The 258,728-nt window shown below is 44.6% G+C and overlaps 2 protein-coding genes across 14 annotated transcripts in view; both read left to right on the top strand.

Moving 5' to 3' along the window:
- The first annotated feature begins 21,483 nt into the window (after positions 1 to 21,483).
- Positions 21,484 to 137,518, top strand: DAPK2 (death associated protein kinase 2). Of its 5 annotated transcripts, XM_046654518.1 has the most exons (13): positions 21,484 to 21,614; positions 27,380 to 27,477; positions 83,694 to 83,915; positions 92,498 to 92,636; positions 110,283 to 110,412; positions 114,488 to 114,536; positions 115,344 to 115,370; positions 120,095 to 120,247; positions 121,290 to 121,335; positions 122,702 to 123,009; positions 134,136 to 134,225; positions 134,334 to 134,417; positions 137,381 to 137,518. In XM_046654518.1, the coding sequence occupies exons 2-12, from the start codon at positions 27,401 to 27,403 to the stop codon at positions 134,383 to 134,385; spliced, it is 1,293 nt and encodes a 430-aa protein (XP_046510474.1). In that variant the 5' UTR covers positions 21,484 to 21,614; positions 27,380 to 27,400; the 3' UTR covers positions 134,386 to 134,417; positions 137,381 to 137,518. The 5 variants fall into 5 exon arrangements, with proteins under 5 accessions (XP_046510474.1, XP_046510470.1, XP_046510471.1 ...); XM_046654514.1 differs by lacking the exon at positions 137,381 to 137,518 and having other exon boundaries at positions 122,702 to 123,405; positions 134,334 to 134,377; XM_046654515.1 differs by lacking the exons at positions 134,136 to 134,225; positions 134,334 to 134,417; positions 137,381 to 137,518 and adding an exon at positions 133,586 to 134,127 and having other exon boundaries at positions 122,702 to 123,405.
- Positions 137,519 to 201,059: 63,541 nt separating this feature from the next.
- The window catches only part of HERC1 (HECT and RLD domain containing E3 ubiquitin protein ligase family member 1), a 203,187-nt gene continuing 145,518 nt past the window's right edge, over positions 201,060 to 258,728 (top strand). For 8 of the 9 annotated variants that reach the window (XM_046651305.1, XM_046651293.1, XM_046651268.1 and 5 more), the window contains exons 1-3: positions 201,060 to 201,193; positions 250,754 to 251,709; positions 258,185 to 258,280. In XM_046651305.1, coding sequence (XP_046507261.1) covers positions 250,780 to 251,709; positions 258,185 to 258,280 — 1,026 coding nt within the window. In that variant the 5' untranslated portion in view covers positions 201,060 to 201,193; positions 250,754 to 250,779. Of the gene's footprint in view, positions 201,199 to 250,753; positions 251,710 to 258,184; positions 258,281 to 258,728 lie in introns of all 9 variants that reach the window. The other variant, XM_046651262.1, reaches the window with a different exon arrangement.

Here is a 258,728-nt window from a genome sequence, read left to right as displayed (position 1 = left end):
TCACAAGCCACTTATCCGACAAAGGGTTAATCTCCATAATATACAAAGAACTCACACTGCTTAACAACAAAAAAACAAACAACCCGATCAAAAAATGGGCAGAGGACATGAACAGACATTTCTCAAAAGAAGATATGAATATGGCCAATAGACACATGAAAAGATGTTCATCATCGCTAATCATCAGGGAAATGCAAATCAAAACTACACTAAGATATCACCTTACCCCCGTTAGATTGGCAAAAACATCCAAAACCAAGAACGACAAATGTTGGAGAGGTTGTGGAGAAAGAGGAACCCTCATACGCTGTTGGTGGGAATGCAAACTGGTACAGCCACTATGGAAAACAGTATGGAGATTTCTCAAAAAGTTAAAAATAGAAATACCCTATGACCCAGCCATCCCATTACTGGGTATCTATCCTAAGAACCTGATATCATAAATCTCAAGAGTCCGTTGCACCCCTATGTTCATCGCAGCATTATTTACAATAGCCAAGACGAGGAACCAGCCTACATACCCAGAAACTGATGATTGGATAAAGAAGATGTGGTATATATACACAATAGAATACTACTCAGCCATAAAAAAAGACGAAATTGGCCCATTCACAACAACGTGGATGGACCTCGAGGGCATTATGTTAAGCGAAATAAGTCAGTCAGAGAAAGACGAACTCTATATGACTCCACTCATAGGTGGAAATTAGTATATTGAGAAGGAGATCTGATCAGTGGTTACCAGGGAAGGGGGGGGGGGGGGGGGGGGGAACGGAGGGGGAAGTGGTGTACCCACAACATGACTAACAAAAATGTACAACTGAAATCTCACAAGGTTGTAATCTATCATAACATTAATAAAAAAAAATAAAAAATAAAAAATAAAATAAAATAAAATAAAATAAAATAAAACAAAATTAAAAAAAAAAAAAGAATAAATGCATTTGTACTTAGATAGATACCCACCAATTGCCCTCCATAGAGATTTACATTCCTACCATCCACGTGTAAAAGTGCCCATTGCACCATAGCCAAGTAGGGCATTACCAAACTTAGATTTTTGTCAATCCAGTGGGTGAAAAATTATACCTCAGCGAAGTTTTAGTTAGTATTTCTCTCATCATGAATGAAGTTGAGCATCTTTTTTGAGTTAGAAACACTTGTATTTCCCTTTCTGTGAACTATCTGATCACACTATTTGTCCATTTCTCTTGTTAGTTTTTTCTTAATGATTTGTAGGAGGTCTTTACATATTAGAGGGAGAATAGCCTTTTGTGATGTGTGTTACAAGTTTTTTTTTCAGTTTGTCACTTGTTTTTGATTTTTCTTTCTCTCTTTTTTTTTTGTGAGGAAGATTGGCCTTGAGCTAACATCTATTGCGAATCTTTCTCTTTCTGCTTGAGGAAGACTGGCCCTGAGCTAACATCTGTGCCAATCTTCCTGTTTTATTTGGGATGCTGCCACAGCATGGTTTGATGAGCAGCACTAGGTCCACGCCTGGGATCCAAACCTGCAAACCCCAGGCCACCGAAGCAGAGCATGAGAACTTAACCACTACACCACTTGGCCGGCCTCTTTTCTCTCTTTCTTATTCAAGATTTTCTTTATTTTATGTGATTTTATGTGATTGAATTTATCAATCCTTAGTTTTATGTATCCTGGATGTTCTTTTGTTTGGTGGTTTTTTTTTAATTGAGGTGATAATAGTTTATAACATTGTGGAATTTCAGTTGTACATTATTGTTTGTCAGTCTCCATATAAATGTGCCCCTTCGCCCTTTGTGCCCATTCCCCAACTCCCTTCCCCTCTGGTAACCATTAAACTGTTCTCTTTGTCCGTGTGTTTGTTTATCTTCCACATATGAGTGAAATCATATGGTGTTTGTCTTTCTCTGTCTGGCTTATTTCACTTAACATAATGCCCTCAAGGTCCATCCATTTTGTTGTGAATGGGATAATTTTGTCTTTTTTTATGGCTGAGTAGTACATATACCACATCTTCTTTATCCAATCATCAGTCTTTGGGTACTTGGGTTGCTTCCACTTCTTGGCTGTTGTGAATAATGCTGCAATGAACAAAGGGGTGCATAAGTCTCTTTGAATTGTTGATTTCAAGCTCTTTGGATAAATCCCCAGCAGTGGGATAGCTGAGTCATATGGTAGTTCTATTTTTAATTTTTTTTTTTTAAGATTTTATTTTTTTCCTTTTTCTCCCCAAAGCCCCCTGGTACATAGTTGTATATTCTTTGTTGTGGGTCCCCCTAGTTGTGGCATGTGGGACGCCACCCCAGCGTGGCTCGATGAGCAGTGCCATGTCTACACGCAGGACTTGAACCAATGAAACACTGGGCCACCTGCAGCAGAGCGAGCGAACCTAACTGCTCGGCCACGGGGCCAGCCCCTCTATTTTTAATTTTTTGAGAAATCTCCGTACTGTTTTCCATAGTGGCTGCACCAGTTTGCATTCCCCCAGCAGTGTATAAGGGTTCCCTTTTCTGTACCTCCTCTCCAATATTTGTTATTGTTTATCTTGGTGATTATGGCCGTTCTAATGGATATAAGGTGATATCTTAGTGTAGTTTTGATTTACATTTCCCTGATGATTAGTGATGTTGAATATCTTTTCATGTGCCTATTGGCCATCTGTATATCTTCTTTGGAAAAATGTCTGTTCATATCCTCTGCCCATTTTTTAATCTGGTTGTTTGGTTTTTTGTTGTTGAGTTGTGTGAGTTCTTTATGTATTTTGGAGATTAACCCTTTGTTGGATATATGATTTGTAAATATTGTCTCTCAGTTGATGGGTTGTCTTTTCATTTTGTTCTTGGTTTATTTTGTCTTGTGGAAGCTATTTAGTCTAATGAAGTCCCACTTGTTTAGTTTTTCTTTTGTTTCCCTTGTCCAAGTAGACATGGGATTCAAAAAGATCCTTCTAAGAATGATGTCAAAGAGTGTGTTGCCTATATTTTCTTCTAGGAGATTTATGGTTTCAGGTCTTACCTTCAAGTCTTTGATCCATTTTGAGTTAATTTTTGTGTATGGTGCAAGATAATGGTCTACTTTCATTCTTTTGCATGTGGCTGTCCAGTTTTCCCAACACTATTTATTGAAGAGACTTTCCTTTCTCCATTGTATGTTCTTAGCTCCTTTGTCGAAGACTAACTGTCCATAAATGTGTGGTTTTATTTCTGGGCTTTCAGTTCTGTTCCATTGATCTGTGTGTCTGTTTTTGTACCCGTACCAGTGCTACTTTGATTACTATAGCTTTGTAGTATATTTTGAAGTCAGAGATTGTGATGCTTCCAGCTTTGTTCTTTTTTCTCAGGATTGCCTTAGCTATTCGGGGTCTCTCATTGCCCCATATGAATTTTAGGGTTCTTTGTTCTATTTCTGTGAAGAATGTTATTGGGATTCTGATTGGGATTGCATTGAATCTATAGATTGCTTTAGGCAGTATGGACAGTTTAACTATATTTCTTCTTCCAATCCATGTGCATGGAATATCTTTCCATTTATTTATGTCATAATCGATTTCTTTCTATAGTGTCTTATAGTTTTCATTGTATAGGTCTTATACACCCTCGGTGAAATTTACTCCTAGGTATTTTATTGTTTTTGATGCACTTGTAAATGGGATTGTATTCTTGACTTTTCTTTCTGTTAGTTCATTATTAGAGTATAGAAATGCAACTGATTTTTGTAAGTTGAGTTTGTACCCTGAAACTTTGCTGTAGTTGTTGTTTCTAATAGTTTTCTGATGGATTCTTCAGGGTTTTCTCTATATAAAATCACGTCATCTGCAAACAGTGAGAATTTCACTTTTTCCTTGCCAATTTGGATACCTTTTACTTTTTTTCTTGCCTAATTGCTCTGGCCAAAACCTCCAGTACTATGTTGAGTAAGAGTGGTAAGAGTGGGCACACTTGTCTTGTTCCTGTTCTCTGAGGAATGGCTTTCAGTTTTTCACTGTTGAGTATGATGTTGGCTGTGGGTTTGTCATATATGGCCTTTATTATGTTGAAGTATTTTCTTTCTATACCCATCTTATTGAGAATTTTAATCATAAATGGATGTTGGATCCTGTCAAATGCTTTCTCTGCATCTACTGAGATGATCGTGTGGTTTTTATTCCTCATTTTGTTAATGTGGTGTATCACATTGATTGATTTTTGGATGTTGAACCATCTCTGTGTTCCTGGTATAAATCCCACTTGATCATGGTGCATGATCATTTTAACGTATTGTTGTATTCAGGTTGCCAATATTTTGTTGAGGATTGTTGCATCCATGTTCATCAGCAATATTGGCCTGTAATTTTCCTCTTTGTGTTGTCTTTGTTTGGCTTTGGGATCAGGGTAATGTTGGCCTTGTAGAATGTGTTAGGAAGGTTCTGCCTTCCTCAATTTTGTGAAATAGTTTGAGAAGGATGGGTATTAAATCTTCTTTGAATGTTTGGTAGAATTCCCCTGAGAAGTCATCTGGTCCTGGACCTTTATTTTTTGGGAGGTTTTGGATTACTGTTTCAATCTCTTTACTTGTGATTGGTCTATTCAGATTCTCTATTTTCTTCTTGGTTCAGTTTTGGGAGGTTGTAGGAGTCTAAAAAGAAATTTATCCATTTCTTCTAGATTGTCCAATTTGTTGGCATACAGTTTTTCATATTTTTCTCTTAAAATCCTTTGTATCTCTGTGGTATCCATTGTTATTTCTCCTGTTTCAGTTCTAATTTTATTTATTCGAGACTTCTGTTTTTTTTTCTTAGTGAGCCTGACCGAGGGTTTGTCAATTTTGTTTATCTTCTCAAAGAACCAGCTGTTTGTTTCATTGATCCTTTCTACTATTTTCTCTCTCTCTCTTTTTTATTTTTGTTTCAATTTCATTTATTTCTGCTCTAATTTTTATTATTTCCTTCCTTCTGCTGACTTTGGGCTTTGTTTGTTCTTCTTTTTCGAATTCTGTTAGATGTAGTTTAAGATTGCTTATTTGAGATTTTTCTTGTTTGTTAAGGTGGGCCTGTAGGGCTATGAATTTCCCTCTTATAACCACTTTTGCTGCATCCCATATAAGCTGGTATAGTGTATTTTCAGTCTCATTTGTCTCCAGATATTTTTTGATTTCTCCTTTAATCTCTTCAATGATCCATTAGTTGTTCAGTAGCATGTTGTTTAGTCTCCACATGTTTGTCACTTTCCCAGCTTTTTTCTTGTAGTTGATTTCTAGTTTCATATCATTATGGCCAGAAAAGATACTTGACATGATTTCAGTCTTCTTAAATTTATTGAGGTGTGCCTTGTTTCCCAACATATGGTCTATCTTTGAGAATGTTCGTTGTGCACTTGAGAAGAATATGTGTCTGTGCATTTTGGACGGAGCATTCTCTATATATCTATTTAGTGCATTTGGTCTAGCTTTTCATTTAAATCCACTATTTCCTTGTTGATTCTCTGTCTGGATGATCTATCCATTGATGTAAGTGGGATAAGTTCCCCTACTATTATTGTGTTGTTGTTAATATCTCCTTTTAGGTTTGTTAGTAGTTGCTGTATGTACTTTGGTGCTCCTGTGTTAGGTACATATATATTCACAAGTGTTATGTCTTCTTAGTAGAGTGTCCCTTTTATTGTTATACTGCCCCTTTTTGTCTCTCATTACCTGTTTTGTCTTGAAGCCTACTTTTTCTGATATAAGTATGGCAACATCTGCTTTCTTTTGTTTGTCATTACCTTGGAGTATCACCTTCCATCCCTTCACTGTGGGCCTGTGTTTGTCTTTAGAACTGAGATGTGTTTCCTGGAGGTAACACATTGTTAGGTCTTGTTTTTTAATCCATCCTGCCACTCTGTGTCTTTTGATTGGAGAATTCAATCCATTTACATTTAGAATAATTATTGATACATGAGGGATTAATGCTGCCTTTTTATCACTCACTTTCCACTTCTGCATTTCCCTTGTTTCTCACCCCATGTATTTCAGACTACTAATTCAGTTTGGTAGTTCTCTGTGATAGTTTTCTTAGTTTTCTCTGTGTTTATCGTTTTTCTGTTCTGATATCTTTTTTAGTGGTTACCATGAGGTTTGTATTAAAAAAACTCATGGATGAGATAGTCTATTTTATGATAGCTTCTTATTTCCTTAGCCTAAGCCAATTCCATCCCTTCCCTCTTCCCATTCTAAGTTATTATTGTTACAGCTTTTTCCATCTTGTATCATGGGTTTGTGATTAAAATGTTGAGATAGTATTTATTTTTGATGCTTTCCTTCCCCTTATCTTTATTTTTTAATCTTTTTTGGTGAGGAAGATTGGCCCTGAGCTAACATCTGTGCCAATAGTCCTCTATTTTGTATGTGGGACGCTACCACAGCATGGCTTGGTGAGCAGTATGTAGGTCCACACCCAGGATCTGAACCTGTGAACCTTGGGCTGCTGAAGTGGAGCACACAAACTTAAACACTTTGCCACTGGGCTGGCCCCTCCCTTTATCTTTAATGTTATTATTAAGTGTTTGCTAACCAGTTCTTACAGAGAGCTGTAATTTTCTGATTTTATCTAGCTGTTTATCTCCTTGCTCAAGGCTTCATAAACTCTTCCTCTTTCTTTTTCAGGTATGAGGCCTTCTTAAGCATTTCTTGTAGGGTGGTCTGATGGCAATGAACTCCCTTAGCTTTTGTTTATCTGGGAAAGTTTTTATTTCTCCATCATATCTGAAGAATATTTTCACTGGATAGAGTATTCTTGGCTGAAAGTTCTTGTTTCTCAGAATTTTGAATATATCATTCCACTCTTTCCTATCCTGTGAGGTTTCTGCTGAGAAATTCACTGAAAGCCTGATGAGGGTTCCTTTGTAAGTTATTTCCTTCTGCCTTGCTGCCCTTAATATTTTTCCTTTGTCATTCACTTTTGCCAGCTTTACAGTAGTATACATATAGTATATGCCTTGGAGAAGGTCTTTTTACATTGATGTAAGTAGGAGATCTACTAGCTTATTTTACTTGCATTTCCAGCTCCTTCCCCAGTTTTTGGAAGTTCTCAGCTATTTCTTTGAACAAGCTTTCTGCTCCATTCTCCTTCTCTTTTCCCTCTGGAATACTTATAATCCTTATGTTGCATTTCCTAGTTGAGTCAGATATTTCTTGGAGAATTTCTTCATTTCTTTTTAGTCTTAGTTCTCTCTCCTCTTCCATCTGAAGCATTTCCATATGTCTGTCCTCTAGACTGCTGATTCTCTCCTTCATAATATGCTCTGTTGTTCAGGGAGTCCAGATTTTTCTTTATCTCACAGATTGTGTTTTTCACCTCCAACTTTTCTGATTGGTTTTTCTTTACAGTTTCAATCTCTTTTGCAAAGAAGTTCCTGATTTCATGGAACTCTGTATCTGTATTTTCTTGTAGCTTGTTGAGGTTTTCCATGATAGTTACTTTGAATTCTCTGTCATTTAGATTATAAGTTTCTGTGCCTTCAGGATTGATTTCTGGGTGCTTGTCATTTTCCTTCTTGTCTGGAGTATTAAAATATTTTTTCATATTGTTTGATGGCATGGATTTGTATCTCCACAGTGATAGAATTTGGTCACAGATAGAATTTGGTCACAACTTCCACCTGCTGCCACTAGGTGAAGGTCAAGAGCTGTGTATTCTGAGCCCACCATGATCTGTGGCTCGCTTGCTCACAGCTGCTGCTTTTCTATCATATGTGTGGGAGCTCTGGCCTACCACTGAGCTGGAGCACCAGGTAGGAGGAACAGCACTTTCTTTTGCCTGTGCAATCTTGGGGGCATTCTCACTCTGTCCTCACTATCTGCTCTCCTGGGGTGCTTGTTTGATGAAGACACCCCAGCAATAGCTTAGCCACCTCTGTACGGGGCTTTCCCATGGGATGTGAGGAAACTTGGAGAACAAAGGTCTTCCTGCAGAGGGCCACCCCTCTCCCTTCTCAGAGCCACACATCATCCCATGCCCTGGGTCACTGCCATTAGGGGAGGAAGAGGATATCCCTTACCCCCTTCCACTACCTCCAGGGTGTCTGGCACCTCCACCTTCAGACATATGGGTGCATGGATCTCTCAGAAGTCTTTTGTGTCATGTGAATGTCCTTTCTTGGTATATGAATGTCCTTTTCATTGCATCTTGGAGGGGAGAGTCTGAGGGAAGAGCTCACTCTACCATGATGCTGATGTCACTCCACCAGGTTTGGTGTTTTTTAAATTATTGGCCTCCCCAGTAAATTGTAAGTTCCATAAGGGCTCAGATATTTTTCTATTTTGTTCAATGCTGTATCTGTGAAGTTGGTCAAAGGAAAATTTCACTTTCAAGTCAACAAAGTTCAACCCTGGATTTGATTGCTTGCAATAAGTCCTGCTCAGCAACAATTAAACACCTTGCAAGCCAAACACATACACTATCTGGATCTTGTATCCTGGATTTTTCATCATCATTAGAAAGTTCTTTTCTCCAAGGTTATAAAACATTTTTCCCATGTTTCCCTTTAATATCTTTTTTTTAAAAAAAAGATTTTACTTTTCATTTTTCTCCTCAAAGCCCCTGGTACATAGTTGTATATTTTTAGTTGTGGGTCCTTCTAGTTGTGGCATGTGGGACGCCACCTCAGCATGGCTTGACGAGTGGAGCCATGTCCACACCCAAGATTCGAACCAGCAAAACCCTGGGCCACCTGCAGCAGAGCACACGAACTTAAGCACTCAGCCACAGGGCTGGCCCCCCTTTAATATATTATAATTTAATTTTTTAACACTCAATCTTTGTCACTTGGAGTTTATACTGGCATTCAATAAGGAATGGAGCCAACTCAGTTGTGGGGTTTTTTGGTTTGGGTTTTTTTTTTGCTGAGTAAGATTCATCCTGAGCTGACAGCTATTGCCAATCTTCCTCTTTTTTTTTTTTTTTTTAATGTGAACCACCACCACAGTATGGCCACTAACAGACGAGTGGTGGGGTGTGCACCCAGGAACCAAACCCAGGCTGCTGAAGCAGAGTTTGCCAAACTTTAACCACTAGGCCATTGGGGCTGGCCCCATTCAGTTTTTATCTAGATGGCTAATTATTGTCTTGACACTACTTGTTGAATAGTCTATCTTATCCATGACCATTATTTTCAAATCCTACTTTGTGAACCATATGATCACAGCATTATCTTTCATAACGAAAAATGTACAACTTAATGTCTAACAATTGGTAAAGTGTTAAAAAAAATTATACTACATTCATTTAATGGAATCTTTTTTTTTTAAAGATTTTATTTTTCCTTTTTCTCCCCAAAGCTTCCCAGTACATAGTTGTGTATTTTCAGTTGTGGGTCCTTCTAATTGTGGCATATGGGACGCCGTCTCAGTATGGCTCAATGAGCGGTGCCATGTCTGCACCCAGGATCTGAACCGGCGAAACCCTGGGCTGCTGAAGTGGAGCAAGGGAACGTAACCATTCAGCCACAGGGCTGGCCCCATTTAATGGAATCTCAATGTTTACAAAGACTCTAATTACATGGGAGAATTCTCAAGATAAAATTAATAGAGAAAAGCAAAATACAAAACAACATATGCCCAGTGATCCCAATTAAAAATAAAAGTGCAGGGGCTGGCCCTATGGTGTAGTGCTTAATTTGGAGTGTTCTGCTTTGGGAGCCCAGGTTCATGGGCTCAGATCCTGGGACCTACACCATTTGTCAGCCATGCAGCGGTGACCACCCACATACAAAACAGAGGAAGATAGGCACAGAGGTTAGCTCAGAGCTAATCTTCCTCAAGCAAAAAAAGAGGAAGATTGGTAAAAGATGTTAGCTCAGAGCAAATCGTCCTTAGCAAAAAAAAAAAATAATAAAAAATAAAAGTGCATTTATGTATAAAATGAATAGAAGAAAATGTATAAAAATTTAAGAACAGTTGTCTCTGCCTTTAAAAAGAGTTTATTTGCAACAAACATGTTTCCTTTTAATAACTTGATAACCCCTATTAAGTGTTATGTAAAACACCAAAAAGAATCTTATGGTACATATATCCTTTGTAAAACCATTTTTTAAAATATATTTTTAAGATGAGAGATAAAATAAAATGTCTTTTCCTCCTTGGGGAAGTTTCCTTTGATTTTACTGAAACTCCTGTGGCCTAGTACTTTAGCACACTATACATATTCTTACTTATCTTGGATGTATTTTCTATCTGCTGTCTTCTTAGATGCCTCCTATGTCTTCCATGGCTGATGGTACAGTGTTTTCTTGTTGAATCATTTCAGGTTCACCTTGGTCATAATGAAGAGTTTGGCTTTACCCAGGGCTTCAGCCTTTGGCATTTCACCTGAGACATGTCCACTGGGGTCAGAAGGCCTGAACTTTAACCCTGGCTCTGCCCCAGACAACTGTGAACTTGGATAAGTCACTTCCTTTCTTTGGACCTCCTTCCTTCTATAAAACGAAGATGTTAGATAATCTCTAAAGTTCCTCCCAGTTTTAAATTTCTTCCTACTAGAAAGCACAGTAGATTCTGGCTTTCTGGGGCTTCCAAGGATTTATTAGCATCATTAATAACCACAGGAGTGATTAATATTGAACTTGGTCCACAGTTGCCAATCTGTTGATTTACACAAAATTAAAAATGATTATGATCCTTTAGCAAAGCTTATTAGTTATTTTTTTTTTAAGGAATGTTATGGGTCTTAGGTTTCTGTTGTTGTTGTTCTGATTAAGCTAATTAAGCTAAACTGGGTCACATCAGCTGAGTTTCCTTGTTGCTGGATTCCTGAGGCTGCCATATCAGTACAGTAAGGTGAGGTCTATTCAGATGAGTCAGAATATAAAAGGAATATGTGTGCAAAGTTCAAGGTTGCCTTCCAGGGTGAATCTTACCAAGTTGCAGAGCCTTGCTGGACCTTCATTTCTCCAAGTGAAACACATGACTACCATAGGGACTATGAGAGCTGATTTTGTGTTAACCTAATCCCACTACCTCATTTATAGGTAAGAAAACAGAGGCCAGGAGATGTTGAGTGACCCGTCCACACTCACACAGCATGGAAGAATCAGGACCAAGACTACAGGGTTAGATATATGGAAAGAGGCCTGGTTTCCAACTGACCATTTGCCAATAATAAGTAGCACTATTTGGGCAAGGCATTTTTCCCCACTGATCAAAGTGAATTAAAAGAGAATAAAATGTGAAACTTTCTAGGTTCCTTAATTATTTTGTAGACTAAAATAGGGGCTAGCTAGATTGACAGAGATCTTCCAGGTGAAAAAAATAGGACACAATAGAACATAAAACTCAAGATATGATTCTGCTCATTTTGTCATTTTCGTCAATTTCTGAAGGATGTTTACATCTTCGTATGTCTTCACAATAGTGATGTTTAGTGTTCTTAGCAATGTTTTATTTTAGCAAGATATAGCAAAAGAGTGCAATGCCCTTTAGTAAGTGCTGTTATTGAAAAGAAACAAGGCTGAGGAAGCCAGACTGAGCTCTAGGAACCTCAGCGCTCATGAATAGGTCTAAATGCTTAATGAGCATTAATGGGCACTACACATGACATTTATTAATTCTTTTCTGGAATGAAGAGGCCTCCATGGATACAAGCTTACTATCTTCAGAGCAACCTCTGTTGTACATCTTTTTTATTAATTAACCTAGCTTTCTTTAATCATAGAAGTAATATAGAAACACAGCAAAACCAGAAAAAGTTAAAAAAAATATAAAATAAAAACTAGAAGTCTCCCTTTCTGTCCACTCCAGTGTTACTCCCCAAAGACGACCACTTTCAACAATTTTTATTTTTAGTTTTTCTGTGCAGTACCATAATAAATATTATGTTTTACTTTTCCCAACTTTTGATTTAGAAAAATTTCAAACTTGCAGAGAAGTAGCAAGAGGAATTCATCTAGATTTATCAACTGTTAACAGCTTGCTATATTTAGCTTTCTCTCACCCTACATATATACATATTCTCCTTTTTGATGAACTATTTGAGGAACAGTTGTAGACATAATGCCATTTCTCCCAAATACACCTCAACATGCATGCCTCAAGAATAAGGACATTCAGGGCCTGGCCCCGTGGCCGAGTGGTTAAGTTCGCACGCTCTGCTGCAGGTGGCCCAGTATTTCATTGGTTTGAATCCTGGGCATGGACATGGCACTGCTCATCAAGCCATGATGAGGCAGCGTCCCACATGCCACAACTAGAAGGACCCACAACGAAGAATATACAACTATGTACTGGGGGGCTTTGGGGAGAAAAAGGAAAAAAATAAAATCTTTAAAAAAAAAAAGAATAAGGACATTCTCCTCCATAACCACAATATAATTCTCCCACTGAGAAAATGTAGCATTGATATGATTATGTAATAAAACATTCATATTCAAATTTCTGCAATTGTCCAACAATGTCCCTTTTAACTTGTTTTTCATTCCAGGATCTCATCACTCATCACACATGGCACCGAGTTGTTTTATCTCTTCAGTCTCCCTTAATTTAAAACAGTCATGTTTTTCTTTCAAGACATTGACATTTTTAAAGAGTACAGGTCAGTTGTATTGCAGAATATCTCTCAATCTGGATTTGTCTGGTTGTTTTCTCATGGTTAAAGGGTGTTTCCTCATGATTCGGCCTCTACATTTTGGGCAGGAATCCTGTATAGTTAATGTTATGTCTCAGTGCAACATATCAGCAGGCACATGACATCAGTTTGTCCCATTTATTATTGATGCTAAATTTGGACAATTTATTAAGGTGGTATCTGCCAGATTCCTCCATTGTAAAAGTACCCTTTTCTCTTTGTCATTAATGAGCAGTCTGTGGAGTGATACTTAGAGACCACGTGAGTATCCTGTTCTCCAACAATCTTTCACTCAATGGTTTTAATATTCAATGACGAGTCTTGCCTGGATCACTCATTACTATGTGGTGGCAAAGTGGTGATTTTTCTAATTCCGTCATTTCCTCTATACTTATGAGTTGGCATTTTTCATTTAAAAATTGCTATCCTTTCTTTTCCTCTCCTTGTTTTAATGTTTATTTTTAAATATCAGATTAGAATGCATGGATTTTTAAAAAATTATTCAATATGTTATAATCTATTCCTGTCATTATTTATTTCAGTACTCAAATTTTTCCAAATCCAGCTAGTGGGAGCTCCTTCAGCCCGGCTCCCTGTCCTCAACACGTTAGTTGCTGTCACTTTTGAGCACTTCCATACCTTCTGGAACAAAATCTTCTAGGTTCACCTTGTGCTCTCCCTGCTCCCATCCTGGTATCAGCCATTTTCCTTAGGAGCCTTCCATTATAATTTAAAATCATATAAACTAGGACAAATTCCCTTCTTTCCACCTCCTCTCCCCTTTCCACTTCCCGAATTCAAGAGCTATGTATTTTTTGTGTTCTCAAGATTTATAACATTACATTTTGATCTGTACTTACAGTTAAACTAGTTCATTCTTTGCTTATAGGTTGTTTCTAAAAATTAGAAACCAATAAATGAGATATATTTTATGATTATATATAATTCCCTTTGGAAACAAATATGCATCAGGTCTCACATTTTAGTGTAGATATGAATCTCCTAAGGGGCTTGTTAAAGATGCACATTCCTTAGCCCCACCCCTAGAAGTTCTGAATCAATAAATTTAAGGGATCTGGTGATTCTAAGACATTCTGAAGTAGTGTCAGATGCATAAAGAAGGAAATAAAATCCCATGCCATTAAAATATGGCAGCTTGACTGAGAATCCTTCAAGTGTCAGTCCCTTAAAAATTCTTTTATTTTCTTTCCAGCTGTATTCCATTTTTCTGTGCCATATCAGCCCAAGCTATTTCTTACATCCCATATTGTCCTCTTTCCTGGATTCTTTAAACATTTTTATACCGTCTAGAGTAATTTTTTTTCATATCAGATGTGTGTGGTAAAATTTCTAAGCCATTTTGCAAAAATGGCCTCATTCTGCTCTCATACTTGGTGTACGGTTTGGTCTGATAAGTGAGAAGTCTGTTGTTGGTCTGATTTGTATTCTTCTTGAGGCAAGATGCTTTTCCCCTCTCTGAATTCTTTTAGGATTTTTTCTTTATCGTTAGGTTCTGAAATTGCACTATGATGTGCCTTGGTACATCATAACCCTGCTTGGCACTTGGTGGGTTCCTTTAATCTGAAGATTTTTGTCTTTTTTTTTAGACAAAGATAATTTTCTTTTAGTATATCTTTTACTATTTGTTCCTTTTAATTTGCTCTCTTCTCTCCCAATACTCATGTTAGACAAATATTAGACTTCCTAGATCTCTTCTCCATGCCTCTGAACATTTCTCCATATTTCCCATCTTTTTGTTTTTTTGTTCTGTTTTGAGAGACATCTTTATTTTCTAGTTACAAACTGTCTAAGTGGGTTGGGTGTGGTGTTAGTCTAGCTTTCCTATTGGGGACTGGATGGGAACAAACTGTCAGAAAATAGTTTCACTCCCAGCATGGCGCACCACGATGTATTTCACTTCTAGTTGGAGCTGTCTTTCCTCTTCTGCCCACTGTCCCTCATGGAGGGCCAGAGTTACTTCTGCTCTGCTTCTTGGGAAGGCCCCCACCGTCCTCACTAGGAGACTTCCCTAAGCAGATTGTTCTCTTCTTCACAGAGGTATTCTCACTTGGGCTTTATCCCAAATCCAAAGCTGTATCCTCTGGCAAGTGTTTGGTGAAGAGAAAGGGGAGGAGCCTACAGGCCCTGCTGTGCCTGATGCAGCTCTTGTTGAATTAGTATCCTAGTCACACCGCACTCCCCACCTCTCCCACTTCTGCTCTTCCTAACAGTCAATGCAGACCTTGGAGCTTTAGGGGCTGGCATAATTGGGGCTCTGGAGTCAGACTGCCTGGGTTTAAATCTTGCCTCTGCCGCTTGTTAATTATGTGAGTCTCACTAAGTCTCATCTGAAAAATGAGGATTATAGTAATAGTGTACAGTAAGTACTCAGTTATCCTTAGAGACTATGGAGATTATGAATTCTGATATGTTGAGCTGTGATTTTGTTTGCCTTTTTTCTATCAATCTGATCCAACTTATTGTCTTTTATTTTAATTTTTATCAAAATAACATATGTATATTATTTTAAAGAGCAAATATTTTATAAGTCTTATAACTAGAAATCATCATCCCCTGCCCAATCCTGCCCCATGCTTGAGCTCCACTCCTTAGAAACCGCCACTTGCAATCCTTGAATTTCTCTCTTCAGCTTTCCTGGTGGGAGATGGTGCATCACTTTCACTTATACCCTAATACTGCTACCACAGTTGTTTCTTCTCAAATGGGAAGGAGGCAGTGGAAATTGGATAGTCAAAACAAATGTAAATGTTCACTACACTTTTTGAGTCTCAGTTTCCCCATCTATATAAGAAAAAATAATACTGGTCTATAAAAGATATTCCACTTGGGGATTAAATGAGGTAGTAGGAAAACACTTAGTACAGTACCTGGCTCATGATAAATTCTCTATAAATGTTGATCTGGTTAGAAGGATGGAAATATTCTATGTGGATAGAGTGATGGAAGCCAAAACTGAGAAGCCAGAAAATCTCCTGAGAGGAAAGAACAGAGGGAGCCTGAGGCCCCTTAGCCTGGAGAGCAGGTCTGGAGAGGAACAGGGCCTAGTCCTGTTTGGGGCAGAGGCTGTTGTAGATGGCTGGAGTTGGCCTCCTGTGCCTTTGTTTTCCTGAATGCGGTTGCTCAGAACTGGGTCAGGACCTGCACTTAGCTGAGAAGGAGTCAGCATGCAGACCAGGGAGGGTAGAGCAGGGCCCTTAGTGGGAAGGCCAGCTACACAGAGGTCAGCATCAGCCAGGGTCTGGAAGGAGCCTCCTACAGAGTAACCAGATCCAGCCCTGAAGTTTCTCTTCAGAGGAAGATGGGGAGGAAATGCTGTACTACCCATCTTTCCCCCATGAAGCCACCAAAGGCCTCTCAGGGGTCCAACCACATTACCAGCGAAGTGTGGAGAAGGAAGACGGGAGTCACTCAAAGGGCCCATTAACAAACATGGGAAAGTGAAATCATAGCTTCAGCTCAGCAGGTGTGATTGTGACATCTAAGAAGAGTTCTCTCCTCAGAGGGGCCTCCCTGCCCTGCCCCCAGGCACTCAGGGACTGTCCTTCTCACCTCTGGGCTCCCTTGGGGGCTCTGCCCAGCCTCTGGCCTGGCCCCAGAACATGGGATTCTGGGCAATTGTTACCAGGATATCACTTCTGCTTGGCTTTGGGCTCCTGACGGGCAGGAGCCTCATTTCGCTCAGGGCCTGGCCCAGGATGAACATCAGGAAATGTTTGAAGAATGAGTGAGGCTGGAATTGAGCCGAGACTGGGATAAATGAAGGGGAAGGGACGAAAGTATTTCAGAGACAGTGGCAGGAACAACTTGGCTGGAGAGATACGACACAAGTAACAAGACTGTCTTGAGAGACGGAAACATCTGTTTTGTGAAGAAAGCTGATTTTTGTGTCGATGCCTTCTCACATATTTTGTCTGGTCCTCACGTCAGCCCTGAGAGAAAGGTGTAATTATTCCCATTTTACAGATGAAGCAACTGAGGCTCAGAGAGGGGAAGCCACTTGCCCAGAAAGTAGCTTAACAGGAATATAAATAGGCCTGTCTGATTCCTGAGCCTAGAGAAGTAGGTGGGTGGAATTTGTAGCCCTAAAGGTAGGGACAGCTGGGGGCTCTGGCCAAGCACCCAGTGCCTGTGTCACCAACCTCTGCCCCAAACAGGAGGTGAAGGCATATGCCTGGGTCATGATCCCAGTGTGACCCCTGTGCTGGCTCAGGAGGGAGTCGAGGCAGCAAATGACAGGTAGTTTCATACCCCTAGCCCTTTGTACACACAGCTACTCCCACCTTATGAGCCCTGCCTCCCTCACCCACCTCCTGCTCTCCTGGTCCTCTACTTTGAAGTTTGAACCTTCTCCTCAAGCCCCTCATGATGCCTGCTGGAGTAGACCTGACACTTCTGGGTGTTGAGCCTGTACTTCCCACTACCAGCACTCAGCCCCAGGAGGTGTCCTGGAATGTTTGCAGAGTGAATGAGTGTGCACATGTGCCCAGGAAATCCCCATCCTTCAGGGCTTCCAGGGAAAGGCAAGGCCTCCTATGTCCCAGCCCTTTTCCGTCTTCTCTACTGCCCTTCCCCGCCCCATCCCTGTCGGGGGGTCAAGGCCTTGCTGAGTTCAGCAAGACTAGAGGTTGAAGCAGCCACCTCTGGCTGCAGGAGCCAGGTGGCCTTCTGAGGGAGGAAGCAGGAAGGGCTGCCAGGCATGCCCCACACCCCTGACCCTGCCTGGCTGGGCGTGGGAGAGCAGAGGGCACAGGGCAGGGTGGGCAGGGCTGGGAATGGCTGAGAAGCCAGGCCACCAGGCCACCTTTGGGAGGAGGAGGCTTCCTGCCTGCCTTCCACCCAGGGGGCGAGCCCACTAGGCAGGAACCACCTGCACTCTCCCCTGGCCTGCCCTGATAGCCTAAGAAAGGATTCCGCACTGGACCCATGGTCAAGAAGCCTGCCTTCTAGACTTCATTTGACACTTCGGAGGAATCTGCTCTGGGCCAGACTAGGGGTGGTGGGGTGCAAAGATGAGCAAGATCCATTTCCTCCTCTAGGGGAGATCACACCAGACATTTAAGGAACAATAAACATGGCTAATATTCACTGAGCACTTTGTCATGTGCCAGACACTGATCTAAGTCCTTCACACATATCGGTAAGTAATTGAATGTTCACAACAACCCACGAGATAAATGTTATTCTTAGCTCCATTTGACTGACGGGGATAATGAGGCACAGAGAGATCAAAAGCTTGCCCTAGATCACACAGTAAGTTGTGTGCTGGGATCCACACTCAGGCATCTGGCTTCAGAGTCCCTGCATTTAGCCCTGACACTATGCATCGTGTATGCCAACTGCAGTGCCAGCTGCCCCGGCCGTCACATGCAACGTCTTAGTCCCTGCCCTGCCTCCTTGTCAGCAGGTTGTTAGGCTCTGTAAGCTTGCCAGTCACCAAAATGTGCTTTAGGATAGCATCACTTTCATTGCCCTCTGCCTCCAGCCAGTAATGTCTTTCCCCATGGGCTTGTCTTCTCATCCTGTGGAAGCTTCAAGCTCCTGTAACTCACCCATCTCACAGTCCCTTGGAGCATCTTGCACAAAGCAAGTGCTCAGTGTTTGCAGTTTGGTGGGTTGGTGAAGGATGCTTTTATTGCCCCAGATCTCGGCGACATGAACAAGGTGGTTCTCAACCTGTACACCTGGGGAGTTTTAACCACTACTGATGCCCAGACCCCACTCCCGGGGGTTTGGATGTAAGTGGTGAGGGTGCAGTCTGAGAATGGCAATTCTCAGGGCGATTCTGATGTGCACTCTGTGTTAACACCATTTTAGAATCCTTGGAAGTTTTTCAATTGAGGCCAGGCAGTGGGAGGGGGAAGTAAGAGTGTGGGCTTTGGAGATGGGTAGGCAAGATTCACGTCACAGCTTACCCACTTACAGGTTGAGTGAGCCTGCGCAAGCCAAATTCCCCAAGCCTCAGTTACCTCATCTGTAAAAGGCGATGATAACATCCACAGTGAGGTAAAGCCTCTGGCCCTGGGATGGCATATGCTGGAAGAAATGTAATACATGGCAGCTATTAAAATTAATTATACATGTCTCCATCCAACAAGTGATTACTAAGTGCCAGGCACTTGGGCACCCTTGGGGGACAATAGAAAACAAGACAGTTAGGGCTCCTTATCTTGTGGCGTTTATATTCTAGTAATTCAATTTACCCGGCTTTATTTGGTTTGGGCTATCAGGCACTGTATGGGTACAAAGATGGACAAGACATTGTCCTTGTCCTTGAGGAACACAGAAGTGGACACTAGTCATAACTAAAATAGAGGAAGAGGAATGTCAGTTAGGTACAAACCAAGAGTGGTAGGGTTCAGGGGAGAAAGCCATCTACAGGGCAGATCAGGGAAATTGCCATGGAAGATAAGATAGCTCAGAAGGACCTTGAAGGATAGATAGGATTTTGAAGGATGATGCGGGGGCTGGTGGTGGAATAGCTTAAACAAAAGCGTGGAGGCAGGAACAGCCAACAATCCAGTCTGGCGAAAGAGCGGGACGTGTGTGCACAAGAGGGAAGAGGATGTGCGTGCATAGCCGGGAGATGCAGATTGGAGCCTTAACTGCCAGGGTGAGACATTTGGACTCTATTTTGTCAGGCGTGGGAACCACGCAGGAACTGGAGCTGAGCTGCATAATTCTTAGCTCTTAATACCTGGACCTCCTCCTGGCTTCATTCTGGAGGAGGCGTCCTTGTTGCCACCAGCCTCAGGGTCTCCCCTTCTGTGCCCACTGCCACCTTGGTCTCGTTCAGTGCTCAGAATCCTGTCGCTGCTCTCAGGTGAGGGTCTGATGAACTCACTCTACCTCAAGCATAAAATGCGTTTCCAGATGGTACCTCCCTAGGCAATTGCATTTGGCATGTACAGTGGAAAGAGCACCAAACTGAACATCCGGAAGAGGCCTGGTACTAATCCTAGATCTGCCTCTCACCAGCTGTGTGACCTTGGGTAAGTCACTTCTCTTCTCTGAGCCTCAGTTTCCTCATCTGAAAAATGACCAGCCTGGATGGGATGATTGACACAGACTCTTCCAGCTGCAATGTTGTCTGACTAATGTGCCATGTGTCAAATCCAAGAATGTCTGTTTTGCCTTGTGCAAGGGGACGCTGCTGCTGTAAATTAAGTATTAAGCAGGAGGCTCAGGGGCGAAGGGATGGAAAGGTTACATGTAGGTGCTCTGGCGGTCTTGGCTGAGCCCAGTCTTGGATTCATCATAGCTCAGGCACGAGCCATGTGAACGAAGAAGCTTCTAGATGATTCCAGCCCCCAGCTCTTCGGATCACTCCCAATCACTCAAGTCTTCCCAGTTGAAGCCCCAGACATTGTGGAGCAGAGATAAGCCATACATGCTGTGCACTGTCTGAATTCGACACTCAGAATGTGTGGGCCTAACAAAGTGGTTGTTTCATGCCACCAACGCTGGGCTGGTTTGTTACACAGCAATAAATAACTGGAAATGGGGGAGGAGGTGTTCTGAGGGTGGTCTGAGGATGAGGGGCCTTCCTATGCTGGTGAAACCTCACTAGTGGGTTTCCTTCTCTGCCTGCTGACTTGGAAAGCCACCTCTGGTCTTGGATATTATTCTCGGTAGCGTGGCGCTCTTGGGAGACGCGGCTGAGAGCCTGCCCTGTCCTGGGATGTTGTAAAGTTTATAAACAAGGAAGCTCTGGGATCTTTGTGGAGGCTGTCACAGACCCTGAGGTACCGGTGGCAGAGAGGAAGTGGAGAGGGTAGTGAGGTGAGGTGGCGGTGGCATTCATCTTACCTGTCAGAACCTCAGTGTCCAAAAAGGCTAAAGGCAGGAGGAGGGGTTGCTTACACTGGTAGAGGTCGTCTGGGTGCATCTTACACACTCTAGCTCATTTCAGCCCCACAATAGCTCCATTAGACGCTACAGGGGGGAGTGTTTGCTTCGCTTTCCCGACGGAGAACAAGCCGGGGTGCCACGCCCCAGACCCCACACCGGGAATACAGAGCAGAGCTGTGAACCAAACGCAGAACTCCGAATCTGACGCTCTTTCCCAGGAGCCCCGTGGGTGACTTTCAGATGGAAGCTCTGCAAAGAGGCTTTCATTTCCTTTCTCTAAACAGCCCCTTGTCTTGAAATAAGACCATTGCGCTTGGCTTAAATTCTGTTTCCACTTTCTTCCTCCCATCAACCCCTCCATTTTTGTTCCTTTTTTCCTCCCGGGGTTTTTGGCAGAAGGAAGAGAGGAATCCACTCCCAAGGGATTGGATGGTGATGTGAGGCTTGATGGTGATGTGAGGCTTCACTCGCCAACCGTGCCACAGGGCTGGGGGCACAGAGGGCAAACGAGGCCAGGCGGCTCCCAGGCCGGGGTGGGAATCACAGCCCCTACCCCGCTGTGAAAACTGTGTGGTGAGGCTCCCAGAAGTATCTGTGCCTTGTCAGGGAGCATGCTGGCTGGGAGGGAGGAAGCGGTCTATTCCCTAGTGGGACTTCCTCTCTCACGGTGTGTGTGTGTGTGTTGGGGGGGACGACACACGAGGAAATACCATTTTCTAAGCGATTGTGCCAGGCGCTATCACACGTATCAGCTCATTTAAATCAATTTCCACTTAAGGCTTGGAGAGGTTAGCTGACTAAGGCCATACAGCAAGTGAGCAGCAGAGCCAGGAAGGACGCCCGAAGCGTCTTGCCCTTGGCGCTCGCCCCCTGTCCCGGAACCTCGGAGCCCTGGAGGTGCCTGTCCCCACCTGGCGGGGAGACTCCCGGCCCTCGCCCGGGGGCTCTCCAGAGGGGGGTCCCAGCAGGGGGCGCCCCGACTCCTGACCCAAGCGGCCGGGAGCGCCTCCAGCCGGCGCCTGGGACGGGCCTGGCCGCTCCGCCCCTCGGCTCCTCCGCGGCCTCGCGGGCGGACGGGCGCCAGGGCGCCGGGAGGAGAGCGGAACCGAGCGCCGCGCAGTCCGCCGTGCCCGCCGTGCCCATAGCGCCCGCCGCGCCCGCCGCGCCCGCCGCAGCGCAGCCTCCCGCCGTGAGTAGCGCCCGGGTGCGGGCTCGACGGGCGGGACGGGGCGTGCTGCCGGAGTGTAGCGGCGCCCCGGGGTCGGGGCTGGCGGCGGCACACTGCTCCCAGGGGCTCCCTCGTGTTACCCGAGACCACCGCCCTGGTCCCTAACGCCGCCCCCGGGTGTGGCCGGCCAAGGCCTTGGGCGAAGTGGCCGGCCCTGGCACGCGGAGACCTGCCCGCTGTGCCCGCAGGGCGCGCTCCGAAGCCTGGCTCTTTTGACCGAGGGACGGGGTGGGGGGCGTCAGGCAGAGGGCTGGCACCCAGGGAGGAGATGGGAGACAGACTTCCAACAAGTTAGGGCCGCTTGACGGGGGAGAGCACCCCAGATTTCCAGGAGGAGGGGGGCCAGGTCTTATCAGCATCGGGCGCATCTCACACCTCCTGCCGATACCTCCTCTTCGCCTCCCCGCCACGTGGTCGTGGGAGCGGCCAGTAGGTCTGCTGCAGGCTGGAGTAGAGGGGCATAGAAGGGTGTTGTCGACAGTTGACTGACTCTGGGCCAGGCGTTGTGGATGTCTCGTGGCATGTGTGGGTCTAGCTCGTCCTCACCGGTGCAACTCTGCAAGGGAAATTAGTATTCTCACTTTACAAAGGAGAAAATGGGGCCCAGAGAGGTGAGCTTTGAGGCCAGGCAGGTAGTGGTAGGTTAGGAGGGCACACTGGAGGAGAGGATGCCGCAACTGGTTGCCTCAGAGGCAGGTGGGAAGGTCCCTGGCAACAAGTGGAGGGAGCACAGTCCTTGATTCCTCAGTACTTGTAGAATCCAGTGGAGAGCAGCTAGGGGGCTGCTGCTGTGGTTTCTGATGCTGCTTCTCAACCGTCCTGTGTAATGTCTTCCTAGGAGAGTCCTCGTGACTGAGGGCTGCAGGCACTTGGGCGTCTTCACAGATTCCTTCAGAGTCTTGTTCTTCCCCAAACCACCCATCTCTCAAGATGTGTTTTTTAGCACCTAGAGTGGCCCTACTGATAATTCAGCAGCTGCAGGAGAGGCTTGGGCAGGGGAACATGGGTGTGTGTGGAGGTGGGTGCGTGTGTGCTGGTCTGGGGTGAGTTTCTGGCTGGCAGGAAGGAGACCTGAACTGTCCCTGACCACCTCCCTACGGCTCCCCTTGTTGTTAGATGTGGGAGTGAACAAGCAGGCTGCCCAGCGGAACTGGACCTTCACCACAAAGATGGAGTTTTCTCCTGTCAACTCAGGCAGGTGGCTGATCTCGGAGCCCCAGCTTCCCCAGCAGAGATTGGGGTGGGTCAGAGCCCCCAGTGTGTGGAGGGGCTCTGTAATGTTGGAGCTCCTCCCTTCTGTTGGCAGCCTCCTCAGAGCCTGAGTGTGACAATCCCTACTGTGGGGGGAGGTGTAAGGGGACTATCGTGCCTGCCCCCTTGCACCGTCCCGTTTCGCTGACTTACACTGGGTGAGGTGGGGTGAGGGTCTCTGAGAGTTCAGCAGAGGGAGCTGGGGCCAGTGGGGGAGAGGGCTTAGGAGGGTTGAGAGTTCCCTGTGGGGGCTTCCTCTAGCCCTAGAGGCCTCCTCCTGGGTTGTCCTTCAGGAGTCCACTGACTTCTCCCACTCTTGTGCCACCATTGGAGGCTTGAAGATGCTGTCAACAGAAGCCCTGGGAAGAGCAGCTGGAGTGGGCTAGCTGGGTGACTTTCAGCAAGTCCCTTCCCCTGTCTGGACCTCAATTTCCTCCTTTTGTAAAACAAGTGGGTTAGAGCAGACAACAGTGGTTTTCGACACCCTTCCACACACCCCGCCCGTGAATTTTTACACAGAACCCCAAAATATAGTATGGGTAAAGAAGAGGTGCTCTGACTCGCCTTCCTCATGCTTCTAAAGCAGAGTTTAAAAATCCCCTAGATGATCCTAGAGGTCTCTTTCTGTGAGATTCTGGGAAATCTGTGTTAACCCCGGAAGTATTGCTTAGTATTAGGGTTGGGGGCAGGAATGTGAATTCCAGAGATTCCGTTAGAGAAATGTTGGCGTTAAGATGGGTTTCATCCTTGGAATGTCTGGAGCTTATGGCCTGTGGAGTTGTAGCTGTATCCCTCCCCTCCGCCATGTGCTTTCATCTTTTCGGGGCTAGAAAGGTGCCTGTGCCTTTGGGTCCTTGTCTGGGTCCTAACTGATGACTATAATTCCACCCAGAGTTTCTTCCCTTTAGTTTCATGTTTTTAAACTGGTAAAATGCAAATTCATCTTGGGGACAGATTAAGAAAGGGCTTTAAGTTGTTATCGGTTGTTTTTATCCAATGAGATATCTGAGCAGCAGCTTTGAGAAGGGAGGCTGGGGCCCTAAATTTAAATCAACCAACATTTATGGAGCGTTTGCTATTTCTAGGTGAGAATGTCATAACTCCTGCCCTCATGGGCCTCCAAGACAATAGGCAGGAGGGAAGGGACTCACATTTGTTGGGACCAGCCAAGGACTATTTCAAACATTTTACATCTGTTACCTCTTTTGTCCCTTTGCTATGACTCATTTTTTTATTATGTAAAATTTTGATTGCATACAAAGTAAGTGTACATACCATGTATCCATGTAACCACCACCCAGATTAAGAAACAGCATTGCCAGCACCCAGAAACCCCCTTGTATCTCCTTCCAGGCACAATTCCCACCCAGGGGTAACTACTATCTGACTTCTAGAACCACAGATTAATTTTTCTTAAGTGGAATCACATGCTATGTCATCACAAAAGTGTCTGGCTTCTTTTATTCAACATTATGCTTGTGAGTTTCATCCACGTTGTTGCAGGTAGTAGTAGCTTATTTATTCTCATTGTTGTATAATCATTTCATTGTATGAGTAGACCTCAATTTATTTATCCATTCTGTTGATGGCCATTTGGATGTTTCCCAATTTTTAGTTCTTACTAGTGGTGCTGCTGTGAGCCCTCTAACATGGAGCATTCTGGAAAACACCTGCATGCATTTCTCTTAGGTATGTCCATGGAAACTGGCCAACAGTTTTCCAAAGTGGTTGTCCCAGTGTATACTCCCCCTGGCAGTGTTTGAGAGTTTCTGGTTGCTCCACGTGCTCACCAACACTAGGCATCGTCTAGACTCATTTTCCATGTAAGTAATTTGAAGCTCAAAAACGTTGTCCTGTGCTCAGCGTGTGCTAGTAAGTGGCAGAGCTGGGATTTGAACCCAGGCCTGTGTGACTGTGGAATCTGTGCTCTCTCCCTCTGGGTTAGACGTAGACATAGATTATGACGAGCCAGAAAGTGATAAGCTCTAATCCTAAAAATGTAGGAAGAACCTTCTCTGGGAGTTTAATGAGGGAGAGAATTTTGATCTGTTTTGGCAAGAAAAAGGGTCATGGAGCCTCACGGAGATAAGCTGGGCCTTGCAGGAAGGGAGTAGTTTTGCTAGGAGGGCTCTCCAGGTGGGCCTCCCATTGAAAGGGCCCAGCTGGAGCTGAGCATGGCCGGGGTGAAAGTTCTGGGCAAGTGGAAAATGTCTGCTTTGGCTGTCATATAGGATATGTGAGGGGAGGGGGCTAAGGCCAGAAAGGTGAGTTGGGGCCAAACTAGTGGGTCTAGTTTTTCCTTAGGGGGCTCCCCTGCTCCCACCCCAGCCACTCAAGATGTGGAACCCAAGGATGGGGCTCATCATTTTGCCGGGGAGCTGGGGCTGCTTCGAATCTGGCGCAGCTCCTGATGGCGAGTGGGGCTGGCCTCTTGCCTCTGGAGGATCTTAGCTGTTCCTGGGACCGCTCCCAGGGTATCTGTCAACAAAATATTTTGGAGTTTTCTGCTTCCATCTAGCTGTGTGAAATTAATAACCCCACCCCCCAGGATCTGACCCAAATGGTTTATTTGGAAGAATTGTTTTCAGCAAAACGAAGATGGTGGTTAGCAGTCCTGCCACCCTCTGGGGTAGTCTCAGGAGATTTGCTAGGATGGGGCTGGGGGTGAGGGTGGGTTGTGCTTCTGATTCTTGTCAAGCCAGACTTGTCAGGAGGATCCCACAACCTTTTCCTCAGAAAGGAACTGAATTGGTTGTCTCAATGGCTGTAGGAAGCAGAAACACAAACAATGGCCTAGGATGAGTCAGGTAATAATAATAATGATCATCCTTCTTATTTGCTCAGAGGTTTATGCCTTTATCACAATGGACCCTCACACGGATATGTGAAGTTGGTGCTATAGATGTTATCACCCCTGTTTACAGGTGAGGGGACTGAGGCCCAGAGAGGGTGCCAACCTGTTATGGGTCACACAGCTAATATACACCCAGACTAGCCTGGAACGGGGGCTCCTGGAGCCTGCTCTTTTCAGTATTCCGTGCTTGCCAGGCCCTGGCTGAGCACAGAGTGAAGACCTAGCAGGGAGGAGGATGTGTGATGGACCATGAGAGCCAAGAGGCAGGAGGTTGGCAGGCGACCCTGAGAGTAAGGCCTGGGAGCCAGGCCGGGTCTGCCTGGGGGGCTTCAGATATGGGTGTACCTTGGGGGAAGGGAGGGAGGCAGGTGGCATCTTGGCAATAGGGCTTTGGTTTGCAGGGGGTGAAAGGGGAGGAAAAACATATATGTCACCTGAGAGTTGGATCATTTTGTACCACTTGGCATTGATGAGATGTGCCCTTATTGTAATGGTGCCTCCACCCAGCCTGGTGAAAACAGTCTTTTGGGGTTCATGGGGCCTGGGTATGGTTGGTGTCTGATTGGCAGGCAGAGGAAAAGCTGCCAACACTAGCCGAAATGAACTCTGAGAGGGCTTTGCTAATGACTCTTGAAAGATACATCCACAGGCAGCTGGGTTTATCTTTGTGATTTGCAGACTGTGTCCTGAGCCCTGGCCTCAGGGTGCTGTCCAGGGTGACATATGGCTGTCCCAGGAGTGAGTGAGCTCCTTGGGGCAGGGGGATCCGGGGGAAGGATGCAAACAGTCTCTTCTGGCAGAGTAGTGAGTGCTCCCCATGGCTCAGAGCTGTCATCTGGCTCTCACTGAGGTGCCCCGGGCAGGCAGAGTTAGCTTCATTTTACAGATGAGGAAACTGGGTCTCCTCCGACGAGAGATGAGGTCACAGAGCTAGCTGTGGGCAAAACTGGGACTAGAACCTCAGGCTCCTGACTCCTGGTGTGTGTTGTACTTTGTCCCACCACTCCCGCCTGTCTTTCCTTTGGGGTGAGGAGTGAGAAGTTTTCAAATCAGTTCAGACTCGTGGTTGGGTGGCACAGCCCCTGGGGGAGCTGAGGTCATGATAATCCCTTACCTTTCTACAACATTTTGTGGTTTATAGGATAATTTCATGATTTGCAGTTGGTTTTTACAGCATTAACCCCTTTTACGGATGGGGAAGCTAAGTCTTTGGCAGTTTAAATGAGACTTGAACCTAGGACTTCTAACTCAAAAATGAGTGCTCTTTTTCCTGCCTCACAGCTGCCTCTTTTCTCAGTAGACCTGAATTTCATGAGCACAAATTGCCAAAGTTGGCCGTTTCTCTATTCCTCTGAGCTTGTTCAGAGCAGATTTGAAGAAGTGAGGAGGGCTCTTTTTTTCTGTCTCCTGAACAAATTTGAATGAATATAAATCGAATAAGAGCCATACATTGTTGGTCACAGGTGAGGACAGGCTTGAGCAGGGCGGATCTTGAGGAACCAGGGCTGTGGATTATCCTTGAATTATTAGGTCCCTTGCAGCCAATTGCTTTTGGGCCCAGACTCTTAGGCTTGTGCCCATTTGCACGTCTGTCCCAACCTCAGGTTTCTTCCCGTTTCAGGGCTGTACGTTCCAGGCCTCAATGAGGAGCCCAAACATGGAGACATTCAAGCAGCAGAAGGTGGAGGACTTCTACGACATCGGAGAGGAGCTGGGGAGGTAAGCGGCTGTGAGCGGTGGAGGGGCTGCGATATGGCGTCCAGGTCAGGCTTCTGTTGGTGCGCTTGTCAGTCACTTGATCTTGTAGGGCGCGGGCTTGTCCCAGGACTAGGGAGATGCTTTAAAAACAATCCTGCGGTTTATTCACCTTCGTGGGCGGCTCTGCAAATAGTTGTCTCTCTGGAAATAAAGGCTTGCCAGCAGAAGGGACTAGAATGGTTGAGTTCTATGTTTTCAGTATAACTTGCCTGACAGTTCTGGTGAATCTCAGTGAGTCTTTGTATTATCTGTTTCTTTTCTCACCAAGTCCTCCCCAGGCTCTGGAGTGAGACCTGACCTGTTGCTTTTCTCCTGGGTCCTGCTTGGGATCCTCCATGGCTCCTAGGATTTTGTTTCAGAAGCTCAGAGCCTGAATGGGAGGTGAAGTAATCCTTCTGAAAATGGATTTGCATTGAGTAACAAGCCACATGAGCCTGGTCATGAGGGTTTCCAGGATCTGAGTTATCGGGTGCATTTTCAGGTTTGCTAAAACCCAGAACACAGCCAGGGCTAAGCTCTGAGATCTGAAGTAGTTACTATTTGGAGGGAAATGAAGATTTTCTGAAGCTCTCTTCTTGCCTTCCATTTCTAACAACTGCTAGTATTTAGATGGTGTTTTAGTGATCACAGAATGCCGGTCCTGACGTTTGATTCTCACAACAATGCGGGAAATGGGAATCATTTTTACTCCCATTTTTTAGATGAGGAGACTGTGGTCCAAAGACTTTAAACAAGTTGCCCAAAGTTGCTCAGCCAACAAGTGATGTAGCCAAGGTCTGGCCAGTCCAGTTTAGAACCGCACACCTGTTGTGCTCCCTCCATGAGCACGGCGCTTGCACCCTTGCACCCTCACATGTGCTCACCAGTATACCCAGCCTCACCCCTTCACACACCCAGCAGAGGAAAAACCTGCGAGTTTAGGGCCTCCACTCTATCCAAGGGGCAAATCAGGAGGCCTTTCTCCTTTATAGAGGTCTTGGCTCAGGATGAATTCTCTTGCTTTCTTTTACTTTTAAGGACAAAACAGAAAGAACTTCAAAGCTAAGCCTTACTCTGCGGAGAATGGGAGCGAAGTTGCCTCAGGTTCAGGGAGTGCATGTCCTGGGTGACTGGCTGGCTGGCTGAGTGGGAGAGCAATGACTGCAGAGACCCCAGAGGGGGATGACTCCTCGGCCTTCTGCCGGAGCCCACTGCCCCTGGCAATCCGGGGCCTGGTGAAGGGAGGAGGCCAGAGGGCCAGAGGCTGGGGGTGGTCAGGTGGAGTCTGCCTCTGAATGGGAAGCCAGGCCTTTGGTGCTTCTCCTGACCTTGGTGACACCAGGGGGAAAGTGACATCCTCAGCAGCAGATGCTAACAATGGCATTTGATTCGGTGGCCTCACCTCGGCCATGTTTTCTGTGTAGGGGTCTGTGCTAAGTGCTGTGGGTACAAAGATGAGGAGGACATGGACAGTCTCTGCCTTTCTGGAGCTCCAGCTGGCAGTGGGGGCAGCCACGCACGTAACAAGGGCAGAGTTGGAAGGGACTAGTGTCAGGGTGGGCTGAGAACTGAGGAGTTGGGGTGGGGGACTCTGAAGAAGGATGTAAAAGCAGTTTCCTGGGGGATTCATCTGTTATTCCTTCTTAGTCCTGTCTCTCCCCACTCTGTACATCAGAGCTGTCAGAACTGGAAGATACCATGTTTTCTGGTTCTCCACCTGCTACCAGGTGTGAAGACCCCATGTGCCTCACAGCCTGGGGAGCCTTGGAGGACTCTGCCTACTTTTCTGAAGTGCTAACTGGACATGGGGTGGGTAAGAGGCAGCAGCGGGCTGAGGCCTTTGGAATGGCTTGACATCCTAGGATTTTTGGTCTAAGGATCAGATGAACTGGGAGGCCATTAGAAGTCCTTCCTTCTAGGCCTCTCATCTAACAGTTGAGGACAGTGAGGCTCAGAGAGGGGAAGGTCTTGCCTGTGGCCATAAACAGGCTAGAACTAGAGCTGCCTCCAGATGACTGCTCAGCTTCTGAAGAGATGGTCCTGTCTTTTCTCCTCCCCTCCTTTCCTTCACCTAACATATTCTTGAGGACCTAGTGTGTGCCAGGCACTGTCCAGGCAGTGGTAAACAAGCAGACACATTCCTGTCCTCTTGCAGCCCGTGATCCATTGGTGGAAAAAGGCACTGAACAAGGGAACACAGAAGGAGAAGTCGTTTTAACATGTGTCAAGGGCTGTGAAAGGAGAGAGCAGGATGCTCTGAGAGAGACTAGGGGACGTGGTTTGGACTGGGTGGTCAGAGAAGGCTGCTCTGAGGCAGTGACTGATAATTTGAGAGCTGAGGGTACATGTTCAGGCAAAGACAACAGCAGGGACACAGACCCTGAGGTGGGGAAGAGCCTAGGGCCTGAGCTGCTAGCAGGAGGCCAGTGTGACCTCGGAAAGTGAGCTGGGGACATGCCATGCTAGATGAGGTTGGAGACAGAGATAGGGACCAGATCCAGATGGCAAGCTCCCTGCCAACACAGAGTGGTGGAGATGTTTGGCCTTAGGGGTCATGCAGATTGGGGTTTGGGTCCCCTTCTTAGATGTGCAACCTTAGGACAACTTACTCAACCTCTCTGGGCCTGAGTTTTCTTACCTGTAAGATAGGAATAGTAACAGTACCTACTTCATGGTTGTGGGGAGTAAATGAGATGCTGATTCTATAGTGTCTCTCACAGAGCTGGGCAGAGGGTAGTATTCCATGAATGAGAGCTTCTGGCCTTTGAAGTAAGTTTGGGGCCTCAAGGCCTCCCTCCCACCTCTGGTGTGTTATACTTTAGCTAAAACTGTGTATTAACAAGCAAGGAACCTTTAGCTCCACTCCCTGCCCTGGTCTGGTCCCTGAAGCACATGGTTCAGATCCCTTTGGAGGTCTTATCTGTTCTTATCCTACCAGTAAGAGACCATCTGTGAGGAAAGCTGCAGGATCCAGCTTTGGCTCGGGAGGGCATGCCCTGGCTGGGGAGTCCTGCGCTTGGCTGGGGCCCCGCCTGGCCCTGCTCATCTCGCTTGATTTCTGGCTCCCAGCACTGAGTGCAGACACTTGTCTGTGTTCACATTTTGGCGCCAGCCTGCTGGAGAGGCTGGAGGTTGTCTGCTGGTTTCCTGGAGCATTTGGAGAAATGCTGGCTTGCAGATTTGTGCTTTTCCCAACCTTGGTAGCCACAGTAGGACAGAGAAGGGGAATATTAGAGCAGGGCTCATAAGGAGAAACCCATCCAACTCCTCATTTTGTAGACGAGGCTGAGACCAGAGAGAGGAAGTAACTTGTCCAAGGTCACACAGTGAAGCAGTGCTAGACCAGGGTGGGGACTTGTGGTCTGACTCCTAGTATAGGGCTCTGGCCACCATACCTTAGGCACCCACAAAACACAAAGTCATTTCTTCCTTTACTTTGAATGCTTCTGGGGAGTGGGAAGAATATATAGTAGGATAGTCTCTTCTGTTTTGACCTTGAGGGTAGGGTAGCCGGGTCAGAGTCAGGGAGTGAGCATTTGGGACAGAGTGACGTTGCCCAAGGGAGGGCCCTGGTAGGTAGGCCCAGTGATGAATATGGTATGTCCAAGGAGACAAGGTATTAATGTAAGCAACATGTAATGATCGGTGGTTTCTTCTCTCCTGTATTTACATTCCTTTCCTTTATTTGTTAGATTATTATATTAACATAACATTGTAAAATGTTACTGTTGAACTGGATCTCGATAAGAATTTAGCCCAAATCTCCATTTTATAGACAAGGAAAGTGAGGCCCAGAGAGGGGAGGTGATTTGTCCAAGGTCACAGAGCAAGTAATGTAGGAGGTGGGACTTAAAGAATCTTTTCAATTACACTGTGCTGGTTTAAACACACAAACAAAAACTTATCTATATCTACGCTCAACTTTTATCCACAGCCCCCTCCTCTCTCAAGGAGCCTACCTTACCATGACCCCTTACACGTCCCATCATCGCCTTCCCCTCTCCCCTGGTGAACACAGCGGCCTTAAGCCCTGCTACTTACAGGAGGCTCCTGTGTCCAGGGCCCCCTCCTAGGGCGGTCTCCTAACCTGCAGAGAATCTTTCTATGGGGACAGAAGCCTCGGGCCAGGGAAGGAGCCACTGCTCTCAAGGCTCACCCTTCCTAAACAGAGCTGAGGAATTCCCTGGGACAACCATACTGATAGGGTCACCTGCCACACGTCACTACCACACAGGCTCCTCTGTGGTTAAGATGGCCCACCACACTCAGCTTAGCCAGGGCAACCTCTTTCTGGAGAGAAACAAAAACCTACAGGAAATGTGTGGCCACACAGCCCTACGGAAAACAACAATAATAGACATTGGGATTTACCTGTCTCAGTCCTTGGGAAAGGGGTTTCCAAGATGAGCTCTGCAGCAAAGGGGCTTTTATGATTTCTTTATAAATTAAAAAAAATTTATTATGGAAGTAATGCATGGTAAATGTCATAAAGTTATGAAGAGTTAAAATAAAAAGTAGGACTCCCTCTGCCCTCCCTCTAAGTCTCACACCCACAGGGAGACTCTGAGGAACCTTTTCTTCTGGTGCCTCTGAGAACTTTTCTAAGAAAAGCCGGTGTGTGTGGACCCAGATGGGATCACACGGCCGTAACAGTCTACAACTTGCTTTTTCCACTGAATGAAATACGTTGAATATCTTTCTACAGCAGTGTACATAGATCTGTGAGTCATATTGGATGAAAGCTTTTTTTAATAAAATATTTAAGAAGACAATCTAAGCCAATAAAAGACTAGCAGGCTTAACCCAGCCACTATTTTTATTTCTGAGTCTTATCTTCTAATCTTTGCACAGCTATTTCTCACACCCACACGTCCCCTCCTCTTTTGTGTCTGCTTGAGGCCACATGTGCTCGGGGTTAGCATTGCCCCAAGTGCTAAGCTCCTGGGGCAGGTTGGGGAGGCCCAGGGGAGCAGGCAGCGCTCACAGCCCCGGGGGAGCCCGGTGATGAGATGAGGCCTATCTCACACTTGTTTGTCCTGGGCTGTCGACTCTTTGAAGGCACGTCCATATCTGTTCTCCTATTTTGAGCATCACGACAGTACTGGGACAGAGGCCAGAGGTCTCCAAACTTCTGTGACTTCTCTTTGCTTTTGCTCTTCCCTCACTCTCAGAAAAATTACACTTTTCCTCAAGGTCCGGGTCAGATGCTGTCTCCATGACAAAGCCTGTCATGACCCACCCTGTCCTACCCCACCCCCTTCTGTGGGATTTACTTACCTCTTATTCTGGGCCCCCATCTCTATTAAGTTCTAATGTCATCATACCTCATGAGACACAAAAGGATTGACCTGGTCATCTTCCCCGCTGGACTGAAGTTTCCTCCAGGCCTGGCTTCTGTGGATTTGTCTTTTATCGGCCCACCCCCTGGCCCCCACCGTGGCGTCTGGTCCACGCCTTCTACACCTGATAAGTGTTCCACCCATCAGTTAACAGCAGAGCTGTCTGGAACCTGCCTTGAGTTAAATCTGAGGCAGAAAACCTCAGCCAAGCCCCCAGCTCCCACAGGCCTTGGAATCTACAAACGTCCAGGATTCCCCAAACACAAAATGGGAAACAAAACACAAAAATGACCTCCATTTACTGGACACACGTTGTATTTAATCCTTATAACGTCCTGTGAAGTAGTTATTATTCCCATTTTGTGGATGAAGAAACTCAGTCTCCAAAATGTGAGGGACCTGGCTCAACAAATACAGACCTACCTTATCAAGGAGAAGCCAACTGGGAAATTCCACTCCGTGCGACACAGCACATCTCAGAGAAAGTCAGAAGTAAAAGTCAGAAACTTCTCTGGGCAGAGCCCTGTCTGCCGCCCTGGCCTGGGATTTTTGTGCTTCACTGATCATGCACATGCTTACATTTTCTGCTGCTGGGAAAGTGAAAGTGACTGACAGATGTTAAGAATCTTCTGCTGTCATGTCAGTCTGTGCCGAGTGCTCCCCGTCCTTCCAGAACAAGACGAACTAGATCACATCCCCACTTCACAGATGAGGAAACCGAGGCTCAGAGAAGTTTAATAACATATTCGCAGTCACACGGTCTGAGAGGGGCGGTCAGGATTCCATCCTAGGTCTGTCAGACTGTGTAGCTCATGCTCTGTCTACCATACTATGCTAATTCCATAATTTAATCAAAGTTGATCTGGGAGATTCTAATAGAAGTGCAGGGCCCAGGGTGAGTGAGGGTGGTGATGGGTAAGAAACTTGCTGTGGGTCAAAAGATTTTGAGTTAAGGGGCCAGGCAAGGGAGGAAAGGGGACAGGGTGGATCTATCCATCCTCTGCAGAGGGCAGCAGTGAGGACCACACAGGCTACCAAATTCCTTTGGTGAGATTCCATCCTGCAGCTTTGATGGGCTTCTACCTGTGAGCCTTACAGCCACAGGACTATGGCCCTACTCAGGGCAGGAGAGTGGCCAGAAACAGATGAGGTGGTGAGGGGAGCCACTGGCAGCCCCCTCAACAGCAAAGTGCAAGGATATGGCATTTTCATCAACAGCCGCCCCATCAACAGCACAGCAGGCTACAGAGTGGGGCCATCGGCTGGCCCCAGAACCCTTCTGAGCCTCTGACCTGTGGAACAAATCAAAGAGGGGGCCTCCTAAAGGGTCTAAGGAACTGTGATCCAGCTGCAAAAAAAAAAGATGCGGTTTTGTACTGCAAAACTGCAGTACAGTGTGGAGGCCTCTTGCCACCCAGCCATAGGCTTAAGAGCTTCTGGGGCTGGACACAGACAAGCTTGGTCTCAGTGTCAAGAAGCCTTCTGGGCCGCAGCTGTGGCCTAGACAAGCCAGTGGTTTCCAAAAGGTGAGTGAGTGTATGTGAATGTGTGAGTACGTGCATGTCAGTACTCTAGGTCATGTCACAGTCCAGTGACTCTTCCCGGGCACCTGCTGTATGACGGATATGGATATAGGAGGCTTAGGGCTCAGGCTTTGCCCCAAAAGAGCCTCAGGCTCAGCTGGGGCACAGGGGTACTCTCCTCGAAAGCTAATGAAATGAGAAGATGGAACAGACCACAAGCTAAAGGAGGGACCCCCCAAAACATGTGCCAGTTGTTCAGAGGAGGAAGCCTCACAGTCTAATCTGGGAGATGGCGGGTAACCAGCTCAACAAAGGGCTCTGCCAAGAACTGAGGAGCAGCAGGCCTGGGCTTGGGCAAGAGGACGCGTGGAGAGGGTCGAAGGGCTGGGGCTGCAGGAGGGCAGGCAACTGCAGAGGGCCCCTGATGACAGAAGCCATGGATGAGAGGGGGAGGCGCTTTATCACCCATTGTTAGGAAAACAAAGCACAAAGCCACTCAGACAAAGTGGCTGCATTGCACACGCTTCAGTCAGAAGCTGGCATACAGAGCGGGTCGCTCGCTCTGAGGGGCAGGTCTCCTTGAGCTCCGTTTGCATAAGGAAAACCGTGAGAGCTGGAGGGAGACACTTATGTGGGGTAACTGAAAGCATTATATACCTCTGTCTGTGGTGTACACTTTCTTTTCTATTGATTTATCCCCAGGATGTACATTTTTGTTGTTTTTTGACTCAACATTGTTTTATTTCTACCTCTCCATGTATCCAGAGTCCATATAACTTAAAAATTTTTTTGTTTCAAAATAATTTCCAATTTAATAGAAAAGGTTTCAAAATAACAGAACTCCCATATACCCTTTATTCAGATACACCAATTTTTAATATTTTGTCACCTCTTCCCTCTCTCTTTCTCCCTCCCACCCATCTCATCTCCTCCCCCTTCTCTCCCCTCTTTCTTCTTCCCTCCCTGCCTCCTTTCCTTCTTTCTTTCTGTCCGTCTCTCTGACTACCTATCTCTCTATTATTGTTTCTGAGCCATTTGAGAGTGGGTTGCAGACATTACGCCTCTTTATCCCTTCATACTGCATCATGCGTCTCCTAAGGACATGAACATTCTCTTTCATAACCACACTACAGTTTTCAAATTCAGGACATTTAACTCTGATACAGTATTTTTATCTAAGCGGTCATCCTTGTTACAGTTTTGTCAGTTTTCCCATTGGTGTTCTTGGGTGGTTTACTGGTTCTCCCTGTGGAAGAAGATCCAGTGCAGATCATATATTGCATTTCATTGGCATATCTTTTTATTCTCCTTTAATCTGAAACAGCTCCTCAGCCTTTCTTTGACGTTCATGACACTGATGTTTTTGAAGAATACGAGCCTTCTTTTTTTTAATTAATGTTATGATAGATTACAACCTTGTGAGATTTCAGTTGTACATTTTTGTTAGTCATGTTGGTGGGTGCACCACTTCCCCCTCTGTGCCCTCCCCCCACCCCCCCTTTTCCCTGGTAACCACTGATCAGATCTCCTTGTCAATATACTAACTTCCACCTATGAGTGGAGTCATATAGAGTTCGTCTTTCTCTGACTGACTTATTTCGCTTAACATAATACCCTCGAGGTCCATCCACGTTGTTGTGAATGGGCCAATTTTGTCTTTTTTTATGGCTGAGTAGTATTCCATTGTGTATATATACCACATCTTCTTTATCCAATCATCAGTTTCTGGGCATGTAGGCTGGTTCAACGTCTTGGCTATTGTAAATAATGCTGCGATGAACATAGGGGTGCAACGGACTCTTGAGATTTATGATATCAGGTTCTTAGGATAGATACCCAGTAATGGGATGGCTGGGTCATAGGGTATTTCTATTTTTAACTTTTTGAGAAATCTCCATACTGTTTTCCATAGTGGCTGTACCAGTTTGCATTCCCACCAACAGTGTATGAGGGTTCCTCTTTCTCCACAACCTCTCCAACATTTGTCGTTCTTGGTTTTGGATGTTTTTGCCAATCTAACGGGGGTAAGGTGATATCTTAGTGTAGTTTTGATTTGCATTTCCCTGATGATTAGCGATGATGAACATCTTTTCATGTGTCTATTGGCCATATTCATATCTTCTTTTGAGAAATGTCTGTTCATGTCCTCTGCCCATTTTTTGATCGGGTTGTTGTTTTTTTGTTGTTAAGCAGTGTGAGTTCTTTGTATATTATGGAGATTAACCCTTTGTCGGATAAGTGGCTTGTGAATATTTTTTCCCAATTAGTGAGCTGTTTTTTTGTTTCAATCCTGTTTTCCCTTGCCTTGAAGAAGCTCTTTAGTCTGATGAAGTCCCATTTGTTTATTCTTTCTATTGTTTCCCTCAACTGAGGAGTTACAGTGTCCGGAAAGATTCTTTTGAAACTGATGTCAAAGAGTGTACTGCCTATATTCTCTTCCAAAAGACTTATTGTCTCAGGCCTAATCTTTAGGTCTTTGATCCATTTTGAGTTTATTTTGGTGTGTGGTGAAAAAGACTGGTCAATTTTCAATCTTTTGCATGTGGCTGTCCAGTTTTCCCAGCACCATTTGTTGAAGAGACTTTCTTTTCTCCATTGTAGGCCCTCTGCTCCTTTGTCGAAGATTAGCTGTCCATAGATGTGTGGTTTTATCTCTGGGCTTTCAATTCTGTTCCATTGATCTGTGGACCTGTTTTTGTACCAGTACCATGCTGTTTTGATCACTGTAGCTTTGTAGTATGTTTTGAAATTGGGGATTGTGATTCCGCCGGCTTTGTTTTTCTTGCTCAGGATTGCTTTAGCAATTCGCGGTCTTTTGTTGCCCCATATGAATTTTAGGATTGTTTGTTCAATATCTGTGAAGAATGTTCTTGGGATTCTGATTGGGATAGCATTGAATCTGTAGATTGCTTTAGGTAGTATGGACATTTTAACTATGTTTATTCTTCCAATCCATGTGCAAGGAATGTCTTTCCATCTCTTTATGTCATCGTCAATTTCTTTCAAGAAAGTCTTGTAGTTTTCATTGTATAGATCCTTCACTTCCTTGGTTAAGTTTATCCCAAGGTATTTTATTCTTTTCGTTGTGATTGTGAATGGGATTGAGTTCTTGAGTTCTTTTTCTGTTAGTTCATTGTTAGTGTATAGAAATGCTACTGATTTATGCACGTTAATTTTATACCCTGCTACTTTGCTGTAGTTGTTGATTATTTCTAATAGTTTTTCTGTGGATTCTTTGGGGTTTTCTATATATAAGATCATGTCGTCTGCAAACAACGAGAGTTTTACTTCTTCGTTACCTATTTGGATTCCTTTTATGTCGACGAGCCTTCTTTTTTTAATAGATACAGTCCATATACTTCAGTTAACTTCATAATACTCTGCTATATAGACATTCCCAATTTACTTAACTTCCCCCTGTTGTTTCTCACTACTAAAAATGAGTGTTTCTGTGAACATATTTGATTTCCTCTCTGCGTGATTTGTGCTGAGTGTATTCCCAGAGGAATGCCAGGTCAGAGGTTATGACTGATTTATGTAGTGGTTCAAACTAGAAATAGTGAACTGGTTTACCGGGTCACCAGCAAGTGCTTATTTCCTTATGACTTTGCCAATACGCTTTCATTGTTTATGTGTATTTTTGGTAGTTAAAGAGTTTTGTAAAGATGCATTCATGTTTCACTGTGGGGAAATTTAAAGTGGTTGAAGAATTCTGTGCTTTTCTCTTAATTCCAAACCTTATTCTCTCTGCTACTTTACCTTTTCTCATGATGTTTACATTTCATTTAATTACATTTTCGGGGATAATTTGAAGTTCTGATAGCAACACAAGGCAGGTAAAGCTAATATAATAATTCCTATTTTATAAGCGATGCAAATGAGGCCCAGAGAGTTTACCTGACCCAGGCCCATCAGGACCAGAGGCAGAGCTCTGCCCTATAGGCTGATGGTGTTGCCTCCTTCCCACCAGAGGGGGTTCAAGGTCTTCGGGGGACCCCAGAACTCCAGCAAGAGAGTCCAGTTCTTTGTCTCTACTTTTAGAAGCTGGCTGGAAGGGTTCTGTAAGAAAACTTTCTGAGAGAGTGCTACTGGGAGAGGGGCTCCTTGAGGACGGGTCATGCTTTTGAGGGCAAAGGAGAGTGCTGTTGCCGTATTCTCCTGCTTGCTGGGGAAACCAAAGTGAAGGGTAAGAGCTGAGGCCAGTGGTAGGAGTTAGGGCCTGGGAACCCGTCACCTCAGCTGTAGTAAAGCACCCCAGGGCTCTAGCAGTGCAGATGGGAGGTCATGTGAGACCCTGCAGCTTCCAGGGCCTCCCAAGGGGCGATGGCTGCAGCCTTCAGAGTCTCTCTTCTGGAGATTGCCCCAGACCCCAGAGCAGCCTTCAACAGGCTTTAGAGCCTGAGAACCTTAACCTGCAAGGGCTCCTACATTGTCTAGTCCAGGGAATGGAAAACTGTAGCCCTATGGCCGAATCTGGTCTGCCACCTGTTTGTGAATGGCCCTGGAACTAAGAATGGGTTTTACAGATGAATAGTTCCAATAGGTTTGATGATGAGGAACACTAGCTTTGGACTCCAATTAAGCAAATGTTATCCCCCCCCTACAAAAAAATTCCATTTTTCTCATTGGAAGACCTGTGATACGAAAAACAAACAAAACAAAACAAAATTCAATTCTTATTATATTTTAAATTTCATCAGTTAAAAATTTGTTTTTCTCCTTTTTTATGTAAGTACCTATGTAATATGTATCCTTGATTTTATTTCTTGGCCTGCGGTGCCTAAAATATTTACCATCTGGGCCTTTGTGGAAAAAGGGTGCGTGCTCCTGATCTACTTCAGTGGAGTTTACTATTTAAGCAAAGCTTTAAAAAAGTGGATTATGATGGGGTGAAGGACAGGGTAGAAACAGATCAAAGTGAAGGTGCAATTGTGGAAAAAGAGGAGGAAGGCGTGAGCAGAGGTCCACCTGGCCCCCTTTCCTGCCTGCCTCTCACAGCCCGTGAGGAACCTCCGAGAAGCCCCATTTCAGAACCGCTGTCCACCTAGGTCAATCCTGTCCTTTTCGGGAGTGCTGGGGTGGGAAGAAGGGATGGGAGTTCTGGGTCTTAGGGATTGAGTATCTTCTCTAACCCTGCTCCTACTAGGCACGGAGGACATTACCTGGTTTTATCCTCTTACAGCCCTATGGGGTGGTAGGTATTTCTCCCATTTGCAGATGAGGAAGCTGAAGCTTAGAGAACGTACCTAACTCGCCCAGGGAAGTGTCAGAGGTGGGATTTAAACCCGTGACTTCTGCCTCCTTGTCCAGTGCTCTCTTTGAGGTACCAAGATGCCTAGGATTTTCTTTCTGCCTGTGACCCTCGGGTCCCCTCCAGAGAATGGGGAACGAGGTTTATACTATTGTTTAGTGCTTTTGGTGGTTTACTGGACCATCTGCTGAGAGCCCAGTTGTCCTGTGTCTGATCGACTTCCAGGCTGGCACTGCCTCCCTGCCCACCCCACCCCCTTGCTGCCAGCATCTAACCCTGAGGCCCCCCTCAGGACCCTAACCTTGAATCCTGAGCTGCTGGCCTCTGATAGCTTGGCCATAGGCCTAAAGGGTAGATGGAATGTCCTTGCCTCCTTGGGTGAGGTTTATTTGGCAACCCCAGGGCAGGGCCCACCACCTAGAGAATTAGAGGACCCCCCGCTGGCTGAGAGAGGAGATAAAGCAGAGGGGAGAAGGGCATCTGGGGGACCCTGACAGGAGGAGGGACACAGGGCAGAAGGCTGACAAGCCCTAGCCTGGCGGTGACTACTTGGGGCCCTGGAGCCACCAGGCCCAGGTTTATTTGTGGGTTTTTTTGAGGAAGATTAGCCCTGAGCTAACATCTGCTGCCAATCCTCTTTTTGCTGAGGAAGACCGCCCCTGAGCTAACATCCATGCCCATCTTCCTCTATTTTATATGTGGGACGCCTACCACAGCATGGCTTGCCAAGTGGTGCCATGTCCACACCCGGGATCCAAACCGGTGAACTGCTGGCCACCGAAGCAGAAGGTGCACACTTAACTGCTGCGCCACTAGGCTGGCTCCCAGGCCCGGGTTTGATCCTGGCCCCGTAACTGGGAGCTGTTGGACTGTAGGCAGCTTCGCTCTTGTCAGCTCCATTTCTTTGTCGTAAGATGGTCCCTGTCTCGCAGGGATGTTGAAATACCATTTGTGGAATCTGAATCTCTTCGTGTTTTCCAGCCTTCTGGGGTCCCATCCTTTAATGTCCAAATAAGAATGATGAGCATTCCATTCCAGGGCAACAGGAAGTCCTTTTCCCAACCCAGCCTTTCTGAATAATCTCCCCAGGGAGTGCTCACATCCTCTTCAACGCCTCAGGTCCTTGGACTCGAGGACCCCTTCCTCCTTCAACACAAGGCTGCACTTCGCCTGTGACCTGTCTCAGGCATGGACTCAGGCCTATTTCCAAGTGCCTTCCTCGCCACTGAGACTGGTTGCAGGGTAAACTGAGTTTCGTCTAAGGCATGAGGGCAATGAGAGGAATTTCTGCACAGAGAAGGCTTAAAGGGGAGTAACGGATACCTCTGCTCCTCTGACTCCTGACCTCTGCCGTGATGCTGGGGCCTTCCAAGACCCGCACCAGGACCCAAATCTGCTACCATCCTTTATACTTACCGGCCAAGGGAGACCCCCTTTTCTTCACAGATAGGCAGTTTAGCTTCTTGTTATTACAACCTCCCCCTGAGTGGACCCTGGGCCTCTTTTTCCAGAACCAAAGGCCCTTTAAAGTGTTTTCCGAACAAAAAGCCATCTCTGGGGCCAGCGCTGTGGCTGAATGGTTAAGTTCGTGCTCTCTGCTTCGGTGGCCCAGGGTTTCACTGGTTCGAATCCTGGGCGCGGACATGGCACCGCTCATCAGGCCACACTGAGGTGGCATCCCACATGCCACAACTAGAAGGACCCACAACTAAGAATATACAACTATGTACAGGGGGGCTTTGGGGAGAAAAAGGAAATAAATAAAATCTTAAAAAAGAAAAGAAGCCATCTCTGACAGCGTCCCTCCCCGCCCGCACGATGGAGTCTTCTGCCTCCCTTATTAAGTGGTAATAGCTCTAAGCAGCTTTCAAAGTAACACTTCTCCTGTTCCCGCTGTAGATGGAAGGGGCGTAGCCTGGCGTGCAGGAAATGCCCAGGGTATGGTCACAGGCAGGGCCATCACTATGCTAAAAGCCCAGCGGGCAGTGGTTTGGAAGAGCTCCTAGGGAGAAGCTGGGCTGGGCAGCTTCTCCTCTGTTACCTCATTTGACTGTGAGACTCCCCACCGGGGTAGGCAGGTGGGAGGCCACTGTCCCCATTTGACAGGTAAGAAAACAGAGGCACAAAGATCCAGTCCCTACCAGGGAGAGCAGGGAGGCCAGATGGAGTGGAGATAAGGCCATGAGTCCACAGGGGTTTGTAAACACAGGTCCAAGTGGCAATCTTGAAAAGATTTCTCAGAGAAAGAGATTTTATAAAGTGCCTTCAGAACCAGCTAAATCTGCCATGTTTCCAGAGTTTGAGGTCATGAAATTCTTTCTGCTGGCTCATCTGAATCCTGATATAGGATCCTTCCTGGGGTCCACACATATGTCTGAGAAGACATCAGCTCCCTCCTCGTCAGGAAGCACTGCCAAGTCACGGCTGAGCCAACCTGGTTCTCCCCACCCCAGCCAAGCCCCCATTTCCCAGTGCTCCTACCCTCCAGGAAGGTCTGCGGCTGGGCCATCTCTAATGGGGCAGCTGAACCACCCTTCCCCATACACAGCCAAGAATTTGTCCCTCAGACTTGGGGGTCAAACCTGTAACAATCCCAACTCTACTTCTGACTGCCTGTGTGACCTTGGGCAAATTCCTTCACCTCTCTGAGTCTTGGTTTTCTCATCTGTGAAATGGGGGACATACCACCTACCTTATCAGATTAGAATTTGAACGTAGGTCTCTCCTGACTCTGGAGGACTGAATGAGATTATGACTGAAACATGCAGCACAGTGGTTGTCATCCCAGGCAGTACTTCTGAATCACAGAGGAGGTTTAAAACATACAAACAAACATGCATGCATTCATGCCAGGGCATTCAGATTTAGAAGGTCTGGGGTGGGGCTCTGGCATCTGTGTTTTTTAAAGTGCCCCAGTTTGTGTGGAATGTACAACTGGATCCAAGATCACTTCTTTAAGATGGGACTTGAGACACAGAGGAGGCTCTCAGAGATGTTGGTTTATTCCTTCCTTCCCTTGATTGAGCAAGTCTCTTTATTATCCTCTGTCCCAGCAATGTTAATTTTACCTCTTTGCCTTTGCCCACACTAGACCCCTGCTGGGATGCCACCCCGCCCCCCTCCCTACTTGTGCATTGTGTCTGCCACACTCAACATTCCTTTCTTGATAAATTCACCCTCTCGCCCCACGCCCCCTGGGCCTCTCACAGCCCTCTGCCCCATAGAGTGGAGCTGGGCTGTCCTTGTGCGGTGTGGCCCCTGATTGAAGCAGGATGGCCACTTGACCGAAGCGTGACCGATTCATTGGCTATTTGGTATGAGATGGTCAGGCTGAAAAAGCTCTGTCCCTAGGAGCAGTGATAATTAGCTAAAAGCCAATTACATGCCCTCTCTCTGAGACTTGCTGCCGAGTGTGAGGAGGGAATGGAGTAGCCATTGAAGATGCAGTAATTCCACAAACTAATTCCTTTATGGCCTCTAGGTTCACTTCCCATCCCCGTGTATCCTTCCAATGACCAGCTTTCCCTCGAAGAGCTGGGGCAGCACACTTTCCCTGTGTTATCTAGTCTCACCCAAGCATGGAGCCCTGCTCAAGGACACCCGTGCTCAAGTTCTGCTTCCTCCCGGAAGCCTGCCCTAACTACCGCAGGCATCTTCACTGCAGGCGCGGTTGGGGATATCTGTTCTATGTTCCCATAGCACCTGTGGATACCCTTGTCATTATTTGCCTGCAACTCTGCTCCCACCATCTTTGGCACCGCCCCTTGAAAAAAAGCCGCCCTAGAGCAGCCTGCAGTCCCGTGAGTTTTCTGATCACGGAATCTGGAGATCATCCCGTTTTATCTCCCAGTGCCAGGCACATAGTAGGTGCTCAATAGATGTTCGAATGAGTTCTGGTTTCACTTGGCCCCCAGGGTCCCTATTCTGGCTTTGCACTGTGACCGTAGTCAAATTTCTCCTCCTCTCTGGTCCTCATCCCTTTTTCCCCCTCAGCTCTAAAATGTCATGATTCTATGAAATATCCACCAAATACATATTGGGTAGGAGATGCTTTAATGGGTGCTAGGGAGGGGTGGGCAGGGAAGTGAATGAAAAGATATAGTTTGTACCTTCTAGGAGCTCACCGAGAGGTTGCACAGGCAACCAACCAAACAAAACAACTCATAAGAGTATCAGGCTCAGCAGCAAATCAAGAGCTGTCAGACCATCGTGCGACCAAAAGCACATCTAGACGGTATGTGTGATAGCGGTTCAGAACATGGCTACCTCCACAGCCTGGCACAGCCACAGAAGGTTTTGGGAGGTAGGAGTAAGTGGGACACTGAAGGATGGGTGGGATTTGGATGGACTGAGCAGGGAAGGTGGGCATCCAGGTAGAGATGGACTTGAGCCTCCCAAACGGACAGGAAAATGCAAGGCCTGTTTGGTGAGGGGGTGGCCCCCTGGAAACCGGATGAGAGGTTCTGGCAGGGAAGCAGTGGGCAAGCCCAGTGCAGCAAGCAGAGGAGTGACAAGAGTCTAAGCTAGTCATTAGAGTTTTAATAGTGTTGGTCACTGGGGTCGGGGGGAGTGCAAGGAGTAGGACAATGGATGATTTGTTTTTTACTTGTACTTTTCCATATCTTCTAAATTTAAAACGCTTAACATGTATTTCTGACGTCATACAGAACAAATTGCTTTTTAAATATTTCATGCTCAGGAGTTTGGACTTCATACTGGTTTTGAGTGGGAGTGTCAGGAAGAAAGGTTAATGAAGCTGGGTGGAGAAACGGCCACGGGAGGCGGGCCCAGGAGGAGTGGCTCGTAGAGAATGTGAGGTGATGAGGACCTGGAAGCTCCTCGGGAGAGATGGAGGCTTCCTTGTCTTGTATGCTTCACACGTAAGGACAAGACTCAGGAACCCCTTGATGGAGGATTCGTAAGTTAGAATGGCAGCAGCTAGAAGGGAAGGTGGAGAGATGGTGAGGATGCCACACTGGTACCTACAGTGAGTCTCCCAACTCTTTTGCCAGAAAAATTCTGGCCGAAATCCCTCAAGGGGTTTGGAAAGACATTGTTGTCACAACATCTTAGCATTTAGACTGGAAGGCTCCATGATACTGTCTGTCTAGCCCCTTCAATGCACTGTGAGCTCTTTAGAATAACTTTTAAATTTTAAGTAGTCTACTCTTCACAAAAGTATTCACCATGCACAAAGACCTTCTTTCTTGGGCATTAAAAAAAGTGACTTGATTTTGATAGGGGACTGTTGGGTGAAGTGAAGTATACTGTATATATTATGGCTCAAGCCCTAATTCCAGCTAATGCTGGCTTTAGGAAGCTCTTTCTAAATAAGAACTTCCAAAAGTTCGTCTGGAGAAACTTTGCCTAATGCTTTGAAGAAAATGACCATTATCTGAGAACAGAGCTTAAACTATTTAAATGTTAATAATTGCAGGTGCTCATTTAGTAATACCAGGGTTGTACGTTTTCTTTTCTCTGTGTGAGAGTGCCCAGTGGCCAGGAGCTGTAGCATTGGCGAGATTAGCTGACGCTTCCTGATATTAACCGGCGTGTGCGTGGTTACTCTTGTAAAAGTGTACTCTTGTACAGGTATATGTCGCTAATGTGTTTATCTTCCCTTTTTGTTGCCAGGTTAGTTTTCTCTTTTCAGGTAAGTGCTTCTAGGCCAACGTCTAAGCCATGTCTTCCCTATATTCTGTCTGATACAGAGTCAGGGATAAGTGGCTGGCAGATTAAACTACTGAAGGATGGGGCTAACTTAGTTCCATTTTGCCCACTCTATCTGTCCAAACTTACCTCTCAATACTTCCTAACCTCTCTCCACTCTAGCTGCTCTGCCAAGCCTTTTACTGAGATGCTCTTTTCCTCCTTCTAAGCACCTTCTGTCATCTCCCTTCCTCTCTTCCACTAGTTCTACTCAGCCCTCACGTCCAGTGAAAATGCCTCCTATCCCTCTGAAGCCTTCCCATGGGTACTTCCCCCAATCTCATCCATTTCTCCAGCTTCAAGCATCCAGAACTCTTAGAGTTTGTGCCTCATACATAATTGTTCTGAAGTAGAAGGTTTTCTAGAGGTTCCTTCTGTATTCCAAGCCAGATGGTGAGCACTCTTGAGGACAGGGGCCAAGGTTTATCTTTCTTAGTGTTCCCACCACCTCTAGCATAGGGCAGGATCCATAGTAGGCACTCAACAAACACAGGGGCCGGTGCAGCCATAGATTGTGCTCAGCCAGCGCTGAGCCCCCAAGGACGTGAATTTGTGTCAAAACCCAGGAGAAGGTAGAAACGCAGCAGCATCGTTTTCATCCCAGCCCTGCTCACATGACCTTCTTTGTTTTCTTGCCTAGAGAGGGCGGAGCAGGGGGACAGGCCACGTGTGCAGAGCTGTTTGACGTCCCAGCAGCTGTACAGAAGGGTCACTTGTTCTCCATCTCATGTGCCAGAAGTTGCCCCACATCACAGCTTCTGCCTACCCTGAGGTAGCCTAGTGGGCTCTGCCTTGTTCCTGCTTCTCCAGGGAGTGACTGAGCCTGGTTCTCTGAACCCTAGAAGAATATCTAATACCAGGGAGAGAAGGTGCCAGGCTTTCCCTTGTGGGCAGGGCCTGATCTCAATAGGCCAGAGAATTCCTGTTGCCATGGAGGTTCCATATCAGGGTCGTGGCTTTCTTGGCATTCTCTGAGGATAAGAGGAGTAGAAAGGCTCATCTGTGACATCTGAACCATCGGCCAGGGACTCGGAGTGAAGAACTTGAGTCAAGTCCTAGTCTGGCCACCAATATGTTGTCTGGCCTTGGGCACAGCACTTCCCCTCTCTGGGCCATGCGGCATTTTGGTGGTGGAAGTGGGGCCTGAATGCGGGTCTCCTCACTGCAGGCCCTTTGTACTTTCTATTGCTCCACAGAAACACTGTGGCATTTGGTATCACACCAGGTCACCATCCTTTCCCTTTGACTTGTCCCGTTTTAGTACTGAAGTGCTCTTAGGAATAGGAACTTTCTTCCAGAGGCCTGCTGTCAGAGATCTACCCTTAAACCATAATTATCCTACATTTCTTTCCTATAGATATTTTCCTTTAAGCCTATCCGTCGTAGGCTACCCATCAGATCTGAGTCTTTTGACAGCTGCGAAGAGATCCTAGAAGAGCTGGGCAAAGTGGCACTGCTTTGGTGAAGCACGTAATGCCTTCCCATAGCTGGGCTCAATAAAAAGTCATCATATGAATAGATGAATGAATGAATGAATGAATTCCAGCAAGAGGCAAGAGAATCGATGATGCCATGGTATCCTCTTAATCATTACTGTAAGAGACCAGGCTACTCTTAGGAATAAGTCTCCATGAAACTGACCATCTCAGGGCAGCACTTGCCCAATTTCCAGGCCTGATGAAATGGGTTCTGTCCCCAGCTGCTGTCTTAGCTGTTTCTCCACGGTGATGCATTCAGCAAGACAATGCAATGAGAGAGCGCTGGTGCGGGAGCGAAGGGGTCCAGGCTTTGGTTCTGGAGCTGCACATGCTTAGGAAAGCCCTTCCCCACACAGGACCTCAGTTTCTCCATCTCTAACATTAAGTGCCTTCCAGCACCAGCCTCCAGGACTTTATGATTACTTGAAACACCCTTGCTGGGTCAGAGGCCACCTGTTCTGTTAGGGCAGGAGTCACTCACCTGGTGCTGTGGCCTGTGGCACAGTAAAACGTCTGGTGCCACTGAGACTGCTGCTGTTGAGATTTGACAGGGATGCTTGGCACCGAGTCTGTGCCCAGTGCCTGTTTTAGCAACACGGCTAGTAAATATTGACACTGGCACGAAAATGGAAAGCAGAGATGACTACGTTAACTCCCTCAAAGGGTAGAAGTTCATCAAGCCCTGATAAGACAGGATGTCATTATATAATGTGTAGATGTGTCACTGACACATAAGTTGTTTAGGGGTAGGGAGAATGGAAAACAGGACAAGGGTGATCCATGGCTGCTCTCCTGTCAGCACTGGCTGGCCTGTTTATTCTTCTGTTTTAAATGAGTGGATACTTGCATCCTTGAGGCGTAAAGAAAAAAGACTGCAAGAAATTTCAGCAAAACATTTACTTTGACATTCTCTAGAGATGGTGAAATTGCCACTGATTTGGTTTTTTCATATACTTTTTTGATTTTCTGCACTGTCTACCATGATCACGTGTTACTTTTATAATCAGAAAAAGACAATGTATTAGGAATAAAATATTTTTCTTTGACGAGACTGCAGCAACTTTCCAAATCTTCCACATGCCTCAGACCTTTGTGTTTTGCCTACTGGATGTTGTGTAGTAACATAGCTATCAAAAGAGGAGAAAAGTCCACATGAGAGAAGTTACTCTTCTGAGTAAACCCTGATCTAAGCCTGTTTACTTATTGATTTGTACCCATGAAAGTAGAGTGTGGTGGGAGAAAATTCCAATCACTTAAGAGTCTAGGATTTTTTTCTAAGTAAACAAACACTTACTGCTTTGAGTGCTCTCTGTTGCCCAGCCCTGGGCCCCACAGTGGCCAGGCCCCTTTGGCCTAGAACTGGGCAGGTCTGAGGACAGGGCACTCTGAGAAGTGGTTACATGTGAGCAGAAGGTAGGAAGAACCAGGTATGCAAGAGGGACTAGGTCTTAGAATTTGGAGCGTGGGGGTGAGAGTGCCATTATAATAATTACCACTGATTAAGCACCAACCGTATGCCAGGAGCCTTCCCTATCTTATTACTAATCCTTAAAAAACTTTGTGTGGTGGGCATTAGCTGTTTTTCAGGGATGAGGAAACCAGGACCAGGACAGTCACCTCTCCAAAGCTCCAGAGCCAGTCAGCAGCAGGCCCTGGATTCAAACCCACATCTGCCTGACTGCAAAGCATTCGCTCTTCCTACCATGCCAGGCTGCCTCTCAAGTGGTTTAGGGTTTTGCACTATAGAAAAGCCCTCCAAAGGGAGCCTGTGCTAACAAAAAGGTGCACGTAGCCTCCACCCAGGACTGAGGGTCTTTGGAGGAAGAGGCAGCACCAAGTGTGAAACATGGGTGAGTAGCTGCAGGCAGGATCTTGGTGTGTCAGCCCTGAACCCAAGACTGGGTGTGTCTGCTCTCCTCAGCCCTGGGGCTTCCAGCGAGGCCAGTGGGACCATAAGAACCATAGGACAGATGGGCCTCTTTTGAGGTTCCTCTGATCAGTCTGGAAGGCCCTTTGTCTTTGGACTGCTTGTGCGAGGGGGGAGGCCATTTGTCAGGGATGAGGGAGTTAGAGCCCAGAGTTGCAGCATCAAGGCCTGTGGGTGAGGAGGAATTGGTCTATGGGTCTTCTTTCTACCTGGTTAATTAAAACAACCAGTAGTCGTAAAGATTTTTAGCTGGATTATAGAGCTAATTTCTGAGTGGAAGGCAGCTGTTTCCTCTTTGGGTTCACAGGTCCAGTCCTCAGTCCCTTGGAATTGACCGGGAGCCTCACTTCCTCGCTCACCTCCATTGGCAATCTCTCTCCCAGCAAACTGTAACTGGAGGACGCTTTGTCTCCCATTGCTGGGGAAGGCCTGCCTTGCGAGAATGATTGCCTCAGCATTGGATTTCATCACTTAAAGTTGGGTTCCACTTATTCTATTTTCTTAGGAGAAAGGATGTGTGTTTTAAGGGAGGGACTGAATTGTGGTGTGTGGTGTTTTTAAAAAACTATATTTTTGGCCCAAGCCGCTGAGTTGATTGAAGCCCAGCAGCACCCATTATGGAAATGGCTTATTTTGTGGTTCTCGAGAGTTGTGGCTAGAATATTTTTGGTTTCCTGGCAAAGCCATATAGGATTTTGAGATCTGATGGAGAAGCTTTCCAAGTTACCAAAATTGAAAGGAGCAGTGGCGTTCGTACTCTCCTCCTTCTGGTCCAGGAGTCTGTGTTCCTCTGAGGCTCACACCAATGTGTCTGTTTTTAATGGTAATAATCACTTATGTTTGTGTAGAACTTTACAGTTTACAAGCACATTCACATACGTCATCTCATTCTCTTCTCATGGCTGCATTATTAGATAGGCAGGGGCTATTAACCCTCTTTTACAGAAGAGAAAAATGAGGCTCAGAGAGGTTAAGTGACCTGGTCACACAGCTAGGAAGAGGCAGTGTCAGAAGATGAGCCAAGGTTTTCTGACTCCAGACCAGGAAAGGCAAGGAGGTTTGCACCCAGTTTAAGATGTGGACTTGCCCGTGTCCTGGAATGCAGGCTCCCTCGGCCGGTGGAGATATGAATCGCGAGACCTCACTGTGACTGTCCTGGGCTTAGCAGAGCCAACCTCTGTGAGGGACAGGACACCTTCGAGATGCAGTTTAGGGCTCTATGTGGGGCTTTGCCTCATGGCCTTCTGTGGCTGCTGTTTCTCTTGGTCTTTACAATTGCCCCGTGAGGCAGCAGGATAGGTAGATGCTATTAGCCCCATTTTACAGATGAGAGATCTGACGTTTCAAGTGGTTGGGTGATTCACTCAACATCATTTGTTCCTTATTCACAAAACAAATATGTATTGGGTGCCTCTTGGAGGTACGTAGGGGACTGAGGTCACAGCTAGTGACTGGGAAGGAGAGACTGGAAGGTGAGTAAGAAGAGGGAAGACAGTAGGTGCTCAACAACTCTGCTGAGTGAGAGCCCCTGAGGGCAACCCCCGGACTGTGGATGTTTGTAGCCACCACAGTAACCGAACGGGGTCGGCTCAGGCCAATGTTCTGGAAAGACTTTGTTACTCATGTAAATACTGGTGATGGTAATTGCTATCATTTACTGTGCTCCGGTTGTATACAGACCGTAGGCTGGGCATTGTACATGTGCTGTTTCTAATTGTCATAGTAACCCTATGAAGCAGCAATTATTTACCCCACTTTACAGATGAGAAAACTGAGGTTCAAAGAGGTCAAATCACTCATATCCCAAGTCACCCTGGGATTAAAATCCAGGTCTGTTTCACTCCAAAGCCAGAACACTCTTCACTGAACTACACTGCCCTCTATGATAAGGGGCTCTGAGCAACTTGCTGGAGAAGGATCGTCCAGTCAGTTTTGGGAGAGCTCATGGATAAAGAGGGTCAGGTGTGGAGGGGCCTGAGGTGGGTGGACAGGACTGCAGCTCTGGACAGAGAATCTTTGAGGCCGTGAGCCCTGCTTGTGGCAGCCATGCCTGACAAGAGAGCAGGGCAGGGCAGGGTGGGGTGGGATGGGGCGGGATGGGGCCAGGAGGGCTCCCATTCATGGCCCCTGCATCCAGCTGGCCTGAAGTCCTCTGGAGCCAGAGGCTGCTTTGTCCTCGTGGACTCCCTTCTTGGAGTGTCCCCCTACCACAGGCCTCATGACCTCTGTTACAGAAAGATGAGTGACATCTTCTCCCAGAACTCCGGAAACCCCAATCCTGCTTCCCCATCCCCCTTCCCTGCTGTGTTAGTTTCCTGGGGCTGCCATAACAAATTACCACAAACTAGGTGGTTTGAAACAGCAGACATTTATTCTCTCACATTTTGGAGACCAGAAGTCTGAAATCAAGGGGTTGGGAGGGTTGGGTCCTTCTGGAGGCTCTGGGGGAGCTTCTTTCCTAGCTTCTAGTGGCTGCCGGTAATCCGTGGCATCCTTGGCTTGTAGAAGCATCACTCCAATCTCTGCTGTTGTCTTCACATCACCTTCTCCCCTGTGTGCCCTCCTCTCTGTCTGATCTCCCTCTGCCTCACTCTTATGACACCTGTTGTTGGATTTAGGGCCCACCCAGGTAATCCAGGATGAGCTCATCTCAAGATCCTTAAATTAGTTACATCCCCCAAAACCCCTTTTCCAAATGAGGTCACATTCACGCATTCTAGGGGTTAGGACATGGGCATATCTCTTTGGGCACCACTATTCAATCCACTGTATCTGCCACCGCTTTTTCCTCCTGGAGTTGCCTGAGACCTTTGGGGTCAGTGCCCTCACTGCAGCCTGGGCCCTGTGTGGACGCAGCTGCCTCTCCTCCCCAAGCAGCCCCCTGAGCCTTACGATAAAGTGGGTCTTGGCCCCCTGTAGACTGGCAATGGGAGGACCTTGTATAAAGAGCTCATAGAGCCCTGGGGTTAGCTGCTTTTGAACTTCAGAGTGGTATTTCCTGCCTGGAACATGCTGTCCTTATCGTGCATGGCATAGGCAGGAGAGAGGGTGCCCTTGGTGTGGCAGGGCCTTGTGGGTCAGCCAGGCTGTTTGTCTCCTGCCAGACTGCAGCTGGCACAGGTCCCTGACCACGCAGTACCCTCTCCTGCCGCCTTCCCCTGACGTACACCCTGCAAAGATCTGCTCTCCTCCTCTGGCCAGATCTCCTCGTCCTTCCCTGAAAGGATGACCCAGGAAGTGGGTGACTTGTTCCTAAATTATCAGGTGGCTTTGAACAAGCTACCCACTTCCTGGGTTCTCATTTCTTCCTCTGGAAAACCAGTGTTGGACATTAGATACCCTCAGAGCTCGCTGTCAGGTTGAACATGGTGAGACTGTCCCAACAGCCCTTGGGTCTCTGAAGGATCATGTCTGATAACGGCAGGGCCTGGACCGACATGCAGGTTTTCCCTATGCCTGAGGTGGGTCAGAGAGACCCACTCCTCCACTCTGCCTCAGCACGGCTGCCTCCTCTGCCTTTAGGAAGTTTTCCTGAAAAATCAAACTGCAGGATGCATCACACTTTTCTCTGTAAGCAGTCTTCGAGATAACCCCACCTCCCAGGGGTCAGGTCCCCCTAATTGATGGGGGAGGCCATCTTGGAGCCTGGTTAGAGGAAAAGGAAGTAAATAAACACTTGACCTGTGTCTCTACAACCTCAGCCAGGACTCAGGCAGACCCTACCTGGAAGATGTTTCTTTCTGGCGAAGCTGCCATCCATACCCAAATAAGGTCGGGATTTCCTAAGTGAAATGACTAGTCCTGAAGTGGGAGATTTCTGTCTCCTCACCGTGGCATCAGGATTTATTCACATAAGGCTGGAACACTTACAGGGACTGGGCCCTTGTTTCCTGTGGCGTCCGTGTGATGTGCCGCCAACCGTATTTTTCCAGAACGGATAGTTTCTCAAATCTAGCTTGCTTTCCCAGTCACCCCAGGAAAACTGTAACTCTGGTCAATTAATAGCACTGCCTTCCCGGGTCTGCAGCCATTTCAGAAGGAATGCATTCTTGTCTGGGCCTCAGTTCCTTCTCTGGCAGTGTGGGGTTGGGCTAGACGGTATCTCAGGGCCTTCCAGCCCTTATGTTCTTTACTTTAAATTCTTGCTCCTTCCCCCAGCGAATCCTTCTGTTTTCTTAGGGTATTTGCTTCTGTAGGGCTGCTGCAGGGTAATCAGAGACATCTCAGCTGCTTGCAAGCCTTGCGCCTGGTTTCACTTTTCTGCCCTATTGCTAAGTCTTAAAGGCACCCAGTGTAGTTTAGCTACTAGTTTCTGGCCTTTTAAGATCATACAGATTCACTTAACGTCTTCCAACTTGCGGCTCCTTGCCTAAAATCTCAATAAGGAAGAACAAGGTCTCAGCTGTTAGGTAGAGTTAAGGCAGGCCTTCTCCGACTCCGTCCTCCCCCAGAATGAGGGAGCTGGACCCGTCTCACTTTACAGGACATCTGCAGCCTTCCTCTGACTGCTTCCTGCACTCTGGCTGTGGAAGAAGTCAGCTCCTTAATCATTTGGTTGCCACCTTGTGGCTCACCTCAGGGCTGGGGGGTTGCAGGGGCCTCAGGCCTCACAGGGACTAGACTGCTAAGAGTTGTGTCATTGTTTGCTTCTGTGTGTTCTTTTTGATCTCTTTGACATCATGATAACACTGAAGGTACAATTTGTATCCCGTTTTCCCCAATTACATTACACTGTAAACATTTATCTCTGTCATTCCTTCGGTAAATATATTTATTGGCCATGTGACATTCTAGATAGAATCTCTAACATGATTGTGTTTAACTTTTATAGATGAAAAAGAAAACTAGTTAATAAAAAAAATCAAGTAGTAAATTGAAAAGTTCCCTTCCCCATCCTCCTGAACTTCTCCAGCCCCAATCCTGAGAAGCAACCGTTGTTAAGTTTCTGTGTATCCTTCCAGAAATTGTCTGTGCATCTACAATCATACATATGCATATTCTGTTTTTTTAAAAATGTAGATGGGATCAGAATGCTGTTCTGCAATTTGATTTTTTGATCTTGTGTATTTTCCCAGATCAGTGTGTGTGTGTGTGTGTGTGTGTGTGTGTGTGTGATGTTCTTTTTAACAGCTGCATAGACCACCTATTATGGATGGACCATAAGGAATTTAACCAGTGCCCTTGTTGATAGACATTTAGGTTCTTACCACAATGAGCAACCTTGTACATGCATCTGCATACCTCATTTACTCACCTTCTATCTGCCAAATATGATTGTAGGTAGTGAGGATTCTGCAGTAAACAAGACAAACTCTTATGCCACACTTGTACCAGTATAATTGTTAAGTAAATTCTGGAAAGTGGAATTGTCGGCAGATTGATTGATCACATTTATTGAATGAATGTAAGCCACGTAGACTATTTTGTTGAATTTTGATAAATCAGTGGCTGCCTGAAGCTTTCTCCTCTCCTCTTGCTCCTGACTACTCTATCGTCATCCTCTCCCCAGCCTCCCAGTGGTTAAAGGGCCATTTACTGAGGCTTCAGGAAGGTCACAACAGCAGAATTGGGTGGTGACTGGTGATGGTAATATGTGTTTGCTCGCACTGTTAAGGTTCCTTAGGGTGCAGCTTTGCCGTGTGTCCTCACAACTGTGTGGAAGTCAGAGTGGCTGGTTGCACTTTGTAGAGGAGCTGGGGCACAGAGAGGTAAGACTGAGTGATGGTTGGTGAAGGACTCCTACCTCCCCATGAAGCTGCATGTGGCAGGGTTGGGATGAGGACCCAGGAAGAGGGGTTCTGCTTCCTGGGACTTCTTCGAGGGATGCTCAGAGTTTCTGCCATTTAAATTAAAGTATTTTAAAACCAGAGGATTAAGTTAATTTTTTTCTTTTTGGTTGTTATATAGAGACAAGGTTCTAAAGGACTTGCATTTCATGAATTCACTTAGAGGTATGTTGTGCAGTGCAGTAGCCATCAGCCGTGAGTGGCGATTTAAATTTAAATGTAAAGTAATTAAAATTAAGTAAAATTACAAATGAGTTCCTCAGTCATAGTAGCCACATTTCAAGTGCTCAGGAGCCACATGTGGCTAGCGGCTGCTGTATTGGAAAGCACACTTATAGAACATTTCCATCATCCCCAGTGCTGGCTTGGAGTGTCCGAAGGCTGTAGCATTATTTTTCTCCTAAATACTTGAATGTTTGTGGGAGGAATTTTTGAGACCATCTTTATTTTCTAACTTTACAAGTAGGGAAAAGAAGGCTCACAGGTGGGAGGTGACTAGCTGCCCACAGTCACACAGCTGGGGGTACAAAGTTACAGTTAGAGCCAGCCCTCCTCCTGTTTCTCCTCTACTCCAACAGGCCTCATATGCCCTGAGGACCCCTTTGCATATGGCTTTGTCTGTTCCCTTGTCCTGACCACTTGCTGATCCGAAGGGCCCAGATCAGGTGCCCTCTGCCAAGTAGCCATGGGTCTGAGTTCTTACTGTGTCCCCCAGCCTGAGAGACCACAGAGTGGGTCAGCCACTTCTGCATGGTAATGCTGTGCTCTGCAGAGTCTCCCCCAGGACTGCAGGGCTCTCCTGAATTCTCTTCTGATGGGATCAGGACATGTATCCACAGTTTATAAACAAGGTTATAGGAATCTAGCCTGATGCTCTGCATGCAAACCTACCCCACCCAGTGATCTGCAGACTGGGACAGATGCTGAAGAATGAGGGGATGTGAACCTTGTCCTCATGGATGGGATAAAACTGGAGATGCCAGCAGACTGACCCAGTGTTTTCAGAGGTGGGGGCAGGTACTCAAATTAGAGACCAAACCTCCTGTAGGAGCTCAGAACTATTAAAGTACGAACTGAAGATCAAGAGGATTGAGAAGGCAGGTCTAGAGCCTTTGGCTGAAGTTGTCCTCTGGGCTTAGGGAGTGATGAGAAATCACTGGTTTAAGACAGAGACAAATGGGGAACATCATCATATTGAAAGGGTCTAGGATGCCCATACCCATGCCTCATAGATTTATCCTCCACTCAACCTCTTGCTCCTGAAAACTGTGGTTAGGGAAATTGGCAGACAGTACTAAGCAACTGATAACTACTTAGTTATCAACTAAGTAGTAGTAGGTAACTACTGCTACTACTACTTCTAATACCCATAGTAACAGCACTACTATTACTACTACGACTACTTACTACTAGTACTAACAACAGTAATCATCTGCTTGTACTGTCTGCCAGTTTTCCTAACTACAATTTCAATTTTACTAGTAGTAGTAATGGTAAACAAGAAGGCATGAGTTAAAAATTATATCCTAGGCAATCTTTAGAGGTGGAAGGAACTGCTCTTTCTGATATACCAGGATATTCCTCTTGTGTGTTTGTGCCAGTGCTTCTCAAATGTTAGCGGATGTTGGAATCACCTGGAGGGCTTGTTAAACCACAGATGCTGGGCCCACCCTGGAGTTTCTGATTCAGGAGGTCTGGGATGGAGCCTGAGAATCTTCATTTCTAGCAAGTTCCTGGGTGATGCTGATGCTGCTGGTCTGGGGGGCACACTTTGAGAAGCACTGGTTTTTACCATCAGGCACTAAAGAGAACTCAGCTTACGTTTCAATGGCATAGATTTGAATTTTTAAGCCCCTGTTACAAACCTTCTTGCGCATGCCCCAACTGTGTTGGCTGCCTAGAACACGCCTCTGTACCACCTGGAAAATGCTTTGTTATTTCTAACCATGGTCGTGTTTCAGATTTTCAGAGCTAACCACCAGTAAGTCTTGAGCTTCTACAACGTGTCTTTCTTACAGTGGGCGCGGTGGGTCACAGTGATGAAGTGTGAGACATTGCCCTGCCCTTAAGAAGATTAATCTAGTTTATGGGTGGGAGAAAGACAAATGCAGGGAAGAAAAGGGCACAGAAAGATAATTCAGTGGACTCAACATTGGAAGCTGACACATTCAGAGGCGAGGATCCCTGGAGGTTGACATGGTCAGGGAAGACTTCTGGGAGGAGGTGGAACTTGGACTGCAGCAGAGGTAGCATGCAAGTAGGCAGAAGGTATCTCAGGATAGGCAAACAGGGCTCACAGGAGCCCGGAGGTGGGAATGAGTGTGTTGGGCTGTGCCTGCTTAGAAGCCAGAAGTAGAAGAGGGCCAGGTGATGAAAGGACCCTAGGGCCTGGCCAAGGTACTCAGGCTTGATGGGAAGGGGAAAACAGGTCTTGAGAGAGGAGAATGTGATGACATCAGTGTTTCAGGAAGATGGACTTGGGGATGTGAGGCGAGGAACGGGAGTGTGGGTGGAGGCCCGTGGGCAGGAATGCCGATCAGGAGGTCGTGCTAAGTGTATTTGTCTGTAAAAGTCTAGCTCAAGAGGGTGGCAGGTATGAAGAGGGTCTAGCCAATTCCATTCAGAAAACATGTACTGGGGATACAAGGATGGGTGATTACGGACCCTGCCCAAGGACTCCCAATCTAGTGAGGAAGAGGAATACATAAAGAGAGAATTTCAGTAAAATGTGCTGAGTGTCATGATGGAAGTGTGCAGCCGAGGTGAAAACAGAGGAGGGCCTCATGTGCAGGACACAAAGAACATTTTGAAGGAAAGATCGGTAGCGACTGAATAATTCTGGCCAACTTTCCTGTGCCCCTTTTGACAAAGAGGAGGTCTTATGTTGGCAGACTGAAAAAGGGGCCCTGCCCTTTCATCTCTGTTGACTGTAAGGCCCTTGGTGACCCTGCAGCCCAGTGGTCTGTGTTGCAGAGACTGCCGACCCCCCTGAGTTCACCCCTGATTGGATAATTACAGTGCTCTGCTGTGCTGTCTGGGGTGTCCAGTCAAGTGTTTATTTTTTCTCTCTCTCTCTCTCTTTTTTTACTGTAAAAACAACACACGAAATTTTAACAGGAATGGTTTCACTCAACTATTCATCATCGCAGCACGTTTTTGCATCTGTGTTCTCTACTATATTTTGGTCACACGAATGTATTTAAAACAAAACCAAACAGAACATACCATGTGTGTATGTTCACTTAACATTATTTTATAACACATGATACTCCTATTTATCATTTTAATGTTTGTTCAATCTTCCATTGCATCCAGAACAGCTCATTGCCACTGCAGTTCCTTAATGGAGGGTGTTTAGCGTGGTTCCAGCTTTTCGTTGTCTATGGAGCTGTGCTCTTTCTTTGGAAGTCTCTCCATGGGCTACTTTCCCAAAGAACACCACAATCAGACTCAGATCATCTGATTTCAAGTTCCAGATCAGTGGCTAGTTAGCTATGTGACCTTAACTCTCTGAGCCTCAACTTCCTGGTCTGTAAAATGGTGATAATATTGACTGTGCAGGGTGCTGAGGTAAGACTCAGGGCAAATATAGGTAGAAGTGTTTCATGAAGGACCTGCTCATGTAGGCAGTTGACATCACCAAGTAAAATCATACGAGTGAGTATTTTTATGGTTCTTCTTGTTTTATTTCTTTAAGTGGAGATATAATTCACATACCGTACAATTCACCCATTTACTGTGTATAATTCGATGGCTTTTAGTATATTTACAGAGTTGTGCATCATCACCACAATCAATTTTAGAACATTTTAACGCCCCCTAAAAAAAGCTCCATACCCGTTAAGGGTCACTTCTCATTTCCCCAAATCCCTCGAGCACTAGGCAGCCACTAACCTACATTTGTCTCTCTGGATTTGCTTATTTTGGTCATTTTGTATAAATGGAATTGTACAATACGTGGTGTTTTATGACTGGCTTCTTTCACTTAGTGTGGTGTTTTTGAAGCTCATCCACATTGTAGTAGTATCAGCACTTCATTCGCTTCAATTGCCTAATAATCTGTTGAATGGTTGTAGCACATTTTATTTGTGCGTGCACGAGCTGATGGGCATTTGGGTTGTATGGTTCTTGATATGTAGCACTAAATGGCATCTGTCAAACACTGTGGCATGCTCCAAGCTGTTTGATGTGCCAAAAGGTAGGACTCTTGGTCCCTTTTTCGGTGTAACAGTCAAACTGCAGAAGTTAGGTAACCATTAGGAGACCCATCAGAGAGCCGTCCCAGTGAGTTAGGAGGAATCCCCGTGTTGAGTAAGTCTGCTCCAGGAGGGGACCTCTGCCTTCCTTCCCGGCACTGACTTTCTCTGAGGCTGGGAGGTGAGGAGGCAGGGAAGGCTTCCTAGAGGAGGAGGACTTCCAACTGGCCCTACGAGGATGGAGAGCTCTGGCTGGTGCTAGGAGGAGGTGGATATCTTGGGCAGTGTGAGCTGGGGACAGTTTGCCATGATAGGAGAATGGAGGGAAGATTTGGGAGCACTGAAACTGAGGGGGCCAGATTACAGGCTGAGGGGATCTTATACCTTGCCATTATTTTGGGGGTACTTAAGAAAGGATTGTGTGGTGATGAAGTAAGGATGAGCCCACTGCTGTCTTTAGCTTTCCCCCTTCCCTGTAGCTAACAGGTTTTTCTGGGTGAGGTGTGAGCCTCCTGCATTTTCAGTGGCTTCCTGGAGCTGGGCTACCTGTGGGTGGGAGAGAATAGTCTCCACTTCCTTCTTGGCTACCTGCGAGATTGATATAATCTGCGCTTGGCTTTCTCCTCTCCCAGCTGCCAGGCCTTGCCCATGTAGGCGCCACGTCTGAGCTGTCTGAAATATGAGGCGGGTGGAGAGGAGAGAAGACTGGGCTGCCTGTCAGGAGACCTCTCTGCTCCTGGATCTGCCACTGCCTGGGAGAGGAGGGGACTTGGGCAAGTCCATTCCCTTTGCTGGGCCTCAGTTTCCCTATCTGTAAAGTGAGGGTGTTGGTGAGAAGTTCCCTTTATTTCTAGGTTCCATGAGGTTTGCCAAGGTGTTTTGTGCACTGGGGGATCTCGGACAACTTGCCTTTGTTGGTTCTGCCCTGCTTGGGGGACTTTGTGGCTTCTCCTGAGGGTCCTGATATAGGTGCTGGGACTGTACATCCTTAGCTGGGGCGGCAGGGGCTAAAATATATTGTATAGACCAGGATGTAATGTGAGGAGAGAAGTTGTTTTGGTGTCCTCTGCTCCCTGACCAGTCAGCCTGGAGGCCTGTGGCCTCTAATGGCAAGGGCTAATATCTGACTCTGGCCTGTTTTTGATAAACTGGCCAGAATCAGGTGGGTACAGACCTCAGTGGCAGGTGCTGCTGTGGTAGCAGAGGGGTCAGGGCTGGCCTAGAAAAACTAGGTGGAGCAGTGTGTTGGGCTAGGACCACTCAGTGTGGGTTGGTCCTGAAGCCTTTTTGGGAGTAATGGGGGGCCAGGAGATGTCAGGGACAGAGTGATGCTGGGCGGGCTGCTTTGCCCATGTTGCAGAGATTTATGTGGGTTGGTCTGGTTCTACTCCTGGATCCAGTCCTTGTGTTCACTTCCCCTCCTTTGTGGGCAGAATTGTTTTTCTTCCCCTCCCGCCCCCACTTTGGCCATCTGTCTCCCAGTGTTTGCTGTTGGCCTCAAGCATGAGGAACTCTGGGCAGATTGGTTCAAGCCCATTTCCGTCTTGGCAGGGCTCATGACTGTTGTCCCACCTTCTGGATTGTTTCAAGCATCCCTTTCTACATCTTCTCCAGCACTTGGACATCTTTCCTGAACTGCATGTGGTATTCCTGGACCAGCAACTGGGATTTAGGTCAAGGGAGGATGTTTCTGCTCTTGTTTCCAATACCTGTGGTGACTGTATTTACTAAACCCCTGATCAAAACACATGGCCTCACACACAGAGCCTGAGAGTGGAACAAAGTGTTTGAAACTGCTGCTATTTGGGAAAATCTAGGCAGGATGATTTGCTGTGAGCTGACAGGCCACCCCTCCTGCTGAGAGCCTGGGCTTCCCCAACACCACAAGTAGGAAGATCCCCCAGGGGTGGATATTGGACTTACTCAGAAGACATGTCTTTGTCTGTTAAAGGCAAAATCTTGCAAACATAATGCAGACCTCAGGCTAGAGCAGAAGAGCAGGCAGTCCAGTCATGCTCTTTGGGCTCATTTTCTCTGCCTGAGGAGTGGGATCTCTGCTAGTCAGTCACCTTCCTTACTCACTTAAGTGCCGGAGGATTAGGTAAGAGAGTGTTTTGAAAGCTCATGAAAACTCTCATCTAAAAGAAGCTATGGGAGTAGGAGGAATTACTGTTTCAAAGGAAAGAAAGAGAAGTCACTGATTTTGGCCCTGAAGCCAAGAATGTGAGGTCAAAGAACAACCTGTGGCTGCTGAAAGGGAGGGTGTGGCTCTCCGAGGATCCTGGGCTGTGTCCGTGGCTGACTCAGGAGGCAGTTCTGCACATGCTCCGTGCACTTGTGTGTGTGACCTGGAGCCTGTGAGAAAGCCCACTGCAAACCTTCCGGCCCACCACGTGATCGTTGTGATGAAAGCTGACGGGGAGATCCCACCAAACCAGCCAGCAGATTCTATTAAGGCCTAGCAGAGACCCCCACTCCACCCCATACAAGTGGGATAGTGACAGCTTTGAAAGTCTGTATTGCACTAAGCAGTTCAAAATCCTCAACACGCTGCTGGTCTAAACAAAGCTGTCCCATCCAGGCAGAGGTATCAGCATGAGGCAAGTAATGGATGATGATGATGATGATTTTTTAAAAAAATGAACCCCCCTATTGAATTAGTGGATCTAGGCATTGATCATCAATACCTGCTAATATCACGAGAGAGACAGCCAGACTGTGTGTACCTCCTCATGGAAGCACACCACCACACTTATGGAGTTTTGCCAGAAACTCAAACCTGAATCTGATCAAACCTCTACATGCAACTACCCATCTACAGGAAATACAGGGGACAAACAAACATGTCAAATGACACTATAGGGGCTCAATCAGCAAAATCCAGACTGTGGGAAACTACAGATGAAAAGATCTAGTGTTTTCAGCACATGAACTGTAAGAAAAAGAGAGAAAGGGAAAGGGTGTGTTAGGGGGGCAGGTAGGGAGAACAGATAGAGATAGAGATAGAGGTAGAGATAGAGAGGGAGGTAGAGAGAGAGGCCTATAGATTAGAGGAGACTTGAGAGATGTTATAAATCCATTGCAGTGTATGGACCTTATTTGGATTTTGATTTGGTTAAACAAACTGTAAAAACCCTTTCTGATGCAATAGGGGAAATATTAGTACCAACTGAATACTGATAATATTAAAGAATTATTGTTATTTTTCAAAGCATGATAGGTACAGTATCTACAGTTTTTTAAAAAGAGTCCTTATCTTTTACACATACACACTGAAATATTTACAGATGGAATACTATGATATCTGGGATTTTCTTCAAAATAAGCCAGTGGAGGGGTGAGTAGTTAGGAGTATAGATGAAATAAGACAGCTATGAATTGATAATTGTTGAATGAAGTTAAAAAAAATTGTTTTTAATGAGATTTGACAGGAATTTTTATGGGACTGCTTGATACCAAGTTCATTCAGAAACTTTATTGTGTGGAGATAGTTTCAGGGTCACAGACATTACTGAAATATTTGTAAACCAAATGAAGTCCAATACAATAAAACATAGAGTAGAACTCTTTTCTGGGTGGGCACAAAGTAGGAGTAATAATGATAGTGATTAATATCTATAGAGAATATTTGTGCATTGGATGCTTTTCTAAGTTCATTTAATCCTCACAACAACTCTGTAGATACTATTATCAACCTCAGTTTCATAATGCACTCTTATTTTGGAATAATTTTAGATTTACAGAAAAGCCACAAAGATGGTACAGAGAGTTCCTACATACTGCTCCCTCAGTTTTCCCAAATGTTAATAAGAGCTTACATACTGATGGTACATTTTTCAAAACTAAGAAACCAAGATTAGTACGTTACTATTAACTAAACTCTGGACTCTATGTGGATTTCACCAGTTTTCCATTAACGTCCTTTTTTCCATTCCAGGATCCCATCTAGGATACCACACTGCATTTAGTTGTCCCGTCTCCTTAGTCTCCTCTGGTCTGTGACTGTTTCCCAGTCTTTGTTGTTCATGATCTTGAGGAGTACTGGTTGAATATTTTATAGACTGTCCCTTAATTTGGGTTTGTCCAATGTTTTTCTCATGACATTATGGATTTAGGGGAAGAATACCACAGAGGTGAAGTGCCCTTCTCATCCCCTCATGATAAGGGGTGGCTGATAACAATGTGACTTATCCTTAGTGATGTTAACCTTGATCACTTGGTTAGGTGGTGCCAGCTAGGTTTCTCTACCTGAAAGTCACTGTTTTTCTCTTTCCATACTCCATTTGTTAGAAGTAGGTCACTAAGTCTAGCCCATACTCAGTGGGAGGGGAATTAAGCTCTACCTCTTGGATGGGTTAGTATCTGCATACGTTATTTCGGGTTCTTCTGTAAGGAAGATTTCATAACCTCATTTAATTAATTAATTAATTAATTTTTAAGATTTTTTCCTTGCTTTAATTTTTTTTATTGAGGTAGCATTGGTTTATAACATTATATAAATTTCAGATTTACATCATTATGGTTCAATTTCTGTATAGACTACATCATATTCACCACCCAAAGACTACCATCCATCACCATACACGTGTGCTTAGTCATCCCTTTCACTCTCCTTCCTCCCTCCTTCCCCTCTGGTAACCACCAATCTAATCTGTGTATGTTTGTTGTTGTTGTTTTTATCTTCTTTTTTTTTAAGATTGGCACCTGAACTAACAACTGTTGCCAATCTTTTTTTTTTTTTTTGGTTTTTCTCCCCAAATCCCCTCAGTACGTAGCTGTATATTCTAGTTGTGGGTCCTTCTAGTTGTGGTATGTGGGACGCCGCCTCAGTGTGGCCTGATGAGCGGTGCCATGTCCGTGCCTAGGACCCGAACCAGCGAAACCCTAAAAAGGCCACCGAAGCAGAGCATGCGAACCCAACCACTTGGCCACGGGACCAGCCCCGTTGTTTTTATCTTCTATTTATGAATGAGATCGTACGGTATTTGAGTTTCTCCGACTAACTTATTTTATTTACAATAATACCCTCAAGGTCCATCCATGTTATCATAAATGGCAAGATTTCATCTTTTTTTATAGCTGAGTAGTATTCCATTTTGTATGTATACCACATCTTCTTTATCCTTGATGGGCACTTAGGTAGTTTCCAAGTCTTGGCTGCTGTGAATAATGCCACAGTGAGCATGGGGGTACATATATTTTCACACATTCGTGTTTTCATGTTCTTTGGATAAATACTCAGCAGTGGAATAGCTGGATCACATGGTAGCATAACTTCATTTTAAAGATGAAGAAACTGAGGCATAATAGCCAACTAACTTACCCAAGGGATGAATTCTCCGTGGGCAACTACAAGCTGTGTCTGCTTTACTTTGTGAATATCCCACTCTAAACTCAGCCCGTTTCCTGTGTAGTCTGGTCCCCTGACTTGGCTGTAAGAATCTCTTTGGTCCCCATTCACCCTGACATTCTTCACCAGCTCCCAGCATGAATCATAGAATCCCACAGGCTAGAGACAGGAGGGAACATGGAATGTGCCTGGCCCAGTGATTTATGAGCTGTGTTCCTTAGAACCCAGGGTCCCCAGGGCCACCACAAGGGGAAAGGGGAGGGGGAAAGGGGAATTGAGCATGTAGCTCCCCTAGCCCTAGCATTTCTGTTTCCATCTGTTTTACATGTTGAGCTTTCCTAGTTAAGAAGTTTGAAGACTATGGATCCACTCCAGTCATCTCATTTAAAATGAAGAAACTAAGGCCTGGAGGGAATGACTGATTTGCTGATGATCATTCTTCATTAACTAGACGATTCTCTGTTAAAAGGCCCCAGAACTCTAAGAAATGATGCTTTAGAGATAAGATGATAGGCAGTAGCTGTATTGTGGGGCAAAGGCCCTCTGAACTCTTGCCAAATAGCTGCCTCCTGTGTCTATGTGTGAGAGTGGTGCAGCTCATATGTATCATTCCAAGCGTTTGTGTGGCCTTTTGCTATTTACAAAGTATGTTCATTTCCCTTGTCCCGTTTGGGCCTCACAGCAGCCTCACTTAGGCAGGGATTACCCTCATTTTGCAGAAGAGGAAATGGAGGCTGAGGGAGTTTATGACTTATCCTAGGCATGACAGCTGTTTCGAGGGAGGTGATACCAGATCCCCAGGTCATCTGACTCCTGGGATCACACATCCTAGGGGTAGATGAGTGACTCTGGGGCCCAGGATGGGGGCTCTGCCTGTGCAGGTCTAACCTAAAAGTCTATAATCACCTGTGACTGAGGTAGAAAGGAGCCTCAGGGATCAGCTGGTGACCTTCCTTTGGATGGAACAAATAATAAGTAGACACTCAGGTTGATTTCTTTCTCATGGCCAGGTTCCCAACAAACTCTAGTGATGTTCAGGACGGGGCAGACTTGACCTTGCTTGGCTTTCAAGGTGAATAAGATCCAGACCTCCTATCTCAGCATCTCTCCATACTGCCGACTGTTTCCCACCACTCTTGATGAGGCAGTTGAGGTGAAGAGTACAGGCTTGGGCTAGTCCTGTGTGTTCTAAATCCAGCCTTGCCCCTTCCTAAGTGTGAGACTGGAAAATTACTTCCCCTCTCTGTGCTCTAGTAGCCTCATCTATAAACAGGGGACAATAATGATACTTCCCTTATAGGGTTGTTAAGAGGACTGAGTGAGTTAATACATTTAGAATGGTGCCTAGACTATAGAAAAAAAGAAGTATTAGCTGTTTTGTTGGGTTTTTTTGGTGAGAAAGATTGGCCCTGAACTAACATCTGTTGCCAATATTCCTCTTTTTGCTTCAGGAAGATTGTTGCTGAGCTAACATCTATGCCAGTCTTCCTCTATTTTGTATGTGGGATGCCACCACAGCATGGCTTGATGAGCAATGTGTAGGTCCACACCCAGGATCCGAACCTGTGAACCCCAGGCCACCAAAGCAGAGTACGCAAACTTAACCACTACCCGAATGGGCCAGCCCTAGCTGTTATTTTTAAAAATAGTAAAAAAGTGTTTGTAAATAGAGAAGATATGGCTGCAAAATAATAAAAGTAATTGGTGGTTGTTGTTTTTAAGTAAACTGGGGAATCTTCCAAGGATGCTGTCAAAGCTGAAAATAGTTCTGAAAACTCCTTCCTGAGAATTGCCTTCTGTGCCAGATTGAAAACATATGAGACAATCAGATACATTGTGGCCTCACTCTGTGAAACGTCAGTTAACTATAATCCTCTGTTAAATGGAATTGTGTGTGTGTATGCATGGCCTTTTAAATTGAGGAAAAATAGGCAGATTAAAAGAAAACAAGATGATATCAGGAATCTAGTTTATATTTTAGGGGTAAGACCCCATTTTTCATACCTATAGCTTAGTTTACAGGCCTCTCCAATGAGAGATGAAAAGACATATTCCAGTAAATTTGCCAGTTGGTCATCTGTCTGTCAATTAATTAATTCACAAATATTTATTAACAATTATATGCAAATTACTGTGATAGTTGCTGTGGAAGACACAGCGATAAATAGGACAAACTTTAAGACCTTTCAAGATCTGTTATCTTCAAGAAAATATTTGATCAAAGCATATATGCAGAGTATTGTTCATTTTTAGGGCAGATAAAGCCAATTCATTTTCCCAACAAGAAGGCCCAAATAAAAAAAGAATTTCTGATGAACCCTATTATTAAACATTTAAAAAATCAGATAATTCTTTCCTCCAAACACTGTGGTTGATCCGTGTTGAGCCACGACATTTCCACCAGATGTGGATCAGAAAGTGCCACGTTGGAGGCTGGTTGTGCCACTCTAAGGCCCCTGGACTTGGCTCCTTGTCTGTAATAGGAGTCAGCAATGCCTGACCCCAGGGCCTTCCAGGGATTCAGTGAGTATGAAATAAGAGAACTCACAAGAAACTGCTTTGTAAATCATAAAGCTACTCTTCAAGAGTTACTTGTTATTATTCACAGAAAGAATCATTCAACAGATATTTTAAATTTTTGTTTGCTCATTATACTGCCTCTGCCAAGGTGTGAAAACAATCTCATAGGTCCAGATTTCCAACAAGAAGGTCCAGAACCAAAGGGAATTCGGAGTGAATTTTTGGGTACCCAGGATTCCATGAAGAAATCGATTGAGGGCTTGCTATACTCTTTTCTAAAACAGTGCTTCTCAAGCTTTAATATGTACATGGATCACCTGGGAGTTGTGTCAACACACGGATTCTGATTTGGTAGCGCTGGGGTGTGGTCTGAGACTCTGCTTTTCTAACAAGCTCCCAGGGTGAAGTCAATTCTCCTGGTCCAAGGACCATACTTTGAGGAGCACTGTTCTTGGGGTTGCAATGTCCAATGGTGAGAGGAGAAGAAAGGAATTGCAGCCCAGGGCCCTAGGAGGGAGGGAGATTTCCAGGAAGGTTGTGCTGAGATCTGTGATTGAAATTCAATGCCCCCACTTCCTTCCCATCCCTGTCTGGTGGCAAGAGGCTGTTGTCTTCCTGGGCTGTGTATTTGCTCTGAGTTTTGGAGAGAGAAAACGTACATCGTGAGTGCTTGGAGGAAGGAGGAGGAAGGAAGGAGATTGCACTGTCAGGTATGATAACCGTCCTTTCTGCGTGGCAAGCTGCATTTCCCCATGGCTGCATGGTGATGCATAGAGATAGAGAAATGAGCCAGTTCCTGCTTTCAGCATCCCATGGGGCAGCACAGCAGAGGCCAGTGCAGACCAGAACTTTTTTTTTTTCACGGGTAGTGAAGGTGGTTGAAGAGTATTCACTTAAATATTTCGAAGAAAGGAAAGACTGAGGAGTAAGCAATCAGAGAGTGCTCCCACGCCCTTCTTGTTGCATTCTTGACATCTTTTGTCCTCCCTATTCCCAGTTTGCGAACTCAGGGTGCCCTCATGCAATCTAATTCAACTAATTCATATTAAGGTGTTCATGACTGCTAATCCAACTAGCTACTCACTATTTGCATTTTTATGGGCTGTGACACGTTGATTCCGCCCTACTTCTCTCCCTCCAGTCAGAGCCTAAGCCTTAGGGAAACTTGAGGCTTTGTAGAGGTCTCTTTTGCTGCAGATGGTGATACCTCAGGAGTCTGGGTAAGGGAGGAGCTGTGGGGACAAAATCCAGGTATACCTGATGCAGGCGTGTCTGTTCAGGGAGAAGGGTTCCCTCTGCCTCCACAGCAGGCCGCCAGTAAAAGCAGGAGGCTGTGTTGTAAGGGGAAGATTCCTTTGGTGGTGTGGTTTTCACATTGAGTCTGATGGTACAGACTTAGGGGCTGTCCTGCGTGTGTGTGTGTGTGTGTGTGTGTGTGTGTGTGTGTGTGTGTGTGTCTGGTAACCAAGCAAGTACTTTGTGTTGTTCCCCTTCCAACCAAAGCATCTTTGCTTTGATTTTTTTCTTTTTTTTTGAGGAAGATTAGCCCTGAGCTAACATCTGCTGCCAATCCTCCTCTTTTTTCTGAGGAAGACTGGCCCTGAGCTAACATCCATGCCCATCTTCCTCTACTTTATATGTGGGACGCCTGCCACAGCGTGGCTTGCCAAGAGGCGCCATGTCCACACCCGGGATCCAAATAGGCGAACTCCGGGGGGCTGCCGAAGTGGAACGTGCATACTTAACCGCTGCACCACCGGGCCAGCCCAGCTTTGATATATTTTGTACACTGAACTTCTATGTGAAATTTATTTGAAACAAGCCTTCTTAAATATGAGAAGGGTTAAAAGTGGTTGCCTCTGGCAAGCGGAGCAGAGGCAGGAGAGGAACAGGGCAGGGCCCTATTGATTCCACTCTAAGGTCTTCTGTGCAATTTAGTTTTGATTTAGCTGTGTTTGTGTGTATTACCTTGCTGAAAATTTAAGCAATAAATAATGGAAAGGGAAAGAGCTCTGCTACTGGAACAACCTTGGAAACCCTTGCCGTAGTGGAAAGACACAGAATAGTTGTTGAGAGACCTGGGCTCTCAGGCTGCTGTGCTGTAAACTGCTCTGTGGCGACTTCCTTCAACTGTGAAAAGGGTCCTTTCCCTCCCCTGCGATTCCTGTGAGAAGCAGCTGTTGGCAGCTGTGCGGGCAGGACCGCCTCTCCCACTTTCTGCTGTGCTCTGGAAAGGCTTGGATCTGACACCTAGCTTGTGGACCATCCTGAGCCCCAGCCCCAGTGTGGTCAGATAATCCCTGGGCTGGTGGGGAAGGGGATTTTGACCAAATCACTTTGCACCTTACTCGCTTCTGGGATCCATGGGAAAATTCCTCTCAGAACAGAGAGTGCCTGGGCAGGTCACCAGCAGAGTGTACGGGCCGTGCTCTTGAGTTGAGTTTTGTCTGTGTCAAAGTGCCTACTGCGACCTTGTGTGAACTTAGGTGTCCTGGGGGTGAAGAGAATTTCCACAGAACAGCTCTGCCCTCAAAGAGCGTGGGAGAGAAGATACACAGAATGTATAATTAAGAACAGAGATTTGCAAGGGTAGGGACAGGGTAGCTACCTTCCTCAAATACTTGGTGGTTCTCATGTGAATGAGAACTGCGTCTTGTTCATCTCTGTGTTCCCAGTGCCTGCACTCAAGACTCATTTATTCAACTCGTACTTATTGAACACTTATGGATGCCAAAAGCACAACAGTGAGCAAGACAGGGCTGACCCTGCCTTTCAGGAATTTACAGCCCAGGGTGGGGGATTCAGGCAAGTAGGCAGAACAGTGCAGAGCCGTAAGGACTGTGATGGATGTTGAGTTGTGCGCACAGAGGGCATCTGTTGTTATGGTCATGGCAATCACAGCCGCTCCTGGCTAGGCTTCCTGGCAATTCCCCTGGGTCTGCTCTGGGGGTGGGCCCACTCAACAGAGACCCAGGGACCCAAGCAAATGTTTCTGCTTATCTGGGGAAGATTCTCTGTGTATATATGAGCTTTACCAGCCAGATCCAACCTCTGTCAGGAAACCCTGCAGAGTCCCTGACCTGGAGGAAATGATGTGGTGGCAGGAGGCCCGAGGGAGACAGTCTGTCTCCTGGCCGTCCTGGGCCCTGATGTGTTGAGGCACAGCCTGGCTTCTCAGTCTGCTCTGGAAGGAAAGCTGGGACCTGCCAGCTCTCAAGATAAGGCAGGAATGTGCCTGCCTGGCCTGTGCAGGGCCCCCTTTGGGGGCCCGTGACTGTTCTGTGGGCCTGCCTCTCGGAGGGGTGGAGGTGATTTTTTGGGATATTGAGGGGCAGGAAAGGGCAGCCTGCAACCACGGGTAAAAACGTCTGCTCTGAACCATGATATTTATTGTCTGATTTATTCATCCTTCATCATTCAGAAACCGCTTACTGAGCCCCAAGGATATGCCAGGCTGTGTGCTAAGCGTTCTCACATTTCTCTAACTAAAATTTCTCAGCGGTCCTGTAAAATAAGTGTATTATTTTCAATTCACAGGTGAGGAAACTGAAGCCCAGAGAACTAAAACTAAAATCATATTTACCGGTGTTCATCAAGTTCCAGATGCTGTTCTGGGCACTCACATGTGTCAGTGCATTGAATCCTCCTCATAACCTGTGAGGTCGTTTTCATCCCCATCTTACTGATGAAGAAACAGAGGCACAGAAGAGTTAAGAAACTCACCGAAGTTCCCAGAGCCAGCTAGTAACAGAACTTGGCTGGCGTTATCCTGGGGTCCTGCCCAGATCTGAGCCCCCTGTGTCCTCAGAGCTCTGCTGGTTAATCTTTGCCCCTTTGTGACTCCAATGTGGGCCACATGGGCAGACAAGGCCACTCTGAGGCAGCTAGCGAGGAAGGCCTGGCAGGAAGATGGAAGAGGCCATGTTGGAGGCTGGGGTCCATTCTAGGTTACGTTTGGGTAGACACAGGGAAAATAACTCTTGTTGGATATGATACATACTTTCTCTGTGTCCTGACAATTAGGCTGGAAGTAAACATGTCAGGCAGTGCTAAATCCTGTAATAACTTAGAGCAGAGTTAGAAGAACCAGGAAGGAGTGGCAGCCCCGAGGGCACCTGGTAGCTGCTAATTGGAGGTGGTGATGACAGAGGAGGTGGCACAGCGGCAACTCTGAGCTGCTCGCCCAACAGAGGCTCTGGCTTCTGCTGGGGAGAGGAGGTTGCTGGGAGGAGAGATTGGAGGGAAATCTGCTTTGAAGAGGATTTGGACCTGGTCGCTCCACCCCCACCCCACCCTCCATGCTTGTGGGCATAGGGAGGCTGGATGTGGATCTAAAGTCAAATCCCTTTGAGGGTGGGGATGAGGGAATGGGCTACCTGTGAGCTTGGGGGCAGGAGGGGGCTGGGGACGTGGCACTATTTTATTATGATGGGAAATGCCTTCTGCTCTGCAATCAATCAACTTGGGCTTTAGGATTGACCAAACAATAAATGATCGTTTGGGTGGTCCTGCCTTGGACAACACCTTTAACAGTTTGGGGCCTCCTTTAGCCATCTGTGAAATGGATGGAGTTCTGTCTTTGCAGACGTGCTCTGCAGCTCACTATCTTTCTCCGTGTTGCACTGATGGCAACACAGAACCACTTATAGTTAGTTCCTCTTGCTCATGTATGTTAAGGATTTGAGGCAACATACAATAAGAGGCACATAGAATTTGAAAATAAAAGTGGAATATACAAAGCCACATGCCCTCCAAAAGATTATGATTTGTCAAAGCTGTGGTAAGGCCTGGACATCTGCATTTTTAATAAGCTCCCCAGGTGATTCTGTTACACCTCCAAGTTTTGGAACCACTGGTGCGAAGGAAGGAGGAAGGAAATGAACCCACGGTCTAGGCCATTGCTGTTGTCACTGACCACCAAGACTACAAAAGGGAAATAAGGTAGTCATTTTCATTATCTAAAATGAGGAAGGGTATCAGTTTTTCAGGGTAGACGGACATCTTCATGGTACTAATTTCTGAAAGAAAGGCATTATGTGCGTCCTGTTACAAAGGACACGATATAGCCTAACGGATAATTTGGAGGCAGGGGAGATACCTTGCATCTCTGAAGGAGTCTGTTGTGCTGGTCACCCCCACAGCTGCGGCCCACCCTGGGGGTACCAGGCCCATTCTGCAGATGGACCCGCTCACCCACATGCCATCCCTTCCTGCAGTCAGCCAGCAGGAGGGACGTTGCCAGGAGGAAGGGCGAGGTGGCTTTGAGGAAAGGATCAGGGATGTGGGGTGTGAGGGGACGAGGGATGGTGGTGGTTCCCCTGGCCTGTGCAGTAGGTTTGAAGGTATAACCTGGATGGAGTGCCTAGGAGACCAACCATGTCAAGAGTTTCAGAAAGGCACGAGGCACCTGCCTTCAGAGTGCTCCTGAGGCACAGCAGTTGGGTGATTAAAGTGACAGGCAGGAGGAGAGATACAGGGAAAGAACTGGTTAACATCATCTGCTGCTGAGAAGACCTACAACCCCTTTGTGGACAATACAATCGGGGAAAAGATTTACAACTGTCGACGAAAATAATCCATAACCAATCTATAAATGAAAATTTGGGTGAGTTTATTCTGAGCAGAAATCTGAGGACCATGGCCTGGGGCCTTTCTTCCCAAAGGAAGAAAGGGCACCAAAGAAGTGATGTGTACAGAGTGGTTATATACCCCCAAGCAGGATGTTTCACATATGATTGAAATGTCCCTCCCACAATAGTCACAAGATTGCCCTGTCAGCACAGCGCTTGATGGACACAGCAGGTAGTGGGTCTGCTCTCTCGGAGGGGCGTAGCAGGAGGCAAGTCTATTGTCTTGAGCCGGGTGGTCACAGGTGAGCACAGCAATCAGTTCCTAGCCTAAGGAAAGATGCTTAATCCTTAAAGAAATGCTAACGTTGGGAGGGGGAGGGAAGTTGCACCTTTATCTCAAGGGCCTTTGTTCTTGCCATAGGGAATATCTAAAGCAGATATACAGTGCATGCTCAACAGCCACGGTCAGGCCCTTTTGGAAAGAAAAGGTCAGGCCGAATTAGGTTTATACCAAATGGCTTCCTCATATTCTCCAATATATCCTATTGCTTGCCATTTTTATTTGTCACAACATACATGACAAAGGGTTAATATCACAAGTATGTAAAGCGCTTTTATACACAATGAGAGAAAGGCAAACACTCCAATAGAAAAATTAGCAAAGTGTATATGAGTAGGCAGTTCAAATTACCAGTAAACAAACGAAAAGATGTTCATTCTTACTAATAATCAACTACAAGCTAGTTAACTTAATTCAAGTTAAAACAGCAATGAGATATCATCTTCCAAGTATCAAAATGGTAAAGCTGAAAAAAATAATGAGCCAATATTTGGTGAAAATGTATGGGGTAGGGAGTAGGGATGCTAATGATATTTACAGCTGTTAGGAGTATTAATGGGAGAGTCTTTCTGGAGGATAGTTGGTCAAGTATCAAAAACCCTAACATAACCTTTGACCTAGGATGCTACTTACTAGAATTTATCTTAAGGAAAGATAATCAGGGATATGTGCAAAGATTTATACATAAGGGTATTTATAACACTGTTATTAATTATATTAAAAATTAGAAGTAATATAAATATCCAAAAGTAAGAATTTGCTTTAGAAATCATGCTTTATCTGTATGGGAGGATATTATTTAAAATCAGGTAGTAATACAATTTTTAATTATGTGGGAAAATGTTCGTCATAAATTAAGTATAGAATTAAAAAAAAAAACAGTTTCCAAAAAAAAAAGTTTCCAAAATAGTACATATAGTGTCATCCCAATTAGATTTAATAAATGAACAAACAAATAAAAAAGACTGTTGTATGCACTGAAAAAAATCCAAGAGAGCAGACACCAAAATGGTAACAACGGTTATCCCAGGAAGCTTCCTCTTTGTGCCTTTTTATGTTTTCTTTCTTTTAATAACGAACATACTCCTTTTGTAATAAAAAATTTCAAGAACGTGTTCTTTTTTGAGTGAGTCTGCCAGTGAAGTGCTCCTGCTGCTGCCTGTGGTGATGCCCTTCACCACACTCCTGCCTCAGTTTAGATTCTCATTTCTCCAAACGCTGGCTGACTGCCTGCGTCGTGCTCGGTGCTGAGCCTGCCCTGTGGGGTTTCCAAGGGTGACTGGGGCAGTCCTTACTCGCCAGCCTCTTACAGGCTTCTCAGTGGTTAAGGGCTAAGGTCAATGCCCAGGTCATTTGTTGTAGAAATACCTTTGGCATTGGATGTGTTCAGCATTTTGCTGGAGGTAAAGATGGTGCAGGGGCATCTTACTGAGAGTGCCTGAGGTGTGCTTTCCTTGCCCATGGCCCTGATCCCACTCTCTCTTTGGAAATTTAGTTGGTCAACATGTGACTGATAAATCTCAGTAGCCTGAACCCATGGCTGGGCCCTATGCAGTGGGAAACCCAGAAATCACCCTGTGTGTCTCATACTGATACGTACGTGTGACATACTGACCTGCGTCAGAGAATCCTAAGAGGGTGCGCTGGGATGGGGGTTGGGACGTCTGGTCCAACCCTTAATTTTTTGCATGAGGAAACTGAGGCCCTGAGAGAGAAGGTTCTTGGAAGTTGGTGACGGAGCCTGGACTCCTAGCCCTGTGCTCTGCCCACAGTGTGTGATCTTCCCTGTTCACAGCCCTGAGTGTTTGGGAGAGGTGATCTGGGGCATTTTCAAGTACTAGTGAAAAAGCAAACTTGGGATAAAAAATTCACAGAAATTCTGAGAAACAGAGCATCCACCCTAGACAGCTAAGAATTGAGTGTATATGTCAATGAAGAAGTTGCAACAAGCATCCCACACACGTTAAGATCTGTGTGCAGAAGAGGATCAACAAGAAATATTGGTTGTGATTTGTACACACGCCCACATTTGCATACACAGACACATGTGCTCAGTCCTCTGCAGAGCCACGTATATGGTGTGAATTTTAGGAAAGTGGAAAGACCTTTTTATCTCCAGTAGTTTCTCTACTTGCCCAGTGTGTGCCTAAACTTGCCACCATTAAAGCCGCTCTTGGTCAAGGATGCTGTGAAAAATGTGAATGTGTTACTTTGGAATGAGGTCATTCCCTGTACCCTCTGGAATCCTTTGTCACTTTACGTGAATTATGGAAAGGATCCCAGGGGGATGTGGGCCAAGGGGAAGTGCAAAGATCACAGGAGACAGGCTGGGTACAGAACTCTTTGCACTAGAGGGGAGGGGTCTGCCAAATCAGGAGAGAGGTATCGTAGAAGATAAACTGTTCATGTCACCATTTTATGATGGATCACCCTGTATCCCCACAGTACTTGCAGAACCTCAACCATCCTGGATTTTTCTGTCTTCCGTTTCTTGCTCTGCAGCATGAGCTCATGTTTAAGGGCTCCTCCATTATGGTCCAGCCTCCTGGGCCTTGCCCAGGCTGTGAAGGCCAATTGGCTGATGTTTCTAGGATCCAGCCAGCTGCCCTGTTCTGTTGAAGTTCTTTCATTACTGAAACTTACATCTAATTGTCAGAAACTCAGATGGTGAGAAGGGGGCCCAACCCAACGGAACATCATTAGCTGCTGACCACTTGCTCTCCCCTTCCCTCCACCCCCACAAAGAGGAGAGGAAAGGGCAAGTTCAGTTTCCTGATGCATTTCCTCGAGAAAGTGGCCACTTGATGGGGAGAAAGTGAGGTAGAGAAGTGGTAACTTGGGGCCTCCATAGAATAGAGCATTTGTGTATCCCTCCCTGCTCCTCCAGCTGTGGCGAGCTGTTTCCCCTTTGTCTGAGTTCGGCTTTTTCTGCCAGGTCTGGTTCAAATCCCACCTGCTCCATAAAGCTTCCTCTGACTCCCCTCGGTAGGTATCTCTCCTTCCCTCTGCTGCACTGCTGCTGCACTGTTTGCCCACTCATTTGACCTTGAGGCAGATATTTGTACACATCCATGCCAGGTTTATTTTTCCATTAATGTTCATCTGATCTCCCCAGTCGACTGTAAGCCCTTCAAGTTGTGGAGTGTGTCCTGTTTATAGCATTTAGGACACTGATCGATAGATGGGAGAGGGAGGAATAAATTAGTGAATGGATGGGTTGATGAAGGGGCAGTTAGGTGGATGGGTGGGTGGGTGGGTGGAGGAGATGGGTAGGTGAGTGGACGGTGACTGGGTGGATGGTACCTTTCAAACCCAACATTGCCACAGTAACCTACATTGTGTCAGTGTCTAGAAACTAGACTCTAGATAAAGGGAAATCCCGGAGGTCGCTGAGCTATATTTTCAGGGAATATCTTTCTCTATATAGCCAAGCCCAACTTAAAACAAGCCTAATTTATTTCAGGCCTTGGACCTGTGGGCTCGTGTTCATTTGACAATAGCGTCAAAATGTGCTTATACTAAAAATAGATTCCAAAAAGTAATCATACCTCGGCCCAACTTGGCTCTGCTCAATGATTCCTTCCTTTTTATGCTTTAAGAGTTTTTTACGACCAAAAGGAAAAAAAATGGTCAGAGGGAGGAAGTGAGTCTGCAGGGCCAGGGAATTAAATGAGCTGAGCTGTGAAAGCAGCTGCCACAGGCCAGCACAAGCAGACACCTGTGACTCTGTGGACAGGGGCCATTTATAGGTCAGGGTTCAGCTCACTGGAAGCTTCTGATTCCTGATGCTTATTCTACATGTGTTCCTTACTGTTGACCCTGACCTTGGGCTTAGTCAGAGTGACTTCTTGAAAGACTAGATAGTAATTTTGAGAAGCATCAGTGTTTTCTGTTTCTCCTTTTTTTTCATTTACAGTTTGAAACTGCTTTGGGATCATCAAAGAGCATGCTTCCACACTATAGAGCGTACTTCTCAAACTGTGTTCCCTGGGGCTTTGGGGGTTCCGTGAGGCCCCTTTAGGCATTGTGGGGGTGGAGGTGGTGAGTAGGTGGGCTCTGAGCACCTCTCTTCAAAAAGACACATTGCTTTTTTTTTTTTTTAAAGATTTTATTTTTTCCTTTTTCTCCCCAAAGCCCCCCGGTACATAGTTGTGTATTCTTCCTTGTGGGTTCTTCTAGTTGTGGCATGTGGGACGCTGCCTCAGTGTGGTCCGATGAGCAGTGCCATGTCCGCGCCCAGGATTCGAACTAACGAAACACTGGGCCGCCTGCAGCGGAGCGCGCGAACTTAACCACTCGGCCACGGGGCCAGCCCCAAGACACATTGCTTTTTATCTGTTTTCTGTCTTGGGCTTCTGTGAAAGATTTATTTGAGAGAGGGCTGCACACCTCACATAAGTTTAAAACCCATTGTCAAAAGACTAGAAAGACATTGACAACACAGTCAGAGAGGAGAAATAGGTTCATTAGCAGGCTTGGCTCACTAGCTGTGAGAAAAGGCCATTTGAATGGCTCTGGGCACTCTTACATTTGCAGGTCTTGCCCTTTTTCTGTTTGCTCCAAAATCTCCACCCGCCATGTGCTGGCTTGGCTGCTGCTCCCACGTGCCTCTCACTCCTTGCTTATGTACCTAGTTCCCAACGTGCTACCCACCTGGCTTTTGGTAAATTTTTGTTCCTTACCTTCATCTCTCTGGCCTGGAATCCTGACCTGCTTCATGCTCTAACTTCTGGGAACTTTATATTTTTTCACCATATTTTGCCCTCCAAAGGATGTCTGGTCCCTTGTTTACCCTGACCTCGGGTAACTGTGCCCTAAAGTGTTTTCTGCCTTCTTAGATCCTGGCACTACCTGGGGACCTTACTTTTCAGAGGCCACAGTCCTCCCCAGAACTATTTATTTTTAAACTAGGATCTGAGGCTTGGGTCCATTGGGGCTGAATCAGGTTCAAGAATACGCTGGGATTAGAAAACAGAGACCAGGACCGAAATGTGGTAGAAAGAAAGAATAATGCACATTCATGGAAAAATTATGGTTTACATAGTGCTTTCACATACTTTTCTCATTAAAATCTGGGAGATTGGGATATTCTTATTCTGCATAACATACAAGGAAACTGAGTCTCAGAGTTATGTGATTTGTCAAAGGTGGCAGAGCTAGAAATAGAACATGGATCTTTTGGCTCCAAATCCTGGACTTGGGCATAGGAGATCAGAATAGGTTGATTGGTACGGCAATGAGGGGAAGGATCTTGTTGATGGGAATTAGGAGTCACCTGGCTAGAGGTTGGATGTGTTGGGAAGCAGAGGGTGATAAAGGGCAGGGTCAGCCACAGAGCCCCCACAGTCAAGCCTGGCCAGGCAGAGGAGTAAGGAGGGCCTTGGTGACACCATCCCCAAACAGGCTTTTGCCGTGGGATAGAGTTGTGGATCCTCTGAGATCAGGTTGATCTGGTTCCTGAAGACTATAGGTTTGAGCCACTCCTGCTCGTGCCTTTGAGACATGTTAGCTGAAGGTCCCATTCCCCCATCTGCTGACCTACACTTGGGGTGGCTTTGACTGGAAGCTTCTAAGCATTATCCCTGACCTGTGGCCCTGAAAACTTGCAGGGTAATTCCAGAGGAATCACGGCTCATTGTTCTCCAGTGTGGGAAGAGGAACTGTGACCGCTTGGGGGAAGCGGGAGGAGGAACCTGGTCTCCACTTCCCTCTGACCTGGAACACTTCCCATTTGATACCTCTCCTCTCACAGGCCTCTCATCCCTGAGTTCGCATTCTGTGCAGCTCTGCCTCATCTCCACCTTGATAAACTAATGACTTTGGGGCAAGTTACCAAATTCATGGACTCTCTGCCCTTGACTGAAAACGAGAATGAATTAGACCCACTCTCTTCATAGACTTACAAAACACATTTGGCAGCCAGCCCCTGGGGGTTGCCAGGACAAGTCTGGTTGGCCATTGCTTACCATGAAGGTGGGGTCAGGTGGGCAACAAGAGTGGTCTGCCTCAATGCAGGTCATGAAGGGGGAATTGTCTTTTGAGAGAATTCAAAACCAATGATAAAATCAAATAAAAATGTCTGCTTTTTATTATTACTGTGCACTGGCAAATCTAAACAATATTGGTGATAAAATGCTCCTCCCTTCTGGGCCCGCTCCTCACTGCTTGGTACACCACTGCTGGCTGGTTACCTCGAGAGTCTCACTGAACCTAGAGTCGGTAGACATGGCTTCTGTCCTAGCCCTGCTATCGGGGTCTGCTACCTGGCCCAACTACCAAGTCATTTAACCTCCCTAAGCCTCAGATTTCTGATCTGTAAAATGGAACTAAGAGTGATACCTGCAGATACTAAAAGAGAGAATAAATATGAAATTAGGGGGTGAAGAGAAAAGCTGGATGTAAATGTTGTAACGTCCATGTTGCTATATAAAATCTATCCCGTGGTATGAGATTTGGGTCATGCCTGAGTTATTCTTCTTCGGCAGTGAAGAATTTGGGGTGGCTGAGCCAGGCTCTTCCATGAAGCTTAGGAGCTGGTGCTGGAGACACCAACACCATTTCTGAGCTCTAGAAGCTGTTCTAGGTTTACTCCTTATCATCTGATTTGTGGGCAGACAACAGGAGACCCTCATGGGCTGCCACTTTGGGCCCGGCCGAGTTCTGGAACGAGGCCCATCTGTGACACTGATCTCTACGCTGCCTGCTCCATCCTCCCAGGGTGCTGAGTGAGTGAGGAGCTGAGTCCTCTGCCTGAGAAGAGAGGTGTGTTTCCTACAGAATTGCAGGAAAGCATGCTGGCAGAAGCAGGGAAGGTAGTTTCTGTGTCTTGTGGATTTACTGACCCTCACTAAACCCTCCTGCGTGACTTCTGCAAGGCAGCCTCAGGCACAGAGTTCACGCCCACACCTCATGGTTTCTACAGCGCTGGAGGTGAAGTCCTTTCTCAGGCCTTATCTCATGATTTCCCCAACAACAGTGTGAGGCAGGCAGACCAAGTTCTCTCATCCCCAATTGACGTAGGAGGAAGCTGGGGCCCAGGGAGTTGAACAGGCTGCCCAGGGTCATGGCCGGTTAGTGGTAGGGCTCTGACTAGAACCCAAGTCTCCAGAATCTCCAGACATCAGCCCAGAGGTAGGAATTTGGAGAGTGAAGAGAGAGCCTTCGTTTCTGTTTAGAGCCTTCACAGGCTCTTTGGAGCTTCCTGACAGGAAGCTTTCTGAAGTGAGACCTGAGGTGGTGGGTGGAGAAACACTAACTGAGAAGATGGTTCCTTGTCCAAGCCCACGAAGCTTTGATGGCAGGTCAGGACCAGGAATCAGGCCTTCTGACTACCAGCCCTTTGCTGCATTAGACCCTAGGTTAGGGATAGACTGCTGCTGTGGGGGAGGGTATTGGAATATGCATGCTTTGCATGCATGCATCAATGTTTCAGCATTCTCATATTTTTGAATTAGGGTTGGCAATGACCTCCATTACAGGTTGGATGGCTCCCCTGTGCTCCCTCCCTGGATGATACCCTGGGTAGCTCCATCCTAACCTAGAGGGGCTCTCACTGTTCATCCCTTGCCCCCATAACCTAGCTGGGTGACTTCTGCACCGTGGGGACCAAATTTCTGGCTTCAGAGCCTTCCTGATGGGCAGACAAGGGCCTGTCACCATCACTGCTTTCACCTGCCCATGTGTCTGCTGGTGCCTTCTGATGGGCATAATAGAGCCACCTCAGGTCTGGCTTTTGTGCATCTGCTGTGGGTACAGTGAACAGGGGATGTCCAGCTGTAGACTTCACTCCTCTTATTCCCCAAAGTCCAGGGTAATCTTGTATCCTGATTCAGAAATGAATATTGGAGCAGTTAGGTTGCAGACCCCTCAAGCAAAAACTGTCCTGATGGGAGAGACAGCACTCCCCCTACTCCCTATCTCCCCTCCTTCTCTCTCTCAAATAGCCAGGTCAAAGAACTAAGGAGGAGGGTAATGTATTAATACTAGAAATGACAAGGAAGAGCGTGAGTAACAGCAGTGTAATTTCTTCATCTGTAAAATGGAGATAGCCAGAGGACTGCTGCAAGCTGACGTTTCTCAGCCCTGGCTGCACATCAGAGTCACCCAGGAAGCTGTTAAATATCTCAGTTCCCAGGCTGCAACCCAGCCCCAGGAGATCAGAATCTCTAGAGATGGGTCCCAGGCACCAGTAGTTTTTAAATTTCCTGGGTGATTCCACTGTGCAGCCAGAGTTGAGAACCGCTACTCTAAGGATTAAGAGTAGGTTAATTGCTTAGAACAAAGTTATTCCCATATCTGGCTGTGCACTGAAATCATCAGGGGGTTTTTAAAAATTATACTAATTCCCTAGCCACACATTGTAGGCCATTTAAATCAGTGACTTCTGTGTCTGGTGCCTCTTGCTTGGCCTTCACATGAGCAATAAACTAATAGCAGTCGTGATGGCTACCATTTATTAGTGCTGACTGTGGGCCAACATTACAGATGTTTCCAGTCTTCACAATTCCCTCGTAGAGAATCATGACTCCCATTTTACAGGTGAGGAAACTGATGCTCACAGTAGGTAGCCACTTGCCGCAGTGACAGCGGAAATTTCCCAAGGCCAGGCGTGTCCAACCTTGAAGGCTGCTTTTGATACCCAAAGCTTCGTGGCCTGGGGACCAGTCCTAGTGGAGCACATTCTCCACTCTTCTCAGTAACAGCCTAAGGAGAAAGCAAAACCAGCAAGTGGCCTTGACTCTCCTTGAGGATCCCAGGGCAGGATGAGCAGAGGACCCCTCTCCCATGAAGTGAGGGAAGATGGGTGGTGTTGCCTGGTTTTTGGCTCCATGTTAATCACCCACTCTCAAAATATGTCCTTTTGGTGGGAGGAAGACGCCTGCACGTTAGGCCTGTCCCCCAGTCACCTCTCATTGCCACAGCTGCTCTCACAAAGAGAAAACTCAACCCAGAAAAGCAAACACTCATTTGCTTTTTGAGAGTTTGAGGAATTTTTCAGGTATGTGATATAGAAAAATGCCTCGGGTCTATCACAAGAAAAGGGGAAGCTATATCAAGGAGAACTGAAATATTTAGCTTTGCTTTATAAAAACCCTGTGCCTCCACCTCTGTGGTCTGGAAGTTTAAACAAATCACTTAAAATCCTTAAGCTGTGGTTCCAGCATTGTCAGCTGGAAAGAGGGAACTCTGTCTGTCCTCAGGGCTGCCGATGCAGCCTCTTGCCATTTGAGGTGATAGAGAAAGAGGAGGGGAGCATGGTCATCCTGACGCTGATTCTCATAGCCGCCTGGGACGGGAAGCTTTGTCAAGTGTTTGCTGGCACCCACTAAGGGACCCAATGTCCCTGAGACCCAGAGTGGCTCCAAGTGACCAGCTGTGTTAGAGAGCTTGCTGAATGTGTTCACTCTGGCTTTGGGAGGCCTGGCTTCACTCCACGTGCGTCAGCCTCTGGTGTGTGGACTGCCCAGGGCCAATATTTGGGGCATAAATAGCTGCAACCTTAGAGTTAATGGACTATATAACATAAATTTGTCTTCACAAAGCCTTCCAGTCCAGCCCAACCCCAGGGCCCTCTCCCACCTGAGAGCTTCATGTGCACCTGTTATCTCTGCCTTTGGTCCTGCCCTACTGCCCAGCACAGAGCCTGGCACAGAGTAGGCATTCAGACAGCGCTGAATGAATGGAGGATGAGGGGTGGAGAGAGACTTGCATGTATGTTTGGTGACATCTCTAAGGTGGTTGCCATAGAATGCTATTTAAGTTTTGGCATATCCATTCCTTGCTTTCTCTACTTAATGTTTTTTTGGTCACTCAAGTTTATTTTGAAGGCTGTCTCACTGAGGATTATTCTAGTAATGGAGTGGTTCAGATGTGATGCTGTTTTCTGAGGTTGAGGCAAATATCCAAAGCATTTCATTGCGTATGACTCTTAGCTCAGAGTCACTGAGAGTACATCCTGGGTGTGGAGACTGGGACCCCCTTATTAAGCCATTAAGCTGAACCTTAACACTTTCAAGTTCTGTCTCAAGCAGTGGGTATTGTGGGTGGCAAGAGAATATGGGGCAATGGTGGAAGAGGGTATGGGGACCCCCAGGAGGGGTGGCCACTGGGCTGTCTCCTGGGACTTAGAGCTGAGATGGTGAAGTAGAAGGCTGCCGCCCTTCCCTATGGGGTCGGCTGCCCCTGCAGCACTCAGGGAAGCTGGCTCAGGCCACCTGCTGCCCTGGCATGGACATCATCTCGTGGTTGCTGTGTAGGTCCCTGGAGTGAAGGAATTCCAGGCCCAGCCCTGAAGGGCACTAAGCATAGTGTTGACTCTTTTAAGCAACTTTGTGGACAGTGGGCTGGGCACCTGGCTCTGGGGCCTGGCTTTGCCGTTAACTCTGTGATGACCTCAGGTGACTCACTTGTCACTGTGCGTCAGTTTCCTAACGTTTGACAACTCTGTAGTCCTATCAGCCTTCTCACTGTGACAGACTCCCACTGTGGTTTTAACAGTGTGAAGCTGCCTCCACCCCACCCCCACCCCCACCAGGATCCCCACCGACCCAGCCTCTGGCCTTATCTTTGCATGAAGTGCATCGTCCTCATATTTGCGCTGACCCCCTGTTGTCTAGCTGCTGGGTCGCGTCGGGTATTTGAGATTGTATTTGTTGGGAGGGAGTGGGAGCAAAGGTGCAAACATGAGAATATGGTGGTGCTTTGTCCCCTCACAATTCCAAACAGAAGAATTTGTACTTGCCTCCAGATAAGGGAGGCCAAACGGGGAATTGTTACTGTTAGTATTTTAACCAAGCTGATCTTTTTTGTTTTTCCTTTTTAGTCTTTTCATTAAATAGTATAAGCCTCTGGACCACGTGGTGTCATCTGGTGGATACTAGACTAGGGTTCTAGCGGAGGCTTTGGGACGATGAGGCTGTGTCATCCTGATCAAATCAATCACCTCTGAGAGCCTCAGTGTTCACATCTGTACACTGGGAATGACAACACTAACCTTCCTTCCTAGCAAAATGTAAAGGAATCATATGAACAGAAGGGAAGCCCAGTACCTGCCCCATCTCAGTCACTGATTGACGGCCAGGTGGGGATGCTGGCTGGAGGCGTGATTTGTCCTGCCCTGGCAGAATGACTCAGAATTAATGTGGCCTGGGGGCTGACAGCCAGGTCACTTCCCCAATGGCCCTAATTGTGTGTGTCTGTGTCCCCACAGTGGCCAGTTTGCCATCGTGAAGAAGTGCCGGGAGAAGAGCACCGGGCTGGAGTACGCAGCCAAGTTCATCAAGAAGCGGCAGAGCCAGGCCAGCCGGCGCGGTGTGTGCCGGGAGGAGATCCAGCGGGAGGTGAGCATCCTGCGGCAGGTGCTGCACCCCAACGTCATCACGCTGCACGATGTCTTCGAGAACCGCACCGACGTGGTGCTCATCCTTGAGCTGTGAGTGGGGTGCCCAGGACCCATAGTGGGCAGCAGGGGCAGGCAGGGTGGCGAAGCTCCAGCCACAGGCCCCACAGGGCAGCAGCAACCAGACCTAAGCTTGACCCAGAGGAGATGAAGTCAGTGGAGGGCGGTTTCCCTCATGTACCCCCATCCTCCTTCTGAACCTGGGCCAAAGGTGGGCTTGCCGAGGAGTAGGGACTGAGGGAGAAGGTCTAGGTTTGGCTTTCATTGGACCCTGGGGATCAAAGAAAAGAAATGGCTAGTGCTGGGGTCACTTCCTGGCTGGGAGCATGTGGGAGAGTGAGGAGGGCAGAGGGTGGGATGCGATGCAGAGGAGGCTGTCAGGGAGGTTCTGTTCAACGAGGGAGGGAAGAGCAAACATCCTCTGGGCTCCACGAAGCCCTTCTCAGCCCTTTCCTGGGAACAATCCCCTGTATTTGTGCTGTGTTGGATGCCGTTATTATTATGGTAAGAACTGTTACTTAGAGAGCTCTACTATAAGCCAAGCATTTGCCAGGTGCTTCACGTTTGTCATCTTGTTCAGTCCTCAGAGAAACTGTGTTGAGGGAAGTGTGTAACGTGAAGAGGTTACTTTGTATTCACTGTGCTGAGCACTTCTGTTACCTTATTTAATCCTCATAACAATCCTATCACACAGAGACTCCTACTGTTCTCGTTTTACAGACAAGAATGCTGACAGACCAGGTCACTTACAAGATTCTATAGCCAGGAGATGGCAGGGCCAGGACTTGAGTCCACACTGTTTGTGTAGACAGCTATGAGCATGAAGTGGGATGGCCTTACACTGGCCTGGCTGGGGAAGACTTCGTAGTCTGATGGAATTTGAATAGGAGACACCAAGACCCAGGGGTTAGTTGGCCACCTGGCATCCTTCCTGGAGGTGTCACCATGGAATGGGGAGGTGGGGCTCGGGCAGAAAACAGAGTTTGAGTTGGGCTCTGGCACAAGTCACAGTGGCTGTGTCGAGTCAAGCACCTGTGTTGGGAATGTCCTGAGCCTCATAGGCATGTATGCGTCTTCTACTTAGCAGAGGAGTGGTGGCATTTGTCTCAGGAATCCCTGACTTTGTGACCTTGGGCAAGTCACCTCACCCCTCTGAGCTTCAGATCTCATCTATAAACCAGGCAGCCACCCTTAACCTGCCTACAGGTTGGATGGACCACCTGACATTTAAGATCATTCTAATTTGAGAACTATGCTCTGGTATTGCCATGATATAGATTTATATAGCAGATAGGCATTTGCATACTCTCAGATTTGATTCTTAAATTATTCATCTCAGTGTTTACATGCATAGAAAAAAACCAAATGTCTCTCCCCTTCTCTAACTCCCGGTGTCCTCCGTGTTTCTCCCATGGACTCCCAGACAGTTGGACCTGTTGGTGTATGCACCTGCCTGGCTCAGACAAGCCTGGTGGGTTTCCACAGGTGTAGCCGGCCATGTGGACAGCCTGACGTGTGACATGTCCCAAGGCTAAGGGTCAGCAGTTGGCACACTGGTTCCCAGCAGAAAGTGACAAGCCCACTTTTGCTGGGAAGGCCAGACCAGTTCTTTAAATGTCTATTATCAAAAAAAAAACTTTACAGCAACTGAAAAGAATTAATTCTTAATCCTACCACCGAAACAGAGTTATTCATGTTTTCCTGTGGTTCCTCTCAGCCTTTATGTATTTGCATACAACCGTTGTGCTTGTACAATTTCCTGCTCTACTTTTCCCCCTAGTTAACATAATTCCATAAGTAGCTTTTTTCCTTTTAACTGACCGTGTCATGTTGCATTGAATTACATACCCATATCTCCCTGTTCTTGGACATTTGGTTTTTATTTTCCAGCTTTTAACCATTACAAATTTCACCGCCATAAAATAACTTTCTTCCCATAATTTCCCCCTTTTCTTTTGAATTAACTTTTTAGATAAATCCTCAGGAATGGGATGACCAGGTTGACATTTTTAGGGCTCTGATAGCCTCACTAAAGAGGACGGTGTTGGTTTCCCAGCACCACCTGCAACACAGGAGCATTCCTATTTGCCTGCAGCCTTGCCAGCCAGGGGTCATTTGTTTGAAAACAGAGTTCATTATTTATTGACATTTATAGTTATAAAATTATACTTTGTTGTCATTTAATTGGCATTTCTGTAATTGTTGGGGGAATTTATCTGTTTCTCTCTGTTTGTTGAACCCCAGAACTTGGCATCTGGGATGCTCTTGGAATGTCCCTGTTTCTCCCAGCAGGGCTCACAGTCAATCAACAGTTATATGCCATATTCTTGTGAGCTGTCACCACCCATAACATCAGCATTCACACTGGTGCTCCCATGACTCGCTTGAGCTGCCATGTTTGTTGAGTTCTGTCTGTTCATAGTTTCTCTGTCTCCTCCCTTACTTTCAAGCTGTTTCATTGTCTCAGGGCGCGTGTCTATGGAGTGTTGCGGATTGTTGCAAAGACTGTGCCTAGACCACATGTGACCAGGGTCTGAGACGGAGGACCTTTCGAGAGAGAAGGGCTTTTCATGGGCTTTTGTGTTTGGACTTGGTGACCCCTGTTGGGCTGATCAGAAGCTTTTGGCCTCTTGGTCCTCACTGTGTCCTAATAGGTTAGTGGGTTTGCCCAATGCTTAACCATGGCTCTTAGCGTCCACCTGCTTCGTTGAAATGTGCAGGTTTTGTGGATGGGTCTACCCCACTGCCCCTCTCAGCAACTATTGTCTGGTGCAGGGTTTCCTCCTGCTTTCTGCTAAAGTGGCCAGGACTCAGAGGACACGCCCAGCTCTGATTTAAGTCCATTTCGGCTATTATCAACCCATCCACGACCTCCTTCACAGCAGCTGCCTCTAGTCAGGGCTGTTGAGGCAGCGTTGGGAAGGACTCAGTTGTCCATATAAGTTGACTTCAGCATGGCTAAAGAATATTTTCAAAATCTCAGTAGATTAACTCATGTCACAGGTGGAGCTTGCTCTGAAAAATGTAAGTGTGCCCTGACCACTCTGGGGCCTCCTTGACTCTAAGCTAGTGGAAAGTGATACCCCAGCAGTTGCATACCAGAGAATGGCCTGGCAGAGCCCTCCACGGTGGTGGCAGTGCTTCCCAGTTCCCCAAATTGAGTCCATTGTCCTGGGCCCTGGCAGCTATGGCAGCATCCTTCCCAAATCACTGCCTATGCAGGTCGTTTGAGCATGCATTCCTGAAAGACTTCCGAAAAGCATTTCCAGCAGGCAGACAAACCTGCAGGGAGCAAAGAGGCAAAGGTGAGACTAGCAGGAAGAGGGCTGATGCTAGGGACACTGGGAGGAGAGCAGAGGAGGCCAGGCTGTTAGGTTTTGCTTTTCCTATTTAAGCTAAAGAGGTTTGGGATGTGAGATGAGAGAAGCTTGGGAGGAGGCAGGGACTGGCTCCAGGGCAGAGGTCTTGGGGCTGAGAGGCCCTTGAGAGAAACTACATTAGGGGGGAAAATGAACAAAATCCCAGCTCCCTGATGGCCTTGAGAAGAGGTGCCTGAGAATTGGTGTGAGTGTCCCCAGCCTGGGTGTCCAGGCCTTGGACAGTTACCCTGGCGAGCTCATCAGCCTCCAACCTTTCCAAGTCTCTGGGGAAGATTCTAAAGACCACCATGGCTGTTCCCCTCTCCATCCAGAGTTCATGTCTCATCTGGTCTGCTCAGATCACAGTTCAAACACAGTGACTGATTACTGTCCCCCAAAGTCCTCACCCAGCCTGGGCCTGCCATCAGTGGCTTTGGGTGATGGGGCACATCCACATTATCATAATATTCCTTACATTTATGTGGCATTCTGTTTAAGGTAGGAATGGTAGGACGTGCCCAAGGTCACAGCCTCACACGACCCAGCAGGGGCTGGGAATATGAAAAACAAGGGCTGGGCTGGGCCCTGTGTGTTTCAGACGGGGCACCATGGATTTGAAAATTTGCAAAGGGCTCCGGATAGGTCTTTTGCAAATACCAAGGCAAAATACTCTATATCTATATGATATAGAATATTCTGTCCCATTTTCATATTTTTAATATTTTATTTGTTTCCTTTGTTCTTTCGTTCACCCACCTTCTATTAGATGTCTTTCTTGCACAAGGCACTGTGGAAGCAAAGGTAGTCTAGCTGGGGAGAGAGACAAATAACACGACAGCCCAGTGTGATGCAGGCGTGGATGCAGCTGAAGAGAATGTCAGACTGCCCAGTGCCTGGGGTGGCTTTGAGCTTTCCTTTTTGCATCAGTGACTCGGGCTTTGTTATGTGGAGAGAGTGGCATGGTGAGAGGAACACGTGTGGACTGGGGTTGAGGAGATTTGCATCTAAATCCTGGTTCTGCCACTTACTAGCTGTATGACCTTGAGCAAGTCACTTGCTCTCTTGGGTCCTCAGTTTCCTCATTTGAAAAATCAGGATGGAAGTTCCTTCTACCCCTCAGGGTGGATGTGAGTCTCGAGTGAGAGAATGCTTGGGGAAGCACATTGCATAGGTGGCAAGCTCTAAATCAAGCCCTCTGCCACCACCGTCACCCCTGACAATGACGTGGTGCATGGTGTTTACTTCAAGGACTTTATCGAGGATCTCATAGCTGTTGTCCAACTTTACATCAAGGTTCCTCCCACTCCCACCCCACCCCCACCCCTGAAGGGGGAGATAAGACTGTTTTGGTTTTTTTTCATTCCTGTTTTACAAGAAAAAAGCTGGGCCCTGGAACTCTCACATGCCCCGCCCCAAGGCTAAGGTTGCATCTACGTTGGGGAAGGATTGGGACCACCATCCTGGCCCTTTGACCCGGGCCTGCAGAGCAGAGTCAGGGCTCTTCCTTCAGCAGCTGCAAGGGTGCTCTAGGTTCCAGCACCTGCCCCAGGTGACCTTGCCCATGAGACCCATGGGAAAATAGTGCACCTGCCTGGTCCCCAACACCAAGGCAGCCACTTGGGGCTACACCCAGCTCACTCTGAGTGGAGAGCACTGCAGCTCTAGCAACCAGGATGCTCGCGTGTGCCATCTGCTCACTCACTCTACACCCTTTCACCTTCCCCCTCTCTCCTTTCTGCCTCCTCTCTCTCTCTAAACATTTACTCAGCATCTGTTATGTGCTGAACACTAGATGTAAAGATGAGCACCTAAGTCAGGGTTCCTGCCCTCGAGAAGCTCACGTCCCAGTAGGAACACATACTTCTGACATTCTTCCATCTACTTAAGGAGGTATTTTTAACCCCATGGAACAGATGAGAAAAGACTGAGGTGGAGAGTGACTTGCTGGTAAGTGGCAGAACCAGCATTCCAGCCAGTCGTCACCTCACCTCCAAGGCTGGCCTGTGCACAGGGACTTAATGCCACATACATGCCCCATGCTTGTCCCCATCTCTGTGCCTTTGTGCTGTTTCCCTGCCTGTCTCACCTGTCCTCATTACCTGCTTCCTCCATGCAGGCCCTGCTCAAGTCTCACTGCATTCCCAGCCCCTTACCCAACCTGAGCCCATGCTAGCCACATGTAACAAACAAATAGAAAGACCGTGGCAGAGCCCCCACTGATGGAGCTGTCACGTGCCAGTCCCTGAGCTGAGCGCCCTGCTCGGTGCACCGACTCATTTGCTCTTCAGATCAAGCCTAGCACGTAGACATTCTGTTACCCCCAGTGTCTGAGAGGCAGTGCTGAGAGAGTTAGGGCAGCTTGTCCCCAGTGACACGTTAGGATGTGGAGACAGTGTGGACTGCGGGCTGGGACTTGGACGTGGTCTTGACTACACACTGCCTTACTGGGAGACCTTGCATGGCCGCTTCCCCTCCTGTCAGCCTCGGTTTCCTCATCTGTTATGGAAGAACTTCCATCTGATGATGGTCATTACGTGGGAGGGTGGCTGAGGGAGAATGAGGAGCCTCCTCCTCTGGACGTTTGCTATTAACTTCTTATTTTGGAGGATTTCAAACATACAAAGTAGAGAGGATAATGTAAGGAGCCCTCACGTGCCCATCACCCAGCTTCAAGCGATCAACATTTTGCCCATCTTGTTTTGTATAAAACTCCTACTCCCCTCGACTCCAACTGTTTGTTTGTTTGCTGGAGTGTTTTGAAGAAAATCTCAGATCATGTCATTTTACATGTAAATACTTTAGTATGCATCTCAAACTGATGACAGTTTTTAAAAATGTGGCCATCAAGTATTTATTATACCTAACAGAATTATCCAGCCAGGCCTCTGCTGTCCACTCTCCAGTCCATGGTGATATTCCCAATGGACCCAAAGATAGCTTTTTACAGTTGCTTTATTTGAATTGGTGTCTAAATGAGGTCCACATACTGCATTGGGTTCTTTTATTCTGTAGTAATTCTCCTTCCTACTCTTTTTTGATGTCACTGATCTTTGGAAAAACTAGGGCATTTGTCCTGTTGATTGTCCCACTGTCTGGATTTGGTTTATTCCTTCCTCATGGTGTTATTTAACTCATCTCCTATCTCCTGTAATTCCTGTAAACTAGTAGTTAGATACTACTAGTATTAAGATACCCTTCCTATTGGCACTGTTCAATAGAAAGATAATACGAACCACATACGTACTTTTAGATTTGCTAGTAGCCACATTGAGTAAGAAGTAAAAAGAAATAGGTGAATTAATTTTAATATTTTTTATTTAACCTAATGTATACAAAATATTATCATTTTAACATGTAATCAATGTAAAAATCACTAATGAGATATTTTACAATCTTTCTTTCATACTAAGTCTTCAAAACCCAGCGTGTAGTTTACACTTACAGCACAGCTCAACTCATTTGCCATGCAGTGGTTTAAAGTGAAATGCAATCCTACCAAAACAATAAAGTTATGTTTAGTGGAGAATATTTCACACCACTTCAGTTTTTTAATTAAAATAAAATGAAATTTAAAATTCAGTTCCTCACTTGCACTAGCCATATTTCGAATGTGCAGTAGCCACACCTGACTTGTGGCTGCTGTATTGGACATCATATGTAGAGAACATTTCCATCACTGAAGAAAGTTCTGTCGGATAGCGCTGAATAAGAGGCTTGAGCAGATTTGGGTTCAACTTTTTAGGTCCCAATACTTCATCGGTTGTTGCTGTGTGCTTCTTGTTCCACATCTTGTCCAGTTGTTCTATTTTTCATGATGCTAAGATTGATTAGCGGGTCCAGGTATGCTTCTGGACACTTTTAAAGAGAAGAGAGAAGAAGATTTTGATGTTCTTTATTTGTGATGGACTAGATAGCAGGGAATGATTCCCAAAACTGAGACAGAAGCCATTCTGGCCATAGAAAAATCATCTGATGGCACTCAGTATGATTGAATGGTTCAGAGTCATTCTGCCTGAGCTTGAATCCTGCCTCTACCACTTACTAGCTGTGTGACCTTGACAAGTCATTTTACCTCTCTGAACCTTTGTTTCTTCACCTGTGAAACAAGAAAATAATAGTACTTAGTTTATAGAGTATTGTGATGATCAAATGAAATAATGTCCATACAGTACACAATTATGTGCAGAGTAAGTGTTCAGTGTATGTAATTACTATTATTATGTTGCCGTTATTGTAAAAATACAGGTTCCAAGGCCTTGCCACTGCAGAATCTACTTTGGCAGAGTCTGTGGTGGGATCTGGGAATCTGAATTTTAAGCAAGTTCTCTGGGTGATCCTGAGTTCCTGGACCCCCTGGCCCACATTCCTTCCTAAGATCTTTTCCTGGGGTGATTCTTGGCTCTGTCCCAGCCCAGAGAAGCACATGCTGGCTAGAGACCCCAGCATCTGTCAGAGGACAAACATGCCCAGTGCGATTGCCAGATTTAGCTAATAAACATCTCCTATTTTATCTGGCAACCTGAAATCCATAATTCAGATAAAACTGTAAATCAATATTTATAGGGGAGATTTTTTTTTTCTCTGTGGGTCTCCATTCCTGTCAGATCAACCACAGAGTACAAGAGTGCAGAGTGTCAGGACAAAAATAGTATTTTAAGAGTTTTTAGAGATGAATGTAATTAATGGATCTTCATGTTTAAATTAGGGATCCTGCCTAATTTTCTTGAACCTTCAAAGAGGGCATCTTTGATAAAATCAAAGAAAGGGGCGTTAGGAGCCATCTTGCTCAATGTGCACATTTTGCAGGTGAGGAAACAGGCCTGCCAGGAAGAGGGGAAGTGAGTTGTCCCAGGTCAGAGGCAGGGCTGGACTGGAACCTAGGTGTCCGGTTTCTGGCCCAGCAGATGTTCCTCTTGTCATCCCACAGCACTTGTTTCTGTCCCCTGACACCTCAGTCATATGAGGAGGTGGGAGCAGGTAACACCAGAGTAACAAGGGACCTGGGCCTAGGATGTAAGGCGGCCCTTCTGGTGACACCCTAAGGGTAAGTCCTGCCCTTGTGACCCAAAGGGAAGAACACAGCAAATAGAAGCGGAGACGATCCCTGGGGCTGGCTGGACAAAGCCCCAGAAATGGCCGAGGAGACTCTGCCACACAGGGTGCCTGGGGGTCAGGTTCAGGAGCTGTACCCGTTGGCCTGCCGTCATGATTCATAGGGCCGACTGGGCCTGAACCCTTTCCACTGGTGTCTTGCAGAGTGTCCGGAGGAGAGCTCTTTGATTTCCTGGCACAGAAGGAGTCACTGAGTGAGGAAGAGGCCACCAGCTTCATTAAGCAGATCCTGGATGGGGTGAACTACCTTCACGCCAAGAAAATTGCTCACTTCGATCTCAAGGTCAGTGAGAGGGACGAGGGAAAAGAATCAGTTTAGGAAGAATGGGCCCAGTCCCTCCGGATGTCACTGCCAGGAGCAGCGCCCACTTGGCCCTGCTCCCTTGTCTTACAGTTGAAAACTCTGAGCTCCTGGGAAAGGAGTGATGCCGTGGAAAGAATCCACCTCCTCAGTTTCATTTCACATATCAGGTTTGCTTCACACAGGGGGCTGGCTGCAAGAAGCTTCTTAATCAGACCACAAGCATCTTATCTTTCAGGGAGCAAGTGGGGTGTAATTTTTAAATAAGTAGACCAATGATGGGAAACTTGAAACCACACCCATTTCACAAGACTGAACTTTTCAGTAACCTAGAGCAAACTCCTGAGCAGGCGGAACTAGAAGTGTTCAGTGGAGGACCGCTGAGGTTGGCTGGCTCTCCGGACCCAGCGCAGCACAGCATCCGCCATCCCTTGACCAGGGCCCGCTGGCTGCCCTCCCCCACCCTGCCCCATCTGTGGCCGTAAAACTGCTCCCAGGGACCACTGATCATTTGTGGTAACTGGTATTCAGGGTCAAGGAAGTTCACTGTAACCACATAGGACTGCATATAGCAAGAATGTGGTCAAAGTAGGATCAGTTCCTGTAGTAACTGGGCTCCGTTGCATAGAGTGATGAGCCTTTACAGACACCCAAAGCATAAAGATGCTCTAACCCATGATCAGAGCGCCCTTTTGCTGGGGAGGAGACCCACTCATTGGTGTTTTGTTGTTTTGGTTTTTTTTGAGGAAGATTAGCCCTGAGCTAACTGCCACCAATCTTCTTTTTGCTAAGGAAGACTGGCCCTGAGCTAACATCCATGCCCATCTTCCTCTACTTTATATGTGGGATGCCTACCACAGCATGGCTTGCCACGCGGTGCCATGTCCACACCCAGGATCCGAACTGGTGAACCCCGGGCCACTGAAGCAGAACGTGTGCACTTAACTGCTGTGCCACTGGGCCAGCCCTTCCTGTTGTGTTTTAAGCACTCTGCTGGGTTCCTGGGTATTCTACAGATACAAAATAACTGAGGCCCTGTCTGGGCTTAGTTCCTCTTTTTCAGGGAACTTAGTGCAAGAGACAGAAAAGAAAGGTAACAACTCTAAGTGCTGTGATAGAGGGAAGTACAAGGGGCTGGGAAGCATAAAAGAGAGAGTGTCTAAGTCAGACTGGGGAATCTGAGAGGACTTCTTGGAAGAGGTGGCATTTGAGTTGAGTTCTGAAGGACAGGCAGGCGTATCAGAGGGGAACGACCTTCTAAGGAAGAGAGGCTAGCTGTGTACATGATCCTGAAATACCACAATGCATTCGAGGAAGTACAGGCAAAGGATGAATGTGCTGAATGACTGGAGATGAAGCCAGGAGGAGAGCAGAAAGCAGCTGCAAGGGCATGGGAGGTTGAACGTTACCCTGAGGGATACAGGGGGCTAGGTGAGCAGGGAGGTGAGGTGAGCAGATGTGTGTTTCAGAAGGCTCCCTCTGGCTGGGAGGATGCATAGAGTGGGGACAGCCTGGAGGCTGGGGGCCCACCTAGGAGACTACTGCAGTAATGGGGGTGAGACATGGCGAGTGCCAAACCAATTTGAGGAGGGGATGGATTCAAGACCTATTACAAAGGTTGATCTAGGGATTGATTAGGTGCCTGATAAGATGTGGGAGATGACTATGGGCCGGCCTGGTAGCTCAGCGGTTAAGTGCGCACGTTCTGCTTTGGCAGCCTGGGGCTCACCCGTTCGGATCCCGGGTGCAGACATGGCACTGCTTGGCAAGCCATGCTGTGGTAGGTGTCCCACATATAAAGTAGAGGAAGATGGGCACAGATGTTAGCTCAGGGCCAGTCCTCCTCAGCAAAAAGAGGAGGATTGGCAGCAGTTAGCTCAGGGCTAATCTTCCTCAAAACAAAACAAAAAAAAACCACAACAAGATGTGAGAGATGACTGGGAAGGCAGAGTCCAGGATAACACCCAAGTTCTGGCTTGGGAGACTGGCCCAGAGTGGGCATGGCACGCCCATGGTCTTGCAGCGGCTGTGGCAGGGCGTGGGCTCAGTTCCCGCACGTGGATCCCAGCTCTTAACTTACTGCGCCCTGTGGAGTGACCTACACTGAGTTCCCTCAGCAGTATTTTGAATTCCTGCAGCAGAAGATGTCCCGCAGAGTTTCACTCACGGGTCCTTGGTAAAAGTTGAGGTCATCAAGGAGGGTGTGGCCTGGGCAGGCCTTTGGACCTCAGTGAGGTAATCTACCAAGCAGGAAATGGTCTTATGGATTACCCCTGTGTCTCCGTCCTGGTAATCCTGTGGACAATTAAGTTGTTGTTTTCTGTGTCTTTGTTGGCTCCAGGAGATGGGCCTCAAAATGGGCTCCTTTGTCTTTTCTCTAATGGGTCTGGTAGAGGGAGGAGGGTGGAGTCCCTCAGGCCCCAAGGTCTATGGCACGTTTGTGGTGTTTGATGGCAGCTCGCCTGGTGGGAGGAGTGCTGGCTTGGGGTGGGGTTAGACAGCTCGGGGTTTGATCACTCTCCCATGTACCAGGATACAACTGAACCTCAGTTCTTCAGCTTCAATTTCAGCAAATAATAATACCTGCCTGGCAGAGTCGTTCTAAGAGTCAAAGAGAAGCAGCATGAAGTGCTGAATACCGAATAGGGGCTCTGTCATAGCAGCTGCTATTGCTATTTTCCTTCCCACAATAGAGGAAAAGAAAAGACTCTAGTTACAGTGTTTTGGGCCCCCCTAGACTAGGAAAACAAACCTGGCTAGTACTATTGCCCAGCAGAGAGCTGAGATTGGTTACTAGGCAGGGCTGCTGGTGGGGGATCTTGTCTGGCTCCTGGGCTCAGTCTGGACATTTTCCACAATCTGGAGACAGTCTGGGTTTCCCCCCGGATGCATGGAGGGTGAGGATGCTGCTACCCGCAGCCTTGCCTTGTATCCTTAGAATTGTGTGAACTCTGAGCCTGCTGACTCCTTGGCCCAGGCCCAGCTGGGCAACTTCAGGAAGCAATGAGCAGCTGGAATGCAACAGGATTACCTCATGATTGCGTAGACACTTCCTGGAGTCAGAACATGGGTACACGTGCCCCTTGGCTGGAACTTTCCGCCAGCTGGAGGGGATCATACAGAAGATCCAGCTGATAGTGTAGAGGGGGCTTCTTGGTTCCATGTTGCTTCCCACCATGTACAATTCATTTTATGTAAATACATTTTTCCTCCTGATTTTCGTTCTCCATGAGGGGTCTCTACTTTCCTCAACTCTTGTATCTGTTACTCCTCACCAGGTGAGTCAGGCTAGGCTTGCTGCTCCATGAACACAGCCACCATGTCGTCTCCATGCCACTACCCATGACCTGTTCTCCACACTCACCTTCCAGCTTTAAGGAGCAGGTGATGGGGGAGCTCTCTGGCCTGCCTTTGGAATATGAACAACCTCTCCTCCTGTGTTCAGCCATTGGGCTAGGACCGATGAGGCTCTGTGCCTGCTTATAACATGCTCCCAGCCTTGTGGCAGAGAGCAGATGGATGGACAATTAATGTACGATAAGCAGTCTTGGTAAAATAGGTCACGGCATGCTGTTGCCTAGAAATCTGTGATGGATCCTTGTCACCCATAGGATAAATGAACCCATTCTCAGCGTGGCACTCAGGCCTTTCTCACACTGCCATATCCCTGATCCTGGCCTCGTGCACCTTTCCCCACTCCAAAACACTAGCTCCAGGCAACAAGAGGACAGAGACGTGTTCTGGCCTGCTCCTCTGTTCACGCTGTTCCCATCCAGGAAGCTGCTGCTCTTTTTTTCTCTCTGCCCGTGAACTTCCTGCTCATCCTTTGAGGCCTGGCAGAAATGCCATTTCTCCTGGGAAGCCTTTCCCATCCCTGTCACCTCACAAAGCATAACTGAAAGCTAACCCTGCTTCTCTGCTTCTGTTGCCCTTTGCACAGACTTCTGCTGAGAGCGTTTATCATCATGAATCACTTTCTGCTGCTTGTTTCCAGCACAGCGCCTGACGCATGAGTTACTCAATGTTGAGTGAATGAGTAAATGAATGAATGAATGCCTTAGTAAGACAGATGCATGCCGGATGGCAAAGGCCCTTTTGTGTCACCTGGAAAAGGCAAAAGAGATCTCAGGCAGATTTCAATTCAATCATGTGAACATTTATTGAGGGATTATTGTATGCCAGGGGATAGAGTGACAAACATCAATGTGCTATGGTACCTGCCTTCCAAGGGCCTGCCATCTACTGGGAGATGGCTACAGTGAGACTCGTGTATTTTACAAAGATGGAAGTGACACCCATAGGGTAAATGAACCCGTTCTCAGCGTGGCACTCAGGCCTTTCTTACACTGCTGTAGCCCTGGTCCTAGCCTCATCCACCTTTCTCCACTCCAAAACACTAGCTCCAGGCAACAAGGCGACAGAGACGTGTTCTGGCCTCCTCCTCTGTTCACGCTGTTCACATCCAGGAAGATGCTGCTCTTTTTTTTTCCTCTGCCCATGGACTTCCTGCTCATCCTTTGAGGCCCAGCAGAAATGCCATTTCTCCTGGGAAGGCTTTCCCATCCCTGTACCTCAAAGGGGTAAGCTCTCTGCCTCAGCAGAGTGAATACCATCCCAGTGCACGTTGTCAATTCACCACAGAAAGGCCTGCTGAAGTGGGTAGGTAGGGGAGGTGAGGGTGCATGACGTTGCCCTGTATTTACATAGATGGAAGTCACACTGGGGCTGACTGCCCCTCGGTACCGGGTGGCACCCAATGTGCCTGTGGACATGCCTTCTGCAGGGTGGATTACCAGGAAATAGGGCTCCGTACCACCCAGGACCTCACCCTGGTATGTGATCCCAACACAAATAAAGGCCTTGTAGACAGCGCTTTGGTGTGGTTTTGTGTTTATTTTGGATTTGGGAGTTTCCCATCTGAGTATGGGTGTGTCCCCCACCCCCAAATCCAACTTGAGAATTCAGAAATGGAAGGTAGTCATCATGTCTGACTGGCGTTTTAAGCAAGAAGAACAAACTGTGAGAATGGACTGAAATTGTATGCAAGCCAGGAACCCAAAACTCTGAAGGGGCTTTTCGATTTATCTAAGCAGTGTTGAGGAGAGTGAATTCCTGAGCAAGATACTCCAAAAAGGCAAATTCCTTTATGCCCTGATCATCCTTTGACCTGTTCCTATGTTCATGATGTGATGGGGTCTGCTCATCAAGCTTTCATAAGAATGATATAGTAATACTTTAAATGTATATGGTACTTTCTAGAATACAGCATGCTTGCATACCTATTCTCTCATTTGATCCTCACAGCCACCCACTGACATACAAAGTATTGTCACTTTTTTACACACAAGGCAATTGAGATTCAGAGAGGTTAAGCAACTTGTCCAAGATCACACAGGTATTAAATAACAAGGCTGGGACTTGAACTTACCCAGTGAGGAAACAATGAGCAAAGCTGGGTGTCACCAGCTTTTATTTCACCAGGTTCTAACAGTGCAGATTTTTCACTCCCCTCAGTCATGCCTTTTACACACGGTTAGTCCAAAGGTCTGTACTATTCCATAAATTTATCCTTTCCACAGTTATTTTCTCATCTGGTCACATTGCTTTGCTTTCTAAAAGTTATTCTTCATACTTAAAAAAATTAATTTGTATTTTATTAATGGTTATAAAATGTGCATGCATTTGAAAGTAGAACTTAGAAAAATGAGACGATTTCCACACTAAAACCTGGGACCATGGCGTGGAGGTGAGACTTGGTGGAGATTTGACTGTCAAGATGGGGTGAAATTAGGGTCAGACTGTAGAGGTTTGGGGCAGACCAAGGCATTTGTACAGGTGGTCGCGACCTTGGGAGGCCGTGGAAAGCTTCTCCAATGCCTTTCATTATGAAAACATTTCAAAACATTTGAAGAAATTGAAAGAAGAATACAATAGACACCATTACACCCTCCCCTGAGATTCAACATTGGCCACATTTGCTTCACCTCTTTCTCTTTAAAAAAAAAGAAAAAAAAATTTATATTTATATAGAAAACATTATATGTATATAATGCTTTTTATATTTTATAAATATATAAACTTATAAAAATGTTATATATATATTATTTATATTATATATACACACTGACACATACACATATGTATGTATATATATGATTTTTTAAATTTTTGGTATAATTTGAAAGAAAATTGTAGCCATCCTGACACTTCACTTTTAACACTGCAGTGTGCATCTCCCAAGATTAAGGTCTGTCTCCTAGTGACCCACAATACCATTATCACACTTAAGAAAATTAACAATCATTTATTGAAGACTTTTAATTGGTGGAGAAATATGATTCTATTTCTGTTTTAGAAAGAATGTTCTCCTGTCAGGGGAGAAAGGATGGAGGGGAAGACAAGGCCAGTTGGAGGTTATGATAGGAATATGGGAAAGAGATGAACCAAAGGTACGCCATAAACATTTTTTAAAGGAAATGGATGGTCTTTTTTGCTATCATAAAAAGTAGTAACTCATAGAAAATACAGAAACATACGAAGAAGTTATCCACAGACTCTCCCCTCCAAAGCAACCATGATTAACATTTGGTGTATTTTCTCCAGCTTTTTGTGAACAGGTTTGTGTGCATGTGTGTTAAGATACTTATAAGTATTGCTTTTACAATTTTCTTCTTTCACTTTCCATTCTAACCCAAGCAGCCCACATGTGCTTGGAAGTGTTTTACTTTGCTGTATAATCTTTTATACAAGTCTTTCCTGATTTCCTTCCCCTCCCGATGTGTTCTGAGGGGTGGCCTCTTGTTTCCTGCTCCTCACATCCAAAGCTCAGCTTGTACCCCAGCCCCAGAGTGTACCCCATGAGCCCTTCATCTCAGTCCCAGGCATCAGATTGAGCCTGGAGCCCTATTTTGTGTGCTGGCTGCTTTAGCAACTACTACAAGGCCACTCTAGGGTAACCCGAGGAGAAGCGAACTGAGGACACTGAACTCCTAAATGTGGCAAAAATTAAACTATGGAGAGACATTATTAAAAGAGTTCTATAGATGTAATATAGATGCTTTGAAGTGGGGAGCATTAAACCAACCAGCTTATTCGTACAAGGTACAGCAGGAGGCCACATGGCAAAGTGGAAGGACAAGAGGAATAGGGGTTGAGCCTGCATTTGAGTCTCACCTCTGCTGTGTCATGTTGGGGAAGTCGCATCTCTGACCTTTCCTGACCTTGAAAGTGGAGATAATATTACCTTTCCTTCCTGTCCCATAGGAGCGAGTAAGGGACCAGGGAGATGTCAGTGTTTATGAAAGGGCCCTGCAACCTAAACTCTGTACAAGTGCTGGTTATGAATTTTAACTAGCCTTCCCATTAGGCCACATTTCTCCCTCTTCCTCTCTTTCCTCCAAAGGGATTCAGAGAAGGAAGTGGGCATGGAACTACCCAAAGAGGGAATAAGGTGGTGCTTTCCAGCTAGCACATTCCCAGGGTGGCAGGACACTGTGTGGGACTGATAGGGATTGGAGTGGATGTCATGATTCCCGTTTTACAGATGAGGAAACTGAGACAAAAATGCAGTGTCCTCCTCCTGTTTTGTCCTTATTGCCTGTGCCATCACTGTTGGGTGTTCAGAGGCCTCTTTCTGCTTCCAGATGCCCACAGCCCTCCACTCTGGACCCCTGCCCAGGCCTGAAGTACCTCTCAAGTTCCGTTCACAGCTCCATGGTCAGCCCTCCCACTGTAGCTAATCTCAGTAGGAGAGAAAGATTCTGATTCTGGGAACAGTGAAGGGTGGTAGAAAGAGCAGGTATCTTGGCACTAAGAAGACCTGGGCTCAAACCTGGCTCCACCATTTATTAGTTGTGTGGCGTAGCCTTGAGTAAGTTACTTAACTTCTTTGTTCCTCAGTTTCTCATCTGGAAAACGCAGACAGTAACCTACTTTACTGAGGTTCTGTGCGGTGGTATTCTGGTAACAGCCAGATCTCTGGGAAACAAACGTATGTATACACATACACACACACATGAAATTTATTATAAATTTTACCAATATAAAGGTTTGTAACATACAATTTACAAATAATAAAATATATAATACTTTCTTTTTGTTGTAAATTCCATAGAGTCGATTGATTCTTGTAGAACACTTTCCTTGATTTTTGCTAAACTCTTATATCAATAGCCAGCCTATGGATGCAGTTGACAAGTGAGTGTAGTTCCAACAAGAATGGTGGTTGATATTTTTGTCTATGTTAACACGTAAGGTGAAAATGAAACAATGAAGACGTGTGTTGGAACTTTACTTGTTTTTAATGACATGAGCGACTTCTTTGCTGAATTGGATAATAGTTTCTGAATATTGAAAAAATATCTCCTCGTTTTTCGGTGCTATTCACAAAATAACAGCTACAGATATGTCCCCCTTTTAAGTTTAATCTGTGTCATTAAGTGATCTTCTCCAGCACTCCTGAAGTCTAGAATCAAGAAGACAGGAAATCAAGTCCTGATTTGTAGTGTCTGCTAGTTTCCGTGGAGTCAGTACACCCACTGTGGCCAGTTTCAAGGTACCAACAAGATATCAGTGACTTGAGCTGGGAAGAGGGGTGGCACACCATTATGTAGTATTTCCCCGATACAGAGATAAAAGGCAGAAATAACCTCAAGAGCATAGAAAATACTAAGTTTATATAATTTAATTTTAATATTAAAGTAATATTGCTAGATAGTTCTGTTTAACAACTGGCTCACAAAATTCCTGCAAATTTAACCATCGGCTCTCATGAGCCGGTAGGCACCAGCTCTAGCACCCCCTGGTTCTCTGAGACCCTGTAGGGGAGAGCATTTTGTGAACAGGCTGGTGCTCCACGCAGGCTGATTGTTGTGGTGGCAGCAGTGGTGTAAGGATAATAGTGGCAGCCAGCGTTTACTGAGCACCAGCGAACGTGCAGGCTCTTCTCCGAGTGCTCTGCATGTATTTACTTATTTTAGCCACACAACCACCCTGTGAGGGAGGTTCCCTGGTCATGCTGGTTTCATAGAAAAGGGAGGTTGCTCGAGGGCTCCTGGGGCTTCATCGTGCCTCCTCAGAACCCCTTACCTGATTAATATCCCCATTTTGCAGAGGAGGGGCCAAGGCTCAGAGAGGTGAGTGACTTGCCAAGGTCACACAGCTAGCACAGGGCAGAAGTGAGATTCCAATTGGGGTCTGTCTGTTGACAGGGCCCTCTTTAGCACTGGTTTCCCAAACACTGGGCACTGTCTTGACTTTGACTTCCTTGGGGGGCTTGCTTTACAAAACTGATTCTGTAACTTCACTCCTGGTGGGCTGACTTAGTTGGTTTGGTATTTTTAACACAGTCCCCAGGGGACTCCAATGGGCAGTGAGGTCAGATGAGGGCCCCTAAAGCACAGCTTGGGGCTCAGAATGCCCAGATCCAGGCCCACGTTCCTCACTGGTTAGATGGGGATACTGGCTATTCATAGCTTGATGGCTGTGAGGATCTGATAAGGTGATGTTCCAGGAAAGCCCACGGCAAATGCTAGTTGTTGTGTGGCAAAGGCCATAACACCAGCATTGCTGATTGGCCCAAGACCAAAAGCCAGTGGTCCTGGAATGGCCTTGAAAGTGAATTTTTATTTCCCTCCCTCTACCCTACAAGAGCTTAGAGACAGTAGGTAGTGGTTTTCTCTCCTGCTTTATCAGGCAGAGCAGTGGGGGCTCAGAGCCATGCAGCAGCATCTCCCAGAGGAGGAGTCATGAGTGAGTGGCTAGAGGCTGTGGTTTAACAAATCCAGTGCAACTGAGTTGGGGTGCTTCCCTAAGCCACAGGTGTGAGTCTTCTGGGAAAAAGATGGAGCTGGGGTTGATGAGGCACCAGAGCTGAGAGGGAAATGCCCACTTTGCCAGCCAGCAGGGGTGATCCCAGCGGGTACCCTTGCATCAACTAGAGGAAGGGAGGCAGCATGGGAGAGGGGAGAGCACACAGGATTTGGAGTCAGCCTAAGCTTGAATCTCAGCTCCACTAGTTATCAGCTGGGGCACTTTGGGCAAGCACTTAACCTCTCTGAGCCTTGGTGTCTTCATCTGTAAAATGGGATGATGAGAGTACCTGCCTCAGAGAGTGAGACTCAAATAAGATGGGTGCAAATGCTTTGTAAACTAAGTGCTCTAGGTTTTGCTATATGTGAAACCCTGGGCTGTACACTGTGAGGAACACAGGAAGGGTGTGGGAAGCAGACCCCGCTCTGAGCAAGTGTGCAGTCTAGTGGCGGAGGCAAGGCTAATGCACAGAGCTCTTGGCAGTGGCTGGTACTATAGGTCGAAATTGCTGCATGAGTGTGGATCCAGGAGAGGGAAGGAGCACTGACGGGTCTGGGTGTTCGGATGAAGCTTCTAGGAGGAGGTAGAATTTTGGCTGGGCCTGGAAGGACGAGCTGGAGCTCAATGGGCAGATGCTAAAGACTCTCATTCTGGGAAAGAGAGATACGATCAAGGAAATAATCACAGAGATGATGATTATGGCTACAGTCCCCTTTATCTGCCTTGTTTGAGACTCTTAGTATTGCTTCTTGAAGTGGATTTTGACCTGAGGCTGACAGAGGCTAAGTAACTTGCCCAGTGTCAGACTGCTGGTAAATGGCAAAACTGGGATTCAAACTCAGGTTGTCAGGCTCTTAGCCATTATCTATCTTGATTCCCTAAAAGCAGAATGTGCGGGAGATGCATCTGTGATTGCATTGGCTCATTCATTCATTTATCCAGTACACAGTTCCTGAATACCTAATGCAAGGCCAGCCACTCTTGGGTGCTAGGGATGGAAATGGCAGGCAAGGCCCCTGTCCTCTCTCAGAGGGCTTCCTCCCTTTTGGGGCTCGTCCTCTCTCGTGGGGGTTCAGTATAGTGGGAAGAGGACACGTAAGAAAGTAATTTTAGTAATTATAGGCAGTTGGTTCTTTGCCAGAGGAGTGTCAGGGTACCATGCAGGCCCTTGGGTGGAAACAACTAGCTGCGTGTGTTGGAGGGGAGGGGGTCACAGAAGACGTTCCAGTGTGGAAGTGTTTGAGCTGGGTGGTGAGGCGGGAGAAGCAACTTGTCAGGAAGGCAGTCCAGCAGAGTGAACTGCAGGTTGGGCTGGGGATGAGGAGGGGGTCAGCTGGGATGTAGCAGAATGTGAGCTGGCCGGAGGTGGAAGGGTCTTGAATGCCAGATGGAGATGGGCATGGGGCATGGGCCACACTGGGGGCTGGTGGAGAGGGACTGCCTGTGTTCTCTCCACAATGTGCCAGGGGGAGAGTTTGCTGCAGCACTGTGGAAACCTGCCCACAGAGGCCTGGCAGCAAGTGGCCTTGCTTTCTCAGGTTGCCAGGCACTTCCTGAATAATCTGGGGCTGAGCTTGACATTTCCAGTGAAGGTTTGTAAGCAGCTTCCTTGTCCCCATAGCGCAGACCTGTCTGGCCCCCTGCTTTGCTGAGCTGAGCAGCCTCACCTGGTGACAGGCAGGCCATGTGAGCACCTGGAGAGGGCACTGGACTGGGCGTCAGCAGACTTGGGCTCTGCTCCTTGTTCAGTGACCTTGGCAGTTCCTTGACCTCTCTGGGCTGCTCTGCAACATGAAGGGACTATATATCTCTGAGGTCCCTTGCAGCCCCAACATTGTGAGTCTGGAGGTGAAATGGGGCTGGAGGAGGGAAGCAGAACATGCGTGGAGGAGGAGGAGGGCCTGTGAAGGGCACACTCTTCATTTGTGCGCAGGTGATTCAGCAGAGATTCGGTGAAGTTCCCAGGGATGACTGTTGTCAGTGCTGCATCCCACAAAGGAGAGAACAAACGTAGCCACTGTGTTCTGAAATCTCACTGGGCACTGCTCCTTACACGGACCATTTCTCTGAATCCTCGGAAAAACTCTATGCCCTGGTAGGTGTTGTCCCATTTTACAGATGGGAAACCAAGGCTCCAAGAGGTCCGATGACTTTGCCCAGGTTTCGCTGTGAGTGGTGGAGGTGGGATTTGAACCCACACCTGCCTGACTCTAAGCTCTGGTCTTTTGCACCTTACCTCGTAGCACCCTGAGGCTGCCTTCATCCTTCAGGGGCTCCTAGACATTCTGTACTGGGCGAGTGGAGATCACCTGACATGGGTCCCGCCTGGAGGACCAGCTTCCAGTTGGCACCATAGCAGGCACCTCTGGCCGGATCCACTGGGGTGCTAAGGGGCACGTTGGCCACTCCCACAGCTACCTGCCTGGTGGGCTCAGCTGGGTGGGTTTGTTTTGACAGGTGGGGCAGTTCCACCTCCTGTTGGGCTGGGCAGTGACGGCACCTATAGGAATGTGATCCTCCCTCCAGCTGGCTTTGGAGGTGATGTCAGGTGTGTGGTTGAAGTAAATAAAGCTGGAGGAGGAGGACAGGAGCGAGGGAGTATGGATAGGATCATACTAACCCAGAGGCCAGTCTGGCTTGGACCCAGCGGCCTGTGGTCGCAGCAGCCTGTTCTTCCTTCCTGACCTGTGGGGCCGGGAGACCTGAGTCTTGGCATGTCCTGCCTTGAGGCTGAGAGCAGTGGGAATTTGCCCAGCCAGCTTGGGAGGTTGTGCCATCTTGCAGTTGCAGAGCCTAGAGCCCAAAGGGGCTTTGGGTATCTTCCAGTGTCTATTTTAGAGTTGGGGGGCTGAGGCCCAGAGACAGGAGGTGGCCTGCTTAAACTCACACAGCCTTGGGTGGTGGAGCTGAAACTGGAGTTTCCCAATACTCATGCCTGGGCTTTTTTCCACCACCCTACCCTGTTTGGGGAGGGGGAAAGCAGAGAAGCTTAGACCAAGCCCTTGAGGAACTGCTGCTTTGCTGGCCTTCAGGCTACCCTTGGGGACCCTCCCGCAGTCCCTTTTCCCTCTTGGCTGAGCCCTGTGATAGCCCTGTGGGGAGGAGTGCACTCGGGCGCCCCTAGTGGTGGTGGAAGGGCCGCTGGCCTCCAGTTCTTTCAATTCATGTCAGCAAAGTTTAATGAAACATGCAGGATGCAAGACACCACAGGGGATGCCAGGAACCTTAAAACCCATCTGAATTTTCCCAGGGGCGCCACCACCCAGGAAGGCAGCATCACAGACTGAGAGACAGCGTTTATCCAGGACCACGGACTCTTAAGCATTGTCAGCGCTGAGGGTGTTAAGCACAAGGTCAGGGCCTGCTTCATTGAAAAGTAAGAGAGTAAAAGGAGGCAGGGATGGGGGATCGGCTCTGAAAGTGTGAAGATGAGTAAGAAGGGCATTGTAGGCAAGGGGAAGAGCTGGAGCAAAGGATGGAATTGAGTCATCATTCTGGGTATGGTGATACCCACCTGAGGGGATATGGGGTAGGTGCAGGCAGGTGCTGGGTGATGAAGCTGGAAAGGTAGCACAGGGCTTCCTGATATATCAGGCAGGGCATTTGGGCTTTCTCTAATGGTCAGTAGGACCACTGAAGATCTTTAATCAAACCAGGTGATGTGGAGGAGAGAGCAGGAGCTGGATTGCCCAGGAAGCTCATCTTGACTCTGCCATTACGAGCTATTGGACCTTGGGCAAATGCTTTATGTCTCTGAGCCCCTGTTCCCCTGCCTGTGAAATGGGAATGATAACAGCACCTACCACTCAGGGTAGCTGCAAGGACGACATAGAGCACTCGTGCGCTGCTTGCCTTGGTAGATGTTTGGTAAATGTCAGTCCCTGCCCTGCCTCCTGGGTACATCAGGCTTTTAGTGGAGGCTGGTATAGCAAGAGGGAAGCCTTTCTGAAAGCAAGAGGAGCTGCAGATATGGGGTCCGAATCTCCTGACCAGCCTGGAATCACCTTAGTGGCCTGGGAAGGAAGCAGGAAACATTAGTGGCAAGGAGCCCATGACATCTGTTCACTCTCTTTCAGGGCAGGTCTGAGCCTGGAGGAGCATCTGGTAGAAATGGCTCAAGGCGTGAGTTGTGAGGTGCGGACAAGAACCCAGGTCCTGACCACCCAGCAGGCCATTCCTGCTGCCGCGTGGCCACTTCCCAGCCTGAAACCCCCAGGCCATATCACTTTATCCACACCCACCTTGGGACTGTCTTTGCCAGGACCTCTGTCTTCTCACTGAAATGAAGAGAGTCTATCCCAGGAGGTCCTGAGACTCCTTTCTGAGCCTCTGAACACAGCATCAGGGCCAGGCCAGGGGCGGGGCTTGGGGCCACTCACCTGGATGAAAGCATCACTGGCAGAAAAGGCAGCCAGAGATGGGCAGCAGGTGCCAGAGCAGGAAAATAGCAAGGGTGCCCCAGGTTGCCAGACCCACATGGCATTCCCGCTTCTCCCTGTGATAGATTCCCAGAACCCCTGAGAAGTAGGGAAGGGGTATCATTTAGTCTAGTGTTCAGGGGCACAAGCTTTGGAGTCTGACAGATAGAGGTTAAAATCCCAGTGTCCATGAGCCAGTATTTCAGTCTTAGCTTCCCTTTCTGAAAAAGAGGAATGATAACCCCCACCACATCAGGTAGTTGAGAGGGCTCAGTGAGGTAGAAAGTATGTCATGTGCTTGGTGAGCACATTGCAGGGGCTTACCAAATGGCTCCTGTCCTTGCTCAGGGAATATTTATTGAGCACCTGGTGGATGCCTGGCTCTATACCAAGCTTGGGGAGATGAGAGAAACAGAACCCTCAAGAAGTTCATAGCCCATTGCAGGAGACGGATAAACAAGCCACCACCCTAAGACAGTGGAAGAAGCACAGAGTGTTATGGGAACTGGGGAGGTGGTGTGTGTGTGTGTGTGTGTGTGAAGACTTTCTGGAGGAGGTAGTATTTTACTGAAATGTGGATGGAATTAGCCAGATTTAGGGTAGGGACTGTGCAGGGACAGTGTTCCAAGCAGGGGAAAGGTCACCTGCTGTGTGTTAGGTTCTTGAGGTGGGGTCTGGGGACAGGTGGGACTCAGGGGAGAAAACATGGCTTTGCCCTGAGCTGCTCACAAGCCAGTGGAGAGGCTATTTCCCCTGGACTGTGGGCCACAGAGGTGAGAGGATGTGAGGCTAGGACCCGTCTCACCTCTCAGGGTGGTGCTACCTGGGAGAATTCAGCCTCCAATTGTTCTTCCTTCCTCCCTGTCATTCCCCACCCCCATCTCCACTGCCCCATAGTCCTGGGGATCATCAGGTCCAGTGTGTCTGCCTCTGTCCACTGCAGCTCCCATCCCCATTCAGCATGTATCATGTTGTGGTGCCTGTACCTCAAGCACACTGTGATAGTCAGAAAGACCCGGGCCTGGCCCCTCAGCCCCAGAGACAAGCCTCAGGGCCATTCCCTGGAGGAGAGGACAGTTCCCAGTAAGGTGACTGAAGAATGTGGTGGGATGGAGGGAGGAGAAGATGGTGGGCAGTGGGGAGATGCCTGGGAGATGGTGGGCAGTGGGGAGGGTACAGCTCTCTACATGGGGTGCCAGGACACTTGGGGTCCATGAGCAGCCACTGGAGGGCTGGCTTCGGGGCACTGGAGTGGGGCCCCTACCTGAGCCTGTCTCTTGACCTCTCCCTGCCCTCCACTCTCCTTGCAGCAGAGCCAAGAATCTGCTCTGCTTTGGGAAAAGACTTTGACACATTTTTCAAAATAAAGCTGAGAGAATTCTCCAGAGGGGAAAAAGAATAAACAAGCTGAAAAACATGCAAAAGGAAATGTATTATTTATTTTTTTAAAAAAGGAGAGGGCCCTCAGCCAGCTCACTTGAGTGTAAGTTTCCAGCCACTGTGACATGAGGTCCCAGAGACTTCAGGGAGCTGGGAAGTTTGGAGTCGGGGCGCCTAGAGTGTCTTCAGTCCAGATCCAGAATCAGTTCCGCTAACAGTTACGGCCGCCCTCAGCCTGGCAGCCTCTGCGCTCTGTGCCTCAGGGGGTGAAGATGCAGACCTGAATCCTCTCTCCAGCTGAGGATCCGCTTGGGGTGCTGGGACAAAGACAGCAAGGACTGTTGGACAAGGGAGAGCATGACAAATGTCATAACGAAAAGGTTCAAATAAGGAGGAAAGGGACTGGGGGAGGGAGAATTCACTTATGGTGGTGGGGGGCTCAGTGCTGGGGAGGGAGAGTTTCAAGGAGTAGATGGGTTGAATTAGACTTTGAAGCCCGGCTAGAATTTTGATGGGGAGAGATTGAGCAGAAGGCTTTCCAGGTAGAGCAAATGATGAGAGCAAAGGTGCAAGGTGGGAAATTCTTCAGCACTTTGAGAAACAGGGATATTCAATTTTCTTAAACATTTGTTTATTTATTCATTCATTCATTTAAAACCACTTTATTGAGATATAAGTCATATACGATACAATTCACCCATTTAAGGTATACAGTTTACAAGGTTGAACAACTAACACCACAATCAATTTTAGAAAATTTTCATCACCCCAAAAAGAAACCCCATGCCCATTATCAGTCACTCCCCATTCCCTCAGTCCTAGGCAGCTACTAATCTACTTTCTGTTTCTATGGATTTGCTTATTCAAGATATTTTTGTGTCAATGGAATCATAAAATACGTGGTCTTTTGTGACTGATGCTTTCACTTAGCATAATGTTTTCAAGGCTCATCCATGCTGTAGTGTGGATCAGTACTTCATTCCTTTTTATTTTTTAATTTGCCTTCATTCATTTTTATGGCTAGATAGTATTCCATTATATGGATGTACCACATTTTGTTTATCTACTCATCAGCTGATGGCTGTTTGTGTTGTTTCCACATTAAGACTATTATGAATATGCTGCTGTGAACATTGGTGTACAAGTGTCTGTGTGGCTGTATGTTTTCAGGACATTCCACTTTGAGTGGAGTGCAGGACAGTCACGGTGGGGAGTGGGAGGAAGGAGGGCGAAGCAGAGGGACCTGCTCACCCACAGTGTACTCTGAGCGGTTGAGCGAGAGTGAGAAAGATGGGCTCAGGTTCCTGTTCTAGCCTCACTGGGGCCCTAGGGTGTGTGAGGCCAGGGCAAGTCTGTCCCCCTACCAACACACACCCACATTGTTGTGTCAGTTCTGGGAGCTGCTTGCTGAGCTGGAAATAGCCTGGGCAGCTGGTATTTTCCCTGGAAATCAGGTGCATTTTTTCCTGTGTCCTGCTGGGGGCCAAAATTAGTTAAACACATAGAGAAATGTGAGCTGCATTGTTGGTCTAGAGGAGGGGAGTGTTGTCAACAGGAAGCTGGCTGGCCAGGGGAAAGAGGTGGTCAGGAAGACAAAGGTCAATAAGCCAAGCGTAAGCCGAGACTAAGCTACAACACCCCTGCCCCCATCACACTCACACAGAGGCGGTGGTTTCGTCTACAGAAAATGCTGCAGGTTCTCCCTGGCCCCATTTGACAGATGGGGAAACAGAGGCACTGCAGTAAGGGATCTGCCCGTCAGAGACAGAAAGGGGATTAAAGTCTCCAGTCCTGCTGTAAGCAGCAGGTTTGGTAAAACCCAGGCCTTCCCCTCAGCACTATGCCTGTTTTGAGTTCACAGGAGAAGACCGAGGACACAAAAACAAGACAGAGTTTATACTGTTTTAGTCTCCTAAAAAGGAATGCCAAACCCACCCCAAACCCGAAGCAAAAACACAAAACAAGGCTTTAATTACCATCTTTTCTTTTCTTCCTTTGCTTCTTTTCTTTTGTTCTCCAGCCAGAAAACATTATGTTGTTAGACAAGAATATTCCCATTCCACACATCAAGCTGATTGACTTTGGCCTGGCTCATGAAATAGAAGACGGAGTTGAATTTAAGAACATTTTTGGGACGCCAGAATTTGTTGGTGAGTTTTAGGCCTATTTCTCTCTCAGCTGGGAATCCAGGATCAAAATGTAGAGAAATCCCAGAAGAAATCCTGTGTCTGGGGCTGTGGCCTCTGGGATGAGATGACACCTTGGGGACCTCTAGAAACCTGATGGGTGGGGAAGAAAATGTCTTGCTGGGCCTCTGGGTGTGGGTCCAGTTGCTGGCTTTGAGCGCCCAGTGGGGCAGGGGGAGCACAGGTGGGGCTCAAGGCCTTTGCAGAGTTAAATGCCCCAGAGCTGGCTCCACCTCCTGCTCTTAGATAAGTTTATTGTGAAGATTTAAAATTACCTCGCCCTCTTGCATTCCCATAGACTCAACTTTCTCTGGAGTCCTTTTGATTTCCTGAAAAGGAAAAGGAAAATCATCTGCCAGGTGCCAGATCCACCCACTCGCCTCTCCTGTGTGCCTGGCCTTTACTCATGCCCTGAGGCCCAGCTCCAGCAGGGCTCTGGCTACCTCTCTTCTATCTGTTTCTCTCACCCTTGGCCCAGGCCCCAGAAACCCCCTCCCGGGGCTTGGGCTGCAGGTTGGAGGTCACAAAGAAACAGCCTGGCGGAGGGTAAGGAATGAGAGTTGAGAACCCCCTCTCTCTGCTTTGGGAGTTGGAGTGGCCTTGGAAATGGAGGGAAGGCATGGTCTCTTCAAAACCTGGGCGCTGAAACTTCTGACCACAGTCTAATCGAAAAGGAAGACAGAATGTGTCAGATCATCCACCCTGACAGATTTTCAGGCCATACATACCAGCTCTGCAGCCACTATCGAATGGTGCTGAGAGACCCCACAGACCCAGGGCAAAGGAAGCTCTCTGTGTGCCAGGCACTATGCCTGGTGCTCTACAGACATTATCTCAGTTAATCCTCAAATGACCTCATGAAGCAGATATAGTTATTTTCTCTATCAAGTTCTTTGTTCAAGAAAACAACCAGTAGGTGGTGGAGTTGAGATTTGTAAACAGATACATCCAGCAACAAAGCCTGTGCTCTTTCCATTACGTGGGGTTTTCTTCCTAAGAAAACCCTGCCCCCCAAGGGGCTTACAGTTTAGTTGTGGAAACAACACATCAAACCACAAAATAAGAGTGCTGGAAGGATCATCTGGTCTAGTTTAACAAATGTGGAATTGGAGGGCTGGGGGATTTTAGTTAAGGTCAACCAGTGGTTATTCTTCACCTACCATATGACAGATATGAGAAGTGTGAGCCGTGTGGTTGGTCTAGAGGAGGGGAGTGTTGTCAACAGGAAGCTGGCTGGTCAGGGGAAAGAGGTGGTCAGGAAGATGACAGTAAGGAGTCACACTCAGAATGACACACCCAAGATCACACAATGAGTTGATGGCAGAGCCACTTGAACCTGGGGTACAAGACAGCTATTCTCACACTTTGTCCCTAGGCAGCACTTGCAGCCCACCATTCACATATGTGGTAAAAATGACTATGTTTGTTTAGTTAAGTTCATACCAAGTGTGAAATAACGATAAATGGTTCAACTAGAAATTCAGAGCAATAATGAAGAGGTGTCACAAGACAGGATGTGATTAATTGTAAAACAGGTGATATAGACAGCTCTGAAAGACTGTTCAAACAAGATACCCACTCTGGCAAAGTCAGTGGGATCAGTCAAGGCCTTGAGTAAGTAAGGGACAAGGGGCTGGTGTTGTGGGTGGGAGAAGTGTCTGAAGAGGGCTGGGAAGGAGCTAGGATAGAGGAGGAGCACATCCAGGTTCAGTCATTGATAGCAGAGGGGTAGGGCCAGAATTAGTGCATCTATCGGGGACAAACCACTGTCCACTCTGGATGGACCAGAGAGTTTCTACCAGACTGGCTGTACGAGTCGGATATTGTTGGGTGGGGCCAGACTGTGGAGGATTTTGCCCAGTGGTATGGTGGTAAATGTCTAACAACCAGGTCTCAAGACAAAATAAAACCCTAATTTATAGTATTTGCCAATTTTAAGCTACCAATATGTTGTCACTGAATTTGGAGTTGGGAAGAGATGCACACAGTTGACTCTCATGAGCCAGTATCACTCACTCCAGTCCAGAATTGCTTTTATTTGCACCTTATATACATAGGGTGACTTCTCTAAGCCTCTGCCCAAATTGTGATGACTTTCTTTACCCAAGACTCCTGAGAAACAGGTTGTAACCACCCTCGCTACTCCCACCATTCCTTTGAAATTTCCTCTTGAGACTCAGGGTTAAAAAGTTAGTGTCAGGTTTCAGGAGCGTGGTGGACCCAGTTTCCAAAAGCCTCTCACTACAAAACTGGATTCCTTTTTGTTTTTAAAAGATTGGCACCTGAGCTAACATCTGTTGCCAATCTTCTTTTTTTTCCTTCTTCTTTTCCCCAAAGCCCCCCAGTACATAGTTGTATGTTCTACTTGTAGGTCCTTCTGGCTGTACTATATGGGACGCCGCCTCAGCATGGCCTGATGAGCAGTGCCATGTCTGTACCCAGGATCCAAACTGGTGAAACCCCGGGCCTCCAAAATGGAGCACGTGAACTTAACCACTTGACCACAGGGCTGACCCCCAAAACTGGATTCTTGAGAAAAATATTCTCGTTAATGCAATTCTGGGCTCGTAGGAAATAAGAGACATCTTTAAAGGTAGTAATTCCTTTAGCATCACCTGTCCCACCCCCAAAAGCCAGTGAAATTAACTTAGAGTTGGAGCTGTGAGGAGCGAAAAAATTCAATAGGAGGACCTCTCCTACAGGCAAGTGCGCATATTGGCATTTCAGTTAGAGACTAGCAAGATTCAGATATTCAAAGACTTAAGATACTGAAATTATCTACCGTTGACTATAAAATAAATGAAATGTATATATATATAAAAAAAGGTAGAATCACAAGAATGAGCAAGCAACAAGAGACTGTCAAAAATGACCAGGCAAATTCTGAAAAGAATCGGATAGAACTTTAAGGAACTCAATAGGGCCAGCCTGGTGGCCTAATGGTTAAGTTCACACACTCCACTTCAGTGGCCCAGGTTTCGCTGGTTCGGATCCCAGGCACAGACCTACACACCACTCAAACCATGCTGTGGTGGCATCCCACATACAAAGTAGAGGAAGATTGGCACAAGTGTTAGCTCAGTGACAATCTTCCTCACCAAAAAAAAAGAGAAAGAAATTCAATATATACTTGTGGAAATTTAAAACTCAATAAATGGGTTAAATAGCAGATTACACACAGCTGAGGAGAGAATTGAATTGGAAGACTAAGCTGAAAAAAATTGTCTAGAGTACCACAGAGTGACAAAGACATAGATACATAAAGAGAGGATAAGCAAAAGAGGGTAAAAAAAGAAAGCCTAAGGTAGGTCTGTTTGGCATCCCAGCAGAGGGAATAGAGATGATAGAGGAGCAATATTTGGCGAGAGTGACTGAGTATTTTCAGAACTTAGGTAAAAACATGCATCCCCAGATGCAGAAAGGATAATGTATATTAAACAGAAAAAAAAAATGAATCCACACCTAGACACAATATAGTTAAACTCTAGGGTACAAAGACAAAGAGAAGACCTTAAAAGTAGTCAGAGAGAAAAGATGGAGCAGTTATTTTTTAAAAACCCAATAATTAGACTGACATCATACTGCTCAAAACAATAATGGAAGCCAGTGTCCAATAGAATATTATCTTCAAAGAGCTGAGGAGAAATAGTGTGGATTCCTTCTCTGCCCTCTTTTCTTCTTCATCACCCTTCAGCGCTGACCTGACTAGTTTGTGCCAGAGTTTTAAAGCAGGCCTTGTCGCTAGGCCCCATTTCTCCTTCCTGCGTCTCCCTCTCCGTACCCTCCTCTTCCTTTCTCAGCTCTTCCCATGTACTTTCCTTCTTCCTCACTGTCAAGGCCTCTTTGTGAAAGGTTTCTACCGGGATAACAGGGAACTTCCTCAAAATTCTTAGACTTGGATTATCTCCATCCACTCCTATGATTTTCCTTAGTGGAGACTTAGGATGGAGACATTTGGCTCCAAACTCCGTAAAATTCCCTATAGCCATCTCTTCTCGTCTTCATCCTCCTGCTGACTCTTCGATATGGCTCCTTTCAGCTCCAGAAATTGTGAACTATGAGCCCCTGGGACTGGAGGCTGACATGTGGTAAGTTGTACAGGTCACCCAGGTGGCCTAGGGATCCTTCCAAGGGCAGAAAGCCTCAGACCCTAGCTCTGGCTGACATCCCCCTTGCCCCTGAATCCCCTTTCTCCACACTCACCTTTCAGAGCCTCTGGCTGCTCCAGGTTTGCAGGACTTGTGGCCTGGGCAGCGGGGGGCAGCTGGGCCTGGAGTTGAGGATGGTTAGAACATGGCTGAGGCAGAGGACAAGGGGAGAGGTGAGGCTGGAGGTTCAGGCTCACCCCTGAGGCCTGCCACAGCCATAATAGAGATAATAGTCACACTAGGTCATTCAGTCAGTCTACCAGGGGACCACTGAGAGCCTGTCGTGTTCCAGGCGCCGGGTTGGGTCAGGGGATACCACAGTGGTTGATTCTCTGCGCAGGTAGGACTCATTTCGTTTGGACAGTGCTTTACAGTTGGCCGAGCACTTTGATTACTTGGTTTTCTAAAATCCTCCCAGCAGTTGTCTGAGGTAGTTATCATTCTCCTCATTTTATGAGGAGAAAGAGGCTCAGAGGGATGAAGGACTTGCCCCAATCACAGCCTGCAAGTGCAGGAGTCTGAGCTTGAACTTGGGTCCTCAGACTCAATGTCCAGAGCCCAATGACCCCAAACACGTCCCAGGCTGCTGCTGAAGAGTGGACGGAGAGAGGCATGGGGCTTAAAATCACATCCAGAGGTCACCGTAGAGGGGCAAGTGACCACTTCCCCTGAGAACCACGCGAGGAGGCCGTTGCCGGTCTGTGATTAGAGCCAGGAACCCTGACTTGACTGTTCTTTGTTTTGCAGGAGCATAGGCGTCATCACCTACATCCTGTGAGTATCCCTGATCCCGGGGCCCAGACCCACTTAGATCTAGGGAAACCGGGAGGAATGAGAGAGAGGCAGGCAGACAGACAGACAGACTGACATTTACTGATTTTACTGATTTGCTCATTTACTATGAGCCAAATGCATTCAATCCACACAGCAAACCTGAAGTTAAGCGCTCCTAGCACCATTTCATACTTTTGACCCTGGGGTTGAGGTTGAGCAGGAACCCAGGGGAGAAGCCTGTGGCCCTCCATCTGTGCAGCCTGTGTCTGCATCCCCACCCTGGCCAGGGACCCACCCCTCAGCCTCACCCAGGCTGAGGCTTCCTATGAGAATGTCCATTTTCACTCGGAAGGCTTGAGACAGCTCTCCAGCTGCCGTACCTTCCCTGATCCTGCTTCTTCCTTCTCTCTCTTTCTCCCTCCCTTTCCCCAGCTCTTTCATTCTCTCCTCCTTTTTGCCTGGAGTCTCTCTTTCCTGTCCCTGAAGTATTAAGTTGCTTAAGCAGAGATTTCCTGTGTAGCCCCGTGTGTAGTAGATCTGTCACTTTCCATCTCTTTGGTCTTGGGCAGATACTTAACCTCTCAGCCTGTTTTTCTCATCAGAAAATTAGGAATTGCAAACTTCCCGCTACAGGTGCATTGTGAGGGTTAAATAAGCCGACATGTGTAAGTTTCCCAGCGCTGCTCTGGCACATAAGACATGGCTGATTAATAGGTGTTTATTCCATCATTGCTTCCCAACCATTGTCCCTTCACAGCACATCTGGAAAATCCTGTGGGTTTTTTTTTAAATTGAGGTCATATTGGCTTATAACGTTGTGTAACTTCAGGTGTACTTTATTATATATCAGTTTCTGTATAGACTGCATTGTGCTCACCACCGTTTTTATCCATCACCATACGTATGTGCCCCTTTACCCTTTTTGCTCTCCCCCTACCCCCTTCCCCTCTGGTAACTGCTAATCTGGGCTCCTTATCCTTGTGTGTTTATCTTCCACGTGAGTGAAATCTTATGGTGTTTGTCTCTCCCTGTCCGGCTTATTTCCGTAGCATAATACCCTCAAAGTCCATCCATGTAGTCACGAATGGCACAATTTTGTCTTTTTTTATGGCTGAGTAGTATTCTGTTGTATATATATATACCACATCTTCTTTATCCAATCATCCGTCGATGGGCACTTGCATTGCTTCTACGTCTTGGCTGTTGTGAATAACGCTGCAGTGAACATAAGGGTGCATAAATCTCTTTGAATTGCTGATTTTGTGTTTTTTGGATAAATATCAGTAGTGGGATAGTTGGATCATATGGTATTTCTATTTTTAACTTTTTGAGAAATGTCCATACTGTTTTCCATGGTGGCTGCGCCAGTTTGCATTCCCACCAGCTGTGTATGAGGGTTCCCTTTTTTCCACATCCTCTCCAACATTTGTTATTTCTTGGCTTGTTAATTATAGCTGTTCTGACAGTTGTAAGGTGATATCTCATTGTAGTTTTGATTTGCATTTCCCTCATGATTAGTGATGCTGAACATCTTTTTATGTGCCTGTTGACCATCTGTATATCTTCTTCGGAAAAATGTCTATTCATATCTTCTGTCCATTTTTTGATCGGCTTGTTTGTCTTTTTGTTGTTGAGTTGTATGAGTTCTTTATATATTTTGGAAATTAACCCCTTGTTGGATGTATGATTTATAAATATTTTCTCCCAGTTCATGGGTTGTCTTTTTGTTTTGTTCATGGTTTCCTTTGCCTTGAAGAAGCATTTTAGTCTGTTGTAGTTCCATTTGTTTATTTTTTCTTTTGTTTCCCTTGTCTGAGTAGGCATGGTATTCAAAAAGATACTGCTGGGGCCAGCCCAGTGGCGCAGCAGTTAAGTTTGCACATTCCGCTTCTCAGTGGCCCCGGGGTTCACTGGTTCAGATCTCGGGTGTGGATATGGCACTGCTTGGCTAAAGCCATGCTGTGGTAGGGATCCCATATATAAAGTAGATGGAAGATGGGCATGGATGTTAGCTCAGGGCCAGTCTTCCTCAGCAAAAAGAAGAGGATTGGCAGCAGTTAGCTCAGGGCTAATCTTCCTCAAAAAAATAACAAAATAAAGTAAAATAAAAAAGGTACTGCTAAGACCAATGCCAAGGAGTGTACTGCCTATATTTTCTTCTAGGAGTTTTATGGTTTCAGGTCTTACATTCAAGCCTTTAATCCACTTTGAGTTAATTTTTGTGTATGGTGTAAGACAATGGTCTGCTTTCATTCTTTTGCATGTCCAGTTTTCCCAGCACCATTTATTGAAGAGATTTTCCTTTTTCCATTGTATGTTCTTGGCTCCTTTGTCAAAGATTGGCTATCTGTAGACGTGTGGTTTTATTTCTGGGCTTTCAACTCCATTCCATTGATCTATGTGTCTGTTTTTGTGCCAGTACCATCCTGTTTTGATTACTATAGCTTTATAGTATATTTTGAAGTCAGGGAGTGTGATACATCCTGTTTTGTTCTTCTTTCTCAGGATTGCTTTGGCTATTCGGGGTCTTTTGTTGTTCTACATAAATTTTAGGATTCTTTGTTCTATTTCTGTGAAGACTGTCATTGGGATTTGGGTTGGGATTGCATTGAATCTGTAGATTGCTTTAGGTAATATGGACATTTTAACTATGTTTATGCTTCCAATCCATGAGCATGGAATATCTTTCCATTTCTTTATGTCATCATTGATTTCTTTTGTAATGTCTTATACTTTTCATTGTATACGTTCTTTACCCCCTTGGTTAAATTTATTCCTAGATATTTTATTCTTTTTGTTGTGATTGTAAGTGGGATTGTACTCTTGACTTCTCTGGAACATGCTGTTTTTATGGCAAACTGGGTAAGAGTCAGCCCATAGTCAGAGGGGACAGGGGACACCAGAGCTCAACAGCTAAGGGGATCATTCTCTCAACACCACATAAACCAGTTCTCTGCGTCTTCCAGCAGCACTTGGACTGGGAGCTCTGTATGATGTGGTGGACCCCCTGCACTGCAGCAGAGGGTCTCAACCCTGGCTGCTCATTAGACCTTTTAATACCCATCATGCCCCAGGCCCCACCCCAGATCTATTAAGTCAGATCTTTGAAACCTTGATTTCTTCAGAACTCTGGTTTCCATACTGAAATACTAAGGAATTCCAGTGTTTACAGGACATGTAGCCTTCTTGTAGCTCATTGAATTCCACACAGTTTATTGACTGCCTGCTTCATGGTGGGCACTGTGCCATGCACTTGGAATACTGACATGAGGATACAGTCTGCCCTGCTTGCCTGTGTCGGAGGGAGACAGGTAACTGTCACCTGGTGGGACCAAGGTTATGCTAGAGGTTATGCTGGAACAGATGGGAGAGCCACTGGTTTGCTGGGGCTGCAGAAGTTTAAGAAGAGAGAGATTTGAACTGGGGTATACAGAATGAGGTTAATACTCCAGGTGGAAAAGGAGGGAAGAGCTGTCCTGCTGAGGAAAGGAAAAGTGAGTATGTTTAGTATGGTGAAATGTACTGAGCATGTGGTAGGGACCAACTTCTGATGCCTTGCTTGGGAGTTTAGATGTGATCCTATAGAAAATTAGGAGTGGTAGAAGGTTCTTCTATAATAATGACAATGACAATAATAATGGCCATCAATTCCAGAGCTCTTAGTATGGACCAGGGTTGCATGGAACATTTTTTATATATTTATTCTTCATAACAATCATATGAGGTGGAGACTTTTATTTTCTTAATTTTACAGATGAGGAAACTGAAGCTCCGCTTGGGTAACTTACCCAGGTTCACACATGAGTGGCAGAGCTGGGATTCAAACCCAGGATTGAAATATCAAATTTCTCCCAGTGCACCTTGCTGCTACCATGCTAAGACAGCATCAGTGGAGATAGGGATGACCTTTAAGAGATATTTCGTAAATGAAACCAATAAGAATTTTTGGCCAGTTAGATGTGAGGGAATGGAAGGAAGAGTCAGAGGTGGTGGCTGTGTTTCTAGCTTGGGTACATTTGTGAAGTGACATTAATCAAGGCAGGGAGTGCATGGAGGGAAGTTTGGGCCCAATGACTTCTGGGACAGTGGCTCATCTGGGAAGAGGTATCACATAAGCAACTGGAATTTGAGTCAGGAGACAGTGGATTCGGGAGTCACTATTTGATGACACATCCTTGACAAACCCTGCAGGGGAACCTCAGACGCTCGTCCGGTCCCTAGTTGCCATCCACTTCCACAGTTCTCAGGCTTTGCTCACGCTGCTCCACTAGCCTAGAAGACCTTCCATCTTCTTCTCTGACTGGTGACAAACCTCTTCATTCTTCAAGACACAACTGATGTAAATGTCAACTCTCCCAGGAAGCCTGCACAGGACCTCCCCTCTATCCTGTTCTGCCCCAGCCCACTTTCTGGCCTTCTGTTATATTCTGCCCTGCTTTGCTGGGGATTATGAATAGCCATGCCCCTGTGTCTCTCTCCCCTCTTTTTTGAGTCCCCTGAAGATACAGTTTCTCTCTGTCCTACTCCTACTAAGTACTGGGAGCTCCATAAAGTGTATTGAATTGGACCCAGTAGAAAAGGCTGCTGACTGGCTGCCCAGAGGGGCCAGGCACTGTTGCTAGGAGCCTCCCATCCCCATGCAACAGTACGAGTTAGGGGTCCCTGAGTGCATCTCCCCATTCCATCTACCTTCCTACCTTCACATGTTCCCTCTTTGTACTCAGCCTGAGTGGAGCGTCCCCTTTCCTGGGAGACACGAAGCAGGAAACACTGGCAAATATCACAGCAGTGAGTTACAACTTTGATGAGGAATTCTTCAGCCAGACCAGCGAGCTGGCCAAGGACTTCATTCGGAAGCTTCTAGTTAAAGAGACCCGGTAAGAGGACAGAGAGAGGCACTGGCTTCTCAGGTACTGACCTCCTCCTATTGCCTCTCCCAAAGACTTGTCAGTCTGTCCCCACTTTGCGCGGGCTGTCATCCACTCTATTGTGGTCTGATCTGGGCAGGTGCTGAGAAGTGTGGACCAGCTAAGACTTGGCATTTGTCTTGTTTGCTCAAGTCTTTCTGCTTTCTTTTCCTACTGAAATGCAAATAACTCTGTGTGTGTACGTGTGTGTGTGTGTGTGTGTGTGTTTAGAAGTCAGCTTGGGTTTCTCTAGGGCTCATTATCTTTTGCAGTGTCTCCCAAAGGCACCTAGAACTAGAATTTTTAAAAGGCAGCATTTTCAAGCCAATTCAGCTGGGAGAAAGGGGAGGCAGGCTCAGAGGGGTCATTAAGAGAGAGGATAGGAGACATACTAATCCTACCCCTTCTTTAGGGCCAATCGGGAGCCCTGCAGCTATGGGCTCAAAGCAGGAGATAGGCTAGGGGTTGTAGGGTGCTGGGTGCCCAGAGAATGGCCTAGATGGGGCAGGGGGAAGGTCCACACACTCTAGAAGGCCGTGTCCTCTTAGTCCCGCAGACTTCAGAGAAGGCTAGAGTGGGGTCTTCTAAAGTGCAGGGGCCGGAATTCCCTGTCTAAGGGCGGTGCTAGGTAGGATCATCCTACTGGGAACAGAGCAGGGAAGGGCAGAGAAGGGATCTAGGAGACAAATAGAAAAACAGAGACCAAAGGTTTGGCAATGCAGAGCTGGAAGCTCGAATGAGCACTTAGGACTCTCCTATGGCGTTAAACCCTTCAACTTTGGGACCAAGGACGAGGGTTTATGTAATGTCAATCTATTGAGGTCTGCCTGGACCACTTTCTCTGGAGTGTAGGGAATTCAGCCAGTTCCTCGTCCATCTTGGTATCCCCCATTATTCTGGTGATGGCAGTAGTCAAAAAATGCCAAAATGCAGTTCTAAAAAGAATAAGAGTAGAGACTGTCGCTCTCAGCTTCTGTCCTCATGGATCACTGTTTTCTCATCTTCATTGCAGGAAACGGCTCACAATTGAAGAGGCTCTCAGACACCCCTGGATCACGGTAAGGACAGTGATGAGTTCTAGTGAGCAGGCAGGTCCCTGCTGTGTTGCCAGGGCTGGCTAGAGTGGCCGGATGCAGGGGGCCCATGGAAAGGCGTTTGCTTGAAACACTGATCCTCGGGCACAGCTGAAAGCTGCTCGGGGGCTCCGCAGGGTCTGGGCTTGTTCAAATAGGTTTATAGTTTAAGTTTATGTTTTACAGGTTGAGGTGACTTATGAAATGAAACCCTCACAAACCTCAGTCGAAACCCTTTTTCTTTGAGGCCATCTTGCAAAGTGTTCTTTGTCAGAGGACATGTCACTATCATTCTCAAGCAGAAATCAGGACTCCCCAGTTGTAGAGAGAGATCGATGACAATTAAAAACCACAACTTGTAACCAGGGCTCCTTCTTTCTGATTTTGGAGCTCTGAGTAAAAGATGACAGTCAAACCAGTCACCCAGCTTCCTCAGGCACCTGGACACCTCAGGGACTAGGGCTCTGAGATGGAGCCTGGTGGGGAAGAGAGGCAGCTGCTCTCAGGGCAGTTTCAATCCCTCTGGGGAGGGTGGAGGCGCGAAGGTGAATCCCTGCCTAACCCACTTTGTAATCGGGCTTCCAGCTGCTGGTTTTTCAGAGGGCCTTGCAGTCTAATCACGTACAGTAAAGTGCTAGTGAAAAGCAGGGGGGGATCAGGACACTGGGATTCTGGCCCTAGTTTTGCTGACTGATGAGATGTGCACACCCAGGGACGTCACCAGACTTCCCATTCACCTGGATTATTAAATGAGGTGGCTGGCGAGGGTGATCTGAGGGTGCAGATGAGAAGGGAGATGGAGAGCAGGGAGGGCTGCAGCCCTCGGAGAAGGTCAGGTTCATCTGCTCATTGAAGGATGGGGAAGGCCAAGGCCCTCTACATTTGAGGTGGGCCCAGAGCACTGAGGTGGGGAGTCTCTTGGGCTGCTTCCCTGCTCAGTGTGCTGAGTGTTGCTGAGGCCCAAGGAACCTAGTGATGCTGAAGGAGAGAGGCCCCTCAGCCTCCCTCTGTCAGCCATGCCTGGTGTGCTCCAGCCCTTGAGTGGATGCCTGCAGAGTCCTGGCTATAACCTGCTTGTTGTGCAAGCACCCCTAAATGCTATGCGTGTGGAGACCCTCTCTAATGGCCGTGGACCAGCATGTCCTGAAGTGAGCATGCAGGTGGCACCCACGTACTGCTCCACCTTTCTTACGGTATGTAGGGGTGCTCATCCCACCCTGGGCCTCCACATGTCCTGACGCACGCAGTGAATGCCAAAGAGGCTGCTCGTGTGCCTTCTGCCTGCACCTCGTACTGCCCTTTGGAGCACGTGTCAAATTAACTCTGACTCTTCTGTCTAAACACCCACCAGTACAAAGGAGAAGTCAGAGCCCCAGAACAACGGAAGACAGAGCCTGTCCAGCTGAAGACCAAGCGCCTGAGAGAGTACACTCTCAAATGCCACTCAAGCATGCCCCCCAACAACACCTATGTCAACTTTGAGCGTTTTGCTCGCGTGGTAGAGGACGTGGCTCTGGTGGACCAGGGATGCCGTGCCCTGGCAGAGGCCCATGATACCATCCAGGATGATGTGGAGGCTCTGGTCTCCATCTACAATGAGAAGGAGGCTTGGTACCGAGAGGAAAGCGAGAGTGCCCGGCAGGACCTGTCCCAGCTCAGGTATGAGTTCCGCAAAGTGGAGTCCTTGAAGAAGCTCCTTCGAGAAGACATCCAGGCCACAGGGTCCAGCCTCGGAAGCATGGCCAGGAAATTGGACCATCTGCAGGTGCAGTTTGAGGCTCTGAGGCAAGAGCTCTCAGCAGACCTACAGTGGGTCCAGGAACTGATGGGCAGCTTCCAGCTGGAGAGCAGGAGCATAGATGGCCTGGGCTCTGTGTTCCACCGGGACACCAGTGAGTCCCTAGTGGAGCTGTTCAACAGATTGTGCAGCAAGGAAGTCTTGGCCAACTTGAAGCTCTGAGCACCAGAATCCAGACAATAATGCATCCTGGATGGTTTGCAGAAGCTGGTTCCCAACTGCCATGCCGGAGCATCAGCTAGAATCATCGTGCAGGGGTGTGTGTCTGTAGCATAGCTTTCCACCCTCTTCACAGAATCCAGAATCACAGGGTGCTAGCTAATTATTCATCCTGCACCTCCTCTCACCAACCTGATTTCCTGGGAGAGTGTTGGCAGGGCAGCCAAGCTGTTAAAACCATCGAGAATGAATGCCCCTCACTGTACCCTTCTCCAGAGGGAAGATGGCTGGCCCTGGGGAGATGCTTGATAATTGATTTGTGATGATGGATTTGTTCATGTCTCCCACCCCCATGCCTTGCAGCTTGCAGATCTTGGGTAATATTCGAGTTAACTAGGGATAACAGTAAGTCAGCTTGGTGCTTTCCAGCCATAGAAGCAGGTATTTAAAATGCACAGAGAAAATGTTACCTTTCGTTTGCATTGACTTTTCACTTAGCAAGTACTTATGTCTTTGACCTCATGTGATCCTTAAATGAGCTCTGTGAGAGAGGAAGGTGGGTAGTATTATTGTTGTTGTGACTATTATTTCCATGTAACTGATGAGGAAATTGACTCAGAGAGGGAAAATGACTTACGCAGGGTCATTCACAGCTAGTTGATACAGATGAAACAGAAACCCAAGATACTGAACTCTAAGATAAGGCATATGGGATGAAATAGTGAGACTTTGCTGTAAATATACCCCTGAATATTAAAGGTCAGATCCCAGAGGAAAAGTAGGCAACTTCATGTATTCTGCCAGCTCTGGGTGAAATGCCTCATACCTTCAGACAATTATCTCAAGAGGTGTGTATGGGGGCTGGCCTAGTGGCGTAGTAGTTAGATTCACACACTCTGCTTCGGCCTCCTGGGTTTTGCAGTTTCAGATCCTGGGCGTGGACCTACACACTACTGATCAAGCCATGCTGTGGTGGCATCCCACATACAAAATAGAGGACAATTGACACAGATGTTAACTCAGGGACAATCTTCCTCAAGCAAAAACAGGAAAGATTGGCAACAGATGTCAGCTCAGGGCCAATCTTCCTCACAAAAAATTTAAAAAAGAAGTGTGTCCCAGAAGGTATAGTTCATTATCCCTATCCAGCCCTGTCCCTATCTGAAGATCAGCCTGCGGAGCAGGAGGGGAGGTGCAGCATCTCACTCTTCTCCTTCTTTCCCCTGGCTAAGGGCCCCAACTTTGTGTTGAGAATGAAGACCAAAGGGACTCAACAAGAAGGTTCCTTTTCTTGTGAACCCAGGGCACTGGGCCCTGAGAGATCTGAGAAACTCCATGAGAGTTTTTGAAGAGTGTTGACATTAAGATTGGGAAGCACAAGGCTCCGTGGTCCCTTCTTGACCCGAAGCTTTGAGCACAGCTACCTGAGGACTGTATGATCTCATCTCCCTTTTCCTGGAGGAGGGCCAGTCAACCAACTCACACAGACAGAGCATGGAGTGTGGGCCCAGTGCTGTGCTAGAAGCTTGGGGTAGGGGAACAGATTGTATGGTTGTAAAGTGCCTTCACAGACTCATAAAATACCCTTATCAGATAGTCAGGGTCAATGTTATTCCCAATTTGGAGTTGAGAAAACAGAAAAGAAGTGATTTGCTCAAGGTCAAAATAGTGGCAAAAACAGAAGGCTTCTGATAATGACTCAGTTGCTCTTTCTGCTTCCCCTAACTGTCCCAGGGTCCAGGAATTTACTGGCTGCTAAGAGGGCAGGTTATACGCAGATTCATCCATCTATCCATTCACAAATAATTTTTGAGCATCTACCAACTGCCAGGCACTTATCTTGGCACTGGGGATACAATGTTGAGTGAAAACAGGCATGTTTCCTGTCTTCACGGAGTTCGCAGTCCAGTGAAAGATTCCAACATTAATCAAGAACGTTCTACCAATGGAGAACTGCCACTGGGAGATATGCTATGAAAGAGAAGCACTGCAAGAGCCTGCAGTGGGCATCTGATCTTGTTAGGGAAGGCGTCCCTGAGGCGGTGACACTGGAGCTGAGATTAGCTAAGCAAACCAGGGAGAGAGAAGTGTTCCAACAGACCCATCATGCCAGGGCTCTGTGGTGGGAGGGGCCATGGAAGGCTGAAGTTTGGGACAGAGGAAAGCTGGAGAGGAGAGAATAAGAGTGTGGTGTAGACATGACTGGAGAGGAGGCAGGACCAGCATGTCTTTGCTCTATTAAAGGGCTCTACCTTTATCCCAAGAGTCATGGGGCGCCATGATGGATACTGGGCTAGTCAACACCCCGAGACGCTGGGGGGAAGATGCCTAGTTAGCAGCACAGACGGGAAGTGGTTTAGGATGAGACATGAGATTTCGAGCCTATGAAACCATTTCTTCAAAGTGCTCTCTCCTTTTCTATCAGTGTGCTGGATCATTTCAAATATCATATATATTTGTAACAGAAACTTTTTTTGTCAAATATAAGAAATCTTGATTATAAGATACATCATTTTATGTACCAAAAGTAAGAAAGAAAAAAAGCCCAAGGTGGGAAGTCCAATAGAAGACCCCACACAAAGCTGGGATGCACTCACTGAGAGGGTAAATGAGAAATAAAGCCACATGCGGAGAGGGACAGCAAGGAAACGTGTGCCTCAGCCCTGACACTTGTGGAGGGATGAAAAAGTCTCCCCTGAGAGTAGGAGCCCCAGGCCGGTGGGACTCATGCAGCTTTGCTTTCTGAATTTGCACAATTAGTGTGGTCCAAAAGAACCTCAAGCAGAGACTCTGATGTCTGAGAATCTAACAGTCTGAGGCTGAGTGGCCCCTGTGGCTGGCAGAAGCAGTGTGGTCATCTCCCAAAGCACCTCATTCACTTCAGACCAACGGCAATGATAGGACACCATTGACTGGGACATGCATCCTGATTTCAGAGATCCAAAAATGTGCATCTTGGAATCAGTGGGAGATGGCAAAGCCCTGTATCCCATACGCTGCCTGGGAGAATTGGTACAAATGACACCTACAATCCCTCCAAGGACTTACCTGCCCTGACATGGGATGTGATGTACTCATTTGTCATCAGACTCTGCAAATACGAAAGGTCCCTTTGGCCACGTCAGTAGACCTTGACCTCCATAAAGCCAGGTTTCCTAAGGAAAGGAAGCCCCTGATTGAGCGACTCAGGGCAAACTTTCCTGTGAAGGTCAAAATAAAATGCAGTAAAAGAGTAAGATGCTGATGATGATTTGAATTAGGGAGACTGGGAAAAGGGAGTGAGAAGCAGTCATTGTAGAATGGTGGCATGTGCCACACCCCATCCACTGGACACCCTCACTTTATGAGACAGGATTGTCTAAAGTCACCTACCAGGCCTGGGTCAGAACCAAAAGTCGTTTTCCTCACAGTAGTGGAATCATCTCCTCTGTGTTCATGTCATTGCTGGTAACTACTTTTCATTTAGATGTTTTATAAACAGACCCTTTTCTGTACTAACACATTCCAGAGAAAAGTTGAAGTGAACTGGGAAATGTCCCCAAGTCTTTCAAGGAAATCAGAGAAGACTGTGACCTTCCTCTGTCACCCGGCTGGTCCAACTCCAGACCCTGCTGCCGAGGGGAGCCCCAGGAGGCCTGTGGAGTGCTCAGCCAGAGGACCCGTTTAGCTCTTCTCCACGTGCCTACAGCTGGCATTTTAACAGTGGAGTCAAGAGCAGAGCAGGGCTGATGACAGTGGGGTAGGGTGTTGGGAGTGGAATGTTTCACTGGTACCTAGAAAGAAGAAGGCCTGGGGGATGCTGCTCTGTGGGCAGGCCCCTCTGCCGTCATGGAGGATTTTTCACTCACGAGGCTGTGAATGAAAGGTTGGCCCCTGTGCTCTGTGCAAATGCCATCCTGGGCCATTGGGGAGGGGAGGGTAAGTGGGTGACGTCTTCCTGAATCAGGATTCCCAAGGACGCTGGAGAGCCGATGCTTGGAGAAGGCAGCAGCCTGTCCCTGCTCTGAGGCAGATGCACGTGTCTCATGACTACCTGGCTTTGCACTGGGAAGGGTGGGGATGGTGTGGTAACCGATAATTCTGTGGATGCAGGAGGCTGGCAGTAAAGGGATGGGGCAGAGTAATAATGACGAGAGAAGCCAGAGTCTCCTCCCTGAGTCCCCTTCTCCCACAGCCCCCGCTTCCCCACAGGCGATTATGAAGATGGTGGCTCCCCGCCTCCCCCTATCACACAGCGCTATTGGCTCGTGTGGGACGTGGCTGTGTGTCCAGCTACCACCTCCACTGTTGGCCTCTGTAAATGTCTGTGGAACTGAAGGGCCTTTTCTCCTCTGTCTGTGAAACTCTTGGCCTGTGGAGAAGATTCTTTGCGCTGGAGAGGTAACCCAGTGGTGGGCATATTTGAGGAGCAGAAGGAGCCAGTTTAGTTGAACAAACACTGATTGTGCTCTGCCTCTATAGGGAGGTGACAGATAAGGACAAGAAAAATCCCTGAATAAAAGACTCAGTGTTAGGACAGATGGGGCCCAATCAAACGGGAGACAGGAAAAGCTGTGGGGAGTGATAAAATAGAGGTACCTAATAGTCCAGAAAACAGGGGAGAGACAAACTCTGAGGGAGAAAGGGTGAGAGGGGCGGCAGGGAGCGAACCTTCTCAAGGAAGGTCTCCCCACTACTGACACCCCCAAGCTGTAACCTTGTGGAGAAGGTGCCCAGTAGAATTTGGAGGGGTGAGGATGAGCCCAGATTGGAGTCAGGGACCTGGAACTGTTAAATGGAGATTAAAGAGGAGATTACAGAGATTAAAAAGATGGAGAGTTTTTGTTTTTAACTTTTTGTTATGGGAAATTTTCTTCAAAACTTGCACAGAAGTATCAAGAATGGTATAGTGACTTCCGTGTACCTCTTACCCTGCTTCAAGAGTAAGCAAGGTGTGGCCAGTCCTCTCTCCTCCATCCTCCACCACTACATTTTCTGGAGTATTTTAAAGCAAACTTCAGACTTCCTTAACTCATAACTTCTTCAGCATGAATTTCTGATAAGGACTTTCTTTTTAATATGATCACTGTGCCATTATCACACCTGCAAAATCAATAATAATTCCTTAATATCTGGATACACATTTGATACTTACATGTCCCCACTTTTCTCAAGGGTGATCTGTGACAGCTGGTTTGTTCAAATCAGGATCCAAACACAATCCACACATGGCATTGGGTTGTTGTCACTCAAGTCCCTTGTCTTCTGTAACAGGACAGGAGGGAGAGCTTTTGAAGCTTTTCCTGGGGATGATAAATTGCTCTGAAAACCAAAGTTCTCAGAGAAGAGAATTAAAAGACAGTGTATCTGTGATGAGACCTAACTTGCAAAGTGAGACCAGCTCAGGCAAGGGAAGGGGCATTCCTGCTTCTTTCCATTGGCTTGTTCGACATAGGGGACAGCCGGCAGGGACACAGCCCTGCTGCAGCCATACAGATGCAGGCACCTGTAAGCCTCACGCACTCCTTTCTGGGAGAACAGGGGCTTAAGGCAAGCAGGGCCCAGGCTCCAGCCAGCTAAAGGGAGAGGTGGATATGCCACTTATAAGATTAAGAGAGGGGCTGGCCCCGTGGCCGAGTGGTTAAGTTCGCGCGCTCCGCTGCAGGCGGCCCAGTGTTTCGTTGGTTCGAATCCTGGGCGCGGACATGGCACTGCTCATCAGACCACGCTGAGGCAGCGTCCCACATGCCGCAACTAGAAGAACCCACAACGAAGAATACACAACTATGTACCGGGGGGGCTTTGGGGAGAAAAAAAAAAAAAAAAAAATTCTTAAAAAAAAAAAAAAAAAAAAAAGATTAAGAGAGATAGGTGGGGGGCAGAGTGACAGATGACACAGATGGTGGCTTGAAAAGTTGCAAACTGTTTGCAGTTTCTAGAGGAGGCCTGGTATTTAGAAAAAAAGTCTTCTGGGGCACTTCTCCTATAAAGCTGGGGTTCTTTTTCGTGCCTGATAGGATGGCTGCTGCTTCCTCTCCCTGCCCTGAGGATGTCGGTGCTGACCTAGCACACCAGCTGGACTTCTCCAAAGGCATTTGCATCTGCATAAACAAAACTTGATTTCAACCGCAGTGTTCTGTCTCCTTGCCTCCCTTCCCGACATTTTTCCCAGACACAAAACAGGCTCCTAGGAGCCTGGTCAGAATTGCCCCAGCTCTCTGGTATTGCCGAAGGACCACAAGGCCAGAAGGTGGGCACTGCTGTTTGTGGGGAGGGGAAGGTCACAAGAAGGCGGAGCATAGCTCCATTCCCCCTCACACCCCCAGCTTAATCAAAAGTGTTAATGCCACGTTCCTTCTGGGAACAGATTTCGCTGCGGAATTTACGTCTGTCTGACTTTCAAGCCTTAGATAACAGCATCAGCATTTGGTGAGCCTCTCAGCAACCGAGGAGGCCCATGGATTAGGAAAGGCCAGCCTGACAGATTTGTAGTCCGGTGGCCTCCTCCTCAGGGTTCATTCTGTTGTGTGCAGCATATAGACAGGGCCCTGGAAATAACAGCGTCACCTCCCACTAATGGCCTCTGTGAAGGGTCCCACCTGATATTTTAGTTGGGCCTCTCTGCTCAGTGGCTGGCATTGCTGGGCCAGATGGAAGATGGGATTTTCACTAATGGGATTTCCCTGGCCTGCATGTTGACCTTCCAGCTGTGGGGTTCAGGCATGTCTCTCCTGGCAAGGGTGCCAGTCGGTAAGTGGATGAAAGGAAGTCCCTTCCTGCCCAGAGTCTACTTATTCCACCTCCTCCAACCTTGCAAGTGAAGCACATGCATCCCCTGCAAGGGTTAGGCTCAAAGGTGAATTGTAGACATCAGTGAGGTTAGAGGTAGAAATGTCTGTGGGTTGGGGAGGCAGGAAATCACCCTGGAAAGGAGATACCAGTTTCTGGGAGGTGCAGGGCAGGGCGACTAACAAAAATCAAATAAATACAGAATAAAATGTCAGGTAGTGACACGTGCGGTGGAGAAGTAGGACACAGGCAGTGCGGGGCACTTGGGGTGCTATTTTATATAGGGTGGTCAAGGAAAGCCTCCCTGAGGAGGTGACCTTTGACAAAGACCTGAACAAAGTGACAAAGTGAATATATGAAGGAGCAAGGGCAAAGACCCTGAGACCTTGGGTTCCTGGCCCAGCAAGCAGACCTACGTGATGGGAGCCACAGAGGCAGGAAGGAGAGAGGGAGAAAATTGGGTTGGAAGAGGACCCAGATGGTACAGGCCTTGGGGGTCTTGGTGAGCTTGTTGGGTCCCATCAGGAGTGCCAGGAAGCTGCTGGAAGGCTTTACTACCAGCAAAAGGCAGACTTTGCCCTCTTCAGCATCTCCCTTCCAGGTGAGATGTAAACCCAGAACTGGGCTTGCAGGTGTGGCAGAGGAGGTGAGAGGCAGTTAAGGACAGAGCTGGGAGAGTGTGGCCTGATGGTCCCCTCAGCGCCCTCCTCCTTTTCTCTTCTTTTCCCTCTCCGTCTTCCTTCTTCCCTGCCTCTCTTTCCTCCTGTACTCTTTGGCCCAAACCGCTGTGTTCCAGTTTGGGAGGGTGACTAGCCTCTGGCTTTCTCTTCTCCCCTCCATGTCAAGGTTGTGCGGGCCACTCCTCCCTACTTCTGTACCCCCTCCAAGGACTCTGCTTACTCCCAGGCAGAGCCGTGGGGAGGCATGGTGTCATGACACCCAGGCATGGTGTCATGGCTGCTGAGCCAGGTGGCTGGGCCTCTCATTGGCGAAAGTGAGCAGGTCCCAGGTCCTAGGATTTCATTCCAGTTTATCTCTTCAGCAGCTCAGGGAAACGATTTAACCATACACCTTAAGCACCCACCTTTTATGCTCTGAGTAGGGAGGAGATGGGGCAGGGGATGTTGACAAAAACATGAAGAAAATTCTTCCTGTGTCCTCAAGTTGTTTTCCACTAGTGGGATGACTCCGCTGCAGAGCTGACCGAGATAGATGATGTACTGTATATAGTGAGGGAGCTCACGTGTGTTTTGGTCATGTCGGGGAGAGAGACATTGTTTCTTGGAAGTTGTCTTGGAGGAGGTCATGTTTGAATGGAGCTTTGAAATACGTAGAGGCCTTCCAGGAGGATGAGGGTTGGGCGAATATGGAAAGGGCTTCCTGCTAGAAGATTTTAAGTCCAGAGCAGTATGGGCCAGCAGTCTGCGCTGGTGCTTAGCGCCATGATGAAAAGTAAACAAGCATGGAGGTGTGCCCCAGCTGTGATTAGGAGACGAGACCAGCTCTCAGGAGCCTATGAGCTACCTCACTCAGCATTCACAGTGGTGCTCAGTGAGGCCTTGCTGTGAGGAGGCTGTCAGCCCAGAGGGGAAAAGAGAGCTGGATGGACCTTGAGGATCATCCTGGGCAGTTCATTTTCTTGAGTCATGGAGTCCCTTGAGAAAAGCTATCGACTTTCCTCAGAGGAAATGCATACCTGTAAATACACACTAATTTTTTTTTATAGAGATATAATTCATATACCATAAAATTCACCATTTAAAAGTGTACAATTCAGTGGCTTTTAGTATATTCACAAGGTTGTGTAACAATCATCGCTATCTAATTTAGGACATTTCATCATCCCAGAAAGAAACGTCATACCCTTTAGTAGTCCTTACCATTGTCCCCTCTCTCCAGTCCCCGCCAGCAGCATTAGTGACCCCTTCTCTGTGGTTTTGCTTTCTGCCCTTTCAGTTACCCATGGTCTGAAAATATTAAGTTGAAAACTCCAGAAGTAAACAGTTCATAAGTTTTAAATTTCGTACTGTTCTGAGTAGCGTGATGCAATCTTGCTCTGTCCCTCCCAGGATGTGAGTCATCCCTTTGTCCAGGGTGTCTACCCTGTGTACGCTACCTGCCTGTTAGTCACTTAGTAGCCACCTTGGTTGTCAGATCGACTTTATGGCAGTGCTTGTGTTCAGGTAACCCTTATTTTACTTAATAATGGCCCCAAAGCACAAGAGGAGTGATGCTGGCAATTCGGATATGCCAAAGAGAAGCCGTAAAATGCTTCCTTTAAGTGAAAACGTTGAAAGTTCTCAACTTACTAAGGAAAGAAAAAATCATATGCTGAGGTTGCTAAGATCTATGGTAACTTTTATTACAGCATATTGTTGTAATTGTCCTATTTTATTATTGTTGTTTTTAATCTCTTACTGTGCCTAATTTATAAATTAAACTTTATCATAGACGTGTATGTATGTATAGGAATAATCATATAAACGGTTCAGTACAGCCCGTGGTCTCAGGCATCCACTGGGGGTCTTGGCGCATATTCCCTGCAGATAAGGGGGACTGTACTAATCTGCTTTCTGTCTCCATGGATTTGCCTATTCTGAACATTTTATGTAAATAGAATCCCACAACATGTGGCCTTTTGTGTCTGGCTTCTTTCATTTAACGTAATGTTTTCTAGGTCCATCCATGTTGTCACGTGTATCAGTACTTCATTCCTTTTTATAAATAATATTCCTGCATGATATTCCATTGAATGGATATCCCATATTTTGCTTATCCAATCGTCTGTCAAATGTTGATGCACATTTCAGTTGTTTCCACTTTTTGGCTATTATGAATGATGCTGCTCTGACCTTTCAGATACAAGTGTACACACTAAAATTTGCAAACCATTTCAGAAGGTTCATAGAACCCCTGAAACCCATTTCTTGATCTCTTGATCTAGGAAAACCTTGTTTTATAAAAGGGAAGGAATTCAAGAGGGAATGGACTCATCAAATTGTATACATTAAATATGTCCAGTTTTTTTGTGTATCAATTATACTTCAAAATTCAAAAGAGGGAATGGGGGCTGGCCCTGTGGCATAGTGGTTAAGTTCTGCACACTCGCTTCAGCAGCCCAGGTTTGCAGGTTTGGATCCTGGGCATGGACCTACACCACTCATCAGACATGTGGCAGCGACCCACATACTAAATAGAGGACGATTGTTGCAGATGTTCGCTCAGGGCTAATCTTCCTCAAGCAGAAAAAGAGGAAGATTGGCAACCAATGTTAGCTCAGGGCAAATCTTCCTCAAGCAGAAAAAGAAGAAGATTGGCAACAGATGTTAGCTCTTGGCAAAATCTTCCTCAGCAAAAAAAAAAAAAAAGAGGGTATGGAGAAGCCAAGAAGGCTATCAGTAATTTATTACTATTTATTGAGCATCTGTAGGTTAAGCACTCTACATACCCATTTCATTTAATCCTTGACAACCCCATGACATAATGTCATGTATTATCCCCACATTACAGATGAGAAAAGTCAGGCTCAGAGAAGCCATGCCAGGCTTCTTGGAGAAGTTGGGATTTAAGCAGAGCCTTGACTGCCGGACTGTGAAGGGCAACTACACATCTCGGCTCCTCTTCACCCCCATCGAAGCCCCTATTTCCTTCAATTCATCTTTGAATGGAATACTATTCTCTGTCTGCCAACAAGGCGTCCATTCTGCTAAGTCCAGGACCAGCCAGTGCACACTGGGCATCCTAGGCTGCTGTATTACTGTGACCCTTCCCCAAAGAGACCCACGATCGTAGGCCCTCCCTCACTCTTCCCCTTCAGGGGGCTGAGCTTCCAGCCCCGCTGGCCTGTGTGTCTGGCTGTGGTAATAATAGCTTGGGGGCACCAAGGGCATCTCCTGAACAGCTGAGACATCTGTAACCATGGCCCTCAGTGCTACCGACGTCCCTCTGCATGCCCTGCCTGGTGGGGAGGTGTCAGGGTCAGGCTAGGGATGGCCTGTGGTCGGGGGTGGCTGCGGTCCGAAGCGGGGCATCAGCCACCATGCCCTGTTTTGTCTCCCAGCCTGTCGACAGCCAGCAAGCCCTGGTGCGTAGGGAGTCCGCGGTCAACCTGGAGAACTTCAAGAAGCAGTATGTCCGCAGGCGGTGGAAGGTGTGTCAGGGTTTAGGGGTGGGGGCAGGGGCCCAGGCGGCTTCCTGGTTCCCTCAGGGTCTCCGTGCACATTCTCACCTGGCACTTCCTTGTCTCTCCCTCCCTCAGCTCTCCTTCAGCATCGTCTCCTTGTGTAACCACCTCACCCGCTCCCTGCTGAAGAAGGTGCACCTGAGGCCGGATGAGGACCTGGTGAGTAAACACAGGGCCCTCTTTTTGAGCGGAATTCTGGGGTGGCCTGGAGCTCAAGGACAGGGAGAGCAGGTGGGTCTTAACTGTTTCCAGCCAGTTCTGCTGGTCCTGTCCTCCTCTGTACTGTGTGATCAGTGGAGGCCACGTGTTCAGGGGGACCACTGGGGTGGGGCTGGGAGGGGAGCACTCCAACGGGCAGCGTGAGCTTCTGGAGGGTCTCCATCCTTTCTTAGTGGGCCTTCAAAGGGACTTCTGCTGCTGCTCCACCGCCCCAGCCTTTCCCTGAGGACTTGTGGCCTGCTGGGGACCTTGAGGACTCTGGATAATTAGATTACAACAGACAAACCAAATTTTATTCCTGACGACCCAAAGATGTGCAGTAGAAGGGGAACTTTATATTCAGTTTTCAATTCTCCATTTCTGTTTTGCTTTAGATTACCATTAATAAGAATAAGAAGACTATCTAGGGGCCAGCCTGGTGGTGCAGCGGTCAAGTGCGCATGTTCCACTTTTGCGGCCCAGGGTTCGCTGGTTCGGATCCTGGGTGTGGACATAGCACAGCTTGGCACTCCATGCTGTGGTAGGTGTCCCACATATAAAGTAGAGGAAGATGGGCATGGATGTTAGCTCAGGGCCAGTCTTCCTCAGCAAAAAGAGGAGGATTGGCAGCAGATGTTAGCTCAGGGCTGATCTTCCTCAAAAAAAAAAAGAAGAAGAATATTTAGACGATATCTTATATTTGATTAGCTTATTATTGTTTTATGTACATTTAAAATGAGGGACTTATAATATACTATACTGATCAAGAGTGTGGCCTTGGAGCTAGACTGCCAGGATTCGCATCTGCCCCTTACTAGCTGTGTGACCTTGAAGAAATTACTTAATCTCTCTGTGCCAAAATGTTATCATTTGTAAATTGGGGTTAACAATAGTTCCTACCTCACAGGATAGTCATGAGGATTAAATGATGACATGTTCTTAGAGGCTGGCATTATAAGTGCCCAATACGTTAGCAGTCGTTATTGTTTAAAATCCTCCCGTAGACTTTAAAATGCAGTGCCACTGCTTCTGAATACAGTGTTAGTATTTCAGCTGGTAGAGGTTCCCTGGACAGATGCTCCCCACTGCTCCCTGACTGTGGTGAGGGCCCCAAGAGTGTCTGGGACAGCACAGATCAGGACAGAAGGTGACTCTTGCTCAGGAAGAGGCTGGAAGGCAACTGCCTGAGACAAATGGGTGGTCAGTCCAGAGCAGCCTCAGGACACACAGCACTGGGGCTCCAGCCCAGGACCCGGCACCGACCCTACGCTCCTCCCTCCCCCCACACATCCCTGGGTCCTCTTTCTTCAGCCTGAGCTCTTCTTGATTCTTCGTCTTGCCCAGGACTTGAGGATTTATGGCTCCAGAGGCCCAAAACAACTGTGTGGCTTTAGCCAAGCCATGTCCCTTTGCTAGCCACTTTCCTCATCTGCTGTAAAAGGGGCCTGGACTCTGTCCCTCTGAAAATCCCTCTTGATGACAGGCAGACTTCCCCCAGCTTACTTTGTTATGGTTTGGCTCCGACTCCTGCTAAAAAGTTGCTGTTCAGCAGAGCTTCAGTTATTTTTATTGTCATAGCCAGACTTGGTCCAGGATGTATTTGGCTAAAGTTGATCTTGACCTTGGGTTTCCAGCTGGCTCAGGCAGGGGAAGGAGAGAAGGCCCTGGGAAGGCGCATGGCCGACAGAGGACGTGCCTTTCAGGCTGCGTTGCACTGAAACAATGCAAACCTCCTGGGTGGAGGCCCAGAGAGTAATTGAAAAGAACGTGAATTTCTTTCCTAATTTTTGTCCTTGTGCAAACATTTGAAAATAGTCCTCTTTTTACTCGAGCACTCAGCACCATCAGCTCAATGGCCCACCCTACAAGTGGAAAAGGATTGGGTCCCAGACATCTGCTATACAGCTTTCCCAAAGGGACTTTCCTTTAAAAGAATAATAATAGACCCTTTTGTTTAGGAAGCATTAAAGTGGAACATCTGACAACAAATTTTTTTTTTTTAAAGATTTTATTTTCCGTTTTCTCCCCAAAGCCCCCCGGTACATGGTTACATAATTTTAGTTGTGGGTCCTTCTAGTTGTGGCATGTGGGACGCCGCCTCAGCATGGCCTGATGAGCGGTGCTGTGTGTGCGCCCAGGATCTGAACCAGTGAAACCCTGGGCTACTGAAGCGAAGCACACGAACTTAACCACTCGGCCACGGGGCCGGCCCCTGACAACAGATGTTTTATGACCTGCTTGAGTCTTTCTGAATTAGTACTTCTTTTAGTAATTTTAATAATTTGATTACATTGATGTGGCCTGAATGAAAAGGGCACTATTACCTCCACAGTGGCTGCCTCAGCTCTGGTTTAGCTTAGAATGCACTTTACTCTTTTCCTGTTTCATGAAAATGGAGCACAGAAGCCATTCCCCTGGAGAAAGTGCATGGCCAGTCTTGCTACAGGTGCAGCCTAAGCCGGTCCAAGAAGTGGGGGTGTAGAGTGGTGGCCATCAGATCAGAGCTTGGGGAGATCCCTGTGGCTTGCCCCTCCCCCCATTCTTTCTAGGCTGAGTTCATGAGACCCACCAGCCCACAGACAACCTATCCAAGTGGTCCACAAAAGATACCAGATATAATCTTCATTATTTATAGAATTTGGCTTTTCCTGGTGCCTGGTTACCCCTAGACACTCTGCTCATTTCCCCTAGTTGCTTCCTCCTGTGAAGGAGGCCTCAAGGCTGTTGGTCTGGCCCCATTTCAGGTCCCTCCCCAGCTCCTCCCACCCACCCCCAGTCTCTAGACAGAGCAACAGGCTTCCTCTCAATATCTCCCTCCCTGGCTTGCAGGCCCCAGGCCCAGGTGTATCAGCCCACGTCGCCCAACGCAACCCCATTCCTGGCATCTTATGACCCTCTTGCCCTGGGCCTCTTTTTTTTTCCAGAGGAATTGTGAGAGTGACACAGAGGAGGACATTGCCAGAAGGAAGGCCCTCCACCCCCGGAGGAGAAGCAGTACTTCCTAACTGGGCCGGCTCTCCATGGTCACCAGGGAGGCCCAGGACCAGTGGAGCCCCTGTCTGTACAGACTCTTGGTTTCCGCTCATCACCAGCACCCAGGCATTCTGCATTCCTGAACACTTTGCAAGAGAGGTGGGCCTGCAGGATTCAGAAGAATTTTCAGGGGAGCCAGGAGACCCTGGGAGCTGTGGCTGTCTCCTACAGAGGCGGCTCCGGCATTCCCAAAGCTCTTATTCTCCATGAAACGGCTTTCACCTTACTGCCAACCTCAGAGCCTGGGGTGGGAGTGTGGACTTAAGAAAATGATGCATATGAACATCATCTTCGTGGGTGAAGGTCAGACTCAGGCAGCTATCCACAAGGGATGAGGGAGTGCAGAGCCAGCCTGGTCAAAAGTACACCAGGAAGACAGAGGCCTCCCCCACGGGAACAAGACAAGTGAGGGAAGTGAATCCTGGGGTGTGAGGGACCAATCCTGTGACCTCCCAGAACCCACATGGGGTCAGCATGTCAGGCTGACCAACATATCAGGCCTCCTAAAGCAGCCCATTGCCAGCCCACTGTATTGTGATTTCCTTCATTTTTATTAAACTTCTGGTTTACCTGATGCTTGGCTTCTTTTAGGGCTATCTGCATCTGATTTTCTTCAGCTCAGGTGCCTGTGACTCTGAGGGAGCACCCAGGGTGGGAGTGCTGAGTAGACAGTACCTCGAAAGGTCATACTGAACCACCCCCTCTGGGCTACAGGGCACTTATCTTCTACACCCTTCCCTAAGGTTTTCAGCCCAAGAAGATCAGCCCATGGGAATGGCCCAGTGGCGTAGTGGTTAAGTTCACATGCTCTGCTTCGGTGGCCCAGGGTTGGCAGGTTCAGATCCTGGACACGGACCCAGCTCTGCTCATCAAGCCACGCTGTGGCGGTGTCCCACATAAAATAGAGGAAGATTGGCACAAATGTTAGCTCAGTGACACTCTTCCTCAAGCACAAATAGGAAGATTGGCAACAGATGTTAGCTCAGGGCCAGTCTTCCTCACAAAAAAACGAAAAAATCAGCCAAGATACAGCATATAATGCCTGTGTTCCCACTACCCCTATTACCATTACCCTGCTGGTGTGGGCTGAGTTGTGTCTCCAAACCCCTAGTACCACAGAATATGCGTAAATTTGGAGAGAGGGTCTTTAAAGAGGTAATTAAGTTAAAATGAGGTTACTGGGGTGGGCCCTAATCTAATATGGCTGGTGTCCTTATAAGAAGAGGAGATTTAAGACATGAAAGGAAAACCACGTGAAGACATAGGGAGAAGATGGCCAATGATAAGCTAAGGAGAGAGGCCTCAGAAGAAACCAACCCTGCTGATACCTCAGTCTCAGACTTCTAGCCTCCAGACTGTGAGAAAATAAATGTCTGTTGTTTAAGCCCCCAGTCTGTGCTGCTTTGTTAAGGCAGCCCTAAAAAACTAATACACCTGCCAACTATGGCCAAGATAGGGGCAGGGGACTTTTTAAGGATGTGGATGGAGAAGGACCCACAGGGAGAAGGGAGAAGAAAAAGAGATGGATTACCTGGACCCTTGAGTGAAGATGGTAAGGGAACTGTAACAACATAGAAATCTGGGCCCTGCTTTCCAGGCCGAAAGAATGGTGTTGCTGACCAGAAAGCCAGGAGAAGGGCCTTGGAAGCCAGAATAAAAAGGATCAGGGAGAGGCACTGAGACTGAGGAAGCACATGGGAAGAGGTGGAAGGAAAGGGAAAGTTTTGGAAGGTGAGTGGGGGAAAAGTGAGCCAGGAGGGAGAGAGGAGAAAACAGTAAGATGAGCAGAAAGGAAAGGGCCCGGGGGAAGGGAGCTTCCCCCAAAGCTGTGCTCAGTTAAAAGGCAAATCTTTAAAGAAGTCTGAGGGTGCCCTGCCCCAAAGTACTTGCCCATGTGTTTGTAGGATGCTGCATTAATATTTCACAAATGCACGTATAAATATTTTAGTGTGCTGCACTTTAAGGTCGATCTCACTGGCTTTCTTGACTCCAGATCTTAGATTGCATTTGCCTTTTCCACTCGCATATTTATTTGCTGAAAACCTTATTTTGGAAGCAAATGAAGGCCATATCATAAGAAGTGAGCCATAAAATCTCTATGAAAGAAAAGTCAAGTCCTGTGCTCTACAGGCAATCAAGTAGATACATGTGAAAAGAGCTAAATTGAGGTCAGGGATATGGCAAGGAATTTCATCTGGCACAGGCTTGTAGAGCTTTCTTTCCGTTTAGTTCCCAGCTTGATGTCATCCTCACATTGTTCTGTCCACTGTTGCTGTACCCCAAAGAATAATGTCTTCCTTGGTGGTCTGCTGAGAGAATCCCATTCTAAGCAAACCTTAATACACTTAGGGATTGGAGCAGTGGAAGAGCTGTGAACAATGATTAACTGATATTTCAAAAAGCAGAAACACAGTTGGTGACCTCCCATTAATAGTTTCTCTCTTCCTGTTTTTTCCTTTCTCCTACTATTTCTCTTTTTCTCTCCTCCTCCACCAATTAGCATGGCACAATATATATTTGAAGTACATATTTTAGTAATGTCTGTACTTATTGAATAAAATTCATGTTCCCATTCTTAATCTGAAAAACAGTTGATTATATTATCTAGGGAGAAATAATTTTGTTAAGTATTTTTTCCCCTGTGGATCAGGATCCTCCACCCCTGAGCTAGAAGACAAATGAAAGAAAAAAAAAAAAGAAACTCACAATTTTTAAAAACCTTTTCTGGAATAGGAACATTTCCTGTGCAGCATTTCATTTAATCCTCTTTATAACCTTGTAAGGGAAATGAGAGCCCCATTTATATAGAAGAGGAAGCTGAGACTCAGCAGAGCTGAGAAATTTGCATGAAATCACACAGCTGGAGTAGCTGCAATCTGGATTCCAGCCCAGTTTTGCCTCCCCACAAATCTACATTCTTCTCTACTTCTCCTGGAGAAACAGTGTTGAGTGAAAAAAAGCATCCCAAAGAACCATATACAGTAGAATACTATTTTTATAAAGCTCAAAAACTATATCATACGTTGTTTAGGGATACATGCAAACATGATAAAACTATATTTTAAAAGCAAGGCAATGACTACACTCAAAATTCAAGGTGAAGGCCAGCCCCATGGCGTAGTGGTAATGTTCAATGCACGCCCCTTCAGCAGCCCAGTTTCACAGGTTCGGATCCCGGGTGCAGACCTACACCACTCCTTGGCTATGCTATGGCAGCAGCCCACCTATAAAGTGGAAGGAGGTTGGGACAGATGTTAGCTCAGGGCTATTCTTCCTCAGAAAAAAAAAAAATCAAGGTGAAGCTTACCTCTGAGCAACTGAGATGGGGAGGAGGATAAGGGAGGGTGCTAGGCTATTGGCGGTGTTCTAGCCAACGCTAAGTTCACAGTGGGCTCACAAGAGTTTGTTTTATTTTTGTGCATGCTTACACATGAGTTAGGTATTCTTTTGTGCATATCAAATATTACATCAAATAATAAAAGGAGGAAGTGAGGTAAAAAAAATCAACCCAAATGGCCACCAGATGCCAGAGTGGACAGGACATGGAGGCTGCATGGGGATTGTCCCTGAGTGTGCTTCTTCCCTCACGACTGGATGGCAGGCTTTTCTCTGTGTTCTTTGACTGGCACTTTGATCAGAGGCCATCCTGCCACCCTATGAGAATACCTGGGCTAGATTATTAGTCCCATTTTAAAGAGAAGGGGTAGAAAACCCCCGCCCCTCCCTGCTTTGCCTCCCCAGTCACCTCCTCCCCTTGGAATTGCCCAAGGACTCTGGTCTGAGGACATCTTCTGAGCCCAACGAGGCCAAGTTTGCCAACTCATGCTCTGGGTGCCTTATGTCTCTCTGGGTTTACACCCAGAGGCTGCCTGGGGTTTGAAAAGCCATCTGGGCTACCCACAGCTCCTACGCAGCCCTGCACTTGGGTTTCTTCATCTCAGTTTGAATTGAAAGAAGGTGAGCCTATGTCTTTGCTCAATTCCCTTTTCTAGTTCTTCACAGTTCTTATTATATTTCACCACTCAGAGCCAAAAGGCCCAGGCTCAGTCCTGCCACTTGTCAACTGTTGCATCTTGGCCTTGTCGTTCAACCTTTCTGATCTTTGAATTTTTCATCTGTGAAATGGCGATAATAACATCAATGTTACTTGTCATGAGTGCCTCATTGAGACCAACTGTGTAATTTAATCGCACTCAGACTACAGGCAACTCTGAGAAATGTAAAAGGAGAATAGTGGCCAATAGTGGCACTCAACCCTGGTGGCCTGAACTCTGAGTGGAGGTCTCCTGGGGCCCGGATGCGCTCTCCCTCACTTCTTCCATTCCAGCACACCTGTGTGGTGCCTGATTCTGCACAGACACTCGACGGAGGTTTATTACACACAGGATACAGTGTGCTGGAGGCTCTCAGCTGGCTGTGCAATTCCCACCCCTCCGGAGGGGCCTGCTGGGGGGCCAGAGGCTGCACCTGGCCGCTGGAGTCAGGGCGCTGGAGGGCGGTTTCCTGCTGCTTTGTCTTTTCTCTCAGGGCTGTAGCTCACCTCAAGGGGCATCACAACTCTTTGAAGAAGTAAATGCAGGCCACCAACTCTTTGCCCCACCCTGTTTTGTTCTTTTTGACATCGTATTAGTCAGCTCAGGCTGCCATAACAAAACCCCACAGACTAGGCAGCTTAAACGACAGAAATTTATTTTCTCACAGCTCTGGAGGCTGGAAGTCCAAGATCGAGATGTCAGCAGGGTTGGTTTTCTGTCTCATTGTCCTGTAGACGGCCGGCAGTCTTCTCCCGCTATTCCTGTCTGTGTGCTAATCTCTTCTTATAGGGACACCAGCCATGCTGGATTAGGGCCCACCCTAGGGGATTCATGTTAACTTAATCACCTCTTCAAAGGCCTTATCTCCAAATACGGTCACAGTCTGAGGTGCTGGGGGTTCGGGCTTCAACATATGAAACTGAGGGGACATAATTTAGCCTGTAACAGGTGTGAGCATATTTAATTCTTCATTTAAAGAGAGCAAGTGTTTTGCCTTCTTGTTTTGTATCCAGCTTTGAATGCCCCTGGGAGCTGGAGCTGTGGGCCTGAACTGGCACAGCCTACCCCGGGTGTGTGAGCTCCAGCATGGCGTGTGCCTGGCAGAGCAGGGACTGACGTCTTTGTAGACATTATATTCCAGATGCCCTTTGAAGCATCAGAAGCCCTGGCTCTTACTCAGACGTCAGTGCTGATGCCCAATAGACAACATTTGGGATGCTGTAACTCTGCTGTGGTTGGTGTATATACACCTTTCCAACTCTAGTTTGAGAAATGAAGTATCGGTTTTATAATGTACCCAAAAAAGTGACTTCAGGGGAATAGTGAGTTAAGGTGAGGTGAGCTAAGGTGAGGAAGGAGTGAGGAAGAATTATGTTGTCGTTGAAGTTTCCAGATATACTTCAAATCACCAAACTAAGCGCTGCATTGACGTGGCCGCTTAACTTGTCTATGCACGTTGCCCTGTGAACAGGCATGGAATGGAGCGGAGTCTGCATCTAGAGCTGGCCAGCAAGAGGGAGGGCAGATGGGGTGCTCACGAGGTTTGTCCAGAGGAGCCAGGCAGCCTGAACAAAGGGACGTGCAAGTTTTCCATCTATGAATGAGAGAAAATTCTGGATCGAGAGCTCTTTGAGAAGGACTGTGTCTGATAGCATTTATGAAGGGCCCATAATGTGACTGCCTGGCACATAGTATGACTACTGAAGATCTGAGGAGGGAAGGCAGGGTGGAAGGGATGAAGGGAAGAAGGAAGGAGAGAAGCAGTGGCAGCAGTGGCAGCTGTGGAGGTGTCCCCCTCAGATCTCCCTTCTAAGGAGAACCCGCAGTGAGGAGCTCTGTTGGCTGCCAGCCCCCAGCTGCCAGCACCTTAGGCATTTACCAGACCATTCACACTGAAGCCACATTCTCCCCAGGTTGCTTTCAGCCAACTATTGAGCATGAGGGGGTGGGGGTAGCAGGTATTAGAACCAGGGCGTTCCTGTCAGTGTGGGACCCCCTAGTCCTCGCTCTGGGGCTCTCCACCCACCTAGCCGAGACTCTCAGAGCTGCACTGCAACCAGAGGCCCTTCCTGTCCAATCCTCCTTCCTTCCCTCTCTCCTTTCTTAGGGGTCAGACCTCCATCTGATCTGAAAGCTCTCCCTTGCCTACTCCTGCTTCCTCACCCTTTATCTTTCATAGATACTCTCCTCACCCAGACCTCTTACACTTCTGACTCCATCTTGGCATCTGCTTCCCAGAGGACCTGAGCTGACCCAAGGAGAGAGGGAGAAGGGAGGGCAGTTTGAACTCTTGCCTTCTTTTTGTCTCCACTGATCTGTTTTGGCAGGCATGGACAGACAGAGCCATCCCACTCACCTTATAGCTGGGTACAGAGCAGTTAGTGCTCAATTTGTGTCTTTTTAAAAAGTGATGGCGGTTTGTGTCTTTGGCTAAAAAGCATTTCTCAAAGTAAAAGCTAACCCACTGATTCAGCCATTTCTCCTGTCTCTCATCTTGAATCCCAAAATCCTGAACGTGGCCAAAGATGCGCCTTCTCAACTGGCCCCTGCCTGTTGCTCCAGCCTTGGGGCCCTTTGCTCACGTGCTCCAGCCTCCGGACCAGGAGCACCGTGTGTTCCTCACAGGTGCAGGCTCCTTCCTGCCTGCTTCAGGACCTGGGCATGGTCTTCTGTCCACAGTGTCCCCTCTTCCACCCCAAACCCTACCCACTCTCTACCTTTTTAGAAGTAACTCCTAATTCTTTAGGTCTCAAGTTAAATGACATTTCCTGTGACCCTCCCCCCTTTCTGGAAGAGATTAGGTCCCCCTCCTACAACCTCTCACTGCACCTTTGTGACACTCATTAATTTTAATTAAATATTGTATTAGTTGACTAGGGCTGCCATAGTAAAGTACATAGTCTGGGTGCCTTAACCACTGAACTTTATTTTCTCACAATTTTGGAGGCTAAAAGTCCAAGATCAAGGTGTCAGCAGGGTTGGTTCCTTCTGAGGTCTCTCTCACTGGCTTGTAGATGGCCGTCTTCTCCCTGTGTCTTCATACGGTCTTCCCTCCCTGCGTGTCCTAATCTCTTCTTATAAGGACACCAGTCATATTGAATTAGGGCCCACCCTATGACCTCGTTTTACCTTAATAACCTCTTTAAAGAGAATTTACCTCCAAATACGGTCGTATTCTGAGGTACTGGGGGTGAGGACTTCAACATAGGAATTTTAGGGTGGGGATGGGCAGGACACCATTCAGCCCATAACAAATACTTACTTTAAGAATTACTTGGGGGTGCCGGCCCAGTGGCGTAGTGGCTAAGTTTGCACACTCTGCTTTGGCGGCCTGGGGTTCACAGGTTTGGATCCTGGGTGTGGACCGGCACACCGCTCGTCATGCCATGCTGAGGCAGCATCCCACATACAAAAAAATAGAGGAAGCTTGGCACAGATGTTAGCTCAGTGACAATCTTCCTCAAGTGAGAAAAAGACTTACTTGGGTTTTTGATGTTTCTCTCCTCTGGTGGGCCATAAGCTGTATGAGAGCAGGACTGGGTCTCTATTTGCTGTTTTCTGTGCAGTGCCTATGGGTGCTCAGTAAGTATTTACAAAATGAATTAATGAATGAGTTATCATTCCTTGGTTGGTCCAAAATTGCAAGGATAGCTGCAGGACGTTAGAGTGGCAAGAAGCCAAAATAGAGTCCTTGGAACCAGGTGCTGGGCAGCCACCCTCTCCCAGCTCACCTGTCCCTCAAGGCCGTACTAAGTTCAATAGCATTGATGTTGAAGGCCTACTATGCGTTAACTTTTGTCTGGCCTTAAAGGATGGGTAACCTTCTGATAGGAGAAGGAGAGAGAAGGTATGGGTTAGTGTTCTAATTGCTAGTCCTTATGCCTTCCCATGGCTGGACTTGGGAAAGTTACCAAATAAATGAAAGAGTGACACTTCTTTTCTGGGTGTTGAATTAGTAGTTCTACCATTTTCCCTTCCTCTAGCCATCATGACCCTGGTTCCAGGTCAGAGACCCAGAGAGCCAGTGGCCACCTGTTGAGTTTGGAAGAGGTGTTCAGGGTCAGGCGTAGAGGACAGATCTGACTCGGGCTGAGTCCTTTGGAGGAGTATGTGTATGTGTGTGTGCATCAGTGATGTGTCTGAGTTTTTGGTGTGTGTCTGTCTTTGTTTCTGTATGTGTGCATCTGACTATGTGTGTGTGGGTGTCTGGGTGTCTGAGTGTGTGCATCTGTCTCTGGGAGTGTATCTGGGTGTCTGGGTATTGTCCAAAAGGACTCATGGGGAAAGTGCCTCTGGGCCCAGGCTTTGCAGTCTCTGTTCTAATGCTGTCAGACCTCTGAGGCTGGTCTATTTGACATTCTAGGGGATGGGATTGAGGACAGCCACATCTGCTGAGTCATAAGGATGTGGGCTCTATTTACAGTTGGACATATCTCCTTTCACATATAGGGAGGGGAAATTTCAGATGGGCTGGCTGACCCTGCACTCTTTCAGAAGGTCATGACCTCAGCCAGCCCCAGGAAGGAGCGGAAACGAGAGTGCTCATGAGACCTAGAGTTTGGCAGAAGGTGAGCTGAGACCCGAGTGTTCCCTAGCTGGTCCCCTGGGTCATGGCTTTCTCAGGACGTTCCCATAACCAAGCTGCTGGCTTTAAAACTGACTGACGGGCACTCCCTGGTGTGGAAGGAAACCAGGGCGGGTTGCCCTGAATGGTATCAACTGCAGATCTCGCCAAACTCTTACAATTAGTGCTGACCCTGGGAGGCCCCACCAAGCCATGAGTCCAGACTCTGGAAAATCCTTCTCTTCCCTCTCCAAACCAACCAACCAACAAATAAACAAAAACACCACAATGGTAAGCTTAGCCACAATGCAATCAAGTGAGTCTTTCAAGCTTGTCTGATTTAACAGTAAAATTTCCCCCAGGGATGGCAGGGGCAGGAAGCCTCAGCCACAGGCTTCTTGATTGGAATGGGTTTCACAGGTTCTTTCCTAAGAGCGGATGGGGAAGGGCAGGAGGGCATCATGTGTACCTGGTAGGGCACCATGAATGAGGAAAGGGTTTGAACAGGGCCTGGGAAGTAAACACACACCTTCTGAGCGTTTACAGGTGCCTGGCGTGGGCTAGGCACTGTTCCCAAGGAACCCAGGCTGGCAGCAAACCTGTACATATTCAGCTTACCCATAGATGAGCTGCTTCCTTCAGCCCATGAGACTGGAGGCACAGGTGTGGATGAGGTGAGGGAAGGGGTTGTGGGTGCATCAAGGAGGGGTTGGTCTTTCTGAGGAGGTAGGCTGGCCTGGAGCAGGGGAGCCCCACCACTGGTCACTTCTCCTATTCAGACAATGAAGACCACTGACACAAACTCATGTTCACCTACCATCACTTGCCTCTGGAAGATCCAGCCAGCCTGTGGGGCCTTGTGGGTCTGGAATGCAGGGCAGTGGGTTTGATGGGGGTCAGGATCTCCTGGGGAGAGAGGGGCCTGAGAAGGAGGTTGGGGTGGTCAGTCCCTGCCTAACTAGGGACCTCAGGGACTTTGTGGGTGCTCATCCAACCCCACTGAAGATGCCCAGAGTTGACAGGGAGCTCTTGATCTCCTGGCAGGACCCTCAAGAGCTGGTGTCAAACTGTTCACATTGTTACAAGTTCTTTCTCAGATTGAGTTCAAATCTGCCTCCCCGAAGATCCATCCATTGTCCTGGTTCTGTCTTCTGGGGTCACATCTATTTAACAAATACGTAGACAAAGATGGAAATGACAGTCCGTGACTTCAAGGGGTCCACAGGCCAGTGAGAAGGACAGCTATTACACAGGGCAGGATGAAACAGGGGCTAAGCTGCAAGCTGAGGGAGGAGTCCTTCATCCTGACTGATGGGGGCCCAGGCAGGCAACCAGAGGAGGTGGCATTTGAGATGGGCTTGAAGGATAAGGGGATTTGTGTGTGTGGAGGGGACTTGGAGTCCAGGCCAGGAACCGCTGGAGCAAAGACACAGGCAGGAGAGAGCAGGGTGTCTCCTGAGGATGTGGAGTGGCCTGGCAGGATGGGGGCCTGGAGAGGAGGGGAGCTGTAGGGGTGAATCACAGAGGGCCTTGAACCCAGGCCTGGGCCTTTATTCAGTGAGCATGGGGAAGTCCAGAGGTTTTGTGAGATGTTATCAGAGCTGTGGTTTACATCCATGATTCTCAAAGTGTGGCCAGCACTTTTCTAAATTGTTAGAAATGCATATTCTCAAGCCCCACTCCAGCCCTCCTGAATTAGAAACTCTGGGGGTGGGACCAAATGGTCTGCTTTAACAAGCCCTCCGGGGGATTCCATGCCCTAGTTTAGAAAAATAGCCCTGAGCACGGAGGGAAAGCTGGATGAGGTGGGGGGTAGGAGGAGGGGGAGCAGTTAGGGGCTATGAGAATCATCTGAATGGGGCAGGAAGCAGGCCTCATGTGGGGAGGGGGCAGGAAGAGTTAGACAGATTTGGGTTCCAGCCGCTTACCTTCCAGCTCCGTGACCCTGGGCAAGGGACTTGCCTTTCCTGGGCCTCAGTTTCTGCATCTTCAAATGGGAGTCACAACTGGAGGATGGTAGGAGATTGCCAACAACCCTTCCTGCTTGCACAGGACCGAGGAGTTATGGGACATGGGATTTTCAGTGCTAAAACCAGGAGCGTCCAGGGCAAACCCAGATGGTTGGTTCCCTATGCCCTATACGATGTCCAGAGACAAACACTGTTCAGGATATTTACAGTGGAATGGGCAGAGGATGGAGTTGCTGAGGGGCCCAAAACCCATTCTTGGGCACTTTGGTGGCAGCTAAAGTTGCCCTCTTGCCTCCTGCTTCTTGTGCCTGTTGGGCCTGGCAGGGGCCCTTCCCACAATGCCTCTGCCCTGGTCTGGCTCTGGAGACCAGCAGAAAAGGAGATGGGGCCCAGGTCAGTGGCAAGGGCACAAGGTTGGCTCCCCGTGGCTGCATTGCTGGCCCAGTGCCTGGGTCACATGAAATACAATATGGCTGAGGCCTCCTAGACCCTGCTGATGATGCTGGAGCCTCAAAATACCCAGTGCCTTGGCCTGGGCGCCTGGCTGACTCCTCTGGGCTAGGAGTCAGGAGAGCGGCTATGGTGTCTGTTAGCCCATTACTCTGGTCTCAACTGGGTTCTCACCACTTTAGCCAGGGGCCTCTGCAGGGGGGTGCAGGACTCTGTGGCCTCTCATCTTTCCTACAGGTCGCGTTTTTTAAAATAGGGCCCTGAGGTGTAAAACCACATAGAAAGGTGAACCATGGAAGCTTTCTCGGAAAAGTGGGCGGCTTCTTTCTGAAGACCCCAAGGAACCTCTCCATGTGTCTTGCTGGTCCATGTGCTCACCCATGGACCACTAACAGAGATGGGGATGGATAAAGGTGATTTGTTTAGGCCTGAGACCCAGGGCCTTCGAGCCTCAGGCAGAATCAGCTTCCTTCTAAACTGGTAGGGGGTACTGAGGGCATTGCCAAGAGCAGGGGAGCAGACGTTGGAAAGGACCTAATGTCCCCCTCATTGTCTTCCCCTTTCCTGCTGGGCGGTGCTCTTTACCTTGTTCTGCTGCTGGGCTGCCCTCCACTCATTCAGAGTTGCCTCATGAATAAACTCTCTGGAATTCACATGAGGCTCCCCACTCCCCCATGCACCCATACTTGCCCAGGAGCCAGGCCTGCTACAGCCTCCAAAACCTGCAGGCCCTGCCCACATCTACCCCTCTTCCCTGGAAAGAAGCTTCAATCCCAGGCAGGAGGTGCTAGTCTCAGGTGTGGAAACACTGGATTTGAAGTTGGGCCAGGCATCTGGATCTAAATCTCAGTTCTGGCACCTTCTTGGCTGAGTGACTTTCAGCAAGGAACTGAGCCTCAGTTTCCCCTCTTGTAGAATGGGCATGACAACATGTTCCTTGCAGGGCTGCGGTGAGGATTCAGGGGAATGAACTAATGCATGTGAGCTAATATAATCAGTGCCCAGTACCTTGCACTCAGAAAGTGATTGTTGCTGCAACAACCACACTTCGTATTGACATCGTACAGGAAAAGAATAAGAATAAATACATCCGTGAGGAAACTGGAGCAAAGGGAGAGGAGGATAGAGACTCCTTGCAGTATTTCTGCCCCTGGTGACCACTCTGGTGACCGCAAAGCAAGCGGTTGGCAAGTGCCCTAAGGTGAGTAAGGGGCCATGCCTCCGCAGCCTCTCCACACCGAGGCTGGGTGTGTGGCCCCCATAGGCTGCACGCTCTGCAAGCTGGGGTTAGTTAGAGAGCCTCACCGCCAGGCCATGAAGCACATTCTGCTCTCCACACATCTGGCTCTGCCATCCAGGACCCCACGCCGCTGCCCTGACCACCACGAAGTGCAGCTGCAGCAGCTGCCCTCTTCCTTCCTGTCTGTGCCAGGGCCAGTTTGGGTAGGAGAAGCAATGATAACAGTGGCCCCACTTGTCCTGTGCCTGCCTCGTGTCAGGTGATGGGCATATATTATCTTTAGTCTTCTCAACAATCCTGAGAGAGAGCTATTGTCTCCATTTCACAGATGAGGAAAACCGAGGCTCAGAGCGGTGAATGATTTTTTTCTAAGACCACAAAGCTAGCAAACTAACTGGAGAGTTCAGGTTCAAATCCAGTTCTATCTGGCTCCAAAGCCCAAGAACAATGGGGAGAAGAAGACTCAAGGTCCAGCTCAGGGTCATCCGTCAGCTCACGTGGGACTGCGGCGAGTACCTCCGCTGGTCCTCAGTTTCCTCACCTGTGAGTCAGGTGATGCCTAAGGTCATGATTCTGTTCTCCTGGCATCTAACTTCTTGGAGGTTCTCTGCTGCCATGGGTACATAGTACAGCCAGCGCAGAATTGTAACACTGGTGACCTTGCTATTTCCTCTTGTGAGGCTCTTCCTCTGGCCAGGCTGGTGTCTTCCCACCCCAGACAGCTCTGAACCCTGTAGTCACTTCTCCCAGGCTGCTTTGCCCTGTTCTCCGAACATTCCTGCCCACAGCATCAAACAAAAACTTTTCGGTCTAGTGTCCCATCTGCCTTGGGTTCTGCCATCTTTGAGAGGACCTAGGAGGGAAGCTAAGATGCTAACCTGAATGAAGAGTGAGGGGCTAATGGGCTCTGCATTTTAACAGGAGCTGCTAGAAGCAGTGTCATAATCCAAAAGATCAAGTGACCAACTTAGTAACTTCACCAGTGTCTCTCTGAGTCCCCTAACCCCTTGCTCGTTCATTGTGATCTTTGCGCTATCTTGCTCTCTGGCTAGAGAAAGAGCTTGATGGAGCCCCAGGCCTACTGGAGGAATGAGTGGATCTGGATCTGGATCTGACCCCACCCGTGGGAACTGCAGCCTCTTCCTGAACTCCCTCCTCACCTCAGCCAGGCCTGGATTTATTCCTTGGTAGCTAAAGAAGAAATAAGAAGGTGGAAGGAGGGAGGGAGAACGTTTAGGATTACCAGGATTTCTTTTTCCTCAGTCTTTCCAGTGCTGAGCCCTCCTAGCACTGCGGCCACAGAAAGCTCCCAGGAGCCAGGCTACTCTTTTGTAGGGCAGGGGAGTAAAGTTATCAGTAGTAACAAAAGAGAAGAGAATTAACATTTATGAAGTTCTTGCTATGCACAGGCATTGTTTCAGACTGGTGTGCAGACTTTCCCTGACTTATATCAGTGCCCATTTGGCAGATGAGAAAACTGAGGACCTGAGACATCAAGCCATATGAGATAATAAGGCTAGTAGATGGCGGAGTCAGAGTTTGAAGCCAGGTCTAATTAAAGTCCACGTGCTGTGTGCTCCTGCAGGCCGCTTCTGGGTGGCTCCTTGGGACACAGAGGCTATGGAACTCTAGGAGCTATGCCTCATTCCAATCGAGACCCAGACAAGCAGCCCTGGATGCTGACTGTGTGCCCACTGAAGCCACCCCCACTCAGCCTGTGAACACAGTGCCACGTTGCCCTCAGTCCTTGTCTGTATCTGCCAGGCATTCCCACGAATTTTTCATAGGGATGCTTGGAATCTTGTCTGGCTAAGGCCACCAGGTGGCGCAGCACAGGCCGTGAGACCTTGACTCCTGGATCTAAGGCTCAGCCAGTTCTTAGGGATGTTCTATGACAGGCCAGGATTCCCCACAGAGGTTCCTGGGCAACTCTGAAAAACAGGGCCCTGAAAGTCTGGTTTGATATTCTGAATTGGGTTCCAGGAATCAGCCATTATTTTAAAACTGTGTTTTTTAATCTTCTGAATGAGCGAAGTATCATACACATGGTTCAAAAATTTAAAAGTATGAAAACATGTAGAGACAAATCTCCCTCCACTCTCCAGCAGGTATTCACTATTATTAGTTACTTGTGAATCCTTCTAGAGATTATACATATGTATATAATATACATATATATAAGAGCACATATATAATAATATATATGGATATATATTCTTTCCCCTTTTTTACACAAATGGCTGCGTATCTTTTTACTAACTGATTTTTATTTTGTCATATGCAATTTCAGAATTTTATGCCTAATCATAAATTTTATAAGAAGGAAAAGACGTATTGCAGTCTTCTACTAGATTAGACTAGTTGCCATTTAAAGCAATAAAGTGACTGATCTGAATCATTTTATTTGATCACATATAGCTAAGATATGAAACGTGTGCATTCAACAAAAGAAGCAAAATGAAGAATTTTGATTAAAGTAACAAGATAAGTAAGATATTATTTTGTTGTCTAGCAAAACATAGGTTATCACAAGTAAAAATATTAATATTCAATAGCTACTGATTTGGTAGAAATACGAATATCTCAGCCATGATCCTTACTATAAAAGTGCACTTGGTTTTTGATTGGCCAGTCTCAAATTGTGGTTTGAGGACTGTTTCATAGTCTGAGTCACCAGCTTTGTGAGCCTTGCTTATTTTGTCTGTCTTCAGTGTTAAACCCTTGTGTGGCAGCCTTGATTCTTGCTTGCACAAGGCTGTCCAAAAACTTCTGGTCATCGTGCTGTTCCCATTCAACTTTCAAGCAATCCACTCATTTGACTTAATGGAAGCCGAAATAACAGGACGCTTGTAATGGCTGTGTTGGGTTCTTTCCAGATGTCGTTCAGCCTCTTTGCGTTTGGGAAGGTCGGCTGCCATGATAACCACTTGGGAGTTGGCCCTTAACCTCCCACTGTATGATGATGCGAAACCACTGGTTGTACATTTTCAAGTACCCTCGGGATGGGGTGGCACTTGCCCGGTTCCCCAACCATTGTGACCTGTGGGACCTGCTTCCAAGGTGTGGGTGTCTGGTTGCCTCTTGGGGTGAGAGTATTGCGTATTATAAATACTGCTCTGTGCCTTGCTTTTTTCACGTAACAGTATAGAGATTTTCTTCCATATCAGTTCATAAAAGCTTCCTTATTCTTTGTTATGGTTGTATATATGGTTGTATATGTATGGTTGTATAGCAGCCCACCGTATGGATGAAACACATTTTTACCAGTTTCCTAATGATGGATATTTAGGTTATTTCCTTTGCTGTCACAAGCAAGGCTATAATGAATAACCTTGTACATATGTCATTTCATACATGCATAATATCTGAGGGTAAATTCCTGGAGGTAGAATTGCTAGATTAATTGGTATGTACAGTTTTAATATTTACAAATATAGCAAAATTGCCCTTCATAAGGGTCATACCAATTTATGGGAAATTTAAGGGAAAGTATGACAGTACTTGCTCCTCATCAGCTTCACCAGTACAGTGTTTTATCAAACTCTAAGATCTTTGCTAATCCAATAATTTGAAAAATTGGTATCTCAGCATTTCTTTCATTACAAGAGAATTTGTGGGAATTTTTTCTTATTTTTAAGATCTATTTATATTTCCTTTTCTGCGATTTGTCTGGGGAATCTCGTTTACAAAATGTTTCTCACTTATAACCTTAGACAAGACACAAAAACATAATATCTTAAAGGAAAAGACGGATATAGGTAACTCCATTCAAATCACAAACTTCTATATAATAAAAAATACCGTAAAAAAGTTGAGACATAAGAGGAAAGAAAAATATTTACAAAAATATTTCCAATATATCTTGAAAGATGAACTTTCAAAGAAAGGGAAAAGGCCAGAGTTCTGACTGTCCACCATCCCTCACCATGTTTACAGCTTGCAAGGAGGGTGCTCATGCCACATGACTCCTCAAAAAAGCCCACTGAAGTAGGTGTTATCATTTCACAGATGAAGACTTGGGGTTCAGAGAGGTTAAGTGATGTGCCCAAGGTTACACAGCTGGGGAGAGGAGATAAGGTGTCGTGTCTCCGCTGCACACAGCTACAGCTATGTGGAGACCTAAGCACCTGCTCTGACTTGGCCGCTATCCCTGGGGAACGTTGAGCAGGTCTCTCCTCTCTCCACCCTCTTCTTTTTGTCTACAAAATGGCAGGATTTTTAAGACCTTGCTAGCTCTAGACTTCTGTGTGTGGTGGGGATGGTGGAGAAAGGTAGGAGTGAAGCGTAGGGCGGGGTTTGTGGGGATGTGCTGTGGAGGTGTGTCCACGATATATAGGCACGTGTGTGGTATATGTACAGTGAGGGCATTTCTGCAGGCTAAGAGCCCCTTCCAGGGAGTTCATGGGCTCTTGCAACAAGGCACTTCCATCCAGCCTGCCTCTGATTCGTGTCAGCAAGGCAGGCTCCTGAGCAGTGGCGGGCATTGAGCCACCACCCGCTTTTGTCTGCAGGGCCCTCTTACTGTGCTTCTTCCCCCTTTTCCAGAGTTAATTGTACTCGAGCTCATCCTCAGGCTCTTCCTTCCTGATTTTGAAGGAAAGGGAATGCAATAAGCTCACCCCTTTGAGACAGGTGCATTCTAAGGAGGCCCTGTAAGGAGAGGACAATGCTTCACCCTGAAGGAAGGCAGCCATTATAGCTGCGGATGAGGCTGATGTTCTCATAGATGCTCGAGTAGGGGCTCATATCCCATAGATACTGACGTGGAGGCCTGGAGTCACCTTCCCACCCAGTCAGCCCTGTGACGATCTGGACAATTGACCTTACCACAGACTGGAGGTCAGTGAACTATGATGGGACCCATGAGATCCAGCCACATAGCCTGCTGGGCAGATGTCTCCAAGGCCAGGCTGGGGCAGGGGTGAGACCAGGGAAAAGGCCAGCCCTGCCCCTACTCTCCTCACACAGCACTACAAATGGGGCCTCGTTCACCCAGCATGGGCACATAACTTGACTAATGGCCAATCAACATTCTCTTTGAGAAAGAGAGAGAGAGACAGAAAGAAAGCGAGGGAGGGAGGGAGAAAAGCACTGGATAAACAAACTTTGAAAGTTAAAATCTAAAACAAAACACAAGAACAAAATAAAGATGCTATCTATAAATACAATATATTATTCCAGAGTTTTAAGCATGCTTAGGAGGTCTCTGTTGTTGGCGTTGCTAGTCCTGGTTTCTGTGCATGTGAGTGTGTGTATGGGGGCTCCCTGGAGGGTCCTCATCTCCTGGAGCATCATGTGGACAGAAGAAGGGTCGGAGGAAGGCCTGCAGGGTCCTGCCCCAGGCCCTGTGGCTTTCTGGATGACAAGAGCTGAACCGCAGACCAGGACCTGACCCTGCATCTGCCCAGAGGCCTTTTCCCCCACCTCCGTGCTCAAACCAACCTCAAAGAAGAATGGCCCAGGCCTGGTCTCAGTCTCATGGAGGAGCCGCTGGAGGCAGCTTGCCCAGGCCTCCAGCACAGGGCCTGGCCCTCAGCGAAGGTGCTGACAGAGGGTCAGTGAGACCTGAGGCCTGAGGCCTGAGGCCTGGCCAGAGGAGGAGGAAGTCCTCCAAAGGAAGGAAGTGGATCAGAGGTCAAAAAAACAGAGGAAAAGGGAAATGCATCCTTTGAGAAACCACTGTCGCCTGGGCTGGCTTCACCACTGAATAAATACTTGTTTTTCTCAGCATGGGGTTGGGGCCCAGAAAAATTCACCAACAATCTTGGGCTGCTTGCCTTTTCCATCCATTTGAATCCTGTGAGAGGCACTGAGGGTAATTAGGGAACTAAGTCTTTGCTCCTCCCGTCTGGGAGCCCACAGGACCGACTGTGTCAGAGGTTTAGACACAGTGCTATGGGAGCGTGGAGATGGGAGAGGCTCCTTAAAAGTGAGGGTAAGATAGTGTAAGATCCCATTTATATAAAGTACAGAGCAGGCACCCTCCTCTGTGGTGTCAGGACAGTGATCACCCTTGGTCAAAGGTTGGGAACATAGTGGTGGTGACTGGAAAGAACACAAGGGAGCTTTGGGGGCCTGATCTGGGGCTGGTTATGCAGGTGTGTTCTGGTTTTGAAAGTTAACCGAACTTTATACTTAGGATTGGTGTACTTTTATCCATGTATATTTCAATAAAAAGGTTTTTTTAATGAGGGCAGTGTAGATATTTCCTCTGATAAAAAAATGAAAAGCATTAGGATATATTGGAGTATATGAGGAAGCCATTTGGTTTAAAACTAATTCAACCTGACCTTGTTTTTTCAAAAGGGCCTGATATGGCCTGTTGAGCATGCATTGTACATCTGCTTTAAACGTTTACGATGCCCCCAAACCAAGAATGATACCCTTAAAGATAAGGATGTATCTTCCCCCATATTGGCATTCCCTTAAGGATAAGACTCTCTTCTTAAAAACTGAGGATTGGTTACTGACCTGCTGTGCTCACCTTGTGACCACTCACCTGCTGTGCCAGCAAAGCAATCTTGTGACTATTGTAAGAGGGAGATTCCTATCATATGTCATATACGCTCTTTGTCCCAAGATGGTATATAACCACTCTGTGCACCCCGCTTCTTTGGACTGTGCTTCCTTCCTTGGGGAAAGAAGGCCACAGGTTATAGTCCTCAACCCTGGCTCTTAATAAACTCACCCCAATTTTGATTTATAGATTGATTATGGATTATTTACATCAACACCTCAGAGGAGCTCAAATTTGACAAGGGAAGGATTGAAACCACTGAATACCTATGAGTTCAAGCACTTCACATATATCAGCTCCGATACTTAGGACAACCTACGTGAGGCAGCTCCTGGTAGCTTCACTTTACAGATGAGGAAGCTGAGATCCAGAGAAGTTTAAAAACTTGTCTGAGGTTATAGCTACTAAATGACCGAGTCAGGAATCAATCCCAGGCCCTTACAGTTTCCGCTTGACCAAGCTTCCTCCCCATCTGGTAGGTCTTCAGTGAACCACAGTATGAGGCTTGAGGGAGAGAGAGGAAATGGCATTCCAGGCAGAGGAACAGCCTGAGCAAAGACCTGAGCCTCCTTGTTCAAGAAGCTGGCGGAAGCCCCTGTGACTGAAAGGTAGAGGTATACCCGAGACAAAGCTAGGAGCTGGCTGAGGCCCCCCTCCCTGCTGAAAGCTTTAAAGCCAGGCCAGGAATTTGAGCTCAATCCTGTGGTCAACAATGAGCCATTAAAGGTTGTGGGGCAGAACTTGACCAATGTCTTGGACACTGAAGACCCTATTCCTGACAAATCCAGTGTCAATTTGAACTGTCCCTCAGCCCACTCACTGTCATGGCCCATAAAGGACAATGAAAGAGAGTCCCTGGGAGCCATTCTCCCCAAAGTCCCAGAGGGAGAACCAATGGGTATATGAATGCTTAGCACTCTCCTGGGGACTGGGGCTTGGAGCAGGGGTGGGGAAGGGGGGCGTGGGGGTGGGGAGTGGTGGTGGTGTAGAAAAGCAATAGAAAAGGTGGCCCTGACCTCAAGACATTTGTAGCCCAACCAGAGAAAGAAGACACATTCACATGCATAAAAGAGATTCCCACAACATGAGAGAACCTTGAAAACATTATGCTAAGTGAAAACGCCAGGCACAAAAGACCACATGAGTCCATTTATAGGAAACGTCCCAAATAGACAAATCTGTAGGGCAAAAAAGTGATTGCTTAGGGCTTGAGGAGGTTGGGGGATGGGGGAGTGATAACTAAAGTATACAGTGTTTCCCTTTGTGGTGACAAAAGTCTTGTAAAATTGACTGGTAATGGTTACAGGTATCTTTGAATATACTAAAACCCATTGAATCACACACTTTTAATGGTAAATTGAATGGTGTGTAAATCGTATTTCAATAAAGCTGTTAGATTCCGGTGGAGAGTAAGGTCATCAGGAGCAGTTGGAGCAGGCCTTACTGGGGAGAGGTGGCAGAGGTAGAGAAAGCATAGTGGGGGCAAGGAAGGCTGGGGGCAAGAAGGGGGACTTGAAGTGAGTCTAGAGGATGGGCAGGATTTCCAATACCTTCCCAAGAGGAAATAGAAGCCTCTTTCTTTCCCCGCCTCCGCAAACCATAGGCATCCTGCCAGAAGAGCCATAAGTCCAGATCTCAGAGAAAAACCCGGGAGCCCATCTCAGGGACTCGTGGGGGTCCCAGGACCTGACTCTGGCAGGAATGGAGAGGCAGCACTTCCTATGGCCACAAGGAGGGAATTTGGATGTGACTGGCAGCCCTCCAGCTGGTGGCCTTATACGTAGTGAGGTCCTTGTGAGACCAAGTGGTTGACAACAGACTTTCATCAAATGTTCACAAAACATCCACCATCCTCTGCCTGTCAAACCCAAGATACGGAAAGACACGGGCCATGGCCACAAGGAACTTCAAAGTCGAGCCAACCGCAAGGTCTGAAATTTACCACAAAATACTTCCTTTGGAGGGGTAAAGGCTGCTGATAGAATCATAAAATCTTAGATCCTGAATACAGCCTCTATTTTGTAGGAGAATTTAGTTCAAGTTCTACCAGCTGTGTGACCTTGAGCTAGTCATGTGAGCTGCCTGAACCTCAATAAATTTGATAAGGAAATCTACTCTGCCTTCATCAAATTATCTCAGGTAAATAAATATGCTTTGTGACAAATAAAAATGGCAAGCAATAGGATATATTGGAGAATATGAGGAAGCCATTTGGTATAAACCTAATTCAGCCTGACCTTGTCTTTCCAAAAGGGCCTGACCGAGGCTGTTGAGCATGCATTGTATATCTGCTTTAGAGATTCCCTATGGCAAGAACAAAGGCCCTTGAGATAAAGGTGCAACATCCCTCCCCCTCCCAACGTTGGCATCTCCTTAAGGATTAAGCATCTTTCCTTAGGCTAGAAACTGATTGCTGGGCTCACCTGTGACGGCCCAGCTCCAGACAATAGACTTGCCTCCTGCTATGCCCACCAAGATAGCAGACCCACTACCTGCTGTGTCCATCAAGTGCTGTGCCGACAGGGCAATCTTGTGACTATTGTGGGAGGGACATCTCAATCATATGTGAAACACCCTGTTTGGGGGTATATAACCACTCTGTGCACCCACTTGTTCGGTGCCCTTTCTTCCTTTGGGAAGAAAGGCCCCCGGCCATGGTCCTCAGATTTCAGCTCAGAATAAACTCACCCAAATTTTCATTTATAGATTGGTTATGGATTATTTTTGTCGACACTTTGTAAATTGGAAAGTGCTATGCACATGTTGGCTATAAAATTAATGAACTACACAGCATTATTTACAATAGCTAAAAAGTGGAAACAACCTATAGGGCAGGAAGACATTTCCTCTACCTGCTCTGGGTCCTTCTTGCCAGAGAACGAATTAAATTCACATGAGACAGAATAACAGGAGAAAATTAAACAAAGCTTTATAACATGTATACATGGGAGAGGCTCAGGCAAGCTGAGCAACTCGCCAAAATGGCTGAAGCCACCACCTTAAATATCATCTTCAAGACAAAGGAGGATGTTGGGGGTGGGGGAGTCAGTTATGGGAGATTATCACGCAAGTACAGTAAACAAGAGTCAGGTTATTATGCTGACTTGAGTCCTTGCCTTCTGCATTGATTAAGAGTTTCTAGAGGTAAGATCATCCCCCCTTCTTCCTGGTGCAGAGAGGGAGACACCTTTACAGATGGAGATTTCCTTTACAATGTAAATGTCTCTTAACAAAGGGTAAGTAAATTCTACTTTTCAGAGTCTCTTTCCTGTCTGCAGTTTTTAAAAGTAACCAGCCCAAAATAATCCTCATGCCAAGAGACATATCTTGGGGTGGGCAATTCCAGTCCCCCACAAACCCAAATGTCCATCAATGAATGAATGGATTAACAGAATGTATTATATCCATACAATGGCATATTATTCAGCCTAAAAAAGGAATGAAAGTCTGCAACATGGAAGAACCTCGAAAATATTATGCTAAGTGAAATAAGCCAGACACACAAAAATAAATGTATGATTCCACTTATATGAGGTACCTAGAATAGTCAAATTCATAGAGACTGGAAGTAGAAGAGTAGCATATGGCTACAGAGTTTCTCACAGGGGACTTTAGCCCTGCTGCCCATTCCACCCACTGCCTATCACACCAAGAGCAAAATAGCAGCCGAGCAGTACTTCATCCCCATTGTCCATTTCAATTGGGAAGATGAAAGTTCTGGAGATGGAGAGTGGTGATGGTTGCCCAGCAATGTGAAAGTACTTAGTACCACTAAACTGTACGCTCAAAAATGGTGAAAATGGTAACTTTTATATTATGTATATTTTTACTACAACAAAAAAAGATTAGGTAGTGATATATCCCAGCTTGTGGCCTAGCTAGGATCAGAAGAATAATAGCAAATGTTTATTAATCCATACTGTGTGCTAAACATTTTGCATTACATTATTTCATTTAATCCCCCAACAAGCCTACGAGGTAGTCTTCATTATTCTTCCTACTTTACAAATGATTAAACTGAGGCTCAGCAAGTTTAGGAGTCTGTATCCTTTAGGCAGCAAGCAAGAGAAGAGTTAACTCAAAAGATCTGAAACAATAAGACTTGTTATCTGTCTTAACAAGAAGTTAAGTTAAAATGGGACAGTTTAGGGTGGGTTAATTCTGCATCTCTCAACGAGGATCCAGATTCTTCCTTTTTATAAATTAAATTTATTTTTAATTATTAAATATGCTAAACACTCACATAAAAAAGGGAAATAGAATGAACACTTGTATATTCACCTCCCAACTTAATCACCTCTTAACATTATCACATTTGCTCTACATTCTTTCCTCCTCCATCTTAAAAAAATACAGATACGGTTAAGGCCTCCTGTGGGCCCTACCATAACCCACTCCTCACCCTCCCGTCTTCCCCATGGGAACCACTCTCATGAATACAGTGTATATCATCCCCATACATAGCTTTATGCTTTTGCTAACATATTTATAGCCAGCCCTGGTGGTCTAGTGGTTAAGATTCCATGCTCTCACCGCCACAGCTTGGGTTCGTTTCTCCATCAGGGAACTACACTACTTGTCTGGCAGGTGGCAGCTGTGTGTTGCTGTGATTCTGAAAGCTATGCCACCGGTATTTCAGATACCAACAGAGTCACCCATGGTGGACAGGTTTCAGCGGAGTTTCCAGACCAAGATAGATTAGGAAGAAGGACCTGGCCACCCACTTCCAAAAAACATGGCCATGAAAACCCTGTGAATAACAGCGGCGTGTTGTCTGATAAAGTGCCGGAAGATGAGAGGACAGCACAAAAAGACAGGGCAGGGTTCCTCTCTGCTGTACACAAGGTCGCTAAGAATCGGAATCGACTCAACAGCACTAACAATGAAACATGTTTATGTATCCATAAAGATTATATAGTATTGTTTTGCAGATTTCTAAACTTTTTTGTGCATTCTTATATTGTATATTTCTTTCTACAATTTGTTTTTTTAAACTCAACCTTGTATTTTTGGGTTGATTCATATTGATACATATAGCTCTAGTTCATTGATTTTAATTGCTATATAGTACTCCATTATCGGAACTTAACCACAATTTAGCCCTTCTCCTATTAACTGACATTTTACTATTAGGTTCATTGCCACCCTGTTTGTTCTGATTCACATCTCCCTATGCCCAGGTATGAAAGTTTTCCTAGTGTGTATCCTTACAAGTGGAATTTGTAGGTCCAAGGGCGTGACCATCTTCAATTTACTGGACATTGCTAAATTGCTCTCCCAACCAGTTCTATCAATTTAAGCCCACACTAAGCAGTGTTGAACGCGTCATTAACACCCTAGCATAAACCAGTGCACTCAATCACTTTCCTTTGGCCTACCAGCTGGGAGCTGAGCAATTTTATTTGACCTAAAATACTTTTCTCCCATAGCATTTCATGGGACCAAAGTTCTGAGCAACACATGAGGCCCCGTGACACTGCAGCCCATTCCACCCCCTCCCTGTCACACCAAGAGCAAAAAGCAGCCTGGTAGCCCTTCGCTCCCATTTTCTATTTTAACTCAACAAACATTTATCGGGCATCTGCTGTGAGCAAACACTGGGAAAACTCAATGCCAAATAAGACTCATTTCTGTCCTTCGAGGGGATTACCGTCTAGTAGGTGAGAGAGATGCAAATATATGCAAACTGTTATCCAAATCACATGAAATCACCCTTGAGCTACAAACATTTTCTTTTAAATGAAGATTTTTGTTTTGATTCTAAAAGTAAAAAGTCTTGAAAAGAGAGAAAATTGGCAATCCTAACACCCAGAGACAACAGATATATTTTCTGTCAGAGCTGGGGTGACTTGTTCGAGCTGGGGAATGCAGTCAGGAGGTGGTGCATGAACTGTGCGGAAGCAGAGGGAGCAGCGGGAGCAATGTGGGACCCTTGTTACCTAGAATCTGACACGAGGTAACAGCTCCTCCCTTCCTGGAATGGAAATTACAGTGTATGGTGCGTGGAGATACCTGTGTTTAAGCCCTGGTTCAGCAAGTCAAGCCAGTCCTGTCACCTCTGTAGGCCTCAGTTTCTCCATCTTTAGAATGATAACCTCAAGGTTTTACCCTTGGACAGTCTGGCCCATGGATTTATTTGTTCAAAAGTCAGATTATTCTGTGTTATTTTCTTTAATAACAAACGAAGGGAAACAAAGCCAAACCCCTATCCCTCTCAGACAACAGCTCCCATTCTCCCCTCTTCCTGTCCCCACCTGCTCTGGGGCAGCCCTGAGCAGTGGGAAGTTCCACCTCAGCGTTGTCTCCCACAATTCCGGTCCTGATGACTCTGAAACTGGAGGTCTATCTGCCTCTGGGGATCCACAGAAAATGCCAGGAAAGTGCTGAGTGAGCCTGGCATGCAACCCGTGCTCAGTAGAGGGTAGCGATTCTTATGACTGCCCTACCAACCCTCCTGGCCATGGTAGGAAATTCCCCGCATACCAGGCTGCCTTCTGAAGGCCTATGGGCTCTGGCCACTACTGTGCTTTCCTCACTCCCAGGGACCCCCAAAAGGGGTATGTAGTAGCCCCAGAGGGGGCGACTTATCCAAGGAGGGCAAAGCTGGAGCAAAACCCCCAGGATTTCAGATCCCTGGCTGTCCCTGGATGGTGTGGGAGGCCTGTCCCTCTGCCCTCTCCCCACCTTGGCAGAGCACAGGCCTCTCCTCACAGGGTCAGGTCTCACTCCTCATGAGTCCCTGTGTCAGTCAGGGCCCCGTGCCTTGAGCCCTCAGAACTGACCTCTGTGAGGAGGTCCATGCAGTGTGATTTCTGGGGTATGCCCATCCTCTAAACAGCCCCTGGGCCTGCTTATTGACACCCACAATCCCAGAGTTTGAAATCCTTCTCTTCGACACTTTCCTTTGCAGAAAAACATTTGCTCTTACCAGTGACAGGGAGTAAGATAGGAATGAATTCGGGAAGGCCCTTTCCCGAGAGCAAGCTTCTGCAGGGGAAGGGAAGAAGGCCGCATTCCCGCCAAGTGCCCAGAGCCCGTTGGAAGGGAGCTGGGAGGGAAAGAAAGGCACAGAAGCGCTTCCCAGGACCCTTCAGCCTCACAGTTGTGCCCAGGGCCAGATCTGAGGGTGCTCCCCAGATTTTGAGAGAAAGATAGAATACACTTTAACGCTTCTTCTTTGTCAACTAAAAAATAAGCGGTGCGCCACAGGAGGGTGCCTCAGAAGGTGGTGAGAGCATGGACTTTGCCATGAGACAAACTTGGGTCCGACTCTGGTTTTGTCACCAACTCAATATGTGATGCTAGGCAAGTGACTTCACTCCTCTAAACCTCAGTTTCTCCTCCATTAGAAGGGGCCTAATAACACCCACCTCACAAGGCCATTATCACAATAAAAGGAAAGAACGTATGGAAGGTACCTAGCCCAGTGGCTGCACATACTAGGCCTGCCCTACAAGCAGGCTTTCTTTCTTCCTTCCCTCTTCCCTGTGCTCCCATCTGTTTGGATGGTGAACCAGATGGTTCTTTGCTTGAAAGCAATGGAAGCTGCCTGGGACTAACTTAAAGGGGAAAAAAGCATTGGGAGTTTACCAGGTAATTAACTAAGGCAAAAGAAAACAGCCTCGAGAAGGATAGGAACCAGGAGACCATGGGATGGGTCAGGGGCTCAGTCATTTGGAATGCTGGCATTGGAGTGGTCACCAGCCTCCCACGAGTGGGTCCCTCTGCACAAAATTCCCAGGAGGGAGTATCTGATTGGTCAGACTTGGGTCAGAGGCCCATCCTCGGTGCTGGGGCACTGAAATGGATAGTTTTCAAGGATACATGGAATGGAGAAGAAGCAGTTCCCCAAAGGAAGCAGAGAGGAGAAGTGCCGGCTGGGAAAAACAGCAGGTATTAGACGCCACAGATGGAATTTCCTACACAGATGAAGACCAGCTGAAGAATGTTCTTTGAATTTAAAGCAGAGGCAGGACTCCAACATTGGAAAGGCCAAGAGAAAGCCAGAGCTTAAATTTGCTATAGGCTCACATCCCAAGGCATGCATGGAGTGGGAAGAGAGGAACAAAGCAACCGGAAGCTCACTGGATGTGGAGTCATGAAGTTTAGGTTCAAATCCCAGCTCTGCTACTTACCAAATGAGAATCAGGCAGGTCGCTTTACTTCTTTGGACCTCACTTTCTTCATCTGTAAAATGGGGCTGATCCTCACAGGGATGAGGCTCAAATGAAAACGTGTAAAATGTGCTTTTGACACTGTAACCTGTGCTACAGATGTAGCATCAGGGCTTATTATTTGTACAAACTCTGACTCTGACACCTGGAACCTGACCTGCATTTGCAGCATCTTGAATGACACCATTGTTGGTGACTCTACTTGCTGTTGAGAATGCAGTCACCTGGGAGTTAGGGATACTCTCCTCGGTCTTGGCTATTTGGGAAAGTATTTTATAGGGATTCCAGGTGAGTCACTGGCTAATCACAGTGTTTTATTGGAACTGTTAGAAGCCCAGCCTACCCTTGTGAGCTGGTGGGAGGAGAGGGAGCAGGAAGAATCACTAAAATACAGAGGACTGTAAAGGAAATCAATTATACTGACATAGGGTTAGAAAAATATTTTTTAAAAAATGAATGTGTAGTATAATCAATGGATTTCCTTATTGACACTTTCAATAACAAAATCTAGCAGTGGGCATAGTAACTGCCAGAATTTTGAAGTGATGGTGAGTATAAATCATATTTTGAGATACCTGCAAGAAATTGTGATAAGAAAGTATGATTTCTATCAGTAACAAAGTCACAGATACTGCTAGTACTGCTGAAATTTATTGCCTGCATTCATAGTCAAAGGAAATGCTAGATTTCAGATAGAGGTTAGTGATAATAAAGATATAATTTTTTTTATCCCATCCAAATATGTGGACCCTGATTTGCACCCAAAGATCCAGTTAAAGAATGCCTGGGCTTATAGAGACTTTCAGATGCTGATGAGTTGGAGACCAGCCCCTCACCTGCCAGCAGGTTGTGGCCATAGGCCTGGTTCCCATTCAGAGTGTAGAGTGAGGCCAGTGCCTGCTCTTCCTGAAGGCTGGTCTTCTCGAGCTCTCCAAGGTCTTGCCACATCCCCAAGAACCTGGACTCTGAAGATCCCCAGGGATGAAGAGAGCCTTAAGCAGTCTTTGGCTAACCACAAATAAGACCCAAACCCTAGTTTCCTGTCCAGCACTCTCTGGCCACTGTTGAGTAATGCATGTTAATTCAACCCGAAGGGTATGGGCGTGGAAGGCTGAGGAGAAGCCTTTTTCTTAAAATTATTCTTTTAATTATTTTTTTATTTAGAGGATTTTTTTCTTATTACAAAGTCAGAATACTCAATAAAGTATGTTTGAAAAACAGAAAAACAAACATAAAAAATCCTCCCAAGTCCCCATAATAGCTCTACTCAGATCTAACTACAAGTAATATTTTAGGATATATTCTTTATTTTTTCAATGCAGATACACATGCACATTTTCTACAAAAATGAGCTCATACTCTCATAAGGTTTTATTATCTTTTTTAATTCAATAATATACAAGTTTTCCCATGTTAACAAATACTTTTCACTGACGTAATATTTAATGCCTACAAAACACTTCATTGTTTGCAAGCACAATTAATGTTATTTATCATACTGTTGATGCAAATAATCCATAATCGATCTGAAAATCAAAACTGGGGTAAGTTCCTCCAAGGAAGAAAGGGCACCAAAAAGTGGGAGGTACAGAGTGGTTATATACGGTCTTAGAACAAAGAGCATGCATCACATATGACAGGAATATCTCTTTTGCTATGAGTCACGCATGCTTAGCTGGCACAGCAGGTCGGTGGTCAGCAGGTCAGTGGTCACAAGGTGAGCACAGCAGGCTGTTAATTAATCCTTGGTTTCCAGGAAGAGATGCTTGTCCTTAAAGAAATGCCAATAAGGGGGGGAGGTTATATCCCTATCTTTAAGGCCATCATTCTTGTCTTTGGGACAGAGTAAATGTTTAAAGCAGATGTACAATGCATGCTCAGCAGGCCACGTCAGGCCCTTTTGGAAAAACAAGGTCAGGCCGAATTAATTTTAAACCAAATGGCTTCCTCACGTACTCCAATATATCCTATTGCTTTTCATTTACTTATTAATACTCTGTTCAACATTTAGTGCACTTCCATTTTTCACTATTATAAGTGGCACTATTGTGAATATTCTTATACATTTTGGATTTCTTTTTCCACTGCTTCCTAGGATAAATTCCTCAATAGAATTTCTGAGCCAAAGCAAAGGAAGAAGTTTGCAAAAAACTGCCCAATTGCTCTCATAAAGTTTATTCCAATTTATAATCCCATCCAGGAGTGTTTGTGTGTCATTTCTGCACTTCCATGGCCACCCTGGGCATTTAGAAACTTTTTCACCTTCGCCAGTTTGAGAGTTTAAAAAATAGTATCTCATCTTAATTTTAATAGTTTTGATTACTAGTGAGGTAGAGTGTTTATTCATATGTTTATTAGTAATCTGCAACTTCTTTTGTGAGTTGCCTATTCAAACTTTGCCCATTATCTACTTGGATATTCATCTTCTAACTGGTTTGAAAAAACTTTCTCAGTAAAAAGGATATTATCTTCTTATCTGTTATGTGTACTGAAAATATCTTTCCCTGATTTCTCACTTGCCTTTTGGTTTGGTTTGTGGTACACTTTTTTCCAGTATGACTCATTTGAGGTTTTGTGTAGTCAGACTGATTGATCTGTAAGGTGGGGGTAGTCCTGCCCACTTTGCCTTGGGGCCTGACAAGTTTACATTTGTGTAATATGAACCTCTCATATTTTCTCCCATTACAGGTTGAGATCTCTCTGCTTCCCAAGTGGGGTTGTTCCTTGATTATACTAGTCTGTCCATCCGTGGGGCATAGCCAGGTGAAGAACCCTCTCCCAACCCTGCCTCAGGTCACCAGCCTCAAGTTCAAACCTCACTTGGCGAAGATGATTCTGCCGATGACATCAATGTTCATGTCAGCCCCAGGTGTTCAGAGCATGTCCATCCACAGGCCACTCTGCAGCCACTACAGTCAAGGCCAGTCCCAGATAACCTACTTGGAGCCCTTGTCCAGGCTCCAGCTTCAATATTGGCCAGGTCACTGCCTGAGGCTCTCAGTGCTGGGGTGGGGGTGCTGCTCTCTGGCTTTGCCCTGGAACAGCTATGATATGGACAGCCTTCCTCTCCTGAGGCCCTGTGAGGAAGGAGGGCAGGCAGGCAAACACAATGACTGAGAGCCTAATGCATCTTCACGCACGTATCTCTATCCATGGTCTCAACAACCTTGGACTTACACTTCCTTACTTTTGGGATGAGGAAACTGAGACTCAGAGAAACAGGTTATTAGCCCCAATTCACTCAGCTGGCAAGTAGAAAAACCTGGGTCTGAACCTATATTCTGAGTCTCCCAGATTGGTACCTACTCACCATAAGGCCTTAGGGCTTGAGCTCTCTTCTTAATTTCTGGGAAAATTAGGGGAACTCATTTACACTAGAGTGCAAATGACTGATGTAAGTTAACAATATCCTGTTTCCCAGGGAGCTCCAAGATATGGGACCGAGTCTGACCTGTCTCTGTCTCACAACCAGTCATGACCTGGGATGGCCCTGGGTCACAGAAAGTTGGTTTAATTGAATTATTTCTTTTGGGAATTTCCCCTAAAACTGAGGTATTTTCCTCTAGATGTCACTGGAAAGTTCCCAAAGGGCCTACTTCCCTATCCTCTCTGCCTGGTTGGCCCCAGGACAGATAAGAAATCAAGACAAGAATGTGGCAGCTGTGGGGCTGGGTCTGCCCCTCCCATCCCCAGCTTGTCTGTGGCCTCTGTGCAGGTTCCTGATCCTTCAGGATAGGGGAAGGGGAGATGGCCGGTGTCGGGTAGGGGATGGGGAGACTCCTTGCCAGGCTCACTGTGAGGAGCATGACTCAAAGGTGTCTGATTCTCCAGGACCAGGCCTGGTGTCAACTGAGTAATATGGGAATAGGAGCAAGTGGGTCCTGCAAAAGCACCAAGGAGCTCCCAGGGCCGCTACAGTGGAAACTGGCCCTCTCGACGGCTCCAGGCTTGAGGAGAGAGGGAGAACCTGGCCTTTGGATTCTGGCAGACTGGATTTGAATCCTGGCTCTGCCAATTACCATTGAGGGCTTTGGGGGAAGTGACTTAATCATTCTGAGCCTCGACTTCCTCACTGAAAAATGGGAATGCTCTGGCGAGGACTGAAACAGGCAATAAATGAAAGTCTAGCAACTCAGGTGGCAACTTCAGTAACTGGCAGTGTCCGCCCGGAGTGCTGTGTTGAGAGAGTCAGGTAGAAAGAGTGCTGGATCAACTAGCTTGTCTGCCCTGGGTAAGACAGGGGAGTAGAAACACCGGTGTGACCCACTAGCCATCTCTGGCCTGGCGAAGAGTGGGTGTTAAATAACTGGGAACTCCCTTTCACCCTTTCTGCGAGGTCACCTTCCTCACTTGTTGCTCCCTCCCCTGCAAGTGCCTGGATGTCCCCTGTCCTTCTCTGCCCCAAGCCACAAACCCATTGAGCCTCTAAGGGTCTGAGGTTAGTGTCTCAAAGGAGTCTGGATTCCTAATTGCAGAAATCTCCTTCCTGCTGTTTTTGCCTCAGGAGGCACACCACTAAGGGCCTCAGATGGCAGACAGAGATCCCACGTCAGATTGGGGAATATGTCCCAATGTACAATTTTGAAAAAAAATCTATACTTAGCAAATGACTGCAAGTTTACATGCTGAAACATTAACAGTAGCATTTTATGTATGTTATGCCTCAAAAAAGTACACATACATGCATGCACATATACGTACTATATATATATGCGGAACTGCATTTCCTTTTTATACATTGATGTACTTTCCAATGAACATATACTTATGATCATGTCGAACAATACATTTTCCCTTGTGTAACTGTACCAATGTTGCTTTTTCTTTGAAGTACTGAAATCAGGTGGATCAAGGTATAGATTGGACAGCTCAAAGGTCACGCAGCCTCTCCCTGCTCATCTTGGTCCTGTGAATTCTTAGGTACCTTTGAGAACCCCCAAAGAATCCAACTCAATTTTTTTCCCCTCGACTCAACACCCATTTCCTGAACACCGTGCATCCCAGCTCTGTGCCAGGAGCTGGGGGATTATGCTGAAGATGGATCACCTCCATCCTCAAGTGATCAGGCAAATGAAGGAAGGAAATAAATGCCTTTCAGTAGCGGGCATTCAGAGATGAAAAGATTATATAAAAGATGGAAAAAGGTGGAGGGAGGCTTCCCAGCTGGGCAGTGTGTTCTCACACCTGTAGTCTGGGTCCCCCAGTGTCCTCTCAAGCTTTGCTGAGGCTTAGGATCCCCAAGTGTGCTGTGGCAGCCCTCTGAGGACAACTTCTCTCCTGACTCTGAGGGCAGAACTATTGAGATCTGGTCCCTGGGGTGGGTGTTCTGGGGAGCAGTCACTAGGCCAGGCTTCTGTTCGCTGTTCCCCACAGCTTTCCTGGGGCTTGGTGGGAGCGCTGGTCCCAGGGAGCCCATCCCTGCCTGTGAAGAGCCACTCCCAGCTCAGGGGAAGAGTGAATCTGCTGGCCTCAGACCTCAAGAGAGCGGCAGCCTTGACGACCTGAATCCTGAAAGAGGGAGGGAGGGAGGGAGGGAGGGAGGAAGGGAGGGAGTGCCTGGCAGTTCCCCTGTGCACCCAAGCTGCAGCTGCCCTCACTGCCAGGGGTTAGGGCACCAGCTGCTCCTGCTACCAACGAGAAGATCAGAGAAACTGGGCCAGGGCATGGCGTTCAGAGACATGAGCTCTAGTCCTGGCTCTGCCACTAATTCTGCAGGCAAACTTAGAAACACTTGTTAGCTAGGATGTGCCAGACACTATGTGAAATACTTTACACATGTTTTTAAATGTATTTTCTCCTTTCACAGGTGAGGAAACTGAGGCCTGGAGAGGCTTCAAAAATTACAAAGTCACTGGAATTTCAATCCAGTTCTCTCTGGCTCCAGATCTGTGCTCTCTTTCTCCTGCATTGCCTCTGTCTCTGGACCCCTCCCCACCCCCTACCTCTTCCTCATTCTAATAAGAAGCTGGATTTGGTGAAAGAAGGAGCCAGGAAGGAAACCCTTCAGACAAACAAGCCTATCACTGTCCCTCACCCACCCAGGGGCTCACTGTCGTTGCCATCAGCCACTGGGCCTGGGATTTCCCCACTCTGGGCTCTTCATGGTTGGGTTTGCACCAAGGCCTCTGGTCCCCTGAAGATTGGGTCCAGAGTGGCCCCATCTGGTGGTCTCAGATCTTCCCTCCCACCCACCTGCACTGGCCCTAGTCCACCCAGTGTGGGCTTTTTATTCTTTCTTCCTCTCGTCTCGTCTCGTCCCGTCTCCTCTCCTCTCCTCTTCTCCACTTCCCTTCCCTTCCCTCCTCTTTCCTTCCTTCCTTCCTCCCTCCCTCCCTTTCTTCCTTCCTTTCTTCCTTCCTTCCCTCTTTCTTTCTCTTTCAATAACTGGGGCCAGAAAATCAACTCAAGGAGGAAAATACAAATAAAGTGCTTTCTCCAGAGAAGACCCTGATCACAGGAGCTTCTCCACCTGAAGCCAGACTCTTTCTCCCCCTGCCACCCTTCGAAGAGTGAAGACCAGCATGTCTTATTTCCTCCACTTGGCCAGAAGATGGCACGCCCAAGGATTCTGAGGGTGAACTCCCCCCAGAAGTTCCACAGGGCTTTCTCATTCATTCCTTCATCATCCTCACAACAGCCCTGCTTTGTTGTGGTGGGAGAGAGGGGTCAATGGGCACATAGTTCCGTGACCATTTGACAGACAAGAAAACTGAGGCCATACAACTAGTAGGAGATAGGCCTTCCATCTCCAAGTCCCGGCCCTTAGGTAAGTGACTGTGGCTTCTGATCTGGTCATTCTGTGCTCCTTTCCCCACTTTCCGTGGAGTTTTCTTGCTGAAGCCGTCCAGAGTCTGTAATGCAGCCAGTCTCCTTGGGTTTCCCAGGTGTGTGCCAGCAGCTTCTAGGCTGGCTCTCTATAGGAATTAGAGCTACCCTCTGCTCCATTCCTGCTGACAAGAACACCCAAGAGCTTTGTTTCTCCCCAAGACAAAATTGGAAACCTGTTGGCCTGCCAAGGGCTCTATCAGAAAATACTTCCCCACCACCTGCCCTTGTCTCCCTCCACCCCAAGGTGGAAACAACAGTCTCCCAGGCTTAATGTGGTGGGACCTTGGCAGCAGGGCTTTGTCACAACTTGAGATCATGTGAATCAGGGGAACCAAAGACTCATGTGCTCCCTCCAGATAAGATAAAGCTTTCGCTTTGTTCTTGTTGAAGAAGGTGCCAAAAATGCTAATGAGGCTCCAAGAGAGAACCTGCCTAGTGGAAAGAGCACTGACCTCAGAGTCACATGGGGCTCTGCTGATTCCCAGGAGCGTGACTTTGGGCAAATCAAGTTGCATCTCTGAGCCTGCCTTGGAGGGTTGTTGGGAGGATGATGAGGCAATGCTGCAATGCTTATGGCCTTAGAAAGAGGCTCATGATATATTGGTATGAAAAAGCAGGTTACAAAAAGGTGTGGAAGATAGGCCCCCATTACTGCGAAATATGGAAAACTAGCTGAGAGCTGTATACTACATGCTAATAGTGCTTATTCTGAATGATGGGACCATGGGTGTCTTATACTTTTCCCTTTTTTACTTATCTATATATTCTAATTTTTTTTCTACAGTGAACATGTATTATATGTTTATCAGCTATTGCCACAATAATGGGGCATAACAGACCAGCCAAAAACTCAGTGGCTTATAATGCAAGGATTTATTCTCATACTCACAGGTCTGCAGGTTAACCGTAACTTGACTGATCTAGGTTGGGATGGCAGGGCTGCTCTGTCTCAGGCTGCAGGCCAATGGGGCCTGGCTCACTGAAGGTTGGGCTCAGGTCTTCATTTTGGGACTCTGGCTGAAGGGACAGCAGCTAGGACTTGCTTCTCCTTCCAGATTGCCAGAGCCCAAGACACAAGCCAACCTGTACAAGCACATAGAAAGGCTCTGCTTATATCATTTCAGTAACATGTCATTGGCTGAAGCAAGTCACATGTTGGCCAAGCCCAATATCAACAGGACAGGGAAGTACACGCCACCACAGTAGGAATGGGAGGGGAGTGAATATATGCTGAGTAATGACCTGAATCTATTCCTTATTACTTGCATAATAAAACAAGCATGATGTGCTTTGTGAGATGCATTCATACTGTCCCCTAGAGAGAATCCTGTGATGTTCTCCAAGAATAAGACAGGGGAGCCATTTTATAATCTTGTTAGAAGATAGAACAAATGTTAAAAGGGTAGGCTGACCCTCTCTTTCTTCATCCTTTCTGTCCTTTTGAGATAACCAGACACTACCATTTGTGGCACCTACAGTCCCACAAAGGAAGGTGGAAAACACCAACACGGGCTTATGGGCAATTACAGCCAAAGGCAGACCTTTGCTACTTCCCATCAGACCCATCTGAATCTACTCCCTGTTGACTTCCTTTCTTTTGGCTTCTCTCAGTTCATTCAGCCATTTATTTAAGATATATTTATTGAGCACTTACTGTGTGCTGGCACTTGTCTAGCCATGGGGTTGTGTGTCGGTGAACAAGGCAAGTGTCTATGAACAAGGAAATCTTCTCTCTAGGGTTTACATTCTAGTAGGGAGGTGGGGTGAATGCAAGGTGTCAGGGGGGAGGGGTGGGGAACGCTAGTGATGTTGATAATGCCAAGCAGTGTGAATGCTAAGAAGTAAATAAAACAGGGTAGTGCACCAGAGATTGATAGGGCAGGGGCTGGCTGCTTTCGATGGTGAGGTCAGAGAAGGCTTCCCTGAGGAAGCGGTGTTGAAAGTTATTGGAAGGTGCCTCTTGGGATCTGAAATTTATATCTGGGCTCTCCAGACCTTGGCTCTGAGTCCCACTCAAGAACTTGGCTTGGATTTTTCCCACCAGCTCACTCCCCACTTTGGCCTGACTTGGGGAATTCTCCTGGACTAGCTGTCTTTCAGAACCCAGCTCAGGTTCATATTGGCTGGCTGGTGACCCAATCAGATTAGCTAGTCCTCGACAAAGAGGAGACCAAGAAAATCCTATTGGATCAAGCCAACCACTTATTGAACTCCTATTGTATGCCAAACTAGCAGGCATTTATTGATCACCTTCTGTAAACCAAACCAATAGGCATTTACTGAGCATCTATCAGACACCAAATCAACAGTCATTTATTGAGTGCCTCCTGTGTATACAAGCCAACACGTACCTACTTACTGTGTGCCTGGAATTGAGGAGAGCACAAAAATTCTACCTACTTCTCTCTAAGAACTTGCAATTGACTTGTGGAGGCAAATGTTGTATGAATGTAGCTATGAAAGGCAGGATTTAATAAGTGCTGTATTGTACAGAATAGCTCTAAGCCCTTTGAGAATCTAGAGATAGGCTTAGAGATCAGCGTGGAATGGGGTAGCCCCAGAAGGCTTCATGGAGGAGGTGAAAGATGAGTGGTCTTTGAAGGATAGATAGAGGGCCGGCCCCATGGCCTAGTGGTTAAGTTTGGCATGCTCCCCTTCAGCATCCCGAGTTTGGTTCCCAGACCTACACCCCTTGTCAGTGGCCATGCCGTGGCAGCAACCCACATACAAAATAAAAGAATATTGGCACAGATGTTAGCTCAGCAACAATCTTCCTTAAGCAAAAAGAGGAAGCTTGGCAACAGATGTTAGCTCAGGGCAAATCTTCCTCAGAAAAAAATAAAACAAAAAAGATAGATAGGACTTAGATAGAAAAGAAAGACAGGGATTGAGGTAGCATGACTGGGCCTGGGGTATAAGTGTTTTGGAGCCCTGGGATTTAATTCTGAGCGTTCATTATTTGGGCCTGGTGTCCTCTCCTTTCTGGTTAGCCTGCAGTCTTGTAACAACCACCTTCTCCGTGACCCCTGTTTCTTCTAGGCCACAGCTGCATTCCTTGGCAGTCTGTAGTAATTTGCCTGGGTGATCAAGCACTGACGTCATCTGGCTAATGTCGGAATGGGCAGCCCTACAAAAAGGTGTTTGTGATACTTTCAGTAGATCAGGGCATAAAACCCTTAAAGGCTGGCCTCAGGATATCCAAGGACGTTTCTAGTCCAGGTGTCCCCCCCACCTCCTAACACAGAAGTCTTTAAAACGATCACGTTCATTTCCTCTGCCTGAAGCCTCGAGAAGGCAGCTAGAGCTATTTAGAATTTATTAGATTTGAGGAATGGACTCAAAGGTCTCTTACCATATGTCTGGAAGCAGCAAGAATGACATACTATTCTTTTATTACTCTGATGGCTAATAATATAGTCTACTTTCCAGAAACCAGTTATGAGAAAATCTAAATTTATAAAATGACTCCATTAAGGATAATCACCTTTTTCACACTAAAAATATTCACCCAGTACTTACTCTGTATAGTCTGGGACTATGGAAAAAGGGAAAATAAGCCATAAAGGAATGAAAGAATTCAGGATTTCTTTAGATAAGGAGTCCCTCCACTCCTTGAATATGAAACTTGATTCAGTTTGTGGAAAGAGTAGGTTTATACAGCTTTTCAGGAAACTTGCTCTTTCTCCTATGTAGGGGCATCTCCACTATTTGTGGAATTACTTTTTATTTCATTTATTTTCAGGTTACAAGGACTGTGCAAAGCTCAAGAGCCATTGTACCTTGTTCTTGTAGAGGGAATTGTCTAGAACTTGGGCAAAATAAAAAATGAAACTGAGAGGCTTGAAGATTCATTCTGAGGGGGAAATGAACCCACACAGGCTTTCTTCCCCACTTGAGTCCCAGGAAAAGTGGAAGCAGCAGGCAGGCACACAGAGTTCTCTGTATTCACATAGCCCCCTGGGAGGAAGTGAGTGAGTTGCCAAGAGAGGAGGACCAGGAGCTCTGTCACGTACATGTTTAAAGAAAACCAGGCAGCCAGCTCCAGGTTCATCCCAGACACTTGTAAGTGTGTCATAGCAGGTGGCACATGATGCAGAGGAGTGAGCATGGGTTGGTCTAAGTCCAGCCAGCCAGGCACCAGCTGGGCGGCTATGCTAGCCTAGGTCTTCTGAGAAGCAGATGCCAAGCGAGGGTTAGATGTGCAGGGGTTTATTAGGCAAATGTCTGTGTGCAAAAATGGAGAGGGAGCTGGGGAGCCATCAGAGCTCAAAGCAGGTCTGACCTGTGTGAGAGAGAGAAGGAAGGAAGGAAGGCTGGGTGGGAGAGTTTGGACTGCAGCACAGGTCTAAGTAAGGTCATCAAAGCTAATGGGGTCTTCAAGCCAAAGCTTTTCTTCAGAGGAGTACCCCAACTTCCAGATCTGCCTTTGTATCCCCACAGGGAGCTGCTGTGGGACGTATGGCCTCAGAGCAAACATGTTGGGCAATTTATGTCACCTTTCTGAGCCTCGGTTTCCTCACCTGCAAAATGAAGGTTGTTTAGAGAACTAGATAAAACAGCATATTTAAAGTGTTTGGAATGGAGTCAAGTGCCAGTAAATGTTCAGCGAACATACGTTCCCTTCATTCCCTTGTCATACCCCATCCAGAGGCAAGTTCATCACAGCAACATGACCTCTCCCCCCAGCCCTTCCATCAGCCATCCTTCCTCCCGCTCCATACACTCAAGAAGGCAGGTGTGTGTGGCCCAAGGCTGGGGCCTGAGGGCTTGTGTTTTGGCAGCCAGACCGTTGAGCCTTTATGACATACGACAGGGGGCTGGAGCCCATGACTAGGCCCTGGGGTGGGGAGGAAGGAGACCCCAGAAGGATAGATGTCCTTCTTACTAAGGGGAACTTACAGCATCGTCAGAGCCATGAGCCAAACACCCCCAGGAATGCCCTCAGGGAAGACTCTCAGGCAAGCTCTCCTACCAAGTACTCTGGGCTGAGGTGCAGACCACCTGCTGCCCCAGGACTAATGGATATCTTCCTTCAGAGGGAGACTTTGGGAACAGCTGTGTAAGGCAGTCCCCAGACCTACCTTGCCCACAACTTGACCTCACCCTCATGCTCCTGCCATGCTGTTCTCTGTCTCTCCCCTCTCCCCTCCCCCCAATAAGTCCAGGTGTTTGTGCCTGCTGGGCTCTCTACCTACAGTGTCCTTCCCCTCCCCTCACCCTCCTAGTGAATGCCTTCTTCCCAGTCCAGCTCAGATGTCTCCTCCTCTGGGCAGCCTTCCCTGACCAACCCCTCTTACTACTGGCTCCAGTCCCCTCAGCATGTCTCTGTGCCTCAGTTTCCATATCTGAAAAATGGAGGTGATGATGACAGTACCGTCGTAGCTAGTCACAGTGAGGTGGTAAAAATTAAATGAGATACTGATAAAAGCACCTTTTAAAGGGTTGTATAAGTGAGCATCATTGTCAACAGTAGGCGTGTGTCCAATAGACACTGCTCTATGGTCACACAGTATGGAAGGGATGGGGGAGGTGAGAGCCCCATAGTGTGGCAATGTGGAAGGAGCACTGGGTTCAGAGGTGGAAGATCTGCTTCTGTTTTTCCTGCTGGGCTATGTGTCCCTGAGCCAACTCTTGTCTTCTCTGGGCCTCAATCTCCTGTTTTGTACAAAGGCGTGGCCTCCAAGGGCCCTCCTGGCTATGCAAGCTTAGCTCATAGGCTCTGGGTCCTAGGCTCTGCAGGTGTCGCCTGAGCTCCAAGACCTTGCCTGGCTCCTTGGCTGGACAGCTCCCATAGTATTCCGGGAGGCAGCAGAGACTCCAACTCTCAGCATCTGGACAGCACCTCAGGCTGGGAGGATGGAGGCCCTAGCTGCCATCAGTCCCGGGTTTCCAGGTTGGGTGTGGGAGAGTGGGGATCTCCCTCCCTGAGGAGGAGAGTAGGCACCAGCAGCCATGAGAAGCTCCAAGACCTGAGAGAGCAGGCAGGAGGGGACTGGGCAGACTTTAGCCCCTTAGTGGAGGAACTAAGAGACTGTAGCTTTTGGAATTTGCCTACAATCTTTAGTGCCGAGATCACCAAAATCATTTAGACCCTGATGCCTTGATTGGCCCTAATCCAGATATAAGATATTTTCACTTGATGCGATGGAAAAGAAAAAACTTCCACAGTGATTGTTCAGAATGTTATTAGCAATCAAGGGCTCTATCCCACAAGCAGAAACTTTGTCATATCCTAGACGATGGGAAATCTTTTTAAAGTCCTTTGGTGTGTCTTTGACGCTGGATCCAGTAATTGGCTGTTAGGTTTTAAAGGCTTGGCATTTCTACTGTGAGTCATAATTGTTCAATGACATGCCTCAATTATTGCTTAATGCCATTTATAGCCCCAAAAGATAACATGCATTGCTTGCAAATTTTAAAAACTGCACTTCTTTAAACAGATTCTATGTTGTATGCTTTTTTCTAGGTATTTCATTCATTTCCTTGTCCATCTAGTGTCACTTGTGTGCTAGAAACTGTGCTCTCATTTTCACACATTTCATTTAATCCTCGCAACCACCCCATGAGGCAGGGATTGTTATTCTCTTTTCACACATGAGGAAAATGTAACTCAGAGAGGTTCAGTGACTTGCCCAAGGCCACATAGTAAGTGACTGAACAAGGATTTCAACTTAGGACCTTGAACTTCTAATTGTATCATATTGGCCTCCTCTTGCCTCCTTAGCTCCCTCCCCCACATAGTCCCCTGCCCTGCCCCCAACAACTGGCTAAACAGGGACACTTGATTTCAGCCCAGAGAGCTAAATGTCATGGTCACCTATTACATGCCAGGACCTATGGGGGCTCAATAGCACCCCACTTCTACCTTAAATAAGAAGGAATAAAAAGGGGGCGCAGCCAGCAGGTGGCTGGTCCTGTAGAAGAGGGTCAAAGGGAACAAGAATGAGAAATTTCTACCAATTAGAAATCAAGTCTGAACTTGAGACGGGAAAAGAGAAAAGAATCATCAATTCAAAAAACCCTCTGTTCCCACTAATCTCATGAACTTTAGCTTAAGATATTTTACATAGTGGGAAGATACGGTATAAAACTATATCCTTGGGAAGGAGGTGTTAGGAGGTGGGAAAATAGAGCACCAACCTTGGGACCAAATCCTGGGCATTGTCCGAGGCAAGTAGCTCCATCTCTTCCGGTCTTTGTTTCTTTATCTGGAAAAGGGAGAGGCTTCCCATCTCTCGGGATATTATGAGCAGATTAAATGAGATAACGTGTGCAAAGCCCTCAGTGCCGTTCCTGGCATGGGGCAGCTGTTGAAAATTGTGATTTCAGTTCCAGGAGTTCTGTTGGAGCAGTTGGTCCAGAGTAAAGGAGGCTCAAAATTTGGGTGAAAAGAGGTTTCCCAGGGACTTAAAAGAGTTAACACAGCATAGACATGAATCTTTGAAAAGATACTCTTTTTTCCAGTGCGCTGATGAGACTCCCACATCCTATCAAGGAGTTGGTCTAAATGGAAAGGAGGTGAGCTCTAATTTGAGAACTGTAATAGACCATCCATGTGCCAACGGCAAATGCCAATGATGATTGCAGACAAAGAGTGGTGGGCTGCATAAACGAAGAGTCTTCTACGTGCTCTGGAGGAAACGAAACATTTATCTGAGACCCCTGGTTGGGTGCTTTATGCTGAAGAAGGCCAATATAATATGGGAGAGAGCATGGTGGTGAGAAGCCTGGACTTATAGCAAGAGGACCCAGGTTCAAATCCCAGCTCTACCCTCCAACAAGATTTGAGACTGTGGGCAGGTCGCCAAATGTCTGTCTTGTTTATAAGAACAGTTGTCTTAGTACTTGCCTTATCTGTATCATAGAACTATTGTCAGAACAAAGAGGTAGCTTCCTCAAAAAGCTAAACATAGACTTACCATATGGTCCAGCAATTCCACTTCTAGGAATATACCCCAAAGAACTGGAAGCAGGGACTTGAACATATGTTTGTATACCCATGTTCATAGCGTCGTTATTCGCGATAGCCAAAAGGTGGAAACAACCCAAATGTCCATCAACTCATGAATCAATAAACAAAATGTTGCATATACATACAATAAAATATTATTCAGCCTAAAAAATGAGTGAAATTCTGGTACATGCTATAACGTTGATGAACCTTGAAAACATTATGCTAAGTGAAATACGCCAGACACAAAAGGACAAATATTGTATGATTCCACTTATACAAGGTACCTAGAATAGTCAAATTCATAGAGAAAAAAAGTAGGATAGTGGTTACCAGGGGTAGAGGGATAGGATGGGGAGTTAGTGTTTAATGGGTACAGAGTTTCAGCAGGGGATGGTGAAAAAGTTTTGAAGATGGATGGTTGCACAACAACATGAACGTACTTAATGCCACTGAACTGTACACTAAAAAATGGTTAAAATTAGATATTTCAGGGGCCGGCCCCATGACCAAGTGGTTAAGTTCACACGCTCCGCTTCAGCAGCTCAGTTTTTGGGTCCTGGGTGTGGACATGGCACCGCTCATTAGGACATGTTGAGGCGGCATCCCACATGCCACAACTAAAAAAATATGCAACTATATACTGGGGAAATTGGGGAGAAAAAAAGCAGGAAAAAAAAATGAGATATTTTATGTCATGTATATTTTACCACAATAAAAAAGTAAGTTTTTCTTTAAAAAAAAAAAGAAAGAAAGAAGCAATATAATGTAGAAGAAAGTACTTTGCAATCTGTAGAGCAATATGAACCAATTAGCTGTGGTAAAGTGGTTAGGATGCAGTATTTACATTTCTGTAAGAGTAACCATCAAAACTGGGACTCTCACCAGGGGCTTTGACAGCTATTTTCTAATCTGTAAAACATCAGGAAGAGGTAGAGACAAATAAAAATGACGTCCACTGAGAGAGTTGGAAGTGGTTCCTCTGAGAAGTGAAAAACATGAGTGGCAGGGACTGATATTTTTCCTAACATGCTTTGTAGAACAATTGGACTCTTTAAACTATGTGCATATACACATTTCAAAAAATAAACTTGGCCTTGGCCTTATTAGAGGCCAAATTAGAGAAAAGAAAAAATATCACGTCCCTAATTCATTATTTTTTAATGCTCCTCATTTACTATCGATTCTGAGCCATGGACGTTCATTCCATAATAAAATGAACCAGGCCACTGAAAACCTCGGTGATGGTTGTCACCATCAGGAAGAGATAGCTGAGGAACAGCGAGCACCCTGTGTTCTTCCTCTCTGCTTGCCAGGCACCCAGTGAGGGGAGGCCTCGGCCCCAGGACTCTCGGTGTGTCCCCTTTGGTAAATGAATCAATCGCCCTTCTTGTTTATTAATCACTCTCTCAAGAGTCTGGAGCCAGGGCCTGGATCCTCCAGAGCTTGGTTCCCACTAGTGAGCTTTGCAGGAGTTTGACAACCTCTAAAACCAGGACCAGATCCAGGATGCAAGGAGGGAGCTGGGTCTCTCTCCCTGCTGCTTGCCCCGACAAAGGCCTCTGCCCCAGGTTTCTGTTCCAGCAGGTGTTCTAGGATCCAAGGGACTTGACAAAGAGCTCTTTGAAGCTCTTCTTGAAGCAACCCGGAGGTCTTGGCCCTTTTAATTACAATGCTTAGGATGAAAATTAAATGATGAACTGTGTGCATAGAAGTTTGTATACACCAACAAATAAAAATTAACTTTGGAGGTAACTTGGCACAATTTCTAAACGACACTTCACAGGCAATAATTCAATGTGCCCATTCATGCTTTTTAACAGCTTTGTTGAGATGTAATTTACATACCATACAATGCATCCATTTAAAGTGTACAATTCAATGGTTTTTGGTATACTACATTATTAATCTTTTAAAATTGTAGTAAAATATACGTAGCATGATATTTGCCATTTTAACCATTTTTAAGTGTACAGTTCAGTGGCATTAATTGCATTCACAGTGTTGTTTCATTTAATCCCTGCAAAGACATCATTTTATAGATGAGAAAACTGAGGCCATTTGAAATTATCAAATTTTTTTTAAGAGATTGGCCCTGAGCTAACATCTGTTGCCAATCTTTTTTCTTCCTCTTCTTCTCCCCAAAGCCCCCCAGTACATAGTTGTATATTCTAGTTGTAGGTCCTTCTAGTTGAGCTCTGTGAGACACACCCTCAGCATGGCCTGAGGAGAAGTGCGAGGTCCGAGCCCTGGATCCGAACTAGTGGAGCCGTAGGGCCACCGAAGCAGAGTGCGTGAACTTAACCACTCGGCCACAGGGCCAGCCCCTTGAGGTTAACAAATTTATCCATAGTTACTCAATGAGGAAATGGCCAGGTAGAGTTTCAGACCCAAATCTGCCAACTCTAAAAGCTGAGCGTTGCCTTCTACTGAGGCAGAGAGGTTCCTCAGAGGTAAGCAGTCCAGAGTAGCTGGAAGGTGGGCTTGTGGGTGCCTAAAGGGACCAGGGGAAACAGCAGAGTACACTTTGATCCCTTGTGGCTCCTTGCTTGCCCTCCCTATTCAACTTGAACCACAGTTACTTGTGCTCTCCTTTGTACCTTGTCACTTTCTCTCCTTTGAGGACACAAATAGGCCACTTCTTGGTGAAAATTTGTGAAAGAAGGATCTACAACTCTCTCTGCTTCCTAATTTCTTGTTACCCCTCAACTCATCTCACCTCTGATACTACTACCTTCGTTGGTGTCATTCCGTGGCCTCAGTTTCAATGGATGCCTCTCTTGGTGGCTGTGCTGGCTTTTCCTGTGGCTCCCAGGGCATCCCACTCTCATGGTTCTCCCAACTCTGACCACTCCCCTACCTCCCTCACTCTGCCCTTCCCTTAAATGCTGGGTTTCCTAAGAGTTCAGTTCCAAGCCCTCTTTCCACTGTTCTTGCTTGTCCGGGACAGTTTCATGTGTGACCACTGCCCAACCTACATCTCCTGCCAGGCCAGACCTCTCATCTGAGCCCCAGCTTCCACTCCTGCCTGGCCACCCTCCCTGGTCATCCCACAGGTGCCTCAGATGAACCATGTCCAACATGGAACTCAGCATCCCCACCAACTCCAAACCAGCTCCTCTCCCTGTGTCCCCATCTCAGTAACAGCCCCGTCATCCACCCGGGCACCAGAAGCAGAAACCTGGGAGTCATTGCCTGAAATGTGTGTGAACTCTACCAGGACAGAGACTTTTTTCCTTCCTTTTTTTCTTTGTTCTATATTTAAAGTACCTGGAACTATGTCTGCGTATAGCAGGGTGCCCAGTAAGTATTTGTTGAATGAATGCTTGCCTTCTCCCAAAATACACGAACCATTCCCACAGGATGGAAGACCAGTCTGTTCTGCTCCTAAAACATCCTCTCATATACTTCTGCTTCCTCCGATGGCTCTGCTGCTCTCCTAGCTTAATCTCACCTCATCTCTTGCCTGGACAAGTGCAACCACCTCCTCACTGATCTTCCCATTTCTAAACCATTCCCCAGGTCACCAGCCAGTAGGTTGTCTCAAAAACCCAAATATGATGTTACCATCACCTGCTTAAAATTCTTTAAGGAGTCCCTGTTGTCATCAGGATAAATTTCCTGGCATTAACGGGTCAAGAATGGTTTTTGAATAAGTGTTTCTCTGCTCTCTGTAGCAGACTGAGGGCCAGAGCTCTAGGCCCGCCCAGCTCAAAACCTTCTTCCTAGTGGAGTGGTATTGAAGAGCTCTCTAACATCAGAGACCTCCACTGGCTCCCTGCAAAGATGCTGCCCTGAGTTAGGGCCATCTTGGCCGCCTGCTCCACAGCCCTATCCCCTGTTCCTCCCACTCACTGTGGAGTCCATTCAGGCAGCATGACTTGGGAGCTGCTCCCAACAGTTCTACAGAGCTTGGGGGAAGAAAAGAGTGGGAGAGAGGCAGAGCTGCCAGGGAGACTCATTCCCCTCCCTAATTGGGATCCTTCTTTCCCGCCATCCTGAGTCTGCACCTGGTGCTTGGCAGGTGGGGATGCTAGGCTGCCAGCAAGAGGCAGAGGCGTTTGTCAGGGTAAGCAGCGGGAAGAGAAACCCAGCTTGCTCCCTCCACTGAAGGAAAAGACTCCTGGCTTCAGCTGCCTTAATGGGCTTGGGTCTTGGTAACGTGGAGCCTGGGGGGTGAGCCTGGAATAATGGGGATTGGAGGTACAGTGGCCTCTGAGACCAGGCCAGGGAGTGGAGGATTTCTGGGAGTAGGATATAGAGGGATTTAGGCTGTAAGGGGCTTATTCTGGAATGCTTTGAAATCAGGCTGCAGGAATTCTTGAAAAATGCTTAGAACCCAGGCTCTGAGGACATCCTAGTGAAGTGACTGAACTGAGGCTGTGTGACCTCCTTGGGGAATGTGCTAAATTCAGGCTGCAAAGGTTCACTGGGGACTCATGAATTCGGGCAAGGGGCTTCTTGGGAGATGTACTGACTCTGACTGCGAGGATGTCCAGGGGAGGCTACTGGACTCAGGTCCAACAGGACGTTCTTGGGGACCGCATTGAACTCAAGTTATGGAAGCTTCTTGGAGGGATAAATGAACTCAGCTTATGGATATTTCTTGGTGAGATAGCTGAGCTCACACTGCAAGCCTGGAATTTTGCCCGCACACTCAAAGTCCATGGGGCTTCCCTCTGCCACACAAACCCAGTTACAGGACCTATAGACAGGCATGGACAGAGACTGCAGTCACCCATGGGGTTATTCACAGTCTCTCTCTCTCTCTCTCTCTCACACACACACACACACACACACACACACACACTGCCTTCTCAGCCCCCTGTCTTGGTTCTTCCACAATTTCCTGACTTCCACACACAGGAGTGCTCAGGGTTCAGTCCTTAGACCTCTCCTCCTCTTGTTTATACTCACTCCCAAGGTAACCAACCAGTCTGATGATGTTAAATACCATCTGTTCTCTGAGAACTCTCAACTCTACATCTCCAGCCCAGACTTCTCCCTTCAATTCCAGACTCACTGGTATCCAACTGCCTGCTTGACATGTCCACCTGGTTGGCTGACAGGCATCTCAAACTCAACATGTCCCAAACCAGACTTCTGACCTTCCCTCCCAAACTCCTTCCTCCCACAGTCTTCCCCATCTTAATAAGTGGCAACTGCATTCTCCCAGTTTTCCATGTCTCGAAACAGAATCATTTGTGATCTCTCCTTTCGTACTCTATATCAGCAAATCCTGTTGACTCTAACTGTAAAATATAGTCAGTATCCAACCTCATATGACCATCTCCAGCACTTCCATCCTGGTCCATGCTATCATCACCTCTCCCTGGGTTATTGCTCTAGCCTCCTGGTTATCAATATAGGTCTCCTTGATTCAATTCTTGCTCTGCCCCATGCCAGTCTATTTGCAATGCTACAGAAAGATGGTATTTCAAAAATGTAAGCCAGATCAAATCACTCATTTGTTCAAAACCCGCCAGTGGTCCCCATCTCAGAGTAAAAGCCAAAGTCCTTACCTTGAGCTCCAATGCCTCACATGATTCTTCCTCCCCACTCCTCTCTTTCCTTATTTCCTATCACTCTCTGCCGTGTTCACACCAACCATCCTTGTCTCCTTGCTGTTTGGACGTGTCAAGGCCACTCCATCTCCGGATCTACTTTCGCGCTTGCTCTTCCTCTGATACTCCTCTTTCAGACATCCACAAGGCTCACTCTCTCAATGCGTTCAAGTCTCTGCTCAAACGTCATATCACCGGAGGAACCTTCCTGTTCACCTACTTAAAAGGGCAATGTCCTCCTAGGCATTCCCCACTCCTTTACCCAGCTTTGTATTTTCTCTGTAGTTCTTATCACCATCTGATATAATATAGATTTATTTGCTTATTTGTTCATTGTCTCCCCCCACTAGAATATTGATTCCACGAAGGCAAAGACTGTCTTGTTCATTGCTGTATCTCCAGGTCCTACAACAGTGCCTGGAAAATAGTGAGTGCTCAATAAATATTTGTTGAATGAATGAATGAACCAAGCAAATATTTGTTGAATAGAATGGAACTGGATCCTACCCTTGACCTTTGTGGGTCTCATGGACTTATATCTTCCTTTGTAGAGATTTTAGGAAACAAAAAAGAATTTTCTAAATCGGTTACCAAGGCTATTAGATGGGAAAATCAATACTCAGTCTAAGAGAGGGAGTTTAGGACTTCTAGAACAGAACAGGGTGCTTGAAGCATGACAGCTAAAAGGGTAACAGAATCAATATTGGTAATGTCTAGTCTGGAAGCAAATACCACTTTGAGTATCTAAAACAGAGAGATGTTAACACAGAGACCTGGCTACACGAGTGATGGAAGGACCAAGAAACCACTGGGGAACATGATTCAACTCAGAGATTAGCAACAGCAGGAAGTCACTTCTTCTCCTAGGTCAGAAGGTCAGTGGGAGAGGTTGTCAGGGCATAGGAACCAGGGCCACCAATAGAAACTGGACCATAAAGGAAAAGCAGGGATGCGACCAGAGTGTGTGTGCAATGGGGAGAAATAGCCTGGCTTTTCCCCCATCTCCCTCCATTGTCTCCCATTGGCTGAATATGCTGGAAGCCAGCTGATCCAGGGACCTGGGAAACACAGCCTGCAGGGGTCACTGCCTGTGATATACACCACAGCAGGGGAAAAGGAGGAATGGCATGGAGGGCAAATGGCACATGCCCAGGACAGGCACAGAAGCGCTTAGTGGCTTCAACAGACAAAAGAGGAGAGGGAGAGAAATGGGGGAGAGGCAGAGGCAGCCACTGAGCCTATGAGTTTGAGCAGGAGGGAAAAATCAGATCCGAATTGTACTTTCAGTTTGGACTAAAGCTGTAGGAGGTACCCCGCCCCATATATAATTTTTATCGCTTGCTTCCAGTCCCTCAAGTCTGGGCTCCTGGCCAGGCTTCCAAAACTGTGTCCGCCCTTCTCTTTCAAGGTTGAACCAGCTCTGCTGTTTTTTTTTAAGACACTTTATTTATTTATTTATTCATTTATTTTTAAAGAGTGGCACCTGAGCTAACATATGTTGCCAATCTCCTTTTTATTTTCCTTCTCCCCAAGGCGCCCCCCACTCCACACCTCTCCCCTCCCACCGCCTGTCCTGGTACAGTTGTATATTCTAGTTGCAAGTGCCTCTGGTTGTGCTATGTGGGATGCCACCTCAGCATGGCTTGATGAGCAGTGCCATGTCTGTGCCCAGGATCCGAACCAGTGAAATCCCGGGCTGCCAAAGCGGAGTGCAGAACCCAACCACTCCGCCTCTGGCCAGCCCCCCAGCTCCACTGTTTGACACCAGTCCAAGGTACTGCCTTTAAGAGCCCTTTATTAAGTGGTAGGCACTAGATTGGTGTTGTCCATGGCACATGGCACTCCGATGGCACCCAGAGTATCGACTGTTATTGTGACAGTGGAGGATGGCAGAACATACCTGAGGTGCAACTGGTGCCTTCGATTTAGCAGAAGCACCCTTCAAAGTCTTCATTGCACTTGAAGGCCTCACCTCCAGAAGAGGGAGAGGGCTTGTTCAACCTCAGTTGAGCTGGCACCAACGAGTACACTTCTGAGGAAGAAGGTTTAAGTTAGGGAAGAAGTTTTAACAACTAGGGCTGCCAGCAACGGAACTGGCTATCTTGTAAAGGGGTGAGGTTTCTATTCCAAGAGCTATTCTAACAAGGGTCTGTCAAAAATGTTGTGGAGGGGAAGCCTGCAATGGTAAACTTGACTGAATGCCTTCTCCATCACCTCTAAATCTGCCCAACTCTGAATTTCATGGGTGACCAGCCAGCTCCTTTCATTCTGACCCTCTCTTCTCAATATGTCCTTCTGCAGACCAAGAGCATGCCCAAGTTCCATGACCCTGGTAAGAGAGCCTCTGAGGGGAAGGGAGGTGTGCACCACTCACTCAATAGGCCTTTCCTTCCTGCCTGGCTTTGGGTTGAGGAAACTGGCCCTTGGTGGGTGTGACAGACAGAATAATGGTGCCCAAAAGATGTTCATGTGCTAATCGCTGAACCTGTGAATTTGTTTCCTCACATGGCAGAAGAGACCTTGTAGACGTGATTAAATTAGGGATCTTGACATGGGAAAATTATCCTGGATTATCCAGGTAGGCCCAAAGTAGTTAAGGGTCAGAGAAAAAGGAGACATGATGATGAAAGCAGAAGTTGGAGTGATGTGCTCTGAAGATGGAGGAAGGGGCCATGAACCAAAGAAAGCAGGAGGCCTCTGGAAGCTGGAAATGCAAAGACATGGATTTTCTCCAGAGCCCCTGGAAAGAATGCAGCCCTGCTGACACCCTTGATTTTAGCTCCATAAGACCCATTTCGGGCTTCTGCCCTCCAGAACTGAAAGACAATAAATTGTTATTTCAAGCCACTAAATTTGTGGTAATTTGTTATCAAAGTAGGAACTAATAAGAGAACTTATGGCCAAGTCCCAAGACAATTAGTACCCAGCCTGGTAGTCAGTAGAAAACTCATTTCCCATCAGAAGGGAGTGAACATAGCAGTTAAGAGCATGGTCCTTGGAGGCACAGAGACCTGGATTCAAATCCCAGCTCTGCCACATTACACAATATCTCAGATCTCATTTCCTCATCCATAAAATGGGAGTATTAATGCCCCCGTGCCCAGGGTGGTTGTGAAGATAAAATAATGCAGGCAAAGTACTTGGCATAGTGCCTATAACATAGGAAGGGCTCAACAAATAGTGGTAGTAGTTGTTCCTACCACTATCTCCACCATCACTACTGCTACTACTACTACTACTACTACTGTTACTGCTACTGCTGCCGCTACTACTACTACTAACAACAACGGGAGCAGTATCTATGGCTGAACAGCAGAGCGGGTGCTGCAAGAAAGACTAATAGAGACAGCAGCAGCAATGAGGCAGGAGGGGATTAGAAAGGGTCAGAGAGTAGATGTCGCAACTTCAAACTGTTGTCAAGATTGACTTTGGAATCGGAAGTCTGGCCTGAGGGCCCTTGAGGCTCAGGAGGGCTGCATCTGCCCACCCCAGATCTGTGCTGGAGTGTCTGTTTCAGGGGGTAAGCCGTCTGGCTCAGACACCTTGACTCAGAATCACCAGCCAAGGCCTTCCATCTGTGCTTCTGTCTGGCCCAGTGCCCTCGGTCCAGGCCTGAAGCTAGAGGAATGCTGGAGGAATGCAGAGACATGACAGAGTCCAGGATTCAAGGCACTGGTCCTCTGCTCTGGGATACAAACCAGGACCCTGAACCCAATTACACGTTCATTTCCTCGTGCTATTTTCCAGTTGAGAAAACAAGTCAGACAGCAAAAGAATGTGTGGGAAAGTTACTAACGCTTCCTCGTTATTTCTGTGATTCTATCCTAAGGCCCTGCTACTGTTTAGGGGCCCTCCCTGCTTCTTTTAAGCTACAGAAAGGTACCAGGTGGCTTTTCCCTAAGACACTGGGTTTTGATGGGCAACACACTAAGACAATATGTTGTAGATATTTTAGCATGCAATACCACCTAATATGATGGTTAAGAACCTTCCTATGGAGTCAGAAAAAATATGGCCTCACATCCTGGCTTTGCCATTTTTAGCTCTGTGGCCATGGACAAGTTCCTTAACTTCTCTGAGCCTCAATTTCCTTAACTTTAAAATCAGTGTAATAGCAGATACCTTCTAAAGTCTTGTAAGGAGAAAGGAGATCATTCATATATGGGACTCAGTACATTGCCTTGATTTTAGCAATTACTGAGGAGATATTTATTACTGTTGTTGTTAGTATCATTGTCACGTTATTGCCATTTTTTGAAAAAGCTTTAACTCAGGGCCAGAGGCAGCCGCAAGTCTAGCTATCCACTTGGCTTTACATCTCTCTGTTGTCACAGCAGCCTGAGATTGCCAGTGCTTGGCAAGGACTGGGAGGTCAGGCCCTTCTCTTCTGCAGAGGTCAGGAGGATGGGCAGCCGGATGATCTCCTGGGTGGGTTCAGCTAGGCACAGCTACAAGAGACAAGGAAGAGATGTTGACATGGTCCAGATGTGTTCCACAGCTGTTGTAGTAGGGCTTGGTGCTGTCTCTCCTACCAAACTGTAAAAAAAAAAAAGAAAATCATTTCTGGGAAGCTGGTTTCTAACTTCACGTGTCTTTGGACAAAAGGGTTGAATTAGTGACAAGCTAATCCAGTTATGACTGATGAAAACACGACACTTGAGAAATCACGACACTTCAGGTTTATCTCAAACTTGGTGACTAGGAGCAAATTCCCCCAGAGCACAAACGGGAAATAGCGAATGAGTCAAATGATATTTGTCAATGGCTTTGAATTCACACCCCTGGAGTTACAACAATTGATGGGATGCAGTGAAACAAGCATTCTCCTTCATGCTGGTGACAGTAAAATCACTGTAAGCTTTGGGAATGTCATTTGGCTGTTGGTGTCAAAGCGTTTATTTCCTTAGGCTTGGTAATTCCATCTCTGAGAATCTATCTTAAAGAAACAATCCACAAATTTAGAAAGAGCTGTATGCATATGTTTGTTCATGGCCTCATCGTGTATGAGAGTGAACAGATGGAAACATCCTAAATGTCAAACTAAAGGTCTAACAACAGGGAGTTGGTTAAATAATGACAGCATATCTATTCAGAGGAATATTATGCAGCCATTACTAATGAGTATCATAAAGGCCATGCAGCAGCACAGGAAAAGGCTTGTGGTGTATATGAAGTGAAAAAGTCAGACACAAAATGGTGTAACTATATGTGAAAGACCAAAGAGAAAAATAGATTGGAAAGAGTTATGGAATGATATTATTGGTGATTGTGTTAGGATGATGGAGGAATTGTGGGTAACTTGTTTTGCACATGCTCCAAGTTTTTAATCTTGTAGTTATATAACTTGGTTAGTAGGCAGAATAACGACCCCTCAAAGACCTCCACGTCTTAAGCCCTGGGACCTGTGCACATGTCACCTCACACAGCAAAAGGGAATTTGTAAGCGTAAAGGTAAATTAAGGCTTTTGAAACGAGATTACCCTGAATTACTGAGGTGGGCCCAATGCAATCACAAAGTTCCTTATAAAAGGGAGGCAGGAGAATCAGGGGCAGAGAGAGATTAGAAAATGCCACATTGCTGGCTTTGAAGATGGAGGAAGAGGGCCATGAGCCAAAAAATCCGAGTAACCTGTAGAAACTGGAAAAGGCAAGGAAACAGATTCTCCCCCAGAACCTCCAGAGGGAACACAACACTGCCCACACCTTGATTTTAGCCAGGTGAGACCTATTTCAGACTTCTCATCTCCAGAATTATGAGATAATAAGTGTATTGTTTTAAGCCACTAAATTTGTGGTAATTTGTTACAGTAGCAATAGGAAATGAATATAATAAAGTTGAAATGAATCATTTACATAATAAAAATTAATTTTCTAAAGTGCCAGCCCTTACAACAGTGTGTTACCAAATACAGTGGAATGATTGTATATTTTCTTTACACTTATGCACATGACATTTTTCCTTTGAATGAGGAAAGGATTGATTTGTAGGACTGGCTTTGGAGGAGGCAGACCTGAGTTTGCATCTCAGCCCCTCAGTTGTGTGACCTTGGGCAAGTTCCTAAAAAACTTCTCTGATCTCCTAATCTACATACATGTGGACCCTGAAATACGATCTTTCTCAGCTGCAGTGGGCCCCAAGAGGGTCGGTTGTTTTTACTTCTTAAATGATTTCTTTGAAATTATAAAAATAATATAACATTACAAACAGAATAAAAAATATAGAGAAAAACTCCCATAATTCCTTCACTCTAACACAATAATTCTTTTTAAAAAAGTTTTTTTTGAGGAAGATTAGCTCTGAGCTAATATCTGCCACCAGTCTTCCTCTTTTTGCTGAGGAAGACTGGCCCTGAGCTAACATCCGTGCCCATCTCCTTCTACTTTATATGTGGGACACCTACCACAGCATGGCTTGACAAGTGGTGTCAAGTCCACAACCGGGATCCAAACTGGTGAGCCCCAGGCCGCCAAAGCAGAATGTGCGAACTTAACCGCTGCGCCACCAGGCCGGCCCCAAACACAGTAATTCTTTTGTGCATTTCCTGCCAATCTTTTCTCATATACACATGGTGTTTGTCAAGACTCTGGGTTGCAAGTAGCCAAAACCTAACTCAAAGTAGCTTACTTAAGCTACTTTTTTACTTAAAAAAGGGAAATTTGTTGGTTCAGTAAGTAGGAGATACGCTGGCTTAGATTCATGTACTCAAATGATGTTGTCAGCGTCCGTATCTCTCCATGCTGTGGCTCTGCTTTCTTCTGTGTGGCTTCATTCAATATCCAGGGGCCTCTCTTTATGTGGCGTCACGAATGGGGGCCAGCCCGGTGGTGCAGCGGTTGGGTTCGCACGTTCCACTTAGTGGCCCGGGGTTTGCCGGTTTGGATCCCGGGTGTGGACATGGTGCCGCTTGGCAAAAGCGATGCTGTGGTGGGCGTCCCACATATGGGGTGGAGGAGGATGGGCATGGATGTTGCCTTGGGGTCAGTCTTCCTCGAAGAAAGGAGGAGGATTGGCAATAGTTGGCTTGGGGCTAATCTTCCTCAAAAAAAAAAAAAAAAAATGGCCAACACAAGATGAGGCTTCTGTGATCCTTATAGCTCTTGATCCCAGAGGAAGACAAAGTATCCACACACCAAATAGCATGCTGAGATTCTGATTGGCCTTCCATAAGTCACATGTCACACCTTGGGCAAACCAATATGGGCAGGGGTCAGGGGTATCATGATTGTCTGGGCCTGCATCACATGCCCACTCCTGCAGCCGGGGATTGGGAGGAACAGTGTGATTGCCATACAACCAGGGGGAGGGGCTGTTCCTTTAATGAACAAGAGGTGTTGGGCATGAGAAAACAGGAGACATCCTCTAGCCATATTTTATATCATGAGCAATTTGTATATCATTTCGTAGTCTTCATAATTATCATTTTAATGGATTTAGGATTGCAGCATACCATAGCTTGCTTAACCCTTGTTAAATATTGTTGGCTACTTGGACTGTTATAAAAATTCAATTATAAATAATGTTGTAATGAACATTTTTGTGCATATAGTTGTTTCTATAGTTTAGTTTCTTTCTGTAAGACAGATTCCTGGAAGAGGGGTTGCTGGGTTAAAGGTGAGAACAATTCATTTTGGCATATTGTTTTTCGGGAGGGCTGCACAAATGTACAGGGAGCGGCGCAGCTGCTAAGACTGAGAGGTAGAGTTGTGCTCACTCTCAGGCCTTGCAAACTGAGGTGGGTTGAAAGGATACCACAAGCTGCTCTGCCCTGAGGGTATGACCAAAGCAACAGAAAGGAAATATACTCACTCTGCTTAAAACTGAGATAAAATGCAAACTCACTTGCAGTTAAGGAAATGCATATTAGAACAGTGAAATACCATCTTTCATCCATCAGACTGGTAAAGCTTGAAACACTGAGAACAGGCAATATTTGTGAGACTGGGGAAGAGTCACCCTCATAATCAGCAGATAGAACTGGGAATTATTACAACCTTTTGGGAAAGTAATCAGGCCCTATGGATTAAAATTGATCGGAGAACACCTCTATTGCATCACATAATTACCATCTCTTTTGTGCCGAGAATATTTAAGATCTGCTCTCTTAGTAGCTTTCAAGTACATAACACAGTATTGTTAGCTATAATCACAAAGCTGTACATTAGATCCCTAGAACTTATTCCTCTTCTATTGGAAGTTTGTACTCTTTGACCAACATGTCTCCATTTCCCCCACCCCCCACTGCCTGGTAACCATTATTTTACTCCTTGTTTCTGTGAGTTAGGCCTTCTTAGATTCCACATATAAGTGATATCATACAGTATGTGTCTTTCTCTCTCTGACTTATTTCACTTAGCATAATACCCTCAACGTCCATCCATGTTGTTGTGAATCACAGGATTTCCTTCTCTGTCATGGCTGAAAAATATTGTAATGTACAAGTGGATCAAATCAATCACGTTGTACACCTTAAATTTACACAGTGTTATATGTCAATTATATCTCAATAAAGCTAGAAAAAATTTGATCTGGTAATCCCATTTTTGTAAGCATATCCTATAAAAAAGAGGGTACCAGGTTTGTTTCTTGTTGGTGTCAGTTTCTCTTTCTTTACAGGTTATAGTTCCCTGCATGAGCTAGATCCATCATGTGTCTCTGGCCTTATCTCTAGGAGGTGCCATACCCATCTTTGCCTTAAATAATTAAGCATTTGATGTGGACTGTGACAGAGGCAGCTAACTATCTCCAGCAGCTATTTTCCCTTTCTTTCTCTTAGTAATAGATCCTACAGAGCCTATGACTACCTAGGTAGAGATCATATAACCTAGCCCCCCTAACAGCTATGTGTGGCCATATGAATAAGTTCTGGCCAATAGGAGATGAATGGAAGGGATGTCTGCAAACTTCACAGGTAGAATTTGTTCATCTGGAAACTTTGACCTTTGGGAGATACCAATGAATATCTGCTGGTCTCTTGAACTGAGAAGAGAAAGAACTGGGAGCCACAGGATGACTATTCTCTGCCTTGGGAACAGAGAAACGAGAGGTGGTTTGCCAAGAAAGGAGAATGGAGCAGAGGCAAAACAAGAGGCAGGGTAGGGATACTCTGAGGTCTGAGCAGCTGTTCCAGTCCTGGTGCTCATTCCTCCTGAGTAAGGTCACACTACTCCTGTGCTTGGGTCCTTTCAATAGATTCCTCATTTTCCTTCAGCTAATTTGAATGATTTTTCTGTTTGCAAGAGAAGGGGACTTCATAAAGATAGAGCCCTCCAGAATAACTCTTTCTTTTGTACATGATAGCCAATAAGGTGTGGGAGGAATATTTGTTGAGATATTGTATTTTGCTTTTGCTGTTGTGAAGAAAGAGAGAGAGAGGGAGAAGGAGAGGGAGAGAAAGATCTAGCCCAGTCGCATTCAGCTGACATTCCACAATCACATTTTTCAATATCCTACTTTCTATTTATTTTGTAGTATTTCTTTTCCTGGCCTATTTTAGCCCCAATTAAGTCAGACCCTAACTAACCCCCTCTATGTCAAAGACAAAGAGTCATGGAGTTCTTCCCTTCCATTTGTTTTTGTCTTCTCAAAGTATCAGCTTCTGGTGCCAGAGGCAATCAGGAAATGAGGGAAGTTTCCTTTTCTGGGCAACAGATAATTAAAAATAATGATGTATTGAGTGCTGGCTGTGCACCAGGAAAACGGGCTCTGCATCTTACATGGTTTCTTTAATCTTTACAATAACCCTGTGAGTGGGGATTATTATTGCATATTTATAGAGCCCTATAGGGTTGTTTTGAGGATTAAATGAAATCATGTTTGAAAAGTGCTTCGACCATCTGGATTCAACAGATGTTAGCTCTCATTATTACTATTAGTTTTCGGTGAGGAAATTGAGGCTCAGTTTGGTTAAGATACTCACCTAAAGTCATCCAGCTATAAGATTGAAGAAGGATCCCAGGTCTTGCTGTCCTTAAAATGAAAGTGAGGAATCCACTATGTTTCACAACATCTTTTTTTTTTAATATACACATTTTCTTTTTTTTTGTTTGTTTTTTTCTTCTTCTCCCCAAAGCCCCCCAGTACATAGCTGTGCATTCTGGCTGTGGGTCCTTCTTGTTGTGGCATGTGGGACGCTGCCTCAGCATGGCCTGATGAGTGGTGCCATGTCCGCGCCCAGAATCCGAACAGGTGAAACCCTGGGCCGCCTAAGCAGAACTTAACTACTTGGCCATGGGGTGGGCCCCCTAACAATATCTTAATTGAAATGACAAAACATTAATCAATTTGAACAATGACAAAATTTTCAACTCTATTTTAACCTGATAGTCCAGCAAATGTTCACCATAATTTTGGACTATTTCCCCCGCTTGCTGATATGCTCCTTGTACAGATGCCAACTTCAGTCCCCATCAACTCCCAGAGCACAGCCTCATAAGACTTGACTGCTTTTCCAGACCCATCTCCCACTTTTTCTCATACCATTAGCGAGTACTATGGTGTGCCCTGCCCTTACCCTTGGCCTCCTGGCATTGTTCTGGGGATGGGCACAGATCCAAGCCTGGCCAACCAGCACTTTTTTCCCCCATGATTTTTCAAACTTAAATTGAGCGTTAGTCCCTTTCTAGTGATGAAAATAGTAAGATGTAAAACTTGAGGGTGCCGTATTTCCGGATATATGAAGAAAGCTACTAGCTTTGTCTTGAGAGAAACTGAAGCCAGTGCAGCAAGGGAAGCAAAGAGGCAAGAGAGTTCTGGTGGTGCTGAAGTTCCTGTTCCAGAAGTTCCTGAAGCCTTGGTTCATTTTCCCTCTTCCACCTTAGTTTTACTGTTCAACTCTTTTTTGGATTCCTTCAGCTAATTCTTCTCCTTCACTGTTGCTCAAGCAAGTTCAGGTTGGGTTTCTGTCACTTGCAACCAAGATTCCTGGACAACGTAAGTACCACATAGCCACAACTAAACTAGACTGCCTGCTGATCCTGAGCACACTTTTGCTTATTCTAGTCTTTGTGCCTAGAATGTTCCCTGTTCCCACATGTCCAGAACTAACCACTCAATCTTCAAGGCCCCATTTCTCAAGAACTATCCCTGATACAACTTGCTGGAATTCAACTATCCCTCTTCTAAGCTCCCCAATCCTTTAAAAGGGGGAAAAGTTATCCTATTGTACTCAGAACTTTCTAACTTGTGTTATAATTATTTATATATACACTCTCTCTATTATTTTCTTTCCAGAACAAAGATTTGCTTTGTTCATCTTGTTCCCACTGTGTGACCATCATGTTGGGCATGGATAGCACTATATAAATGTTAGTTCCCTTCTCTTCATTGTAGGCACACTTTTTTCCTGTAGCTTCATTTTCTTTTCCCAGCATCAATGTTCCATTCCCTGCTGCTGAGTGAGAAAATGTTCATCTGTGTCTGCTCCAGTCAATTGTGTGATGAAACAACACTAACAAATTGTTGTAAAAATAATTTATCTAAAAACGGTTATTGCATTGCAGGCTTGAGGAATTAGTGAGGGAAGTTGTTAATGCTGTTTAGTTGGTGGGTTGTCCTGGTTCATGTGATATTTCATGTAGAATATGGATTTCAAGTGGGAAGCCTATAAGGTTTGCATTCAGCAAGAAGGGACTCCATTTCCAAAAGAACTACCTGCCAATCTTGTGGTCCTATTTTTAGTATCTCCACTTCCCTTCAAACCTCTTGGGCAGACCAATTATTCATTAGTGAGAAAAAAGGTACTGAATGTGTTCTTATATGTAGATACACCCAACAAAAATTCTAGGTCGCTTTTGTGGCTTGAAGGTTGGTGTTTTGAGAATACATTACTATCAGGATGAGTAAGTTTTTATATTTAGCTGTCAGCTCCCCTCTCAAACTCTATCACTTGGATGAAATGCTCTCTGTCCAACAATGTTGTCTCTTTTCTGAGTTCTGGGAATATTTATATTTCTGCACCTTCTTTTAGCTTGTATCATACTGCTTTTTATTGATGGCTGTTTTTTGTGCAAGTCTTTGTCTTCCAGGATAATTTTAATCGGTCCTTGGGTTTGGTCAATTTCAAATTTTACCTGTACCCAGAGAAAATTGTAATGGTTACACTCTGTTTAAAGGATGATGTATTCCAGAGCACCTACTAAAATACCTATCATATGTCTATAAATATCAAGTTACAATAAACACCTTGCCCTTCCTTTGTATCCTGCTTCTCTGGAGGAACAGTAGGGGAGAATAAACAAGTTTCAGTAGTTGGGCACCTAACTTTACAATTTTGCTCATTCAACCGACAAAAAATATAGAGGGATAGAATCCACATTGTTGGTTATTTACCTCTCTTTTCATGGATATTTATCTTCATCTTTAGTTTTCAGGACCCTACAAGGCACGGACCTACTTTGTACAGCCTGTAATTCTAGCACAATGTCTTACACATAAAGGCACCAATAAATGTGAGAAATGCTTGAATGATAAATACACTCTCTTGGAGTTTCTTTGTGGGGAACATGATTAAGAATAAAGTGCTAATAGCTCTCTCAAAGTCTTTTGTAAAGAAGTGGAGTATAAACAAACACAAATAAAAATAAGGTATGGTTATCACATTCTGGAAATGCTTCTGGGCTTCTGATGTGCAATAATGCTTGGATCAGAAAGACTGACTGAAGGGAACTATTGGGGACCAAGTAGGTGAGGTGTAATGCATTCTGTTTTTTGGGTGTTTAAACACAAGCTGTAAGAACAAAATGTTTCTAATTAAGATATCACCAATTTTTCCCTCTATTAATTCCATCTTTCTTCAAAGCTAATGGGTCTATATAATGACTCCACATCAAAGACACTTTTCTAATGGTTTAGGAGATATATGAGTTTGATTAGAACAAAGCAGAATTCACAACCCACAACAGAGCAATTTGTTGAAGTTATTTTGGAGTTGATTTGTGAATCACTGTTCATGAAATGAGCTGGATCCTCATTATGTGTGTCATCCTCCTAAACCTCCTTCTCCAAGAAGCATTTCCGCTCTTTGTCCTTCCTTTCACTGGATCCTTCCTCTCATACCCTTGTCACTTGCACTCTCTTCACATGGTGTTATAATTATCTATTTTCTTTTCTGCATCCTCCAGTTAGACAATAAGCTCCTTGAGAGCAGATAGTAAAGCTTGCTCAACTTAGTATAATCAGTTCCTGGTTTATGGTAGGCATTCAACAAAGACCTGTTAAAAGAATGAATAAAAATAATGTCTTACATTTATATAGTGGTTTAGGTTACAAAATACTTTCCTCTGTTATTTGACTCCCATGATACTGTGAGGCAAGCAGGAAATCCATTACCACCCCTATTTACAGATGTGAGAAGAGGTTCAGAAAGGCTTTGTAACCTGAGGGCAAAGAGGCTGCAACTTCCGGAGACACCGGAACTCCTGACTGTAGATTCCTGCTCTAGAGCCCTTTTCTGAACAATGGAGCTGTTTATTTCCTGAGCCAAGTGCCAAAGGCAAAGCGAACATTCCCCTAATCCTTTAAACCTTCTCCCTGTTCTGCATCCACACTTCACTCCTCTCTTGGATCCTTTCACTTCTGACTTAAACGTAGTTTTTATTTAGGAGCCATATATTTCCTACGTGCAGATGAAAGATGAAAAATATATACTCTTCTGTTGATTCTCCAGTTCCTCTGCCTGGGACCTCCTGGGTGAGGTATAGGATTGTGGAGTATGTGGCATGAGATAGGGGTGATGTGTGTGTGTGTGTGTGGGGAAAGACATAGCTGAATGGTGAAGCCAGAGTATGCTGCTCAGAGGACTATCAGGGCAAAGGCCTGCGATGCTGAGGCCTTGGCCTTGAGTTCCCTCTGTTCCCCACCCTGCCATCTCCAACATTTTTCTCTAGAGAAAATCTGGATAAATTGAACTAGTAGAGTTGGGAGAAAGATGATGACAACAAGACTCCAGAAGATGTTGATTTAAGTATTAAAGAGTGTTTAGGGAAGGGGTGGAGTGATCAAGGTGAGGGTGGAAATTAGTTAGGACTTACTTGCTGACTTTAACTGTATTTGATAATTGTATGCAATTGGACTCAATTGTATTCAATTCTCCTTTCCACACAGCCCTGAGAGTGGAAGCTAAGGATAGGACAAAGGGGGGAATCTCTCAACTGGCCTTTATTTACTTTATTTATTTTTTTGAGGAAGATTAGCCCTGAGCTAACACCTGCCGCCAATCCTCCTCTTTTTGCTGAGGAAGACTGGCCCTGAGTTAACATCCATGCTCATCTTCCTATACCTTTTTATATGTGGGACACCTGCCACAGCATGGCTTGACAAGCGATGCGTACGTAGGTCCACACCCGAGATCCGAACCAGTGAACCCCAGGCCGCCAAAGCAGAACGTGCAAACTTAACTGTTGCCTTTAAAATAAGCAGTCTTGGGGCAGCCCAGTGGTGCAGCAGTTAAGTGCACATGTTCTGCTTCGGTGAGAAGGGGTTCACTGGTTAGGATCCCAGGTGTGGACATGGCACGGCTTGGTACACCATGCTGTGGTAGGCATCCCACGTATAAAGTAGAGGAAGATGGGCACAGATGTTAGCTCAGGGCCAGGCTTCCTCAGCAAAAAGAGGAGGATCGGCAGCAGATGTTAGCTCAGGGCTAATCTCCCGCCCCCAAAATAAAATAAGCAGTCTTTTTCTTGTTTTTCTTGAAAGAGAATGGGCAAAAGCAGTACAGTTTTACAAATCCAAGAGAAATGGAACGTCATGGAATGCTTGTGAGTGGCACAAATGCCTGCATCAGCAGCAAGTTAAAATGAGAATGACAAGGGAGATTGTTAGCCTTGTCTCAGCTTCACACCCAATACCAGATCATAAAGCACTAGTAACAATGATGTCACTCCATACCTACCTGCTCCTTCACATCCAGTTTACCAGAAATAGATACACATTTTATATGTATAAACTTACGTTACACACATAATAGGACTACCATTTAATGAGTAATTAATATGTGTCAGGAGCTTTATATATATTTTACTCTTCACAGGAACCCTGTGATAATAAGAACATTATAAGTGAACAGATAAGGAACTGAGGTCCAGAGAAGTCAAATAACTTGCCCATGGTCATACACCTGGTAAGTGGGATTCTGGAATTCTCACCTATGTCTGACACTGAAAACAAGCGAGTCAAATAACTCTTGGGCTAAACTGCCTCACAAATATCCAATTTGACCACGGGCAAGCACTCCCTTTTCTGCCTATACCATAATTTTTTACATTAATGACACAGACATCGCTTCTCTGTTGAGTATCCCTCTTATGTCCCCAATTAGATAGTGAACTTCTGGAGGGCAGAGACCGGCTCCATATCCTCAGTTAGTGACACATAATTGGTGCTCAGGAGAATATTTTCAACTAAGGACACCAGGAAGGTGGCTAGAAATACAGGAGTCCAGGAGCAAGAACAGATGCAGAAAGAAGACGGAAAGGACTATTCATTCAACAATTCAATGAGCACCTGCACCGGTATTAGGTGCTGGGGATACAGTGATGACCAAGCCAGTCAGGGTCCCTCCCCTCATGGGACTTCATTGCAGGGGTCGGGGTCATGATCAAGGATGTGTCACCCAAAGGACAATTTACCTCCGCGTTCCTCGGCGGAAAAGAAAACCGAGGAGTGGCAGCCCCCAGCATCTGCAGGGTTCTGGCAGTCCTGCAGCGCAAAGACATGAATAATAAGATGGAAGTAGGTCAAGTGAAACGCTTTCATGAGACTGAAGTCAACCGGCCAGAGGTCTTGGCCGGGCGGGACGGGAGATAAAAAGCGCAGAGCGCGGGGCGCGCGGCCGAGATAAAGGGGTGGGGCCGCCCCGCCCCTGCCGTCAGCTTCCACGCGTCGCCGCGTCCCGCAGCACTAGGACGCCGGGCGGTCTTCCCCGCTCACCACGAGGATACCGGGGGCCGCTGGCAGGCCCCCTACTCCTCACCGCCCTTTGTGAAACGCCCCCAATTGTGTCTCATAGGCAGAGGCCGGTCTCCGCGGGCGGACAGGGCTGTCCGGACTCTGCGAGGGCTGAAAGGTGAGGGCTGCGCGGGGACGGGGTGTCCCCAGAACCTAGGCTCCCGTCTCCCATTGAATCCCTTTCCCTCTTTCCCTCTGCCCACAACCCCGCCCCGGCGCTCCACCCTCAGCCCCTCTCGCCTCCCGCGCGGCGCTTGGGGGGCGGGGTGAGGGTTCCAGACTGCGCGAGAGTTCCGCCCAAATCCCGCGATACTCGCCTGCCGCCGCTGCCACCGCCTCTTACGTCGTTCCCTTTGACAAGTCGCCGCTGCTGCAGCAAAAATAAAGGACGCGGCCGCCGCAGCCGCTGCCGAGCCGGCTTCGGGTCGCTGGAGCCGCGTCCTAACCCTGCCAGCTCCGGAGCAGCGTACGGTAACCCCTCATCTTCTGCCCTCCTGGCCGCCTGTGCCGCGCCGGCGGGCAGGGCCGGCTGGGACCGTTCCCGGGCCGCTGTCGAGCGGGGCCGCCGGGGTCCCGGGTGGGCGGCGGGCGAGGCCTGTGGGAGCCCTCGGCGCGGTGCGGCCCTCCAGCCCCGGAGGCCTCCCGCTGCCCGAGCGCCTTCAGAGCCGCGTTCGAAGCCGAGCCGCTCGCCCCAGAGGGCGGAAGGACCCGCCCCTCCCGCCGCTCGCCGCACATGTCTCTCGGCCCTCCGGGTCGGATCTCGGACCTTCTCCCCCACCCCTTTTTCGCTAACGAGCGCCGCTGTCCTGGCCGGGGTCGGGCTGGGGGTGCGGCTGCCCGACTCTTTCGGGATCCGAGAGAGCCGTGACCCCGGTGCCCCCTGTTGCCGTCTGCCTTCTGAGGGGTGGAGGTTGGGACGAGGTGTCTTTCTCCTTTCCTCTGCCTTGGGCAGCTCATCATCTTAGTGAACCTTTCTCCAAATCTCCCACTTCGATAAAATAATTTATAAAGCCTCTGCTACCTGGAGGGGAGACGAGATGCATTGTTTAGCCTGTGGGATGAGATGAGGATGATGATGACAGGGAGCTGTCCCAGGGAAAATGATGAAACCTTTTCTGTGATGGGTGGCAGGTTCACGGGAGACACGGGGAGGACCGGAGCTGGTACCACCTCTCTCTGGAGGTTATATAAAAGGCATGCTCTCCATCCTAAATTGCTGTGAAACACGGGGACAGAATTTGCCTTAATTTTAAAATATTGTCTATAATACAGTAGAAAATATGGATAATCAGAATAATAGGAATACCAAATCTGAACAAACTAACTCATCCTTGTAATTCAATTTCTAGAGATAGCATGTCATGGTTAACATTTTAGTGTATTTCCTAACGCTTAATTTTTTCAAGTAGTATTTGGCTCATTGTTGATTGGGACTTCCCCATTCTATATATGTTCCAAAAATGATTTGTTTTATTTGAGTCACTTCTTTGGCCTGCTTGATTAAAACTGGTTACTTGTTCGTTATCACTGGCTGTACTCTGTCATTGCTATCTATTTCATTGGGCCGTCTTCCAAAATGATTGTTAGCTAAATGGTTTTAACAATCAAACATTAACAAATTACGTTCTGCTTGGATCCAGTACATATGTGTTTTTAGAATTCTGCCTGTGGTGGGTACTGAAAAGAAGCAGTACTTGTGGAAAACAGATAAGCTTTGTTTATTCATAGAAGAAACCTGGTTACCTTAAAGGTTTTATAAAATTAATTTCCATTGGTTATTTTTAGGTCAAAATCGTTATTTGATGTTGTTAGTGCTTTTTTGATTGGGATAGGGTGGATATGTGCCTTTGCTTGTCTGGGTTTCTATAGTGTGTGTTTATACAAGCAAAACTGAGTGTCTTAGGTGCCTGTGTGCATATATGTGCATATATATATACATGCATGTGTATTATGCACCTGTACACGTTTGCGTATCTTGGAAGTGAGTTAAAATGTATTGTTCTATTATTTGAGAAAATAGATCATTAGGTAGGGCAAAGGATAGTCTTGTAATATTTCCCCCGAATCACATGACAGAATTATATGGCAGAATGAGACATCTAGGGAGGTTGGAAATCTGGAGGCTTTTAAAAATAGGATAGATTGTCATCTGTCTGGAGTTGTCATCAGAATGGATTAAATGGTCTATTAAGGCCTCTTGTAATTCTAAACTTTTATGAATTTTGCTTTCCCTAAGGTTCTTATCGCTTTGCTTCTTAAATTTCTAGTCATGCTGTTTGCGTGTGACACTTACCCATTCATTTGCTGGTCATGTATTCCACTCTCAATGCACGCATCCTGGTGGTGCATAAAGGAGAAAGCAAATGTAAACTTGGCACTTAGTCTGCTTATTAATATAAACATCTCCTGAAAATCCTGTTTGATTAAAGGAATTTTGAAGACTGTATTGTTGATTGGGGCTAGGTTGGTTATTAGAGGATGCAAATAATAAATAGCAATACAGTTCTGATGTCCTAAGTGTTCCCTGCCCTCCCCAAATACTAAATTACTCCATCTTGATGTTTGAAATAAAAAAAAGGACTGGATACATTGAACAGCTGATCTTTTAAAATTTAGACTTTCAGAACTTAAAATAATAATAATGAGAACTTTATGGTTTGGAGTGTGGAGAGAAATTTGTGTTAGGATAAAAGCGAATTGACTTGTGAAAGAGAACTTGAATTTTATTTTATTATTATTATTTTTTTTGAGGAAGATTAGCCCTAAGCTAACATCTGCTGCCAATCCTCCTCTTTTTGCTGAGGAAGACTGGCCCTGAGCTAACATCCGTGCCCATCTTCCTCCACTTTATATGTGGGGCGCCTGCAGCAGCATGGCTTGCCAAGCAGTGCCGTGTCTGCACCCGGGATCTGAACCGATGATCCCCGGGCCGCCAAGGTGGAACATGTGAACTTAACTGCTGCGCCACCAGGCTGGCCCCAGAACTTGAATTTTGTAGTTGGACAACTTTGCAGTAATACGTAACAAACTTCCTATAATCTATTGAGGATAAAATTTTAATGTAAATAAACTTTGGCTTACCAGACAAATGAAATGCCTTGTATGGGCACATACTGCAGATTATCATGATGTTGAAAACATAAAACATTGATCACTTATTTAGAAAGAAGTTTGCAAAGTCAGTAAAGTCACAATACCTAGCAAATGTTTTTAACTAAAAAAAATATAAGGGAACATAGTGTAGATAATTTACTTTTTAGATGCCAGATCTGATTTTTATGATTTTAGTTTGTTCTGCTGTTACTTATTGGGCCCTCTAAATTAATGGGAATATTAAATTCCAGATGAGATCCCTGAGCAAGGAAATACGACAATTGCATAAGATGATTGATTAATGGATTTTATTTATTTATTTTGAAATAATGTTAAATTTACGGAAATGTTGCAAAGATAGTACAGAGAATTCCTGTATACTCTTCACACAGCATCCCCTAATGTTCGTGATTTATATAATCATAGCACAGTGATCAAAACTGGGAAATTGGTGTAATGCTATTAACTAAACTACAGACTTTATTTGAATTTCATCAAATTTTCCCCTAATGCCTTTTTTTTCTGTTCCAGGATCCCACATTGCATTTAGTTGTTGTATCTTCTTAGTCTCCTCCAATCTGTGACAGTTCCTCAGTTTTTCCTTGTTTTTCGTGACCTTGACACTTTTGATGAGTACTGGTCAGTTACTTTGTAAAATTTTTCTCATTTTGGGTTTGTCTAATGTTTTTCTCATGATTAGATTGAGGTTAAGTGTATTTGCAAGAAAACCACAAAAAGTGACGTGTCCTTCTCAGTGTATCATATTAGAGGGTACATGGCGTTGTTGTATCTTATTGCTAGTAATATTTTAATCTTGATTGCTTTGTTAAGGTAGTCTCTGCTGTATTGTCCCCTGTCAAGTTACTATTCTTCCTTTTGTAATTGATACATATCTTGGGGGAATGCTTTGAGACTATGCAGATATACTGTTTCTCCTCAAACTTTCTCTCACTGATCCATTGGTGGATCTTTTCTGCAACAGTTATTACTGTGGTATTTACCTCATGGTGATTTTGTATTCCCCTCATTCCTTTTACATTTATTATTGGAATTCTTCTGTAAGGAAAAGATGTCCCTTCCTCATTTATTTATTCAATCAATCATTATTTATATAAATATGATCTCATGGGTGTTTATTTTGTTCTATGGGTTATAATCCAATAGTATCGTTATTTTGTTGCTTAAATTGTTTCAACTTTGGCCATTAGGAGCTCTTTCAGATTGGCCTCCACCCTTTTTTGGGCACTTCCTTATATTCTGGCACCACAGGCTGTTCCATGCTCATCTTGTATCTTTCCTTGTGCCAGTCCTGGAATCAACTGCTTCTCTGAGCTCTGGTTCCTTTTATTGGAGAAAAGAATTTAAATCAAGATCTGGGTGCTAGGTGTGCTCATTGGGATGTCATTGCTCCTAGGCCCTCAGAGAACAGCGCTAGGAAATATATGTGTATATGCTAACCCACGCATGCAAGCAGGCATGCGTGCACACACTCACACACATCTATTTCTATGTATGTTAAAAACCGTGAGCTCATATTGATATCTTCTATTCCAGTCCAACACTACAAGGTTCATGCCAACCTTTCCCTTTTTTTTATTTGTACCTTTTTTTCTGACAGAGGGAAACCTAGCTCTCATTATCTGTAGTATACTAATTTATTCACTTTTAGAAGGCATATCAGGTAGAACCTGATTGCTAATCATACCCTTATGAGAAACGTATTTGCTCATTAGAGTGCAGTATTTGTGTCCCTTTTTTTTTGTCTTTAACCTTACAGTATCTAGTCAAAATACTGTTTTCCAAAGTTACTTAGGTTAGTTCTTTTCTTCCTCACTCCCTTTAGTGTGGTTATGTTATTCATTTGTAATGTAGTTAGGTTCTTTTCTTACTCTTTGTATTCCATTTTGGGTTCCTCCAATCTTGGTTGATTTTAATTATTTGTTTACTTATTTACTTTGGTATGTGAAACATTACTATTACTAAACATTACTACATAAAAAGATATACTCAGAGAAGTGTCACTCCTTATTCCTATTACCCCACTCGCATCCCCCCCAGTTTCCTCCACCTGTTTTCCATGCCTGTTGGTAACCAGTCTCTTCCGTTTCTGGTTTATCCTTCCATTATTACACAAATGAACAGATTGTGTATATTCCTTTCTTTTTTTTTCCTGGTTGTTTTTAATTGAGACACAGTTCACGTACCACAAAACTCACGCTTTTGAAGTGTACAGTTGAGTAGTTTTTAGTATATTCACAAGGTTGTACAACCATCACTGCTATCTAATTCAGGAACATTTTTCATCACCCCAAAAAGAAACCCTGTATGCATTGGCAATGACTCCTCATTCCTCCTTCCCCAGTCTCTGGTAACCAGTAATCTACTTTCTATTTGTATGAAATTTCCTTTTCTGGACTTTTCATGTAAATAGAAGCATATAATATGTGGACTTTTGTGTCTGGCTTCTTTCACTTAGCATAATTTTTTCAAGGTTCATCCATGTAGTGGCATGTATCAGTACTTCATGCCTTTTTATGGCTGAATGGTATTCCATTATATGATTATAGTGTCATATGTCATATAACGATGGGCATATGTTCTGAAAAATGCATCATTAGGTGATTTCATCCTTACAAGAACATCATGGAGTATACAAACCTAGATGGTATAGCCTACTATACACATAGGCCATATGGTACGAATCTTCACCATTGTATATGTGGTCCGTGGTTGACCGAAATGTTATGTGGTGCATGTCTGTCCCATGTTTTGTTCATTCATGCGACAATTGATGGACATTTGATTTTCCATTTTTTGGCTGTTAGGAATAATACTGCTGTGAACATTCCCGTACAAGTTGTTGTGTGGACAAATGTTTTCAGTTCCCTTGGGTATATACCTAGGAGTAGAATTGCTGGGTCATATGGTAACTCTGTGTTTACCTTCTTGAGGAACTGCCAAACCGTTTTCTTGTTCCCTTCTTTCTTATATGAAGAGTGGCTTATTATAGATACTCTTTTGCACTTTACTTTTTTTGCTTAACAGTATATCCTGGAAATCACTTCAAATCAGTTCATTCTTTTGATATTCTGCATTCTTTTTTTTACAGCTGTATAGTTCTCCACTCTGTGGATGTATCCTAATATTTTCAACCATTCTTCTATATATGGGCATTTAGGTTAGTTTCATATATTTTGCAGTATAAACAGTGTTGCAATATAAATGATCTGTGCATATGTATTTTTGTATTATTAGACGTATATCTTCAAGATATATTCCTGTAAGTGGGATTGCTGGGTCAAAAGTTAAGTGCGGGCTGGCCTGGTGGTGCAGTGGTTAAGTTCTCATGTTCCGCTTCGGCAGCCTGGGGTTCGCCGGTTCAGATCCCGGGTGCGGACATAGTATGGCTTGGCAAGCCATGCTGTGGTAGGCGTCCCACATTTAAAGTAGAGGAAGATGGGCATAGATGTTAGCTCAGGGCCAGTCTTCCTCAGCAAAAAGGAGGATTGGCAGCAGATGTTAGCTCAGGCCTAATCTTTCTTAAAAAAAAAAAAGTTAAGTGCATGTGTAGTTGTGTTAGGTATTACCAAGTTTCCCCCAAGAAGTGTTGTACTAATTTGCATTTCCACCAGTAATGTATGAGAGCACCTGTTTTCCCTACAGCCTCACCAACAGAATGTGGTGGTGTGCTTTTTAATTTTTTTTTTTTTGCCAGAGATGACTGATTTTAAAAAAGGCTCTGTAGTCATTTAGGTGACCAAACCTGTTGTGGAAGGGCACTTAATGCCTATGGTTGGCAGGTTCTTATAGCTTGAAAATGAAATAGATTGTCTACTAATATTGCACTGATACATGTAGGTTATTATGTGCAGGTGAAATCAATTGGAATGCAATTTCTGGTCTAGCCAGAGTTGCTCATTTGAAACCTTTTGCATTTAATGGAGTTGCTGCATTGATTCATAATACTTGTGCTCTGAAATACTTGTGTTTAACAGAGGGTAACTGAAATTGTAAGGAGAATATTTTTTCCTGTAGAGTATGTATAATGTAGTGTTATTGGTTCACATTGTATGCTGGATATTCTGAACGGTACACACAATACATATTGAAACCATAGTATGGTAGTTATTTGACCAGTAATGGCCGTATCTGGAACCTGTTATGTTTCTATAAGAAAGAAGGCCAATCTTAAGGAAGATGAAATCAAGAGTAAGTTCTGGATTAGGATAATCCTATCAGATTTTAGTGGTGCCAAGCTAACTAAGACAACATTGAAAAAGTCTCCATTTTACTAGGTAACGGTCTGCCCAGTGAGGCTGGAAATTTCGGTTCTTTCCCAGAAAGGGCACTGTTCCAGGTGCTTGGAACACATTAATGAAAAAACGAAGATTCTTGTACCGGAGAAGCTTACTTTCTAGTGGTCTTCTGATGAACTAATGTCTCAGGAAAACAGATGCTGAGTGCTGATTGTGAATGGAAGCAGTAGAGGTCTGGTGTGGTCTTAAGATAAAATCACCTTTGGTGCTATAAAACCCCCAAATAACACTTGATTTTACTGGTTACAAAGAGAATGCCATGAAAAGTCACAGGGTGGTTACTTAAGTTGTTCACCAATCTCTGTCTCATTTTAAATGATTCCTAGTAGTAGTAGTAGTGGTGGTGGTGGAATAGTAATAACAGAATAATAGTTTTTTTCTCAACTGGGGTTCCAAGAGAAAACTAAACCCCAATGCTCTAGGACATTTGGACATTCATTGTATGTAAAGAAATAACTTGTGTCCAGTGCATCTAGAATGACGTTAGTTATCTATCATTCTTGGGAGAATTGAGAAAAATATTCACTCCAATTTTCACTTCAAGATTTGTTGTTCAGATGAACCTCAGTTGAGAAAGGTCATGGTCATTGTAGTCAGTTAGATCTTTGTGTTTTTCCCCTAACTCTCCCACTTATTAGCAGCATGATGTTGCACAAGTCTTAATCTCTTAGCCTCAGTTTCCTGATCTATAAAGTGGGAATAATAATAGTTGCTTCCTCGTAGGTCTGATGTGAAGATTAAACAAAAAAGTCTTTCCCATCTACATTTATCCATTTCTGTGGCTTTAAAAACTATCTATTTGCTGATTGACATCCACGTTTATATCTTCAGGCCAGACCTCTTCCCTGAGGTCCAGAGTCATGGTTCATCTGCTTATTCCACATCTCAAATGGCTGTGTAATAGGCATCTCAAACTAAATTTGCACAGCACGGAAGGTGTGATTCCTTCCTCATCGTTTCCTCTGAATCTGCTCTTAGTAAATGGCAGGATCATTTAACTAGTCACTCAGGCCGAAAGCCTAGGTGTCATCTGTAATTCTTCTCTTTTCTTTATACCCTATAACCAGGCCGTCACCAAATCCTCTTGGCTCCATCTTTTGAATATATTTCTAATCTGATCACATATCGTCATCTCTGCCTTATTACTCTGGTCTAAACCACCATCATCTCCTGCTTAAATAATTACAATACTTTCTTAACTGATTTCCCTGCTTTCTCACTTGACCTCCTACAGTCTATTCTTCACTTCATAGCTAGAATGATCTTTTTAACGGTTAATCAGGCCACTCCTCTATTTAATACTTTAAAATTACTTCCTTTTTTCTATTTAATACTTTAAAATTACTTCCTTTTACAATTAAAATAATAGCCAAATTCGCAGCCATTGCCTACAAGGTCCTCTGTGATGCAGTTAGTCCTTGCTTACCTCTTTCTGTTCATTCCAATTCTGCTATACTGAACATCCCTATATTCTTTGGTCGTGCCATGTGCATTCCAGGGCTCAATGTTTGTTCTTGCTCTGCTGGGAGTGCTCTTCCTTCAGATCTCTGCACTGCTTGCTCCCTCACACCGTTGAGGTGCCTGCTTAAAGAGGGGTTCTCAGAGTCTCTCTCTTTAGAAAGATCTTCAGTGATCACACTATAGAAAATAGCGATCACCTCCCCCTCTTCTTTTTGTCTCTTTTGCTGTATTTTTTATAGCACTTATGCTTCCTGAAATTTAATGAGTTATTTGTCTATTTGTTTATTTTTCTTCCTTACTGAAAGTAAACTTCATGAGAGCAGGAATCTTATATGTCTTGTTCATTCCAGTGCCTAGAAAAGTCCCTGGCACATAGTAAGTCAGGGATGCAGCTCTAGGAAGTTGTCTTTGGAGTAAAATTGTCTTTAAATTAGATTAAATGATTTTACTTTTTTTAAGGTTTTAAGCCAAAGGAGAACTATTAAGCCAAAGGAGAACTATTTAGAAAGTATAAATAGTTTCTTAACTTTTAAGAAACAACGCTGTGAATTTTTTGCATTGGGTGCTCACATATGAAGTGTTAAGATTTAGGATTTATGACGTTATCAAGAGCATATAGTTGTGCATAGGATGTGCTAAGTAATATGTAAAAGATAAGCTTGGAGTTTAGCTCTTGTGCTTGTTGCAGTGTTTAACATACTCTATGGTTATCCTCTATTTATAATGGTAGTGATGTTAATAGTCATAATTTCTCTTGCTCTGGGAAGGTATTTTTTTTTTTCACTCTAAACTTGATTTAAAGTCTCTATTGATTTTGATTTTGGGGGGAATACACTGTTGTCCAAGCTGTTTTAAAATTTAATATAGTAGCATTTATAGATGCCCTTTTAATTTTTGCCTGTTTTAAGACCGTTCCTGTTAGTCACTGTACCATAAAATTGTCTGGAGAATTTTACGTGATAGAATTCAAGTAAGTAGCTTTGCTAACTGATAGTATTAGAAATATAGGATAAACTAATCTAGAACTGGGAAGATTATATTATCTATGTGTTAATATAATTTAAAAGTGTGTGGGGGCCAGTATCTTTATTATGTCATCATTGATCTTTCTTATAAAACCACGTATTCAGTCACGTATAATGAAATTTTGTCAATAATGTCACAGTTTCTGCTGTCTCAAAATTGCTCATTCTTTTGAAAGGAAGGAATGATGGGAAGATTTATGTGATTTAGTGAAGGTGGTGTGATGGAGTAGACAGCTGCACATAGAAAGGATAACGTTTATTGAGCATTTACCTTGCACCAGGCACTATTCTAAGCACTTTGATCTGTTATTTAAACCACATTCAATCTGGTGGTTCTGTTAATTATTTAAACCACGTTTAACCCATTTATTTTGTAGATAAGGCAAGTGAAGCACAGAGAGGTTAAATAATTTACCCGAGATCACAGTAAGTGGTGGAGCCTGGATTAGAATTCAGAAACAAAGGAGGGTGTTGGTGGAAACTGGGGGGGGGGGGGGGGGGGCGTGGGCAGAGCATGGAAATGGCAAGCCCCAGTGTGATGCTTTTGGCTGATCCAATCCAAGTATTGTCATGTGGGCAGGACCATTCTTCATAGGTGTTCAGGAACTCATGGTGACAATAAGACAAATTTTAGGTGCCCCATGTTGCTTTGACTTCTTAAAGAATATTTCTAATTCTGTTCTGTCACAGAGGGGGAATAAATGTCAGAAGAGAACAGTAATTCGTATAAGGATTGGACTTTGTCATAGCAAGGTGAATATTAGTGGATCTTTATGCCCTGAAATATGAAATTTTTCTTGGTAGACCTTGAAATCCAGTGATACTATGGAGCAAGTTTGGTCTGCAAACTGTCTAGAGGGCAAACAAGTAGTGAAATAATAATGATTTACATTTGTATATAGCTTTTTAGTTTACAAAGTCCTTTGGTAAACATTTTCTCAGTTGATCTTCATAACACCTATGTGAGGTAGGAAGGGTAGATATTCTGCCGTTTAACAAGCTCCCACAGAGGAGAGAGGTAGCTGCCCGAGGAATGAGCCCTTGAGTAACCGTAGTTGCTAGATCCTCTTTCATGAAGATTCTGTTCATAAAGGAAGTGGCTATTCTTTTGCAAAACTGCCAGAGATTGAGTGGTGGACTTCTGCAGTGGACTTCTGCATTGTGTGGTGTTAATGGATTTGATCTCTTAAATGAGTGAGTGGAAAGTTGCTTAATCTGAAAGCAGAAGATATTTGGCATGGTGAATAGGCAGAGATGCCCTGTTCTTAATGTTTGTTATACTGAAAGCCTAGATATTTTTAAGAAATATAATTTAGATTAAAACTGTAATTCTAATAGCAACATTGTTGTAATCTTTTTTAAACCAATATTTTAATTCTAAAACCTTTTACCAGTTAGGCTGCAATAATATTGATGCTGTTTTGATTATATTGTAGATTGGCATGGGGGGTGCTTTACTTTTTTGAAGTCAAAAAAGAAAGTTTGGTAGCTTCTGAAAAGGCTGATGTAACATATAGTAGTAGTGAAATACTGACAAAAGTTTAGTATGTTCCCTGTTTCCATTATTCACTTTGAGAATAGTTTGAATTGTTTGGGTTAATTTAAATTGGTCTGAGATATTAAGAGGGACTTTTCATAACTCTTAAGGTATGCTGTATAAGGGAATAAAGTCATGCAAATTCACAGAATCATGTCGCTTTAATTGACGATTGACAAAATGTGACTTTGTTTTTCAAAAATCTAAGAAATTGCTGAATATTTTGTGTTCTTAAATTCTTGTATCTTTCAGTTCTCAGTGTTATTTTCTTTTTCCATGGTGCTCTCTTGTAACTTCCTCTTTGTCACCACCCCCTCCCGCTTGGTCTGCCATCTGTTGGTTTGGCTCTTTATTTCAGAGTAGGAAGGCAGGAAAGGGTTTTTGTACACAGATAAAACGAGTCCTGTTTGGAGCTCAGTGAGCTGGAGTGCTTATGCAATAAGTCTGCTGATGATAAATTCCAGAAGTACCATAGGCCCATAGGACTAGAAAGATAGCGGTGACTCTGCAATATTGTCTGCAAGTTTTTTTTCTGTGACTGTTGCTTTATTTAATAAATAAAAATTAAGAAATAAATCTTACTTAAATTTTTACGTACTATATTTTTTCATGGAAAGCCATAAATTGGTTAAATATTGTTAACAGTCTTGTAAAAAGAGTAATTATATAGAAGAGTTTATCATATTGTTAGTGAAATTCATGTCAAATGATTTCTTGTAGTACTTTATAAATATAATTTGATCATCATAAATTTACATTCACTTATGCCTGACTGTGTATTAATCTATTATGGGAATCTGCAAAGACTATTTGCAGTTCCTAGGCAGGTAAGTCAATTCCTGGACAGTGATTTTTTGTTTTTATCTTTATATTGCAAAATATTTGGAACATATACTAATATAAAAGTAGGGAGGATAGTATAAAGAGCTCCTATGTACTCATCATTGAGCTTCAAGAATTGTAGGCAGTCTTGTTTCCTCTATATTTCCATCTACCACCACCCCACCTCCAGTCCCTGGACTTTTTTGAGCCAAATTCCAGACATATTTAATTTGTAATTTCAGATATTTCATTCTCTAAAAGATAGAGTCTCTCTTTTTATAAAATAAGCATAATACCATTATCGTACCAAAAACAATTTATAGCAAGTACTTAATATCATCAAATATGTAATCATGTTTCATATTTTTCTGATTGCTCCATATGTAAACTATGTAGTACACATAGTTTGCTTAAAGTGGGATCCAAATAAGGCCCATACTTTACAACTATTTGACATGTTTATTAAATCACTTTTTTTTTAAAGATTTTATTTTTATTTTTTTTTCCTTTTTCTCCCCAGAGCCCCCCAGTACATAGTTGTATGTTCTTAGTTGTGGGTCCTTCTAGTTGTGGCATGTGGGATGCCACGTCAGCGTGGTTCGATGAGCAGTGCCATGTCGGCGCCCAGGATTTGAACTGACGAAACACTGGGCCGCCTGCAGCGGAGCTTGCGAAGTTAACCACTTGGCCGCGGGGCCAGCCCCTATTAAACCACTTTTAATGTTTAGACTCTCTCTCCATCTTTTTTTTTTTCTTTCTTAAAATTTTTTGTTAAAAGAAGGCAGGTTGGGCCGTCCCTGTGGCGTAGTGGTTAATTTCCCGCATTCTGCTTTGGCGGCCCGGGTTTGCTGGTTCGGATCCTGGGTGCGGATGTGGCACCACTTGGCAAGCCGTGCTGTGGTAGGCATCCCACATATAAAGTAGAGGAAGATGGGCACGGATGTGAGCTCAGGGCCAGTCTTCCTCAGCAAAAAGAGGAGGATTGGCAGCAGCTGTTAGCTGAGGGCTAATCTTCCTCAAAAAAAAAAAAAAGGCAAGTTGTTTGCCCTGAGAAGTTTCCCATAGTCTCATTTTGCAGATTGCCTCTCCGTAATGTCTTGTAACATGTTCTTCTGTCTTGTGAATTTCCTGTAAATTGATAGATTTGTCGGATTTTTTTTTTTTTGGTGAGAGTAGTTCATAGGAGTGGTTTGTGTTTCTATCAGGAGGTACCTAAGGTTTTGTTCTCTCTCTCTGTGGTGATCATTGCTTGGATTTATTAATTCATCAGGGATTGCAAAATAGTGAAATTCTGTTGTTCCTTCTTCATGTGTTAGGTGGTATTCTTTTGGATAGTTCTTCAACAGTGTAAATTGTGTTTCTAGGGCATTGCATTTATGCCAGAACTGGTTCTGAGATGATTTAGCAAGGTTCTGTGGTAGAATTCCTTTAAGGGAAGAGTGAAAGTCCTTATTATTGAAAGTTCAGAGAAAGCTTGGGAATATGGAATCACAAAACTTTGTTTAAAGGATGTTTGGCCAATAAATAGGTTGACATCCCATCATGAGATAACAGCTTGTGACCTGACGTGTGTAGTTGGTCATTGGTGTTTGTTTTTTTAGAGGTCAGTGTTTGTATTCAGAAATTTCAAAAGTGTTTTGCGCAGGGCAGCAGTTATTAGTTATTTGAGCTAGATTTCTCAGCATAAATTTTAGATCAGACCTTGTGTGTGAATCATATTTAAAAAATATTGAGTTTACATAACATAGCATATTTTGTATTAAAGGTTGTCAAAAAATTGGAGCAGCAGTATTTCCCAGTGTGGCTCCTTGACAAAAGGGTTTTGGGATCAAATAAACTTGGTAAACAATGTGTACTTTATTCTCTCTTGGAGTGTAATAGTACATATTAATGTGTAAAAGACCTACAGTAAAGAAACTTGTTTAATATTAACTCAGCATTTTCCAAATTTATTTGATCCCTGAACCTTTTTTCCCCTCCACATCATCTTGAAGAACTAGTGGAACATTTTCTAGAGGAAAAAAATTTGGAATATGGTGGATTAGAGGGTTTGAACACAGAATAAAGAAGAATATCTGATGATGAAGAGTGTGTATGACTTCATTATAGTGATGTGGAGAAACTTTTGGTAGGTAAATAAGACATTTTTCAATGAGAAGAAACAAAAGGCACATAATGGTGGTTATTTTAGCCTGCAAGCATTATATTTTTAGAAAAACAGTGTTAGAAAAGGATTTCAATCATATTTAACATTTACTACACACCAGGCACTGTTTTCAGTCCTTTATATATAATTTATAATTCATTTAATCTTCACGACAACGTTATGCAGTAGACACACTGTCATTATATCAGTTTTCCAGATGAGGAAATTGAGGCAGAGACATTAAGTAAATTGTTCAAGTTTGCATTACAGAATTGGTGACATAGCAGAGGCAGGATCTGAACCTAGGCAGCCTGGCTCCAGAGTCCGTGTGCATAGCCACTGCTCTACACTGCAGGATGTAGCAGATGGAGATCATGAAATATAAATTAGATTAAAAGGGGATTTAAAATCTGTTTGGAGAGAACAGACATATTTTCTTTAATTTTCAGGCAATCAGGGCCATAAGAGAAGAATGTGGAGAGCAGGCTGTGTCCTAGTGAAGATAGAAAACCTGGAGTTGCGGGAACCATTATCCGTAAAAAAGGTATACCTCCCAAAGAGATAGATTAGTTGCAGGTAGAAGGCTGAGTTAAGAGGACGGTGTTATTACCAGAATATCAGACTTAGAAGAGAATTAAAGCTCACTTAATAAGACCCCCTCATTTTATGTATGAGATCTGCGGTTACATAGGTGTGTTCAAGTGCTTGTAGTAATAATTGTAGCTCACATTAGTATACTCTTGTGTTAAAGCACTTACACATGGATTCTCATTTGGTTCCCTAAACAATCCTGAAAGGTGTAATTAGATAGGCTCCATATTTTCCACAGCAAAGCTGGTTCTTGAATTTAGATTTTCAGTATCTTAGAAGCTAAAGTTCTCTGCACTGTATCACATTGCCTCAGTTCTTAATGAATAACATATATTAAAGAAGAGTAGTGCTTGCTTTTGAAATGCGATGAGGATTTGAGTCAGAAAGAAAAAAACCCTGCATTTTAACAAGTGGAAATAACTCCCTCTTAAGTGTGAAAAGTAATATATGCTAGGCTAGTAAAATAATTTTTTAGACAATATAGGGAAATATAAAGAAAAAAGTGAAAACTGTCCCACCACAAAGAGTAACCACTGTTAAATTCTAATGTGTAGTTCTCCAGATTTTTTTCTGGGTCTATTTTATATAGAGAGAATTTTTTCAAAATTCTATACGTATTGTTTTATAACCTGAAATACTATATTCTTAAAAGAGACTATACCTCTTTTGCCTCTACCATAGTAAAAAAGTACCTGCAAGGACAACAGGCATAAAATGGTAATGTCCTGGACAAACTGGGATGTATAGTCCCCTCCCCACCTCCTCCCCCCAACCCACACACACTCTAATAGCTGACCTGTTAGTAAAGTCTAGGTGAATAGATAAAAACTTATTTGAGGTTAAGTTAATTTAGGGAGTCAATGAGTAGTATAAAGCTTTGTTGTATCATTTTCCTGTAGAATTTGGGATTATTGATTGTTTTGTAGTTTGATAGAAAAAAACTTTTTCACACTGTACTGGATTAAAAGATAAGTAACTCAGATTTCTTTAAGTAAACATTAAGAAGAATAAAGTATGGTTCTTTTGGAGCACTCTGTATATGGGCTCTTTTAGTGTATTTGTGTGTGTGTATGTAACTGTCTCTGATTATCATTATTATTGGAGTGGTGGGAGGGGAATGGAGCCTCTTGTGTTGGGTTGTGGAATGGATTTTTGTACTTGAAGTCAGTGCTTCAGCAAATCTTGCTTTCTGTTTTATTGACTGCATCTAGTAATTTACTTTGTTAATCGCTGTCTTTGCCCAAGCAGATTTGCAACAGTCTTATTTTAAAAGTGTTTTGTTTTTTGAGAATTGGGTTACATTTTATTTACATCTCTCAATATTTTCTTCTAAATTGATAGTAAGGCTTATGATTTTACTTATGTTAGTTCCTTTGCCTTTCCATATAAATTTAAAAATAAGTTTGTCTGTATCTACAAAAATTCTTGCTGGGATTTTGATAGGTATTGCATTAAATCTATAGATCAGTTTGGGGGAGAAAGGACATTTTTATATTTAGTCTTCCAACCTAGGAACATGGCATCTCTCTCCATTTAGTTTGATCTCCTTTGATTTCTTTCATCTGTTTTATAATTTTCAGCATATAGGTCCTGTACGTGTTTTGTTAGACTTGCATCTAGGTATTTCATTAAAAAATGTTTTAAAAGCTTTTTATCAAAGTATCATATATATTTGTAGAAGTGTACATATAGTAAATGGATAGCTTGATTAATTAGTTCCACATGGATGGACTTATTTTCAATTTCTGCTATTTTCTGTCAACCTGAGAGATTTTCAGGAGGGAGGTAGAATTCAAGATGAGGGAACAAGAAAAGCTTCCCATTTCCTCCTGAGTCAGGTCTTCATAGTGTGATTTCATTGTTTTGTTTAAAAGTGAATTCTCAAGACAGTAGACATATTCAAGATAGTTAAGCTTATTTCCAAAACAATTTGCCGTTTAGATTTTTCCTGCTGTAATTTACCTCCAGTCATGTTACAATAGAGGTTTACCTAGGTTTTTTCTGATATAGGAATGAATACTGTTTTAAAACAATGAAGATGTGGGTTGAAGATTTAAGAGATGGAAAGTTCTGCCTTCTCATTTTTGTCGAACCTAGCTGTTCCCTCACCGTTAGCTTACTTCTGTGCAGTTTGTGCTAAACACAAGCTTAAGTAAACTTGTCGTCTTATTATCTGTCTTTTATCTTCCTTCTAGGAAGGGTGGGAAACTTACTGTCTGTGTTTATGGGAGCAATATTTTTCTGCCTGCTCCTTCTAAGTAAGCCTTCTAAATCTAACTCTTGAGTTTATAGAGCTGGTATCACTGTAATTACTTAAAGGAAAATCATTACGTTGTAAGGAAATGAAACGTGATATTTGCTTGATACAGGTACTCCTGGGAATAAATGAGTTTATTACATATACTCCGTCAGGAAGGACATGGTTAAAAATGGAAAAACCATACTTATTTAACTCCTCTGTATACTTTTTTGTAAAAGATGATCATTTTTTTTTCTTTCCTCTTTACAGCACTGGGGCTCAGCTGTGTCTGATTCAGCTATTTCTGCCCTTCTCACCCAATTTTTATTTTGAAAATTTGTCAGATCTGTAGAAAAGTTGAAGAATAGTACAAAAAACACCCATATACTTTTCACCTAGTTTCACAAATTGTAACGCATTGCTGCAGTTTCTTTTTTTCTTTTCTTTAAATCACACACATTTTGCTTTAAGTGAAAGTAGGGTTTAGTCACTAAGGTTGTAGTCACCCTCCCCACGTGGGTTGTAGTCATGCTGCCCACCAAGTTCTTCAGGTGTGCATCTCCTGAAGATAAGGATGCTTTTATTACACCTAAGGAAAATAACTAGTTCATTGTCGTCTAATATGCAGGGTCTGTATTTAAATTTTTCTAGTTGGCTCTCACATATCTTTTATAACTTTTGTGTTTTTTTTTTCTGATCCAGGATCCAGTTACGTTCACATGATTTTTATGTCTCTTTAGTCTCTTTTAATCTAGAACAATCCCCTGCCCTTTTTTTTTTTTAAATGACATTAACTTTATTGAAGAATCTAGGCCATTTGTCTTATATAATGTCAATGGTTTTAGTATCCATGCGAAGATTATCCTTGTTGGGATAATTTTCTTTTTTTTAATGAAAAATATTCTTAGGGAATATATGTACATGGTGAGAAACCCACATGGTACAAAGGAGGTTACAGCAAAATGTGTATCTCCCTCTTGTTCCCTATCTCCTCTTTCCTAGTTTTTCCCAAAGTTAACTGTTACCAGTTTCTTGTGAGTCCTTTCAGAGATTCTAAACCCCTCCAGTCATGCATGCGTATATATTCTCTGTTTTTCTCTTTACACAAATGGTGGAATGCTGCAGACTGTTCTACATCTGATGTTTTTTATTGTGGTAAAATATAGATAGTGTATTTATCATTTAAACCATTTGTGATGTGTACAGTTCACTGGCATTAAATGCATTCACAATGTTATATAACCATTACTACTATATACATCCAAAACTTTTTCATCATCCACAACAAAAACTCTCTTCAACGATAAAAACCATTAAACAGCAAAAATCCATTAAATAATAATTCCCTCTTCACTTTACCCCCAGCCCCTGGTAACCTCTATTTTACTTTCTCTGTGAATTTGCCTGTTCTTACTTAGTACCTCACATAGGGGGACTTATACAATATTTGTCCTTCTGTGTCAGGCTTATTTTACTAAGCATAATACTTTCAAGGTCCATCCATGTTCTAGCATGTATCAAAATTTCATTTCTTTTTATAGGTGAGTCATATTCCATTGTATATACTATATTTTGTTTATCCATTTGTCTATTGATGGACACTCGGGTTGTTTCTGCCTTTGGGCTATTGTGAATAGTGCTGCTATGAACAGTGGTGTACAAATATCTTTCCTTGCTTTCAATTCCTTTGGATATATACCTAGGAGTGGAATTGCTTGGTCTATGTCTTAATGTATTTTTAACTTAATATATCACGGTTATCATTCCAATTCAATATATTCCAGATAATTATAAATCTTTCTCATTCATTTTAGTGATTGCCGTGAATCCTGGTGTATGTGTATAATTTATTCAATTAGTTTCTTATTGGTAGACTTTAGATTATTTCCCTTTTTTCCTTTTTCTTTAATTGCTATTCTAAATAATGCTGCAGTGAATAGGCTATTTCTTACTTTAAGCAATACTTTGTTTCTTGATTAAAACTGCAGTGTGGAAATGTTGATTAAGCCTAAGCTCATTAAGCATGCTTTCAGATATCCTTAAAATTCGTCTTCTCATAAGCTCAATATATTCTTGCTCTTTTATTTTAGGCCCTCATCTCTCAACTTCTGGGGTGTCTCTTGTGTCCTGGCCTTTGATTTTTTTTTTTAAATGAAGAGATAAAAGAGTTACTTTGAAGTCAGTATTTGGTATTATTATGTCTCCCCACCCCCTCTGTTTTTTGTTTTTTTTAAAGATTTTATTTTATTTTTTTTTCCTTTTTTCTCCCCAAAGCCCCCCAGTACATAGTTGTATGTTCTTAGTTGTGGGTCCTTCTAGTTGTGGCATGTGGGACGCTGCCTCAGCGTGGCCTGATGAGCAATGCCGTGTCTGCACCCAGGATTTGAACCAACGAAACACTCGGCCGCCTGCAGCGGAGCGTGCGAACTTAACCACTCGGCCACGGGCCAACCTGTTTTTTTTTGATACCATTAAATCTTTCAGGTAGTCTTTTAAGTTTTATTTTTTTCTCCTCAGAATTCACGGGGCTGGCCCCGTGGCCGAGTGGTTAAGTTCGCACGCTCCGCTGCAGGCAGCCCAGTGTTTCGTTGGTTCGAATCCTGGGCGTGGACATGGAACTGCTCATCAAACCATGCTGAGGCAACGTCCCACATGCCACACTAGAAGGACCCACAACGAAGAGTATACACCTATGTACTGGGGGGCTTTGGGGAGAAAAAGGAAAAAAATAAGATCTTTAAAAAAAAATTAAAAAAAATCGTATTCACATATTGATATTCTGAGATTGTGTGAGGAGCTAGCCATAGTATTTACTTACTACATTTTTACTATTTCTCCATTCTTTATTTTAGGGAGGCTCATGAGAATGAGTTCTTTAAGTGTAAATTGGGTAATTGTTGGGAGTTCAGTGAAGATAAATTTACCAAAGATGTTATGATTGCCATGACTTAGGCATTAGATGCTAGCAAATTGATGGTTCTAAAGAAAGGAGAGGAGATTTTCTCTACAAACAGTATGTGATGAGGACCATTGGCCTCTTGTGCCTCTGGAATTTTTACTTTTGTTGAAGTCTGTTGTCTGGTTCATGGCCACTGGACAGCTCCAAATTAAGGTATCCTGCATGTGCTGACGTTTCTATTTGCATTTCAGACTGATTGCGTCTGTTTGCATAACAGGTTGTTGAACTTGACAGATTGATAACTTGCTTTACTCTTTTGTTCCCAAGGATTCTGTCATTAAAAAGTGCATCGATGTTCCAAAAACCCCAAGGTTGATAGCAGCCATTGTTTAGAATTACTGCGCTGAAAACAGAATCATTAAAAACATAGTAAATTTCCTTATGGCTAGTTATCAGAAACTTTTTGTACTAGAATATTGTAGTGATGTGATTTTGTTTATTTTTCTCAACAAGAGTTACTCTATTTCTAATGTTACACTAACTTTCATGATGGAATATAAAAGAAGAAATTTAAAATATTTCAGATTTCTTCTCTTTGGGGGATATATGGTGAACAGTTAGAGACCATACAGTACAATACCTAGCATTTATTTTTACAGTTTTCAGAGTACTTCTATGAAAGAGACATGGAAATTCCAAGATGAGAAAGATCCTTGTGGGGTAAGGTTATTAGGACAGATTTAATTGGGGGGGAAAATGGTAGCATCTGAATTAATACCTGAAGGAAGGATTTGTTAGGTAGAGTGGAAGGGATGGGCATTCTGGAGGCAGCAGCATAGGTAAAGGTGCAGGGGTAGGAGTGAACACATCCCAGCTGAGTGATGGTAAGGATTAGTAGAGATGCCTGACTAGAGCAGAGAGCTGCTGAGGAGCTTGGGCTGATTAAGATTTAGTAGTTTGGAGGGAACAGTTGATTATGAGCCTTGGGAAGCAGAGTGGGGAATTTTAAGCGTAGGGAGCTGTATCTTAGGATCCTAGCAGGAAATAAAGGGACTAGTTATAGAGGTTTGGGTAGGATTAAGGGAAGCAACAAGGGATTGTGAAGCTTCCAAGGCCTAGCAATATCAGGAAGCCATTGATACTTTTAAGCCAGAGGGAGCAAGAAGAGGATCACTGAAGCCTGAGGAGAGCTGGAGCAGTGGAAGCCAAACCAGTGGATAGGACCTGTGGTTATAGAAGAAAGTTCTGTGGTGGAGAGGGAGTCAGGGCAATGAGGACCCCAATTTCTTTTTCTTCTCATCCTTTAATTGCCTGCTAATGCCTCTCATTGGCCTAATCCAGCTGGAAAGCAGGGAAGCTTGGGCAGTGTAGTCCTAGAGGTCAGCCTCAAAGGTTACAAAGCAGAGCATAGAAAGTAGAGATTAAGTTTGTTTGGGGCTACTGGGGTCAAATAGAGAATGCCTAGCCCAGGACTTATTTTAAAGTATTTTAAGTTTGTGAGCAGAGAAATGTTATACTAAAAATGCTCTTGTAGGAAGATTTGGTTTAGTGGATTTTGAGGGTCTTCTTAAAAAAAAATCTCTTCAGGGGCTGGCCCTCTGGTGTAGTAGTTTAGTTTGGCGTGCTCCACTTTGACAGCCTGGGTTCATGGGGTTCAGATCGTGGGCATGGACCTACACCACCATACAAAATAGAGGAAGATTGGCAACAGATGTTAGCTTAGGGTGGGTCTTCCTCAGCAAAAACAAAACAAATCTCTTCAGGCAAAGTTTCAACTTATAACAAAAAAGGCAGGATGCAATCTAGTATCTGATTTATCCTTATATCCCCTGTGGGCTGTATAATCTCTTTATTTGTCTGTAGACTCCTTAGATCAGAATTAATTCATCTACCATAGAGAGTTCCGGATCTCCTGCAGCAAGAAAGGTAGAGTGCCAGTGGCTTAAAGGGGCACAAGAGGGATCAGTCAGAGTACTAGCATTGAAAAGCTTAAGTTTGGTTGTAGAGTGGATGGGGCAGTGGTGATGAAGACAAATACATAAACAATAAGAAATCAGGTAGAGTATGACAAATGTTACAATATGTGTAAGCAAAAGTATTATAAGAGTTTAGAGGAGGAAGTGATCTAATCTGTATTGGTGAGTGTAGAGTGATTAAACCATAAAAGGCTTTATGGAGGAAGTGACCTTTGACATAGGCCTTTGAAGTACGGATTTTGACAGATAAAGATTAGATAGGTGAGGACTTGTCAGTTACAGGGAATAGCATGAACAGAGGCACAGAAGTGGGAGTGTTTGGTTTGTTAAAAATTAGGATGTATTTAGGCTAGTTGTGGAAGATGAAATTAGAAGGCAAACTTGGCTCCCACAGGATGGACTTAAACCTACAACAATGGCTTGTATCCAATTTTTATGGGAAATGGAGAGCCTTTGAATTCTTTATAGATGGGCAGTGATATAATTGGTTAGAACTGAGCTTTAAGAAGATTAATCTAGCAGAAGTAGATAGAATGCATTGGAATGGGGACACTTTTTGGGAGCCCATTGCAGTTTCCGAGGGGAGGTTATGAGGGCTGAAGCAGGGTGGGGTCAGTGGGAATGTTAAAAGAGGCTGGGGCATAAAGGAAAAGCCTGAGTCAAAGACTACTCTACAGTTTTGACTCTGGGAACTTGAGTGATGTATCAGAAGGAGCTGGTTTTGTAAGGGTGCAGAATGGAGGGTAGGGGAGCATTAAGAGGTAGGGAAGCTGCAAGAGATGGTGAAAGTAATTTTGGACATTGTTAATTGGGGGTAGGAAGCATTGACATGGTGATGTCCACCAGGCATTCGGAAACATAAGACTGGTGTTCTGCAGAGGTGCTGGTCAGAGGTATGGATTTGGGAGATATCTGTGTAGTGATGATGGGTTAAGCTTTAGCAATGAACAGAAATGGTTGATATAAAGGAAAAAATATTGAGAAGAAAAAGACAGAGGTCTGCAAATTATTTTGTTGTTTTGTTTGTTTTTGGTCAGTTTTGAGGTATAATTAACATGCAATAAAACTCACCATTTTAAGTGAACAATTTGACAGATTTTGACAAATGTATATAGTCATGTAGCTACCGCAACAATCATGGTATAGTCCATTTTCATCATCCCCAGAAAGTTCCCCTGTACTTCTTTGCAGTTAATCGGCTCCCCCTATTCCCTAGCTACTGGCAACCACTAATCTACTTTCTATCATGATAGTTTTGCTGCTTCTAGAATTTTATATGTAGACGCGTGATCATGTAGTCTTTGTGTCTGGCTTCTTTCATTTAGCATAATGCTTTTGAGATTCATCCATGTTGTTGCTTGTATCAGTTCTTTTTTATTACTGGGTAGTATGCCATTGTCATGTACTACAACCTGTCTATCCATTCATGGATTGATGGACATTTGAGTTTCCAATTTTCAGCTATTATAAATAAAGCTACTGTGACATTCGTGTGCAAGTTTTTATGTGGTCATGTGTTTTCATTTTTATGGGCAAACACCTAAGGAATGGAATTGCTGCATGTATAGTAAGTACAGTATATGTTTAATTTTATAATAAGCTACCGAACAGTTTTCCATTTTATGAGAGCTTTAATTGCTTCACATGCTCATCAATACTTGGTATTGCCTGTTCTTTAAATTTAGCCATTTTAGTGGGTTTGTAATAGTATCTCATAGTTTTAATTTGCATTCCTCTAATGACTAATGTTGTTGAGCATCTTCTAATATGCTTATTTGACCATTTATATATCTTTGGTGAAATGTCTGTTCAAATATTTTGCCCATTTAAAAAAATTGTGTTTTCTTATTACTGAGTTGTAAAGGTTCTTTTTATTTATTCTTGATACAAGTCCTTTGTTAGATATATGTTTTACAAATAGTTTCTTTAAGTCTGGGGCATGCCTTTTCATTTTCCTAACAGTATTTTTTGAAGAGCAAAAGTATTTAATTTTGTTAAAGTTTAATGTATCAAGTGTTTGAGTTCTACTTAAGAAGTCTTTACTTAATCCAGGGTTGTAAAGATTTTTTCCTGTGTTTTCTTCTAGAGATTGTTATAGTCTTCGTTCTAACATTTAGGTCTAAGAACCAGTTTGAGTTGATTTTTGTATGTGGTGTGAAATTAGGATCGAAGTTCATTTTTTTCATATGTATATCCATTTGTTCCAGCACACTTTGTTGAAGATTATCCTTTCCCCATTAAACTGCCTTGGCACCTTAGTTAAAAATCAGTTGGCCATAGGGGTCAGCCTGGTGGTACAGTGGTTAAGTTCGCACATTCTGCTTCTGTGGCCCGGGGTTCGCTGGTTCTGATCCCAGGTGTGGACATGGCACTGCTTGTCAATCCATGCTGTGGCAGTCATCCCACATATAAAGTAGAGGAGGATGGGCACGGTGTTAGCTCAGGGCCAGTCTTCCTCAGCAAAAAGAGGACGATTGGCGGCAGATGTTAGCTCAGGGCTAATCTTCCTCAAAAAAAAAAAAAAATTAGTTGGCCATATGTATGTGTGGGTCTGTTTCTGGACTTCCCGTTTCTGTTCTGTCGGTCTGTCTTTATGCCAATACATGTCTTGATTACTGTAGCTTTTTAATAAGTCTTAAAGTCAGATAATGGAAATTCTTCAGCTTTGTTCTCTGTCAAAATTATTTTGCTATTCTTAGTCCTTTGCATTTCTGTCTTGCAAATTTGTGATAAGGACTATGAAAAGTGTTTTGTTTTTGTTATTTGATTGGGATCATTTAATGATCTTGAGAGAGTGGCTAGGAGGAGTGGATTTTATCATAGCAACAGAACTTTAAGAAGGAACTGAATTGGCAGTTGAGCCATTGAAACCTTCTGAGGTTTTTAGTGTTTAAAAATTGAGTGATATAGAACATGTGAAACCACCATGATAGAGATAAGAAGCAGTACGATTTAGTTGTTAAGAGGATGGATGTCAGTCTGCTCTGGTTTGAATCCTTACTCTATCACTTACTGGCGCTGTGACCTTGGGTAAACTATTTAGCCTCTCTTTGCCTCCATTTCCATTCCTGGCAAATGGGAATAATAAGAGTACCTATTTCATAGTGTTATTCTGAGATTAAATAAGATAATACATGTAATGGGTTTAGCACAGTGCCTGCCATATATAAAGTGCTCAGTGAATGTTAGCTGCTTTTGTTGTTCTGTTCACCTAGAGAATGTTAGAAAGCTTCAAAATTTGTTATATTGACTTGTATCAACTATTAAGTCTACCCTTGTGTTCAAATCCTTCAGCTTCCGTCATTTATTTCAGTTTTGGAAAGAGAGTGGTAGTGCTGTTTGTTTTATTTTCCAGTCCTTTGGTAGTTTTTCCAGCCTCGCTTTTCATTGATGAATTTGGTAATGGACACATATACTTAAATTTGGATTTGTGTATTGGACCGTGAGTGGCAAAAAGAACAATTGGCCTTTAGTGGTATAAATCATTACTATAAATTAAAACAAAACAAAACAACTGCAGTGTTTTTTTTTCTTTGCCAGTATTTAGCTGATTCATCAGAATTGTGAATTGGTGCTTCTTGAATACAAGTGAAAACCCATTAGTTTGATTCGATTTTGTCTATAGTTCTTTACTTGCTGAATAAGCATGTCTGCTTCCTGGTTTATTTGACTAGTTCTTGTTATTGATGTGGCAACACAATTTGCCAGCAAACTCAGCAAGTCTTTTCCTTTTCTAAATGTACTCACTTTCTAAATAGGGATGATAAAAAAAGCTTTTTCCTTTTTATCAGCTGTTTAATTTTGTGCAGCTGAACATTGATAATTTGTATGGTTTAATGAGTAAGAGTACCAAAATCAGTCAGTCAGCCTAACGAAGCCCCCGGAAGGGAAGTATTTGGGACAGGGGTGGGGAGAGCTGGATCATAGTTGGCACTTAATTTTCAGTTGCAGAACTCTGCAAATGGGCTGTCCCTCCTGCACTTCCAGAAATGCTCCAATAAGTATCCTTATTCACGTCTTTCTTTTATGAATCTCTAAATTCATAAATCCAGAGCTTTATAAATTTATTTGTGGATGTGAGCATATCAGAGGGATGGGGTGAATGATAAGTTCAGTTTTAAACACGTTGAATTTAAGATTCCTTTGAGACATCTAAGTTGGTTTATCTTGTTAGCAGTGAATGCTCACTGGAGTTCAGGAGAGAGAAATTTGGACTGGACTCATTACCTTATGAGAGTTGGGTGAAAGCCTTGGGAGTAGCTGGAAATACTCCAGAAATGTATGGACAGTGAGAGAAGGAGACAGAAATGAATGAAGACAGAATCCAGGAGGTCTGTCCACTGTGGTACCATCACACTTGAAATCATTTCTTTTAAAGTGCTTCTACTATGTCACTTCAGACTAAAATAATACATATCTGGGTTTAAATTAGATTATATGTAAATAATGAACTATATAGACCCAGATTACTCAGCTCAATTCAGCAAATATTTATTGAGGTCCCTGTATGTGCTTTACTTTTGCAAAGCACTGGGTATATAAGCAAAATTGACACTTGTCTTTGCCCTCATGGCCTTTATAGAGTAGTATGAGAGGACACTAAACAAATAATCACACAAATAGTACATAACTGCAAACTATGCAAAATGCTCTGAATGTAAAGTACTGGGTGCTGTGTGAGCATTTTAATAGAGGGACCTGACTTCATGGGTGCAGTCGGGGATAACTTCCCTGAGGAAGTGACATTTAATTCAACTAGTAATCGTTGAGTACCTAATATGTCCCTGGTACTGGGCTGTTTAAACTGAGCTCTTGTGACTAGTTATTAGCCGAGTGAAAGAGGATAAGTTGGAAAAGGCAGGCTCCAAGTAGAGGGAACTGCATGTGCAAAGGTCCTGCAATAGAAAGGAGCATGGTGCCTTCCAGGAATTAAGCATCTCAGGTGTAGTTATAGAAGGGAAAACAAGGAGAGAGGTCAGTTCTTGGCCTTCCTGGCCATAGGAAAGATTTTGTTCTTTAGAGTAAAATTATTGAAAAGATTCTCAAAGTTTTTTTTAACTTTTGTTCCCTTTTAAATAGAGTTTATTAACTTTTTATTATAGAAAAATGTTAAACATATACACAAATGGGGAGAATATTTTCCAACATCCAGTGTGTCAACAATTATCAACTCATGGTCACTTTTATTTCATTTATACTTTGTGCATTGTTTTCACTCACAACGCATCTGTCGCCAAATGTGTGGGTTTTTTTCTCACACCGACCAATTCTCCAACTCTCCAGACACTAACAAGGTGTTCTCCAATTTAACTCAGTTCTGACACTTAACTACCCGGAATTAGCACAGACCCTGCAGGTTAAGGGCTCAGTCCCACAGAACTGCCCCCACTTCAGATGCCAGTTGCAATTCCCAGGTTGCCGCCTGTACTTTTGACCAAACAGCTTTAAGTTGTTTGTTCTCAATATCCTCTCATCAGGTTTGATAATTTGCTAGAAAGGCTCACAAAACTTAAGGAAACACTTTACTTGCATTTGCCAATTTATTATAAAGGATACGACTCAGGAACAGCCAAGTGGAAGAGATGCATAGGGCATGGTGTTTGAAGGGGTTGGAGATGGGGTGGCAGGAGGTTGGTGCACAGAGCTTCATGCCCTCCTGGGGCACATTGGAAGCTCTCCAAACCCTGTCGTTTAGAGGTTTTCATGGAGGTTTCATTACTTTAGCATGATTGATTAAAGCATTGGCCATTGGTGATTTAACTCAAGCTCCATCCTTTCTCCCCTCCTGAGAGGTAGGGGTTGGGAGGCTGAAAGTTCCAACTCTCTCATCATGCCTTGGTGTTTCTGGAGACCTGCTCCCATCCTGAAGCTCTCTAGGGGCCCCAGCCCCCAGTCATCTTGTTAGCATACAGAAGATACTCTTACCACTTCGGTGATTCCAAGGGTTTTAGGAGCTGTGTGTCTGACCCAGACGAAGACCAAATATCTATTTCTCATCCTACTACATGTTCCCATCCACTTTCCTTGCCTTTTGTATCTCAGATGCAGGCAGTCATTTAGGAGATTATTTTGGTGGTCCAGATGAGAGATGTTTTGATTATAGCTTGGACGAGGGTTATGACAGTGAAAATGGAGATATATGGATAGATTTGAGAGCTGTTTAGGGGGTGATAGACCTGTGCGAAAGTATGCATACTGTGATATGTGAAAATTCCAAGATGAAAAAGGGTAAATCTTGCATACAGTAGGAGAAACAGACCAACCATGAAGTAGCATGGATTAGCTGGTGTTATGGGAAAAGGTGGGGCATTCTTAAGGTTTCAACCCAACAAACTTTGTTGACTACAGTACTACATTGCTAATTCTCTTTGATATATTCTTTCCTAAGCTGGGGATGACCACCTCCTCCTGAAACCTCCTACTTCTTTGTATTACTTGCATAATTTGCTTCTTGCCTCTTAAGGCCTACTCCCAGGCTAAGGGTGAGCAGTTTCTTTGTCCTTTTAATTACTGTGAAGTTGACTTTTTACCTTTCTGGGCCATAGGTCTGTACCTTGGTTTCACAGCATCTTCCTCCCCCACACAGTGGGCCTTTTATTTAAAAAAAAAATTGTGTGTGTGGTTAAATCCATTATAACATGAAATTTATCATCTTAAACATTTTGGTTTTTTTACCATTTACCTTAGCCATTTACCTTCTTAGCATTTTTAAGTGTACAGTTTAGTGATAGTAAATAGGTTCATAATGTTGTACAACCTTCACCATCATTCGTCTCCATAACTCTATTTTTCTTGTAAAACTGAAACTATTACCAATAAGCAATAACTCTCCATCTCTCCCTCCACGAAGCCCCTGGCAGCCACCATTCTACTTTCTGTCTCTATAATTTTGACTATTCCAGGTACCTCATATGAGTGGAATCATGCTGTTACTGAGAGAAGGCTCACTGCCCAATGCGTATAGAAGCCAATACTGTAGCACTGGCTTTTTTTTTTTTTTAAAGATTGGCAACTGAGCTAGCATCTGTTGCCAGTCTTCTTCTTCTCCTTCTTCTCCTGCTCCTTCTCCTCCTCCTCGCCCCCCAATACATAGTTGTATATTCTAGTTGTAGGTGCTTCTGGTTGTGCTATGTGGGATGCTGCCTCAGTGTGGCTTGATGAGCAGTGCTATGTCCGTGCCCAGGATCCGAACTGGCAAAACCTTGGGCTGCTGAAGTGAGCGCACAAACTTAACTACTCAGCCACGGGGCTGCCCCGAGCACCAGCTTTTGAGAAAAGAAAGAGCTTTATTGCATGGCTGATCAGCAAGGGGACAAGAAGCAAGGCTCAAATCTGTCTCCCTGACCTGAAGGAGGGGACAGACTTTGAAGGATTTGGGAGTGGAAGTGTTTATACAAAATGCTAACTTACGGGAATGTGATTGGAGGGTGGGAGTGTAACAGTCCTAAAAGCCCAATATGTTACAAATCAAGAGACCCCTAGCTTGTATTAGGTTCCCTGTTCCACTTTCTCTTTACATTGAGTTCTCTAGTTGGGGAACTTTTGGTTCCTAGACAGCTCGAGGCCATCTAATGACAAAGTTTACATCCTTTGGGCATGCTCCAGCTACATGACTTGAAGTTTTTGCTTGTTACCCCTGCAAAAAAACTTGATACAACATTGTTATTGATATAATAGGATATAAGAGGGCAGAATCAATTGGCCTGTGATGGTTACAATGCAGTATTTGTCTTTTTGTGATTGGTTTATTGGTTTATTTCACTTAGTATAATGTCCTCAGGGTTCATCCATGTTGTAGTATATGTCAGAATTTCTTCCCTTTTTGAGGCTGAAAAGTATTCCATTGTCTGTATATACCACATTTTCTTATCCATTCGTCCATTGGTGGACATTTGGGTTGCTTCTGCCTTTTAGCTATGGTGAATAATGCTGCTTTGAACATGTGTGTACAAATATCTCTTCAAGAACTTTCTTTCAGTTCTTCTGGGTATATACTGAGAAATGGAATTCCTGGATTATATAGTAATTCTATTTTTAATTTTTTGAGGAACCACCATACTATTTTCCACAGCCACTGTACCATTTTACATTCCTACCAACAGTGCACAAGGGAGCCAGTTTCTCCACATTTTGGCTAAGACTTTTTTCTTGATAGTAACCATCTTAATGGGTGTGAGGTGGTATCTCATCGTAGTTTTGTTGTGTTTCTCTAATGATTAGTGATATTGACCATCTTTTCTTGTCCTTATTGGCCATTTGTATTTGTTCTTTGGAGGAATGTCTATTCAAGTCCTTTGCCCATTTTGAATTGGGTTCTTTTTGAGTTTTAGGAGTTCTCTTTAGATTTTGGTATTAATCCCTTATCAAAAATATAGTTTGCAAGTATTTTCTCCCATTCTGTGGGTTGCCTCTTTATTCTGTTGATATTGTCTTTTTTGTTTTTTAAGATTTTATTTTTTCCTTTTTCTCCCCAAAGCCCCCCAGTACATAGTTGTATATTCTTCGTTGTGGGTCCTTCTAGTTGTGGCATGTGGGACACTGCCTCAGCGTGGTTTGATGAGTAGTGCCATGTCCACGCCCAGGATTCGAACCAACGAAACACTGGGCCACCTGCAGCGGAGCTCGCAAACTTAACCACTCGGCCACGGGGCCAGCCCCTTGATATTGTCTTTTGATGCACAAAATTTAAAAACTTTCATGAAGTGTAATTTTTCCATTTTTTCTTTTGTTGCCTCTGCCTTTGGTGTCATATCCAAGAAATCATTACTAAATCGAGTGTCCTGAAGCTTTTGCTGTATGTTTTCTTCTAAGAATTTTATAGTTTTAGGTCTTACATTAGGTCTTTGATATATTTTGAGTTAATTGTAGTTTTTTTTTATGAGGAAGATTTGCTCTGAGCTAACATCTGTTGCCAGTCTTCCTCTATTTTTTTTCTTTTTTGCTTGAGCAAGATTAGCCCTGAGCTAACGTCTCTGCCAGTCTTCCTCTATTTTGTATGTGGGTTGCCACCACAGTGTGGGTTGACCAGTGATGTAGGTCCACACCCGGAATTTGAACCTGTGAACCCGAGCTGCCAAAGCAGAGCATGTTGGACTTAACCACTGTACCATGGGGCTGGCCCCTTAAGTTAATTTTTATATATAGTATTAGGTAAGGGTCCAACTTCATTCTTTTGCATGTGGATATCCAGTTTTCCCAGCACAATTTGTTGAAAAGACTGTCTTTTCCCCATTGAATGTCTTGGCACTCTTGTCAAAAATCATTTGACCATATATGTGAGAGTTTATTTCTGGACTCTGTGTTCTGTCCCATTGGTCTATATGTCTGTCTTTATGCCAGTACCACACTGTTTTGATTACTTTAGCTTTGTTGGAGAGAAGCAGTGAAAGTGGGCATTCTTTCCTTGTTCCTGATCTTAGAGGGAAAGCTTTCAGTTTTTTGCCATTGAGTATGACGTTGGCTGTGGGTTTTCATTTGCAGCTTTTATTATGTTGAGGTAGTTTCCTTCCAGTCCTAGTTTGTCGAGTGTTTTTCCTATGAAAAAGGTGTTGAGGGGCCGGCCTGGTGGTGCACCGGTTAAGTTTGCACGCTCTGCTTCTCAGTGGCCTGGGGTTTGCTGGGTCAGATCCCGGGTGCGAACATGGCACCGCTTGGCACGCCATGCTGTGGTGGGCATCCCACATAAAGTAGAGGAAGATTGGCATGATGTAAGCTCAGGACCAGGCTTCCTCAGCAAAAAAGAGGAGGACTGGCAGTAGTTAGCTCAGGGCTAATCTTCCTCAAAAAAAAAAAAGGAAAAAGGTGTTGAATCTTGTCAAATGTTTTTCCTGAATTGATTCAGATGATCATGTGGTTTATGTTCCCTTCATTTTGTTTCACTGCATCTTGAGCCTGACTTAGGAGTGGCTCCTGAAACCTACTCACAGAAATTCTCTAACCTCTTCTCTGCACTTTTTAGTCTTGCTTGCAGTTATCCATGTTAATTTAATTACTTACCATGATTTTGTAGTATTTTCTTGTTCCATTACCTTCCATCTCCTGACTTCCCTCAAATTCTATATTCTCCTTTGCTTTCAAAGCTCTTAGTTTCTCTATAACTGACCTCCACCACTACCCATGGAGATCCTAACTTTCTTCCAGGGGTTTTCTAGATCATTGCCTCCTTTGGATATTTGGGGCAAAGAACAATATTGTACTTATGATTCAGACACACCAGTTCTTCTGTATTTTTAGAAGTTCTTCTACACTTCTAGACTTTAGTTCTTTTACACTTGAGGTTGGGGGCTGGGTGTGGATATTAGATGAATGATAACGATATCTATGGTTGGGGATAATAATGATGATGATGATAATAGACACCATTTATTAAAGACTTATTATGTGTCAGAACAGAACTGAGGAAAGAGGTAGGTAGAAGAGGTTGTCTCTGTTAAATTACAGAGTTTATTATTTAGTTGTACAATTCCTAAATTGACTTTTAGTGAGTCTTTGAATGACTGATATGAAGTTAACTTGTCTGAAAGTTGCTGTTTTGGTAGCCAGAATTATTTAAATGTAGACATCAGTTGTAATCAGTTAATTTAACAAACACTATAATGTTCTAGGCTGCATGCAAGGGAATTAAAATTGAATAAGATGGAGTCCCTATCCAGGAGGAGTGTATTATCAATTAGGGGAGAAAAGAAATCCTAAATAATTACAGTTCAAAGTGAGAGAGATCCTGTTAGAGAATTAGAAAGCCTAGGTTTAAGTTCTGAAAGGCCTTGCATGTGAGGGGTACATGGGAGAGGGTAGAAGAAGATAAACTGAGAAAGTACTTCAATACCTGATTGTGAGGAGTTGGTTGCTAGTGTAAAGCAATTGGTTTTTACTTAGTAAGTACCAAGTTGCCATTTGAGGCTTTAAGCAAGAGAGTAACATCAGGTTTGTAGAAAGATGGAGGATGAATTGGAGTGGGGGAGAACCTGGTATCAGGGAGTTGAGTAAGGAAGCTACTCTAATGAATCAGCATGTAGAGAATTTGCAATTAGATGTACAGTTATGATTCCAACTCCAATTTTGAATGTGGGTTTTTTCCACATCACTAAGCAGTTCTCAGATACCAGCTGGTTGTCCTACAATTCAACTCAATTTGACAGTGTCTACCTGGAGATAGTGTCAGATCCTACGGGTTAAGGGTTCAATCCTGTACGACTTTCCCCCATATACATACTTCAGATGCCAATTGCAAGTCCAGATTGTCACCTGTGCTTCTGACCAACTGGCTATAGACTTCCTCCTTGGGTTTGGCTCACAGAACTCAGCAAAGCATTTTACTTACCAGATTACTGGTTTATTATGAAAAGATGTAACTCAGGAACAGCCAAATGGAAGAGATACACGGGGCATGGAAGTTCTATGCCCTCTAGGAGTGTGCCACTCTCCCTGAATCTCCATGTGTTCACCAACCTGGAAGCTCTCTGAACCCTGTCCTTTTGGGTTTTTATGGAGGTTTCATTACATAGGCATGGTTGATTGTATCGTTGGCCTTTGGCCATTGAACTCAGTCTCCAGCCCCTGTCCGCTTCCCAGAGCTCAGAGGGTGGGACTGAAACTTCCAACACTCTGATCAGGAGCTTGGTTCCACTGGCAATCAACCCCTATCTTTAGGTGCTTTCCAGAAGTCACTCCATTAACATAAACAAAAGATAGCTTTGTTCCTCTTATCCAGGAAATTTCAAAGGTTTTAGGAGCTTTGTGCCAGGAATGGGAACAAATACATCTGTATAATCTATATATGTTTCTTATTATAAATTGGAGTATCACAGATGTCATCCTTAGGCTGATTCAAAGGGTGAGGGGGAGTAGGTGGCAGTGTCACACCTCTCCAAAAGAAGTGGTGGGAGTGGGGAGTTGGGCATGTGTATTTTGACAGGCTCTCACACTCGATTCTTATATCCACACTCCATTTAGAAATAATTTTTCCAGAGAGTGGTGTTACGGGACAGTGGAAATAGCACTGGACTTCAGAGTCTAGAGACTTGTGTTCATATCTGGACTCTGACATTCACCTTATGTGTGATCTTGTCAAATTATTTAAGTCCCCTCCCCCCCAGTTTTATCGTGATATATTGACATATAAGAACATTGTATTAGTTTGTGGTTATTATTATTATTTAATTTTAAAAATTTGTTTCATGTTACTGTCTCATGGATTTTTATGATAATTAAATATCAACCTACAAAAAACAGAAACCAATTTAAGAGGCAAAGCATTCTTTTGGGATCAAAGAATTGCAATTTGGGGACCACAGATTCAGATAGAAACCCATATAGTGTCCTGATTACAGGATAGGGGCTCAAGATTTTATAGGGAAAAGGGAGGAAGATAAGGTAAGTTGTATTAAAGAAGAGTTTGTTGGTGCTAGATGAGGTGAGGCTCTTTTGTACTTCATAGATTGGGTTGAGATTCAGTCATCAGGCGAAAGGCTAGACTTGTACTTCATTGATTGGTTAGCAATTCCATCATCAGCAAAGTCCAATTTCATCAATTCCTTACAAACAGGATATTCTTGTCCCTACTGACTTCTTGGAATGTTGCCTGTTTGATCCAGTTTGGAAGATAAAGAAAACAAGACATGCAAGGCAATTCCTCTCAAATGGCTACTCTGGCTCTATTTTAATATGGCTCCACTCATGTCATCTTTAACATAAGTTAAAGTGTCTGAAATCTAGTATGTGCTCAGTAAAGTTTTGTGAATTTTAAATGTTAATCTAATTTTTAAAATTAAAGAAAATTTATGTTAGAAACTACTGAATTTAGTCATATTTCAGTACCCTCATCTACATATTAAATGAAACAGATTTGTTAAAAATTGTAGAAGATGTGACTGTTGGAAAATGTATAGTTGATGAATGGACTTAAGTGATGATACCCTTTGGTAGTGGACTAAATATAGTTTTTTTGTTTATTTGTTTGTTTTTTTTGTGAGGAAGATTGGCTCTGAGCTAACATCTGTTGCCAGTCTTTCTCCTTTTGCTTGAGGAAGATTGTCGCTGAGCTAACATCTGTGCCAATCTTTCTCTATTTTGTGTGGGATGCTACCACAGCAGGGCTTGACGAGCAGTGCTAGATCTGTTCTGGGATCCTAACTTGTGAACCCAGGGCTGCCAAAGCAGAGCGCATGAATTCAACCGCTATGCCACTGGGCTGCTGCTTTTAATTGTGTAGTTTATTTTAAAATTGTGTTTACTCTTGATTGATGAAACTAAGAGCCAGTTCTTTGAGAAGATAAACAAAATCGACAAACCCGTAGCCAGACTCATGAAAAAAAAAAAAGAGAGAAGACTCCAATAAATAAAATTAGAAATGAAAGAGGAGAAATTACAAAGGATACCACAGTAATATAAAAGATTATAAGAGAATACTATGAAAAACTATATGCCCATCTAGAAGAAATGGATAAATTCTTAGACTCATACAATCTCCCAAAACTGAATCAATAAGAAATAAAGAATCTGAATAGACCAATCATAAGTAAAGAGATTGAAACAGTATTCAAAAACCTCCCCAAAAATAGAAGTCCAGGACCAGATGGCTTCTCTGGAGAATTCTACCAAACATTCAAAGATTTAATACCTGTCCTTCTCAAACTACTCCAAAAAGTTGAGGAAGGCGGAACACTTCCTAAGACATTCTACAAGGCCAACATCACCCTGATCCCAAAGCCAGACAAGGATAACACAAAGAAGGAATATTATAGGGCAATATCACTGATGAACAGAGATGCAAAATCCTCAACAAAATATTGGCAAACCGAGTAGAACAATATATTAAAAAGATCGTAAACCAGGATCAAGTGGGGTTTATACCAGGGACACAGGGATAGTTCAACATCTGCAAGTCAATCAGTGTGATACACCACATTAACAAAATGAGGACTAAAAACCATGTGATCATCTCAATAGATGCAGAGAAAGCATTTGACAAGATCCAACATCCATTTATGATAAAAACTCTCAATGAAATGGGTATAGAAGGAAAGTACCTCAACATAATAAAGGCCATATATGACAAACCCACAGCCAACATCATACTCAATGGGGAAAAACTGACAGCCATCCCTCAGAGAACGGGAACAAGACAGGGGTGCCCATTCAACATAGTCCTGGAGGTTTTGGCCAGAGCAGTTAGGCAAGAAAAAAAGTAAAAGGAATCCAAATAGGCAAGGAAGAAGTGAAATTCTCACTGTTTGCAGACGACATGATTCTATATATAGAAAACCCTAAATTATACATTGGAAAACTATTAGAAGTAATCAACAACTACAGCAAAGTTTCAGGGTACAAAATCAGCTCACAAAAATCAGTTGCATTTCTATATTCTAATAATGAACTAACTGAAAGAGAACTCAAGAATCCCATTTACAATTGCATTTACAATTACAATCCCATTTACAACTGCAACAAAAAGAATAAAATATCTAGGAATAAATTTAACCAAAGAGGTGAAAGACCTATACAATGAAAACTATAAGACATTATTAAAAGAAATGGATGATGACATAAAGAAATGGAAAGATAATCCATGCACATGGATTGGAAGAATAAACATAGTTAAAATGCCCACACTCCCTAAAGCAATCTACAGATTCAATGCAATCCCATTCAGAATCCCAATAACATTCTTCTTGGAAATAGAACAAAGTATCCTGAAATTCATATGGGGCAACGAAAGACTGCAAATAGCTGAAGTAATCCTGAGAAAAAAGAACAAACAAAGCTAGAGGCATCACAATCCCTGACTTCAAAATATACTACAAAGCTATAGTAATCAAAACAGCATGGTACTGGTACAGAAAGAGACACACAGATCAAGGGACAGAATTGAAAGCCCCAGAAATAAAACCACACATCTACAAACAGCTAATCTTTGACAGAGGAGCTAAGAACACAATGGTGATAGGAAACTCTCTTCAATAAATGGTGTTGGGAAAACTGGACAGCAACATGCAAAAAGAATGAAAGTAGACCATTACCTTTTGCCATACACAAAAATTAACTCACAATGGATTAAAGACTTGAAGGTAAGATGTGAAACAATAAAACTCCTAGAAAGAAAATATAGGCAGTACATTCTTTGACATCAGTCTCAGAAGCATCTTTTCGAATACCATGTCTACTCAGGTAAGGGAAACAAAAGAAAAAGTAAACAAATGTGACTTTGCCAGACTAAAGAGCTTCTGCAAGGCAAAGGAAACCAGGAACAAAACAAAAAGACAGTTCCCCAACAGGGAGAAAATATTTGCCAATCATATATCCAACAAGGGGTTAATCTCCAAAATAAAGAAAGAACTCATGCAACTCAACAACAGCAAAGCAAACCTGATCAAAAAATGGGCAGAGAATATGAACAGATGGTTTTCCAAAGAAGATATAGGCCAACAGGCACATGAAAAGATGTTCAACATCAGTAATCATTAGGGAAATGCAAATCAAAACTACACTAAGATATCACCTTACACCTGTTAGACCGGCTATAATTACCAAGACAAAAAACAATAAATGTTGGAGAGGATGTGGAGAAAAGGGAACCCTCATACACTGCTGGTGGGAATGCAAACTGGTGCAGCCACTATGGAAAACAGTATGGAGATTTCTCAAAAAATTAAAAATAGAAATCCAATATGACTCAGCTATCCCACTACTGGATATTTATCCAAAGAACTTGAAATCAACAATTCAAAGAGACTTATGCATCCCTATGTTCACTGCAGCACTGTTCACAATAGCCAAGATGTGGAAGCAACCCAAGTGCCCATCAACTGATGAATGGGTAAAGAAGATGTGGTATATACCTACAGTGGAATATTACTCAGCCATAAAAAGACAAAATTGTCCCATTTGCAACAACATGGATGGTATTCAAGGATATTATGTTATGTGAGATAAGCCAGACAGAGAAAGACAAACACCGTATGATTTCACTCATATGTGGAAGATAAACAAATACATGGAGAAAGAGAACAGATTAGTGGTTACCAGGGGGGAGGGGATTTGAGGGGTGGGCATAAGGGGTAAAGGGGCACATGTATATGGTGACTGACAAGTACTGACGTACAACTGAAATTGCACAATGTTATAAACTATTATGACCTCAATAAAATAAAAAATAAATTGTCCTTACTGTTTATCTGCTTATTTCCCAAATTTTAGAAGTAAACACAAAGTTTTAACAAAACCACTGTAAAATGCAATCTTCAGTGTCTAAGAAAATTGACCTAGTCTTTAAAACCTTCTCTAGAGTTTAAGATCTGTAAAGCAGAAACTTGTGCTTTAGAATTCTGTTGCTACATTTTAAAGTGTTGTAATTTGTGAGTGTGTCATTTAAATTTTCAAGGTAGGAAAAAGGATGATTATTCCTGTACCTTTTTCCCTCCAACTACTGAAGTGGGGCTAGGAGAGTGGAAAATTGGGAGGGAGAAGTCCTAGCTATTACAGGATAAATGTGTGGAGTCTTCTGTTAGTCTCAGTTTAGGTAGGTAATTTGAGACATTATTTTACTTTTTTTTTTCTTCTGAGGAAGATTTGCCTTGACGTAACATCTGTTGCCTCTTTTTTTTTTTTTTTTAAAGATTTTATTTTTTCCTTTTTTTCCCCAACGCCCCCCGGTACATAGTTGTGTATTCTTCGTTGTGGGTTCTTCTAGTTGTGGCATGTGGGACGCTGCCTCAGCGTGGTCTGATGAGCAGTGCCATGTCCGCGCCCAGGATTCGAACCAACGAAACACTGGGCCGCCTGCAGCGGAGCGCGCGAACTTAACCACTCGGCCACGGGGCCAGCCCCTGTTGCCTCTTTTTTTGTTTGAGGAAGATTAGCCTTCAGCCAACATCTGTGCCAGTCTTCCTCTATTTTCTATGTGGGGCACTGCCACAGCATGACTGACAAGTGGTGTAAGTCTGTACCAGGGATCTGAACTTGTGAACCCAGGCTGCCTAAGTGGAGTGTGCCAAACTTAACCACCAGGCCACGGGGCTGCCCTCAAGAGACATTATTTTATATTAAAAACACACCATCCAAATTGTAGGAATTTAAAGTAATTTCTTGATTAAAATGGACTACTTAGTTTGGGATACCCCAAAGTCCTGGAAGCACACGTTCGATCTACTCTGCCAGCAGGGCTGTATCTGGAAAGAGGTTTGAGAAGTCAGCAATATCTTCTGCACTTGCTGAATTTATTTGTCCTTTTTGTATTCTTTCCAGAAGTGAGTAGAGTGTGGTGTCAGGGAGGGGGAAATCCTCTTTCTCTCCTTCTTGTGTTCTTATAGCTGGCCTAATAATAAAATTCACACAAGTCAAGATTAACAGGAGAAAAACTCAATTTAATTACGTGCACAGGGAAGAATTGTGAAAATGGTGCTTGGAAAGTGAACAAAGCAGGCAGAATCTAAATCTTTTACACAAAGAAACAATAAATTTGTGAGGAATGACAGGACAAAGAACCTTAGATTTGAAGTACATAATTAGGGAGGAATTTAAGCAGAATTTAGCTTGAGGGAGTAAATAAGCAAGGTTTATTTATATAGACTTCTCTGCTGGAAATCTCTGGTTCTGGGGATAATGATGGCAGGGAGAGCACCTTTCACATGGGAGATTCATTTCCTGCTTTCAGGGGGAACAGAGACAGGAGGGGCAGAATGCCCGTCTTGCTTCTCAAGTAACTTTAATTCAAAATAATCAGTATGCTATTGTGGTATAGTTTGGAGTGGCCTGCCCTGGGCCCCAACAGTAGTAAGGTCTAATTTTGTATGTCATTGAACGTGTGGGTTTTATTTTAAGTATAAAGGCTCATAGTATTCTAAAACTGGAAGGGACTTTGGAGATTATCTTATTTGAATCCCTTATTTTTTAGATGAGCCCTGGGGAGGGTAAGTGATTTTGCCCAAGGTTATTTCTTAAGTATCAGTGTCTTAATTTCCTGATTCCATTCTAGAATTTATTGAATCATACTTGTCTTTTTCTAGCTAAGGTAGGAGCTTGATTAAACTGGCTTAAGGCATTAAGGTTTGAAAATGTTGGTCAATTGGATATAAAGATATATACTTTGTGAACCTACTATATACTTTCTTGGAGTTTCATGGAAAATGAAAAAAATTGTCAGTTATCAATTATTGCACCTTGCCCCAACTTGACAGTTGCTAATAACAAGAACTACACTGAAAAGTAGTTGATTAAATCAGTGATTTTACTTTATTTTTGAACAATTGTGGGCCAGTAACACTGGAGATCCTACAGCTGGTAGATAATTTAGTTTTGAAATGGTTGGTCTAAAAACTAGGTTTTATATAATATTTGAAGAAATACTAACTTTATTCTCTATCTTAGTGAGGGAGAAAATTATTTATTCTAATGTTTGACATTTAGAGAGAGTCTGCTGATTGTACCTGATGTGAGTGAGGCTTACAGCTTGAAAACTTTAGACGTTCAAGTTGATTTTAGTTTATTGTAAGTGTTTTAGCATTGAAGGAACCACGGTTTATAATTTGAACAGCTCATGAGTTGGTTTTTATTCTATTTGCCTACAACATAATATGTTAAAGAAGGGACTAAACAGATCTTATCTGGTAACTCAAAAGTTTTATTGAAAATGTTAGTTTGATGCAGTATTTTGTTCTTTGAACCTCTCTCTGGTGATCATATTATTCTGAAAAGCATCATCCCCTAATTTTTGGCAAATCTGGCTGCATTGGCGGTTCGTCTTTCTCTTTTACAGAATGCATCATCAGAATACACCCAGAGGTTATATTTGTGATATTTATATATAATACATATGCAGAACGACATATTTTAAGTACAGTTATCTCAGAGTATCTAAAGTAGCAGGCTGATGGATGTATCATCTCTAGGGTATTTGTCCCATAACTTTGCAGATTTCTGTATACCAGAGGAAAGAACAAACACCATTAAACCTACGTTATTCAATTTTTGTTTTACAAAAGCTTCTGTGTTAGTTAGAAACAGGATAGATAAAATCAATCTTTTTAAAAAAATTTTTAGGATTGTTCAAATGCTATTTACAGAATCAAGCCCATTATAAAGATGTCTTTGCATTTTTAACTATCCTAAATTAAAAGAATAATGGGATAGTGATGATAACTTTTGATTATATTATAATTGAAAATGATATGATTACAAACTTTTTTGTTTTTCCTTTTCTTGAGAAAAATTTAAGACTGAAGAAAAATACAGAGAATTATAAAAAAGACCCTCCTATGTTTCTTCTATCATCATTTAACTAGTGTTAACATTTTGTCATGTTTCTGCAACCATTTTTAAAATAAAGGAATGGAAGCCTAACACGTGAAGTTGATGTCCTCCTGGACACCTGCCACCCCACCTAGGTGATCATATCATGACTTTGGGGGTCTATCCTTCTAATCTTTAAAAAAAAAAAACTTTTATGTACATCTACACGTATATCTACAACCAATATTTAGTAGACATGGCAATAATGAACAAAATAATAATGATCACAATAGCAGTTTACATTTATTGTGTATGTACTATGTTCCAGACGGTGATTCTCAGAACTTTATGTGTGTTGTCTCATTTAACCCTCATGATAGCCATTAGAGGTTCTCTTATTCTCCAGTTCGCAGGTAAGCAGATTGAGCCATGAAGAAATTAAAGAGCTTGCCTTGGTTAATAGCCAGTAAGTTGTATAGCCTAGATTCCAACCTAGCCAGTCTTGCCGACTTTGGGGCTTTTACTTTTAATTTATGTAGTGCCGCCCCTCTAGTATTGTTTTTTATATTCCTTAAATACTAAATGTTGTTTTGAATGTTAAAAAATCATATTGTTTTTGTTGATTTGCATGTGTTAACTTTATAGTATAAAGTTTAAACTTTGGCATCATCTGAATATTCCACATTTTAGTTGTCTCTTCCCTATTGATGAATAGTTAGGTTTTTCCCTATTGTAAAGAGAGTGCACTGAACATCCTTAAACATGTTTCCTTGTACACACTGGGATAGAGAGTATATACATTCATTTGGAATAACGTTTTTATCATATGCTAACATTCATGATATACTAGCTTAATATATGTCCTTGGATCTTGTTCTGGACTCTCAATTTTTTTATATTGATATTTTGTAGTATAATCTGTCTATTGTGTCAGAACCACATTGGTTTAGTTATGCCAACATTGTAATTTTTAATATCTGGTAAGCCAGGACCCTGTGCAGTTTGTAATTTTTTTCAGATATTTTTTTCTCTTTTTGCAATAGCTGTGTATTTCATTTAACAGATAATCTTAATAAATATTTTATCAAGTTTCAGAAAAGCCCAGGGTGATTTTGGTTAATATTGAATTGATTTTATGCATTAACTGAAGGAGAATTAACTTCCTAAAATGTGGATTATTTCTAATGAGAGCATTGCTTAGCTCTCCACTTATTAAAAGAATCTCTTTTATTCTCTGGTAGAATTTTAATTATTTTTTAATAAAATTTTTGCACATTTCTTATTCAGTTTGTTTCTAGGTGTTTTATGTTCTTTGTTAACAACTCTACGTGGAATTTTTTTCTCCTTATATATAATTCTTGGTTATTGTAGTTATTTAAAGATACTTTTGAGGGTTTTTTTTCTTATAATTGTTTTTAATAGCATTTAGTCAGATCATTTATAGTGGCAAGTGTTTATAAAAGATCTTTAGGACTGGTTGGCAGTTTAGTCTTATCTTGGGTTTTCTTTTAAAATTAGAAGAGGGGAACTAGTTATGAGTTAACAGAATATTTTAGGGTATTACGTTGACTGTAAAACCAAAAGATACGCTGACATCGATTCTATAAACAGTAAATATGAATGCAGCTTTTTTAAACCTATTGATTTACGTTTTTAAAAAACACCCTTGTTTCTTTAAATGTTTCTTGAAAATCCTGTTCTGGATGTGATATGAGTCCAACTTCTTGGGAGCTAGGGGATGAGTTTATGTGACCGTCAAATTCAGAGTCTGATTTAGAGTTAAAGTTAAATTGCATTGCAAGAAAGTTATAGTCACTGGTGGCATAATCAGTTCCTTAGATAATACAGCTTCTAAAGCGTTCATCATCCTAGTTACCCTCCTTTTTGTTTTCACGTACATATACCTTTCTTTTAAAGAAGTAAAAAATATGAAAATTCATCAAAATTCTGAAAGTCATAGAGTTAGTAGCTTTGGCCTTTGATATTAGAAAGTGACTTTCATTGCGAATATGTTCTTCATTCTGGGTCAAAGTGAGGTAAAATGGGAAAAATAAGATTCTTATGCAGTCTTGAATTGTGAAGTATCCAGATGAATGTGCATTTGCATGCTGCGAAGCTGCCTTGTGTTGGGCTGCAGTCTGCTGCTCAGCATGATCCTGGAAGTCCTTATTAAGTGAGGGTCTCCAGAGCATAATGCTAGCTCCAGGATGATTTGTTGAAGATTGCTTCTGCTTTAGTAATTTTCCTTTCTCTTTGTCCAGTTCTGCCAAGATTGCAACTCTGTTTTTGTTTTGAAAGCCTTGTCCTGAAGGGTTTGCTGCCATCTTCCTATTTTCTTTTTCAACTGTGTTTAGTGGCAGTTGGTCAGCAGGGTCACAAGAGCATGGGACCACCTTGAAGTTGGATCTTGACTCTCAAAAGGGAGCCTGACCACTTAGAACAAGATGCTTTTGAGTTTTGATTTTTATTTATTCTGTAATTAACTACCTCACTGTGATCTTGTTTCTAATATTTAGTCAGATTCTTCTGATGGATTTTCCAGGTATTCAGTAATATCACTTGTAAATAACAATTTCTAGAACATATACTACTTTTTTTTTGTTCAGTTGCATTATTGATAATAGTGGTGAAAGTGAGCAGTCTTGACCTTCACTCTAAAAGCCAATACTGCTAGTGTTTTTCTTTGCATTTGTGATATGTAATTTTAATCATTTTAAAGAGAAAACCTTTGTTTTTGCTGTATTAGTAGATTTTTATTAGGAATGGATATTGGGTTTTATCAGATACTTTTTTAACTTCTCACAATATAAACTGGATTTTGTTAAAGTTAATAGATTTGCCTAAATTGTGCCGTCTTTATATTCCTGGAATAATCACCACTCACATTGTGTGTTAACCTTTTAATGTACTGTTGCACTTTTCTTGCTAATATTTTAGTTGTGGATTTTTACGACCACCTTGATGGGGCAGTATTATAAGTGTATTTTTTGTGCTTTGTGTGTTTTACTATTGTTACTTTATTGGCAGCTAAAGAAGAGCTGAGACTCTTTCTTCAATGCCCTGAAATGTTTAAAGTAGCTTAGGAATTGTCTGTTTCTTGAAGGCATGAAAGATTTCTTCCTTAAACTTGATTTTTGTTGTTGTTAGTTTCTTTGAACCTCAGTACTAACTTATTTCAGTGGTATCCTAAACTCGGCTATTCCAGTTCTCCAGTTCAGTGTATATTACTATCAAATTGGTTTTCTTGAAATGTATCTTTCATTGAGGACGTATAAGGTACCAGGTACTGTGCTAGGTGCAGATACCATTTTTGCCCCCCAAATTATTGGTTTTGACTCGTCATAGATTGCAGAACAAAAGCAAACTCGTTGGCTCATTAAATATTTTTTTTCACGTTCTGAACTCAGCGTTCATTTTCTTACAATTTTATATGAACACCTGTATGTTTTCTAGCTCCTCTGATCCGCTTTACATTCTTCAAATGCTCTTGACTTTCTTTCCTTTGAATTCACAATTTGATGAACCTGGGATGGCATTCTGTAATTTTTTTTAACCATAAAAGTCATTCTTGCTGTATATTTGTTTGTATATTTGATGTATATTTGATTGCCCACTGCTGATTCTGTTTTCTTTTAGTAACATATCGTAAGTTCATTTTAGGGAAGCCCTTCCTGCCATACTCTTTTCTTTTTTAAAAAATAATTTATTGAGTCGAAATTCACATAACACAACCATTGTAGAGTGAATAATTCATTCGTACTTAGTACATTTTCAATATTGTGCAACCACCATCTCTGTCTAGTTCCAAAACATTTTCATTACTCTAAAGTAGAACCCGTTAAGCAGTTTTCCCCATTCTCCCCTCCCAAGCAGCTGCCAGCTTTCTTTTTGTCTCTATGTATTTGCCATTTCTGGACATTTCATATAAATAGAATCATACAATATTTGGCCTTTTATGTCTGGCTTATTTCACTTAGCATGGTATTTACAAAGCTCAGTCGTATTGTAGCATGTATTAGTAACTCATTCCTTTGTATGGCTGAGTAATATTCCATTGTGTAGATAATAATACATTTTGTTTATTCATTAATCTGTTGATGGTATTTGGGTTGTTTCCACTTTTCAGCTGTTATGAGTAATATTGTTATGAATGTTCCTATACAAGTTTTCCTATGAACGTATATTTTCAATTCTCTTAGGTATTGACCTAGGAGTGGTGTTGCTGGGTCATATAGTAACTCTGTTTAACTTTTTGAGGAAATGCCAAACTGTTTCCCACAACTGTCTTTCCATTCTTACTTGTAAAATTGAATATCTTATCCTTTTTTCCTTGATTAAGTTAGCTGATTGTTTTGTTCATTTTTCTCACTAGAGTCATTTCTGAAATTTAGATATTAATCCTGGTGGTTTTTTATCTTTCTTATTCATCAATTTTTATTATTTTTATTCTCTTAGAGTCTCTTGTTTTTCTGATTCTGAACTGAATTACTAATTATTTAATTCTTATTTAGAAATGAAGTATTTAAATCTCTGTATATTTCTTTGAGTCAACTTTGGTTACATTTTGTTGATTTTAACATATAATGTTTTTATATACTTTTCTAGATAACGTGAAATCCCTTTTTTCTTCCCCTTTTTGCTTAAAAACCTATTTAGAAGAGAGTTTCCAAAAATTTGGCTTTTTGGTTTCCTTTCCTTATTTAAAAATGGACTATTTTTTGGGTCTGGCCCAGTGGTGTAGTGGTTAAGTTTGGGCGCTCCACTTCGTCAGCCCAGGGTTCACAGGTTCAGATCCTAGGCATGGACCTGGACATCACTCATCAAGCCATGTTGCAGTGGTGTTCCACATACAAAATAGAGGAGGATTGGCACAGCTGTTAGCTCAGGGCCACTCTTTCTCACCAAAAAATGCACATATATGAGATTCGAAAGGTTATGCAGTGAAGAGTAAATATCTTTCCTACTCATATTTCCCAGTAACCCAGGTCCTCTCCCCACAGAGGGAACCTAGTGTTGCTAATTTTTTGGTATATCCTCCCAAAGTTTATGCATTTGTGAACATACATGCATGTTTAATTTTTTAGAATATAAATATGTGACTGTATATGAACTATTATACTATACCTGAATACGTATTTTTCTTTTTTCACTTAAAAGTATATCTTGGAGATAGTTCCATATTAGTTGTTTCTGTAAATGCTTCTTGGTTTCACTGCTTGTGGTTAGAAATGTGGTCTAAATTCTACCTAGATTTTGGAATTATTGTTAAAATACAGTTAGTTTTCAAAGATTTTCCGCTAACACTAAGAAGATATTTTAGAATATCCATAACATTTTATCAGTTTGGAGTACATGGATAACTTCAGGACATCAGTGAAACCTTTGTAGTTTTGCTCATATTTTTAGGAGTATGTACATAGGAGTTTTAGTCTTAGGGGAGTCAGGATCCACAGTGTTCATCAGATTCTCATAGGGATCCATGGACTGACAGGTTCAGAACTAGCGGTGTACATACTTTGTATCTGTTTGCTTGATTTGTCAAGGAAGTAAGTCTCTATTACTGTGGTTTCCACTCTGTCTCTGCATTTTCTTTGGTTTCTGCTTTATATATTTCATTACTATGCTTGTACATAAAGGTTCATGATGGTTATACCTTAGTAGCAGTTATACTGTTTATTACCAAGTAACCCTTTTTGTCCCTTTTTTTTTTAACCTATTATTATTAGGTAATAAACCTTTCTAGATCACTTTGTTTTAGATCTCTCTCTTATGCATATATTTTTAAAATAAGATTTACTTATTAGATCTTATTATTATGTATACTTAATTTATAACAGATTATAAGTAACTGGGCCGTATCTACTTGCACCTATGTTTTGTTCAGATAGCATATAATGTTTTTTTGATATCAGCGTTTTTTTGGTATCAGTATTTGTCTTTGGTTTTAATGGGTGAGTTTTACAGATGTTGATGTAGTAGATGTGCTTAGTCTTAGACCTTTTTTCTCTGTTTTATCTTTTTAATACTTCTTTGCTTTCTTCCTTTGTTTTCTGTCCTTTGTTATATTGTGTCTGTTTCTTTGATTCATCCCTTGTCCTTGTGTAATTTGGAAAAGTATATGAATATACCCAGATGGCTAGATAGCAGTAAATTATCTAGAAAAGGAAATGGTGAACTTCCATTCATAATAGCTAGAAAATAAAAAATATTTAAGAATCAGTTTAACAAGAGAGGCGCAGGACTTATATGAAGGAAATCTAATAGTATTGGATCAAATAGAAAGGCATGCTATGTTCTTGGGTAGACAGATTATCATAAAAATGTCTACTTTCTGAAAATATGTAAATTTAATGCAACTCAAATTAGAATATCAATAACATGTTGGGGAAGGTAGCGTATAATTAAATAAAATAATCTTAAAGGTTAGGGACTTCCTTACCAGCCATCAGAACGTTTATAAAGCCACTGCATGTTGAGAAATAGGAAACTCCTTTTAGTTAGTCTGGAATTTCTTACCACTGGAGCTCTTTCTTTTTTTTTTTTTTAAAGATTTTATTTTTTCCTTTTTCTCCCCAAAGCCCCCCGGTACATAGTTGTGTATTCTTCGTTGTGGGTTCTTCTAGTTGTGGCATGTGGGATGCTGCCTCAGCGTGGTCTGATGAGCAGTGCCATGTCTGCGCCCAGGATTCGAACCCACGAAACACTGGGCCGCCTGCAGCGGAGCGCGCAAACTTAACCACTCGGCCACGGGGCCAGCCCCTGGAGCTCTTTCTTGAAGATCTACTATATCATAAAAATAAAATGTCCTTCAGCATGTGAGGATCTTTCTCTACGACTAACTGTTGCTGACTAGTGTTCTGGGGACTTGCTGGAAAGTCAGGACTTAGTCCCCACCTCTCCCGTAATATGTCATGTTGAAACTTTTCAAACATACAGCAAAGTTGAAAGCTTTAAAAATGAACAGACGTATACTCATCACCAAGATTCTACCATCAATATTTTACTATACTTGTTTTATTTTATATCTATCCATATGTATGTATCTTTGCACATACATTAATGCATCTTACTTTTTGATACATTTCAAAATAAATTACAGACATCAGTATACTTCCCCCTAAAAATACTTCAATATGCATATCACCTGGAGTGCAATATTTATTGAGGTAAAATTTACATGCAATGAAGTGTAAAAATCTTAAGTGTATAGTCAGTGTGTTTTGACAAATGCATGCACCTGTGTAATCAAACATTACCATCACTTCAGGAAGTTCCCTCATGCCCCTTTTCAGTCTATTCTTGCCCTCACCTTCTAGGGGCAACCACTGGTTTGATTTGTCTTTTTACAGACATAGGTTTTCTTTTGGGTAAATCCCTAGGAGAAGAATTGTTAGGTCATTGAGTAGGTATATGTTTAGTTTTATAAGAAACTACCAGACATCTTTCTAAAGTGATTGTTCCATTTTACACTCCCACAAACAATTTGTGAGAGTTATGGTTGTTCTGCATCCTTGCTAACATTTGATATTGTCAGTCTTACTAATTTTCGTCATCCTTGTGGATGTGTAATAGTATCTCTTTGTGTTTTGAATTTGCATTTTTCTATTTTTCTGATGAATAATGACCTTTAACACTTTTCTTGTGCTCATTGGCCATTCATGTGCCTTATATGAAGTTTCATTCACATCTTTTGCCCATTTAAAAAATTAGGTTGTCTTTTTATTAATGAGTTGTAGGAGTTCTTTATGTATGTAGGATGCCAGTCCTTTGTGGGATATATATTTTATGAATAGTTTATCCCAGAGGAGTTAGCTTTTAAGTACTTTTTTCAACAAATACTTACTATGTACTGCAATACAGCTGTAAGCAAAATAAATATAGAAAAACATTCCTGCTCTTTTGGAGTCACTGTAGTTCCTCAGTACAGCCAGGGAGACCAGTAAGAAGGCTTCATCAGTGATTCTAGAGTCGATGGCTTGGGCCAGGGTTTTAGCAATGGAGAGGGTGAAAGCTGTTTGGATTCTGCATAAATATTTTAAAAATAGAGCTGACTCACTGAATTTGGAGTGTAAGAGAAGGAGGAATCAGTGAGGACTCCCAAGGTTTTTGGCCAAAGGAACTAAAAGGTTAGAGTTGCCATTTATTGAGATGAGGAAGTCCATAGGAGGAATAGGTTTGTGGGGTGGTGGTAGTGGATTAGGAATTCAGTTTTGAATATGTTAAGTTTGAGATGCCTACTGAATATCTATATGGAGAGGTCAAGTGGGCAATTGTATACATGAGTTTAGAGTTCAGGAAAGAGGTCTGGATTGGAGATAAATTTGGGAGTCATCAGCATATAGAATCCACTGTTATGCTGACAGTGAGACCAGAGCCTGAAGAGAAAAGGTACATAAATCACTAATTTTTAAAATAACTCTTTTCTTTTTGGGGTAGTTTTAGATTTATATGAAAGCTACAAAGATAGTACAGAGTTCCCATATCCCTTCACCCATTTTCACCTAATATTAATATCCTGTAACTACAGTACATTTATCAAAGCTGAAATACTAACATTGGTACATTACTGTTAACTAAAGTCCAGACTTGGTGTTTCACTAGTTTGAAATCACTAATTGTAATATAAGATGAAAGTTTAGAAACATTTTATGAATCACCTGTATAAGTTTTTGACTACTGTTTCTTCTCGCTTTACAGAACTAATGGCTGAAGAGTAAATCAACATGGCAACTATGGTTCCACCAGTGAAACTGAAATGGCTTGAACACCTCAACAGCTCTTGGATTACAGAGGACAGCGAATCTATCGCTACAAGAGAAGGGGTTGCTGTTCTATATTCTAAACTGGTCAGCAATAAGGAAGTAGTACCTTTGCCCCAACAAGTTTTGTGCCTCAAAGGACCACAGTTGCCAGACTTTGAACGTGAGTCCCTTTCAAGTGATGAGCAGGACCACTATTTGGATGCCCTTCTTAGCAGCCAGCTAGCACTAGCGAAGATGGTATGTTCAGATTCCCCATTTGCTGGGGCACTTCGAAAACGACTGCTTGTACTCCAACGTGTCTTTTATGCACTTTCTAATAAATACCACGACAAAGGCAAGGTGAAACAACAGCAGCATTCTCCTGAAAGCAGCTCTGGTTCAGCAGATGTCCATTCTGTTAGTGAACGACCCCGGTCAAGCACTGATGCACTTATAGAAATGGGTGTTCGAACTGGTCTAAGTTTATTATTTGCACTTCTGAGACAAAGTTGGATGATGCCTGTGTCGGGACCTGGTCTCAGTCTTTGCAATGATGTGATCCATACTGCAATTGAAGTTGTGAGCTCTTTGCCACCATTATCTTTAGCAAATGAAAGCAAAATTCCTCCTATGGGCTTGGACTGCTTATCACAAGTAACAACATTTCTTAAAGGAGTAACTATTCCCAATTCTGGGGCAGACACTTTAGGTCGTAGATTAGCTTCTGAGTTGCTGCTTGGCTTAGCAGCTCAGCGAGGCTCTTTGCGGTATCTGCTTGAATGGATAGAAATGGCTTTGGGGGCTTCAGCAGTTGTAAATTCCATGGAGAAAAGCAAACTCCTATCAAGCCAGGAAGGAATGATCAGCTTTGACTGCTTTATGACTATATTAATGCAGATGAGGCGTTCTTTGGTACGTACTATATAAATCTCAACTTTAAAATTCTTATCTAACAATTTTGGGGAAAGTCAACCCAACTTTTAATGAATTGTTGATAATACTGAATGATTTGAGAGTTCTGTTGGTGATTGTTATGTTAGTTAAATATTTCATATACTTTGAGTGAAGAGACTTTTATGCATTGTTGATGTGGATATGTAATTCAAGCACAGGCTAGTTGGTAATAGTGTTAAGACTACTGGATCAGGAGTCAGGATTGTAGTTTTTGTTTTATGGCTTCTTATGTGAATTTGGGAAATTCACCTAACTTCTCTGTGTTTTAGTAAACTTATATGTAAAATGAGGGGCCTTGGCTAGTGAGTGTGGACGTCTTTTGAAAAAAAATCTGTAATTTCATTCTTCTCAATTTTTATTAAGCATTTACTATGTGCTACGTATTATTTTAGGCCCTAGGGATACAGCAGAGAAAAATACAGTTTCTACACCATGGAGCTAACACTCTAGAAGGGGAATCAGACAATAAATATATAATTTCAGGTACAGTCATGTGCTGTATAACAATGTTTCGGTCAACAACAGCCCACATTTACGATTGTTGTTCCATAAGATTAGTACCATATGACCTAGATATGTAGTAGGCTATACCATCTAGGTTTGTTTAAGTACACTCTATGATCATCACACAACCACAAAATCACCTAACAATGCATTTCTCATAACATATCCCCATCATTAAGTGGCACATGAGTATAGTGAGAAGTTCTAAGAATTAAAATAAGGGAAGGAAAAGGAATTCTATAAAATGATTAGCTCAGGGCAGACATTGGGGAGGGGAAACGTGTGTTATTTTAGTTAATGTGGTCAGGGAAGGACTCTGAATTGTGACTTTTGAACAGAGACCTGAATGAAGGGGAGCAGTGAGCTAAGCAAAGATTGATGGAAAAAGTGTGTTTCTTCCTGGAGGAAGTTAATTGGTTGACTGTCATAAAGAAACTAACCTTGGATACCATATTGAAGAATAAACAATAAAATATAGTACAGTATGGTCAATTTCAAGAATTTCTAAGACTGAAATGTAATACCTTTGTGAAAACGAAGAGTAAAAATTCCAGTTAAGAATACAAATTTAGAATATAAAGGTTGAAATACTTATAAACTGACAATTTCGTTTGGTTACATTGATCTGTCTTTTTGATATCCTTTATTACCAAATATCATTTAGTAAATTGATTTAGTTAAAATAACTAAAAATGCCACTTATAACTTATGTATGTGTATTTTAAGACTTTTTCCCCTCCCAAAACAAGTGGAAAACTCTTCAGTTGACAGGAGTGTTTCATAAAAAACAATTATGTCGAGTTTATTTTCAAACTAGGGCATTTAAATTTTCACCTGGTTTACATTTTGCCTTTGTGAACTGAATGGTAAATACTGGGTCATTTTTTATAAATAATTTTATTGTAAATAAGTACTTGGAGATTTTAGATCATAAGATCTATGAAAATTTGGATTTCTTAATGTTAAATAAAATTAAGACAAGAAAAGCATACAGTGCTTTGTTCGGGATATGAAACATTGACAAGAGCCCTGTGATCTTCACCTGATGTGGAAACCTAGAGCCAGAGATTGAGTGATCTAAGTGAGAAAGGTTTGAGGGAACAGCTCTGAGAGGCAATTAGGCCCCTTTGTGTTTTCTTATTCAGTATTTAAACCCACTCATTTCTGCATCTGTTTTTCTAATTTTATTTCCTGATTCTTAATACTTTCTGGTAACATTCTCTATGTTTACATTGTTTTTAAATATGTAATGCCATTTAATGACCTAAAATATTGTTTCTATTCATGGTCATGTGTTAATATTTCTGTGAGAAGTCACTTAATTCTTCATTTTACAGTCTGTCTATTTTGCATTGCCTTCGTTAGAAAGAAAAGATTATTTCACAATCTAGTTACATGATTATATGCTTGCCCATGGTATATTTCCTTCTTAAAATGCTAAATACCCTGAGTTAGAGGCCTCTTCCTCCCCTTACCCTCTAAGGCCTTATCCTACAGTATTGCTCCTTAGCGGGAAGGGGGGCTCCCGGGAAACGAGATTGCTTTCCTCAGTGTGTTTAGTCTCACTGTCTTTTAGCATGCTGGAGATAGGTTTGTATTTGGCTGTAAGTTTAAATTGGCTCTGTAAGCTTAAGATATCTTTACAGTGAATGTATTTATCTGCCTATGTAAGGTGTATTAATCTTCATTTAATCAGCCTATAATAAACCATCTCATTCCTTTTTTGGCTTTTTTTGTTTACTGTTCCCCAATACCTGGAGTAAGGGAGGAGGAAGAGGGCTAACCTCTTTGAGTGCCTACTACCTACCAGGTGCTTTATATGCACTGTCTCATTCACTTGTCATGTTAATCTGTAAGGTAGCTATTATTCATCCTTAATTTAGGGATGAAGAAACTGTGGCAATTATCCTAAATTTACATATCTATTTGGCAAAGGAACTGGAAGTATAATGGGTACTCCTGATTAAGCACTTAAGGGCTAGGCACTGTGCTAACTAATCCTTAGAACCCTAAGTCTGCCTGCACAGCCCATGTTTGTTCTGACTACTGTATGCAGTTTTTACCCTGTTTATGTTAAAATGATTTATTTTTTTCCCCCATAAAGGCCTACCTTAAGGTAGATGTAAAATATAATACATTTATTTTATTGCTGGATTTCCACTTTTCTCTCCACTTGGCCTCTTTCATTCCTGGACAAAATGTAAAATAGATCTAGTCAGAAGGGGCCTTCCTCCATAGCCTCCAAGGCTATACCCTATAATATAGCTCTTTGTTGGGATGAGGCTACCCCAGAAAACTAGATTGCTTTCCTCAGACTTCTAGATCTATTCTGGGGAAGAATCTTGTATGTTTGTTTGATTTAGTTTGGCTCTCCCAAGAGTCACCACAGGCCTACATTAGATTGAATTGAGTACCTGGCATAAGGCCTAACAAAAATAAATTCAATCCGTAAATTGCGTTTATTTGTGTGATTGTTAACCTCTGCTACCCACACACGTGTAATAATTGTATTTTTGTGGAAGTGCACAAGATACTCATTAACTTACATTTAAATAAAAAGGAAATAGTGTCAGTGTACATCTCTGAATTCTAAGAAAATAAACAATAACAACACCTTGGCCTTTGATGCCTCTAAGTGTTTAATCAGCAGTGTGTGCCACAGACTGTTAGTCACTGGGTTAAAACGATGAATAAACTTTGTAGCATCCATGCCCTCAGCCAGCTGACAGTTTAAGGAAGGAGAGATGCACAGGCATTTCAAATTAATAATAATAGCCTGTAGTAGAGGTCTGCACTGGGAAGAGGTGATGGGACACAGGAGGAGGGCTGGAGAGGAAGGGGCAGAAAATGCCTTATGGAGGAAGGACCCCTGAGCTTAGTTGACAAGTAGGAAGAGGTTGCCTGCAAACGTGAGGTGCATGAGTACGGGGAGCTGGAGAAGTTTTCAGATGAGAGGACCAGAATTCACGAAGTGATCGAAGTGTGGGAGAGCAAGCCCTTGACTGTATGGGGTGGAATGGGACGGGATAAGGCTGCCAAGCTAGGCAGGGCCTCGTATCCCTTGCTATAGGGTTTTGAAACTTGATCCCATAATCAAGTGGGATGGAAATGTACTCCATCCAGTCTTATGTCCTTGTCTGAATATCTTAATAGACAAATGTGAAAAAAATAAAGGATATTACATTATTTTTGATGGTAGGTTTTTAAGAGGAAGGTAATTAAATGAAGACCTACGAAACCACAAATTTATGTTCTTTTAATTTTCACTTTATCTTTGAACCGTTGAATTTCCTATATGTTAACAACGTATGAAGTTTTACATTTAATGTGTTTTATTTTCCAAAATTTAGTTTCTTTAAAATGCCTAGATATAGCCCTATTTTTTTTAAATTATGCAATATGTTTACAAAACACATTAAGAATTCTGTATAGGGGCCGGCCCGGTGGTGCAGCGGTTAAGTTCGTACTTTCTGCTTCTCGGTGGCCCAGGTTTCACCAGTTCGGATCCCGGGTGTGGACATGGCACCACTTGGCAAAAGCCATGCTGTGGTAGGCGTCCAATGTATAAAGTAGAAGAAGATGGGCATGGATATTAGCTCAGGGCCAGTCTTCCTCAGCAAAAAGAGGAGGATTGGCAATAGTTGACTCAGGGCTAATCTTCCTCAAAAAGAAAAAAAAAAAGAATTCTGTATAGAATGGGTTTTAGAGATGTCTTTAATCCGAATTGACTGGGGCTGGAGTAGTCTCACCCTTCACTGTTGTTTTTTTTGGAGGAAGAGAAATTAATGACAGTCATTGCAGACAATGTTTGAAGGATGTTTTATTGGTTTGGTATTTTTAAATTTAGCAAGAATTTGTTAAAGACTTCCTATATTTTCTCTTCTTTCTCAGTGTACATGATGCAAAATAATAACAATTACTGCTACCAGTTTTTTTTTTTAAAGATTGGCACCTGAGCTAACATTTGTTGCCAATCTTCTTTTTTTCTTCCTTTTCCTCCTTCTTCTCCCCAAAGCCTCCCAGTGCATAGTTGTATATTCTAGTTGTAGGTCCTTCTACTTGTGCTATGCGGGACGCCGCCTCAGCATGGCCTGATGAGTGGTGCCATGTCTGCGCCCAGGATCTGAATCGGTGAAACCCTGGGCCACCAAAGTAGAGCACACAAACTTAACCACTTGGCCACGGGGCTGGCCCCACTGCTACCAGTTTTGAGTTCTTACTATGTATTAGGAACTGTGCTACGTGTTTCTCATACATGATTTCGCTTAATCTTCCCAATAACTCTAAATAATATAGGCATTATTGCTGTCTATGGATAAGAAAACGTATCCTTCAGTCACACAGCCAGTAAATGATGGGGCCAGGATTTAAACCTAGTTCTGTGTGTCATCGAAAACTTTGTGCTCTTTTCAGCATCTTCCTCCATACTGTAGAAAGGCATATAAAAGGGATTGTGATGGCCCTGGTGCCCTTAGGAAGGTACAGCAGACTGTTGTTCCTCATCTGCTTTTGGTTTGATGATCACTAGAGGTGGCCTTTAAATAATGAAGCCACAGATTACAGTTGTGTTTTTCCCAGAAGTGCTACTTGCTAATTATGGAATTTGAGAGGCTGTGTCCCAAAGTGTTTGCTGGTATAGCAATACCTTGTATGTCTAGGGATGTTAATTTTGAACACTCAGTTTCTGATATGACTCTAGACCTACAGGTGGCTCTTTAAAGCCTTACCACTAAAAATGTGAGCCTCAGACAGCAGCATTGGCATCACATGGGGAGCTTGTTAGAAATGCACATCTCAGGCCCCATCAATATTTATGGAGCCATCAATATTTATGTTGTATTTTAACAAAATCTTGAAATAAATCATGTCCACATTAAAATCTGAGAAGCACCACCTTAAACAACTAAAAAGAAAAAATTGATTTGGTAGCAGCAGGTTAGCACCTGATGACCCAGCAATAAATTAAATAGCCAACATATTCATTTCTTTCATTACTTAGGAATCATGTAAATTAAAATAGTTTGAATTGGTAAAATCATATAAACAGAGTTAGATAGGCTCTTACAGGGCATCTAGGCCAACCTGCCCTCTACAGTAGAGGATATATTTTTCTATGTATATCTGTCAGATGATCATCTAGAATATAAATATTTTTACCATACAGTATCCTTTGAAATAAAGCTTCCAGTGAAAATTTCACAGTTATAGGATTGATAAATAAGAGAAAGAACTTGACATTTGTGATCTAAAGATTTAAGGATGTGGGAATTCGAGGGAGTGATAGAGATCAAGTTCACTTTCTGGTTTATCATTTTTTAATGAGAGAATGATTTCTGGTTGCAGGCTTAGATTGGGCCCTACTGTGGAGAGTAGGCATTTAACCCCAGAGAGGGGCTATGATTCCTCAGCTATATTAGAATAAAGATGCTTTGTTGCTAGTGTAAAGCAGCTACATGAACTGACTTGTGGGACCTTGGTTGTGCTGGAACCAAGAAGAGAGGGACAGACTTTCTGCTACTCTAGTCAAGGTCATCACTCAAGCTGGCTATATTCTACTTACCTGTATCCTTGGGGGCAGGTGGGCAAGGCAGCCCCAGGGAAGTAGAATATTTCCTGGATATTGGCCACCCAAAGAGTGTGTAATTGGCAAAATTCTGCCTCCTTGACTGTTTCTGAGTCAAGCCCTGTGACCCTTAGAACAAATCACTGTTTAATAAGTTAATCAATGAGAGATTGGCACTTAATTTACTGTTTCACTCTATAGCCATGTCTTTTGTAACACTTATGTGTAAAAGTTGGTTTAGGATTTGATCCTAATGCACATAATCATAAAAACAGTTCCTCAGATGTTTTTGTGGACTGTTTAAGTGATTTTAATACATATGTCTCTCTTCTTCTCAAACTATATCCCACAATGTTTTAATTACAGGGTTCATCTGCTGATCGGAGTCAGTGGAGGGAACCAACCAGAACATCTGATGGTTTATGCTCACTCTATGAGGCAGCCTTATGCCTCTTTGAAGAGGTATGTAATAATCATGGCTTTTACATTAAAAATTACTTTGTGTTAAAATGCTCTAGCATGTATTTGTCCCTTAAAAAGAATCTGCTGCCAATTCCTCCTCTTTCTGCTGAGGAAGACTGGCCTTGAGCTAACATCCGAGCCCATCTTCCTCTTTTTTTTTGTATGCGGGATGCCTACCCCAGCATGGCTTGCCAAGCGGTGCCATGTCTGCACCCGGGATCCAAACTGGTGAACCCTGGGCTGCCGAAGTGGAACGTGCGCACTTAACCACTGAGCCACCGGGCCCGCCCCTAGCCTGACTTTTAAAGTAATCACTTCCCTGCATTTTTTTATAGTTGTGTCACCCAATTGTGTAGCCCTAGACGCTATTGTTTTCTTGCCCACTAAAAAAAAAGATAAGTCTTTGAAATTTCTTAATCTATAGGTTCCCCCTCCACTTTTTTCTTTT

The sequence above is a fragment of the Equus quagga genome, chromosome 2 (genome assembly GCF_021613505.1).
Source record: "Equus quagga isolate Etosha38 chromosome 2, UCLA_HA_Equagga_1.0, whole genome shotgun sequence".
In the NCBI taxonomy this organism is placed as follows: domain Eukaryota; kingdom Metazoa; phylum Chordata; class Mammalia; order Perissodactyla; family Equidae; genus Equus; species Equus quagga.
This window is presented reverse-complemented; position numbering and strand designations above follow the sequence as displayed.

Bases quoted from the DNA above. Each gene is read 5' to 3' on its own strand.
- DAPK2 (XM_046654514.1), top strand. From the start codon at position 27,401: ATGAGGAGCCCAAACATGGAGACATTCAAGCAGCAGAAGGTGGAGGAC. The intron at 27,478-83,693 runs GTAAGCGGCTGT...GTGTCCCCACAG, and splicing joins ATCGGAGAGGAGCTGGGGAG to TGGCCAGTTTGCCATCGTGA. The intron at 83,916-92,497 runs GTGAGTGGGGTG...GGTGTCTTGCAG, and splicing joins GTGGTGCTCATCCTTGAGCT to AGTGTCCGGAGGAGAGCTCT.